General features: G+C 45.5%; 5 protein-coding genes, 1 long non-coding RNA gene and 391 other non-coding genes across 405 annotated transcripts in view; 394 read left to right on the plus strand and 3 right to left on the minus strand.

The window, feature by feature from the left end:
• Positions 1-473, minus strand: part of LOC121698868 (transmembrane protease serine 3-like) — a 10,740-nt gene extending 10,267 nt beyond the window's left edge. For all 3 annotated transcript variants that reach the window (XM_042081335.1, XM_042081334.1, XM_042081336.1), the window contains exon 1: positions 162-473. In XM_042081335.1, coding sequence (XP_041937269.1) covers positions 162-212 — 51 coding nt within the window. In that variant the 5' untranslated portion in view covers positions 213-473. The remainder of the gene's footprint in view (positions 1-161) is intronic.
• A 3,740-nt stretch (positions 474-4,213) lies between these two features.
• On the plus strand, positions 4,214-24,011 carry LOC121698871 (pyridoxal kinase-like). Of its 3 annotated transcripts, XM_042081347.1 has the most exons (12): positions 4,214-4,509; positions 5,735-5,918; positions 7,248-7,302; positions 11,662-11,766; positions 12,879-12,968; positions 13,599-13,633; positions 14,570-14,655; positions 15,305-15,350; positions 15,699-15,810; positions 16,503-16,639; positions 16,726-16,792; positions 19,306-24,011. In XM_042081347.1, the coding sequence occupies exons 2-12, from the start codon at positions 5,829-5,831 to the stop codon at positions 19,416-19,418; spliced, it is 936 nt and encodes a 311-aa protein (XP_041937281.1). In that variant the 5' UTR covers positions 4,214-4,509; positions 5,735-5,828; the 3' UTR covers positions 19,419-24,011. The 3 variants fall into 3 exon arrangements, with proteins under 3 accessions (XP_041937281.1, XP_041937280.1, XP_041937283.1); XM_042081346.1 differs by lacking the exon at positions 4,214-4,509 and having other exon boundaries at positions 5,492-5,918; XM_042081349.1 differs by lacking the exon at positions 4,214-4,509 and having other exon boundaries at positions 5,508-5,918; positions 12,879-12,962.
• Positions 24,012-25,398: 1,387 nt separating this feature from the next.
• Positions 25,399-40,426, plus strand: agpat3 (1-acylglycerol-3-phosphate O-acyltransferase 3). Of its 2 annotated transcripts, none has more exons than XM_042081344.1 (10): positions 25,399-25,595; positions 33,084-33,141; positions 34,573-34,766; positions 35,635-35,804; positions 37,591-37,752; positions 38,489-38,642; positions 38,747-38,849; positions 39,071-39,146; positions 39,438-39,636; positions 39,958-40,426. In XM_042081344.1, the coding sequence occupies exons 3-10, from the start codon at positions 34,589-34,591 to the stop codon at positions 40,047-40,049; spliced, it is 1,134 nt and encodes a 377-aa protein (XP_041937278.1). In that variant the 5' UTR covers positions 25,399-25,595; positions 33,084-33,141; positions 34,573-34,588; the 3' UTR covers positions 40,050-40,426. The 2 variants fall into 2 exon arrangements, with proteins under 2 accessions (XP_041937278.1, XP_041937279.1); XM_042081345.1 differs by lacking the exon at positions 25,399-25,595 and adding an exon at positions 30,308-30,492.
• Positions 40,427-47,186: 6,760 nt separating this feature from the next.
• Positions 47,187-47,258, plus strand: trnaa-cgc. Its single transcript has one exon. It is a non-coding gene; the product is annotated as a tRNA-Ala (tRNA).
• A 228-nt stretch (positions 47,259-47,486) lies between these two features.
• On the plus strand, positions 47,487-47,558 carry trnaa-ugc. The gene has a single exon. It is a non-coding gene; the product is annotated as a tRNA-Ala (tRNA).
• Positions 47,559-47,643: 85 nt separating this feature from the next.
• trnaa-ugc lies at positions 47,644-47,715 on the plus strand. The gene has a single exon. It is a non-coding gene; the product is annotated as a tRNA-Ala (tRNA).
• A 216-nt stretch (positions 47,716-47,931) lies between these two features.
• trnaa-cgc lies at positions 47,932-48,003 on the plus strand. The gene has a single exon. It is a non-coding gene; the product is annotated as a tRNA-Ala (tRNA).
• A 228-nt stretch (positions 48,004-48,231) lies between these two features.
• trnaa-ugc lies at positions 48,232-48,303 on the plus strand. The gene has a single exon. It is a non-coding gene; the product is annotated as a tRNA-Ala (tRNA).
• A 229-nt stretch (positions 48,304-48,532) lies between these two features.
• trnaa-cgc lies at positions 48,533-48,604 on the plus strand. The gene has a single exon. It is a non-coding gene; the product is annotated as a tRNA-Ala (tRNA).
• Positions 48,605-48,833: 229 nt separating this feature from the next.
• Positions 48,834-48,905, plus strand: trnaa-ugc. The gene has a single exon. It is a non-coding gene; the product is annotated as a tRNA-Ala (tRNA).
• A 216-nt stretch (positions 48,906-49,121) lies between these two features.
• trnaa-cgc lies at positions 49,122-49,193 on the plus strand. The gene has a single exon. It is a non-coding gene; the product is annotated as a tRNA-Ala (tRNA).
• A 228-nt stretch (positions 49,194-49,421) lies between these two features.
• Positions 49,422-49,493, plus strand: trnat-ugu. The gene has a single exon. It is a non-coding gene; the product is annotated as a tRNA-Thr (tRNA).
• An 85-nt stretch (positions 49,494-49,578) lies between these two features.
• Positions 49,579-49,650, plus strand: trnaa-ugc. Its single transcript has one exon. It is a non-coding gene; the product is annotated as a tRNA-Ala (tRNA).
• A 212-nt stretch (positions 49,651-49,862) lies between these two features.
• On the plus strand, positions 49,863-49,934 carry trnaa-ugc. The gene has a single exon. It is a non-coding gene; the product is annotated as a tRNA-Ala (tRNA).
• Positions 49,935-50,150: 216 nt separating this feature from the next.
• trnaa-cgc lies at positions 50,151-50,222 on the plus strand. Its single transcript has one exon. It is a non-coding gene; the product is annotated as a tRNA-Ala (tRNA).
• A 228-nt stretch (positions 50,223-50,450) lies between these two features.
• On the plus strand, positions 50,451-50,522 carry trnaa-ugc. Its single transcript has one exon. It is a non-coding gene; the product is annotated as a tRNA-Ala (tRNA).
• A 229-nt stretch (positions 50,523-50,751) lies between these two features.
• trnaa-cgc lies at positions 50,752-50,823 on the plus strand. The gene has a single exon. It is a non-coding gene; the product is annotated as a tRNA-Ala (tRNA).
• A 228-nt stretch (positions 50,824-51,051) lies between these two features.
• On the plus strand, positions 51,052-51,123 carry trnat-ugu. Its single transcript has one exon. It is a non-coding gene; the product is annotated as a tRNA-Thr (tRNA).
• An 85-nt stretch (positions 51,124-51,208) lies between these two features.
• Positions 51,209-51,280, plus strand: trnaa-ugc. Its single transcript has one exon. It is a non-coding gene; the product is annotated as a tRNA-Ala (tRNA).
• Positions 51,281-51,492: 212 nt separating this feature from the next.
• Positions 51,493-51,564, plus strand: trnaa-ugc. Its single transcript has one exon. It is a non-coding gene; the product is annotated as a tRNA-Ala (tRNA).
• A 216-nt stretch (positions 51,565-51,780) lies between these two features.
• Positions 51,781-51,852, plus strand: trnaa-cgc. The gene has a single exon. It is a non-coding gene; the product is annotated as a tRNA-Ala (tRNA).
• A 228-nt stretch (positions 51,853-52,080) lies between these two features.
• On the plus strand, positions 52,081-52,152 carry trnaa-ugc. Its single transcript has one exon. It is a non-coding gene; the product is annotated as a tRNA-Ala (tRNA).
• A 229-nt stretch (positions 52,153-52,381) lies between these two features.
• trnaa-cgc lies at positions 52,382-52,453 on the plus strand. The gene has a single exon. It is a non-coding gene; the product is annotated as a tRNA-Ala (tRNA).
• Positions 52,454-52,682: 229 nt separating this feature from the next.
• On the plus strand, positions 52,683-52,754 carry trnaa-ugc. The gene has a single exon. It is a non-coding gene; the product is annotated as a tRNA-Ala (tRNA).
• A 216-nt stretch (positions 52,755-52,970) lies between these two features.
• Positions 52,971-53,042, plus strand: trnaa-cgc. The gene has a single exon. It is a non-coding gene; the product is annotated as a tRNA-Ala (tRNA).
• A 228-nt stretch (positions 53,043-53,270) lies between these two features.
• Positions 53,271-53,342, plus strand: trnaa-ugc. Its single transcript has one exon. It is a non-coding gene; the product is annotated as a tRNA-Ala (tRNA).
• Positions 53,343-53,427: 85 nt separating this feature from the next.
• trnaa-ugc lies at positions 53,428-53,499 on the plus strand. Its single transcript has one exon. It is a non-coding gene; the product is annotated as a tRNA-Ala (tRNA).
• A 212-nt stretch (positions 53,500-53,711) lies between these two features.
• Positions 53,712-53,783, plus strand: trnaa-ugc. Its single transcript has one exon. It is a non-coding gene; the product is annotated as a tRNA-Ala (tRNA).
• A 216-nt stretch (positions 53,784-53,999) lies between these two features.
• Positions 54,000-54,071, plus strand: trnaa-cgc. Its single transcript has one exon. It is a non-coding gene; the product is annotated as a tRNA-Ala (tRNA).
• Positions 54,072-54,299: 228 nt separating this feature from the next.
• On the plus strand, positions 54,300-54,371 carry trnaa-ugc. Its single transcript has one exon. It is a non-coding gene; the product is annotated as a tRNA-Ala (tRNA).
• A 229-nt stretch (positions 54,372-54,600) lies between these two features.
• Positions 54,601-54,672, plus strand: trnaa-cgc. The gene has a single exon. It is a non-coding gene; the product is annotated as a tRNA-Ala (tRNA).
• Positions 54,673-54,901: 229 nt separating this feature from the next.
• On the plus strand, positions 54,902-54,973 carry trnaa-ugc. The gene has a single exon. It is a non-coding gene; the product is annotated as a tRNA-Ala (tRNA).
• Positions 54,974-55,189: 216 nt separating this feature from the next.
• trnaa-cgc lies at positions 55,190-55,261 on the plus strand. The gene has a single exon. It is a non-coding gene; the product is annotated as a tRNA-Ala (tRNA).
• Positions 55,262-55,489: 228 nt separating this feature from the next.
• trnaa-ugc lies at positions 55,490-55,561 on the plus strand. The gene has a single exon. It is a non-coding gene; the product is annotated as a tRNA-Ala (tRNA).
• Positions 55,562-55,790: 229 nt separating this feature from the next.
• Positions 55,791-55,862, plus strand: trnaa-ugc. Its single transcript has one exon. It is a non-coding gene; the product is annotated as a tRNA-Ala (tRNA).
• A 212-nt stretch (positions 55,863-56,074) lies between these two features.
• trnaa-ugc lies at positions 56,075-56,146 on the plus strand. Its single transcript has one exon. It is a non-coding gene; the product is annotated as a tRNA-Ala (tRNA).
• Positions 56,147-56,362: 216 nt separating this feature from the next.
• On the plus strand, positions 56,363-56,434 carry trnaa-cgc. The gene has a single exon. It is a non-coding gene; the product is annotated as a tRNA-Ala (tRNA).
• Positions 56,435-56,662: 228 nt separating this feature from the next.
• Positions 56,663-56,734, plus strand: trnaa-ugc. Its single transcript has one exon. It is a non-coding gene; the product is annotated as a tRNA-Ala (tRNA).
• Positions 56,735-56,819: 85 nt separating this feature from the next.
• Positions 56,820-56,891, plus strand: trnaa-ugc. Its single transcript has one exon. It is a non-coding gene; the product is annotated as a tRNA-Ala (tRNA).
• A 212-nt stretch (positions 56,892-57,103) lies between these two features.
• On the plus strand, positions 57,104-57,175 carry trnaa-ugc. Its single transcript has one exon. It is a non-coding gene; the product is annotated as a tRNA-Ala (tRNA).
• Positions 57,176-57,391: 216 nt separating this feature from the next.
• trnaa-cgc lies at positions 57,392-57,463 on the plus strand. The gene has a single exon. It is a non-coding gene; the product is annotated as a tRNA-Ala (tRNA).
• A 228-nt stretch (positions 57,464-57,691) lies between these two features.
• trnaa-ugc lies at positions 57,692-57,763 on the plus strand. The gene has a single exon. It is a non-coding gene; the product is annotated as a tRNA-Ala (tRNA).
• Positions 57,764-57,848: 85 nt separating this feature from the next.
• trnaa-ugc lies at positions 57,849-57,920 on the plus strand. The gene has a single exon. It is a non-coding gene; the product is annotated as a tRNA-Ala (tRNA).
• Positions 57,921-58,132: 212 nt separating this feature from the next.
• Positions 58,133-58,204, plus strand: trnaa-ugc. The gene has a single exon. It is a non-coding gene; the product is annotated as a tRNA-Ala (tRNA).
• Positions 58,205-58,420: 216 nt separating this feature from the next.
• trnaa-cgc lies at positions 58,421-58,492 on the plus strand. Its single transcript has one exon. It is a non-coding gene; the product is annotated as a tRNA-Ala (tRNA).
• A 228-nt stretch (positions 58,493-58,720) lies between these two features.
• trnaa-ugc lies at positions 58,721-58,792 on the plus strand. Its single transcript has one exon. It is a non-coding gene; the product is annotated as a tRNA-Ala (tRNA).
• Positions 58,793-59,021: 229 nt separating this feature from the next.
• Positions 59,022-59,093, plus strand: trnaa-ugc. The gene has a single exon. It is a non-coding gene; the product is annotated as a tRNA-Ala (tRNA).
• A 216-nt stretch (positions 59,094-59,309) lies between these two features.
• On the plus strand, positions 59,310-59,381 carry trnaa-cgc. The gene has a single exon. It is a non-coding gene; the product is annotated as a tRNA-Ala (tRNA).
• Positions 59,382-59,609: 228 nt separating this feature from the next.
• Positions 59,610-59,681, plus strand: trnaa-ugc. The gene has a single exon. It is a non-coding gene; the product is annotated as a tRNA-Ala (tRNA).
• An 85-nt stretch (positions 59,682-59,766) lies between these two features.
• Positions 59,767-59,838, plus strand: trnaa-ugc. Its single transcript has one exon. It is a non-coding gene; the product is annotated as a tRNA-Ala (tRNA).
• Positions 59,839-60,067: 229 nt separating this feature from the next.
• trnaa-ugc lies at positions 60,068-60,139 on the plus strand. Its single transcript has one exon. It is a non-coding gene; the product is annotated as a tRNA-Ala (tRNA).
• Positions 60,140-60,351: 212 nt separating this feature from the next.
• trnaa-ugc lies at positions 60,352-60,423 on the plus strand. Its single transcript has one exon. It is a non-coding gene; the product is annotated as a tRNA-Ala (tRNA).
• Positions 60,424-60,639: 216 nt separating this feature from the next.
• On the plus strand, positions 60,640-60,711 carry trnaa-cgc. The gene has a single exon. It is a non-coding gene; the product is annotated as a tRNA-Ala (tRNA).
• Positions 60,712-60,939: 228 nt separating this feature from the next.
• Positions 60,940-61,011, plus strand: trnaa-ugc. Its single transcript has one exon. It is a non-coding gene; the product is annotated as a tRNA-Ala (tRNA).
• Positions 61,012-61,096: 85 nt separating this feature from the next.
• trnaa-ugc lies at positions 61,097-61,168 on the plus strand. Its single transcript has one exon. It is a non-coding gene; the product is annotated as a tRNA-Ala (tRNA).
• A 212-nt stretch (positions 61,169-61,380) lies between these two features.
• Positions 61,381-61,452, plus strand: trnaa-ugc. Its single transcript has one exon. It is a non-coding gene; the product is annotated as a tRNA-Ala (tRNA).
• A 216-nt stretch (positions 61,453-61,668) lies between these two features.
• On the plus strand, positions 61,669-61,740 carry trnaa-cgc. Its single transcript has one exon. It is a non-coding gene; the product is annotated as a tRNA-Ala (tRNA).
• A 228-nt stretch (positions 61,741-61,968) lies between these two features.
• trnaa-ugc lies at positions 61,969-62,040 on the plus strand. Its single transcript has one exon. It is a non-coding gene; the product is annotated as a tRNA-Ala (tRNA).
• A 229-nt stretch (positions 62,041-62,269) lies between these two features.
• trnaa-cgc lies at positions 62,270-62,341 on the plus strand. The gene has a single exon. It is a non-coding gene; the product is annotated as a tRNA-Ala (tRNA).
• A 212-nt stretch (positions 62,342-62,553) lies between these two features.
• Positions 62,554-62,625, plus strand: trnaa-ugc. Its single transcript has one exon. It is a non-coding gene; the product is annotated as a tRNA-Ala (tRNA).
• A 216-nt stretch (positions 62,626-62,841) lies between these two features.
• Positions 62,842-62,913, plus strand: trnaa-cgc. The gene has a single exon. It is a non-coding gene; the product is annotated as a tRNA-Ala (tRNA).
• A 228-nt stretch (positions 62,914-63,141) lies between these two features.
• trnaa-ugc lies at positions 63,142-63,213 on the plus strand. Its single transcript has one exon. It is a non-coding gene; the product is annotated as a tRNA-Ala (tRNA).
• Positions 63,214-63,298: 85 nt separating this feature from the next.
• trnaa-ugc lies at positions 63,299-63,370 on the plus strand. Its single transcript has one exon. It is a non-coding gene; the product is annotated as a tRNA-Ala (tRNA).
• Positions 63,371-63,586: 216 nt separating this feature from the next.
• Positions 63,587-63,658, plus strand: trnaa-cgc. The gene has a single exon. It is a non-coding gene; the product is annotated as a tRNA-Ala (tRNA).
• A 228-nt stretch (positions 63,659-63,886) lies between these two features.
• trnaa-ugc lies at positions 63,887-63,958 on the plus strand. Its single transcript has one exon. It is a non-coding gene; the product is annotated as a tRNA-Ala (tRNA).
• Positions 63,959-64,187: 229 nt separating this feature from the next.
• On the plus strand, positions 64,188-64,259 carry trnaa-ggc. Its single transcript has one exon. It is a non-coding gene; the product is annotated as a tRNA-Ala (tRNA).
• Positions 64,260-64,487: 228 nt separating this feature from the next.
• On the plus strand, positions 64,488-64,559 carry trnaa-ugc. The gene has a single exon. It is a non-coding gene; the product is annotated as a tRNA-Ala (tRNA).
• Positions 64,560-64,644: 85 nt separating this feature from the next.
• On the plus strand, positions 64,645-64,716 carry trnaa-ugc. The gene has a single exon. It is a non-coding gene; the product is annotated as a tRNA-Ala (tRNA).
• Positions 64,717-64,945: 229 nt separating this feature from the next.
• Positions 64,946-65,017, plus strand: trnaa-cgc. Its single transcript has one exon. It is a non-coding gene; the product is annotated as a tRNA-Ala (tRNA).
• A 233-nt stretch (positions 65,018-65,250) lies between these two features.
• Positions 65,251-65,322, plus strand: trnaa-ugc. Its single transcript has one exon. It is a non-coding gene; the product is annotated as a tRNA-Ala (tRNA).
• Positions 65,323-65,538: 216 nt separating this feature from the next.
• Positions 65,539-65,610, plus strand: trnaa-cgc. The gene has a single exon. It is a non-coding gene; the product is annotated as a tRNA-Ala (tRNA).
• Positions 65,611-65,838: 228 nt separating this feature from the next.
• On the plus strand, positions 65,839-65,910 carry trnaa-ugc. Its single transcript has one exon. It is a non-coding gene; the product is annotated as a tRNA-Ala (tRNA).
• An 85-nt stretch (positions 65,911-65,995) lies between these two features.
• On the plus strand, positions 65,996-66,067 carry trnaa-ugc. Its single transcript has one exon. It is a non-coding gene; the product is annotated as a tRNA-Ala (tRNA).
• A 212-nt stretch (positions 66,068-66,279) lies between these two features.
• On the plus strand, positions 66,280-66,351 carry trnaa-ugc. Its single transcript has one exon. It is a non-coding gene; the product is annotated as a tRNA-Ala (tRNA).
• Positions 66,352-66,567: 216 nt separating this feature from the next.
• trnaa-cgc lies at positions 66,568-66,639 on the plus strand. The gene has a single exon. It is a non-coding gene; the product is annotated as a tRNA-Ala (tRNA).
• Positions 66,640-66,867: 228 nt separating this feature from the next.
• On the plus strand, positions 66,868-66,939 carry trnaa-ugc. Its single transcript has one exon. It is a non-coding gene; the product is annotated as a tRNA-Ala (tRNA).
• Positions 66,940-67,024: 85 nt separating this feature from the next.
• On the plus strand, positions 67,025-67,096 carry trnaa-ugc. The gene has a single exon. It is a non-coding gene; the product is annotated as a tRNA-Ala (tRNA).
• A 216-nt stretch (positions 67,097-67,312) lies between these two features.
• trnaa-cgc lies at positions 67,313-67,384 on the plus strand. The gene has a single exon. It is a non-coding gene; the product is annotated as a tRNA-Ala (tRNA).
• Positions 67,385-67,612: 228 nt separating this feature from the next.
• trnaa-ugc lies at positions 67,613-67,684 on the plus strand. Its single transcript has one exon. It is a non-coding gene; the product is annotated as a tRNA-Ala (tRNA).
• A 229-nt stretch (positions 67,685-67,913) lies between these two features.
• On the plus strand, positions 67,914-67,985 carry trnaa-cgc. Its single transcript has one exon. It is a non-coding gene; the product is annotated as a tRNA-Ala (tRNA).
• A 229-nt stretch (positions 67,986-68,214) lies between these two features.
• On the plus strand, positions 68,215-68,286 carry trnaa-ugc. Its single transcript has one exon. It is a non-coding gene; the product is annotated as a tRNA-Ala (tRNA).
• A 216-nt stretch (positions 68,287-68,502) lies between these two features.
• trnaa-cgc lies at positions 68,503-68,574 on the plus strand. Its single transcript has one exon. It is a non-coding gene; the product is annotated as a tRNA-Ala (tRNA).
• Positions 68,575-68,802: 228 nt separating this feature from the next.
• Positions 68,803-68,874, plus strand: trnaa-ugc. The gene has a single exon. It is a non-coding gene; the product is annotated as a tRNA-Ala (tRNA).
• Positions 68,875-68,959: 85 nt separating this feature from the next.
• Positions 68,960-69,031, plus strand: trnaa-ugc. The gene has a single exon. It is a non-coding gene; the product is annotated as a tRNA-Ala (tRNA).
• A 212-nt stretch (positions 69,032-69,243) lies between these two features.
• Positions 69,244-69,315, plus strand: trnaa-ugc. Its single transcript has one exon. It is a non-coding gene; the product is annotated as a tRNA-Ala (tRNA).
• A 216-nt stretch (positions 69,316-69,531) lies between these two features.
• Positions 69,532-69,603, plus strand: trnaa-cgc. The gene has a single exon. It is a non-coding gene; the product is annotated as a tRNA-Ala (tRNA).
• Positions 69,604-69,831: 228 nt separating this feature from the next.
• trnaa-ugc lies at positions 69,832-69,903 on the plus strand. Its single transcript has one exon. It is a non-coding gene; the product is annotated as a tRNA-Ala (tRNA).
• An 85-nt stretch (positions 69,904-69,988) lies between these two features.
• On the plus strand, positions 69,989-70,060 carry trnaa-ugc. Its single transcript has one exon. It is a non-coding gene; the product is annotated as a tRNA-Ala (tRNA).
• A 212-nt stretch (positions 70,061-70,272) lies between these two features.
• trnaa-cgc lies at positions 70,273-70,344 on the plus strand. Its single transcript has one exon. It is a non-coding gene; the product is annotated as a tRNA-Ala (tRNA).
• Positions 70,345-70,573: 229 nt separating this feature from the next.
• Positions 70,574-70,645, plus strand: trnaa-ugc. Its single transcript has one exon. It is a non-coding gene; the product is annotated as a tRNA-Ala (tRNA).
• Positions 70,646-70,861: 216 nt separating this feature from the next.
• trnaa-cgc lies at positions 70,862-70,933 on the plus strand. The gene has a single exon. It is a non-coding gene; the product is annotated as a tRNA-Ala (tRNA).
• A 228-nt stretch (positions 70,934-71,161) lies between these two features.
• Positions 71,162-71,233, plus strand: trnaa-ugc. Its single transcript has one exon. It is a non-coding gene; the product is annotated as a tRNA-Ala (tRNA).
• Positions 71,234-71,462: 229 nt separating this feature from the next.
• On the plus strand, positions 71,463-71,534 carry trnaa-cgc. Its single transcript has one exon. It is a non-coding gene; the product is annotated as a tRNA-Ala (tRNA).
• A 228-nt stretch (positions 71,535-71,762) lies between these two features.
• trnaa-ugc lies at positions 71,763-71,834 on the plus strand. The gene has a single exon. It is a non-coding gene; the product is annotated as a tRNA-Ala (tRNA).
• An 85-nt stretch (positions 71,835-71,919) lies between these two features.
• On the plus strand, positions 71,920-71,991 carry trnaa-ugc. Its single transcript has one exon. It is a non-coding gene; the product is annotated as a tRNA-Ala (tRNA).
• Positions 71,992-72,215: 224 nt separating this feature from the next.
• On the plus strand, positions 72,216-72,287 carry trnaa-ugc. Its single transcript has one exon. It is a non-coding gene; the product is annotated as a tRNA-Ala (tRNA).
• Positions 72,288-72,503: 216 nt separating this feature from the next.
• On the plus strand, positions 72,504-72,575 carry trnaa-cgc. The gene has a single exon. It is a non-coding gene; the product is annotated as a tRNA-Ala (tRNA).
• A 228-nt stretch (positions 72,576-72,803) lies between these two features.
• Positions 72,804-72,875, plus strand: trnaa-ugc. The gene has a single exon. It is a non-coding gene; the product is annotated as a tRNA-Ala (tRNA).
• A 229-nt stretch (positions 72,876-73,104) lies between these two features.
• trnaa-cgc lies at positions 73,105-73,176 on the plus strand. Its single transcript has one exon. It is a non-coding gene; the product is annotated as a tRNA-Ala (tRNA).
• Positions 73,177-73,405: 229 nt separating this feature from the next.
• On the plus strand, positions 73,406-73,477 carry trnaa-ugc. Its single transcript has one exon. It is a non-coding gene; the product is annotated as a tRNA-Ala (tRNA).
• Positions 73,478-73,693: 216 nt separating this feature from the next.
• On the plus strand, positions 73,694-73,765 carry trnaa-cgc. The gene has a single exon. It is a non-coding gene; the product is annotated as a tRNA-Ala (tRNA).
• A 228-nt stretch (positions 73,766-73,993) lies between these two features.
• Positions 73,994-74,065, plus strand: trnaa-ugc. Its single transcript has one exon. It is a non-coding gene; the product is annotated as a tRNA-Ala (tRNA).
• Positions 74,066-74,150: 85 nt separating this feature from the next.
• On the plus strand, positions 74,151-74,222 carry trnaa-ugc. The gene has a single exon. It is a non-coding gene; the product is annotated as a tRNA-Ala (tRNA).
• A 211-nt stretch (positions 74,223-74,433) lies between these two features.
• On the plus strand, positions 74,434-74,505 carry trnaa-ugc. The gene has a single exon. It is a non-coding gene; the product is annotated as a tRNA-Ala (tRNA).
• An 85-nt stretch (positions 74,506-74,590) lies between these two features.
• Positions 74,591-74,662, plus strand: trnaa-ugc. The gene has a single exon. It is a non-coding gene; the product is annotated as a tRNA-Ala (tRNA).
• A 212-nt stretch (positions 74,663-74,874) lies between these two features.
• Positions 74,875-74,946, plus strand: trnaa-ugc. Its single transcript has one exon. It is a non-coding gene; the product is annotated as a tRNA-Ala (tRNA).
• A 216-nt stretch (positions 74,947-75,162) lies between these two features.
• On the plus strand, positions 75,163-75,234 carry trnaa-cgc. The gene has a single exon. It is a non-coding gene; the product is annotated as a tRNA-Ala (tRNA).
• Positions 75,235-75,462: 228 nt separating this feature from the next.
• Positions 75,463-75,534, plus strand: trnaa-ugc. Its single transcript has one exon. It is a non-coding gene; the product is annotated as a tRNA-Ala (tRNA).
• Positions 75,535-75,763: 229 nt separating this feature from the next.
• trnaa-cgc lies at positions 75,764-75,835 on the plus strand. Its single transcript has one exon. It is a non-coding gene; the product is annotated as a tRNA-Ala (tRNA).
• Positions 75,836-76,352: 517 nt separating this feature from the next.
• On the plus strand, positions 76,353-76,424 carry trnaa-cgc. Its single transcript has one exon. It is a non-coding gene; the product is annotated as a tRNA-Ala (tRNA).
• A 228-nt stretch (positions 76,425-76,652) lies between these two features.
• trnaa-ugc lies at positions 76,653-76,724 on the plus strand. Its single transcript has one exon. It is a non-coding gene; the product is annotated as a tRNA-Ala (tRNA).
• A 229-nt stretch (positions 76,725-76,953) lies between these two features.
• Positions 76,954-77,025, plus strand: trnaa-cgc. The gene has a single exon. It is a non-coding gene; the product is annotated as a tRNA-Ala (tRNA).
• A 229-nt stretch (positions 77,026-77,254) lies between these two features.
• trnaa-ugc lies at positions 77,255-77,326 on the plus strand. Its single transcript has one exon. It is a non-coding gene; the product is annotated as a tRNA-Ala (tRNA).
• Positions 77,327-77,542: 216 nt separating this feature from the next.
• trnaa-cgc lies at positions 77,543-77,614 on the plus strand. The gene has a single exon. It is a non-coding gene; the product is annotated as a tRNA-Ala (tRNA).
• A 228-nt stretch (positions 77,615-77,842) lies between these two features.
• trnaa-ugc lies at positions 77,843-77,914 on the plus strand. Its single transcript has one exon. It is a non-coding gene; the product is annotated as a tRNA-Ala (tRNA).
• Positions 77,915-77,999: 85 nt separating this feature from the next.
• trnaa-ugc lies at positions 78,000-78,071 on the plus strand. The gene has a single exon. It is a non-coding gene; the product is annotated as a tRNA-Ala (tRNA).
• Positions 78,072-78,283: 212 nt separating this feature from the next.
• trnaa-ugc lies at positions 78,284-78,355 on the plus strand. The gene has a single exon. It is a non-coding gene; the product is annotated as a tRNA-Ala (tRNA).
• Positions 78,356-78,571: 216 nt separating this feature from the next.
• Positions 78,572-78,643, plus strand: trnaa-ugc. Its single transcript has one exon. It is a non-coding gene; the product is annotated as a tRNA-Ala (tRNA).
• Positions 78,644-78,871: 228 nt separating this feature from the next.
• Positions 78,872-78,943, plus strand: trnaa-ugc. Its single transcript has one exon. It is a non-coding gene; the product is annotated as a tRNA-Ala (tRNA).
• Positions 78,944-79,028: 85 nt separating this feature from the next.
• On the plus strand, positions 79,029-79,100 carry trnaa-cgc. Its single transcript has one exon. It is a non-coding gene; the product is annotated as a tRNA-Ala (tRNA).
• A 212-nt stretch (positions 79,101-79,312) lies between these two features.
• trnaa-ugc lies at positions 79,313-79,384 on the plus strand. The gene has a single exon. It is a non-coding gene; the product is annotated as a tRNA-Ala (tRNA).
• A 216-nt stretch (positions 79,385-79,600) lies between these two features.
• Positions 79,601-79,672, plus strand: trnaa-cgc. Its single transcript has one exon. It is a non-coding gene; the product is annotated as a tRNA-Ala (tRNA).
• Positions 79,673-79,900: 228 nt separating this feature from the next.
• Positions 79,901-79,972, plus strand: trnaa-ugc. Its single transcript has one exon. It is a non-coding gene; the product is annotated as a tRNA-Ala (tRNA).
• Positions 79,973-80,057: 85 nt separating this feature from the next.
• trnaa-ugc lies at positions 80,058-80,129 on the plus strand. Its single transcript has one exon. It is a non-coding gene; the product is annotated as a tRNA-Ala (tRNA).
• A 216-nt stretch (positions 80,130-80,345) lies between these two features.
• Positions 80,346-80,417, plus strand: trnaa-cgc. Its single transcript has one exon. It is a non-coding gene; the product is annotated as a tRNA-Ala (tRNA).
• Positions 80,418-80,645: 228 nt separating this feature from the next.
• On the plus strand, positions 80,646-80,717 carry trnaa-ugc. The gene has a single exon. It is a non-coding gene; the product is annotated as a tRNA-Ala (tRNA).
• An 85-nt stretch (positions 80,718-80,802) lies between these two features.
• trnaa-ugc lies at positions 80,803-80,874 on the plus strand. The gene has a single exon. It is a non-coding gene; the product is annotated as a tRNA-Ala (tRNA).
• A 212-nt stretch (positions 80,875-81,086) lies between these two features.
• On the plus strand, positions 81,087-81,158 carry trnaa-ugc. The gene has a single exon. It is a non-coding gene; the product is annotated as a tRNA-Ala (tRNA).
• Positions 81,159-81,374: 216 nt separating this feature from the next.
• trnaa-cgc lies at positions 81,375-81,446 on the plus strand. The gene has a single exon. It is a non-coding gene; the product is annotated as a tRNA-Ala (tRNA).
• Positions 81,447-81,674: 228 nt separating this feature from the next.
• On the plus strand, positions 81,675-81,746 carry trnaa-ugc. Its single transcript has one exon. It is a non-coding gene; the product is annotated as a tRNA-Ala (tRNA).
• Positions 81,747-81,831: 85 nt separating this feature from the next.
• On the plus strand, positions 81,832-81,903 carry trnaa-ugc. The gene has a single exon. It is a non-coding gene; the product is annotated as a tRNA-Ala (tRNA).
• A 212-nt stretch (positions 81,904-82,115) lies between these two features.
• On the plus strand, positions 82,116-82,187 carry trnaa-ugc. The gene has a single exon. It is a non-coding gene; the product is annotated as a tRNA-Ala (tRNA).
• A 216-nt stretch (positions 82,188-82,403) lies between these two features.
• On the plus strand, positions 82,404-82,475 carry trnaa-cgc. The gene has a single exon. It is a non-coding gene; the product is annotated as a tRNA-Ala (tRNA).
• A 228-nt stretch (positions 82,476-82,703) lies between these two features.
• trnaa-ugc lies at positions 82,704-82,775 on the plus strand. Its single transcript has one exon. It is a non-coding gene; the product is annotated as a tRNA-Ala (tRNA).
• A 229-nt stretch (positions 82,776-83,004) lies between these two features.
• On the plus strand, positions 83,005-83,076 carry trnaa-cgc. The gene has a single exon. It is a non-coding gene; the product is annotated as a tRNA-Ala (tRNA).
• A 229-nt stretch (positions 83,077-83,305) lies between these two features.
• On the plus strand, positions 83,306-83,377 carry trnaa-ugc. Its single transcript has one exon. It is a non-coding gene; the product is annotated as a tRNA-Ala (tRNA).
• Positions 83,378-83,593: 216 nt separating this feature from the next.
• trnaa-cgc lies at positions 83,594-83,665 on the plus strand. The gene has a single exon. It is a non-coding gene; the product is annotated as a tRNA-Ala (tRNA).
• Positions 83,666-83,893: 228 nt separating this feature from the next.
• Positions 83,894-83,965, plus strand: trnaa-ugc. The gene has a single exon. It is a non-coding gene; the product is annotated as a tRNA-Ala (tRNA).
• A 229-nt stretch (positions 83,966-84,194) lies between these two features.
• trnaa-cgc lies at positions 84,195-84,266 on the plus strand. Its single transcript has one exon. It is a non-coding gene; the product is annotated as a tRNA-Ala (tRNA).
• Positions 84,267-84,495: 229 nt separating this feature from the next.
• trnaa-ugc lies at positions 84,496-84,567 on the plus strand. The gene has a single exon. It is a non-coding gene; the product is annotated as a tRNA-Ala (tRNA).
• Positions 84,568-84,783: 216 nt separating this feature from the next.
• On the plus strand, positions 84,784-84,855 carry trnaa-cgc. The gene has a single exon. It is a non-coding gene; the product is annotated as a tRNA-Ala (tRNA).
• A 228-nt stretch (positions 84,856-85,083) lies between these two features.
• trnaa-ugc lies at positions 85,084-85,155 on the plus strand. Its single transcript has one exon. It is a non-coding gene; the product is annotated as a tRNA-Ala (tRNA).
• Positions 85,156-85,240: 85 nt separating this feature from the next.
• On the plus strand, positions 85,241-85,312 carry trnaa-ugc. The gene has a single exon. It is a non-coding gene; the product is annotated as a tRNA-Ala (tRNA).
• A 211-nt stretch (positions 85,313-85,523) lies between these two features.
• On the plus strand, positions 85,524-85,595 carry trnaa-ugc. The gene has a single exon. It is a non-coding gene; the product is annotated as a tRNA-Ala (tRNA).
• Positions 85,596-85,680: 85 nt separating this feature from the next.
• Positions 85,681-85,752, plus strand: trnaa-ugc. The gene has a single exon. It is a non-coding gene; the product is annotated as a tRNA-Ala (tRNA).
• A 212-nt stretch (positions 85,753-85,964) lies between these two features.
• trnaa-ugc lies at positions 85,965-86,036 on the plus strand. Its single transcript has one exon. It is a non-coding gene; the product is annotated as a tRNA-Ala (tRNA).
• A 216-nt stretch (positions 86,037-86,252) lies between these two features.
• trnaa-cgc lies at positions 86,253-86,324 on the plus strand. Its single transcript has one exon. It is a non-coding gene; the product is annotated as a tRNA-Ala (tRNA).
• A 228-nt stretch (positions 86,325-86,552) lies between these two features.
• Positions 86,553-86,624, plus strand: trnaa-ugc. The gene has a single exon. It is a non-coding gene; the product is annotated as a tRNA-Ala (tRNA).
• Positions 86,625-86,853: 229 nt separating this feature from the next.
• On the plus strand, positions 86,854-86,925 carry trnaa-cgc. Its single transcript has one exon. It is a non-coding gene; the product is annotated as a tRNA-Ala (tRNA).
• A 229-nt stretch (positions 86,926-87,154) lies between these two features.
• trnaa-ugc lies at positions 87,155-87,226 on the plus strand. The gene has a single exon. It is a non-coding gene; the product is annotated as a tRNA-Ala (tRNA).
• Positions 87,227-87,442: 216 nt separating this feature from the next.
• trnaa-cgc lies at positions 87,443-87,514 on the plus strand. The gene has a single exon. It is a non-coding gene; the product is annotated as a tRNA-Ala (tRNA).
• Positions 87,515-87,742: 228 nt separating this feature from the next.
• On the plus strand, positions 87,743-87,814 carry trnaa-ugc. Its single transcript has one exon. It is a non-coding gene; the product is annotated as a tRNA-Ala (tRNA).
• A 229-nt stretch (positions 87,815-88,043) lies between these two features.
• On the plus strand, positions 88,044-88,115 carry trnaa-cgc. Its single transcript has one exon. It is a non-coding gene; the product is annotated as a tRNA-Ala (tRNA).
• Positions 88,116-88,343: 228 nt separating this feature from the next.
• On the plus strand, positions 88,344-88,415 carry trnaa-ugc. The gene has a single exon. It is a non-coding gene; the product is annotated as a tRNA-Ala (tRNA).
• An 85-nt stretch (positions 88,416-88,500) lies between these two features.
• trnaa-ugc lies at positions 88,501-88,572 on the plus strand. Its single transcript has one exon. It is a non-coding gene; the product is annotated as a tRNA-Ala (tRNA).
• Positions 88,573-88,784: 212 nt separating this feature from the next.
• trnaa-ugc lies at positions 88,785-88,856 on the plus strand. Its single transcript has one exon. It is a non-coding gene; the product is annotated as a tRNA-Ala (tRNA).
• Positions 88,857-89,072: 216 nt separating this feature from the next.
• trnaa-cgc lies at positions 89,073-89,144 on the plus strand. The gene has a single exon. It is a non-coding gene; the product is annotated as a tRNA-Ala (tRNA).
• A 228-nt stretch (positions 89,145-89,372) lies between these two features.
• On the plus strand, positions 89,373-89,444 carry trnaa-ugc. The gene has a single exon. It is a non-coding gene; the product is annotated as a tRNA-Ala (tRNA).
• Positions 89,445-89,529: 85 nt separating this feature from the next.
• Positions 89,530-89,601, plus strand: trnaa-cgc. Its single transcript has one exon. It is a non-coding gene; the product is annotated as a tRNA-Ala (tRNA).
• A 212-nt stretch (positions 89,602-89,813) lies between these two features.
• On the plus strand, positions 89,814-89,885 carry trnaa-ugc. Its single transcript has one exon. It is a non-coding gene; the product is annotated as a tRNA-Ala (tRNA).
• A 216-nt stretch (positions 89,886-90,101) lies between these two features.
• trnaa-cgc lies at positions 90,102-90,173 on the plus strand. The gene has a single exon. It is a non-coding gene; the product is annotated as a tRNA-Ala (tRNA).
• A 228-nt stretch (positions 90,174-90,401) lies between these two features.
• trnaa-ugc lies at positions 90,402-90,473 on the plus strand. The gene has a single exon. It is a non-coding gene; the product is annotated as a tRNA-Ala (tRNA).
• Positions 90,474-90,558: 85 nt separating this feature from the next.
• On the plus strand, positions 90,559-90,630 carry trnaa-ugc. Its single transcript has one exon. It is a non-coding gene; the product is annotated as a tRNA-Ala (tRNA).
• Positions 90,631-90,846: 216 nt separating this feature from the next.
• Positions 90,847-90,918, plus strand: trnaa-cgc. Its single transcript has one exon. It is a non-coding gene; the product is annotated as a tRNA-Ala (tRNA).
• Positions 90,919-91,146: 228 nt separating this feature from the next.
• On the plus strand, positions 91,147-91,218 carry trnaa-ugc. Its single transcript has one exon. It is a non-coding gene; the product is annotated as a tRNA-Ala (tRNA).
• A 229-nt stretch (positions 91,219-91,447) lies between these two features.
• Positions 91,448-91,519, plus strand: trnaa-cgc. The gene has a single exon. It is a non-coding gene; the product is annotated as a tRNA-Ala (tRNA).
• A 228-nt stretch (positions 91,520-91,747) lies between these two features.
• trnaa-ugc lies at positions 91,748-91,819 on the plus strand. Its single transcript has one exon. It is a non-coding gene; the product is annotated as a tRNA-Ala (tRNA).
• Positions 91,820-91,904: 85 nt separating this feature from the next.
• On the plus strand, positions 91,905-91,976 carry trnaa-ugc. Its single transcript has one exon. It is a non-coding gene; the product is annotated as a tRNA-Ala (tRNA).
• A 229-nt stretch (positions 91,977-92,205) lies between these two features.
• Positions 92,206-92,277, plus strand: trnaa-cgc. Its single transcript has one exon. It is a non-coding gene; the product is annotated as a tRNA-Ala (tRNA).
• A 224-nt stretch (positions 92,278-92,501) lies between these two features.
• Positions 92,502-92,573, plus strand: trnaa-ugc. The gene has a single exon. It is a non-coding gene; the product is annotated as a tRNA-Ala (tRNA).
• Positions 92,574-92,789: 216 nt separating this feature from the next.
• Positions 92,790-92,861, plus strand: trnaa-cgc. The gene has a single exon. It is a non-coding gene; the product is annotated as a tRNA-Ala (tRNA).
• A 228-nt stretch (positions 92,862-93,089) lies between these two features.
• Positions 93,090-93,161, plus strand: trnaa-ugc. Its single transcript has one exon. It is a non-coding gene; the product is annotated as a tRNA-Ala (tRNA).
• An 85-nt stretch (positions 93,162-93,246) lies between these two features.
• On the plus strand, positions 93,247-93,318 carry trnaa-ugc. The gene has a single exon. It is a non-coding gene; the product is annotated as a tRNA-Ala (tRNA).
• A 216-nt stretch (positions 93,319-93,534) lies between these two features.
• Positions 93,535-93,606, plus strand: trnaa-cgc. Its single transcript has one exon. It is a non-coding gene; the product is annotated as a tRNA-Ala (tRNA).
• A 229-nt stretch (positions 93,607-93,835) lies between these two features.
• Positions 93,836-93,907, plus strand: trnaa-ugc. Its single transcript has one exon. It is a non-coding gene; the product is annotated as a tRNA-Ala (tRNA).
• Positions 93,908-94,123: 216 nt separating this feature from the next.
• trnaa-cgc lies at positions 94,124-94,195 on the plus strand. The gene has a single exon. It is a non-coding gene; the product is annotated as a tRNA-Ala (tRNA).
• Positions 94,196-94,423: 228 nt separating this feature from the next.
• On the plus strand, positions 94,424-94,495 carry trnaa-ugc. Its single transcript has one exon. It is a non-coding gene; the product is annotated as a tRNA-Ala (tRNA).
• Positions 94,496-94,580: 85 nt separating this feature from the next.
• trnaa-ugc lies at positions 94,581-94,652 on the plus strand. The gene has a single exon. It is a non-coding gene; the product is annotated as a tRNA-Ala (tRNA).
• A 216-nt stretch (positions 94,653-94,868) lies between these two features.
• trnaa-cgc lies at positions 94,869-94,940 on the plus strand. Its single transcript has one exon. It is a non-coding gene; the product is annotated as a tRNA-Ala (tRNA).
• Positions 94,941-95,168: 228 nt separating this feature from the next.
• On the plus strand, positions 95,169-95,240 carry trnaa-ugc. The gene has a single exon. It is a non-coding gene; the product is annotated as a tRNA-Ala (tRNA).
• A 229-nt stretch (positions 95,241-95,469) lies between these two features.
• Positions 95,470-95,541, plus strand: trnaa-cgc. The gene has a single exon. It is a non-coding gene; the product is annotated as a tRNA-Ala (tRNA).
• Positions 95,542-95,770: 229 nt separating this feature from the next.
• Positions 95,771-95,842, plus strand: trnaa-ugc. The gene has a single exon. It is a non-coding gene; the product is annotated as a tRNA-Ala (tRNA).
• A 216-nt stretch (positions 95,843-96,058) lies between these two features.
• Positions 96,059-96,130, plus strand: trnaa-cgc. Its single transcript has one exon. It is a non-coding gene; the product is annotated as a tRNA-Ala (tRNA).
• A 222-nt stretch (positions 96,131-96,352) lies between these two features.
• Positions 96,353-96,424, plus strand: trnaa-ugc. Its single transcript has one exon. It is a non-coding gene; the product is annotated as a tRNA-Ala (tRNA).
• An 85-nt stretch (positions 96,425-96,509) lies between these two features.
• trnaa-ugc lies at positions 96,510-96,581 on the plus strand. The gene has a single exon. It is a non-coding gene; the product is annotated as a tRNA-Ala (tRNA).
• A 212-nt stretch (positions 96,582-96,793) lies between these two features.
• On the plus strand, positions 96,794-96,865 carry trnaa-ugc. The gene has a single exon. It is a non-coding gene; the product is annotated as a tRNA-Ala (tRNA).
• A 216-nt stretch (positions 96,866-97,081) lies between these two features.
• On the plus strand, positions 97,082-97,153 carry trnaa-cgc. Its single transcript has one exon. It is a non-coding gene; the product is annotated as a tRNA-Ala (tRNA).
• A 229-nt stretch (positions 97,154-97,382) lies between these two features.
• Positions 97,383-97,454, plus strand: trnaa-ugc. Its single transcript has one exon. It is a non-coding gene; the product is annotated as a tRNA-Ala (tRNA).
• A 216-nt stretch (positions 97,455-97,670) lies between these two features.
• trnaa-cgc lies at positions 97,671-97,742 on the plus strand. Its single transcript has one exon. It is a non-coding gene; the product is annotated as a tRNA-Ala (tRNA).
• Positions 97,743-97,970: 228 nt separating this feature from the next.
• trnaa-ugc lies at positions 97,971-98,043 on the plus strand. Its single transcript has one exon. It is a non-coding gene; the product is annotated as a tRNA-Ala (tRNA).
• Positions 98,044-98,085: 42 nt separating this feature from the next.
• trnaa-cgc lies at positions 98,086-98,157 on the plus strand. Its single transcript has one exon. It is a non-coding gene; the product is annotated as a tRNA-Ala (tRNA).
• A 228-nt stretch (positions 98,158-98,385) lies between these two features.
• trnaa-ugc lies at positions 98,386-98,457 on the plus strand. Its single transcript has one exon. It is a non-coding gene; the product is annotated as a tRNA-Ala (tRNA).
• An 85-nt stretch (positions 98,458-98,542) lies between these two features.
• Positions 98,543-98,614, plus strand: trnaa-ugc. The gene has a single exon. It is a non-coding gene; the product is annotated as a tRNA-Ala (tRNA).
• A 216-nt stretch (positions 98,615-98,830) lies between these two features.
• Positions 98,831-98,902, plus strand: trnaa-cgc. The gene has a single exon. It is a non-coding gene; the product is annotated as a tRNA-Ala (tRNA).
• A 228-nt stretch (positions 98,903-99,130) lies between these two features.
• Positions 99,131-99,202, plus strand: trnaa-ugc. Its single transcript has one exon. It is a non-coding gene; the product is annotated as a tRNA-Ala (tRNA).
• Positions 99,203-99,414: 212 nt separating this feature from the next.
• On the plus strand, positions 99,415-99,486 carry trnaa-ugc. Its single transcript has one exon. It is a non-coding gene; the product is annotated as a tRNA-Ala (tRNA).
• A 216-nt stretch (positions 99,487-99,702) lies between these two features.
• On the plus strand, positions 99,703-99,774 carry trnaa-cgc. Its single transcript has one exon. It is a non-coding gene; the product is annotated as a tRNA-Ala (tRNA).
• Positions 99,775-100,002: 228 nt separating this feature from the next.
• trnaa-ugc lies at positions 100,003-100,074 on the plus strand. The gene has a single exon. It is a non-coding gene; the product is annotated as a tRNA-Ala (tRNA).
• Positions 100,075-100,303: 229 nt separating this feature from the next.
• trnaa-ugc lies at positions 100,304-100,375 on the plus strand. The gene has a single exon. It is a non-coding gene; the product is annotated as a tRNA-Ala (tRNA).
• Positions 100,376-100,587: 212 nt separating this feature from the next.
• Positions 100,588-100,659, plus strand: trnaa-ugc. Its single transcript has one exon. It is a non-coding gene; the product is annotated as a tRNA-Ala (tRNA).
• Positions 100,660-100,875: 216 nt separating this feature from the next.
• trnaa-cgc lies at positions 100,876-100,947 on the plus strand. The gene has a single exon. It is a non-coding gene; the product is annotated as a tRNA-Ala (tRNA).
• Positions 100,948-101,175: 228 nt separating this feature from the next.
• Positions 101,176-101,247, plus strand: trnaa-ugc. The gene has a single exon. It is a non-coding gene; the product is annotated as a tRNA-Ala (tRNA).
• An 85-nt stretch (positions 101,248-101,332) lies between these two features.
• trnaa-ugc lies at positions 101,333-101,404 on the plus strand. The gene has a single exon. It is a non-coding gene; the product is annotated as a tRNA-Ala (tRNA).
• A 212-nt stretch (positions 101,405-101,616) lies between these two features.
• Positions 101,617-101,688, plus strand: trnaa-ugc. The gene has a single exon. It is a non-coding gene; the product is annotated as a tRNA-Ala (tRNA).
• A 216-nt stretch (positions 101,689-101,904) lies between these two features.
• trnaa-cgc lies at positions 101,905-101,976 on the plus strand. Its single transcript has one exon. It is a non-coding gene; the product is annotated as a tRNA-Ala (tRNA).
• A 228-nt stretch (positions 101,977-102,204) lies between these two features.
• trnaa-ugc lies at positions 102,205-102,276 on the plus strand. Its single transcript has one exon. It is a non-coding gene; the product is annotated as a tRNA-Ala (tRNA).
• A 229-nt stretch (positions 102,277-102,505) lies between these two features.
• trnaa-ugc lies at positions 102,506-102,577 on the plus strand. The gene has a single exon. It is a non-coding gene; the product is annotated as a tRNA-Ala (tRNA).
• A 212-nt stretch (positions 102,578-102,789) lies between these two features.
• Positions 102,790-102,861, plus strand: trnaa-ugc. The gene has a single exon. It is a non-coding gene; the product is annotated as a tRNA-Ala (tRNA).
• A 212-nt stretch (positions 102,862-103,073) lies between these two features.
• Positions 103,074-103,145, plus strand: trnaa-ugc. The gene has a single exon. It is a non-coding gene; the product is annotated as a tRNA-Ala (tRNA).
• Positions 103,146-103,361: 216 nt separating this feature from the next.
• Positions 103,362-103,433, plus strand: trnaa-cgc. The gene has a single exon. It is a non-coding gene; the product is annotated as a tRNA-Ala (tRNA).
• Positions 103,434-103,661: 228 nt separating this feature from the next.
• trnaa-ugc lies at positions 103,662-103,733 on the plus strand. The gene has a single exon. It is a non-coding gene; the product is annotated as a tRNA-Ala (tRNA).
• A 229-nt stretch (positions 103,734-103,962) lies between these two features.
• Positions 103,963-104,034, plus strand: trnaa-ugc. Its single transcript has one exon. It is a non-coding gene; the product is annotated as a tRNA-Ala (tRNA).
• Positions 104,035-104,246: 212 nt separating this feature from the next.
• Positions 104,247-104,318, plus strand: trnaa-ugc. Its single transcript has one exon. It is a non-coding gene; the product is annotated as a tRNA-Ala (tRNA).
• Positions 104,319-104,534: 216 nt separating this feature from the next.
• Positions 104,535-104,606, plus strand: trnaa-cgc. Its single transcript has one exon. It is a non-coding gene; the product is annotated as a tRNA-Ala (tRNA).
• A 229-nt stretch (positions 104,607-104,835) lies between these two features.
• On the plus strand, positions 104,836-104,907 carry trnaa-cgc. Its single transcript has one exon. It is a non-coding gene; the product is annotated as a tRNA-Ala (tRNA).
• A 229-nt stretch (positions 104,908-105,136) lies between these two features.
• trnaa-ugc lies at positions 105,137-105,208 on the plus strand. Its single transcript has one exon. It is a non-coding gene; the product is annotated as a tRNA-Ala (tRNA).
• Positions 105,209-105,424: 216 nt separating this feature from the next.
• trnaa-cgc lies at positions 105,425-105,496 on the plus strand. The gene has a single exon. It is a non-coding gene; the product is annotated as a tRNA-Ala (tRNA).
• Positions 105,497-105,724: 228 nt separating this feature from the next.
• On the plus strand, positions 105,725-105,796 carry trnaa-ugc. The gene has a single exon. It is a non-coding gene; the product is annotated as a tRNA-Ala (tRNA).
• Positions 105,797-105,881: 85 nt separating this feature from the next.
• Positions 105,882-105,953, plus strand: trnaa-ugc. Its single transcript has one exon. It is a non-coding gene; the product is annotated as a tRNA-Ala (tRNA).
• Positions 105,954-106,165: 212 nt separating this feature from the next.
• Positions 106,166-106,237, plus strand: trnaa-ugc. Its single transcript has one exon. It is a non-coding gene; the product is annotated as a tRNA-Ala (tRNA).
• Positions 106,238-106,453: 216 nt separating this feature from the next.
• Positions 106,454-106,525, plus strand: trnaa-cgc. The gene has a single exon. It is a non-coding gene; the product is annotated as a tRNA-Ala (tRNA).
• A 228-nt stretch (positions 106,526-106,753) lies between these two features.
• Positions 106,754-106,825, plus strand: trnaa-ugc. The gene has a single exon. It is a non-coding gene; the product is annotated as a tRNA-Ala (tRNA).
• Positions 106,826-107,054: 229 nt separating this feature from the next.
• On the plus strand, positions 107,055-107,126 carry trnaa-cgc. The gene has a single exon. It is a non-coding gene; the product is annotated as a tRNA-Ala (tRNA).
• A 229-nt stretch (positions 107,127-107,355) lies between these two features.
• trnaa-ugc lies at positions 107,356-107,427 on the plus strand. The gene has a single exon. It is a non-coding gene; the product is annotated as a tRNA-Ala (tRNA).
• Positions 107,428-107,639: 212 nt separating this feature from the next.
• trnaa-ugc lies at positions 107,640-107,711 on the plus strand. Its single transcript has one exon. It is a non-coding gene; the product is annotated as a tRNA-Ala (tRNA).
• Positions 107,712-107,927: 216 nt separating this feature from the next.
• trnaa-cgc lies at positions 107,928-107,999 on the plus strand. Its single transcript has one exon. It is a non-coding gene; the product is annotated as a tRNA-Ala (tRNA).
• Positions 108,000-108,227: 228 nt separating this feature from the next.
• On the plus strand, positions 108,228-108,299 carry trnaa-ugc. The gene has a single exon. It is a non-coding gene; the product is annotated as a tRNA-Ala (tRNA).
• A 229-nt stretch (positions 108,300-108,528) lies between these two features.
• On the plus strand, positions 108,529-108,600 carry trnaa-ugc. The gene has a single exon. It is a non-coding gene; the product is annotated as a tRNA-Ala (tRNA).
• Positions 108,601-108,812: 212 nt separating this feature from the next.
• trnaa-ugc lies at positions 108,813-108,884 on the plus strand. The gene has a single exon. It is a non-coding gene; the product is annotated as a tRNA-Ala (tRNA).
• A 216-nt stretch (positions 108,885-109,100) lies between these two features.
• On the plus strand, positions 109,101-109,172 carry trnaa-cgc. The gene has a single exon. It is a non-coding gene; the product is annotated as a tRNA-Ala (tRNA).
• A 229-nt stretch (positions 109,173-109,401) lies between these two features.
• trnaa-cgc lies at positions 109,402-109,473 on the plus strand. Its single transcript has one exon. It is a non-coding gene; the product is annotated as a tRNA-Ala (tRNA).
• Positions 109,474-109,702: 229 nt separating this feature from the next.
• On the plus strand, positions 109,703-109,774 carry trnaa-ugc. The gene has a single exon. It is a non-coding gene; the product is annotated as a tRNA-Ala (tRNA).
• Positions 109,775-109,990: 216 nt separating this feature from the next.
• On the plus strand, positions 109,991-110,062 carry trnaa-cgc. Its single transcript has one exon. It is a non-coding gene; the product is annotated as a tRNA-Ala (tRNA).
• A 228-nt stretch (positions 110,063-110,290) lies between these two features.
• On the plus strand, positions 110,291-110,362 carry trnaa-ugc. Its single transcript has one exon. It is a non-coding gene; the product is annotated as a tRNA-Ala (tRNA).
• An 85-nt stretch (positions 110,363-110,447) lies between these two features.
• On the plus strand, positions 110,448-110,519 carry trnaa-ugc. Its single transcript has one exon. It is a non-coding gene; the product is annotated as a tRNA-Ala (tRNA).
• A 212-nt stretch (positions 110,520-110,731) lies between these two features.
• trnaa-ugc lies at positions 110,732-110,803 on the plus strand. Its single transcript has one exon. It is a non-coding gene; the product is annotated as a tRNA-Ala (tRNA).
• A 216-nt stretch (positions 110,804-111,019) lies between these two features.
• trnaa-cgc lies at positions 111,020-111,091 on the plus strand. Its single transcript has one exon. It is a non-coding gene; the product is annotated as a tRNA-Ala (tRNA).
• A 228-nt stretch (positions 111,092-111,319) lies between these two features.
• On the plus strand, positions 111,320-111,391 carry trnaa-ugc. Its single transcript has one exon. It is a non-coding gene; the product is annotated as a tRNA-Ala (tRNA).
• Positions 111,392-111,620: 229 nt separating this feature from the next.
• Positions 111,621-111,692, plus strand: trnaa-ugc. The gene has a single exon. It is a non-coding gene; the product is annotated as a tRNA-Ala (tRNA).
• Positions 111,693-111,904: 212 nt separating this feature from the next.
• On the plus strand, positions 111,905-111,976 carry trnaa-ugc. The gene has a single exon. It is a non-coding gene; the product is annotated as a tRNA-Ala (tRNA).
• Positions 111,977-112,192: 216 nt separating this feature from the next.
• On the plus strand, positions 112,193-112,264 carry trnaa-cgc. Its single transcript has one exon. It is a non-coding gene; the product is annotated as a tRNA-Ala (tRNA).
• Positions 112,265-112,493: 229 nt separating this feature from the next.
• trnaa-cgc lies at positions 112,494-112,565 on the plus strand. The gene has a single exon. It is a non-coding gene; the product is annotated as a tRNA-Ala (tRNA).
• Positions 112,566-112,794: 229 nt separating this feature from the next.
• Positions 112,795-112,866, plus strand: trnaa-ugc. Its single transcript has one exon. It is a non-coding gene; the product is annotated as a tRNA-Ala (tRNA).
• A 216-nt stretch (positions 112,867-113,082) lies between these two features.
• On the plus strand, positions 113,083-113,154 carry trnaa-cgc. Its single transcript has one exon. It is a non-coding gene; the product is annotated as a tRNA-Ala (tRNA).
• A 228-nt stretch (positions 113,155-113,382) lies between these two features.
• On the plus strand, positions 113,383-113,454 carry trnaa-ugc. Its single transcript has one exon. It is a non-coding gene; the product is annotated as a tRNA-Ala (tRNA).
• Positions 113,455-113,539: 85 nt separating this feature from the next.
• On the plus strand, positions 113,540-113,611 carry trnaa-ugc. Its single transcript has one exon. It is a non-coding gene; the product is annotated as a tRNA-Ala (tRNA).
• A 212-nt stretch (positions 113,612-113,823) lies between these two features.
• trnaa-ugc lies at positions 113,824-113,895 on the plus strand. The gene has a single exon. It is a non-coding gene; the product is annotated as a tRNA-Ala (tRNA).
• A 216-nt stretch (positions 113,896-114,111) lies between these two features.
• On the plus strand, positions 114,112-114,183 carry trnaa-cgc. The gene has a single exon. It is a non-coding gene; the product is annotated as a tRNA-Ala (tRNA).
• Positions 114,184-114,411: 228 nt separating this feature from the next.
• trnaa-ugc lies at positions 114,412-114,483 on the plus strand. The gene has a single exon. It is a non-coding gene; the product is annotated as a tRNA-Ala (tRNA).
• Positions 114,484-114,712: 229 nt separating this feature from the next.
• On the plus strand, positions 114,713-114,784 carry trnaa-ugc. Its single transcript has one exon. It is a non-coding gene; the product is annotated as a tRNA-Ala (tRNA).
• Positions 114,785-114,996: 212 nt separating this feature from the next.
• On the plus strand, positions 114,997-115,068 carry trnaa-ugc. The gene has a single exon. It is a non-coding gene; the product is annotated as a tRNA-Ala (tRNA).
• Positions 115,069-115,284: 216 nt separating this feature from the next.
• trnaa-cgc lies at positions 115,285-115,356 on the plus strand. The gene has a single exon. It is a non-coding gene; the product is annotated as a tRNA-Ala (tRNA).
• Positions 115,357-115,584: 228 nt separating this feature from the next.
• Positions 115,585-115,656, plus strand: trnaa-ugc. The gene has a single exon. It is a non-coding gene; the product is annotated as a tRNA-Ala (tRNA).
• A 229-nt stretch (positions 115,657-115,885) lies between these two features.
• trnaa-ugc lies at positions 115,886-115,957 on the plus strand. The gene has a single exon. It is a non-coding gene; the product is annotated as a tRNA-Ala (tRNA).
• A 212-nt stretch (positions 115,958-116,169) lies between these two features.
• On the plus strand, positions 116,170-116,241 carry trnaa-ugc. Its single transcript has one exon. It is a non-coding gene; the product is annotated as a tRNA-Ala (tRNA).
• Positions 116,242-116,457: 216 nt separating this feature from the next.
• On the plus strand, positions 116,458-116,529 carry trnaa-cgc. Its single transcript has one exon. It is a non-coding gene; the product is annotated as a tRNA-Ala (tRNA).
• A 228-nt stretch (positions 116,530-116,757) lies between these two features.
• trnaa-ugc lies at positions 116,758-116,829 on the plus strand. The gene has a single exon. It is a non-coding gene; the product is annotated as a tRNA-Ala (tRNA).
• A 229-nt stretch (positions 116,830-117,058) lies between these two features.
• trnaa-ugc lies at positions 117,059-117,130 on the plus strand. The gene has a single exon. It is a non-coding gene; the product is annotated as a tRNA-Ala (tRNA).
• A 212-nt stretch (positions 117,131-117,342) lies between these two features.
• On the plus strand, positions 117,343-117,414 carry trnaa-ugc. Its single transcript has one exon. It is a non-coding gene; the product is annotated as a tRNA-Ala (tRNA).
• A 216-nt stretch (positions 117,415-117,630) lies between these two features.
• trnaa-cgc lies at positions 117,631-117,702 on the plus strand. The gene has a single exon. It is a non-coding gene; the product is annotated as a tRNA-Ala (tRNA).
• Positions 117,703-117,930: 228 nt separating this feature from the next.
• Positions 117,931-118,002, plus strand: trnaa-ugc. The gene has a single exon. It is a non-coding gene; the product is annotated as a tRNA-Ala (tRNA).
• A 229-nt stretch (positions 118,003-118,231) lies between these two features.
• trnaa-ugc lies at positions 118,232-118,303 on the plus strand. Its single transcript has one exon. It is a non-coding gene; the product is annotated as a tRNA-Ala (tRNA).
• A 212-nt stretch (positions 118,304-118,515) lies between these two features.
• On the plus strand, positions 118,516-118,587 carry trnaa-ugc. Its single transcript has one exon. It is a non-coding gene; the product is annotated as a tRNA-Ala (tRNA).
• Positions 118,588-118,803: 216 nt separating this feature from the next.
• Positions 118,804-118,875, plus strand: trnaa-cgc. The gene has a single exon. It is a non-coding gene; the product is annotated as a tRNA-Ala (tRNA).
• A 228-nt stretch (positions 118,876-119,103) lies between these two features.
• On the plus strand, positions 119,104-119,175 carry trnaa-ugc. Its single transcript has one exon. It is a non-coding gene; the product is annotated as a tRNA-Ala (tRNA).
• Positions 119,176-119,404: 229 nt separating this feature from the next.
• Positions 119,405-119,476, plus strand: trnaa-ugc. Its single transcript has one exon. It is a non-coding gene; the product is annotated as a tRNA-Ala (tRNA).
• A 212-nt stretch (positions 119,477-119,688) lies between these two features.
• trnaa-ugc lies at positions 119,689-119,760 on the plus strand. The gene has a single exon. It is a non-coding gene; the product is annotated as a tRNA-Ala (tRNA).
• Positions 119,761-119,976: 216 nt separating this feature from the next.
• On the plus strand, positions 119,977-120,048 carry trnaa-cgc. The gene has a single exon. It is a non-coding gene; the product is annotated as a tRNA-Ala (tRNA).
• Positions 120,049-120,276: 228 nt separating this feature from the next.
• trnaa-ugc lies at positions 120,277-120,348 on the plus strand. The gene has a single exon. It is a non-coding gene; the product is annotated as a tRNA-Ala (tRNA).
• Positions 120,349-120,577: 229 nt separating this feature from the next.
• trnaa-ugc lies at positions 120,578-120,649 on the plus strand. Its single transcript has one exon. It is a non-coding gene; the product is annotated as a tRNA-Ala (tRNA).
• Positions 120,650-120,861: 212 nt separating this feature from the next.
• On the plus strand, positions 120,862-120,933 carry trnaa-ugc. Its single transcript has one exon. It is a non-coding gene; the product is annotated as a tRNA-Ala (tRNA).
• Positions 120,934-121,149: 216 nt separating this feature from the next.
• trnaa-cgc lies at positions 121,150-121,221 on the plus strand. Its single transcript has one exon. It is a non-coding gene; the product is annotated as a tRNA-Ala (tRNA).
• Positions 121,222-121,449: 228 nt separating this feature from the next.
• trnaa-ugc lies at positions 121,450-121,521 on the plus strand. The gene has a single exon. It is a non-coding gene; the product is annotated as a tRNA-Ala (tRNA).
• Positions 121,522-121,750: 229 nt separating this feature from the next.
• Positions 121,751-121,822, plus strand: trnaa-ugc. Its single transcript has one exon. It is a non-coding gene; the product is annotated as a tRNA-Ala (tRNA).
• A 212-nt stretch (positions 121,823-122,034) lies between these two features.
• On the plus strand, positions 122,035-122,106 carry trnaa-ugc. The gene has a single exon. It is a non-coding gene; the product is annotated as a tRNA-Ala (tRNA).
• A 216-nt stretch (positions 122,107-122,322) lies between these two features.
• Positions 122,323-122,394, plus strand: trnaa-cgc. Its single transcript has one exon. It is a non-coding gene; the product is annotated as a tRNA-Ala (tRNA).
• Positions 122,395-122,622: 228 nt separating this feature from the next.
• Positions 122,623-122,694, plus strand: trnaa-ugc. The gene has a single exon. It is a non-coding gene; the product is annotated as a tRNA-Ala (tRNA).
• A 229-nt stretch (positions 122,695-122,923) lies between these two features.
• On the plus strand, positions 122,924-122,995 carry trnaa-ugc. The gene has a single exon. It is a non-coding gene; the product is annotated as a tRNA-Ala (tRNA).
• A 212-nt stretch (positions 122,996-123,207) lies between these two features.
• On the plus strand, positions 123,208-123,279 carry trnaa-ugc. The gene has a single exon. It is a non-coding gene; the product is annotated as a tRNA-Ala (tRNA).
• Positions 123,280-123,495: 216 nt separating this feature from the next.
• trnaa-cgc lies at positions 123,496-123,567 on the plus strand. Its single transcript has one exon. It is a non-coding gene; the product is annotated as a tRNA-Ala (tRNA).
• Positions 123,568-123,795: 228 nt separating this feature from the next.
• On the plus strand, positions 123,796-123,867 carry trnaa-ugc. The gene has a single exon. It is a non-coding gene; the product is annotated as a tRNA-Ala (tRNA).
• A 229-nt stretch (positions 123,868-124,096) lies between these two features.
• Positions 124,097-124,168, plus strand: trnaa-cgc. The gene has a single exon. It is a non-coding gene; the product is annotated as a tRNA-Ala (tRNA).
• A 229-nt stretch (positions 124,169-124,397) lies between these two features.
• On the plus strand, positions 124,398-124,469 carry trnaa-ugc. The gene has a single exon. It is a non-coding gene; the product is annotated as a tRNA-Ala (tRNA).
• A 216-nt stretch (positions 124,470-124,685) lies between these two features.
• Positions 124,686-124,757, plus strand: trnaa-cgc. The gene has a single exon. It is a non-coding gene; the product is annotated as a tRNA-Ala (tRNA).
• A 228-nt stretch (positions 124,758-124,985) lies between these two features.
• On the plus strand, positions 124,986-125,057 carry trnaa-ugc. Its single transcript has one exon. It is a non-coding gene; the product is annotated as a tRNA-Ala (tRNA).
• A 229-nt stretch (positions 125,058-125,286) lies between these two features.
• trnaa-ugc lies at positions 125,287-125,358 on the plus strand. The gene has a single exon. It is a non-coding gene; the product is annotated as a tRNA-Ala (tRNA).
• Positions 125,359-125,570: 212 nt separating this feature from the next.
• On the plus strand, positions 125,571-125,642 carry trnaa-ugc. Its single transcript has one exon. It is a non-coding gene; the product is annotated as a tRNA-Ala (tRNA).
• A 216-nt stretch (positions 125,643-125,858) lies between these two features.
• Positions 125,859-125,930, plus strand: trnaa-cgc. The gene has a single exon. It is a non-coding gene; the product is annotated as a tRNA-Ala (tRNA).
• A 228-nt stretch (positions 125,931-126,158) lies between these two features.
• On the plus strand, positions 126,159-126,230 carry trnaa-ugc. Its single transcript has one exon. It is a non-coding gene; the product is annotated as a tRNA-Ala (tRNA).
• A 229-nt stretch (positions 126,231-126,459) lies between these two features.
• trnaa-ugc lies at positions 126,460-126,531 on the plus strand. Its single transcript has one exon. It is a non-coding gene; the product is annotated as a tRNA-Ala (tRNA).
• Positions 126,532-126,743: 212 nt separating this feature from the next.
• On the plus strand, positions 126,744-126,815 carry trnaa-ugc. The gene has a single exon. It is a non-coding gene; the product is annotated as a tRNA-Ala (tRNA).
• A 216-nt stretch (positions 126,816-127,031) lies between these two features.
• Positions 127,032-127,103, plus strand: trnaa-cgc. The gene has a single exon. It is a non-coding gene; the product is annotated as a tRNA-Ala (tRNA).
• Positions 127,104-127,331: 228 nt separating this feature from the next.
• Positions 127,332-127,403, plus strand: trnaa-ugc. The gene has a single exon. It is a non-coding gene; the product is annotated as a tRNA-Ala (tRNA).
• A 229-nt stretch (positions 127,404-127,632) lies between these two features.
• Positions 127,633-127,704, plus strand: trnaa-cgc. Its single transcript has one exon. It is a non-coding gene; the product is annotated as a tRNA-Ala (tRNA).
• Positions 127,705-127,933: 229 nt separating this feature from the next.
• On the plus strand, positions 127,934-128,005 carry trnaa-ugc. Its single transcript has one exon. It is a non-coding gene; the product is annotated as a tRNA-Ala (tRNA).
• A 216-nt stretch (positions 128,006-128,221) lies between these two features.
• On the plus strand, positions 128,222-128,293 carry trnaa-cgc. Its single transcript has one exon. It is a non-coding gene; the product is annotated as a tRNA-Ala (tRNA).
• Positions 128,294-128,521: 228 nt separating this feature from the next.
• trnaa-ugc lies at positions 128,522-128,593 on the plus strand. The gene has a single exon. It is a non-coding gene; the product is annotated as a tRNA-Ala (tRNA).
• Positions 128,594-128,678: 85 nt separating this feature from the next.
• trnaa-ugc lies at positions 128,679-128,750 on the plus strand. Its single transcript has one exon. It is a non-coding gene; the product is annotated as a tRNA-Ala (tRNA).
• A 216-nt stretch (positions 128,751-128,966) lies between these two features.
• On the plus strand, positions 128,967-129,038 carry trnaa-cgc. The gene has a single exon. It is a non-coding gene; the product is annotated as a tRNA-Ala (tRNA).
• Positions 129,039-129,266: 228 nt separating this feature from the next.
• On the plus strand, positions 129,267-129,338 carry trnaa-ugc. The gene has a single exon. It is a non-coding gene; the product is annotated as a tRNA-Ala (tRNA).
• A 229-nt stretch (positions 129,339-129,567) lies between these two features.
• Positions 129,568-129,639, plus strand: trnaa-cgc. The gene has a single exon. It is a non-coding gene; the product is annotated as a tRNA-Ala (tRNA).
• A 229-nt stretch (positions 129,640-129,868) lies between these two features.
• Positions 129,869-129,940, plus strand: trnaa-ugc. Its single transcript has one exon. It is a non-coding gene; the product is annotated as a tRNA-Ala (tRNA).
• Positions 129,941-130,156: 216 nt separating this feature from the next.
• On the plus strand, positions 130,157-130,228 carry trnaa-cgc. Its single transcript has one exon. It is a non-coding gene; the product is annotated as a tRNA-Ala (tRNA).
• Positions 130,229-130,456: 228 nt separating this feature from the next.
• On the plus strand, positions 130,457-130,528 carry trnaa-ugc. Its single transcript has one exon. It is a non-coding gene; the product is annotated as a tRNA-Ala (tRNA).
• A 229-nt stretch (positions 130,529-130,757) lies between these two features.
• trnaa-ugc lies at positions 130,758-130,829 on the plus strand. Its single transcript has one exon. It is a non-coding gene; the product is annotated as a tRNA-Ala (tRNA).
• A 212-nt stretch (positions 130,830-131,041) lies between these two features.
• Positions 131,042-131,113, plus strand: trnaa-ugc. The gene has a single exon. It is a non-coding gene; the product is annotated as a tRNA-Ala (tRNA).
• A 216-nt stretch (positions 131,114-131,329) lies between these two features.
• Positions 131,330-131,401, plus strand: trnaa-cgc. The gene has a single exon. It is a non-coding gene; the product is annotated as a tRNA-Ala (tRNA).
• A 228-nt stretch (positions 131,402-131,629) lies between these two features.
• On the plus strand, positions 131,630-131,701 carry trnaa-ugc. The gene has a single exon. It is a non-coding gene; the product is annotated as a tRNA-Ala (tRNA).
• A 229-nt stretch (positions 131,702-131,930) lies between these two features.
• On the plus strand, positions 131,931-132,002 carry trnaa-ugc. Its single transcript has one exon. It is a non-coding gene; the product is annotated as a tRNA-Ala (tRNA).
• Positions 132,003-132,225: 223 nt separating this feature from the next.
• trnaa-ugc lies at positions 132,226-132,297 on the plus strand. The gene has a single exon. It is a non-coding gene; the product is annotated as a tRNA-Ala (tRNA).
• A 216-nt stretch (positions 132,298-132,513) lies between these two features.
• Positions 132,514-132,585, plus strand: trnaa-cgc. The gene has a single exon. It is a non-coding gene; the product is annotated as a tRNA-Ala (tRNA).
• Positions 132,586-132,813: 228 nt separating this feature from the next.
• Positions 132,814-132,885, plus strand: trnaa-ugc. The gene has a single exon. It is a non-coding gene; the product is annotated as a tRNA-Ala (tRNA).
• A 212-nt stretch (positions 132,886-133,097) lies between these two features.
• Positions 133,098-133,169, plus strand: trnaa-ugc. The gene has a single exon. It is a non-coding gene; the product is annotated as a tRNA-Ala (tRNA).
• Positions 133,170-133,385: 216 nt separating this feature from the next.
• trnaa-cgc lies at positions 133,386-133,457 on the plus strand. Its single transcript has one exon. It is a non-coding gene; the product is annotated as a tRNA-Ala (tRNA).
• A 228-nt stretch (positions 133,458-133,685) lies between these two features.
• Positions 133,686-133,757, plus strand: trnaa-ugc. Its single transcript has one exon. It is a non-coding gene; the product is annotated as a tRNA-Ala (tRNA).
• Positions 133,758-133,969: 212 nt separating this feature from the next.
• trnaa-ugc lies at positions 133,970-134,041 on the plus strand. Its single transcript has one exon. It is a non-coding gene; the product is annotated as a tRNA-Ala (tRNA).
• A 216-nt stretch (positions 134,042-134,257) lies between these two features.
• On the plus strand, positions 134,258-134,329 carry trnaa-cgc. Its single transcript has one exon. It is a non-coding gene; the product is annotated as a tRNA-Ala (tRNA).
• Positions 134,330-134,557: 228 nt separating this feature from the next.
• Positions 134,558-134,629, plus strand: trnaa-ugc. The gene has a single exon. It is a non-coding gene; the product is annotated as a tRNA-Ala (tRNA).
• A 229-nt stretch (positions 134,630-134,858) lies between these two features.
• trnaa-ugc lies at positions 134,859-134,930 on the plus strand. Its single transcript has one exon. It is a non-coding gene; the product is annotated as a tRNA-Ala (tRNA).
• Positions 134,931-135,142: 212 nt separating this feature from the next.
• trnaa-ugc lies at positions 135,143-135,214 on the plus strand. The gene has a single exon. It is a non-coding gene; the product is annotated as a tRNA-Ala (tRNA).
• Positions 135,215-135,430: 216 nt separating this feature from the next.
• Positions 135,431-135,502, plus strand: trnaa-cgc. Its single transcript has one exon. It is a non-coding gene; the product is annotated as a tRNA-Ala (tRNA).
• A 229-nt stretch (positions 135,503-135,731) lies between these two features.
• trnaa-cgc lies at positions 135,732-135,803 on the plus strand. The gene has a single exon. It is a non-coding gene; the product is annotated as a tRNA-Ala (tRNA).
• A 229-nt stretch (positions 135,804-136,032) lies between these two features.
• trnaa-ugc lies at positions 136,033-136,104 on the plus strand. The gene has a single exon. It is a non-coding gene; the product is annotated as a tRNA-Ala (tRNA).
• A 216-nt stretch (positions 136,105-136,320) lies between these two features.
• On the plus strand, positions 136,321-136,392 carry trnaa-cgc. The gene has a single exon. It is a non-coding gene; the product is annotated as a tRNA-Ala (tRNA).
• A 228-nt stretch (positions 136,393-136,620) lies between these two features.
• On the plus strand, positions 136,621-136,692 carry trnaa-ugc. Its single transcript has one exon. It is a non-coding gene; the product is annotated as a tRNA-Ala (tRNA).
• An 85-nt stretch (positions 136,693-136,777) lies between these two features.
• Positions 136,778-136,849, plus strand: trnaa-ugc. The gene has a single exon. It is a non-coding gene; the product is annotated as a tRNA-Ala (tRNA).
• Positions 136,850-137,065: 216 nt separating this feature from the next.
• On the plus strand, positions 137,066-137,137 carry trnaa-cgc. The gene has a single exon. It is a non-coding gene; the product is annotated as a tRNA-Ala (tRNA).
• A 228-nt stretch (positions 137,138-137,365) lies between these two features.
• On the plus strand, positions 137,366-137,437 carry trnaa-ugc. The gene has a single exon. It is a non-coding gene; the product is annotated as a tRNA-Ala (tRNA).
• Positions 137,438-137,666: 229 nt separating this feature from the next.
• trnaa-cgc lies at positions 137,667-137,738 on the plus strand. The gene has a single exon. It is a non-coding gene; the product is annotated as a tRNA-Ala (tRNA).
• Positions 137,739-137,956: 218 nt separating this feature from the next.
• On the plus strand, positions 137,957-138,028 carry trnaa-ugc. Its single transcript has one exon. It is a non-coding gene; the product is annotated as a tRNA-Ala (tRNA).
• Positions 138,029-138,244: 216 nt separating this feature from the next.
• On the plus strand, positions 138,245-138,316 carry trnaa-cgc. The gene has a single exon. It is a non-coding gene; the product is annotated as a tRNA-Ala (tRNA).
• Positions 138,317-138,544: 228 nt separating this feature from the next.
• Positions 138,545-138,616, plus strand: trnaa-ugc. Its single transcript has one exon. It is a non-coding gene; the product is annotated as a tRNA-Ala (tRNA).
• A 229-nt stretch (positions 138,617-138,845) lies between these two features.
• trnaa-ugc lies at positions 138,846-138,917 on the plus strand. Its single transcript has one exon. It is a non-coding gene; the product is annotated as a tRNA-Ala (tRNA).
• Positions 138,918-139,129: 212 nt separating this feature from the next.
• trnaa-ugc lies at positions 139,130-139,201 on the plus strand. Its single transcript has one exon. It is a non-coding gene; the product is annotated as a tRNA-Ala (tRNA).
• A 216-nt stretch (positions 139,202-139,417) lies between these two features.
• Positions 139,418-139,489, plus strand: trnaa-cgc. The gene has a single exon. It is a non-coding gene; the product is annotated as a tRNA-Ala (tRNA).
• A 229-nt stretch (positions 139,490-139,718) lies between these two features.
• Positions 139,719-139,790, plus strand: trnaa-cgc. The gene has a single exon. It is a non-coding gene; the product is annotated as a tRNA-Ala (tRNA).
• Positions 139,791-140,019: 229 nt separating this feature from the next.
• On the plus strand, positions 140,020-140,091 carry trnaa-ugc. The gene has a single exon. It is a non-coding gene; the product is annotated as a tRNA-Ala (tRNA).
• Positions 140,092-140,307: 216 nt separating this feature from the next.
• Positions 140,308-140,379, plus strand: trnaa-cgc. Its single transcript has one exon. It is a non-coding gene; the product is annotated as a tRNA-Ala (tRNA).
• A 228-nt stretch (positions 140,380-140,607) lies between these two features.
• trnaa-ugc lies at positions 140,608-140,679 on the plus strand. Its single transcript has one exon. It is a non-coding gene; the product is annotated as a tRNA-Ala (tRNA).
• An 85-nt stretch (positions 140,680-140,764) lies between these two features.
• Positions 140,765-140,836, plus strand: trnaa-ugc. Its single transcript has one exon. It is a non-coding gene; the product is annotated as a tRNA-Ala (tRNA).
• A 216-nt stretch (positions 140,837-141,052) lies between these two features.
• On the plus strand, positions 141,053-141,124 carry trnaa-cgc. The gene has a single exon. It is a non-coding gene; the product is annotated as a tRNA-Ala (tRNA).
• A 228-nt stretch (positions 141,125-141,352) lies between these two features.
• Positions 141,353-141,424, plus strand: trnaa-ugc. The gene has a single exon. It is a non-coding gene; the product is annotated as a tRNA-Ala (tRNA).
• Positions 141,425-141,653: 229 nt separating this feature from the next.
• trnaa-cgc lies at positions 141,654-141,725 on the plus strand. The gene has a single exon. It is a non-coding gene; the product is annotated as a tRNA-Ala (tRNA).
• A 218-nt stretch (positions 141,726-141,943) lies between these two features.
• On the plus strand, positions 141,944-142,015 carry trnaa-ugc. Its single transcript has one exon. It is a non-coding gene; the product is annotated as a tRNA-Ala (tRNA).
• Positions 142,016-142,231: 216 nt separating this feature from the next.
• trnaa-cgc lies at positions 142,232-142,303 on the plus strand. Its single transcript has one exon. It is a non-coding gene; the product is annotated as a tRNA-Ala (tRNA).
• Positions 142,304-142,531: 228 nt separating this feature from the next.
• trnaa-ugc lies at positions 142,532-142,603 on the plus strand. The gene has a single exon. It is a non-coding gene; the product is annotated as a tRNA-Ala (tRNA).
• A 229-nt stretch (positions 142,604-142,832) lies between these two features.
• On the plus strand, positions 142,833-142,904 carry trnaa-ugc. Its single transcript has one exon. It is a non-coding gene; the product is annotated as a tRNA-Ala (tRNA).
• Positions 142,905-143,116: 212 nt separating this feature from the next.
• trnaa-ugc lies at positions 143,117-143,188 on the plus strand. Its single transcript has one exon. It is a non-coding gene; the product is annotated as a tRNA-Ala (tRNA).
• Positions 143,189-143,404: 216 nt separating this feature from the next.
• Positions 143,405-143,476, plus strand: trnaa-cgc. The gene has a single exon. It is a non-coding gene; the product is annotated as a tRNA-Ala (tRNA).
• A 228-nt stretch (positions 143,477-143,704) lies between these two features.
• On the plus strand, positions 143,705-143,776 carry trnaa-ugc. Its single transcript has one exon. It is a non-coding gene; the product is annotated as a tRNA-Ala (tRNA).
• An 85-nt stretch (positions 143,777-143,861) lies between these two features.
• Positions 143,862-143,933, plus strand: trnaa-ugc. Its single transcript has one exon. It is a non-coding gene; the product is annotated as a tRNA-Ala (tRNA).
• A 229-nt stretch (positions 143,934-144,162) lies between these two features.
• Positions 144,163-144,234, plus strand: trnaa-ugc. Its single transcript has one exon. It is a non-coding gene; the product is annotated as a tRNA-Ala (tRNA).
• A 229-nt stretch (positions 144,235-144,463) lies between these two features.
• trnaa-ugc lies at positions 144,464-144,535 on the plus strand. Its single transcript has one exon. It is a non-coding gene; the product is annotated as a tRNA-Ala (tRNA).
• Positions 144,536-146,571: 2,036 nt separating this feature from the next.
• On the plus strand, positions 146,572-146,643 carry trnaa-cgc. Its single transcript has one exon. It is a non-coding gene; the product is annotated as a tRNA-Ala (tRNA).
• Positions 146,644-146,868: 225 nt separating this feature from the next.
• Positions 146,869-146,940, plus strand: trnaa-ugc. The gene has a single exon. It is a non-coding gene; the product is annotated as a tRNA-Ala (tRNA).
• An 85-nt stretch (positions 146,941-147,025) lies between these two features.
• trnaa-ugc lies at positions 147,026-147,097 on the plus strand. The gene has a single exon. It is a non-coding gene; the product is annotated as a tRNA-Ala (tRNA).
• Positions 147,098-147,483: 386 nt separating this feature from the next.
• Positions 147,484-147,555, plus strand: trnaa-ugc. The gene has a single exon. It is a non-coding gene; the product is annotated as a tRNA-Ala (tRNA).
• A 517-nt stretch (positions 147,556-148,072) lies between these two features.
• Positions 148,073-148,144, plus strand: trnaa-ugc. Its single transcript has one exon. It is a non-coding gene; the product is annotated as a tRNA-Ala (tRNA).
• A 216-nt stretch (positions 148,145-148,360) lies between these two features.
• trnaa-cgc lies at positions 148,361-148,432 on the plus strand. Its single transcript has one exon. It is a non-coding gene; the product is annotated as a tRNA-Ala (tRNA).
• An 8,725-nt stretch (positions 148,433-157,157) lies between these two features.
• trnaa-cgc lies at positions 157,158-157,229 on the plus strand. The gene has a single exon. It is a non-coding gene; the product is annotated as a tRNA-Ala (tRNA).
• Positions 157,230-157,458: 229 nt separating this feature from the next.
• On the plus strand, positions 157,459-157,530 carry trnaa-ugc. Its single transcript has one exon. It is a non-coding gene; the product is annotated as a tRNA-Ala (tRNA).
• A 216-nt stretch (positions 157,531-157,746) lies between these two features.
• trnaa-cgc lies at positions 157,747-157,818 on the plus strand. Its single transcript has one exon. It is a non-coding gene; the product is annotated as a tRNA-Ala (tRNA).
• Positions 157,819-158,046: 228 nt separating this feature from the next.
• Positions 158,047-158,118, plus strand: trnaa-ugc. The gene has a single exon. It is a non-coding gene; the product is annotated as a tRNA-Ala (tRNA).
• Positions 158,119-158,347: 229 nt separating this feature from the next.
• trnaa-ugc lies at positions 158,348-158,419 on the plus strand. The gene has a single exon. It is a non-coding gene; the product is annotated as a tRNA-Ala (tRNA).
• Positions 158,420-158,631: 212 nt separating this feature from the next.
• Positions 158,632-158,703, plus strand: trnaa-ugc. The gene has a single exon. It is a non-coding gene; the product is annotated as a tRNA-Ala (tRNA).
• Positions 158,704-158,919: 216 nt separating this feature from the next.
• Positions 158,920-158,991, plus strand: trnaa-cgc. Its single transcript has one exon. It is a non-coding gene; the product is annotated as a tRNA-Ala (tRNA).
• A 228-nt stretch (positions 158,992-159,219) lies between these two features.
• trnaa-ugc lies at positions 159,220-159,291 on the plus strand. The gene has a single exon. It is a non-coding gene; the product is annotated as a tRNA-Ala (tRNA).
• Positions 159,292-159,520: 229 nt separating this feature from the next.
• trnaa-ugc lies at positions 159,521-159,592 on the plus strand. Its single transcript has one exon. It is a non-coding gene; the product is annotated as a tRNA-Ala (tRNA).
• A 212-nt stretch (positions 159,593-159,804) lies between these two features.
• On the plus strand, positions 159,805-159,876 carry trnaa-ugc. The gene has a single exon. It is a non-coding gene; the product is annotated as a tRNA-Ala (tRNA).
• A 216-nt stretch (positions 159,877-160,092) lies between these two features.
• trnaa-cgc lies at positions 160,093-160,164 on the plus strand. Its single transcript has one exon. It is a non-coding gene; the product is annotated as a tRNA-Ala (tRNA).
• A 228-nt stretch (positions 160,165-160,392) lies between these two features.
• On the plus strand, positions 160,393-160,464 carry trnaa-ugc. The gene has a single exon. It is a non-coding gene; the product is annotated as a tRNA-Ala (tRNA).
• Positions 160,465-160,692: 228 nt separating this feature from the next.
• Positions 160,693-160,764, plus strand: trnaa-ugc. Its single transcript has one exon. It is a non-coding gene; the product is annotated as a tRNA-Ala (tRNA).
• Positions 160,765-160,993: 229 nt separating this feature from the next.
• trnaa-cgc lies at positions 160,994-161,065 on the plus strand. The gene has a single exon. It is a non-coding gene; the product is annotated as a tRNA-Ala (tRNA).
• Positions 161,066-161,293: 228 nt separating this feature from the next.
• On the plus strand, positions 161,294-161,365 carry trnaa-ugc. Its single transcript has one exon. It is a non-coding gene; the product is annotated as a tRNA-Ala (tRNA).
• Positions 161,366-161,593: 228 nt separating this feature from the next.
• Positions 161,594-161,665, plus strand: trnaa-ugc. The gene has a single exon. It is a non-coding gene; the product is annotated as a tRNA-Ala (tRNA).
• A 229-nt stretch (positions 161,666-161,894) lies between these two features.
• trnaa-cgc lies at positions 161,895-161,966 on the plus strand. Its single transcript has one exon. It is a non-coding gene; the product is annotated as a tRNA-Ala (tRNA).
• A 228-nt stretch (positions 161,967-162,194) lies between these two features.
• trnaa-ugc lies at positions 162,195-162,266 on the plus strand. The gene has a single exon. It is a non-coding gene; the product is annotated as a tRNA-Ala (tRNA).
• Positions 162,267-162,494: 228 nt separating this feature from the next.
• trnaa-cgc lies at positions 162,495-162,566 on the plus strand. Its single transcript has one exon. It is a non-coding gene; the product is annotated as a tRNA-Ala (tRNA).
• A 229-nt stretch (positions 162,567-162,795) lies between these two features.
• trnaa-ugc lies at positions 162,796-162,867 on the plus strand. Its single transcript has one exon. It is a non-coding gene; the product is annotated as a tRNA-Ala (tRNA).
• Positions 162,868-163,095: 228 nt separating this feature from the next.
• trnaa-cgc lies at positions 163,096-163,167 on the plus strand. Its single transcript has one exon. It is a non-coding gene; the product is annotated as a tRNA-Ala (tRNA).
• Positions 163,168-163,396: 229 nt separating this feature from the next.
• trnaa-ugc lies at positions 163,397-163,468 on the plus strand. The gene has a single exon. It is a non-coding gene; the product is annotated as a tRNA-Ala (tRNA).
• Positions 163,469-163,684: 216 nt separating this feature from the next.
• Positions 163,685-163,756, plus strand: trnaa-cgc. Its single transcript has one exon. It is a non-coding gene; the product is annotated as a tRNA-Ala (tRNA).
• Positions 163,757-163,984: 228 nt separating this feature from the next.
• Positions 163,985-164,056, plus strand: trnaa-ugc. Its single transcript has one exon. It is a non-coding gene; the product is annotated as a tRNA-Ala (tRNA).
• Positions 164,057-164,284: 228 nt separating this feature from the next.
• Positions 164,285-164,356, plus strand: trnaa-ugc. The gene has a single exon. It is a non-coding gene; the product is annotated as a tRNA-Ala (tRNA).
• A 229-nt stretch (positions 164,357-164,585) lies between these two features.
• trnaa-cgc lies at positions 164,586-164,657 on the plus strand. Its single transcript has one exon. It is a non-coding gene; the product is annotated as a tRNA-Ala (tRNA).
• Positions 164,658-164,885: 228 nt separating this feature from the next.
• Positions 164,886-164,957, plus strand: trnaa-ugc. The gene has a single exon. It is a non-coding gene; the product is annotated as a tRNA-Ala (tRNA).
• A 229-nt stretch (positions 164,958-165,186) lies between these two features.
• Positions 165,187-165,258, plus strand: trnaa-cgc. The gene has a single exon. It is a non-coding gene; the product is annotated as a tRNA-Ala (tRNA).
• Positions 165,259-165,487: 229 nt separating this feature from the next.
• trnaa-ugc lies at positions 165,488-165,559 on the plus strand. The gene has a single exon. It is a non-coding gene; the product is annotated as a tRNA-Ala (tRNA).
• A 216-nt stretch (positions 165,560-165,775) lies between these two features.
• Positions 165,776-165,847, plus strand: trnaa-cgc. The gene has a single exon. It is a non-coding gene; the product is annotated as a tRNA-Ala (tRNA).
• Positions 165,848-166,019: 172 nt separating this feature from the next.
• trnaa-ugc lies at positions 166,020-166,091 on the plus strand. Its single transcript has one exon. It is a non-coding gene; the product is annotated as a tRNA-Ala (tRNA).
• Positions 166,092-166,320: 229 nt separating this feature from the next.
• On the plus strand, positions 166,321-166,392 carry trnaa-cgc. The gene has a single exon. It is a non-coding gene; the product is annotated as a tRNA-Ala (tRNA).
• A 229-nt stretch (positions 166,393-166,621) lies between these two features.
• Positions 166,622-166,693, plus strand: trnaa-cgc. Its single transcript has one exon. It is a non-coding gene; the product is annotated as a tRNA-Ala (tRNA).
• Positions 166,694-166,921: 228 nt separating this feature from the next.
• trnaa-ugc lies at positions 166,922-166,993 on the plus strand. The gene has a single exon. It is a non-coding gene; the product is annotated as a tRNA-Ala (tRNA).
• Positions 166,994-167,209: 216 nt separating this feature from the next.
• trnaa-cgc lies at positions 167,210-167,281 on the plus strand. Its single transcript has one exon. It is a non-coding gene; the product is annotated as a tRNA-Ala (tRNA).
• Positions 167,282-169,780: 2,499 nt separating this feature from the next.
• Positions 169,781-185,765, minus strand: LOC121698812 (ran-binding protein 3-like). Of its 4 annotated transcripts, none has more exons than XM_042081218.1 (14): positions 185,300-185,765; positions 179,076-179,131; positions 178,814-178,838; positions 178,518-178,574; positions 178,246-178,308; positions 177,198-177,263; positions 176,996-177,093; positions 176,100-176,197; positions 174,645-174,720; positions 174,449-174,542; positions 173,911-174,032; positions 173,504-173,624; positions 173,009-173,300; positions 169,781-172,117 (listed from the first exon to the last, which is right to left on the minus strand). In XM_042081218.1, exons 1-14 carry the CDS (start codon positions 185,469-185,471, stop codon positions 172,108-172,110), a joined length of 1,350 nt encoding a protein of 449 aa, XP_041937152.1. In that variant the 5' UTR covers positions 185,472-185,765; the 3' UTR covers positions 169,781-172,107. The 4 variants fall into 4 exon arrangements, with proteins under 4 accessions (XP_041937152.1, XP_041937151.1, XP_041937154.1 ...); XM_042081217.1 differs by having other exon boundaries at positions 174,645-174,723; positions 185,300-185,764; XM_042081220.1 differs by lacking the exon at positions 185,300-185,765 and adding an exon at positions 179,241-179,380 and having other exon boundaries at positions 174,645-174,723.
• Positions 185,766-193,185: 7,420 nt separating this feature from the next.
• Positions 193,186-200,637, minus strand: LOC121698651. The gene is made up of 3 exons (XR_006026822.1): positions 200,428-200,637; positions 194,860-194,865; positions 193,186-193,196 (listed from the first exon to the last, which is right to left on the minus strand). It is a non-coding gene; the product is annotated as an uncharacterized LOC121698651 (long non-coding RNA).
• An 8,090-nt stretch (positions 200,638-208,727) lies between these two features.
• Positions 208,728-212,601, plus strand: part of slc1a3b (solute carrier family 1 member 3b) — a 12,636-nt gene continuing 8,762 nt past the window's right edge. Inside the window, exons 1-3 of the mRNA XM_042081255.1 lie at positions 208,728-209,014; positions 209,719-210,103; positions 211,132-211,269. Of these exons, the coding sequence (XP_041937189.1) occupies positions 209,920-210,103; positions 211,132-211,269 (322 nt within the window). The 5' untranslated portion in view covers positions 208,728-209,014; positions 209,719-209,919. The remainder of the gene's footprint in view (positions 209,015-209,718; positions 210,104-211,131; positions 211,270-212,601) is intronic.

Genomic DNA, 212,601 nt, shown 5'->3' on the forward strand with positions numbered 1-212,601 from the left:
CAAACTAGCTGTAAAAGCCATCTATCTAAACGACACTACAACCAAGAGTGTGTGTGTGTGTGTGTGTGTGTGTGTGTGTGTGTGTGTGTGTGTGTGTGTGAGAGAGAGAGAGAGAGAGAGGGAGAGAGAGAGACGGAAAGAGAGAGGGAGAGATATCTCACCGTAGGTGCAGTTTGTCTCTCAGCTGCAGGTATTCCTTCTGTTGTGGGCATGATAGCTGATCATCTCTCAGTACAGAGCAACCGGGTTCCATCAAGCTCCACACACAGAGCAGACATCACACACACATCCTTCATTTACAAAGTCATAGACACACACAACACACTCTCTAGACACACACACACACACACACACTCACCACACACTCTCTAAATGTTTTTTTCTCAGAAGAAAGGAAGCTGGGCTTGAGGACCTGGTCTGATCCTCCACTCTCTTGATCTGTGCTTGCAGAAACACACACACACACACACACACACACACACACAAACCCCACCCCAGCCGCACCCCCGCCCCGGATGCACAATAGGACACCTGAGCAGGTGCTCAGCACGCTGCCGTGCAATGACAGGAGAAGATCAGGTGACTCTCAGCTCCAGTTACAGAGAAGTGAAGCAGCTGGGACACACACTCACACTCACACACACACACTCACACACACTCACACTCACACACACACACATTCACAAAACCTCACACACACTCACAACATAACACACACGCACACACACACACTCACACAATCATCAACATGCAAACATACAGCAATAATTAATACATATATAGTTTACACAGACACACACACAGATTTGATGATGGAGGTGATGAGCTGACTCTTTGACACTATAAAATGATTGTATAATAGAGCATAACATATGTTTGGTTGGCAGAGTAAATTAGGTGCTGTTTTGATAGGGCTAGTGAGGTGATTGGTTGGATGATACGAGTAGATGAGGTGATTGGTTGGATGATATGAGATGAGGTGATTGGTTGGATGATCTGGCTGGTGAGGTGATTGGTTGGATGATATGAGGAGATGATGTGATTGGTTGGATGACATGAGTAGATGAGGTGATTGGTTGGATATGAGGTGATTGGTTGGATGATATGAGGAGATGATGTGATTAGTTGGATGATATGAGGAGATGAGGTGATTGGTTGGATGATATGAGGAGATGATGTGATTGGTTGGATGACATGAGTAGATGAGGTGATTGGTTGGATGATATGAGGAGATGATGTGATTAGTTGGATGATATGAGGAGATGAGGTGATTGGTTAGATGATATGAGGAGATGATGTGATTGGTTGGATGATAGGGCTGGTGAGATGATTGGAGGAATAGTTGGTTAGTTAATCATGTTGACATACTGTGTTATTATTGGTGGGTTAAAAGTGTGTGGTGGTGTTGAGTTGTGTTGTACAGTGGTGTGTCATTGTGTGATGTTGTGCTGTGCTCTTTGGTGGTGTATTGTGTAATTTTGTATTGTCGGGTGTTTATTTTAATGTCTTGTGTGGTGTTGTCTGGTGTTTGTGTTGAATTGTATTGTGTTGTGTGGTGTCTTGTTGTGCTATATTGTGTTGTCTGGTGTTTGTGTTGTTTTGTGTTGTGTGGTGTTTTGTTGTGCTATATTGTGTTGTCTGGTGTTGTCTTGTGTGGTGTGGTGTTGAAACAGTCACTCAGGTCCTCGCTTTAATGTGTGTGTGAGAAGTGTCTGTGTCCTGACAGTGAGATGGATGGATATGTGTCAGTTTGTGTATGTGTATGTGTGTGTGTGTGTGTGTGTGTGTGTGTTTCATGACATTAGTGGTGACTGGTTATTGGAGACAGCGCTGTTGCGTGACTTCATCCTCATCATCTATTGTCCAAACCTGATCTCTCAGCCTCCCAGAAACACACACACACACACCATTTCCAGGTGACCCAATGGAAATCCACACTATCTACTGTTACCCCTGAATAGAGGTGTTAGAATTAGAGTTAAGGTTAGTGTCACCATGAGGGGGTAAGTTTGCATATGGACCACAGGGACATATCCATACAAATATTTTGGGATGACAAAAATGTCCCTACCAACATTTTAGCAAACTCATTAACTCATTAAGTCATATTCATTCCGACATGTCCTCATAACATGTGTATGTCATTTATCATTTGATTGGCTGAAACCGAAGGGGATTTATCTGATGCTCACATGAAATTGTCAAAGCATAGGCTACTTGTCGCTTTGGTGGCAGACACAGAGGAGGCAAACAGGTGTTCCGACAACAGTAAGTTATCAGGGCTGTTGAGACGCTGAGACCAAACCATGCCCTTGGGAGACTCCATTACTATTTCCTGTGTCAGAGACAGACAGGCAGGTTAATGGTGAGCAACATAAGTTTCCATGCTGGCTGAGGTTTAACAGGTCAAACAGTCAGTCATAAATGCCATGGGAAAACTTCAGAAGAATTGTCAGCAGTCAGTGTGAATGAAACCCATATGACAGGAACAAGTTAGAGCTGCAGTGATTTAGTTTGTCCATTAGAGGTCAGTCAGATTCTCTGATCTGGTCGGTTAAGGTGAAGCGATCGAGTGGGACACACAGCAGACTCCACAGCAGATGTGTAGGAATGCTCTTAGACTTTCACATTAGCATACACACATATTCTTTCACTCACACAAACACACACACTCACACTCAACGAGCTCCAGATGATTTAGGCACAACATCATCATGATCCTCCTCTCCTCTCATCCTCCACACAAACATCATGATCCTCCTCTCATCCTCCACACAAACATTATGCAGAGAGGTTCTGACTCATGCTTTATTTATCCACGGACCTGGTTTTAGAGCAGATAGAGAGGGGAGAGAGAGAGAAGGATGGAGTGAAAGAAAGAAAGAGAGAGAGGGTGGAGAGAGGGAGGGGGTGGATTAACGGATCATCAAATAATAACCCATACAGGGAAAGGCTTCATATGTTTAGTTAAATCAAGATTGAATGAATACCTTAATTTAAAGTCTCAGCAGATGCTTTCCACTCTGCGCAATTTCCAGTGATTTTAATGTGGTTATGGCACTAATTGGTCACAATCCCTTTGTGAAATGCGAGAGACAGATAGCATGAGGGCAATGGACCACATTGGGGGCAGATCTGGAGGTTCGCTGGCGTTTTACATGTCAACAGGCTGTCCACAGGCGAGTCTAACCCTTAAGTGCTTGAAAAACCCTCATGGTCAGAATGTAATTCACTGTGCACTGTTCAGGGACTATCTTCTTGCCCATCTTAAAGGCTATTCTGCACATTTTACATGATTGTGAAACAAGTTAGGCTGCAACCTCCTTATCACGTGACTTTATTAGTGTGCTTGCTGAAAGCAGCACACTATTGGTCTTATTAATAGTGATTTTTGCTGAAAGCAGCACACTATTGTTCTTCTGAAGTTTTCTTAATAATATTCCTGTCAGCCCATTTTTTTGGCCAGCTCCTGCTCCTAGACCTTTTGAGATATCGCCACCGGTCCAACTCCGGCACTATTATCACAGGAAGTAGTCTCATATCTCAGCAACAGTTTCACATATCAAAACCAAACTTGGTACATGGACTCAGCCCTCCATCCTGAAGACGCACAGTCGCACATATATATAAACAAAATATTTCAGCAACGCTGAAGGACGCACAATATATGAACAAAATATTTCAGCAACGTTTTCACTATAGAAACTGATTTACTTGGGACCCCATCCTGAGGACACACAATACATTTGGTGACATTCGACCACTAGGGGGGCGCTAGAGTTACAGGAAGTTAACTCATATCTAAGTGGCACTTTCATTTATCAAAACAAAACTTGGTACAGCGACTGGTGACTCCATTGTGAGGGCACACACACATATAATTTGCCCGTTGACCTAGGGCTCGCTGCAACTAGCAAAAATGTGTTTTGGCGTTTTGGATGTATGTTAACCTTTGACCTGTATCCCCGATTTTGAAAAATGAGGTACCGTTGGAATTCTTGGATCAAGTCTAGTTCAACGCACCATATTTCACTGTCTGCTCCCTTTGGTGAACCGCACCTGAGCAAGCACACTTTGCAGTTCCTCGAAAATGCATTCTAGTTTTAACAACTGTGGGGTATTTTACTTTTGCTTTACACTGCTCGGAACTTGGCCTCGGTGAAATGGGCTAATGGCACGGTCCAGGGCAGATCTGGAATGGCCTAGAGGTGTCTGGCACTGGCATGACCATGTAGGCTACTGTTGCCGAAGTAGCTCTATTTTTATACGAGAGAAACCAGGATCTCATGAGAGCCTACTGTCATGACACTTATACCCCTAACAACTTAATTTAATTCAGAGTGTTCGGTAGCTTGTATGAAAGTCGGCGTGTTAGCGTTTTGCGTAAATAATAATCCTATTATATTTTCATGTCCGAGCAGCTTGCGCTGTTTGAATGGACGGGGGCATTGCCTTACGCGACACCGGGCGACAGCTTCCAAGAAGGACCCGACTTCCGGTTTTCAAATGGTGATGAATTTCTATCTTTTACCGACATTCTCTGCTTTTACTGTCAATAGAGCTGGTAAGTCCGCCCTTTCCGCTGGACCTCTAGATTGAAAAATCGTCAATGCAAGTGAATGTGAGAAAATAATTATTTTCTGGTCCCGTTTGATTTGTGCCATGAATGTGAACATATGTTGTCTGTGAATTTTTAATATAAATTTTCGTGTAAAGAATGCTACAATTGAGCGGGTAGAAGTTTGATGCGGTTAAACTTTGTGTGAGAGCACTTTGTGGACTACAACTTTCCGCTAGACGACAGATCACTAGTTTCCCATAACAACCATCAGTTGGTCGAGATGTAGAGGGTTATTAAGATCGACTTTGAACACAGTGAACCATACAACTTTACAATCACACTGTATCGTAGTGTTAATGTGTTGAGTGAAGCTAGACATGTTTCAAATATTTTTGTTACCATGTGTGTTTATTCCTGCCGTTACAAAAACTAGCATCTCAGTTAATGTTAGCGATTAGAGCTAGCTCACGTCACAGGCGACATGTAGTCTTTCTCGTTATGTCTTTTCCACAACTGATAGCCGAAGAATCATATAAATATACTGTCAAACTCGTAACATGAAAAATTATATTAAAAATTCACAGACGACATATGTTCACATTCATGGCACAAATCAAACGGGACCAGAAAATAATTATTTTCTCACATTCACTTGCATTGACGATTTTTCAATCTAGAGGTCCAGCGGAAAGGGCGGGACTTAACAGCTCTATGTGAATTTCAGCCTATTTCAGCCTATTTCAGCCAGCCGAGTCATAACGTTTACATCCAAATAGTCGAATGTTATTTCTGAAACAAAGACAACACACCGTAGGCTACAGTAGATGGAGTAGATATTTTTTAGGGCTTTTACTTTGATAAAATATTTTAGTAGTGTAAGGCAAATAAAGTCGGTTTTAGTAAACTGACGAAATACGTTTCCAATAAGTTAACCATAAAAACCATGCCCTAATAAAAAATCAACAACCCACATGTAATTTAAAAGCCATGTCTGACCATAGGTGTCTGACCAATTATCCCACAACCCTCGTGATGTCAATGAGTGTAGCCTAGGTAGTCCTGGCAAGCGCCTGACGAAATTTTGTTTGGCTTGTCAATGAGTGTTTCTCTGTATTGCACGTCCTTCAGTCCAGTATCTGATTTATCATTTGAGTATCGGTGATTTCATTTCAGTGTTTAAGTCACCATCTGCTGCTTCGCACGCAGCTTGTGACATCAAAGACCGTGAGGGATTCGGCTGGCTCGTGGAGGACATCTGGACAACTTTATGCACGAGATGGAATGCAGAGTGTTGTCGATCCAGAGTCATGTCGTGAGGGGGTATGTGGGGAACAAATCGGCATCATTTCCACTACAGGTAAAAAAAACAATAACGATGCATTGCCACAACAGTTGATATATAGCAGTAAATGCTTTATGGTCAGTCCTTGAGATTTAACAGGAGTATTCTCAGGAGACGTTAATGCATGCAGGTAGGGTAAGTAGCTAAAGGTCACATGGTAAAAATATCCCTGGTAGCTGTGTCTGCGGACTGGACTCACGCTTCTGCTCACCACGAGTGTCATAGAGCGTTGAAGTCAAATAATGCAACTACCATCGAATTGAGAAACTGTGTTGTCTTCTCTAGTATTTTATGTCGTTTGCCCTATTTCGGGCGGTGGTATGGGACCTGTCATTTTATGTACCTACATTGGTAGCTTATCTCTCGGAGTAGGACTGAAGCTGTTGCATTATCAGGGTAGATCCCATAACAAGAGATCTTTTGTCACCACTGTACCTAAGCGATCATCACCGCTGTCTATCATTATATACATTATCATTAACATCACCACCATCGAAACTAACGCTAAACCAATTCATCCAGTGGTATCTGGTGGCGTCATGGATAGAAACCGGCGACCAGTTGTTCGTTTCACAGTAGTTACAAATGCCAGGTCGTGTTGAAAGAAATAGTCTAAAGTGAAGTCATACGTGCAGCTGGAATCTTAGTTTGTAGTCGAGATGTTTCCCTCAGCTGTCTCAGCAGCGTAGTGGACTCGTTTTTAGCCGAGCGCGAGTGCTGCTGCATCTCTCTGACGAATCTGAGCGCCTGTCAGTTTCCCACTGACGTCACATCTGGAGGGTGCGATTCTGGCTGCATCGTGACATATTCTACCTCAGTGGGGCCAGCATCGCTCGCTAGGATGTGTGTTCTGGTATTGCCGTCGTCATTTCCCAGATGTTTGTTTTGCGACCTGGTGTTTGTAACTCGCTGTTCTGGCAAGGCAGGCTAGACAGAGGAAGGGCACGGGTATTATCATGCTTCAATGTATGACTATTCGTCGGATTTCACAAAGCAGACCCACATTAAAGGCATAGGACGGTATACCGCCCCCTTGCCCTCATCACGTCTTACCAGTCAGATATCCCTAGACACAGTACTTGTAAATGAACAAGATGCTTTCCATCTTTTTCCAACTTTTTAATCTGATAGAAATCCATGTAGCCTAACTGTTACAATTCTAAATTACCGGTAGCCTACAACAAGATTAAACAGATTGCTCTTTTTTTGGCGTGTGTTTGGTAGAGCCTCCCTATGTGTCTTCTATCCTTAAATGAGGGAATATAGTGGGTTTGAAGAGTGATGTTTAGTCGTCGTGTGTGTGTGTGTGTGTGTTCATCATATGCCCCCTTTTCTGTTTGACAGGTCCTGGGCTTTGAGGTGGACTCCATAAACTCAGTGCAGTTTTCCAATCACACAGGTAAGGAGTGTTAAACTCGGTAACTTCTCTCTCTTCTGAACAGTGACCTGTCTCCCCTCTGGTACTTTGAACATTAACCTCTCTCTTCTGAACAGTGACCTGTCTCCCCTCTGGTACTTTGAACATTAACCTCTCTCTTCTGAACAGTGACCTGTCTCCCCTCTGGTACTTTGAACATTAACCTCTCTCTTCTGAACAGTGACCTGTGGTACTTTGAACATTAACCTCTCTCTTCTGAACAGTGACCTCTCTCCCCTCTGGTACTTTGAACATTGAGGGCTACCTGAGTGAACCATTAAATCAGAACCACTACAGTTAGATACTCTATTCAGACAGACTTTGAAACTGATTTTTTTTTAGCATTAGGTGTCCTGTTGAAATGCTACCCATATGTTTACATTGAAACAGTGATGGGTTCTCTTGATTCGCAGACGAGCAATGAGCTCTCTGTGTGAATAACAATTGTTTGGTTAATGTGTTTGAGAAGGGCATGGTTGGTGGAGGGGTGATTTCTCCCCCTTCAATTACTACTTGCCCCATAATTGCTCTCAGGATTGTATAATGTCTTTGAAGCCAGGTTACTGCCTTATCCAGGTAATTTCAGGAGTAAACACTGATTGGAATTCAGAAGAACATGTCACCTATGAATCAGTAGGTACTAGGTGCAGTGTTCCACTACAAGTTGATGCATCAGGTTAATAATGTATTTGGAGAACTGATTTGTATTGCTTTGTACAATGTCAACAACAACAAAACTGTAGGATAATAGGCTAATGAGCTCAGTTTGGCAATGTTGTCAAACAGCTAACAAAGTTGTACTAATACAGTGGTTCTCAAAAGTGTGGGGTGGACCCCACTAGTGGGGAATAGGGGCATGACAGGTGAGGCATGACAAAAAGGTTGGGTCTAGAGTGAGGCTGGTATTGAGTGTTAAAGGGACACCAGGCAAGCCTGATGCTTTTTCTCTACGAAACTCCCCCTCGCTCGGTCTGAAGCTCTTTTCCTTTTCTTTGCATCTTCCGTCAAGGGTTTTTGCCGCTTCTTCGCCGGCTCTGCCATTATACACACGTTTGCAACAATCGCTAGCGTTTCGTTAGCCTGCCTCTGTGCTGTGGATGCAGGATGTAAACTGATCCTGCTTCGGCCGGCGGGTACGATACACTGAACTTGCAAGCGGGATATTCTTCCTACAGGCAGTAGGGGTGGGCGAGAGAGTCTTCATTCGCCCTGTAATGAGTAATTTAACCATATACCGACTTACGAAGATGAGTAATTAACACGAAAACGTTGCCTGGTGTCCCTTTGTGTTGAGGCTGGTGTTGTGTTGAGAGTTGGGGCTGGTGTTGAGTGAAGGCTTGTGTTGAGGGGAGGCTGGAATTGAGTCTTAAGAGTTACTGGATAGGAAGGACTGAATGGTTCACTAGGCCAGAGACTGGAAGAAGATGATTGTATTGCACTGACTCCAGTACTACAAAAAAGTAAATTCAGTAAGGTTTCTTCACACTTACAGAGGTAAACAGACATCGATGTATCAGTGGAGGGAGCCTATACACCATACGTGTAGGCAGACACTGTTTACAACACTTAATGACTAGTCTGAAGTGAAACCAGCCAGGTTACTTGTCCTTTATATCATGCTGTGAACTTTCTTACATTTTCATGGGGTGTGTGACCTTGTGGACCTCATAACTATACCGGGAACAAAAGGTGTGAATCTGTACCTCGCATGGCCATTTATCATTAACAGCAAACGTGTAAATATTTATCTAGCAGTGTTACTTTAAAGTCCCTGTCAAACCACAGTGCATACAGTGGCCTGCGTGCGTGCGTGTAAACTGCACTATTGAAGTATATTGTTTGTGTTTTATTTCCATTTAAGCATATAAGGCTATTTAAAACATATGTCCGGTAGATTTTCTGTATGTCTAGTATTCTGGAATATTAACAGGGATTTTCTTTGACAGTTCGATCAGGAAACGGCTAGCATAACCTCTGGTGTGTTTGTTTGTGTGTGTGTGTGTGTGTGTGTGTGTGTGTGTGTGTTTGTGTGTTTGTGTGTGTGCGCGCGCGCACATTTCCCTACTCTCCACATTCATTCACTCCATACTCCTTGCCTCAGGTCGTCACGCCGTCTCACAATCACGCTGCTGAATATCGGTAGCACCAGCTATGCTAAAAATAACCTTCAGTCCCAGCACACACACACTCCTTCTCTCTCTTTCTCTCTGTCACACACACATACACACATGCTTGTGAAACATAAAGACTAAGCATAAGGTTCATACATATACATGTGCATAGGATACATAGATAGATAGATAGATAGATAGATAGATAGATAGATAGATAGATAGATAGATTACTTGACATTATGGTGTTACAGCAGCAATTAATGGCCTAATATTAACATATATCACGCATACAGACAGATAAAAAATAAATGTGAATGCACAAAGAGACTTGCATAGGCCGCAGTAACTAAAGTATAAGAGATGATGCCGGCGCTCACTCTCTACCACTCTCTGTCTTTCTCACTCTCTCTCTCTTAGTCTCTCACTCTACCACTCTCTGTCTTTTTCACTCTCTCTCTTAGTCTCTCACTCTCTACCACTCTCTGTCTTTCTCACTCTCTCTCTCTTTGTCTCTCACTCTCTACCACTCTCTGTCTTTCTCACTCTCTCTCTCTTAGTCTCTCTGTCTTTTTCACTCTCTCTCTCTTAGTCTCTCACTCTCTACCACTCTCTGTCTTTTTCACTCTCTCTCTCTTAGTCTCTCACTCTCTACCACTCTCTGTCTTTCTCACTCTCTCTCTCTTAGTCTCTCACTCTCTACCACTCTCTGTCTTTCTCACTCTCTCTCTCTTAGTCTCTCTGTCTTTTTCACTCTCTCTCTCTTAGTCTCTCACTCTCTACCACTCTCTGTCTTTTTCACTCTCTCTCTCTTAGTCTCTCACTCTCTACCACTCTCTGTCTTTCTCACTCTCTCTCTCTTAGTCTCTCACTCTCTACCACTCTTGCTCGTCTCCCTCTCTCCATCTCTAAGCCTCTCTTGCTCTTCTCTCTCTCGCTCACTCTCTTTCTCTCTCTCTCTCTCCCTCTCTCTGCCACTCTTGCTCTTCTCCCTCTATATCTCTCTCACTCCGTCTCTCTCTTTTGCTTTCTGTCGCTCTGTCTCTCTGCCACTCTCGCTCTCTCACGCTCTGTTTAACTCTCTATTTCTCCCCCTCCCCATTCTCTACTTGCGCTCTGTTCCATCTCTCTGTGTACACTCTCATACACATGAACATGCGCACACACACACACACGCACACTCACAGGCAAGGACTCTGAACAGCTCCTGGACCTCAGGCTTTATTCTGTCCTGTTGCTTAGCAACAAGCCCCACACCACGTGACCAGGCTGATGACTCACCTGAGGTGTGATGTCACGCATCCTGCAGCAATGACCCAAGCTGCTGACGAAACTGCTGCTGCCTATGTGTTGATGCCTGTGTGTAGGTGTTTCTGTCTCTGTGTGTCTGTGTGAGGGAGGGAGAGAGAGAGAGAGAGAATGCTTTTATTCGGCAAGAGTGAGTGTGTGTGTCTGTGGGTGTCTGCCTGTATATAAGTATATGAATGAGTGTGTGTGTCTGTCTGTTGGTGTCTGCCTGTATATAAGTGTGTGTGTGTGTGTGTGGGGCGGGGGGGTGCATGCCTGTATATAAGTATATGAATGTGTGTGAGTGTGCTACAGAAAACATGAAACTTTCTAGGTCCAAGTCTTCTGCTGACTTGCGCATGTTCTTATGCTTGTATACTAAACTCAAACATACGTATATTATTTTCACTAATAACTCTATGGATATATATTTTCATATATATATGTAAATAATTATTTGTATAGCACATTTTGCCCTTCTCAAACACATTAACCAAATAGCATACCAGGCGGAGCGGCGACAGACGCCAGATTACCAGTTACTAGGCAATTGTGTTTTACAAATGTTATTGTATGGTAAATATTGACATTGACATTGATAGAAGTCCCTTGCATCTAAATATTTTTCCATGATTGCACTTTGTCATTTTTACTCACATATGCAAGTGAATAGGGTGCACTGACTGTAGCCGGACCACCAAGTTGTAAGAGACTTGAGACTTACACTGCTCGTCTTACTGCCTTCTGTTTCCTTTGGTTACTTCCATTGGAAGGGGCAGGTTACTGTAGTAATCTTGAGGCTTTGTCTTCTGTTTCTAAGGTTACTTTCATTGGAAGGGGCAGGTTACTGTAGTAACCCTGAGGCTTTGCCTTCTATTTCTAAGGTTACTTTCATTGGAAGGGGCAGGTTAGTAACCCTGAGGCTTGGCCTTCTGTTTCTTAGGCTACTCCCATTGGAAGGGGCAGGTCCTGACAGCTGATGAACTGCACGTCCTCTATGAAGGCATCAAACTCAACAATGTCAATCACTATGACTACGTCCTCACAGGTGAGAGTACAGGCCCGCAAAAGGGGTATAGCTGCACACTCGAAAACGCCAGTTTTAATACTGACGACTTGCCTCCTGCCGTCTTCAGGGCACAACCACCTGTTTTCATCAGTGTACTGTAGGTGTGGTACAGGTTGTGATCGATCACATGATTCACTAGTACACAATCCTGAAAACCCTCACCTGTGACCACACACTTAGTCACTCTTTTAATCACTTTTGTTCGTCAAAATAAACAATGTTTAGATATGCTATGCCAATTAACAGGCTGTCAGTTACTATGGTTACACTATGACAGGGGTGGGCAAACTGCGGCCCGCTGAGCATTTCATTTGGTTATCAGGCTACTCGCTATTTTTTTCGTGCGATAGAGACGACGTTGGTTAGCTTTACTGCAAACTGCTTTTCACTCTCCTTACGTTTACAATGTCAATGTCAAAACATCATGTTAAATAGAGATAACATCATGTTAAACTAAGTTAACTCTTAGTTATCTCTTTTGCAGCAGATCTAACGTGAACACGCGATCCATTTAATTGGGAACGCGTCTGCACTCACAAGAGGGAGAGAGAGCCGCAGGTTCCAGCTGGCTTGTCATTGTTGATAATTGATATCTCCTTCTGAGAAACTTTTAAAAGGAAATCATGAAGGCAGCAGTAGTTCCCACTACTGACCATTTAAAAAGTGTGAGAGGGCCATACCGTAGCAGGCAGAAGATCATTCTGAAATATTCAAGAAATAAACGTGAATTAAAGTGCACAATTTATACATTTGGTAAACAGCATAAAATTAGCAGTATTTTTAAGCAATTAATATTGTAAAAGAAATATTTTGTCATACTAAATTATAGGCTATAAAAAATGTATTTTTTTATGTGTGTGTCATGGGGGGGGGGGGGAGGCCTTGACCCAGTGTGGCCCTTGAGCCAAAAAGTTTGCCCACCCCTGCACTATGATGACAGGTTAGTTAATCAATCACAGATGACTTAGTGTCAGTCATGATGACCACAGTATCACAGATGTGATGGTTTGAGTAACAGTGCTGTCAGTCACTAGGACTAAATCCTCTGCTCAGTCAACTTTAGAAGTGATCATTTTCTCTCCTTCTTTCAGGCTACACTAGAGACACATCTTTCCTGGAGATGGTGGTCGATATTGTACAGGAGCTGAAGAGGGCCAATCCTAATCTTGTGTATGGTGTGTGTGTGTGTTCTGCTTTATCCCTCTCATACATGTGTGTTTGAGTGCCTGTCTGTAATCATCTGTGTGACCTCATTAGTGGCATATGAAAACTGTTGTCCAAAAATCTTGCTGAATCATTTTATTTGTTCTAGTAGCCCCTGTTTTATTGTGGTTTGGCATGTATTCTCATCCAAACTGTGAAGCTGTTGACTGAGGCATTAGCTGATCAGTTGATCAAATACAATCACTATATAGACGAGAAATCATCCAGGAAGCCATCATAATGTAGTTTCCGCTCCTTTTGGGGGTAATACAAAGTAGCAGCATGACATTGAATTTCATGTAAATGGCAGGTAGCAGTTTTACACTTTACACTTAGTTTTCAGTTCACAGGGAATTAAAACTACCGGTAATCATTTTTAAAAATAATTGTTATTGATTACTTTTTTATATGAATTTCTCAAACTCGATTTACCTGCAATATTGTAGCTAACATTTAGTGTTAAGTCGGTGTAAGACCGTTACTTGCTAGCAAACTACACTCTTTTGTCAATGTTGATATTTGGGTAATGGGTGTAAGATATTTGGAGATCTGGTTGAGTTTGATGTGTATGTGGCCGTGTGGGCTGACTGCTGTTGTTTGTTTTGCAGTGTGTGATCCAGTTCTGGGGGATCATGGTTCCATGGTGAGTTTGGAGTTTATGCTGCCCCTTCACATGCATCTTGTTCTCAGTGGGATACTATGTGTGTGTGTGTGTTTGTGTGCGTGTCTGAAGTTGAGGGAAATGCAACAATATAACAACAAAAAACTTTCACAGTGCTAAAACACGGTACTACCTAGCTGTGTTTACTGCCGGTGAAAGTGACAGTTTTCAGTCGGACTCCTCTTATAAAGGCAGCAGTCTGGTGTATGCTCCCAGACCACTTGCTTGCTCCCCAACGCGCCAGAGCAAAAGCACAGTCAAGCTGCTCCGCCTCCTGCAGAAATTATAAATAAATATGCTCACAGACTGTAACAGCTGGCCAGCACATAGATGATGGTCAGCACAAGTGAAGTGTTGCACTGAGGGGGACGGCGAATATCAAAGCATTTACATATATCTAGGTCAAATGCTATTCAAGTAAGACAGTTAAGATGGTCAAACAAGTTCTTGGCTCATATCCATATTCCAAAATAAAAGAATGAATGAATACATGAAAAAATAATAATAATAAAAAAAAGGTTAACAATTCCTGGATTGCACCCCTTTCCCCTGTGTACATGGAATCTTACACTTATCATCCAGGTCCTACATAGTAACTCGACACACACACGCCGTGTTTCATTATAACTTTCTAAGCTCAGTAATTTCTCAAAAGTTTCTCGCCATGATTTCTTATTGAAATCCAATAGACATACAGTAATCTTATTATTCACATGTGGCCAATTCTTATCATCTATATAATTCAGAATGCTTAACTTAAGATCTAGAGGGATTTTCTTTCTTATAATAATAATAATAATCTAATAATTTCTTCTTAAATGTAAGTAAATTGGGCCATTTCCATATCATTCAAAAGAGTCTATGATCTTTATTATCATTGTGTGTGTGTGTGTGTGTGTGTGTGTGTGTGTGATTTAGTATGTTCCGCAGATCTTGCACCCTGTCTACAAGAACAAGGTGGTTCCTGTCGCTGACATCATCACCCCCAACCAGTTTGAGGCTGAGTGAGTATAAGCACACCTGTCAATCATCCATCAGTCACCTTAGTCCTCCTAGAGTCAAATTCTCACCAAAGATTTACAACAAGACGAAACTCTCAGAAACGAGTTGCAGTGGTGTGAATTAATTGTTGTCATATTGAAGTTGCAACACTTTTACCTTATACTGTGCAAAGTAATGTGTTTTGATATGATAGTCAGTCAAGACAGCGTATCATGGCAGAGTTTTTAATCAGAGATGGCGGACAACTTATTAATTTGGTTTGAAGATTTGCAGTGTCTGTACAACAGCCGTCAGTTCTGTATAGGCTAATAAATAAACCAAAAAAAGCGTAATTGCAGCTAATAAATTTACTAGGACATGGAGGAGTGGTATAATGGTCACTCAATGGTCATTTTTAGAACTGAACTTAAACTGGAGCAACTGTAATGAAATCTAGCCCCAACAAGCACAGGTTTACAAAGTCAACCTGAGAGCTCCCTCTGGTGGCTGTACGGAAATGTACAGTTCTGATTGCCGTGTTGAAGTGTATAGCTGCAATTTGCAAAGATGTGTGGATGCCATGTCCGAGCACCTGCCCTTTGCGTGTGTGGTATCAGAGAGAGAGAGAGAGAGAGAGAGAAATTGACAGAATGACTGCTCTATGTGTTTCAGGTTGCTGACAGGGAAGAACATCAGCACAGAGAAGGATGCAGTGGAGGTACAAAGACACACACACACTTGCATACTCACATACATGTGTTATCTTCATGCTTGGATCTGCAAAGGTAATCTGCTGGTTGCTGTGACTACAGGTGATAATTGTACTGTGTGTGTGTAGCTAACCTGCTGTGTGCTGTGACTATAGGTGTGTGTGTGTAGCTAACCTGCTGTGTGCGGTGACTACAGGCGTGTGTGTAGCTAACCTGCTGTGTGCAGTGACTATAGGTGTGTGTGTGTAGCTAACCTGCTGTGTGCGGTGACTACAGGCGTGTGTGTAGCTAACCTGCTGTGTGCGGTGACTGCAGCTGTGTGTGTGTAGCTAACCTGCTGTGTGCTGTGACTACAGGTGATGGATCTGCTGCATCAGATGGGTCCAGATACAGTGGTGATCACCAGCTCAGACCTGCCATCGCGTCTAGGAGACCGCTTCCTTGTGTCACTGGGCAGTCAGAGAATCGGTGTGTGTGTGTTTGTGGCTGGCTGGCTGTGTGTGTATATGTCTGTGTTTGTAAGTATAAGTATATATACTTTTTTGATCCCATGAGGGAAATTTGGTCTCTGCATTTAACCCAATCGGTGAATTAGTGAAACACAAACAGCACACAGTGAACACACAGTGAGGTGAAGCACACGCTAATCCCGGCGCAGTGAGCTGCCTGCTACAATGGGGGCGCTCGGGGAGCAGTGAGGGGTTAGGTGCCTTGCTCAAGGCACAAACCACATTTCTACATAATTTAAATGGCACACACCGTCTAATTCATTTTGTGTCATATAATGCACAAAATACATATTTGGGCTGATTTAGCGGAAACACCAATATTTGTTTTGGTATAATGAAGAGCTGATACATTTACAGTAAACTTGAAGATTTACCCAATTTGTGTAATTTGTTCAATATATCATCTAAAAACATAATTTTAAAATGTGTTCTATTTTAAAAGTAATATGATTTTTTTGAGTATCAGTATATGAGTCCTGTCTATTTATCATGTGTGTGTTTACATGAGTATGTATGCGTGCTTTCACACTTGTACATGTGTGTTTGCATGCACAAGTGTAGATGCGTGTTTACATAAAGGGGTGTATGTGTGTTTGTGTGCGTGTGTGTTTGTTTGTGTGTGTGTGTGTGTGTGTGTGTGTGTGTTCCCAGTAATGCCTGATGGAACTCGGAAGACTCAGCGTATTCGCATGGAGGTGCCGAAGGTGGACGCAGTGTTTGTGGGCACAGGTGACCTGTTTGCAGCCATGCTGTTGGCCTGGACGCACCACTTCCCCACTGACCTCAAAGTGAGCATGTCTGACAGCAAGGGGGCGCCACCAGTCGTTGAATCTCGCCTCATGAACATCCCAGTAATGTTTTCTCTCTCTTCTAGACGGCCTGTGAAAAGACTTTCTCTGTCATGCACCATGTCATAAAGAGGACCATCTCCTATGCCCACAGTAAGACTCCACCCGGAAGTGTGCACTAAGCCTCTAACCCTAGGCTAACTGGTGTAACCCACTTCCAGTGCGTTATGCTAAGCTAGGCTAACAGTGTCAGACAGGGTTAGTATGTACTAATGGTATGCTAGAAGGGCAGAGACATATTCAAGAGGTTAGATGCAAACATTTCACAGTCCGGAATTCCAAAGCTCTGCTGCCTCCCAATCCACAATCACACAATTAACTGGAACACGTTGTGGGGAGAGCTGTATGAACTTGTAGTCCGGTCCTGCAGCCATTTAAAGTCTTGAACGTTCTTGTAAGCTAGATCTGTTTCTGTCAGTCAGTTTGAGTAGTATGGGAGTAAAGGGTTGAATTCTCCAGTTCTGATTACCTGAATGAACTTACACCAATCATTGGGTACAACTAAATAGAGCAGTATTGTAAAAATGGTGTCTTAAAGGAGAATTCCGGTGTGATATTGACCTAAAGTGTATCGAAACATGATACCGAGTGTGAACGTATGTCTCATAGCCCATCTCGGCTTGTCCCCTGCACTCCAAAATCTGGCGCTAGTTAGCCGATGCTACCAACATCTTTTTCAATAGTGGTGCTTCGGCATCGGGCTAGCCATGCAAATAAATCACTGTTTTACACCCATTTACGAGGCTCAATGTATCTCCACACTTCATTGGTAGACTTCCGAGGGCCCTGACATTTAAAACGAGACATTGAGAACTTTGAAAAAGCACTGGTAGTTTACTTACAAGACGATTTATACAGACAGTATCTTCACGAAGTTTAGCGTTTGCAGCCATCTTGAATTTAGTCACGATAAGTCGAGCAAAGAGTAAGAATGAACAGGTATGATAAGGGATCAGATTCCAAAAATAATTCAGTGGAAATGCATGGATTCCAGTTGCTGCTACTGGAAGAAACTGGAATCCATGCATTTCCACTGAATTATTTTTGGAATCTGATCCCTTATCATACCTGTTCATTCTTACTCGTTGCTCGACTTATCGTGACTAAATTCAAGATGGCTGCAAACGTTAAACTTCGTGAAGATACTGTCTGTATAAATCGTCTTGTAAGTAAACTACCAGTGCTTTTTCAAAGTTCTCAATGTCTCATTTTAAATGTCAGGGCCCTAGGAAGTCTACCAATGAAGTGTGGAGATACATTGAGCCTCATAAATGGGTGTAAAACAGTGATTTATTTGCATGGCTAGCCCGATGCCGAAGCACCACTACTGAAAAAGTTGTTGGTAGCATCGGCTAACTAGCGCCAGATTTTGGAGTGCAGGGGACAAGTCGAGATGGGCTATGAGACATACGTTCACACTCGGTATCATGTTTCAATACACTTTAGGTCAATATCACACCGGAATTCTCCTTTAAAGTTGCAAAAAGATGGGTTTTTTTGATTATTGCAATTACACAGCTTTCCTGAGTTCATCAGAATTATTATAATTATTATCTCTTTTGGTCATAATTGGTGATTCAGTGTAATATGTGAATCCCTCTTTGGCATATGGGGGCATGAGTGCAAACACTCGAGAGACAGCAGAGATTCTCAGTAGTGCAGTGGTGCCAGCCAAGCTAGCTAGCTGTCTGACTTGTGCTTGTGATTGGGAAGGTAGTATAAAGGAACACAATAACTTTTGGGGAAAAGAGCTTGTTTGCCCTCTACCCCAGAGTTAGAGAAGAGGATTTATTCCCTCCTCCTCTGCGTGCAGTAACCCATTCTGACACCATTACCCTAGCTTAGCATAATTCACTGGAAGTGGGTTGCACCAGTTAGTCTATAGCTACCTGTAGGCTTATTGGTGTAACACAGTGTTACCCACCCATTCTAACACGGTGTAACCCACCAATACTGTACAATCCTGAATTTCCCCTTGGGGATCAATAAAGTATCTATCTATCTATCTATCTATCAATGTTAATGCAATACAAACACATGAGCCTATTAGTGTTAGTTTAGTTGTTTTGCATCTTGACCAAAAGTTTTTCAGGTTTGAAGGCTGTTTGTATTGAATTAATTTCGCTCTAACAACCTTTTCTAGCAGTGTTACAACTAATGCTGCCCATACATCGGAAGACTTTGACAAGATTTTGGGAAAGATTCTTGAAAGATTGAAGTCTTTCAACTAATGCCCCCCATTCTAGCTTTACTCAAAAGACTATAATCTTTCAAGAATCTTTCCCAAACCTGGTCAAAGTCCTCTGGTGTAAGGATGGCTTAACCCGTCTATCAGGCAGGTTGTAACATTCACCTGACGCCACTTTCAGCAAAGTTGTACATTTATAGCAGAGATGTGTATGCTGGTTGTATAAAAATGTGATTAGTCTAACTGACTTAGATAGATACATACATACATACATACATACATACATACATACATACTTTATTGATCCCCAAGGGGAAATTCAAGATAGAGTGCGTAGTAGGCAGGATTATTATTTATTTAACTACAAAATGGTTTTCAACCATTTCTGTATTTCCTTCTCGCTCTCTCCCTCTCTCAGAGATGGCGGGCCCAGGCAGACGACCCACTCCGGCCCAGCTGGAGCTGCGCATGGTTCAGAGTAAAGCAGACATTGAGGACCCGGCCATAGTCATTGAGGCCACCGTGCTATAAGCACCCACACCCCACCCCATCCCACAACCGCACAATGTATAGATGTTGTACATTCTGATGTGTATTGTGACATTTGCCTTAGGATCTAACAGAGCACAACGTTTCCATGGAGGAAAGAAGGCAGGGTACAGTCACATTGGGAGTAGAGAAGAGCCAAGTGAGGGGAAGAAAGATGCTTCTTTCTCTCTCTCTTTGTCTTTCTCTCTCTCTCTCTCACTCCCTCCCTCCATGTCTGTATTTTTCCTCTTTTTCTATTTCTCCTGGCCCCCTACAGACCCCTCAGCCCCCCCTACACACAGGGACTCGACGGCCTGACCTGAGTCAAATAGTTCCCCTAACTCAGGCAGGCCCACACAAACCACGCCTGCCCCGAGTCACCACACCAATGGGCCATTGGTCCAGTGGACCAGTGGCAAATACGTGCCAGTGGTCCAGTGGCTAATGTATGCTAATGGACTAATGGCTAATGCATGCCAGTGGGCTATTGGCCAATGTATGCTAGTGGACTACTGTGTGTCAGTGGTCCAGTGGCTAATGCATGCTAATGGCTAATGCATGCCAGTGGTCCAATGGCTAATGCATGCTAGTGGCTAATGCATGCCAGTGGTCCAGTGGCTAATGCATGCTAGTGGCTAATACATGCCCCGGAGCTAATGCGTGCCAGTGGGCTAGTGACTCGTGTGGCTCCTCCTTAGGAATGTTGGGTCAGAGAGAGAGGCTCCAACTTTACACTCCTCAAAAAGATCCAGTACGAGCAGGGTGCTCTGTGATTGGTGGAAATCAGCATGTCTGAGAGCTCCCTCACCAATCAGATCACAGGCATCATGGGTGCATGATCCACCATAGGAGGGCTCTGGACCTTGTTGCCTAGCAAAGGAGACTTTAAATGTACATCTCTCACCTGTGAACTCTCGTGGCAATCATAACTGGCATTGCCATGGTAACATGATTGAACCATACTCATGTGTGTCCACAGGTGTCACTAAATCGCTTATGTCTTAATTCCGTTTTTATCTCCATGATTTTGCTCTGATTTCATTTTGTGATCGTGAATTTTTAATGAATCTGAATGATTCTTGAATATCTGGTACATTTCAGCGTCTGATCAATCTGTCTTTCATTTTCATGTTTTTTATGTTTTTTTTTATTCATTGTATTTGCAATGATAATCTATGACGTGTAAATAGTAAACATAAGTAATGCATTCTAATCATAAACAATTTTTTATTTTCATATCTCAGAGATTTAAAAGACTGAGGCTGAGGGGGTTTCTGGCCTCAGTGAGTTGTAATTGTGCTATAATGGTGCCAAAGCTGTAGAGGGCGCTCTCCAGCCTCACAGCAAGTCAGACATGAGGGCAGCAATTTACCAATCTCAACCCAATACTCAACCCTAACCCCAAACAACACACTTACTCAAATACCGTGCAGAGCAACATAATGTGTTTTCCCTTTAGAAAGTGCTTCGTATATGTAAGTATACTAACTCCAATATCAGCCCCAACCCAACACCGTACACTAACTTCAGTAGTTGCAGTACAGTAACCTCATGCAGGATACTTACCCCAGCTTAGTAAACTAACCCCGATATAACACAGTACACCAACATGTTTTAGTACACCAACACCAATATGCTGTATACTTCCCCTAGTGCACAGTTCACAAATACAACACATTTCATTAACCCCAACATGCCTCTCACTTGGGCTGTCAGAGCAAACCTCACTATTCAGATATATAAATATTTTTAAGAGATTAATATATTTTAAATATTTCCTTCTGTTGACCTTTCTTCAATATTTATTTAGTTGGAAGGGTGTAAACATGGAACAGTCCAGAAAGAGGCCTTTCCTAAGAGGATCACACGCACGCACACACACACACACACACACACACACAGCTTGCACATGAAATACCCCACTACTCTCTCCCACTACCCAGACTGCACTGAGCGACTGTGTGTCCTGTAGAAAGCACTGACAGCACGAGTATTTTCTGTTGGCTATCGCCTGTCCATGACCTGGTGAAAATTGCCAACTGCTGTGTTAGTAGGCAGAGTCAGTGGACAGAGTAGCGTTCTAGAGTGAAACAAGTAGAATGGCTTGTTGATCGGATCCACTGCAAGGCAGGTTTTATATGCTATTTCCCAAATGTTGCGGTTTAGACTTTGTGAGAGGTAATATCTAAATATCTGTTGATCATTTTTACCATTTTTATTGCATTTACCATGTTGTTCTCTGGGTTGTGAAATACATGCCATCCATCTCAGGGCAGGTGTTTCTGTAAGAACAGGAAGTGGGATGCTGTGTCTGACTGCTCTTCTTACACACACAGATAAGCACCTCTGCCCAGTCACAGTGCTGCCTGTGAAGAACAGACTCCAGTAATGGCCTCTCATTAGCTGAGTGACCATGGGTTACGCTAGTGAGGTGATATTGCTGCTCTAGATGTGTGCGTGTGTGTCCAGCAGGAGGAAGAAGTGATGGTGGACTTTTTAAACAATAGAGCATGGATGAATGATGTGACGTATAAGAGAGCATGGATGAATGATGAGAAATGAAAGAGCACTGATGAATGGATTGAGGGGGACATACTTGAAGAGGGTGTAGCGCAGTGAGGCCTACGGCCCTGGCGGATTCTGGTTCAGAACCCTCAGATACAGCTGGCAACACACAGGCCCCAAGGAGCATCTCTGCCAATATTAGCACTGCCACCAGAGGAATGTGTGTGTGTGTGTGGAACCAAAATGAATCTGTCAGGTGTATGTGCAGTTGGGGGCTGCAGTGGCTTTGCGTGAAAATTGTTTTGTCACATCTAGCTGTGTGCGATCTGGGTGGGATTAGTCAGGTCTGGCTGCGCAAGCCCAGGCAGCAGTCAGAGGGTGAATTTTGATGTCCCCCCTCACGGACTTTGATGTGCGTTCCTGCTAACCTCGTGAGGGCTTAGGGCTGTCCCATTGTAAAATTGTGGCTTGCTCGCACCCTCTCTGTGCCCTTTCCGTAAATCGGCATTTATGCAGACTTTACTCAAGAGAATTACCAACAATTCATAGGGTTGTGACGTGAAAGACAGGGTTACCTAAAGGGAAGCTGGAAGCTTGAGAAAACATTGGTAAATAACTGCCGTAAATCGGAAACGGAAATGTGTTTGCAACATGTTTTTGCTGTTATTGCAATTTGCAATTTAACAATACGTTAACAGGTGCTGTCCCATTCCTGATATTAGCATTTTTAACCCTTACCCTAACCCTTTAACCCTCTCAAACTCAAACACTTCTCAACATATTTCCTTGAGGGTTCAGGGCTAAAACCTTTGGGGAGACTTCAATATTCAGCCCAAGAGTTTCACTGATGGGAGGAACATGACCATGACATGGCTCAGGTGTGTGTGAGCGCCTGTGTAGCGCCAAGTGTGTGTGAGCTCAGTATAGTCTTGTAGGAGTGCATTTACTGTATTTGTGCACTCTTGCTGTGATTTGTGTAAATGGATTTGATGGAGCCATTCTGACTTACCATGGCTATTAATTGCTTACTTACTGACCAAGGTAACATGGAGAGCGCCCCCTGGGGGGAGTAGAGGGCTCTTGCCCCACTACAGCATTTAGGTTAATCTGTCACTCTGTCCCACCCTTTCTGTTTAATGAATTTGCCATAGGTCCCTTTTGAGTGGTGGTGTGTGTTGGTCGCTGAGTGTGCTATGTGTGGTGTGTGTTGGTTATTGAGTGTGTTAAGTGTGGTGTGTGTTGGTCATTGAGTGTGTTAAGTGTGGTGTGTTGGTTCAAGGAGTGTTTTAAGCAGCAGTGGGACCAAACTGTTGACGGGATGGCTCCCCCTGCAGGTGACCCTGAGAAATGATGCTGTATTTTCCCCCACAACCCTTTGTGAAATGCTCAGGCCCATGAGAAGGAGAGAAGATTGACTGGTGAAACAAATAATTATATTATAGATAAGAGTACTTACACAGTCGTTCAACTTGAAAATGTTAGGATGTAGATAGAGATTATTTTTTGTGTCTAATGGTCTTTCCAGTGATTGGTCTCTACTTCCTGTGTTCCTTGTGTACAGACCGCTGTGTTTAGCCTAGTGTTGACCTTTTCCCAGTGTTCCAACTCTCTTGGTGAAATCCCTGTGCTGTGTGTGTGCTTTACCGATGACAGACAAGTCCCGCCCACCCTCCCGCTAGTGAACTCCCAGATGATGTCAGCACAGAGGGCTGAGTCTCAGGTCCTGGCCTCCCCACTCACCATCACCTTTGACCTCTGACCCCCTGACCCCAACGCTCCTTACTCTGTATCTGTGTCTGTCTTTTAGCAGTTCAAACAGTGATCCATCTGCTTGGCTTTCTGTTATGTTATTCCTCAGTTCATTATCCGGAAGGTTATTTTTTTGTTTCTTTCTTTCTTGAATGGGGGAAAAAAAGCGATGATCCTAAGCGATGATCTTTAAAAAAAATCCTAACATGAAAACTGTTCTAACTGTTTGGTAAAGTTTTTAGTGCTTCGTTTTTATAACATGTTACAATGATGATTGTAGTGTACAAATCCACATTTATAATCTATGTTACGATGCAATAAAGGTAGAGTAATGACTAATGAGGAAGCCTCCTGTGTTTGTCTGAGCGTGTGCATGAAACACCAGTGGATTGCTCTCTAACCTTCTGCTTTGGTCAGACGGAGGCCCACAATTTAGTGTGGTTAGGTTGGGCAAAATTAGATGGGAGAGCCCAGGAACGTCCTAATTCTAGGAGTCACCTCATCTCAGAGATGGCAGGGTTAGAGTAAGCCTACATATCACTAAAACGAGTATGCAGGAATTAACTGCTTTTTGAAGTATGTTTGTGTAGACCAGTGTTTTTCAACCTTTTTTGTGCCACGGCACACTTTTGACATTTAAAATGTCCCACGGCACACTAACATCCTGTGTGATGAAAAAATAAACATACCATAGCCTAAAATTTCAAATAATACACAGATATGGCCTTATGGCTTCTATGCAAGACCTGCGCAATAAAACACCTTTCATTTGTAGGTGACTATATCTAATTTAATTGTTGTTATAAACTGCATATGTGATGATTCTGTGAATACTGGATATGGGGCCCCCGTTGTACAATGCACAAATAGTGCAATCATACAATCAATGAGAGCATGTGGTTATAAATTATTTGATGCAACAGTTGTTTTTCTGGACCAGTGAGTGACATTTGGGTAATTTTCTGCGGCACACCTGATGATCTCTCACGGCACACTAGTGTGCCCCTGCACAGTGGTTGAAAAACACTGGTGTAGACAACTAGTATTATCATCAAGCATTTCATTTTTACACAATATCATCGCTGCAGCATACTTTTTCAAAATGTTCTCAGATCTCATAGCTGCTCAGTAGCACGTAAAACCTGAGCTATTTACACAGACGAGGTACAAGGGTATAGTAGTATAATCCCTGCAAGCAGTTATGTCAGATTCAGAACCATGATATGAGACAAACAGAAGACTGATGTCTGATGTTCATCACCGCCATCTCTGCCCTATTTATCTCTACTATGTATCTCTATGGGACCTGGGAAAAGTCGGCATGTTATGTTGGCTAATTGTCATCATTCCCTTAATTTTCATTGGAGTAATGGTAACTGAATACCAAAATAAAGACAAATGATTTCCCCCTCAATGAAGTAGCCTATATCCAGAGACTGTAAGGGAGGCCTTGAGGACTTGTAAAATGGTTTTCACAGTGCCTGTCAAACGCCTTCTTACGATGACATCAAGACTTAACCACTCTACGACTAAAAAATAGGCCTATACATTCTCCAATGCAATTCGTGTACTGATAGATTTATCTCAATACTGTATGTCAAATCCGCAACACCTCTGAGTACATCTCTCGGCTCAATCTGAAAAATCCATACAGTAAAAGAAAAATCAGTGCGTGTGAAGCATAGTTTCCCGACGGATACATTATGTGGTCGGAAAGGAAGTTCAACGCTTGTGCGCACAGTATGCGGATGGCGACCTAACGGACGGACAAAGGATAGCGACCACTCAGCCCTCACGGAGGAGGATCCGGCTTTGGTGCAAACAATCGCTAATGCAGGTGCATTTGCACTGGCTGTCACTATAAATCCCGAGCCACGGAAAACTTGCTGTATACGACCTGGAGACCTGTCGCGCCTCAGAAATCAGGTATTTAGTAGCTAAGCTAACCTAGTTAGAGTTGCTGCAAATGTATCCAGCCTGCAGTAACGATCTTAGCTAACGGTAATGGCCCAGCAGTTGGATATGAGCACGCAAGTTGACATGACTGGGCATAACATTGGGATGATAACGTGTATGTGACGGAGTATAGAGTTTGATGCCACTCTTTGTCATTGTCATGACGGAGAAGCCCTTGTGCCCTGCTCGTAGGATAGCTGGCGAAGTGTTGAGGGAAGTCTGCAGTAGAAGCACCCCAAGCAAACCCTGTCTAGCGGAACAGTTTGGCACACGTTACTGCAGTGTGTATGGATAGCTAGGGTGAGGGCTGTGCTAGCAAGTGCCACTCGACGTTAGCCAAACCCTGGCTGACAGTGCACCTGTCACTGATGTGAAATTATGGTACAGCTGTACGGGATTGTTATAAAAAATAAATATTTCGGGAGATGCTGTCTGAAACGTGTTTCAATACGTGATGGGATCCAGAAGACAAACGCCTAGATTGCCACCCGGACGGCAGATTGATCATTGTGGTCCCTTCCCGGGTTACTGGAGTTCAGCGTGTGGCGTGTTTCGTGACGTGTGTGTTGTCAGCAGTGTGTGAATCTGCGGGTGATGACAATCTTATCTTGTCATCTTTAGATGAAATGTACATTAATGGTGTCTTGTACAAGGGGCTTTCTTCCGCTAACGCATTTAAGATTATAGTTTACAACTTTGAGCATGGCATGGTGCTTTAAATTGTTGTGTCAGTCACACACCTCTCTGCTTCTGAGTGGTGCCTATTTTTTAATGACTCCAGTTGAGTGTGTGTGCAATGATGGGAACTATGAAAGGAATCATAAATGCCCTTGTCAACCCTACAAGGTCCCCCTACCCACCAATCAGCTATAATCTCTTGAAGATCTGAGGACATAAATCCGGGGTGTGTTTTGGGTTAGGGTTTGCTCCTGCTGTCGGTTCACTGGCTGTTGATTGCGGGCAGGAATTGGACTGTGCCCCCATGAGTGGAGTGTGGTGGCTGCCTTATCAGTGGGAATATGTCCCTCCTGTAGTCTGTGTTATCATTGGATATGCATGTCCCTCTAGTGGGAATGAGTGTGGCTCTTATCACAGCCAGGGTAGATGTGGTGGAGCTCTGGGGCTTGAGTCATGTGCGTGTGTGTGCCCTCATTCCTGGTCGATGGAGGGGGTTACAGACAGTGTGTGTGTGTGTGTGTGTGTGTGTGTGTGCCACTCACTGCTGCGCTTAAGTAACACCTGGAGCAGGGGGTGGCTCAGGCTCAGACACATGACCACCCTCCTGAACTGTGTGTGTGTGTGTGTGTAAAATACTTATTCATGAGTAGAGTCTTATAAAACCGTCCTGGCTTTGGACATGAGAGCAGATAATGACAGACGCCTGAATGGCCATCTTGACCAGATGGCCTCAGCTGATTGGGAAGTAGAGAGTCCCAGGCACCAGTGGTCCAGCCAGAGCTTCAGTGAGAAGCCTGTCCTTATAAAAATTAAATGTTTGTGGCAGATTTGCAGCAAACTTGTGAGTGATTTGTTCAAATGAGCCAATAATGTGAAACTTCCAGTAAACTTCTAGTGACAAACCTAATTTGCAGATATTGCTGCAAATTTGCTGCAGCATTGCCAAAGTTGACCGCAACTGTTTGCCAGAAATTTAATTTGCATGTGAAAATATGACCTTGCCGCAAATTTGTGGCAACTGTTCGCCAGATACCTGACATTTCTGTAAGGGAGGTGCTGCCCAGAGAAGTCTAATAACACAAGTACTAGAACAGGTGCCTGGTGCTCTCCAGGTTCCCCAGAGAAGTCCAAAAGAATATGAATACTAGAACCATTGTCTGGTGCTCCTCAGAGAAGCTCAAGAACTCAAATACTAGAACAAGTACCCTAGTGCTCCCCAGAGATTACTCGAGAGCATGAGTACTAGAACAAGTGCCTGTTGCTCCCCAGACTGCCCTCTGGGTGCTCACGGCCCTGGATGCTCTCAAACTCAGACAGGGCACACATTCCACGACACATCTGCACACACACACACACACACACACACACACTCACACACATGAACTTGCATCAGCTCATACACACATGCCCTGCTTCCTCTGGGCAGAGCGGGTTGATATTGATTGGATGCGACATAACCAGGGTGCAGCAGGTTCGAGGGTGATCATCTGGCTAATCAGCTCTCGGAGATTAGTGGCCTTGAAGCTGTGCTGATGACATCGCCCTGTTTCCAGACGATCGTTTCTGCAGCGCTCCCGGCAACAGCACAGGTGCTCCCTAGCTGCTAGCCCCTCCACTCAGACAGGTGAGCTCGCCGCTCTCCTCTGGGCCCGACAGGAAGCACGACTTCTCTGTCGGAAGCAGCCGGAACAGTACCGTGACCATCCTGTAACCTTGGAGACGCTGACCGTGCGCTGCCCGGTCTTGAGTGGGATCTGATTGTGTTCTTGCTGTCATCATCATAATCTGCGGAGTTCGTTCTCAGAGCACCGCTAACGGGATTAGCATGGCTGTGTAACCGCTACCTGCCTGTTGCTGCGTCCACTGAGGCTCCGCTGCTCACAGCTCTCCTGCGCTTCTTCTCCGAAAGGTTTTGGATTTCCGCCGTCAACATGTTGAACCAGGGAGCAGTTATGATCTTCACTGGCGTCTGTGGGGCACTGGTGGTGTTGGCAGTGGCCTACTATGCCTACTGGTGAGTGCACAGGGCACCACAGACAGGGGTGTAGGGCAGTACTGTCCTGGGCTCCACATAGAAGCAGCTGCAATGGCCTCTCTGGGGAACCCTTGGCGCAACAGGCTGAAGGGGAGAGGAAAAGTGTGTGTGTGTGTGTGTGTGAGTGAGTGTGTCCTGAGGATATGCTGGGTGTCATATGCTTCATGTTAAAGGGTAAATGTGAGCGCTGTTTGTACGGAATATGGAGTTTATGCTCTGGACGTATGGTGTGTGTGTGTGTGTGTGTGAGGGCTGCCACTAACGATTATATTATTAGCCAGTTATTTTCTCAATTGTTCGATCTGTTGTTTTATTGATGACATTTCAGAAAATATAAGATATTTAGTTTACCGTTATAGAGGAGTAAATAAAAAGGCTACAATCAGAGAATTTTGAGGTATTTTCCTTAAATTGACACAAACGATCAGTCGATTGGCAAAATAGTTGACATTTAATAATTAATTTAATAATAGTTAACAACATTAACGTGTATACACGCCCATCCTTGTGCTCTTTTGTAGGCTGTAGTGATTTTGTATTTAAGTGTGCTTCTGTGTTGGGTTGGTTTGGTCATTCTCCCTGGCCGTGTGTGTGTGTGTGTGTGCGCACATGGTGTGTGTGCTGTCTGTGTCTGCGAGCACTGATGTGTTTTTGTTAGTTTGTGTATGGCATGTCCAGCAGGTGTGGGCCAGACAGCTGTGAGTTCCTAAGCAGGTTTATCTCCTGTAATCCACTCAGCCTGACCTGCAAACGGACACAACATACTCTGGGGTCAGCGCCACACCCGGCTCAGCTGAGCGATCCCAAATATTACAGCCATGGGGGAAGTTATGGCCAATATAGAGGGGGGAGGGGCATTTACATTTGAATTTATAGAGCAAGTTTAGAGCTACTTAGTACATATATGATTTAAATGCAGGGAAATATGTACTTGGTTTATTTCAGTGGTATTTGTGTCAGTTATGTACTTGGTTTATTTCAGTGGTATTTGTGTCAGTTATAAACACAATAAATAAGCGCATTGTAGCACATTATAAATTTTAAATAAGCACTCTGTGATCGATCTTAAGACATCTACTGCTCAAAAAGGGGGGCGTATTAAGAATATGAACTAATATTTGTGGGTATCTGTGCAGTCTTTAGGTGATTTTCATCTAGCTGAAACTGGCCTATAAATATGTCATGTACAGAATATTTTTAGTAAAACAGTACAAGTAACAGTAAACAAAACAAAAAATCAAAAGTGGAAAGAGGACTTGTAAAAAAAAAAAAAAAAAAATGCAACTGTTTTTCAGAACAAATTATCATAATTGCTGAAAAACTTATATAGTGGCAAAGACTTCAATAGTGCCCTTTCACCTACAACCCCCCTCCCCCCATCCCCCTCCTCTGACCTGATGTAGCCTTATACAGCTGCCTTGTTGATCTCAAATAGCGGTCTGATGTCCCTGGACTCTGTGTCACACCACAAGGCACGGCGCAGTGTGAACTATAGTACTGCTTCTGCTAGGGGATGGACATTTCAAGCAAAACTACTGTGCTATATTCACTGGTAACTAGTCTATTCCAGCATTCCTCTCACATGACGGCATAGTTGTGGTAGATTAAGATACTCAAGCTTTGCCTGGCAAAGTTTGCACTGCACGTTTGATCAGTTTGTGTCTCATTTTTTCACTGGTCTACCCTAGCAGCCCAAAGTTGCTCGACTACATGGGACAAGAACCTCAGACACTTAGACTAAATCATCACAGTGCCAACTCGATCTCAGGACACATCTCTTTTGTGTGTGTATGCACACATACAACAACATACTCTATTTGCCAGAGAGCTTTTTCTCCTCTGTCTGGGTCTATCTCTCTCTCTGTCCTTGAGTCTCTGTCCCATATTTCTATCATAAGTCTCTCCTCTGGCTCCTCCCCCTCCTGTGCCGATACAAAGTTCACTGAAGTTTACAGGGCAGGGGCTGGGAGCATGCAGCTCTGACTAACACGCTCACACTCTCTCTGTACTTGAATCTCCACACACACACACACACACTCACCATACTGGAGTCTCCCCATACATACATACATACATACATACGTACACACACACTCTGTTTCTTTACTGGAGTAAAAAGCAGGAGAGAATACACCTCCAGGACTGTCAGCTGAGGTTAGTGTTTGGGTCGAGTGAGTGTGGGACTGGAGTGCCTCGTTGTTAGAGTTGTAGGTAGGTGAGTGAGTGAGTGAGTTAGTGAATGTGCGAGTGATTGTGGGTGATTGAGTGAGGGTTGTAGGTGATTGAGTGAGTGAATGAGTGTGGGTTGTAGGTGAGTGAGTAAGGGTTATAGGTCAGTGAGTTTTAGATGAGTGAGTGTTGTAGGTGAATGAGTTTTAGATGAGTGAGTGTTGTAGGTGAGTTAATGTTTTAGATGAGTGAGTTGTAGGTGAATAAATGAGATTTGAGTGACTGTTATAAATGAGAGTGTTGTCCGCTAGTGGTGTAGAGGTTGTATGGGTGCATGTGTGGTTGAGTGAGCAGTGGTCATGTGGCTTCTTAGCACAGCTGCAGATGTGTTTTATGCTCAGAGAGCATGATGGGTATAAGAGGGTGCATGCTGGGTAACTCTGAATTCATAGACTGGAACTGTTTCCCCCACAGCCATGACATCTGCTGACCTGTATAGCTGAGAAGTTTATGCAATATACTTTTGATTGTGCATTGGGAGGTGTGTGTGTGTTAGGGCTGTCACTTTTGTGAAAAAATCCTGTTCGATTCTTGAGACATAATTGTTAATTGAATCGATTGTAAAATTTTTCATGTCTAAACACGTTTCAATTTTCAACGCCAAATATAGGACAATCCACGAACAACTAACAGTCATTAGGACGAACGTAAAGGGGGAGCTTGAAGACGCACAATGGCGTGAAGTTTCGTGCACAATGACAAACAGGAGTGCAACATTCTCGAAAATCAATAAGCAGAGTGGACTGCCATAAACGTGGCTGCGTTTACAATTAGAAATGTCAAACAAATGTCGCCTACGTAGAACTCACGACTGCACAGTTTGCATACCGCTTTGTCCTTCTCCATAGTTTGATATACCCAAACCCCGAAGTGCTTCTATATCGAACACCTCAAGTTATTAGGGCCTATCACTCGTATCTCTCATGTCGCACAGGTTGATCGCGTTGTCCTCATTTTTTTGGCAAAACACCAGCAGCACAGCAGCCGATTGAAAAAGCTGTTTCCGGTGCGTAAAATTGGTGGGAATTTTCTTTTTAGCTTTCGCAATGCTTACTGCACTTAGGAATTCTTTGTTATTTTTCTGCTTGTTCCTGAGTTTTGTTACATCTATCTTTTTCATTTGTTTAATTCGTTAGTTAATTAATAGTGTACATATTTGGTTAAAATCGATTCCCTATTTTAGTTTTCGAAACTTGTGTTGGTTGGTCCGATCGATTTTCGAACGTAAAGTGACAGCCCTAGTGTGTTGTGTGTGGATGTCGGGGCTAAGAGTATGTGTGATACAGTTTCTGCATGAAATTTTGGCAAGGGGGTGGGGTTACTATAAAGTAGGTTAAAGGGCATGCTGTGTAGAAGGGGAGTGTGTGTGTGTGTGTGTTATAGAATTCCTCTGCCTGCTCCATGGAAATGGAGGCATGATTGTGTTTGTGTTAGGGCTGTCACTTTACATTCGAAAATCGATTGAATTCTATAACACACACACACTCACACACACTCCCCTTCTACACAGCATGCCCTTGAACCTACTTTATAGTAACCCCACTCCCTGGCCAAAATTGCATGCAGAAACTGTATCACACATACTCTTAGCCCCGACATCCACACACACACACACACACACACACACACACACTAGGGCTGTCACTTACGTTCGAAAATCGATTGGACCAACCAACACAAGTTTCGAAAACTTTGGAATCCATTTTAACCAAATATGTACACTATTAATTTTAAACGAATTAAACAAATGAAAAAGATAGATGTAACAAAACTCAGGAACAAGCAGAAAAATAACAAAGAATTCCGAAGTGCAGTAAGCATTGCGAAAGCTAAAAAGAAAATTCCCACCAATTTTACGCACCGGAAACAGCTTTTTCAATCGGCTGCTGTGCTGCTGGTGTTTTGCCCAAAAAAAAGTACAACGCGATCAACCTGTGCGACATGAGAGATACGAGTGATAGGCCCTAATAACTTGAGGAGTTCGATATGGAAGCACTTCGGGGTTTGGGTATATCAAACTATGGAGAAGGAAAAAGCGGTATGCAAACTGCAGTCGTGAGTTCTACGTAGGCGAAATTTGTTTGACATTTCTAATTGTAAACGCAGCCACATTGAAGCCTGCAGTAATGTTTTTCACTGATGTTATGGCAGTCCACTCTGCTTATTGTTTTTCGAGAATGTTGCACTCCTGTTTGTCATTGTGCGTCTTCAAGCGCCCCCTTTACGTTCGTCCTAATGCCTGTTAGTTGTCTGTGGATTGTCCTATATTTGGCGTTGAAAATTGAAACGTCTTTAGACATGAAAAATCGATTTTACAATCGATTCAATGAACAATTATGTCTCAAGAATCAAACAGGATTTTTTCACAAAAGTGACAGCCCTAGTTTGTGTATGTGTATTTTTGTGTGTGTGTTCAACTCATGAGTTCTGTTCGATTTCATAAGTTTCTGTATTGAGTTCCTGATTTCGTCATCAATCCAATCCTTTCTCTCTCCCTCTTTCTCTCTCTCCTACAGGTCGGTCGTGCTGAGTGAGGGGCCGTGTAAAAGAGGATTGTAAAGCCAGCCCACCGTGGTGAGACCCTTATCACCTCATTCATTCACACACACACACACACATACACACACTCAGAAAGTCAGTTTGACAGTGGCTCAGTGTGCTTGAGCATCTGAGGGAGAAATATCGACTAACCCTAACCATGTCGACCAACCCTTACCCCATCGACTAACCCTTAACCCGTCGACTAACTCTCTTACTCTGTCGACTAACTCTTACTCTGTTGATAAACTCTGACTCTGTCGACTAAAGGGCTTTTCAGATGGAAAGCGGTCCCCGTTCTCTGTCCCTCAAAACGCAAAACTGAAATGCCAGCACTGCCACCTCAAAAGCTGAATTTTTCTTGGAGGCGGGTGGGCGTGGTCTCAATTCAAAATGAATTGAATGTTAGCGGGTGTCGCTTCTCATGTCCTGACAAGCCTCTCACACTCCTGTCACAAGCAGCTCTTTCCTGTTATACCTGTTCTAGACAACACACCTTCACCGATCACAAACACAGGCACTGTGCTGCAATTCAGGCTTGAACCAGGCCTTTAAAATACATTTCTTAACTGAAAAATTCTGCCTATCTGGGATGCTCTTTTTATACCGAATCATGATGGCAGTAAGCCTAAATAATGAAATGTTCCCTCTTGTTTATGTATTTTCTTCAGCATTCTAGAACTTTTCCAGCCTTCTGTTGCCCCCGTCCCAAGTTTTTTGAGATATGTTGCTGGCATCAAATTCAAAATGAGCTTCAATTTTCCATGGCATAGTCATCATGGTACCCAGCGTCCATACTCAGCATAGACAGCATGTTGTCACTATAAGTCATTTATAATGGTGTCCTTATAGCGACTATTAAGTCCAATTTACACCAAAGATTCACAACGAGACGAGCTGCAACACTTTATAAACCAGCAACTTGCTGCAACACACATTCTGAAAAACTGGAGATCACCAATGTGCATTACACCACTCTGTAGCCAGATATGAACTAGCCAGCTGGTTAGTTACTCAGCAAAGTTAACCAACTAGCTGATAAGCCAACAGTTTGTAAATGTGCGTTTGTTTCTGTAACTTTATTTTGACTGATATTTTTCAGACACCGGTCTTCTTCAAAACCGAGTTAATAAGTATTTCTCTGCCACTCCTTTGGCAAAAACTCTGACCCGATGCCTTTAATTGAATAACAACACGTCCTAAATACCCTTGCAACTTCGATTTGACATGATGACTGTCTTTCAATGTCTTGCAACAGTTGGCTGCAGACTGCTGCAACTTGTCTCTGCAACGGTTTCGCAAATCTGGTGTGAATTGGCCTTTAGAAACATTCCTGTTTCTCTATGCTTGAGAGTCAAAGCCAGTACTGCTGCTCAACAACACCATGGGAAAACAATCAGTATAGGCGTTGGGATAATGGTGTGTGTGTGTGTGTGTGTGTGTGTGTGTGTGTGTGTGTGTGTGTAGGTCGGTGTGGGCAGCCATGGGTCTGCTGGCCTATCTGAAGAGCCAGTTTGTGCTGCAGCTGCTCATTGGCTTTGTGTTCGTGGTCAGCGGACTCATCATCAACTTCATCCAGCTCTGCACCTGTGTACTCTGGCCCATCAACAAGCAGCTCTACCGAAGGATCAACTGCAGGCTCGCCTACTCGCTATGGAGCCGTGAGTCACATATTCATATTGCCTGTGTGTGTGTGGCACAGGTTTCATTTTCATTCTGAGATTATCATTTAGATGTGTGTACTGTATGTTTGCTAATTTGTATGTGTGTGTCTGTTAGGGCTGGGCGATATGGCTGAAAACTGTATCGCGATATAAGTATTTCATATCGGTCGATATCGATAATTATTGATTTTTTAAAAATCTATTTCAGATAAGGACCAGAAGGGAAAAGTTCAATTTAAACACTTTTAAACACTTTTATTTTAAACTTAACCTTCCTCTGATTTGAATCACCTCAGTTATCAATCAAAGCAAACAGGGAAAAGAAAATAGCAACACAATCATGAAAAACACTCAAATAAATAATTGTGCACATAAGTCTGAATGAGCAGCACTGGTTGATGCCTGGAAATATTGTAAACAAAGTAATTTGCTAGTTTATCATAGTAAGTCTACTGGTTAGACTGTTCAGTTTCCCCACGTGTGTTTAAGTTTCAAATGAATACTTTTTCTCCTTGGTACAGGCCCGTTTGAGTCTTGGAAAATACTTTTTCATTTGCATCGGGATTGAGTTGATTAGAATTTAGCAGTCAATTTGATTGCAACAGTTTTGAACAAATTCGTGCAGCGTGCTAATGATGCTAACCAGATTTAATAGCAATTCAGTAGCGATTGTGAATGTTTGGATTGCATGAGAGAGAGAGAGAGAGAGAGAGAGTCTGTGTCTGTATGTTTGATTTATATACATATTTTGATGTTGATTCCCTATCTTGTGTTTTGTATTGAAGACCAGAGGAACTATGTTGGTGTGTGTGCGTTCGTCCATGTATGTTGTTGATAATGGTTGTGTGTGTGTGTGTCTCTGCAGAGCTGGTGATGCTGCTGGAATGGTGGTCCGGTACCGAGTGCATGCTCTACACCGACCAGGCCACTGTGGACATGTTTGGCAAAGAACACGTCATCATCATCCTCAATCACAATTTTGAGATCGACTTCCTCTGTGGCTGGACCATGTGTGAACGCTACGGCGTGCTGGGGGTCAGTTTGTGTGTGTGCCTGTGCGTGTGTGCCTGTGTGTGTGTGTGCCTGTGTGTGTGTGTGTTTGCCTGTGTGTGTGCGTGTGTGTGTGTGCTATCTAGTGCATAGGCTGAACTAACAAAATGGGAGAGAGAAACCTGGACCCTATTTTTTTTTAGATCTCTTTGATTTTAATTAGGACAAAGGCGATAGAAATTGTTCCAGTATTTGAATTAGACGAACAGCTATGGCTTGCAGTCCTAAGGCAGCCATGCCTATGAAGTAAACAGCTTGTTATTGCCACTGACAGGCTCGTGGATATTATAATATGTGTCTGACAATATGGAAAAGATCTCTACAGAGATACACCTGTGTCTTTTTGTCTCAGTAGCTGTAAACAAACTGTTGTCAGTGACAGTTTTCACACGCTGACAAGTTTAGGGGTTTAGAGGTTTTTTGGGGTCATAGTTAGGTCTGTTTCTGTACACTGATGAGTTTAGGTTTTGGAGTAAGGAGTTAGGTTGGCCTGATTATAGAACTCAAATGATTCCCTAATTAACTTTTTATATTGTCATTATTTATACTGATTATACTGACTATATAGACAGTAGACAACTATGTGTGTTAGTTGGTTATATAGACCAGAGTGTATTAGTGGATTATGTAGACTACTAGGGTGTGTTACTGGGTTATGTAGACTACTAGGGTGTGTTAGTTGGTTTCATTTACATTTGTTCATTTAGATGCTTTTATCCAAAACAACTAACAACAATGAAGAATAAAATTAAAGCTACATTGCAGAGGAGACCTTCAGTAGCAATTAATACTACTTCAATAAATACTACTACTACTACAGGATGAGAGTGCAGACGTTTCAATGTTTAGTCAAAGGAGATGGTGGTAGAAGCAGAAAGAGAGAAGTAAGGAAGTGCATGTTAAGTGTGTTGGGTTGTTGGGTTGGGTTGCCGTTCCACCATTGGGGAACTACAAATGAAAATGGATTACCGTGTGTGTAGGGTCGGCAGCGCCAGACAGCGTTCCTTGGAGGAACGTAGTGACTGAGTGGTAACATGAGCTTTTATGAGAGCTTTTAAGCAAGTGGGAGCAGACCCAGCCAGCACTTTGTAAGCAAGCATTAGTGACCTGAATTTGAAGCAGGTGGCTATGGGTAACCAGTGGAGCTCAATGAACAGCGGGGTAACATGTGCCCTATTCTGTAGATTGAAAACGTGCCTTTTAAGTAAATTGAAAATGCGTTCCAGACCATATGTAGTGGAGGACTGAAGAGGAGGGCTTTGGGTGAGAGATAACCAGGGGCGGAGTTGGGCACTTAAAATCCACCGGGAAAATTCTGACGGCAGCGCAGAGGCAACATAGTTGGAGAAGGTTAGCTGGCCATCATGACACCCAAGCCTTCATAGGAGCAAGAGAGGAGGAGTACATTTTGATGTTTTGATGTTAATGATGTATGGATTGTTTGGCTGGGAAGACCAGCTGTTTGGTCTTAAGAGGTTTAGTTGGAGGTGGTGTTCCTTCTTCCAAGTGGATATGTCAGATATAGTATAGTATAGTATAGTATAGTATATACTATGTCAGGTATCGTCTGCGTAGCAGTAATATGTGAAGCTGTGCAAGCGGATAATCGGGCCTAGCAAGGTGGTATTCACGGCAAAGAGAAGGGTTATGTAGACTAGAGTGTGTTAGTTGGTGCTGTGCTAGGTTTGACCTTTAGGTCCTCATCCATATTGGGTTAAATGGTCAATTGAAGTGTGTGTGTGTGTGTGTGTGTGTGTGTGTGACTCCTCAGAGCTCCAAGGTGCTGGCCAAACACGAGCTGCTGAAGGTTCCTTTAATTGGGTGGACCTGGTACTTCCTGGAGATAGTCTTCTGTAAGAGGAAGTGGGAGGAGGATCGCGACAAAGTCTTTAAAGGCCTGGACAGCCTCAAGGATTACCCAGAATTCATGTGGGTGAGTGACCTGATCACATTACTAGGGCTTATCCTTATCACCACGGATACAGGTTTCATTGTGTAAAGAAACTGTTGTATGTGTGTGTGCAAGTGTATATGGGGAGATTAACATTGTAAGCGTGAATGTGTATATGGAAATTGAATAGGAGTCAGTCAGGCCCTGAAATATGAATGTGTCTGAATGGGAATCAGTGATATGAACACACACACACACACACACACACACACACACAGACCTATTTGGGACACATATGTGTTATGTAGTTTTGTTAATTTCTTTGTGTGTGTGTATTAAAGGTGATGTGGTGGCAAATGGCTTGAATGGTATAAATTGCTGTTGTAGATTAGGCTTCTATGAAGGTTACTCATTGTAAGGCTACACAGGTTACTAGTGTGGTTTTCTCAGGTCCCCCAGACACATTTTTAACCATCTTCAAATTATAAATTTCATCTTCATGATAGAGGGGCAAGTACACTCCCTGCATCATGGCAGGAAAGGCAGAAGTTAATTGGGGTTCTGTAAGACTCCAACATCGCTTAACTGTTATCTGACGGTAGATCGAAAGTGCCGCTCGGGATCGGTCAATTGTCTAATCCTATTGTGGTTTTCATACACTGTATTTAGCTATAAAAATGTGTGTGTGCGTACGTGCTTGTGTGTGTATGTGTGTGCTTGTGATTTGTATATTTACTTGTGTGTGTGTGTGTGTGTGTGTGTGTGTGTGTGTGCGCAGTTCCTCCTGTACTGTGAAGGAACACGTTTCACTGAGAAAAAGCACCAGATCAGCATGCAGGTGGCCGAGAGCAAAGGCCTCCCCAAACTCAAGTACCACCTACTGCCCCGCACCAAGGGATTCACCACCACACTGCAGTGTTTGAAGGGGACAGGTGAGACACAAACACAAACACACACACACCACACACACACACACACACACACACACACACACACACACACACACACACGAGTGACTGGTATTTTCTGTCCCCAGTGTCAGCCGTGTATGACGTGACACTGAACTTCAAAGACAAGAAGGTCCCCACTCTACTGGGCATCATCAACGGCACCAAATACATGGCAGACATGAGTATCAGGTGCAGTCTTTTCTCTCTCTCCACTTTCTCTCTCTCTCTTGCTCTCTCTCTCTCTCTCTCTCTCTCTCTCTCTTGCTCTCGCTCTCTCTCTCTCTCTCTCGTTTTCATCCCTCTCTCTCTCTCTTTTTCATCCCTCTTTCCTTCTCTGCTTTTCTCTATCAGATATGAGCTCACAGTCTTGTTAAACCCTGCCCCCTGCTGGTTGTGTGTGTGTTTTGCAGGCGGTATCCAGTAGATGAAATTCCTGATGATGAGAAGGAGTGTGCCAACTGGCTGCATAAGCTCTACCAGGAAAAGGTATGACCAGTACACACACACACACAGATATATCACCTCTAGCAGGAGTAGATGAGCTTTACATGTTCACACACCAGGAGAAGGTCTATGCAGATAAACACACATGTACACTCACACATATACACACACACACACATACAGATGCAATAATTCCTACTTGGATTGCAGGTGCATATTTATTATTATTATTATTATTATTTATATTAAGTGGTGTTTTATCTATTAGTATCTAATGCTGCCCTGCCTAAATGAAAGCCTGATATGTGGTGCTTCTCTCTGTGCATCTCCCAGGATGCATTGCAGGAGCACTACGCAAAGGAAGGCTCGTTTCCGGGTCCCACCATCCGGCCGCCTCGCCGCCTCTGGTCGCTGCTCAACTTCCTGTTCTGGGCGTGTGTGCTGCTGTCACCGCTCATCCACCTGGCCTGGGGCGTCTTCATCAGCGGCTCTCCCCTCCACATCCTCGGGTTCATGCTCTTCCTCATCATCGGTGGGTACATTATACACAACACACATACACACGCACACATATACACACGCACGCACGCACACATGCACACATCTTCAGCATCCTTAAGCATACACATGCATACTCAAAGATGTACACAAACACACACACACAGACAAACACAAAACACTCACACCTGACATGAAAATGTACACATTTCTTGATGACTTGTAGTGACCTATGCTTGTGTGTGTTTGTTGTGTGTATGTCTGTGTCTTTTTGTATGTGTCTGTCGGTTTCCCTGTGTGTGTGTGTGTGTGTGTGTGTGTGTGTGTGTGTGTGTGTGTGTGTGTGCGTTTGCAGCCTCTGTCGCAGTGCGGCGGCTTATTGGGGTGACGGAGGTGAAGAAAACGGGCTCCAGCTATGGCGATCAGGAGGCCAAGAAGCAGAATTAAACTTTTTCCTTCTCTCTCTCTCTCTCTCTTCCTCTCTGTCTCTCGCTCTCTCTCCTCTCCCTGAGTGCAGTGCAGCTTGTGTGCTCTTGTGCTCAGAGCTTATTTTCTACCACAACTCCACAAACAAACAAACAAACAAACAAACCAACTGGGAATATTGTAGTTTCAGAGGTTGAGATTCATCTTGTTAAACACTAAGAGCAGGTGATGGAAACCCGGCTGAGATGAGATGCATAAACAACTCACTGAGAGGACTGTATGGACACACACTCTCACACACACACACACACACACTCATACTCATACTCACACTCACACTCACACTCAGACACACAATTGTCACCTGTGTGCTAATACACATGCACACACCCCACCCCGATACATAGTCCCCCACACGCACACATCCTCACACAACCACACACACACACACACACACACACACACACACACCACCCCACACATCCACATACATCTGTGTTCACTTACACATAGACAAACACACCCAGATACACTCACATTGCTTTCTCTCACACACACAAACCCCCTCCCTCCCTCTCACACCATGTTCAGCTGCACACTTCCCTCCCTCACACACACACACTCCTGTGTTTACACTCCTATACACATGTTATCAGCGTTAAGGCTGTTACCGTTGCACCTCTCATATATATATACACACACACACACACACACACACACACAGCAGAGATGACCTTTCGCTCACACACACACACACAGCAGAGATGACCTCTTTCACTCACTCACTCTCACACACACACACACACACACACACAGCAGAGGTGACCTCTATCTCCTTCACACACATAGCAGAGATGAGCTGAGATGGCTCTCTCTCACATAGCAGAGATGACTTAGTGTCTCTTCACACACACAAAAATAAGGAGTTGGTTAATATAGCCCCCCCCCCCCCCCCCCCCCACACACACACACACACACACACATACTCAGCAGCCCAGTGCTCCATCTATTTAGCAAGATGGAGACATTTCCCCCTCATACACAAATGAGATCCTAAACACATTAACCCCCTTACATATATACACACACACACTGATTAGATGCTGTTGGTTCTGGTTCCGTCCTGGTTCTCACAATTGCTTGACCGCTGTCACTGTAGCAACAACCAGGATAGGATTATTGCTGGTGTAGCTTCCTTCTCTGCGTGTGTGCATGCATACACACACACACACACACACACACACACACACACACAGACAGGGCTCATGTTGAGGATGGCTATTGTTCCTCCCAGGGGCTGAAGGTTCAAGGTTCAAAGTTCAAGGTCCAGCCCCCCACAGAAGAAAAGAAAAGCGCCTGAAGCATAGTCCTCCATAATTACATACGAGAGGGGTCCTGTCTGAAGGCTTCTGTGCAAACAGAAGTGTTGTGAGAATTTAAGAAGGCAATATCTCACTTTTTTCCGTTCTATTTCAGTTTGTGTCCCCTCTCATTACCTGTGTAGACACCACGGTGGTACCCTGCCCTCTGCAGGCGAGAGCTGGTATAGCGTGAGTGTTTTGAGTTCAGATTCCTGCCAGCCTTAACAGTGTGTGCAGCTTCCTGATTGGTGTGCACTACTCTTATCACCCCTACCCTTTGTAACAGCACTAGAGGGTAGCTAAGAGACATATGCAAAGCATGTAGAGATTGCAAAAGAGAAGTATCGGGAGAGGGGTATTTTAATTTCCTGTCTTAAAAACTGCTAGCTGAAAAACTGGCTAACCTCAGAGGGTTGGGACTTATCATTTTAGCAGGCCTGGACTGAAACTACATAAAGGCTATGAGCTGTAACCAGGCAACGGATGTGTTCTTAGTATTTGTCTCCTGACTGGACATCAGAGGAGGGGTGGGTGTGGGGTTACCAGGGGGAGGGGAGAGACGATTAGGATAATAATGTATCAATTTGTTGGTATCCCCCATACTTCTGGATTTTGGAGGGCAAGGATGGGGTGAAAATGTATATTTAGATCCAATAGAGAAATAGTAAATAAAATTCACAGATGTTTTTTTTTTTTTTTCTTTTTTGTATTACCTTCCAAATTGATTAAAGAATTCAAATCAAGTATGCAATTTTGTGTGGAATTCTTTGTATTACACCTGCTGCTATAATTGTATAATATTAATAATAAACTGTAATTGTACAGCCCCTTTTCATACATGCAATATAGCTCAAAATGCTTCACGTGAAGCATTAGGGGCAGTATATTGACTGAGGAACTAGGAGTAGAGGGTCTTATTACTGGCACTTCAATCGAAGGTACTCCAGGGGTGAGTTGCTAACCCAGTCTCTGCAGTTGGTCACTGCAAGTGGATTTGGATCAGCTAATTTTGACATGAAGAAAAGTAAACAGCAAAATGTGACTAACAGACAAGACACCGCAAGAACAAACTGAGAAACCAAAGCTAACAGAAGGTTAAACAACGAAATGAAAAAAGGATTATAGGCAACAATACAAATGGAAATAGGAAAAGAAAAGAGCACATTGAAGATAAATGAAAACTAAAACTATAGATTGAAAAGCTTTTTACAAATACCAGCAAAAAAGTTGGTTAACTGCAGTACAAATCTTGTGTAATGTTTCAAAAATGTAGTCTGCATGCCAGGGTGGAGATGCACAAGAGATGCTTTCTTTGCGATGAAGACTGAAGATCCAAGGGGTTTTAGTAGGCACTACTATATGTGGATTAATGATTGCAAGAGGAGTGTGCACTTTAAACATATTTCAAGATGTTAATGGGAATCTCACCCATACCAGTGCCCCCACCTTAACATAGGTTTGTGCCAAGAGATTCTGCTGTAAAAGCTCATACCCATGTTGTGAACATTTTATTTTCTATACTACAACCCCAAAACAGAAAAAGTTGGTAAGTTGTGTAAAATGTGAATAAAAACAAAATGTAATAATCTGCAAATCTCTTAAACTCATATTTGGTTGCAAAAAGGACAGACAACATATCAAATATTGAAAATGACAAATTTCATGGAAAATATATGTTCATTTTGAATTTGATACCAGCAACATGTTTCAAAAAAAATTGGGAAGGGGTAACAAAATGCTGGAAAAGTTGTGTAATGATAAAGAAAACAAAAGGAAGAATGTTTCACAACTAATTAGGGTAACTGGCAATACGATTGGGTATGAAAAAGAGCATCCCAGAAGGCAGGGTCTCTTAGAAGTAAAGATGTAGGGGTATCCATCGCTCTGTGTAAACCTGTGAGCAACAATGGTGAAACAATGTCATCTTAATGCTTCTTCACATGAAATTGTGACATATTTAGGGAGTTCATCATCTACAGGACATAATATTATTAAAACATTCAGAGAATCCAGAGAAATCTTTGCAAACAAGGGAAAGAGCTAAAAAAAAAAATTGGATGTCCATGATCTTTTGGACCTCAGATGGCACTGCATCAACACCAGACCTGTTTCCAGACCTGTCATTGTATGGGCTCAGGAAAACCTCTGATAACCATTGTCTATGTGCCCAGTTTGATACTCAATTCAAAAACTGCAGCCAAAATTGTAACAGCTAAAATTGTATTGAGACATGATACAGAAAATGCCACCCTCTTATTTGAGCCTGAGCTTGTTTAGAATGGACTGAGGTAACATGGAAAAAGGTCCTATGGTTAGACCAATCAAAGTTTTCCATTCTTTTTGGAAATCATTGACTCATCTGGGCTAAAGAGGAGAGGGCCTATCCAAGTATTCAACCTATCCAACTTGTTTTAGTGCTCAGTTCGAAACCCAACCTCTATGATGGTGTGGAGGAGCATTAGTGCCAACAGCATGAGCATCTTGCACATTTGGCAAAGCACAATGAATTCTGAATAATGTATACAGGTTTTGAGCAACATACACTGCCATCCAGGTAATGTCTTTTCCAGGGACGACCTTGAACATTTCAGGAAAACAATGCCAAAATGAATTCTGCACATATTTAAATAGTATTTCTCCATAGAGTCCAGGGGCTAAGATGGCCTGTCTGCAGTCCAGATTTCTCAAATTATGTGCACAATGGAATGAAAAGCATGACTAAGAATACCCCATACTGTTGAGCAACTCAAATCCTATATCGGGGTAGCCTGGCTAGCGCCACCACTTCTCAATGAGACGTGGTCTGGGAACCAAACGTTCATTTTCTCGTATTTGAAAAAAATGCCCAGATCCGTTTATTAGGTGCCACGGATGTCTACCAAATGCGTCTGTGCATAGCTCATCATCGTCTTGCTTTCCCACCTGTTCTGTGATTGGTTCCCTATCTCAGGCGAAAATTTGCTCCATGGTCTCCAGCATGGAGGTATTATATATAACTGGAGAGAGTGACTAAGTCCCGCCCTCCATACAAATAAATGGTGGAGGCTAGGCTAGTAAATCCGGCCAATTCATAGTCAGCGCCATCTTGAACACTGGGGTTCGGATCCAGCGCCAGTCGGCTCTGACCATGCGCCAAGTTACAAAGCTGGAAATGATGCATGGACCAACGTCGATTTTTATTGGATATTCTGTAAAAAGAGAGTCGTCCTCCAGTAAGAGGGTGGCGATAATGCACATAAAGTCCTTGCCTCATAACAAGAAGAAGAAAAAGTTGCTCAGGAACGCGCATGGAGTCCGAGTGGAGCCGCCCTGAAGCGCAACTTAATTTCATTGGATAACACAGCGGCTCTAACTAAGAGCGGTCTGCCTGCTGTCCTGCTGCAAATATGCATTCGAACATTACGTGAAATATCCGTAGTCGAACTATAAATAAACTATTCGTTTTTTAGTGCCAAATGTAGCGCATTTTTACAGTCTATGATTAGTTTGTTTTTTATTTTATTGTTTGCCATCTCATAGCGGGTGCTCTAAACATATTCTAGTGTTGGCCCATGACCAAATCAAGCCAATAATAGCCAGTAGCCACAATAATGACTGGAGCCAGAGCCCTCAATAGCCACCCTGTTTTGAATATAATATTGAAGATATTCAATATTATTGAAGATAACGCACAGAACGGTCAGCCTGAGCGGACAATTACGTCCCCAACTCATCTAAAATGTGGTGTCTTTACTTTGAGTTGTACACCGCAGATGGTAAAGTAACGGTTAAAGAGAATGTTGTCTGTTGACTCAGCAAAAAAACGTTTACTTACGCATCCACGACATCCAATCTTCGCGCTCACCTGTGGAGTTCCCATCCAAATGAGGCAGCGGTGTCAGAGGCACAGTAGACGGCCATCGCCAGGCGTCCAACATCGTATGATTGCATACATTCCGTAAATCCTAAATTATGTCCAGGGTCTGCTATTTACTTAGGCTGCAAAGCACAGGTATTTATTTGAGGTAGGCTTATTCGAGGCAGACCTTTATTTCTTACATTGTACGTTATTGTGAAACATGCGTTTTGTTTGGAGCGGCATTCCAGGCTATCAAACGCAGACGATTTTCGGTTTTGGTATAGGATTTAATTTACTTTTTGACTTTTATTATATAGTTAAATGTTGAGACTGATGGGCATTTAAATCTAGAGGGTATTTGATGATTACTGTAAAGTTTCGTGTAGTTGAAAAAGTGTTGGGATTTCCAGCTGTTTATTGCGAGACAAGGCCTTTCCTTCATTCATTGAACGTGCGCTGTGCTCTAATGGAAACCTTATTGCATAGCGAAGTAGCCTAAATTGAGTTTTTTTTTTTTAATTATGCATGGTTTACTTTTTATTAAATTCGTAGGCTGGAATGCCTCGCGCCAATAATTGTGTTTAAATGTAGTAGCCTAGTGCTTCAGCCTCTGGCAAGCTCCAAACTAAGGGGGCGGCTATAGGTTGAGAGCAACGTGTTGGAGACCCATGGTGTAACGAGACAAGGTCTTTATGCCGCTGTTGTGTAATTTATTGTTTTTAATCATGTTTAGGCTATGTTTGTTCGGGACAAACAACAATGAAACAAGATCAATACAATTTTCTTGGATGGATAAACAACAATAATATGCACGTCTTCTCATAGGATCCTCAAGAAATACGCACTGAATAACGTTTGGCTGTAGCCGCCGGATAGGTACCCGCCCCCCAACATGTACGCGCATGAGAGCTCGTGCCCAACACGGATTTTCGTGCATGGAGCTGGTTCCAAATGCTCCATGCAGCGCCGTATTTGAAAATGGCGTATGCTAACATGCCGAAGCTAATCTGCACGCTCTTGACCCCCTGGTCTCCAGGCTGCCTTAGCAGCGTGAATCAAATCGCGCGCAAGGCAGCATGGGAACACCCAGGCTAATATTGGGGAGTAATGGGACAACATTTCATTCTCAAAACTGTAACAAATGGTCTCCTCAGTTCCTAAACATTTACAGAATTGTGTTAAATGAAGAAGTGAAGCAGTACAGTGGTAAACATGCTCCTGTCCCAACTTTTTTTGAAACATGTTGCTGGCATCAAATTCAAAATTAACATATCCTTTCCATGAAATAGTCCAAAGTTTCATTTTCAACATTTGATATGTTGTCTTTGTCCTTTTTGCTGCTAAATATGGGTTTATGAGACTTGTATATTGTGACAATCTGTTTTTATTTGCATTTTACACAACATCCCAACTTTTTCTGTTTTGGGGTTGTACAATAATATCTAATGGTATTAATTGAATCTGTTTTTTTCTCCTTTTACACATCATTGTATTACATGGCATTGATTAGGGATTAATACATTATAACCATAATTGTAATCATATAAAGTTTAGTTTAGTTAAAAGTATAATTTGCAAGGAATTACACAAATGAAACAGCCTATGGAGTGGAGATTAGAACCATCAGAGAACAAGGCTTGTATTTTGTTGGCTCCTCCATGGACTACCAGAATTACGATAGAAGCCTAAAGGTGTTGTGTGGCACAACGTTTAGGCTGTGAAATGTTCAATCCCCGGCATTTCCATTTATGCAGCACTAAAGGGACTTTAGAGATTGTCGCAAGCCTCGAGAAAGTTTGTGGAGAGGGAAGGAGCAGTGTCAGTGTCAGGCTTGTAGTTGTTGTTGACTTTGGCCCGGTTGATTCCTCTGTGGACCTCCGCAATTATGAACAAATCCCTCAAGTGCTAGCGTGGCACAACGTCTCGAATTGTAAGTGTCGTCTTTTGAAAGTGGATGAAGGGGATGTAGCTCAGTGGTAGAGCGCATGCTTCGCATGTATGAGGTCCCGGGTTCAATCCCCGGCATCTCCACTTATACATCCCTAAAGTAGGTCTGGGTACCGTCACAAGCCGTGGTCCAGAGTTTGTACAGAGTTACACAAATGAAACAGCCTGTGGAGTGGAGTTTAGCACCGGCAGAGGACAAGGCTTGTATTTTGTTGGCTCCTCTGTGGACTTCCACAATTACGATAGAATCCTAAAGATGTTGCGTTGCAAAACGTCTGGGCCGAGAAATGCTATCTTTCGTCAACAAATGAAGGGGATGTAGCTCAGTGGTAGAGCGCATGCTTTGCATGTATGAGGCCCCGGGTTCAATCCCCGGCATCTCCACTTATGCATCCCTAAATGAGGTCTGGCACAATGAGGTGGCACAATGTCTAGACTGGGAAGTGCTTTGGTTTTGACAAGCACTGAAGGGGATGTAGCTCAGTGGTAGAGCGCATGCTTTGCATGTATGAGGTCCCGGGTTCAATCCCCGGCATCTCCATTTATGCAGCATTAAAGGGACTTTAGGGATTGTCGCAAGCCTCGAGAAAGTTTGTGGAGAGGAAAGGAGCAGTGACAGAGGATCAGGCTTGTAGTTGTTGTTGACTTTGGCCCGGTTGATTCCTCTGTGGACCTCCGCAATTATGAACAAATCCCTCAAGTGCTAGCGTGGCATAACGTCTCGAATTGTAAGTGTCGTCTTTTGAAAGTGGATGAAGGGGATGTAGCTCAGTGGTAGAGCGCATGCTTCGCATGTATGAGGTCCCGGGTTCAATCCCCGGCATCTCCACTTATACATCCCTAAAGTAGGTCTGGGTACCGTCACAAGCCGTGGTCCAGAGTTTGTACAGAGTTACACAAATGAAACAGCCTGTGGAGTGGAGTTTAGCACCGGCAGAGGACAAGGCTTGTATTTTGTTGGCTCCTCTGTGGACTTCCACAATTACGATAGAATCCTAAAGATGTTGCGTTGCAAAACGTCTGGGCCGAGAAGTGCTATCTTTCGTCAACAAATTAAGGGGATGTAGCTCAGTGGTAGAGCGCATGCTTTGCATGTATGAGGTCCCGGGTTCAATCCCCGGCATCTCCACTTATGCATCCCTAAATGATGTCTGGGTACAGTCACAAGCCGTGTTTCAGAGTTTGTACGGAATTGTACAAATGAAACAGCCTGTGGAAAGGAGATTAGCACCATCAGAGGACAAGGCTTGTATTTTGTTGGCTCCTCTGTGGACTTACACAATTACGACAGAAGCCTAAAGGTGTTGCATGGCACAATGTCTAGGCTGGGAAGTGCTTTGGTGTTAACAAGTACTGAAGGGGATCTAGCTCAGTGGTAGAGCGCATGCTTCGCATGTATGAGGTCCCGGGTTCAATCCCCGGCATTTCCACTTATACATCCCTAAAGTAGGTCTGGGTACCGTCACAAGCCGTGGTCCAGAGTTTGTATAGAGTTACACAAATGAAACAGCCTGTGGAGTGGAGTTTAGCACCGGCAGAGGAAAAAGCTTGTATTTTGTTGGCTCCTCCGTGGACTTCCACAATTACGATAGAAGCCTAAAGGTGTTGCGTGGCACAATGTCTAGACTGGGAAGTGCTTTGGTTTTGACAAGCACTGAAGGGGATGTAGCTCAGTGGTAGAGCGCATGCTTTGCATGTATGAGGTCCCGGGTTCAATCCCCGGCATCTCCATTTATGCAGCATTAAAGGGACTTTAGGGATTGTCGCAAGCCTCGAGAAAGTTTGTGGAGAGGAAAGGAGCAGTGACAGAGGATCACACTTGTAGTTGTTGTTGACTTTGGCCCGGTTGATCCCTCTGTGGACCTCCGCAATTATGAACAAATCCCTCAAGTGCTAGCGTGGCACAACGTCTCGAATTGTAAGTGTCGTCTTTTGAAAGTGGATGAAGGGGATGTAGCTCAGTGGTAGAGCGCATGCTTCGCATGTATGAGGTCCCGGGTTCAATCCCCGGCATCTCCACTTATACATCCCTAAAGTAGGTCTGGGTACCGTCACAAGCCGTGGTCCAGAGTTTGTACAGAGTTACACAAATGAAACAGCCTGTGGAGTGGAGTTTAGCACCGGCAGAGGACAAGGCTTGTATTTTGTTGGCTCCTCTGTGGACTTCCACAATTACGATAGAATCCTAAAGATGTTGCGTTGCAAAACGTCTGGGCCGAGAAATGCTATCTTTCGTCAACAAAAGAAGGGGATGTAGCTCAGTGGTAGAGCGCATGCTTTGTATGTATGAGGCCCCGGGTTCAATCCCCGGCATCTCCACTTATGCATCCCTAAATGAGGTCTGGCACAATGAGGTGGCACAATGTCTAGACTGGGAAGTGCTTTGGTTTTGACAAGCACTGAAGGGGATGTAGCTCAGTGGTAGAGCGCATACTTTGCATGTATGAGGTCCCGGGTTCAATCCCCGGCATCTCCACTTATACATCCCTAAAGTAGGTACCGTCACAAGCCGTGGTACAGAGTTACACAAATGAAACAGCCTGTGGAGTGGAGTTTAGCACCGGCAGAGGAAAAAGCTTGTATTTTGTTGGCTCCTCCGTGGACTTCCACAATTACTATAGAAGCCTAAAGGTGTTGCGTGGCACAATGTCTAGACTGGGAAGTGCTTTGGTTTTGACAAGCACTGAAGGTGATGTAGCTCAGTGGTAGAGCGCATGCTTTGCATGTATGAGGTCCCGGGTTCAATCCCCGGCATCTCCATTTATGCAGCATTAAAGGGACTTTAGGGATTGTCGCAAGCCTCGAGAAAGTTTGTGGAGAGGAAAGGAGCAGTGACAGAGGATCAGACTTGTAGTTGTTGTTGACTTTGGCCCGGTTGATCCCTCTGTGGACCTCCGCAATTATGAACAAATCTCTCAAGTGCTAGCGTGGCACAACGTCTCGAATTGTAAGTGTCGTCTTTTGAAAGTGGATGAAGGGGATGTAGCTCAGTGGTAGAGCGCATGCTTCGCATGTATGAGGTCCCGGGTTCAATCCCCGGCATCTCCACTTATACATCCCTAAAGTAGGTCTGGGTACCATCACAAGCCGTGGTCCAGAGTTTGTACAGAGTTACACAAATGAAACAGCCTGTGGAGTGGAGTTTAGCACCGGCAGAGGACAAGGCTTGTATTTTGTTGGCTCCTCTGTGGACTTCCACAATTACGATAGAATCCTAAAGATGTTGCGTTGCAAAACGTCTGGGCCGAGAAGTGCTATCTTTAGTCAACAAATGAAGGGGATGTAGCTCAGTGGTAGAGCGCATGCTTTGCATGTATGAGGTCCCGGGTTCAATCCCCGGCATCTCCACTTATGCATCCCTAAATGATGTCTGGGTACAGTCACAAGCCGTGTTTCAGAGTTTGTACGGAATTGTACAAATGAAACAGCCTGTGGAAAGGAGATTAGCACCATCAGAGGACAAGGCTTGTATTTTGTTGGCTCCTCTGTGGACTTACACAATTACGACAGAAGCCTAAAGGTGTTGCGTGGCACAATGTCTAGGCTGGGAAGTGCTTTGGTGTTAACAAGTACTGAAGGGGATGTAGCTCAGTGGTAGAGCGCATGCTTCGCATGTATGAGGTCCCAGGTTCAATCCCCGGCATCTCCACTTATACATCCCTAAAGTAGGTCTGGGTACCGTCACAAGCCGTGGTCCAGAGTTTGTACAGCGTTACACAAATGAAACAGCCTGTGGAGTGGAGTTTAGCACCGGCAGAGGAAAAAGCTTGTATTCTGTTGGCTCCTCCGTGGACTTCCACAATTACGATAGAATCCTAAAGATGTTGCGTTGCAAAACGTCTGGGCCGAGAAATGCTATCTTTCGTCAACAAAAGAAGGGGATGTAGCTCAGTGGTAGAGCGCATGCTTTGTATGTATGAGGCCCCGGGTTCAATCCCCGGCATCTCCACTTATGCATCCCTAAATGAGGTCTGGCACAATGAGGTGGCACAATGTCTAGACTGGGAAGTGCTTTGGTTTTGACAAGCACTGAAGGGGATGTAGCTCAGTGGTAGAGCGCATACTTTGCATGTATGAGGTCCCGGGTTCAATCCCCGGCATCTCCACTTATACATCCCTAAAGTAGGTACCGTCACAAGCCGTGGTACAGAGTTACACAAATGAAACAGCCTGTGGAGTGGAGTTTAGCACCGGCAGAGGAAAAAGCTTGTATTTTGTTGGCTCCTCCGTGGACTTCCACAATTACTATAGAAGCCTAAAGGTGTTGCGTGGCACAATGTCTAGACTGGGAAGTGCTTTGGTTTTGACAAGCACTGAAGGTGATGTAGCTCAGTGGTAGAGCGCATGCTTTGCATGTATGAGGTCCCGGGTTCAATCCCCGGCATCTCCATTTATGCAGCATTAAAGGGACTTTAGGGATTGTCGCAAGCCTCGAGAAAGTTTGTGGAGAGGAAAGGAGCAGTGACAGAGGATCAGACTTGTAGTTGTTGTTGACTTTGGCCCGGTTGATCCCTCTGTGGACCTCCGCAATTATGAACAAATCTCTCAAGTGCTAGCGTGGCACAACGTCTCGAATTGTAAGTGTCGTCTTTTGAAAGTGGATGAAGGGGATGTAGCTCAGTGGTAGAGCGCATGCTTCGCATGTAGGAGGTCCCGGGTTCAATCCCCGGCATCTCCACTTATACATCCCTAAAGTAGGTCTGGGTACCATCACAAGCCGTGGTCCAGAGTTTGTACAGAGTTACACAAATGAAACAGCCTGTGGAGTGGAGTTTAGCACCGGCAGAGGACAAGGCTTGTATTTTGTTGGCTCCTCTGTGGACTTCCACAATTACGATAGAATCCTAAAGATGTTGCGTTGCAAAACGTCTGGGCCGAGAAGTGCTATCTTTAGTCAACAAATGAAGGGGATGTAGCTCAGTGGTAGAGCGCATGCTTTGCATGTATGAGGTCCCGGGTTCAATCCCCGGCATCTCCACTTATGCATCCCTAAATGATGTCTGGGTACAGTCACAAGCCGTGTTTCAGAGTTTGTACGGAATTGTACAAATGAAACAGCCTGTGGAAAGGAGATTAGCACCATCAGAGGACAAGGCTTGTATTTTGTTGGCTCCTCTGTGGACTTACACAATTACGACAGAAGCCTAAAGGTGTTGCGTGGCACAATGTCTAGGCTGGGAAGTGCTTTGGTGTTAACAAGTACTGAAGGGGATGTAGCTCAGTGGTAGAGCGCATGCTTCGCATGTATGAGGTCCCAGGTTCAATCCCCGGCATCTCCACTTATACATCCCTAAAGTAGGTCTGGGTACCGTCACAAGCCGTGGTCCAGAGTTTGTACAGCGTTACACAAATGAAACAGCCTGTGGAGTGGAGTTTAGCACCGGCAGAGGAAAAAGCTTGTATTCTGTTGGCTCCTCCGTGGACTTCCACAATTACGATAGAAGCCTAAAGGTGTTGCGTGGCACAATGTCTAGACTGGGAAGTGCTTTGGTTTTGACAAGCACTGAAGGGGATGTAGCTCAGTGGTAGAGCGCATGCTTTGCATGTATGAGGTCCCGGGTTCAATCCCCGGCATCTCCATTTATGCAGCATTAAAGGGACTTTAGGGATTGTCGCAAGCCTCGAGAAAGTTTGTGGAGAGGAAAGGAGCAGTGACAGAGGATCAGACTTGTAGTTGTTGTTGACTTTGGCCCGGTTGATCCCTCTGTGGACCTCCGCAATTATGAACAAATCCCTCAAGTGCTAGCGTGGCACAACGTCTCGAATTGTAAGTGTCGTCTTTTGAAAGTGGATGAAGGGGATGTAGCTCAGTGGTAGAGCGCATGCTTCGCATGTATGAGGTCCCGGGTTCAATCCCCGGCGTCTCCACTTATACATCCCTAAAGTAGGTCTGGGTACCGTCACAAGCCGTGGTCCAGAGTTTGTACAGAGTTACACAAATGAAACAGCCTGTGGAGTGGAGTTTAGCACCGGCAGAGGACAAGGCTTGTATTTTGTTGGCTCCTCTGTGGACTTCCACAATTACGATAGAATCCTAAAGATGTTGCGTTGCAAAACGTCTGGGCCGAGAAATGCTATCTTTCGTCAACAAAAGAAGGGGATGTAGCTCAGTGGTAGAGCGCATGCTTTGCATGTATGAGGCCCCGGGTTCAATCCCCGGCATCTCCACTTATGCATCCCTAAATGAGGTCTGGCACAATGAGGTGGCACAATGTCTAGACTGGGAAGTGCTTTGGTTTTGACAAGCACTGAAGGGGATGTAGCTCAGTGGTAGAGCGCATGCTTTGCATGTATGAGGTCCCGGGTTCAATCCCCGGCATCTCCACTTATACATCCCTAAAGTAGGTACCGTCACAAGCCGTGGTACAGAGTTACACAAATGAAACAGCCTGTGGAGTGGAGTTTAGCACCGGCAGAGGAAAAAGCTTGTATTTTGTTGGCTCCTCCGTGGACTTCCACAATTACTATAGAAGCCTAAAGGTGTTGCGTGGCACAATGTCTAGACTGGGAAGTGCTTTGGTTTTGACAAGCACTGAAGGGGATGTAGCTCAGTGGTAGAGCGCATGCTTTGCATGTATGAGGTCCCGGGTTCAATCCCCGGCATCTCCATTTATGCAGCATTAAAGGGACTTTAGGGATTGTCGCAAGCCTCGAGAAAGTTTGTGGAGAGGAAAGGAGCAGTGACAGAGGATCAGACTTGTAGTTGTTGTTGACTTTGGCCCGGTTGATCCCTCTGTGGACCTCCGCAATTATGAACAAATCCCTCAAGTGCTAGCGTGGCACAACGTCTCGAATTGTAAGTGTCGTCTTTTGAAAGTGGATGAAGGGGATGTAGCTCAGTGGTAGAGCGCATGCTTCGCATGTATGAGGTCCCGGGTTCAATCCCCGGCATCTCCACTTATACATCCCTAAAGTAGGTCTGGGTACCGTCACAAGCCGTGGTCCAGAGTTTGTACAGAGTTACACAAATGAAACAGCCTGTGGAGTGGAGTTTAGCACCGGCAGAGGACAAGGCTTGTATTTTGTTGGCTCCTCTGTGGACTTCCACAATTACGATAGAATCCTAAAGATGTTGCGTTGCAAAACGTCTGGGCCGAGAAGTGCTATCTTTCGTCAACAAATGAAGGGGATGTAGCTCAGTGGTAGAGCGCATGCTTTGCATGTATGAGGTCCCGGGTTCAATCCCCGGCATCTCCACTTATGCATCCCTAAATGATGTCTGGGTACAGTCACAAGCCGTGTTTCAGAGTTTGTACGGAATTGTACAAATGAAACAGCCTGTGGAAAGGAGATTAGCACCATCAGAGGACAAGGCTTGTATTTTGTTGGCTCCTCTGTGGACTTACACAATTACGACAGAAGCCTAAAGGTGTTGCATGGCACAATGTCTAGGCTGGGAAGTGCTTTGGTGTTAACAAGTACTGAAGGGGATGTAGCTCAGTGGTAGAGCGCATGCTTCGCATGTATGAGGTCCCAGGTTCAATCCCCGGCATCTCCACTTATACATCCCTAAAGTAGGTCTGGGTACCGTCACAAGCCGTGGTCCAGAGTTTGTACAGCGTTACACAAATGAAACAGCCTGTGGAGTGGAGTTTAGCACCGGCAGAGGAAAAAGCTTGTATTCTGTTGGCTCCTCCGTGGACTTCCACAATTACGATAGAAGCCTAAAGGTGTTGCGTGGCACAATGTCTAGACTGGGAAGTGCTTTGGTTTTGACAAGCACTGAAGGGGATGTAGCTCAGTGGTAGAGCGCATGCTTTGCATGTATGAGGTCCCGGGTTCAATCCCCGGCATCTCCATTTATGCAGCATTAAAGGGACTTTAGGGATTGTCGCAAGCCTCGAGAAAGTTTGTGGAGAGGAAAGGAGCAGTGACAGAGGATCAGGCTTGTAGTTGTTGTTGACTTTGGCCCGGTTGATTCCTCTGTGGACCTCCGCAATTATGAACAAATCCCTCAAGTGCTAGCGTGGCACAACGTCTCGAATTGTAAGTGTCGTCTTTTGAAAGTGGATGAAGGGGATGTAGCTCAGTGGTAGAGCGCATGCTTCGCATGTATGAGGTCCCGGGTTCAATCCCCGGCATCTCCACTTATACATCCCTAAAGTAGGTCTGGGTACCGTCACAAGCCGTGGTCCAGAGTTTGTACAGAGTTACACAAATGAAACAGCCTGTGGAGTGGAGTTTAGCACCGGCAGAGGACAAGGCTTGTATTTTGTTGGCTCCTCTGTGGACTTCCACAATTACGATAGAATCCTAAAGATGTTGCGTTGCAAAACGTCTGGGCCGAGAAGTGCTATCTTACGCCAACAAATGAAGGGGATGTAGCTCAGTGGTAGAGCGTATGCTTTGCATGTATGAGGTCCCGGGTTCAATCCCCGGCATCTCCACTTATACATCCCTAAATGATGTCTGGGTACAGTCACAAGCTGTGTTTCAGAGTTTGTACGGAATTGTACAAATGAAACAGCCTGTGGAAAGGAGATTAGCACCATCAGAGGACAAGGCTTGTATTTTGTTGGCTCCTCTGTGGACTTACACAATTACGACAGAAGCCTAAAGGTGTTGCATGGCACAATGTCTAGGCTGGGAAGTGCTTTGGTGTTAACAAGTACTCAAGGGGATCTAGCTCAGTGGTAGAGCGCATGCTTTGCATGTATGAGGTCCCGGGTTCAATCCCCAGCATCTCCACTTATACATCCCTAAAGTAGGTACCGTCACAAGCCGTGGTACAGAGTTACACAAATGAAACAGCCTGTGGAGTGGAGTTTAGCACCGGCAGAGGAAAAAGCTTGTATTTTGTTGGCTCCTCCGTGGACTTCCACAATTACGATAGAAGCCTAAAGGTGTTGCGTGGCACAATGTCTAGACTGGGAAGTGCTTTGGTTTTGACAAGCACTGAAGGGGATGTAGCTCAGTGGTAGAGCGCATGCTTTGCATGTATGAGGTCCCGGGTTCAATCCCCGGCATCTCCATTTATGCAGCATTAAAGGGACTTTAGGGATTGTCGCAAGCCTCGAGAAAGTTTGTGGAGAGGAAAGGAGCAGTGACAGAGGATCAGACTTGTAGTTGTTGTTGACTTTGGCCCGGTTGATCCCTCTGTGGACCTCCGCAATTATGAACAAATCCCTCAAGTGCTAGCGTGGCACAACGTCTCGAATTGTAAGTGTCGTCTTTTGAAAGTGGATGAAGGGGATGTAGCTCAGTGGTAGAGCGCATGCTTCGCATGTATGAGGTCCCGGGTTCAATCCCCGGCATCTCCACTTATACATCCCTAAAGTAGGTCTGGGTACCGTCACAAGCCGTGGTCCAGAGTTTGTACAGAGTTACATAAATGAAACAGCCTGTGGAGTGGAGTTTAGCACCGGCAGAGGACAAGGCTTGTATTTTGTTGGCTCCTCTGTGGACTTCCACAATTACGATAGAATCCTAAAGATGTTGCGTTGCAAAACGTCTGGGCCGAGAAATGCTATCTTTCGTCAACAAAAGAAGGGGATGTAGCTCAGTGGTAGAGCGCATGCTTTGCATGTATGAGGCCCCGGGTTCAATCCCCGGCATCTCCACTTATGCATCCCTAAATGAGGTCTGGCACAATGAGGTGGCACAATGTCTAGACTGGGAAGTGCTTTGGTTTTGACAAGCACTGAAGGGGATGTAGCTCAGTGGTAGAGCGCATGCTTTGCATGTATGAGGTCCCGGGTTCAATCCCCGGCATCTCCACTTATACATCCCTAAAGTAGGTACCGTCACAAGCCGTGGTACAGAGTTACACAAATGAAACAGCCTGTGGAGTGGAGTTTAGCACCGGCAGAGGAAAAAGCTTGTATTTTGTTGGCTCCTCCGTGGACTTCCACAATTACGATAGAAGCCTAAAGGTGTTGCGTGGCACAATGTCTAGACTGGGAAGTGCTTTGGTTTTGACAAGCACTGAAGGGGATGTAGCTCAGTGGTAGAGCGCATGCTTTGCATGTATGAGGTCCCGGGTTCAATCCCCGGCATCTCCATTTATGCAGCATTAAAGGGACTTTAGGGATTGTCGCAAGCCTCGAGAAAGTTTGTGGAGAGGAAAGGAGCAGTGACAGAGGATCAGACTTGTAGTTGTTGTTGACTTTGGCCCGGTTGATCCCTCTGTGGACCTCCGCAATTATGAACAAATCCCTCAAGTGCTAGCGTGGCACAACGTCTCGAATTGTAAGTGTCGTCTTTTGAAAGTGGATGAAGGGGATGTAGCTCAGTGGTAGAGCGCATGCTTCGCATGTATGAGGTCCCGGGTTCAATCCCCGGCATCTCCACTTATACATCCCTAAAGTAGGTCTGGGTACCGTCACAAGCCGTGGTCCAGAGTTTGTACAGAGTTACACAAATGAAACAGCCTGTGGAGTGGAGTTTAGCACCGGCAGAGGACAAGGCTTGTATTTTGTTGGCTCCTCTGTGGACTTCCACAATTACGATAGAATCCTAAAGATGTTGCGTTGCAAAACGTCTGGGCCGAGAAATGCTATCTTTCGTCAACAAAAGAAGGGGATGTAGCTCAGTGGTAGAGCGCATGCTTTGCATGTATGAGGCCCCGGGTTCAATCCCCGGCATCTCCACTTATGCATCCCTAAATGAGGTCTGGCACAATGAGGTGGCACAATGTCTAGACTGGGAAGTGCTTTGGTTTTGACAAGCACTGAAGGGGATGTAGCTCAGTGGTAGAGCGCATGCTTTGCATGTATGAGGTCCCGGGTTCAATCCCCGGCATCTCCACTTATACATCCCTAAAGTAGGTACCGTCACAAGCCGTGGTACAGAGTTACACAAATGAAACAGCCTGTGGAGTGGAGTTTAGCACCGGCAGAGGAAAAAGCTTGTATTTTGTTGGCTCCTCCGTGGACTTCCACAATTACTATAGAAGCCTAAAGGTGTTGCGTGGCACAATGTCTAGACTGGGAAGTGCTTTGGTTTTGACAAGCACTGAAGGGGATGTAGCTCAGTGGTAGAGCGCATGCTTTGCATGTATGAGGTCCCGGGTTCAATCCCCGGCATCTCCATTTATGCAGCATTAAAGGGACTTTAGGGATTGTCGCAAGCCTCGAGAAAGTTTGTGGAGAGGAAAGGAGCAGTGACAGAGGATCAGACTTGTAGTTGTTGTTGACTTTGGCCCGGTTGATCCCTCTGTGGACCTCCGCAATTATGAACAAATCCCTCAAGTGCTAGCGTGGCACAACGTCTCGAATTGTAAGTGTCGTCTTTTGAAAGTTTATGAAGGGGATGTAGCTCAGTGGTAGAGCGCATGCTTCGCATGTATGAGGTCCCGGGTTCAATCCCCGGCATCTCCACTTATACATCCCTAAAGTAGGTCTGGGTACCGTCACAAGCCGTGGTCCAGAGTTTGTACAGAGTTACACAAATGAAACAGCCTGTGGAGTGGAGTTTAGCACCGGCAGAGGACAAGGCTTGTATTTTGTTGGCTCCTCTGTGGACTTCCACAATTACGATAGAATCCTAAAGATGTTGCGTTGCAAAACGTCTGGGCCGAGAAGTGCTATCTTTCGTCAACAAATGAAGGGGATGTAGCTCAGTGGTAGAGCGCATGCTTTGCATGTATGAGGTCCCGGGTTCAATCCCCGGCATCTCCACTTATGCATCCCTAAATGATGTCTGGGTACAGTCACAAGCCGTGTTTCAGAGTTTGTACGGAATTGTACAAATGAAACAGCCTGTGGAAAGGAGATTAGCACCATCAGAGGACAAGGCTTGTATTTTGTTGGCTCCTCTGTGGACTTACACAATTACGACAGAAGCCTAAAGGTGTTGCATGGCACAATGTCTAGGCTGGGAAGTGCTTTGGTGTTAACAAGTACTGAAGGGGATCTAGCTCAGTGGTAGAGCGCATGCTTTGCATGTATGAGGTCCCGGGTTCAATCCCCGGCATCTCCATTTATGCAGCATTAAAGGGACTTTAGGGATTGTCGCAAGCCTCGAGAAAGTTTGTGGAGAGGAAAGGAGCAGTGACAGAGGATCAGACTTGTAGTTGTTGTTGACTTTGGCCCGGTTGATCCCTCTGTGGACCTCCGCAATTATGAACAAATCCCTCAAGTGCTAGCGTGGCACAACGTCTCGAATTGTAAGTGTCGTCTTTTGAAAGTGGATGGAGGGGATGTAGCTCAGTGGTAGAGCGCATGCTTCGCATGTATGAGGTCCCGGGTTCAATCCCCGGCATCTCCACTTATACATCCCTAAAGTAGGTCTGGGTACCGTCACAAGCCGTGGTCCAGAGTTTGTACAGAGTTACATAAATGAAACAGCCTGTGGAGTGGAGTTTAGCACCGGCAGAGGACAAGGCTTGTATTTTGTTGGCTCCTCTGTGGACTTCCACAATTACGATAGAATCCTAAAGATGTTGCGTTGCAAAACGTCTGGGCCGAGAAATGCTATCTTTCGTCAACAAAAGAAGGGGATGTAGCTCAGTGGTAGAGCGCATGCTTTGCATGTATGAGGCCCCGGGTTCAATCCCCGGCATCTCCACTTATGCATCCCTAAATGAGGTCTGGCACAATGAGGTGGCACAATGTCTAGACTGGGAAGTGCTTTGGTTTTGACAAGCACTGAAGGGGATGTAGCTCAGTGGTAGAGCGCATGCTTTGCATGTATGAGGTCCCGGGTTCAATCCCCGGCATCTCCACTTATACATCCCTAAATGATGTCTGGGTACAGTCACAAGCCGTGTTTCAGAGTTTGTACGGAATTGTACAAATGAAACAGCCTGTGGAAAGGAGATTAGCACCATCAGAGGACAAGGCTTGTATTTTGTTGGCTCCTCTGTGGACTTACACAATTACGACAGAAGCCTAAAGGTGTTGCATGGCACAATGTCTAGGCTGGGAAGTGCTTTGGTGTTAACAAGTACTGAAGGGGATCTAGCTCAGTGGTAGAGCGCATGCTTTGCATGTATGAGGTCCCGGGTTCAATCCCCAGCATCTCCACTTATACATCCCTAAAGTAGGTACCGTCACAAGCCGTGGTACAGAGTTACACAAATGAAACAGCCTGTGGAGTGGAGTTTAGCACCGGCAGAGGAAAAAGCTTGTATTTTGTTGGCTCCTCCGTGGACTTCCACAATTACGATAGAAGCCTAAAGGTGTTGCGTGGCACAATGTCTAGACTGGGAAGTGCTTTGGTTTTGACAAGCACTGAAGGGGATGTAGCTCAGTGGTAGAGCGCATGCTTTGCATGTATGAGGTCCCGGGTTCAATCCCCGGCATCTCCATTTATGCAGCATTAAAGGGACTTTAGGGATTGTCGCAAGCCTCGAGAAAGTTTGTGGAGAGGAAAGGAGCAGTGACAGAGGATCAGACTTGTAGTTGTTGTTGACTTTGGCCCGGTTGATCCCTCTGTGGACCTCCGCAATTATGAACAAATCCCTCAAGTGCTAGCGTGGCACAACGTCTCGAATTGTAAGTGTCGTCTTTTGAAAGTGGATGAAGGGGATGTAGCTCAGTGGTAGAGCGCATGCTTCGCATGTATGAGGTCCCGGGTTCAATCCCCGGCATCTCCACTTATACATCCCTAAAGTAGGTCTGGGTACCGTCACAAGCCGTGGTCCAGAGTTTGTACAGAGTTACATAAATGAAACAGCCTGTGGAGTGGAGTTTAGCACCGGCAGAGGACAAGGCTTGTATTTTGTTGGCTCCTCTGTGGACTTCCACAATTACGATAGAATCCTAAAGATGTTGCGTTGCAAAACGTCTGGGCCGAGAAATGCTATCTTTCGTCAACAAAAGAAGGGGATGTAGCTCAGTGGTAGAGCGCATGCTTTGCATGTATGAGGCCCCGGGTTCAATCCCCGGCATCTCCACTTATGCATCCCTAAATGAGGTCTGGCACAATGAGGTGGCACAATGTCTAGACTGGGAAGTGCTTTGGTTTTGACAAGCACTGAAGGGGATGTAGCTCAGTGGTAGAGCGCATGCTTTGCATGTATGAGGTCCCGGGTTCAATCCCCGGCATCTCCACTTATACATCCCTAAAGTAGGTACCGTCACAAGCCGTGGTACAGAGTTACACAAATGAAACAGCCTGTGGAGTGGAGTTTAGCACCGGCAGAGGAAAAAGCTTGTATTTTGTTGGCTCCTCCGTGGACTTCCACAATTACGATAGAAGCCTAAAGGTGTTGCGTGGCACAATGTCTAGACTGGGAAGTGCTTTGGTTTTGACAAGCACTGAAGGGGATGTAGCTCAGTGGTAGAGCGCATGCTTTGCATGTATGAGGTCCCGGGTTCAATCCCCGGCATCTCCATTTATGCAGCATTAAAGGGACTTTAGGGATTGTCGCAAGCCTCGAGAAAGTTTGTGGAGAGGAAAGGAGCAGTGACAGAGGATCAGACTTGTAGTTGTTGTTGACTTTGGCCCGGTTGATCCCTCTGTGGACCTCCGCAATTATGAACAAATCCCTCAAGTGCTAGCGTGGCACAACGTCTCGAATTGTAAGTGTCGTCTTTTGAAAGTGGATGAAGGGGATGTAGCTCAGTGGTAGAGCGCATGCTTCGCATGTATGAGGTCCCGGGTTCAATCCCCGGCATCTCCACTTATACATCCCTAAAGTAGGTCTGGGTACCGTCACAAGCCGTGGTCCAGAGTTTGTACAGAGTTACACAAATGAAACAGCCTGTGGAGTGGAGTTTAGCACCGGCAGAGGACAAGGCTTGTATTTTGTTGGCTCCTCTGTGGACTTCCACAATTACGATAGAATCCTAAAGATGTTGCGTTGCAAAACGTCTGGGCCGAGAAGTGCTATCTTTCGTCAACAAATGAAGGGGATGTAGCTCAGTGGTAGAGCGCATGCTTTGCATGTATGAGGTCCCGGGTTCAATCCCCGGCATCTCCACTTATGCATCCCTAAATGATGTCTGGGTACAGTCACAAGCCGTGTTTCAGAGTTTGTACGGAATTGTACAAATGAAACAGCCTGTGGAAAGGAGATTAGCACCATCAGAGGACAAGGCTTGTATTTTGTTGGCTCCTCTGTGGACTTACACAATTACGACAGAAGCCTAAAGGTGTTGCATGGCACAATGTCTAGGCTGGGAAGTGCTTTGGTGTTAACAAGTACTGAAGGGGATGTAGCTCAGTGGTAGAGCGCATGCTTCGCATGTATGAGGTCCCGGGTTCAATCCCCGGCATCTCCACTTATACATCCCTAAAGTAGGTACCGTCACAAGCCGTGGTACAGAGTTACACAAATGAAACAGCCTGTGGAGTGGAGTTTAGCACCGGCAGAGGAAAAAGCTTGTATTCTGTTGGCTCCTCCGTGGACTTCCACAATTACGATAGAAGCCTAAAGGTGTTGCGTGGCACAATGTCTAGACTGGGAAGTGCTTTGGTTTTGACAAGCACTGAAGGGGATGTAGCTCAGTGGTAGAGCGCATGCTTTGCATGTATGAGGTCCCGGGTTCAATCCCCGGCATCTCCATTTATGCAGCATTAAAGGGACTTTAGGGATTGTCGCAAGCCTCGAGAAAGTTTGTGGAGAGGAAAGGAGCAGTGACAGAGGATCAGACTTGTAGTTGTTGTTGACTTTGGCCCGGTTGATCCCTCTGTGGACCTCCGCAATTATGAACAAATCCCTCAAGTGCTAGCGTGGCACAACGTCTCGAATTGTAAGTGTCGTCTTTTGAAAGTGGATGAAGGGGATGTAGCTCAGTGGTAGAGCGCATGCTTCGCATGTATGAGGTCCCGGGTTCAATCCCCGGCATCTCCACTTATACATCCCTAAAGTAGGTCTGGGTACCGTCACAAGCCGTGGTCCAGAGTTTGTACAGAGTTACACAAATGAAACAGCCTGTGGAGTGGAGTTTAGCACCGGCAGAGGACAAGGCTTGTATTTTGTTGGCTCCTCTGTGGACTTACACAATTACGATAGAATCCTAAAGATGTTGCGTTGCAAAACGTCTGGGCCGAGAAATGCTATCTTTCGTCAACAAATGAAGGGGATGTAGCTCAGTGGTAGAGCGCATGCTTTGCATGTATGAGGCCCCGGGTTCAATCCCCGGCATCTCCACTTATGCATCCCTAAATGAGGTCTGGCACAATGAGGTGGCACAATGTCTAGACTGGGAAGTGCTTTGGTTTTGACAAGCACTGAAGGGGATGTAGCTCAGTGGTAGAGCGCATGCTTTGCATGTATGAGGTCCCGGGTTCAATCCCCGGCATCTCCATTTATGCAGCATTAAAGGGACTTTAGGGATTGTCGCAAGCCTCGAGAAAGTTTGTGGAGAGGAAAGGAGCAGTGACAGAGGATCAGACTTGTAGTTGTTGTTGACTTTGGCCCGGTTGATTCCTCTGTGGATCTCCGCAATTATGAACAAATCCCTCAAGTGCTAGCGTGGCACAACGTCCCGAATTGTAAGTGTCGTCTTTTGAAAGTGGATGAAGGGGATGTAGCTCAGTGGTAGAGCGCATGCTTCGCATGTATGAGGTCCCGGGTTCAATCCCCGGCATCTCCACTTATACATCCCTAAAGTAGGTCTGGGTACCGTCACAAGCCGTGGTCCAGAGTTTGTACAGAGTTACACAAATGAAACAGCCTGTGGAGTGGAGTTTAGCACCGGCAGAGGACAAGGCTTGTATTTTGTTGGCTCCTCTGTGGACTTCCACAATTACGATAGAATCCTAAAGATGTTGCGTTGCAAAACGTCTGGGCCGAGAAGTGCTATCTTTCGTCAACAAATGAAGGGGATGTAGCTCAGTGGTAGAGCGCATGCTTTGCATGTATGAGGTCCCGGGTTCAATCCCCGGCATCTCCACTTATGCATCCCTAAATGATGTCTGGGTACAGTCACAAGCCGTGTTTCAGAGTTTGTACGGAATTGTACAAATGAAACAGCCTGTGGAAAGGAGATTAGCACCATCAGAGGACAAGGCTTGTATTTTGTTGGCTCCTCTGTGGACTTACACAATTACGACAGAAGCCTAAAGGTGTTGCATGGCACAATGTCTAGGCTGGGAAGTGCTTTGGTGTTAACAAGTACTGAAGGGGATGTAGCTCAGTGGTAGAGAGCATGCTTGGCATGTATGAGGTCCCGGGTTCAATCCCCGGCATCTCCACTTATACATCCCTAAAGTAGGTCTGGGTACCGTCACAAGCCGTGGTCCAGAGTTTGTACAGAGTTACACAAATGAAACAGCCTGTGGAGTGGAGTTTAGCACCGGCAGAGGACAAGGCTTGTATTTTGTTGGCTCCTCTGTGGACTTACACAATTACGATAGAATCCTAAAGATGTTGCGTTGCAAAACGTCTGGGCCGAGAAATGCTATCTTTCGTCAACAAATGAAGGGGATGTAGCTCAGTGGTAGAGCGCATGCTTTGCATGTATGAGGCCCCAGGTTCAATCCCCGGCATCTCCACTTATGCATCCCTAAATGAGGTCTGGCACAATGAGGTGGCACAATGTCTAGACTGGGAAGTGCTTTGGTTTTGACAAGCACTGAAGGGGATGTAGCTCAGTGGTAGAGCGCATGCTTTGCATGTATGAGGTCCCGGGTTCAATCCCCGGCATCTCCACTTATGCATCCCTAAATGATGTCTGGGTACAGTCACAAGCCGTGTTTCAGAGTTTGTACGGAATTGTACAAATGAAACAGCCTGTGGAAAGGAGATTAGCACCATCAGAGGACAAGGCTTGTATTTTGTTGGCTCCTCTGTGGACTTACACAATTACGACAGAAGCCTAAAGGTGTTGCATGGCACAATGTCTAGGCTGGGAAGTGCTTTGGTGTTAACAAGTACTGAAGGGGATGTAGCTCAGTGGTAGAGCGCATGCTTCGCATGTATGAGGTCCCGGGTTCAATCCCCGGCATCTCCACTTAGAGTAGGTCGTAGTACCTAAAGTAGGTCTGGGTACCGTCACAAGCCGTGGTCCAGAGTTTGTACAGCGTTACACAAATGAAACAGCCTGTGGAGTGGAGTTTAGCACCGGCAGAGGAAAAAGCTTTTGTTGGCTCCTCCGTGGACTTCCACAATTACGATAGAAGCCTAAAGGTGTTGCGTGGCACAATGTCTAGACTGGGAAGTGCTTTGGTTTTGACAAGCACTGAAGGGGATGTAGCTCAGTGGTAGAGCGCATGCTTTGCATGTATGAGGTCCCGGGTTCAATCCCCGGCATCTCCATTTATGCAGCATTAAAGGGACTTTAGGGATTGTCGCAAGCCTCGAGAAAGTTTGTGGAGAGGAAAGGAGCAGTGACAGAGGATCAGACTTGTAGTTGTTGTTGACTTTGGCCCGGTTGATCCCTCTGTGGACCTCCGCAATTATGAACAAATCCCTCAAGTGCTAGCGTGGCACAACGTCTCGAATTGTAAGTGTCGTCTTTTGAAAGTGGATGAAGGGGATGTAGCTCAGTGGTAGAGCGCATGCTTCGCATGTATGAGGTCCCGGGTTCAATCCCCGGCATCTCCACTTATACATCCCTAAAGTAGGTCTGGGTACCGTCACAAGCCGTGGTCCAGAGTTTGTACAGAGTTACATAAATGAAACAGCCTGTGGAGTGGAGTTTAGCACCGGCAGAGGACAAGGCTTGTATTTTGTTGGCTCCTCTGTGGACTTCCACAATTACGATAGAATCCTAAAGATGTTGCGTTGCAAAACGTCTGGGCCGAGAAATGCTATCTTTCGTCAACAAAAGAAGGGGATGTAGCTCAGTGGTAGAGCGCATGCTTTGCATGTATGAGGCCCCGGGTTCAATCCCCGGCATCTCCACTTATGCATCCCTAAATGAGGTCTGGCACAATGAGGTGGCACAATGTCTAGACTGGGAAGTGCTTTGGTTTTGACAAGCACTGAAGGGGATGTAGCTCAGTGGTAGAGCGCATGCTTTGCATGTATGAGGTCCCGGGTTCAATCCCCGGCATCTCCACTGATACATCCCTAAAGTAGGTACCGTCACAAGCCGTGGTACAGAGTTACACAAATGAAACAGCCTGTGGAGTGGAGTTTAGCACCGGCAGAGGAAAAAGCTTGTATTTTGTTGGCTCCTCCGTGGACTTCCACAATTACGATAGAAGCCTAAAGGTGTTGCGTGGCACAATGTCTAGACTGGGAAGTGCTTTGGTTTTGACAAGCACTGAAGGGGATGTAGCTCAGTGGTAGAGCGCATGCTTTGCATGTATGAGGTCCCGGGTTCAATCCCCGGCATCTCCATTTATGCAGCATTAAAGGGACTTTAGGGATTGTCGCAAGCCTCGAGAAAGTTTGTGGAGAGGAAAGGAGCAGTGACAGAGGATCAGACTTGTAGTTGTTGTTGACTTTGGCCCGGTTGATCCCTCTGTGGACCTCCGCAATTATGAACAAATCCCTCAAGTGCTAGCGTGGCACAACGTCTCGAATTGTAAGTGTCGTCTTTTGAAAGTGGATGAAGGGGATGTAGCTCAGTGGTAGAGCACATGCTTCGCATGTATGAGGTCCCGGGTTCAATCCCCGGCATCTCCACTTATACATCCCTAAAGTAGGTCTGGGTACCGTCACAAGCCGTGGTCCAGAGTTTGTACAGAGTTACACAAATGAAACAGCCTGTGGAGTGGAGTTTAGCACCGGCAGAGGACAAGGCTTGTATTTTGTTGGCTCCTCTGTGGACTTCCACAATTACGATAGAATCCTAAAGATGTTGCGTTGCAAAACGTCTGGGCCGAGAAATGCTATCTTTCGTCAACAAATGAAGGGGATGTAGCTCAGTGGTAGAGCGCATGCTTTGCATGTATGAGGCCCCGGGTTCAATCCCCGGCATCTCCACTTATGCATCCCTAAATGAGGTCTGGCACAATGAGGTGGCACAATGTCTAGACTGGGAAGTGCTTTGGTTTTGACAAGCACTGAAGGGGATGTAGCTCAGTGGTAGAGCGCATGCTTTGCATGTATGAGGTCCCGGGTTCAATCCCCGGCATCTCCATTTATGCAGCATTAAAGGGACTTTAGGGATTGTCGCAAGCCTCGAGAAAGTTTGTGGAGAGGAAAGGAGCAGTGACAGAGGATCAGGCTTGTAGTTGTTGTTGACTTTGGCCCGGTTGATTCCTCTGTGGACCTCCGCAATTATGAACAAATCCCTCAAGTGCTAGCGTGGCACAACGTCTCGAATTGTAAGTGTCGTCTTTTGAAAGTGGATGAAGGGGATGTAGCTCAGTGGTAGAGCGCATGCTTCGCATGTATGAGGTCACGGGTTCAATCCCCGGCATCTCCACTTATACATCCCTAAAGTAGGTCTGGGTACCGTCACAAGCCGTGGTCCAGAGTTTGTACAGAGTTACACAAATGAAACAGCCTGTGGAGTGGAGTTTAGCAGCGGCAGAGGACAAGGCTTGTATTTTGTTGGCTCCTCTGTGGACTTCCACAATTACGATAGAATCCTAAAGATGTTGCGTTGCAAAACGTCTGGGCCGAGAAGTGCTATCTTACACCAACAAATGAAGGGGATGTAGCTCAGTGGTAGAGCGTATGCTTTGCATGTATGAGGTCCCGGGTTCAATCCCCGGCATCTCCACTTATGCATCCCTAAATGATGTCTGGGTACAGTCACAAGCTGTGTTTCAGAGTTTGTACGGAATTGTACAAATGAAACAGCCTGTGGAAAGGAGATTAGCACCATCAGAGGACAAGGCTTGTATTTTGTTGGCTCCTCTGTGGACTTACACAATTACGACAGAAGCCTAAAGGTGTTGCATGGCACAATGTCTAGGCTGGGAAGTGCTTTGGTGTTAACAAGTACTGAAGGGGATCTAGCTCAGTGGTAGAGCGCATGCTTCGCATGTATGAGGTCCAGGGTTCAATCCCCGGCATTTCCACTTATACATCCCTAAAGTAGGTCTGGGTACCGTCACAAGCCGTGGTCCAGAGTTTGTATAGAGTTACACAAATGAAACAGCCTGTGGAGTGGAGTTTAGCACCGGCAGAGGAAAAAGCTTGTATTTTGTTGGCTCCTCCGTGGACTTCCACAATTACGATAGAAGCCTAAAGGTGTTGCGTGGCACAATGTCTAGACTGGGAAGTGCTTTGGTTTTGACAAGCACTGAAGGGGATGTAGCTCAGTGGTAGAGCGCATGCTTTGCATGTATGAGGTCCCGGGTTCAATCCCCGGCATCTCCATTTATGCAGCATTAAAGGGACTTTAGGGATTGTCGCAAGCCTCGAGAAAGTTTGTGGAGAGGAAAGGAGCAGTGACAGAGGATCAGACTTGTAGTTGTTGTTGACTTTGGCCCGGTTGATCCCTCTGTGGACCTCCGCAATTATGAACAAATCCCTCAAGTGCTAGCGTGGCACAACGTCTCGAATTGTAAGTGTCGTCTTTTGAAAGTGGATGAAGGGGATGTAGCTCAGTGGTAGAGCGCATGCTTCGCATGTATGAGGTCCCGGGTTCAATCCCCGGCATCTCCACTTATACATCCCTAAAGTAGGTCTGGGTACCGTCACAAGCCGTGGTCCAGAGTTTGTACAGAGTTACACAAATGAAACAGCCTGTGGAGTGGAGTTTAGCACCGGCAGAGGACAAGGCTTGTATTTTGTTGGCTCCTCTGTGGACTTCCACAATTACGATAGAATCCTAAAGATGTTGCGTTGCAAAACGTCTGGGCCGAGAAATGCTATCTTTCGTCAACAAAAGAAGGGGATGTAGCTCAGTGGTAGAGCGCATGCTTTGCATGTATGAGGCCCCGGGTTCAATCCCCGGCATCTCCACTTATGCATCCCTAAATGAGGTCTGGCACAATGAGGTGGCACAATGTCTAGACTGGGAAGTGCTTTGGTTTTGACAAGCACTGAAGGGGATTTAGCTCAGTGGTAGAGCGCATGCTTTGCATGTATGAGGTCCCGGGTTCAATCCCCGGCATCTCCACTTATACATCCCTAAAGTAGGTACCGTCACAAGCCGTGGTACAGAGTTACACAAATGAAACAGCCTGTGGAGTGGAGTTTAGCACCGGCAGAGGAAAAAGCTTGTATTTTGTTGGCTCCTCCGTGGACTTCCACAATTACGATAGAAGCCTAAAGGTGTTGCGTGGCACAATGTCTAGACTGGGAAGTGCTTTGGTTTTGACAAGCACTGAAGGGGATGTAGCTCAGTGGTAGAGCGCATGCTTTGCATGTATGAGGTCCCGGGTTCAATCCCCGGCATCTCCATTTATGCAGCATTAAAGGGACTTTAGGGATTGTCGCAAGCCTCGAGAAAGTTTGTGGAGAGGAAAGGAGCAGTGACAGAGGATCAGACTTGTAGTTGTTGTTGACTTTGGCCCGGTTGATCCCTCTGTGGACCTCCGCAATTATGAACAAATCCCTCAAGTGCTAGCGTGGCACAACGTCTCGAATTGTAAGTGTCGTCTTTTGAAAGTGGATGAAGGGGATGTAGCTCAGTGGTAGAGCGCATGCTTCGCATGTATGAGGTCCCGGGTTCAATCCCCGGCATCTCCACTTATACATCCCTAAAGTAGGTCTGGGTACCGTCACAAGCCGTGGTCCAGAGTTTGTACAGAGTTACACAAATGAAACAGCCTGTGGAGTGGAGTTTAGCACCGGCAGAGGACAAGGCTTGTATTTTGTTGGCTCCTCTGTGGACTTCCACAATTACGATAGAATCCTAAAGATGTTGCGTTGCAAAACGTCTGGGCCGAGAAATGCTATCTTTCGTCAACAAAAGAAGGGGATGTAGCTCAGTGGTAGAGCGCATGCTTTGCATGTATGAGGCCCTGGGTTCAATCCCCGGCATCTCCACTTATGCATCCCTAAATGAGGTCTGGCACAATGAGGTGGCACAATGTCTAGACTGGGAAGTGCTTTGGTTTTGACAAGCACTGAAGGGGATGTAGCTCAGTGGTAGAGCGCATGCTTTGCATGTATGAGGTCCCGGGTTCAATCCCCGGCATCTCCACTTATACATCCCTAAAGTAGGTACCGTCACAAGCCGTGGTACAGAGTTACACAAATGAAACAGCCTGTGGAGTGGAGTTTAGCACTGGCAGAGGAAAAAGCTTGTATTTTGTTGGCTCCTCCGTGGACTTCCACAATTACTATAGAAGCCTAAAGGTGTTGCATGGCACAATGTCTAGGCTGGGAAGTGCTTTGGTGTTAACAAGTACTGAAGGGGATCTAGCTCAGTGGTAGAGCGCATGCTTCGCATGTATGAGGTCCCGGGTTCAATCCCCGGCATTTCCACTTATACATCCCTAAAGTAGGTCTGGGTACCGTCACAAGCCGTGGTCCAGAGTTTGTATAGAGTTACACAAATGAAACAGCCTGTGGAGTGGAGTTTAGCACCGGCAGAGGAAAAAGCTTGTATTTTGTTGGCTCCTCCGTGGACTTCCACAATTACGATAGAAGCCTAAAGGTGTTGCGTGGCACAATGTCTAGACTGGGAAGTGCTTTGGTTTTGACAAGCACTGAAGGGGATGTAGCTCAGTGGTAGAGCGCATGCTTTGCATGTATGAGGTCCCGGGTTCAATCCCCGGCATCTCCATTTATGCAGCATTAAAGGGACTTTAGGGATTGTCGCAAGCCTCGAGAAAGTTTGTGGAGAGGAAAGGAGCAGTGACAGAGGATCAGGCTTGTAGTTGTTGTTGACTTTGGCCCGGTTGATCCCTCTGTGGACCTCCGCAATTATGAACAAATCCCTCAAGTGCTAGCGTGGCACAACGTCTCGAATTGTAAGTGTCGTCTTTTGAAAGTGGATGAAGGGGATGTAGCTCAGTGGTAGAGCGCATGCTTCGCATGTATGAGGTCCCGGGTTCAATCCCCGGCATCTCCACTTATACATCCCTAAAGTAGGTCTGGGTACCGTCACAAGCCGTGGTCCAGAGTTTGTACAGAGTTACACAAATGAAACAGCCTGTGGAGTGGAGTTTAGCACCGGCAGAGGACAAGGCTTGTATTTTGTTGGCTCCTCTGTGGACTTCCACAATTACGATAGAATCCTAAAGATGTTGCGTTGCAAAACGTCTGGGCCGAGAAGTGCTATCTTACGCCAACAAATGAAGGGGATGTAGCTCAGTGGTAGAGCGTATGCTTTGCATGTATGAGGTCCCGGGTTCAATCCCCGGCATCTCCACTTATACATCCCTAAATGATGTCTGGGTACAGTCACAAGCTGTGTTTCAGAGTTTGTACGGAATTGTACAAATGAAACAGCCTGTGGAAAGGAGATTAGCACCATCAGAGGACAAGGCTTGTATTTTGTTGGCTCCTCTGTGGACTTACACAATTACGACAGAAGCCTAAAGGTGTTGCATGGCACAATGTCTAGGCTGGGAAGTGCTTTGGTGTTAACAAGTACTGAAGGGGATCTAGCTCAGTGGTAGAGCGCATGCTTCGCATGTATGAGGTCCCGGGTTCAATCCCCGGCATCTCCACTTATACATCCCTAAAGTAGGTCTGGGTACCGTCACAAGCCCTGGTCCAGAGTTTGTATAGAGTTACACAAATGAAACAGCCTGTGGAGTGGAGTTTAGCACCGGCAGAGGACAAGGCTTGTATTTTGTTGGCTCCTCTGTGGACTTCCACAATTACGATAGAAGCCTAAAGGTGTTGCGTTGCAAAACGTCTGGGCCGAGAAATGCTATCTTTCGTCAACAAATGAAGGGGATGTAGCTCAGTGGTAGAGCGCATGCTTTGCATGTATGAGGCCCCAGGTTCAATCCCCGGCATCTCCACTTATGCATCCCTAAATGAGGTCTGGCACAATGAGGTGGCACAATGTCTAGACTGGGAAGTGCTTTGGTTTTGACAAGCACTGAAGGGGATGTAGCTCAGTGGTAGAGCGCATGCTTTGCATGTATGAGGTCCCGGGTTCAATCCCCGGCATCTCCACTTATGCATCCCTAAATGATGTCTGGGTACAGTCACAAGCCGTGTTTCAGAGTTTGTACGGAATTGTACAAATGAAACAGCCTGTGGAAAGGAGTTTAGCACCGGCAGAGGAAAAAGCTTTTGTTGGCTCCTCCGTGGACTTCCACAATTACGATAGAAGCCTAAAGGTGTTGCGTGGCACAATGTCTAGACTGGGAAGTGCTTTGGTTTTGACAAGCACTGAAGGGGATGTAGCTCAGTGGTAGAGCGCATGCTTTGCATGTATGAGGTCCCGGGTTCAATCCCCGGCATCTCCATTTATGCAGCATTAAAGGGACTTTAGGGATTGTCGCAAGCCTCGAGAAAGTTTGTGGAGAGGAAAGGAGCAGTGACAGAGGATCAGGCTTGTAGTTGTTGTTGACTTTGGCCCGGTTGATCCCTCTGTGGACCTCCGCAATTATGAACAAATCCCTCAAGTGCTAGCGTGGCACAACGTCTCGAATTGTAAGTGTCGTCTTTTGAAAGTGGATGAAGGGGATGTAGCTCAGTGGTAGAGCGCATGCTTCGCATGTATGAGGTCCCGGGTTCAATCCCCGGCATCTCCACTTATACATCCCTAAAGTAGGTCTGGGTACCGTCACAAGCCGTGGTCCAGAGTTTGTACAGAGTTACACAAATGAAACAGCCTGTGGAGTGGAGTTTAGCACCGGCAGAGGACAAGGCTTGTATTTTGTTGGCTCCTCTGTGGACTTCCACAATTACGATAGAATCCTAAAGATGTTGCGTTGCAAAACGTCTGGGCCGAGAAGTGCTATCTTACGCCAACAAATGAAGGGGATGTAGCTCAGTGGTAGAGCGTATGCTTTGCATGTATGAGGTCCCGGGTTCAATCCCCGGCATCTCCACTTATACATCCCTAAATGATGTCTGGGTACAGTCACAAGCTGTGTTTCAGAGTTTGTACGGAATTGTACAAATGAAACAGCCTGTGGAAAGGAGATTAGCACCATCAGAGGACAAGGCTTGTATTTTGTTGGCTCCTCTGTGGACTTACACAATTACGACAGAAGCCTAAAGGTGTTGCATGGCACAATGTCTAGGCTGGGAAGTGCTTTGGTGTTAACAAGTACTGAAGGGGATCTAGCTCAGTGGTAGAGCGCATGCTTCGCATGTATGAGGTCCCGGGTTCAATCCCCGGCATTTCCACTTATACATCCCTAAAGTAGGTCTGGGTACCGTCACAAGCCGTGGTCCAGAGTTTGTATAGAGTTACACAAATGAAACAGCCTGTGGAGTGGAGTTTAGCACCGGCAGAGGAAAAAGCTTGTATTTTGTTGGCTCCTCCGTGGACTTCCACAATTACGATAGAAGCCTAAAGGTGTTGCGTGGCACAATGTCTAGACTGGGAAGTGCTTTGGTTTTGACAAGCACTGAAGGGGATGTAGCTCAGTGGTAGAGCGCATGCTTTGCATGTATGAGGTCCCGGGTTCAATCCCCGGCATCTCCATTTATGCAGCATTAAAGGGACTTTAGGGATTGTCGCAAGCCTCGAGAAAGTTTGTGGAGAGGAAAGGAGCAGTGACAGAGGATCAGGCTTGTAGTTGTTGTTGACTTTGGCCCGGTTGATCCCTCTGTGGACCTCCGCAATTATGAACAAATCCCTCAAGTGCTAGCGTGGCACAACGTCTCGAATTGTAAGTGTCGTCTTTTGAAAGTGGATGAAGGGGATGTAGCTCAGTGGTAGAGCGCATGCTTCGCATGTATGAGGTCCCGGGTTCAATCCCCGGCATCTCCACTTATACATCCCTAAAGTAGGTCTGGGTACCGTCACAAGCCGTGGTCCAGAGTTTGTACAGAGTTACACAAATGAAACAGCCTGTGGAGTGGAGTTTAGCACCGGCAGAGGACAAGGCTTGTATTTTGTTGGCTCCTCTGTGGACTTCCACAATTACGATAGAATCCTAAAGATGTTGCGTTGCAAAACGTCTGGGCCGAGAAATGCTATCTTTCGTCAACAAAAGAAGGGGATGTAGCTCAGTGGTAGAGCGCATGCTTTGCATGTATGAGGCCCCGGGTTCAATCCCCGGCATCTCCACTTATGCATCCCTAAATGAGGTCTGGCACAATGAGGTGGCACAATGTCTAGACTGGGAAGTGCTTTGGTTTTGACAAGCACTGAAGGGGATGTAGCTCAGTGGTAGAGCGCATGCTTTGCATGTATGAGGTCCCGGGTTCAATCCCCGGCATCTCCACTTATACATCCCTAAAGTAGGTACCGTCACAAGCCGTGGTACAGAGTTACACAAATGAAACAGCCTGTGGAGTGGAGTTTAGCACCGGCAGAGGACAAGGCTTGTATTTTGTTGGCTCCTCTGTGGACTTCCACAATTACGATAGAATCCTAAAGATGTTGCGTTGCAAAACGTCTGGGCCGAGAAATGCTATCTTTCGTCAACAAAAGAAGGGGATGTAGCTCAGTGGTAGAGCGCATGCTTTGCATGTATGAGGCCCCGGGTTCAATCCCCGGCATCTCCACTTATGCATCCCTAAATGAGGTCTGGCACAATGAGGTGGCACAATGTCTAGACTGGGAAGTGCTTTGGTTTTGACAAGCACTGAAGGGGATGTAGCTCAGTGGTAGAGCGCATGCTTTGCATGTATGAGGTCCCGGGTTCAATCCCCGGCATCTCCACTTATACATCCCTAAAGTAGGTACCGTCACAAGCCGTGGTACAGAGTTACACAAATGAAACAGCCTGTGGAGTGGAGTTTAGCACCGGCAGAGGAAAAAGCTTGTATTTTGTTGGCTCCTCCGTGGACTTCCACAATTACTATAGAAGCCTAAAGGTGTTGCGTGGCACAATGTCTAGACTGGGAAGTGCTTTGGTTTTGACAAGCACTGAAGGGGATGTAGCTCAGTGGTAGAGCGCATGCTTTGCATGTATGAGGTCCCGGGTTCAATCCCCGGCATCTCCATTTATGCAGCATTAAAGGGACTTTAGGGATTGTCGCAAGCCTCGAGAAAGTTTGTGGAGAGGAAAGGAGCAGTGACAGAGGATCAGACTTGTAGTTGTTGTTGACTTTGGCCCGGTTGATCCCTCTGTGGACCTCCGCAATTATGAACAAATCTCTCAAGTGCTAGCGTGGCACAACGTCTCGAATTGTAAGTGTCGTCTTTTGAAAGTGGATGAAGGGGATGTAGCTCAGTGGTAGAGCGCATGCTTCGCATGTATGAGGTCCCGGGTTCAATCCCCGGCATCTCCACTTATACATCCCTAAAGTAGGTCTGGGTACCGTCACAAGCCGTGGTCCAGAGTTTGTACAGAGTTACACAAATGAAACAGCCTGTGGAGTGGAGTTTAGCACCGGCAGAGGACAAGGCTTGTATTTTGTTGGCTCCTCTGTGGACTTCCACAATTACGATAGAATCCTAAAGATGTTGCGTTGCAAAACGTCTGGGCCGAGAAGTGCTATCTTTCGTCAACAAATGAAGGGGATGTAGCTCAGTGGTAGAGCGCATGCTTTGCATGTATGAGGTCCCGGGTTCAATCCCCGGCATCTCCACTTATGCATCCATAAATGATGTCTGGGTACAGTCACAAGCCGTGTTTCAGAGTTTGTACGGAATTGTACAAATGAAACAGCCTGTGGAAAGGAGATTAGCACCATCAGAGGACAAGGCTTGTATTTTGTTGGCTCCTCTGTGGACTTACACAATTACGACAGAAGCCTAAAGGTGTTGCATGGCACAATGTCTAGGCTGGGAAGTGCTTTGGTGTTAACAAGTACTGAAGGGGATGTAGCTCAGTGGTAGAGCGCATGCTTCGCATGTATGAGGTCCCGGGTTCAATCCCCGGCATCTCCACTTATACATCCCTAAAGTAGGTCTGGGTACCGTCACAAGCCGTGGTCCAGAGTTTGTACAGCGTTACACAAATGAAACAGCCTGTGGAGTGGAGTTTAGCACCGGCAGAGGAAAAAGCTTGTATTCTGTTGGCTCCTCCGTGGACTTCCACAATTACGATAGAAGCCTAAAGGTGTTGCGTGGCACAATGTCTAGACTGGGAAGTGCTTTGGTTTTGACAAGCACTGAATGGGATGTAGCTCAGTGGTAGAGCGCATGCTTTGCATGTATGAGGTCCCGGGTTCAATCCCCGGCATCTCCATTTATGCAGCATTAAAGGGACTTTAGGGATTGTCGCAAGCCTCGAGAAAGTTTGTGGAGAGGAAAGGAGCAGTGACAGAGGATCAGGCTTGTAGTTGTTGTTGACTTTGGCCCGGTTGATTCCTCTGTGGACCTCCGCAATTATGAACAAATCCCTCAAGTGCTAGCGTGGCACAACGTCTCGAATTGTAAGTGTCGTCTTTTGAAAGTGGATGAAGGGGATGTAGCTCAGTGGTAGAGCGCATGCTTCGCATGTATGAGGTCCCGGGTTCAATCCCCGGCATCTCCACTTATACATCCCTAAAGTAGGTCTGGGTACCGTCACAAGCCGTGGTCCAGAGTTTGTACAGAGTTACACAAATGAAACAGCCTGTGGAGTGGAGTTTAGCACCGGCAGAGGACAAGGCTTGTATTTTGTTGGCTCCTCTGTGGACTTCCACAATTACGATAGAATCCTAAAGATGTTGCGTTGCAAAACGTCTGGGCCGAGAAGTGCTATCTTACGCCAACAAATGAAGGGGATGTAGCTCAGTGGTAGAGCGTATGCTTTGCATGTATGAGGTCCCGGGTTCAATCCCCGGCATCTCCACTTATACATCCCTAAATGATGTCTGGGTACAGTCACAAGCTGTGTTTCAGAGTTTGTACGGAATTGTACAAATGAAACAGCCTGTGGAAAGGAGATTAGCACCATCAGAGGACAAGGCTTGTATTTTGTTGGCTCCTCTGTGGACTTACACAATTACGACAGAAGCCTAAAGGTGTTGCATGGCACAATGTCTAGGCTGGGAAGTGCTTTGGTGTTAACAAGTACTGAAGGGGATCTAGCTCAGTGGTAGAGCGCATGCTTCGCATGTATGAGGTCCCGGGTTCAATCCCCGGCATTTCCACTTATACATCCCTAAAGTAGGTCTGGGTACCGTCACAAGCCGTGGTCCAGAGTTTGTATAGAGTTACACAAATGAAACAGCCTGTGGAGTGGAGTTTAGCACCGGCAGAGGAAAAAGCTTGTATTTTGTTGGCTCCTCCGTGGACTTCCACAATTACGATAGAAGCCTAAAGGTGTTGCGTGGCACAATGTCTAGACTGGGAAGTGCTTTGGTTTTGACAAGCACTGAAGGGGATGTAGCTCAGTGGTAGAGCGCATGCTTTGCATGTATGAGGTCCCGGGTTCAATCCCCGGCATCTCCATTTATGCAGCATTAAAGGGACTTTAGGGATTGTCGCAAGCCTCGAGAAAGTTTGTGGAGAGGAAAGGAGCAGTGACAGAGGATCAGACTTGTAGTTGTTGTTGACTTTGGCCCGGTTGATCCCTCTGTGGACCTCCGCAATTATGAACAAATCCCTCAAGTGCTAGCGTGGCACAACGTCTCGAATTGTAAGTGTCGTCTTTTGAAAGTGGATGAAGGGGATGTAGCTCAGTGGTAGAGCGCATGCTTCGCATGTATGAGGTCCCGGGTTCAATCCCCGGCATCTCCACTTATACATCCCTAAAGTAGGTCTGGGTACCGTCACAAGCCGTGGTCCAGAGTTTGTACAGAGTTACACAAATGAAACAGCCTGTGGAGTGGAGTTTAGCACCGGCAGAGGACAAGGCTTGTATTTTGTTGGCTCCTCTGTGGACTTCCACAATTACGATAGAATCCTAAAGATGTTGCGTTGCAAAACGTCTGGGCCGAGAAATGCTATCTTTCGTCAACAAAAGAAGGGGATGTAGCTCAGTGGTAGAGCGCATGCTTTGCATGTATGAGGCCCCGGGTTCAATCCCCGGCATCTCCACTTATGCATCCCTAAATGAGGTCTGGCACAATGAGGTGGCACAATGTCTAGACTGGGAAGTGCTTTGGTTTTGACAAGCACTGAAGGGGATGTAGCTCAGTGGTAGAGCGCATGCTTTGCATGTATGAGGTCCCGGGTTCAATCCCCGGCATCTCCACTTATACATCCCTAAAGTAGGTACCGTCACAAGCCGTGGTACAGAGTTACACAAATGAAACAGCCTGTGGAGTGGAGTTTAGCACCGGCAGAGGAAAAAGCTTGTATTTTGTTGGCTCCTCCGTGGACTTCCACAATTACGATAGAAGCCTAAAGGTGTTGTGTGGCACAATGTCTAGACTGGGAAGTGCTTTGGTTTTGACAAGCACTGAAGGGGATGTAGCTCAGTGGTAGAGCGCATGCTTTGCATGTATGAGGTCCCGGGTTCAATCCCCGGCATCTCCATTTATGCAGCATTAAAGGGACTTTAGGGATTGTCGCAAGCCTCGAGAAAGTTTGTGGAGAGGAAAGGAGCAGTGACAGAGGATCAGACTTGTAGTTGTTGTTGACTTTGGCCCGGTTGATCCCTCTGTGGACCTCCGCAATTATGAACAAATCCCTCAAGTGCTAGCGTGGCACAACGTCTCGAATTGTAAGTGTCGTCTTTTGAAAGTGGATGAAGGGGATGTAGCTCAGTGGTAGAGCGCATGCTTTGCATGTATGAGGTCCCGGGTTCAATCCCCGGCATCTCCACTTATACATCCCTAAAGTAGGTCTGGGTACCGTCACAAGCCGTGGTCCAGAGTTTGTACAGAGTTACACAAATGAAACAGCCTGTGGACTGGAGTTTAGCACCGGCAGAGGACAAGGCTTGTATTTTGTTGGCTCCTCTGTGGACTTCCACAATTACGATAGAATCCTAAAGATGTTGCGTTGCAAAACGTCTGGGCCGAGAAATGCTATCTTTCGTCAACAAAAGAAGGGGATGTAGCTCAGTGGTAGAGCGCATGCTTTGCATGTATGAGGCCCCGGGTTCAATCCCCGGCATCTCCACTTATGCATCCCTAAATGAGGTCTGGCACAATGAGGTGGCACAATGTCTAGACTGGGAAGTGCTTTGGTTTTGACAAGCACTGAAGGGGATGTAGCTCAGTGGTAGAGCGCATGCTTCGCATGTATGAGGTCCCGGGTTCAATCCCCGGCATCTCCACTTATACATCCCTAAAGTAGGTACCGTCACAAGCCGTGGTACAGAGTTACACAAATGAAACAGCCTGTGGAGTGGAGTTTAGCACCGGCAGAGGAAAAAGCTTGTATTCTGTTGGCTCCTCCGTGGACTTCCACAATTACGATAGAAGCCTAAAGGTGTTGCGTGGCACAATGTCTAGACTGGGAAGTGCTTTGGTTTTGACAAGCACTGAAGGGGATGTAGCTCAGTGGTAGAGCGCATGCTTTGCATGTATGAGGTCCCGGGTTCAATCCCCGGCATCTCCATTTATGCAGCATTAAAGGGACTTTAGGGATTGTCGCAAGCCTCGAGAAAGTTTGTGGAGAGGAAAGGAGCAGTGACAGAGGATCAGACTTGTAGTTGTTGTTGACTTTGGCCCGGTTGATCCCTCTGTGGACCTCCGCAATTATGAACAAATCCCTCAAGTGCTAGCGTGGCACAACGTCTCGAATTGTAAGTGTCGTCTTTTGAAAGTGGATGAAGGGGATGTAGCTCAGTGGTAGAGCGCATGCTTCGCATGTATGAGGTCCCGGGTTCAATCCCCGGCATCTCCACTTATACATCCCTAAAGTAGGTCTGGGTACCGTCACAAGCCGTGGTCCAGAGTTTGTACAGAGTTACACAAATGAAACAGCCTGTGGAGTGGAGTTTAGCACCGGCAGAGGACAAGGCTTGTATTTTGTTGGCTCCTCTGTGGACTTACACAATTACGATAGAATCCTAAAGATGTTGCGTTGCAAAACGTCTGGGCCGAGAAATGCTATCTTTCGTCAACAAATGAAGGGGATGTAGCTCAGTGGTAGAGCGCATGCTTTGCATGTATGAGGCCCCGGGTTCAATCCCCGGCATCTCCACTTATGCATCCCTAAATGAGGTCTGGCACAATGAGGTGGCACAATGTCTAGACTGGGAAGTGCTTTGGTTTTGACAAGCACTGAAGGGGATGTAGCTCAGTGGTAGAGCGCATGCTTTGCATGTATGAGGTCCCGGGTTCAATCCCCGGCATCTCCATTTATGCAGCATTAAAGGGACTTTAGGGATTGTCGCAAGCCTCGAGAAAGTTTGTGGAGAGGAAAGGAGCAGTGACAGAGGATCAGACTTGTAGTTGTTGTTGACTTTGGCCCGGTTGATTCCTCTGTGGATCTCCGCAATTATGAACAAATCCCTCAAGTGCTAGCGTGGCACAACGTCCCGAATTGTAAGTGTCGTCTTTTGAAAGTGGATGAAGGGGATGTAGCTCAGTGGTAGAGCACATGCTTCGCATGTATGAGGTCCCGGGTTCAATCCCCGGCATCTCCACTTATACATCCCTAAAGTAGGTCTGGGTACCGTCACAAGCCGTGGTCCAGAGTTTGTACAGAGTTACACAAATGAAACAGCCTGTGGAGTGGAGTTTAGCACCGGCAGAGGACAAGGCTTGTATTTTGTTGGCTCCTCTGTGGACTTCCACAATTACGATAGAATCCTAAAGATGTTGCGTTGCAAAACGTCTGGGCCGAGAAATGCTATCTTTCGTCAACAAAAGAAGGGGATGTAGCTCAGTGGTAGAGCGCATGCTTTGCATGTATGAGGCCCCGGGTTCAATCCCCGGCATCTCCACTTATGCATCCCTAAATGAGGTCTGGCACAATGAGGTGGCACAATGTCTAGACTGGGAAGTGCTTTGGTTTTGACAAGCACTGAAGGGGATTTAGCTCAGTGGTAGAGCGCATGCTTTGCATGTATGAGGTCCCGGGTTCAATCCCCGGCATCTCCACTTATACATCCCTAAAGTAGGTACCGTCACAAGCCGTGGTACAGAGTTACACAAATGAAACAGCCTGTGGAGTGGAGTTTAGCACCGGCAGAGGAAAAAGCTTGTATTTTGTTGGCTCCTCCGTGGACTTCCACAATTACGATAGAAGCCTAAAGGTGTTGCGTGGCACAATGTCTAGACTGGGAAGTGCTTTGGTTTTGACAAGCACTGAAGGGGATGTAGCTCAGTGGTAGAGCGCATGCTTTGCATGTATGAGGTCCCGGGTTCAATCCCCGGCATCTCCATTTATGCAGCATTAAAGGGACTTTAGGGATTGTCGCAAGCCTCGAGAAAGTTTGTGGAGAGGAAAGGAGCAGTGACAGAGGATCAGACTTGTAGTTGTTGTTGACTTTGGCCCGGTTGATCCCTCTGTGGACCTCCGCAATTATGAACAAATCCCTCAAGTGCTAGCGTGGCACAACGTCTCGAATTGTAAGTGTCGTCTTTTGAAAGTGGATGAAGGGGATGTAGCTCAGTGGTAGAGCGCATGCTTCGCATGTATGAGGTCCCGGGTTCAATCCCCGGCATCTCCACTTATACATCCCTAAAGTAGGTCTGGGTACCGTCACAAGCCGTGGTCCAGAGTTTGTACAGAGTTACACAAATGAAACAGCCTGTGGAGTGGAGTTTAGCACCGGCAGAGGACAAGGCTTGTATTTTGTTGGCTCCTCTGTGGACTTCCACAATTACGATAGAATCCTAAAGATGTTGCGTTGCAAAACGTCTGGGCCGAGAAATGCTATCTTTCGTCAACAAAAGAAGGGGATGTAGCTCAGTGGTAGAGCGCATGCTTTGCATGTATGAGGCCCCGGGTTCAATCCCCGGCATCTCCACTTATGCATCCCTAAATGAGGTCTGGCACAATGAGGTGGCACAATGTCTAGACTGGGAAGTGCTTTGGTTTTGACAAGCACTGAAGGGGATGTAGCTCAGTGGTAGAGCGCATGCTTTGCATGTATGAGGTCCCGGGTTCAATCCCCGGCATCTCCACTTATACATCCCTAAAGTAGGTACCGTCACAAGCCGTGGTACAGAGTTACACAAATGAAACAGCCTGTGGAGTGGAGTTTAGCACTGGCAGAGGAAAAAGCTTGTATTTTGTTGGCTCCTCCGTGGACTTCCACAATTACTATAGAAGCCTAAAGGTGTTGCGTGGCACAATGTCTAGACTGGGAAGTGCTTTGGTTTTGACAAGCACTGAAGGGGATGTAGCTCAGTGGTAGAGCGCATGCTTTGCATGTATGAGGTCCCGGGTTCAATCCCCGGCATCTCCATTTATGCAGCATTAAAGGGACTTTAGGGATTGTCGCAAGCCTCGAGAAAGTTTGTGGAGAGGAAAGGAGCAGTGACAGAGGATCAGGCTTGTAGTTGTTGTTGACTTTGGCCCGGTTGATTCCTCTGTGGACCTCCGCAATTATGAACAAATCCCTCAAGTGCTAGCATGGCACAACGTCTCGAATTGTAAGTGTCGTCTTTTGAAAGTGGATGAAGGGGATGTAGCTCAGTGGTAGAGCGCATGCTTCGCATGTATGAGGTCCCGGGTTCAATCCCCGGCATCTCCACTTATACATCCCTAAAGTAGGTCTGGGTACCGTCACAAGCCGTGGTCCAGAGTTTGTACAGAGTTACACAAATGAAACAGCCTGTGGAGTGGAGTTTAGCACCGGCAGAGGACAAGGCTTGTATTTTGTTGGCTCCTCTGTGGACTTCCACAATTACGATAGAATCCTAAAGATGTTGCGTTGCAAAACGTCTGGGCCGAGAAGTGCTATCTTACGCCAACAAATGAAGGGGATGTAGCTCAGTGGTAGAGCGTATGCTTTGCATGTATGAGGTCCCGGGTTCAATCCCCGGCATCTCCACTTATACATCCCTAAATGATGTCTGGGTACAGTCACAAGCTGTGTTTCAGAGTTTGTACGGAATTGTACAAATGAAACAGCCTGTGGAAAGGAGATTAGCACCATCAGAGGACAAGGCTTGTATTTTGTTGGCTCCTCTGTGGACTTACACAATTACGACAGAAGCCTAAAGGTGTTGCATGGCACAATGTCTAGGCTGGGAAGTGCTTTGGTGTTAACAAGTACTGAAGGGGATCTAGCTCAGTGGTAGAGCGCATGCTTCGCATGTATGAGGTCCCGGGTTCAATCCCCGGCATTTCCACTTATACATCCCTAAAGTAGGTCTGGGTACCGTCACAAGCCGTGGTCCAGAGTTTGTATAGAGTTACACAAATGAAACAGCCTGTGGAGTGGAGTTTAGCACCGGCAGAGGAAAAAGCTTGTATTTTGTTGGCTCCTCCGTGGACTTCCACAATTACGATAGAAGCCTAAAGGTGTTGCGTGGCACAATGTCTAGACTGGGAAGTGCTTTGGTTTTGACAAGCACTGAAGGGGATGTAGCTCAGTGGTAGAGCGCATGCTTTGCATGTATGAGGTCCCGGGTTCAATCCCCGGCATCTCCATTTATGCAGCATTAAAGGGACTTTAGGGATTGTCGCAAGCCTCGAGAAAGTTTGTGGAGAGGAAAGGAGCAGTGACAGAGGATCAGGCTTGTAGTTGTTGTTGACTTTGGCCCGGTTGATCCCTCTGTGGACCTCCGCAATTATGAACAAATCCCTCAAGTGCTAGCGTGGCACAACGTCTCGAATTGTAAGTGTCGTCTTTTGAAAGTGGATGAAGGGGATGTAGCTTAGTGGTAGAGCGCATGCTTCGCATGTATGAGGTCCCGGGTTCAATCCCCGGCATCTCCACTTATACATCCCTAAAGTAGGTCTGGGTACCGTCACAAGCCGTGGTCCAGAGTTTGTACAGAGTTACACAAATGAAACAGCCTGTGGAGTGGAGTTTAGCACCGGCAGAGGACAAGGCTTGTATTTTGTTGGCTCCTCTGTGGACTTCCACAATTACGATAGAATCCTAAAGATGTTGCGTTGCAAAACGTCTGGGCCGAGAAGTGCTATCTTACGCCAACAAATGAAGGGGATGTAGCTCAGTGGTAGAGCGTATGCTTTGCATGTATGAGGTCCCGGGTTCAATCCCCGGCATCTCCACTTATACATCCCTAAATGATGTCTGGGTACAGTCACAAGCTGTGTTTCAGAGTTTGTACGGAATTGTACAAATGAAACAGCCTGTGGAAAGGAGATTAGCACCATCAGAGGACAAGGCTTGTATTTTGTTGGCTCCTCTGTGGACTTACACAATTACGACAGAAGCCTAAAGGTGTTGCATGGCACAATGTCTAGGCTGGGAAGTGCTTTGGTGTTAACAAGTACTGAAGGGGATCTAGCTCAGTGGTAGAGCGCATGCTTCGCATGTATGAGGTCCCGGGTTCAATCCCCGGCATTTCCACTTATACATCCCTAAAGTAGGTCTGGGTACCGTCACAAGCCGTGGTCCAGAGTTTGTATAGAGTTACACAAATGAAACAGCCTGTGGAGTGGAGTTTAGCACCGGCAGAGGAAAAAGCTTGTATTTTGTTGGCTCCTCCGTGGACTTCCACAATTACGATAGAAGCCTAAAGGTGTTGCGTGGCACAATGTCTAGACTGGGAAGTGCTTTGGTTTTGACAAGCACTGAAGGGGATGTAGCTCAGTGGTAGAGCGCATGCTTTGCATGTATGAGGTCCCGGGTTCAATCCCCGGCATCTCCATTTATGCAGCATTAAAGGGACTTTAGGGATTGTCGCAAGCCTCGAGAAAGTTTGTGGAGAGGAAAGGAGCAGTGACAGAGGATCAGGCTTGTAGTTGTTGTTGACTTTGGCCCGGTTGATCCCTCTGTGGACCTCCGCAATTATGAACAAATCCCTCAAGTGCTAGCGTGGCACAACGTCTCGAATTGTAAGTGTCGTCTTTTGAAAGTGGATGAAGGGGATGTAGCTCAGTGGTAGAGCGCATGCTTCGCATGTATGAGGTCCCGGGTTCAATCCCCGGCATCTCCACTTATACATCCCTAAAGTAGGTCTGGGTACCGTCACAAGCCGTGGTCCAGAGTTTGTACAGAGTTACTCAAATGAAACAGCCTGTGGAGTGGAGTTTAGCACCGGCAGAGGACAAGGCTTGTATTTTGTTGGCTCCTCTGTGGACTTCCACAATTACGATAGAATCCTAAAGATGTTGCGTTGCAAAACGTCTGGGCCGAAAAATGCTATCTTTCGTCAACAAAAGAAGGGGATGTAGCTCAGTGGTAGAGCGCATGCTTTGCATGTATGAGGCCCCGGGTTCAATCCCCGGCATCTCCACTTATGCATCCCTAAATGAGGTCTGGCACAATGAGGTGGCACAATGTCTAGACTGGGAAGTGCTTTGGTTTTGACAAGCACTGAAGGGGATGTAGCTCAGTGGTAGAGCGCATGCTTTGCATGTATGAGGTCCCGGGTTCAATCCCCGGCATCTCCACTTATACATCCCTAAAGTAGGTACCGTCACAAGCCGTGGTACAGAGTTACACAAATGAAACAGCCTGTGGAGTGGAGTTTAGCACCGGCAGAGGACAAGGCTTGTATTTTGTTGGCTCCTCTGTGGACTTCCACAATTACGATAGAATCCTAAAGATGTTGCGTTGCAAAACGTCTGGGCCGAGAAATGCTATCTTTCGTCAACAAAAGAAGGGGATGTAGCTCAGTGGTAGAGCGCATGCTTTGCATGTATGAGGCCCCGGGTTCAATCCCCGGCATCTCCACTTATGCATCCCTAAATGAGGTCTGGCACAATGAGGTGGCACAATGTCTAGACTGGGAAGTGCTTTGGTTTTGACAAGCACTGAAGGGGATGTAGCTCAGTGGTAGAGCGCATGCTTTGCATGTATGAGGTCCCGGGTTCAATCCCCGGCATCTCCACTTATACATCCCTAAAGTAGGTACCGTCACAAGCCGTGGTACAGAGTTACACAAATGAAACAGCCTGTGGAGTGGAGTTTAGCACCGGCAGAGGAAAAAGCTTGTATTTTGTTGGCTCCTCCGTGGACTTCCACAATTACTATAGAAGCCTAAAGGTGTTGCGTGGCACAATGTCTAGACTGGGAAGTGCTTTGGTTTTGACAAGCACTGAAGGGGATGTAGCTCAGTGGTAGAGCGCATGCTTTGCATGTATGAGGTCCCGGGTTCAATCCCCGGCATCTCCATTTATGCAGCATTAAAGGGACTTTAGGGATTGTCGCAAGCCTCGAGAAAGTTTGTGGAGAGGAAAGGAGCAGTGACAGAGGATCAGACTTGTAGTTGTTGTTGACTTTGGCCCGGTTGATCCCTCTGTGGACCTCCGCAATTATGAACAAATCTCTCAAGTGCTAGCGTGGCACAACGTCTCGAATTGTAAGTGTCGTCTTTTGAAAGTGGATGAAGGGGATGTAGCTCAGTGGTAGAGCGCATGCTTCGCATGTATGAGGTCCCGGGTTCAATCCCCGGCATCTCCACTTATACATCCCTAAAGTAGGTCTGGGTACCGTCACAAGCCGTGGTCCAGAGTTTGTACAGAGTTACACAAATGAAACAGCCTGTGGAGTGGAGTTTAGCACCGGCAGAGGACAAGGCTTGTATTTTGTTGGCTCCTCTGTGGACTTCCACAATTACGATAGAATCCTAAAGATGTTGCGTTGCAAAACGTCTGGGCCGAGAAGTGCTATCTTTCGTCAACAAATGAAGGGGATGTAGCTCAGTGGTAGAGCGCATGCTTTGCATGTATGAGGTCCCGGGTTCAATCCCCGGCATCTCCACTTATGCATCCCTAAATGATGTCTGGGTACAGTCACAAGCCGTGTTTCAGAGTTTGTACGGAATTGTACAAATGAAACAGCCTGTGGAAAGGAGATTAGCACCATCAGAGGACAAGGCTTGTATTTTGTTGGCTCCTCTGTGGACTTACACAATTACGACAGAAGCCTAAAGGTGTTGCATGGCACAATGTCTAGGCTGGGAAGTGCTTTGGTGTTAACAAGTACTGAAGGGGATGTAGCTCAGTGGTAGAGCGCATGCTTCGCATGTATGAGGTCCCGGGTTCAATCCCCGGCATCTCCACTTATACATCCCTAAAGTAGGTCTGGGTACCGTCACAAGCCGTGGTCCAGAGTTTGTACAGCGTTACACAAATGAAACAGCCTGTGGAGTGGAGTTTAGCACCGGCAGAGGAAAAAGCTTGTATTCTGTTGGCTCCTCCGTGGACTTCCACAATTACGATAGAAGCCTAAAGGTGTTGCGTGGCACAATGTCTAGACTGGGAAGTGCTTTGGTTTTGACAAGCACTGAAGGGGATGTAGCTCAGTGGTAGAGCGCATGCTTTGCATGTATGAGGTCCCGGGTTCAATCCCCGGCATCTCCATTTATGCAGCATTAAAGGGACTTTAGGGATTGTCGCAAGCCTCGAGAAAGTTTGTGGAGAGGAAAGGAGCAGTGACAGAGGATCAGGCTTGTAGTTGTTGTTGACTTTGGCCCGGTTGATTCCTCTGTGGACCTCCGCAATTATGAACAAATCCCTCAAGTGCTAGCGTGGCACAACGTCTCGAATTGTAAGTGTCGTCTTTTGAAAGTGGATGAAGGGGATGTAGCTCAGTGGTAGAGCGCATGCTTCGCATGTATGAGGTCCCGGGTTCAATCCCCGGCATCTCCACTTATACATCCCTAAAGTAGGTCTGGGTACCGTCACAAGCCGTGGTCCAGAGTTTGTACAGAGTTACACAAATGAAACAGCCTGTGGAGTGGAGTTTAGCACCGGCAGAGGACAAGGCTTGTATTTTGTTGGCTCCTCTGTGGACTTCCACAATTACGATAGAATCCTAAAGATGTTGCGTTGCAAAACGTCTGGGCCGAGAAGTGCTATCTTACGCCAACAAATGAAGGGGATGTAGCTCAGTGGTAGAGCGTATGCTTTGCATGTATGAGGTCCCGGGTTCAATCCCCGGCATCTCCACTTATACATCCCTAAATGATGTCTGGGTACAGTCACAAGCTGTGTTTCAGAGTTTGTACGGAATTGTACAAATGAAACAGCCTGTGGAAAGGAGATTAGCACCATCAGAGGACAAGGCTTGTATTTTGTTGGCTCCTCTGTGGACTTACACAATTACGACAGAAGCCTAAAGGTGTTGCATGGCACAATGTCTAGGCTGGGAAGTGCTTTGGTGTTAACAAGTACTGAAGGGGATCTAGCTCAGTGGTAGAGCGCATGCTTCGCATGTATGAGGTCCCGGGTTCAATCCCCGGCATCTCCACTTATACATCCCTAAAGTAGGTCTGGGTACCGTCACAAGCCGTGGTCCAGAGTTTGTACAGAGTTACACAAATGAAACAGCCTGTGGACTGGAGTTTAGCACCGGCAGAGGACAAGGCTTGTATTTTGTTGGCTCCTCTGTGGACTTCCACAATTACGATAGAATCCTAAAGATGTTGCGTTGCAAAACGTCTGGGCCGAGAAATGCTATCTTTCGTCAACAAAAGAAGGGGATGTAGCTCAGTGGTAGAGCGCATGCTTTGCATGTATGAGGCCCCGGGTTCAATCCCCGGCATCTCCACTTATGCATCCCTAAATGAGGTCTGGCACAATGAGGTGGCACAATGTCTAGACTGGGAAGTGCTTTGGTTTTGACAAGCACTGAAGGGGATGTAGCTCAGTGGTAGAGCGCATGCTTTGCATGTATGAGGTCCCGGGTTCAATCCCCGGCATCTCCACTCATACATCCCTAAAGTAGGTACCGTCACAAGCCGTGGTACAGAGTTACACAAATGAAACAGCCTGTGGAGTGGATTTTAGCACCGTCAGAGGAAAAAGCTTGTATTTTGTTGGCTCCTCCGTGGACTTCCACAATTACTATAGAAGCCTAAAGGTGTTGCGTGGCACAATGTCTAGACTGGGAAGTGCTTTGGTTTTGACAAGCACTGAAGGGGATGTAGCTCAGTGGTAGAGCGCATGCTTTGCATGTATGAGGTCCCGGGTTCAATCCCCGGCATCTCCATTTATGCAGCATTAAAGGGACTTTAGGGATTGTCGCAAGCCTCGAGAAAGTTTGTGGAGAGGAAAGGAGCAGTGACAGAGGATCAGACTTGTAGTTGTTGTTGACTTTGGCCCGGTTGATCCCTCTGTGGACCTCCGCAATTATGAACAAATCCCTCAAGTGCTAGCGTGGCACAACGTCTCGAATTGTAAGTGTCGTCTTTTGAAAGTGGATGAAGGGGATGTAGCTCAGTGGTAGAGCGCATGCTTCGCATGTATGAGGTCCCGGGTTCAATCCCCGGCATCTCCACTTATACATCCCTAAAGTAGGTCAGGGTACCGTCACAAGCCGTGGTCCAGAGTTTGTACAGAGTTACACAAATGAAACAGCCTGTGGAGTGGAGTTTAGCACCGGCAGAGGACAAGGCTTGTATTTTGTTGGCTCCTCTGTGGACTTCCACAATTACGATAGAATCCTAAAGATGTTGCGTTGCAAAACGTCTGGGCCGAGAAATGCTATCTTTCGTCAACAAAAGAAGGGGATGTAGCTCAGTGGTAGAGCGCATGCTTTGCATGTATGAGGCCCCGGGTTCAATCCCCGGCATCTCCACTTATGCATCCCTAAATGAGGTCTGGCACAATGATGTGGCACAATGTCTAGACTGGGAAGTGCTTTGGTTTTGACAAGCACTGAAGGGGATGTAGCTCAGTGGTAGAGCGCATGCTTCGCATGTATGAGGTCCCGGGTTCAATCCCCGGCATCTCCACTTATACATCCCTAAAGTAGGTACCGTCACAAGCCGTGGTACAGAGTTACACAAATGAAACAGCCTGTGGAGTGGAGTTTAGCACCGGCAGAGGAAAAAGCTTGTATTCTGTTGGCTCCTCCGTGGACTTCCACAATTACGATAGAAGCCTAAAGGTGTTGCGTGGCACAATGTCTAGACTGGGAAGTGCTTTGGTTTTGACAAGCACTGAAGGGGATGTAGCTCAGTGGTAGAGCGCATGCTTTGCATGTATGAGGTCCCGGGTTCAATCCCCGGCATCTCCATTTATGCAGCATTAAAGGGACTTTAGGGATTGTCGCAAGCCTCGAGAAAGTTTGTGGAGAGGAAAGGAGCAGTGACAGAGGATCAGACTTGTAGTTGTTGTTGACTTTGGCCCGGTTGATCCCTCTGTGGACCTCCGCAATTATGAACAAATCCCTCAAGTGCTAGCGTGGCACAACGTCTCGAATTGTAAGTGTCGTCTTTTGAAAGTGGATGAAGGGGATGTAGCTCAGTGGTAGAGCGCATGCTTCGCATGTATGAGGTCCCGGGTTCAATCCCCGGCATCTCCACTTATACATCCCTAAAGTAGGTCTGGGTACCGTCACAAGCCGTGGTCCAGAGTTTGTACAGAGTTACACAAATGAAACAGCCTGTGGAGTGGAGTTTAGCACCGGCAGAGGACAAGGCTTGTATTTTGTTGGCTCCTCTGTGGACTTACACAATTACGATAGAATCCTAAAGATGTTGCGTTGCAAAACGTCTGGGCCGAGAAATGCTATCTTTCGTCAACAAATGAAGGGGATGTAGCTCAGTGGTAGAGCGCATGCTTTGCATGTATGAGGCCCCGGGTTCAATCCCCGGCATCTCCACTTATGCATCCCTAAATGAGGTCTGGCACAATGAGGTGGCACAATGTCTAGACTGGGAAGTGCTTTGGTTTTGACAAGCACTGAAGGGGATGTAGCTCAGTGGTAGAGCGCATGCTTTGCATGTATGAGGTCCCGGGTTCAATCCCCGGCATCTCCATTTATGCAGCATTAAAGGGACTTTAGGGATTGTCGCAAGCCTCGAGAAAGTTTGTGGAGAGGAAAGGAGCAGTGACAGAGGATCAGACTTGTAGTTGTTGTTGACTTTGGCCCGGTTGATTCCTCTGTGGATCTCCGCAATTATGAACAAATCCCTCAAGTGCTAGCGTGGCACAACGTCCCGAATTGTAAGTGTCGTCTTTTGAAAGTGGATGAAGGGGATGTAGCTCAGTGGTAGAGCGCATGCTTCGCATGTATGAGGTCCCGGGTTCAATCCCCGGCATCTCCACTTATACATCCCTAAAGTAGGTCTGGGTACCGTCACAAGCCGTGGTCCAGAGTTTGTACAGAGTTACACAAATGAAACAGCCTGTGGAGTGGAGTTTAGCACCGGCAGAGGACAAGGCTTGTATTTTGTTGGCTCCTCTGTGGACTTCCACAATTACGATAGAATCCTAAAGATGTTGCGTTGCAAAACGTCTGGGCCGAGAAGTGCTATCTTTCGTCAACAAATGAAGGGGATGTAGCTCAGTGGTAGAGCGCAAGCTTTGCATGTATGAGGTCCCGGGTTCAATCCCCGGCATCTCCACTTATGCATCCCTAAATGATGTCTGGGTACAGTCACAAGCCGTGTTTCAGAGTTTGTACGGAATTGTACAAATGAAACAGCCTGTGGAAAGGAGATTAGCACCATCAGAGGACAAGGCTTGTATTTTGTTGGCTCCTCTGTGGACTTACACAATTACGACAGAAGCCTAAAGGTGTTGCATGGCACAATGTCTAGGCTGGGAAGTGCTTTGGTGTTAACAAGTACTGAAGGGGATGTAGCTCAGTGGTAGAGAGCATGCTTCGCATGTATGAGGTCCCGGGTTCAATCCCCGGCATCTCCACTTATACATCCCTAAAGTAGGTCTGGGTACCGTCACAAGCCGTGGTCCAGAGTTTGTACAGAGTTACACAAATGAAACAGCCTGTGGAGTGGAGTTTAGCACCGGCAGAGGACAAGGCTTGTATTTTGTTGGCTCCTCTGTGGACTTACACAATTACGATAGAATCCTAAAGATGTTGCGTTGCAAAACGTCTGGGCCGAGAAATGCTATCTTTCGTCAACAAATGAAGGGGATGTAGCTCAGTGGTAGAGCGCATGCTTTGCATGTATGAGGCCCCAGGTTCAATCCCCGGCATCTCCACTTATGCATCCCTAAATGAGGTCTGGCACAATGAGGTGGCACAATGTCTAGACTGGGAAGTGCTTTGGTTTTGACAAGCACTGAAGGGGATGTAGCTCAGTGGTAGAGCGCATGCTTTGCATGTATGAGGTCCCGGGTTCAATCCCCGGCATCTCCACTTATGCATCCCTAAATGATGTCTGGGTACAGTCACAAGCCGTGTTTCAGAGTTTGTACGGAATTGTACAAATGAAACAGCCTGTGGAAAGGAGATTAGCACCATCAGAGGACAAGGCTTGTATTTTGTTGGCTCCTCTGTGGACTTACACAATTACGACAGAAGCCTAAAGGTGTTGCATGGCACAATGTCTAGGCTGGGAAGTGCTTTGGTGTTAACAAGTACTGAAGGGGATGTAGCTCAGTGGTAGAGCGCATGCTTCGCATGTATGAGGTCCCGGGTTCAATCCCCGGCATCTCCACTTATACATCCCTAAAGTAGGTCTGGGTACCGTCACAAGCCGTGGTCCAGAGTTTGTACAGCGTTACACAAATGAAACAGCCTGTGGAGTGGAGTTTAGCACCGGCAGAGGAAAAAGCTTTTGTTGGCTCCTCCGTGGACTTCCACAATTACGATAGAAGCCTAAAGGTGTTGCGTGGCACAATGTCTAGACTGGGAAGTGCTTTGGTTTTGACAAGCACTGAAGGGGATGTAGCTCAGTGGTAGAGCGCATGCTTTGCATGTATGAGGTCCCGGGTTCAATCCCCGGCATCTCCATTTATGCAGCATTAAAGGGACTTTAGGGATTGTCGCAAGCCTCGAGAAAGTTTGTGGAGAGGAAAGGAGCAGTGACAGAGGATCAGACTTGTAGTTGTTGTTGACTTTGGCCCGGTTGATCCCTCTGTGGACCTCCGCAATTATGAACAAATCCCTCAAGTGCTAGCGTGGCACAACGTCTCGAATTGTAAGTGTCGTCTTTTGAAAGTGGATGAAGGGGATGTAGCTCAGTGGTAGAGCGCATGCTTCGCATGTATGAGGTCCCGGGTTCAATCCCCGGCATCACCACTTATACATCCCTAAAGTAGGTCTGGGAACCGTCACAAGCCGTGGTCCAGAGTTTGTACAGAGTTACACAAATGAAACAGCCTGTGGAGTGGAGTTTAGCACCGGCAGAGGACAAGGCTTGTATTTTGTTGGCTCCTCTGTGGACTTCCACAATTACGATAGAATCCTAAAGATGTTGCGTTGCAAAACGTCTGGGCCGAGAAATGCTATCTTTCGTCAACAAATGAAGGGGATGTAGCTCAGTGGTAGAGCGCATGCTTTGCATGTATGAGGCCCCGGGTTCAATCCCCGGCATCTCCACTTATGCATCCCTAAATGAGGTCTGGCACAATGAGGTGGCACAATGTCTAGACTGGGAAGTGCTTTGGTTTTGACAAGCACTGAAGGGGATGTAGCTCAGTGGTAGAGCGCATGCTTTGCATGTATGAGGTCCCGGGTTCAATCCCCGGCATCTCCATTTATGCAGCATTAAAGGGACTTTAGGGATTGTCGCAAGCCTCGAGAAAGTTTGTGGAGAGGAAAGGAGCAGTGACAGAGGATCAGACTTGTAGTTGTTGTTGACTTTGGCCCGGTTGATTCCTCTGTGGATCTCCGCAATTATGAACAAATCCCTCAAGTGCTAGCGTGGCACAACGTCCCGAATTGTAAGTGTCGTCTTTTGAAAGTGGATGAAGGGGATGTAGCTCAGTGGTAGAGCGCATGCTTCGCATGTATGAGGTCCCGGGTTCAATCCCCGGCATCTCCACTTATACATCCCTAAAGTAGGTCTGGGTACCGTCACAAGCCGTGGTCCAGAGTTTGTACAGCGTTATACAAATGAAACAGCCTGTGGAGTGGAGTTTAGCACCGGCAGAGGAAAAAGCTTGTATTTTGTTGGCTCCTCCGTGGACTTCCACAATTACGATAGAAGCCTAAAGGTGTTGCGTGGCACAATGTCTAGACTGGGAAGTGCTTTGGTTTTGACAAGCACTGAAGGGGATGTAGCTCAGTGGTAGAGCGCATGCTTTGCATGTATGAGGTCCCGGGTTCAATCCCCGGCATCTCCATTTATGCAGCATTAAAGGGACTTTAGGGATTGTCGCAAGCCTCGAGAAAGTTTGTGGAGAGGAAAGGAGCAGTGACAGAGGATCAGACTTGTAGTTGTTGTTGACTTTGGCCCGGTTGATCCCTCTGTGGACCTCCGCAATTATGAACAAATCCCTCAAGTGCTAGCGTGGCACAACGTCTCGAATTGTAAGTGTCGTCTTTTGAAAGTGGATGAAGGGGATGTAGCTCAGTGGTAGAGCGCATGCTTCGCATGTATGAGGTCCCGGGTTCAATCCCCGGCATCTCCACTTATACATCCCTAAAGTAGGTCTGGGTACCGTCACAAGCCGTGGTCCAGAGTTTGTACAGAGTTACACAAATGAAACAGCCTGTGGAGTGGAGTTTAGCACCGGCAGAGGACAAGGCTTGTATTTTGTTGGCTCCTCTGTGGACTTCCACAATTACGATAGAATCCTAAAGATGTTGCGTTGCAAAACGTCTGGGCCGAGAAGTGCTATCTTTCGTCAACAAATGAAGGGGATGTAGCTCAGTGGTAGAGCGCATGCTTTGCATGTATGAGGCCCCGGGTTCAATCCCCGGCATCTCCACTTATGCATCCCTAAATGAGGTCTGGCACAATGAGGTGGCACAATGTCTAGACTGGGAAGTGCTTTGGTTTTGACAAGCACTGAAGGGGATGTAGCTCAGTGGTAGAGCGCATGCTTTGCATGTATGAGGTCCCGGGTTCAATCCCCGGCATCTCCATTTATGCAGCATTAAAGGGACTTTAGGGATTGTCGCAAGCCTCGAGAAAGTTTGTGGAAAGGAAAGGAGCAGTGACAGAGGATCAGGCTTGTAGTTGTTGTTGACTTTGGCCCGGTTGATTCCTCTGTGGACCTCCGCAATTATGAACAAATCCCTCAAGTGCTAGCGTGGCACAACGTCTCGAATTGTAAGTGTCGTCTTTTGAAAGTGGATGAAGGGGATGTAGCTCAGTGGTAGAGCGCATGCTTCGCATGTATGAGGTCCCGGGTTCAATCCCCGGCATCTCCACTTATACATCCCTAAAGTAGGTCTGGGTACCGTCACAAGCCGTGGTCCAGAGTTTGTACAGAGTTACACAAATGAAACAGCCTGTGGAGTGGAGTTTAGCACCGGCAGAGGACAAGGCTTGTATTTTGTTGGCTCCTCTGTGGACTTCCACAATTACGATAGAATCCTAAAGATGTTGCGTTGCAAAACGTCTGGGCCGAGAAGTGCTATCTTACGCCAACAAATGAAGGGGATGTAGCTCAGTGGTAGAGCGTATGCTTTGCATGTATGAGGTCCCGGGTTCAATCCCCGGCATCTCCACTTATGCATCCCTAAATGATGTCTGGGTACAGTCACAAGCTGTGTTTCAGAGTTTGTACGGAATTGTACAAATGAAACAGCCTGTGGAAAGGAGATTAGCACCATCAGAGGACAAGGCTTGTATTTTGTTGGCTCCTCTGTGGACTTACACAATTACGACAGAAGCCTAAAGGTGTTGCATGGCACAATGTCTAGGCTGGGAAGTGCTTTGGTGTTAACAAGTACTGAAGGGGATCTAGCTCAGTGGTAGAGCGCATGCTTCGCATGTATGAGGTCCCGGGTTCAATCCCCGGCATCTCCACTTATACATCCCTAAAGTAGGTCTGGGTACCGTCACAAGCCGTGGTCCAGAGTTTGTATAGAGTTACACAAATGAAACAGCCTGTGGAGTGGAGTTTAGCACCGGCAGAGGAAAAAGCTTGTATTTTGTTGGCTCCTCCGTGGACTTCCACAATTACGATAGAAGCCTAAAGGTGTTGCGTGGCACAATGTCTAGACTGGGAAGTGCTTTGGTTTTGACAAGCACTGAAGGGGATGTAGCTCAGTGGTAGAGCGCATGCTTTGCATGTATGAGGTCCCGGGTTCAATCCCCGGCATCTCCATTTATGCAGCATTAAAGGGACTTTAGGGATTGTCGCAAGCCTCGAGAAAGTTTGTGGAGAGGAAAGGAGCAGTGACAGAGGATCAGACTTGTAGTTGTTGTTGACTTTGGCCCGGTTGATCCCTCTGTGGACCTCCGCAATTATGAACAAATCCCTCAAGTGCTAGCGTGGCACAACGTCTCGAATTGTAAGTGTCGTCTTTTGAAAGTGGATGAAGGGGATGTAGCTCAGTGGTAGAGCGCATGCTTCGCATGTATGAGGTCCAGGGTTCAATCCCCGGCATCTCCACTTATACATCCCTAAAGTAGGTCTGGGTACCGTCACAAGCCGTGGTCCAGAGTTTGTACAGAGTTACACAAATGAAACAGCCTGTGGAGTGGAGTTTGGCAGAGGACAAGGCTTGTATTTTGTTGGCTCCTCTGTGGACTTCCACAATTACGATAGAATCCTAAAGATGTTGCGTTGCAAAACGTCTGGGCCGAGAAATGCTATCTTTCGTCAACAAAAGAAGGGGATGTAGCTCAGTGGTAGAGCGCATGCTTTGCATGTATGAGGCCCCGGGTTCAATCCCCGGCATCTCCACTTATGCATCCCTAAATGAGGTCTGGCACAATGAGGTGGCACAATGTCTAGACTGGGAAGTGCTTTGGTTTTGACAAGCACTGAAGGGGATGTAGCTCAGTGGTAGAGCGCATGCTTTGCATGTATGAGGTCCCGGGTTCAATCCCCGGCATCTCCACTTATACATCCCTAAAGTAGGTACCGTCACAAGCCGTGGTACAGAGTTACACAAATGAAACAGCCTGTGGAGTGGAGTTTAGCACCGGCAGAGGAAAAAGCTTGTATTTTGTTGGCTCCTCCGTGGACTTCCACAATTACTATAGAAGCCTAAAGGTGTTGCGTGGCACAGTGTCTAGACTGGGAAGTGCTTTGGTTTTGACAAGCACTGAAGGGGATGTAGCTCAGTGGTAGAGCGCATGCTTTGCATGTATGAGGTCCCGGGTTCAATCCCCGGCATCTCCATTTATGCAGCATTAAAGGGACTTTAGGGATTGTCGCAAGCCTCGAGAAAGTTTGTGGAGAGGAAAGGAGCAGTGACAGAGGATCAGACTTGTAGTTGTTGTTGACTTTGGCCCGGTTGATCCCTCTGTGGACCTCCGCAATTATGAACAAATCCCTCAAGTGCTAGCGTGGCACAACGTCTCGAATTGTAAGTGTCGTCTTTTGAAAGTGGATGAAGGGGATGTAGCTCAGTGGTAGAGCGCATGCTTCGCATGTATGAGGTCCCGGGTTCAATCCCCGGCATCTCCACTTATACATCCCTAAAGTAGGTCTGGGTACCGTCACAAGCCGTGGTCCAGAGTTTGTACAGCGTTACACAAATGAAACAGCCTGTGGAGTGGAGTTTAGCACCGGCAGAGGAAAAAGCTTGTATTTTGTTGGCTCCTCCGTGGACTTCCACAATTACTATAGAAGCCTAAAGGTGTTGCGTGGCACAATGTCTAGACTGGGAAGTGCTTTGGTTTTGACAAGCACTGAAGGGGATGTAGCTCAGTGGTAGAGCGCATGCTTTGCATGTATGAGGTCCCGGGTTCAATCCCCGGCATCTCCATTTATGCAGCATTAAAGGGACTTTAGGGATTGTCGCAAGCCTCGAGAAAGTTTGTGGAGAGGAAAGGAGCAGTGACAGAGGATCAGATTTGTAGTTGTTGTTGACTTTGGCCCGGTTGATCCCTCTGTGGACCTCCGCAATTATGAACAAATCCCTCAAGTGCTAGCGTGGCACAACGTCTCGAATTGTAAGTGTCGTCTTTTGAAAGTGGATGAAGGGGATGTAGCTCAGTGGTAGAGCGCATGCTTCGCATGTATGAGGTCCCGGGTTCAATCCCCGGCATCTCCACTTATACATCCCTAAAGTAGGTCTGGGTACCGTCACAAGCCGTGGTCCAGAGTTTGTACAGAGTTACACAAATGAAACAGCCTGTGGAGTGGAGTTTAGCACCGGCAGAGGACAAGGCTTGTATTTTGTTGGCTCCTCTGTGGACTTCCACAATTACGATAGAATCCTAAAGATGTTGCGTTGCAAAACGTCTGGGCCGAGAAGTGCTATCTTTCGTCAACAAATGAAGGGGATGTAGCTCAGTGGTAGAGCGCATGCTTTGCATGTATGAGGTCCCGGGTTCAATCCCCGGCATCTCACAATGTCTAGGCTGGGAAGTGCTTTGGTGTTAACAAGTACTGAAGGGGATGTAGCTCAGTGGTAGAGCGCATGCTTCGCATGTATGAGGTCCCGGGTTCAATCCCCGGCATCTCCACTTATACATCCCTAAAGTAGGTCTGGGTACCGTCACAAGCCGTGGTCCAGAGTTTGTACAGAGTTACACAAATGAAACAGCCTGTGGAGTGGAGTTTAGCACCGGCAGAGGACAAGGCTTGTATTTTGTTGGCTCCTCTGTGGACTTCCACAATTACGATAGAATCCTAAAGATGTTGCGTTGCAAAACGTCTGGGCCGAGAAATGCTATCTTTCGTCAACAAATGAAGGGGATGTAGCTCAGTGGTAGAGCGCATGCTTTGCATGTATGAGGCCCCGGGTTCAATCCCCGGCATCTCCACTTATGCATCCCTAAATGAGGTCTGGCACAATGAGGTGGCACAATGTCTAGACTGGGAAGTGCTTTGGTTTTGACAAGCACTGAAGGGGATGTAGCTCAGTGGTAGAGCGCATGCTTTGCATGTATGAGGTCCCGGGTTCAATCCCCGGCATCTCCATTTATGCAGCATTAAAGGGACTTTAGGGATTGTCGCAAGCCTCGAGAAAGTTTGTGGAGAGGAAAGGAGCAGTGACAGAGGATCAGACTAGTAGTTGTTGTTGACTTTGGCCCGGTTGATCCCTCTGTGGACCTCCGCAATTATGAACAAATCCCTCAAGTGCTAGCGTGGCACAACGTCTCGAATTGTAAGTGTCGTCTTTTGAAAGTGGATGAAGGGGATGTAGCTCAGTGGTAGAGCGCATGCTTCGCATGTATGAGGTCCCGGGTTCAATCCCCGGCATCTCCACTTATACATCCCTAAAGTAGGTCTGGGTACCGTCACAAGCCGTGGTCCAGAGTTTGTACAGAGTTACACAAATGAAACAGCCTGTGGAGTGGAGTTTAGCACCGGCAGAGGACAAGGCTTGTATTTTGTTGGCTCCTCTGTGGACTTCCACAATTACGATAGAATCCTAAAGATGTTGCGTTGCAAAACGTCTGGGCCGAGAAATGCTATCTTTCGTCAACAAATGAAGGGGATGTAGCTCAGTGGTAGAGCGCATGCTTTGCATGTATGAGGTCCCGGGTTCAATCCCCGGCATCTCCACTTATACATCCCTAAAGTAGGTACCGTCACAAGCCGTGGTACAGAGTTACACAAATGAAACAGCCTGTGGAGTGGAGTTTAGCACCGGCAGAGGAAAAAGCTTGTATTTTGTTGGCTCCTCCGTGGACTTCCACAATTACGATAGAAGCCTAAAGGTGTTGCGTGGCACAATGTCTAGACTGGGAAGTGCTTTGGTTTTGACAAGCACTGAAGGGGATGTAGCTCAGTGGTAGAGCGCATGCTTTGCATGTATGAGGTCCCGGGTTCAATCCCCGGCATCTCCATTTATGCAGCATTAAAGGGACTTTAGGGATTGTCACAAGCCTCGAGAAAGTTTGTGGAGAGGAAAGGAGCAGTGACAGAGGATCAGACTTGTAGTTGTTGTTGACTTTGGCCCGGTTGATCCCTCTGTGGACCTCCGCAATTATGAACAAATCCCTCAAGTGCTAGCGTGGCACAACGTCTCGAATTCTAAGTGTCGTCTTTTGAAAGTGGATGAAGGGGATGTAGCTCAGTGGTAGAGCGCATGCTTCGCATGTATGAGGTCCCGGGTTCAATCCCCGGCATCTCCACTTATACATCCCTAAAGTAGGTCTGGGTACCGTCACAAGCCGTGGTCCAGAGTTTGTACAGAGTTACACAAATGAAACAGCCTGTGGAGTGGAGTTTAGCACCGGCAGAGGACAAGGCTTGTATTTTGTTGGCTCCTCTGTGGACTTCCACAATTACGATAGAATCCTAAAGATGTTGCGTTGCAAAACGTCTGGGCCGAGAAATGCTATCTTTCGTCAACAAATGAAGGGGATGTAGCTCAGTGGTAGAGCGCATGCTTTGCATGTATGAGACCCCGGGTTCAATCCCCGGCATCTCCACTTATGCATCCCTAAATGAGGTCTGGGTACAGTCACAAGCCGTGTTTCAGAGTTTGTACAGAATTGTACAAATGAAACAGCCTGTGGAAAGGAGATTAGCACCATCAGAGGACAAGGCTTGTATTTTGTTGGCTCCTCTGTGGACATACACAATTACGACAGAAGCCTAAAGGTGTTGCATGGCACAATGTCTAGGCTGGGAAGTGCTTTGGTGTTAACAAGTACTGAAGGGGATGTAGCTCAGTGGTAGAGCGCATGCTTTGCATGTATGAGGTACCTGGTTCAATCCCCGGCATCTCCACTCATACATCCCTAAAGTAGGTACCGTCACAAGCCGTGGTACAGAGTTACACAAATGAAACAGCCTGTGGAGTGGAGTTTAGCACCGGCAGAGGAAAAAGCTTGTATTTTGTTGGCTCCTCCGTGGACTTCCACAATTACGATAGAAGCCTAAAGGTGTTGCGTGGCACAATGTCTAGACTGGGAAGTGCTTTGGTTTTGACAAGCACTGAAGGGGATGTAGCTCAGTGGTAGAGCACATGCTTTGCATGTATGAGGTCCCGGGTTCAATCCCCGGCATCTCCATTTATGCAGCATTAAAGGGACTTTAGGGATTGTCGCAAGCCTCGAGAAAGTTTGTGGAGAGGAAAGGAGCAGTGACAGAGGATCAGACTTGTAGTTGTTGTTGACTTTGGCCCGGTTGATTCCTCTGTGGATCTCCGCAATTATGAACAAATCCCTCAAGTGCTAGCGTGGCACAACGTCTCGAATTGTAAGTGTCGTCTTTTGAAAGTGGATGAAGGGGTTGTAGCTCAGTGGTAGAGCGCATGCTTCGCATGTATGAGGTCCCGGGTTCAATCCCCGGCATCTCCACTTATACATCCCTAAAGTAGGTCTGGGTACCGTCACAAGCCGTGGTCCAGAGTTTGTACAGAGTTACACAAATGAAACAGCCTGTGGAGTGGAGTTTAGCACCGGCAGAGGACAAGGCTTGTATTTTGTTGGCTCCTCTGTGGACTTCCACAATTACGATAGAATCCTAAAGATGTTGCGTTGCAAAACGTCTGGGCCGAGAAATGCTATCTTTCGTCAACAAATGAAGGGGATGTAGCTCAGTGGTAGAGCGCATGCTTTGCATGTATGAGGCCCCGGGTTCAATCCCCGGCATCTCCACTTATGCATCCCTAAATGAGGTCTGGCACAATGAGGTGGCACAATGTCTAGACTGGGAAGTGCTTTGGTTTTGACAAGCACTGAAGGGGATGTAGCTCAGTGGTAGAGCGCATGCTTTGCATGTATGAGGTCCCGGGTTCAATCCCCGGCATCTCCACTTATACATCCCTAAAGTAGGTACCGTCACAAGCCGTGGTACAGAGTTACACAAATGAAACAGCCTGTGGAGTGGAGTTTAGCACCGGCAGAGGAAAAAGCTTGTATTTTGTTGGCTCCTCCGTGGACTTCCACAATTACGATAGAAGCCTAAAGGTGTTGCGTGGCACAATGTCTAGACTGGGAAGTGCTTTGGTTTTGACAAGCACTGAAGGGGATGTAGCTCAGTGGTAGAGCGCATGCTTTGCATGTATGAGGTTCCGGGTTCAATCCCCGGCATCTCCATTTATGCAGCATTAAAGGGACTTTAGGGATTGTCACAAGCCTCGAGAAAGTTTGTGGAGAGGAAAGGAGCAGTGACAGAGGATCAGACTTGTAGTTGTTGTTGACTTTGGCCCGGTTGATCCCTCTGTGGACCTCCGCAATTATGAACAAATCCCTCAAGTGCTAGCGTGGCACAACGTCTCGAATTGTAAGTGTCGTCTTTTGAAAGTGGATGAAGGGGATGTAGCTCAGTGGTAGAGCGCATGCTTCGCATGTATGAGGTCCCGGGTTCAATCCCCGGCATCTCCACTTATACATCCCTAAAGTAGGTCTGGGTACCGTCACAAGCCGTGGTCCAGAGTTTGTACAGAGTTACACAAATGAAACAGCCTGTGGAGTGGAGTTTAGCACCGGCAGAGGACAAGGCTTGTATTTTGTTGGCTCCTCTGTGGACTTCCACAATTACGATAGAATCCTAAAGATGTTGCGTTGCAAAACGTCTGGGCCGAGAAATGCTATCTTTCGTCAACAAATGAAGGGGATGTAGCTCAGTGGTAGAGCGCATGCTTTGCATGTATGAGGCCCCGGGTTCAATCCCCGGCATCTCTACTTATGCATCCCTAAATGAGGTCTGGGTACAGTCACAAGCCGTGTTTCAGAGTTTGTACAGAATTGTACAAATGAAACAGCCTGTGGAAAGGAGATTAGCACCATCAGAGGACAAGGCTTGTATTTTGTTGGCTCCTCTGTGGACATACACAATTACGACAGAAGCCTAAAGGTGTTGCATGGCACAATGTCTAGGCTGGGAAGTGCTTTGGTGTTAACAAGTACTGAAGGGGATGTAGCTCAGTGGTAGAGCGCATGCTTTGCATGTATGAGGTACCTGGTTCAATCCCCGGCATCTCCACTTATACATCCCTAAAGTAGGTACCGTCACAAGCCGTGGTACAGAGTTACACAAATGAAACAGCCTGTGGAGTGGAGTTTAGCACCGGCAGAGAAAAAAGCTTGTATTTTGTTGGCTCCTCCGTGGACTTCCACAATTACGATAGAAGCCTAAAGGTGTTGCGTGGCACAATGTCTAGACTGGGAAGTGCTTTGGTTTTGACAAACACTGAAGGGGATGTAGCTCAGTGGTAGAGCGCATGCTTTGCATGTATGAGGTCCCGGGTTCAATCCCCGGCATCTCCACTTATACATCCCTAAAGTAGGTACCGTCACAAGCCGTGGTACAGAGTTACACAAATGAAACAGCCTGTGGAGTGGAGTTTAGCACCGGCAGAGGAAAAAGCTTGTATTTTGTTGGCTCCTCCGTGGACTTCCACAATTACGATAGAAGCCTAAAGGTGTTGCGTGGCACAATGTCTAGACTGGGAAGTGCTTTGGTTTTGACAAGCACTGAAGGGGATGTAGCTCAGTGGTAGAGCGCATGCTTTGCATGTATGAGGTCCCGGGTTCAATCCCCGGCATCTCCATTTATGCAGCATTAAAGGGACTTTAGGGATTGTCGCAAGCCTCGAGAAAGTTTGTGGAGAGGAAAGGAGCAGTGACAGAGGATCAGACTTGTAGTTGTTGTTGACTTTGGCCCGGTTGATTCCTCTGTGGATCTCCGCAATTATGAACAAATCCCTCAAGTGCTAGCGTGGCACAACGTCTCGAATTGTAAGTGTCGTCTTTTGAAAGTGGATGAAGGGCATGTAGCTCAGTGGTAGAGCGCATGCTTCGCATGTATGAGGTCCCGGGTTCAATCCCCGGCATCTCCACTTATACATCCCTAAAGTAGGTCTGGGTACCGTCACAAGCCGTGGTCCAGAGTTTGTACAGAGTTACACAAATGAAACAGCCTGTGGAGTGGAGTTTAGCACCGGCAGAGGACAAGGCTTGTATTTTGTTGGCTCCTCTGTGGACTTCCACAATTACGATAGAATCCTAAAGATGTTGCGTTGCAAAACGTCTGGGCCGAGAAATGCTATCTTTCGTCAACAAATGAAGGGGATGTAGCTCAGTGGTAGAGCGCATGCTTTGCATGTATGAGACCCCGGGTTCAATCCCCGGCATCTCCACTTATGCATCCCTAAATGAGGTCTGGGTACAGTCACAAGCCGTGTTTCAGAGTTTGTACAGAATTGTACAAATGAAACAGCCTGTGGAAAGGAGATTAGCACCATCAGAGGACAAGGCTTGTATTTTGTTGGCTCCTCTGTGGACATACACAATTACGACAGAAGCCTAAAGGTGTTGCATGGCACAATGTCTAGGCTGGGAAGTGCTTTGGTGTTAACAAGTACTGAAGGGGATGTAGCTCAGTGGTAGAGCGCATGCTTTGCATGTATGAGGTACCTGGTTCAATCCCCGGCATCTCCACTCATACATCCCTAAAGTAGGTACCGTCACAAGCCGTGGTACAGAGTTACACAAATGAAACAGCCTGTGGAGTGGAGTTTAGCACCGGCAGAGGAAAAAGCTTGTATTTTGTTGGCTCCTCCGTGGACTTCCACAATTACGATAGAAGCCTAAAGGTGTTGCGTGGCACAATGTCTAGACTGGGAAGTGCTTTGGTTTTGACAAGCACTGAAGGGGATGTAGCTCAGTGGTAGAGCGCATGCTTTGCATGTATGAGGTCCCGGGTTCAATCCCCGGCATCTCCATTTATGCAGCATTAAAGGGACTTTAGGGATTGTCGCAAGCCTCGAGAAAGTTTGTGGAGAGGAAAGGAGCAGTGACAGAGGATCAGACTTGTAGTTGTTGTTGACTTTGGCCCGGTTGATTCCTCTGTGGATCTCCGCAATTATGAACAAATCCCTCAAGTGCTAGCGTGGCACAACGTCTCGAATTGTAAGTGTCGTCTTTTGAAAGTGGATGAAGGGGATGTAGCTCAGTGGTAGAGCGCATGCTTCGCATGTATGAGGTCCCGGGTTCAATCCCCGGCATCTCCACTTATACATCCCTAAAGTAGGTCTGGGTACCGTCACAAGCCGTGGTCCAGAGTTTGTACAGAGTTACACAAATGAAACAGCCTGTGGAGTGGAGTTTAGCACCGGCAGAGGACAAGGCTTGTATTTTGTTGGCTCCTCTGTGGACTTACACAATTACGACAGAAGCCTAAAGGTGTTGCATGGCACAATGTCTAGGCTGGGAAGTGCTTTGGTGTTAACAAGTACTGAAGGGGATGTAGCTCAGTGGTAGAGCGCATGCTTCGCATGTATGAGGTCCCGGGTTCAATCCCCGGCATCTCCACTTATACATCCCTAAAGTAGGTCTGGGTACCGTCACAAGCCGTGGTCCAGAGTTTGTACAGCGTTACACAAATGAAACAGCCTGTGGAGTGGAGTTTAGCACCGGCAGAGGAAAAAGCTTGTATTTTGTTGGCTCCTCCGTGGACTTCCACAATTACGATAGAAGCCTAAAGGTGTTGCGTGGCACAATGTCTAGACTGGGAAGTGCTTTGGTTTTGACAAGCACTGAAGGGGATGTAGCTCAGTGGTAGAGCACATGCTTTGCATGTATGAGGTCCCGGGTTCAATCCCCGGCATCTCCATTTATGCAGCATTAAAGGGACTTTAGGGATTGTCGCAAGCCTCGAGAAAGTTTGTGGAGAGGAAAGGAGCAGTGACAGAGGATCAGACTTGTAGTTGTTGTTGACTTTGGCCCGGTTGATTCCTCTGTGGATCTCCGCAATTATGAACAAATCCCTCAAGTGCTAGCGTGGCACAACGTCTCGAATTGTAAGTGTCGTCTTTTGAAAGTGGATGAAGGGGTTGTAGCTCAGTGGTAGAGCGCATGCTTCGCATGTATGAGGTCCCGGGTTCAATCCCCGGCATCTCCACTTATACATCCCTAAAGTAGGTCTGGGTACCGTCACAAGCCGTGGTCCAGAGTTTGTACAGAGTTACACAAATGAAACAGCCTGTGGAGTGGAGTTTAGCACCGGCAGAGGACAAGGCTTGTATTTTGTTGGCTCCTCTGTGGACTTCCACAATTACGATAGAATCCTAAAGATGTTGCGTTGCAAAACGTCTGGGCCGAGAAATGCTATCTTTCGTCAACAAATGAAGGGGATGTAGCTCAGTGGTAGAGCGCATGCTTTGCATGTATGAGGCCCCGGGTTCAATCCCCGGCATCTCCACTTATGCATCCCTAAATGAGGTCTGGCACAATGAGGTGGCACAATGTCTAGACTGGGAAGTGCTTTGGTTTTGACAAGCACTGAAGGGGATGTAGCTCAGTGGTAGAGCGCATGCTTTGCATGTATGAGGACCCGGGTTCAATCCCCGGCATCTCCACTTATACATCCCTAAAGTAGGTACCGTCACAAGCCGTGGTACAGAGTTACACAAATGAAACAGCCTGTGGAGTGGAGTTTAGCACCGGCAGAGGAAAAAGCTTGTATTTTGTTGGCTCCTCCGTGGACTTCCACAATTACGATAGAAGCCTAAAGGTGTTGCGTGGCACAATGTCTAGACTGGGAAGTGCTTTGGTTTTGACAAGCACTGAAGGGGATGTAGCTCAGTGGTAGAGCGCATGCTTTGCATGTATGAGGTTCCGGGTTCAATCCCCGGCATCTCCATTTATGCAGCATTAAAGGGACTTTAGGGATTGTCACAAGCCTCGAGAAAGTTTGTGGAGAGGAAAGGAGCAGTGACAGAGGATCAGACTTGTAGTTGTTGTTGACTTTGGCCCGGTTGATTCCTCTGTGGATCTCCGCAATTATGAACAAATCCCTCAAGTGCTAGCGGGGCACAACGTCTCGAATTGTAAGTGTCGTCTTTTGAAAGTGGATGAAGGGGATGTAGCTCAGTGGTAGAGCGCATGCTTCGCATGTATGAGGTCCCGGGTTCAATCCCCGGCATCTCCACTTATACATCCCTAAAGTAGGTCTGGGTACCGTCACAAGCCGTGGTCCAGAGTTTGTACAGAGTTACACAAATGAAACAGCCTGTGGAGTGGAGTTTAGCACCGGCAGAGGACAAGGCTTGTATTTTGTTGGCTCCTCTGTGGACATCCACAATTACGATAGAATCCTAAAGATGTTGCGTTGCAAAACGTCTGGGCCGAGAAATGCTATCTTTCGTCAACAAATGAAGGGGATGTAGCTCAGTGGTAGAGCGCATGCTTTGCATGTATGAGGTCCCGGGTTCAATCCCCGGCATCTCCACTTATGCATCCCTAAATGATGTCTGGGTACAGTCACAAGCCGTGTTTCAGAGTTTGTACGGAATTGTACAAATGAAACAGCCTGTGGAAAGGAGATTAGCACCATCAGAGGACAAGGCTTGTATTTTGTTGGCTCCTCTGTGGACTTACACAATTACGACAGAAGCCTAAAGGTGTTGCATGGCACAATGTCTAGGCTGGGAAGTGCTTTGGTGTTAACAAGTACTGAAGGGGATGTAGCTCAGTGGTAGAGCGCATGCTTCGCATGTATGAGGTCCCGGGTTCAATCCCCGGCATCTCCACTTATACATCCCTAAAGTAGGTCTGGGTACCGTCACAAGCCGTGGTCCAGAGTTTGTACAGCGTTACACAAATGAAACAGCCTGTGGAGTGGAGTTTAGCACCGGCAGAGGAAAAAGCTTGTATTTTGTTGGCTCCTCCGTGGACTTCCACAATTACGATAGAAGCCTAAAGGTGTTGCGTGGCACAATGTCTAGACTGGGAAGTGCTTTGGTTTTGACAAGCACTGAAGGGGATGTAGCTCAGTGGTAGAGCGCATGCTTTGCATGTATGAGGTCCCGGGTTCAATCCCCGGCATCTCCACTTATACATCCCTAAAGTAGGTACCGTCACAAGCCGTGGTACAGAGTTACACAAATGAAACAGCCTGTGGAGTGGAGTTTAGCACCGGCAGAGGAAAAAGCTTGTATTTTGTTGGCTCCTCCGTGGACTTCCACAATTACGATAGAAGCCTAAAGGTGTTGCGTGGCACAATGTCTAGACTGGGAAGTGCTTTGGTTTTGACAAGCACTGAAGGGGATGTAGCTCAGTGGTAGAGCGCATGCTTTGCATGTATGAGGTCCCGGGTTCAATCCCCGGCATCTCCATTTATGCAGCATTAAAGGGACTTTAGGGATTGTCGCAAGCCTCGAGAAAGTTTGTGGAGAGGAAAGGAGCAGTGACAGAGGATCAGACTTGTAGTTGTTGTTGACTTTGGCCCGGTTGATTCCTCTGTGGATCTCCGCAATTATGAACAAATCCCTCAAGTGCTAGCGTGGCACAACGTCTCGAATTGTAAGTGTCGTCTTTTGAAAGTGGATGAAGGGCATGTAGCTCAGTGGTAGAGCGCATGCTTCGCATGTATGAGGTCCCGGGTTCAATCCCCGGCATCTCCACTTATACATCCCTAAAGTAGGTCTGGGTACCGTCACAAGCCGTGGTCCAGAGTTTGTACAGAGTTACACAAATGAAACAGCCTGTGGAGTGGAGTTTAGCACCGGCAGAGGACAAGGCTTGTATTTTGTTGGCTCCTCTGTGGACTTCCACAATTACGATAGAATCCTAAAGATGTTGCGTTGCAAAACGTCTGGGCCGAGAAATGCTATCTTTCGTCAACAAATGAAGGGGATGTAGCTCAGTGGTAGAGCGCATGCTTTGCATGTATGAGACCCCGGGTTCAATCCCCGGCATCTCCACTTATGCATCCCTAAATGAGGTCTGGGTACAGTCACAAGCCGTGTTTCAGAGTTTGTACAGAATTGTACAAATGAAACAGCCTGTGGAAAGGAGATTAGCACCATCAGAGGACAAGGCTTGTATTTTGTTGGCTCCTCTGTGGACATACACAATTACGACAGAAGCCTAAAGGTGTTGCATGGCACAATGTCTAGGCTGGGAAGTGCTTTGGTGTTAACAAGTACTGAAGGGGATGTAGCTCAGTGGTAGAGCGCATGCTTTGCATGTATGAGGTACCTGGTTCAATCCCCGGCATCTCCACTCATACATCCCTAAAGTAGGTACCGTCACAAGCCGTGGTACAGAGTTACACAAATGAAACAGCCTGTGGAGTGGAGTTTAGCACCGGCAGAGGAAAAAGCTTGTATTTTGTTGGCTCCTCCGTGGACTTCCACAATTACGATAGAAGCCTAAAGGTGTTGCGTGGCACAATGTCTAGACTGGGAAGTGCTTTGGTTTTGACAAGCACTGAAGGGGATGTAGCTCAGTGGTAGAGCGCATGCTTTGCATGTATGAGGTCCCGGGTTCAATCCCCGGCATCTCCATTTATGCAGCATTAAAGGGACTTTAGGGATTGTCGCAAGCCTCGAGAAAGTTTGTGGAGAGGAAAGGAGCAGTGACAGAGGATCAGACTTGTAGTTGTTGTTGACTTTGGCCCGGTTGATTCCTCTGTGGATCTCCGCAATTATGAACAAATCCCTCAAGTGCTAGCGTGGCACAACGTCTCGAATTGTAAGTGTCGTCTTTTGAAAGTGGATGAAGGGGATGTAGCTCAGTGGTAGAGCGCATGCTTCGCATGTATGAGGTCCCGGGTTCAATCCCCGGCATCTCCACTTATACATCCCTAAAGTAGGTCTGGGTACCGTCACAAGCCGTGGTCCAGAGTTTGTACAGAGTTACACAAATGAAACAGCCTGTGGAGTGGAGTTTAGCACCGGCAGAGGACAAGGCTTGTATTTTGTTGGCTCCTCTGTGGACTTACACAATTACGACAGAAGCCTAAAGGTGTTGCATGGCACAATGTCTAGGCTGGGAAGTGCTTTGGTGTTAACAAGTACTGAAGGGGATGTAGCTCAGTGGTAGAGCGCATGCTTCGCATGTATGAGGTCCCGGGTTCAATCCCCGGCATCTCCACTTATACATCCCTAAAGTAGGTCTGGGTACCGTCACAAGCCGTGGTCCAGAGTTTGTACAGCGTTACACAAATGAAACAGCCTGTGGAGTGGAGTTTAGCACCGGCAGAGGAAAAAGCTTGTATTTTGTTGGCTCCTCCGTGGACTTCCACAATTACGATAGAAGCCTAAAGGTGTTGCGTGGCACAATGTCTAGACTGGGAAGTGCTTTGGTTTTGACAAGCACTGAAGGGGATGTAGCTCAGTGGTAGAGCACATGCTTTGCATGTATGAGGTCCCGGGTTCAATCCCCGGCATCTCCATTTATGCAGCATTAAAGGGACTTTAGGGATTGTCGCAAGCCTCGAGAAAGTTTGTGGAGAGGAAAGGAGCAGTGACAGAGGATCAGACTTGTAGTTGTTGTTGACTTTGGCCCGGTTGATTCCTCTGTGGATCTCCGCAATTATGAACAAATCCCTCAAGTGCTAGCGTGGCACAACGTCTCGAATTGTAAGTGTCGTCTTTTGAAAGTGGATGAAGGGGTTGTAGCTCAGTGGTAGAGCGCATGCTTCGCATGTATGAGGTCCCGGGTTCAATCCCCGGCATCTCCACTTATACATCCCTAAAGTAGGTCTGGGTACCGTCACAAGCCGTGGTCCAGAGTTTGTACAGAGTTACACAAATGAAACAGCCTGTGGAGTGGAGTTTAGCACCGGCAGAGGACAAGGCTTGTATTTTGTTGGCTCCTCTGTGGACTTCCACAATTACGATAGAATCCTAAAGATGTTGCGTTGCAAAACGTCTGGGCCGAGAAATGCTATCTTTCGTCAACAAATGAAGGGGATGTAGCTCAGTGGTAGAGCGCATGCTTTGCATGTATGAGGCCCCGGGTTCAATCCCCGGCATCTCCACTTATGCATCCCTAAATGAGGTCTGGCACAATGAGGTGGCACAATGTCTAGACTGGGAAGTGCTTTGGTTTTGACAAGCACTGAAGGGGATGTAGCTCAGTGGTAGAGCGCATGCTTTGCATGTATGAGGTCCCGGGTTCAATCCCCGGCATCTCCACTTATACATCCCTAAAGTAGGTACCGTCACAAGCCGTGGTACAGAGTTACACAAATGAAACAGCCTGTGGAGTGGAGTTTAGCACCGGCAGAGGAAAAAGCTTGTATTTTGTTGGCTCCTCCGTGGACTTCCACAATTACGATAGAAGCCTAAAGGTGTTGCGTGGCACAATGTCTAGACTGGGAAGTGCTTTGGTTTTGACAAGCACTGAAGGGGATGTAGCTCAGTGGTAGAGCGCATGCTTTGCATGTATGAGGTTCCGGGTTCAATCCCCGGCATCTCCATTTATGCAGCATTAAAGGGACTTTAGGGATTGTCACAAGCCTCGAGAAAGTTTGTGGAGAGGAAAGGAGCAGTGACAGAGGATCAGACTTGTAGTTGTTGTTGACTTTGGCCCGGTTGATCCCTCTGTGGACCTCCGCAATTATGAACAAATCCCTCAAGTGCTAGCGTGGCACAACGTCTCGAATTGTAAGTGTCGTCTTTTGAAAGTGGATGAAGGGGATGTAGCTCAGTGGTAGAGCGCATGCTTCGCATGTATGAGGTCCCGGGTTCAATCCCCGGCATCTCCACTTATACATCCCTAAAGTAGGTCTGGGTACCGTCACAAGCCGTGGTCCAGAGTTTGTACAGAGTTACACAAATGAAACAGCCTGTGGAGTGGAGTTTAGCACCGGCAGAGGACAAGGCTTGTATTTTGTTGGCTCCTCTGTGGACTTCCACAATTACGATAGAATCCTAAAGATGTTGCGTTGCAAAACGTCTGGGCCGAGAAATGCTATCTTTCGTCAACAAATGAAGGGGATGTAGCTCAGTGGTAGAGCGCATGCTTTGCATGTATGAGGCCCCGGGTTCAATCCCCGGCATCTCTACTTATGCATCCCTAAATGAGGTCTGGGTACAGTCACAAGCCGTGTTTCAGAGTTTGTACAGAATTGTACAAATGAAACAGCCTGTGGAAAGGAGATTAGCACCATCAGAGGACAAGGCTTGTATTTTGTTGGCTCCTCTGTGGACATACACAATTACGACAGAAGCCTAAAGGTGTTGCATGGCACAATGTCTAGGCTGGGAAGTGCTTTGGTGTTAACAAGTACTGAAGGGGATGTAGCTCAGTGGTAGAGCGCATGCTTTGCATGTATGAGGTACCTGGTTCAATCCCCGGCATCTCCACTTATACATCCCTAAAGTAGGTACCGTCACAAGCCGTGGTACAGAGTTACACAAATGAAACAGCCTGTGGAGTGGAGTTTAGCACCGGCAGAGAAAAAAGCTTGTATTTTGTTGGCTCCTCCGTGGACTTCCACAATTACGATAGAAGCCTAAAGGTGTTGCGTGGCACAATGTCTAGACTGGGAAGTGCTTTGGTTTTGACAAGCACTGAAGGGGATGTAGCTCAGTGGTAGAGCGCATGCTTTGCATGTATGAGGTCCCGGGTTCAATCCCCGGCATCTCCATTTATGCAGCATTAAAGGGACTTTAGGGATTGTCGCAAGCCTCGAGAAAGTTTGTGGAGAGGAAAGGAGCAGTGACAGAGGATCAGACTTGTAGTTGTTGTTGACTTTGGCCCGGTTGATTCCTCTGTGGATCTCCGCAATTATGAACAAATCCCTCAAGTGCTAGCGTGGCACAACGTCTCGAATTGTAAGTGTCGTCTTTTGAAAGTGGATGAAGGGGATGTAGCTCAGTGGTAGAGCGCATGCTTCGCATGTATGAGGTCCCGGGTTCAATCCCCGGCATCTCCACTTATACATCCCTAAAGTAGGTCTGGGTACCGTCACAAGCCGTGGTCCAGAGTTTGTACAGAGTTACACAAATGAAACAGCCTGTGGAGTGGAGTTTAGCACCGGCAGAGGACAAGGCTTGTATTTTGTTGGCTCCTCTGTGGACTTACACAATTACGACAGAAGCCTAAAGGTGTTGCATGGCACAATGTCTAGGCTGGGAAGTGCTTTGGTGTTAACAAGTACTGAAGGGGATGTAGCTCAGTGGTAGAGCGCATGCTTCGCATGTATGAGGTCCCGGGTTCAATCCCCGGCATCTCCACTTATACATCCCTAAAGTAGGTCTGGGTACCGTCACAAGCCGTGGTCCAGAGTTTGTACAGCGTTACACAAATGAAACAGCCTGTGGAGTGGAGTTTAGCACCGGCAGAGGAAAAAGCTTGTATTTTGTTGGCTCCTCCGTGGACTTCCACAATTACGATAGAAGCCTAAAGGTGTTGCGTGGCACAATGTCTAGACTGGGAAGTGCTTTGGTTTTGACAAGCACTGAAGGGGATGTAGCTCAGTGGTAGAGCACATGCTTTGCATGTATGAGGTCCCGGGTTCAATCCCCGGCATCTCCATTTATGCAGCATTAAAGGGACTTTAGGGATTGTCGCAAGCCTCGAGAAAGTTTGTGGAGAGGAAAGGAGCAGTGACAGAGGATCAGACTTGTAGTTGTTGTTGACTTTGGCCCGGTTGATTCCTCTGTGGATCTCCGCAATTATGAACAAATCCCTCAAGTGCTAGCGTGGCACAACGTCTCGAATTGTAAGTGTCGTCTTTTGAAAGTGGATGAAGGGGTTGTAGCTCAGTGGTAGAGCGCATGCTTCGCATGTATGAGGTCCCGGGTTCAATCCCCGGCATCTCCACTTATACATCCCTAAAGTAGGTCTGGGTACCGTCACAAGCCGTGGTCCAGAGTTTGTACAGAGTTACACAAATGAAACAGCCTGTGGAGTGGAGTTTAGCACCGGCAGAGGACAAGGCTTGTATTTTGTTGGCTCCTCTGTGGACTTCCACAATTACGATAGAATCCTAAAGATGTTGCGTTGCAAAACGTCTGGGCCGAGAAATGCTATCTTTCGTCAACAAATGAAGGGGATGTAGCTCAGTGGTAGAGCGCATGCTTTGCATGTATGAGGCCCCGGGTTCAATCCCCGGCATCTCCACTTATGCATCCCTAAATGAGGTCTGGCACAATGAGGTGGCACAATGTCTAGACTGGGAAGTGCTTTGGTTTTGACAAGCACTGAAGGGGATGTAGCTCAGTGGTAGAGCGCATGCTTTGCATGTATGAGGTCCCGGGTTCAATCCCCGGCATCTCCACTTATACATCCCTAAAGTAGGTACCGTCACAAGCCGTGGTACAGAGTTACACAAATGAAACAGCCTGTGGAGTGGAGTTTAGCACCGGCAGAGGAAAAAGCTTGTATTTTGTTGGCTCCTCCGTGGACTTCCACAATTACGATAGAAGCCTAAAGGTGTTGCGTGGCACAATGTCTAGACTGGGAAGTGCTTTGGTTTTGACAAGCACTGAAGGGGATGTAGCTCAGTGGTAGAGCGCATGCTTTGCATGTATGAGGTTCCGGGTTCAATCCCCGGCATCTCCATTTATGCAGCATTAAAGGGACTTTAGGGATTGTCACAAGCCTCGAGAAAGTTTGTGGAGAGGAAAGGAGCAGTGACAGAGGATCAGACTTGTAGTTGTTGTTGACTTTGGCCCGGTTGATCCCTCTGTGGACCTCCGCAATTATGAACAAATCCCTCAAGTGCTAGCGTGGCACAACGTCTCGAATTGTAAGTGTCGTCTTTTGAAAGTGGATGAAGGGGATGTAGCTCAGTGGTAGAGCGCATGCTTCGCATGTATGAGGTCCCGGGTTCAATCCCCGGCATCTCCACTTATACATCCCTAAAGTAGGTCTGGGTACCGTCACAAGCCGTGGTCCAGAGTTTGTACAGAGTTACACAAATGAAACAGCCTGTGGAGTGGAGTTTAGCACCGGCAGAGGACAAGGCTTGTATTTTGTTGGCTCCTCTGTGGACTTCCACAATTACGATAGAATCCTAAAGATGTTGCGTTGCAAAACGTCTGGGCCGAGAAATGCTATCTTTCGTCAACAAATGAAGGGGATGTAGCTCAGTGGTAGAGCGCATGCTTTGCATGTATGAGGCCCCGGGTTCAATCCCCGGCATCTCTACTTATGCATCCCTAAATGAGGTCTGGGTACAGTCACAAGCCGTGTTTCAGAGTTTGTACAGAATTGTACAAATGAAACAGCCTGTGGAAAGGAGATTAGCACCATCAGAGGACAAGGCTTGTATTTTGTTGGCTCCTCTGTGGACATACACAATTACGACAGAAGCCTAAAGGTGTTGCATGGCACAATGTCTAGGCTGGGAAGTGCTTTGGTGTTAACAAGTACTGAAGGGGATGTAGCTCAGTGGTAGAGCGCATGCTTTGCATGTATGAGGTACCTGGTTCAATCCCCGGCATCTCCACTTATACATCCCTAAAGTAGGTACCGTCACAAGCCGTGGTACAGAGTTACACAAATGAAACAGCCTGTGGAGTGGAGTTTAGCACCGGCAGAGAAAAAAGCTTGTATTTTGTTGGCTCCTCCGTGGACTTCCACAATTACGATAGAAGCCTAAAGGTGTTGCGTGGCACAATGTCTAGACTGGGAAGTGCTTTGGTTTTGACAAACACTGAAGGGGATGTAGCTCAGTGGTAGAGCGCATGCTTTGCATGTATGAGGTCCCGGGTTCAATCCCCGGCATCTCCATTTATGCAGCATTAAAGGGACTTTAGGGATTGTCGCAAGCCTCGAGAAAGTTTGTGGAGAGGAAAGGAGCAGTGACAGAGGATCAGACTTGTAGTTGTTGTTGACTTTGGCCCGGTTGATTCCTCTGTGGATCTCCGCAATTATGAACAAATCCCTCAAGTGCTAGCGTGGCACAACGTCTCGAATTGTAAGTGTCGTCTTTTGAAAGTGGATGAAGGGGATGTAGCTCAGTGGTAGAGCGCATGCTTCGCATGTATGAGGTCCCGGGTTCAATCCCCGGCATCTCCACTTATACATCCCTAAAGTAGGTCTGGGTACCGTCACAAGCCGTGGTCCAGAGTTTGTACAGAGTTACACAAATGAAACAGCCTGTGGAGTGGAGTTTAGCACCGGCAGAGGACAAGGCTTGTATTTTGTTGGCTCCTCTGTGGACTTCCACAATTACGATAGAATCCTAAAGATGTTGCGTTGCAAAACGTCTGGGCCGAGAAATGCTATCTTTCGTCAACAAATGAAGGGGATGTAGCTCAGTGGTAGAGCGTATGCTTTGCATGTATGAGGCCCCGGGTTCAATCCCCGGCATCTCCACTTATGCATCCCTAAATGAGGTCTGGGTACAGTCACAAGCCGTGTTTCAGAGTTTGTACGGAATTGTACAAATGAAACAGCCTGTGGAAAGGAGATTAGCACCATCAGAGGACAAGGCTTGTATTTTGTTGGCTCCTCTGTGGACATACACAATTACTACAGAAGCCTAAAGGTGTTGCATGGCACAATGTCTAGGCTGGGAAGTGCTTTGGTGTTAACAAGTACTGAAGGGGATGTAGCTCAGTGGTAGAGCGCATGCTTTGCATGTATGAGGTCCCGGGTTCAATCCCCGGCATCTCCACTTATACATCCCTAAAGTAGGTACCGTCACAAGCCGTGGTACAGAGTTACACAAATGAAACAGCTTGTGGAGTGGAGTTTAGCACCGGCAGAGGAAAAAGCTTGTATTTTGTTGGCTCCTCCGTGGACTTCCACAATTACGATAGAAGCCTAAAGGTGTTGCGTGGCACAATGTCTAGACTGGGAAGTGCTTTGGTTTTGACAAGCACTGAAGGGGATGTAGCTCAGTGGTAGAGCGCATGCTTTGCATGTATGAGGTCCCGGGTTCAATCCCAGGCATCTCCATTTATGCAGCATTAAAGGGACTTTAGGGATTGTCGCAAGCCTCGAGAAAGTTTGTGGAGAGGAAAGGAGCAGTGACAGAGGATCAGACTTGTAGTTGTTGTTGACTTTGGCCCGGTTGATTCCTCTGTGGATCTCCGCAATTATGAACAAATCCCTCAAGTGCTAGCGTGGCACAACGTCTCGAATTGTAAGTGTCGTCTTTTGAAAGTGGATGAAGGGGATGTAGCTCAGTGGTAGAGCGCATGCTTCGCATGTATGAGGTCCCGGGTTCAATCCCCGGCATCTCCACTTATACATCCCTAAAGTAGGTCTGGGTACCGTCACAAGCCGTGGTCCAGAGTTTGTACAGAGTTACACAAATGAAACAGCCTGTGGAGTGGAGTTTAGCACCGGCAGAGGACAAGGCTTGTATTTTGTTGGCTCCTCTGTGGACTTCCACAATTACGATAGAATCCTAAAGATGTTGCGTTGCAAAACGTCTGGGCCGAGAAATGCTATCTTTCGTCAACAAATGAAGGGGATGTAGCTCAGTGGTAGAGCGTATGCTTTGCATGTATGAGGCCCCGGGTTCAATCCCCGGCATCTCCACTTATGCATCCCTAAATGAGGTCTGGGTACAGTCACAAGCCGTGTTTCAGAGTTTGTACGGAATTGTACAAATGAAACAGCCTGTGGAAAGGAGATTAGCACCATCAGAGGACAAGGCTTGTATTTTGTTGGCTCCTCTGTGGACATACACAATTACTACAGAAGCCTAAAGGTGTTGCATGGCACAATGTCTAGGCTGGGAAGTGCTTTGGTGTTAACAAGTACTGAAGGGGATGTAGCTCAGTGGTAGAGCGCATGCTTTGCATGTATGAGGTCCCGGGTTCAATCCCCGGCATCTCCACTTATACATCCCTAAAGTAGGTACCGTCACAAGCCGTGGTACAGAGTTACACAAATGAAACAGCTTGTGGAGTGGAGTTTAGCACCGGCAGAGGAAAAAGCTTGTATTTTGTTGGCTCCTCCGTGGACTTCCACAATTACGATAGAAGCCTAAAGGTGTTGCGTGGCACAATGTCTAGACTGGGAAGTGCTTTGGTTTTGACAAGCACTGAAGGGGATGTAGCTCAGTGGTAGAGCGCATGCTTTGCATGTATGAGGTCCCGGGTTCAATCCCAGGCATCTCCATTTATGCAGCATTAAAGGGACTTTAGGGATTGTCGCAAGCCTCGAGAAAGTTTGTGGAGAGGAAAGGAGCAGTGACAGAGGATCAGACTTGTAGTTGTTGTTGACTTTGGCCCGGTTGATTCCTCTGTGGATCTCCGCAATTATGAACAAATCCCTCAAGTGCTAGCGTGGCACAACGTCTCGAATTGTAAGTGTCGTCTTTTGAAAGTGGATGAAGGGGATGTAGCTCAGTGGTAGAGCGCATGCTTCGCATGTATGAGGTCCCGGGTTCAATCCCCGGCATCTCCACTTATACATCCCTAAAGTAGGTCTGGGTACCGTCACAAGCCGTGGTCCAGAGTTTGTACAGAGTTACACAAATGAAACAGCCTGTGGAGTGGAGTTTAGCACCGGCAGAGGACAAGGCTTGTATTTTGTTGGCTCCTCTGTGGACTTCCACAATTACGATAGAATCCTAAAGATGTTGCGTTGCAAAACGTCTGGGCCGAGAAATGCTATCTTTCGTCAACAAATGAAGGGGATGTAGCTCAGTGGTAGAGCGCATGCTTTGCATGTATGAGGCCCCGGGTTCAATCCCCGGCATCTCTACTTATGCATCCCTAAATGAGGTCTGGGTACAGTCACAAGCCGTGTTTCAGAGTTTGTACAGAATTGTACAAATGAAACAGCCTGTGGAAAGGAGATTAGCACCATCAGAGGACAAGGCTTGTATTTTGTTGGCTCCTCTGTGGACATACACAATTACGACAGAAGCCTAAAGGTGTTGCATGGCACAATGTCTAGGCTGGGAAGTGCTTTGGTGTTAACAAGTACTGAAGGGGATGTAGCTCAGTGGTAGAGCGCATGCTTTGCATGTATGAGGTACCTGGTTCAATCCCCGGCATCTCCACTTATACATCCCTAAAGTAGGTACCGTCACAAGCCGTGGTACAGAGTTACACAAATGAAACAGCCTGTGGAGTGGAGTTTAGCACCGGCAGAGAAAAAAGCTTGTATTTTGTTGGCTCCTCCGTGGACTTCCACAATTACGATAGAAGCCTAAAGGTGTTGCGTGGCACAATGTCTAGACTGGGAAGTGCTTTGGTTTTGACAAACACTGAAGGGGATGTAGCTCAGTGGTAGAGCGCATGCTTTGCATGTATGAGGTCCCGGGTTCAATCCCCGGCATCTCCATTTATGCAGCATTAAAGGGACTTTAGGGATTGTCGCAAGCCTCGAGAAAGTTTGTGGAGAGGAAAGGAGCAGTGACAGAGGATCAGACTTGTAGTTGTTGTTGACTTTGGCCCGGTTGGTTCCTCTGTGGATCTCCGCAATTATGAACAAATCCCTCAAGTGCTAGCGTGGCACAACGTCTCGAATTGTAAGTGTCGTCTTTTGAAAGTGGATGAAGGGGATGTAGCTCAGTGGTAGAGCGCATGCTTCGCATGTATGAGGTCCCGGGTTCAATCCCCGGCATCTCCACTTATACATCCCTAAAGTAGGTCTGGGTACCGTCACAAGCCGTGGTCCAGAGTTTGTACAGAGTTACACAAATGAAACAGCCTGTGGAGTGGAGTTTAGCACCGGCAGAGGACAAGGCTTGTATTTTGTTGGCTCCTCTGTGGACTTCCACAATTACGATAGAATCCTAAAGATGTTGCGTTGCAAAACGTCTGGGCCGAGAAATGCTATCTTTCGTCAACAAATGAAGGGGATGTAGCTCAGTGGTAGAGCGTATGCTTTGCATGTATGAGGCCCCGGGTTCAATCCCCGGCATCTCCACTTATGCATCCCTAAATGAGGTCTGGGTACAGTCACAAGCCGTGTTTCAGAGTTTGTACGGAATTGTACAAATGAAACAGCCTGTGGAAAGGAGATTAGCACCATCAGAGGACAAGGCTTGTATTTTGTTGGCTCCTCTGTGGACATACACAATTACTACAGAAGCCTAAAGGTGTTGCATGGCACAATGTCTAGGCTGGGAAGTGCTTTGGTGTTAACAAGTACTGAAGGGGATGTAGCTCAGTGGTAGAGCGCATGCTTTGCATGTATGAGGTCCCGGGTTCAATCCCCGGCATCTCCACTTATACATCCCTAAAGTAGGTACCGTCACAAGCCGTGGTACAGAGTTACACAAATGAAACAGCTTGTGGAGTGGAGTTTAGCACCGGCAGAGGAAAAAGCTTGTATTTTGTTGGCTCCTCCGTGGACTTCCACAATTACGATAGAAGCCTAAAGGTGTTGCGTGGCACAATGTCTAGACTGGGAAGTGCTTTGGTTTTGACAAGCACTGAAGGGGATGTAGCTCAGTGGTAGAGCGCATGCTTTGCATGTATGAGGTCCCGGGTTCAATCCCAGGCATCTCCATTTATGCAGCATTAAAGGGACTTTAGGGATTGTCGCAAGCCTCGAGAAAGTTTGTGGAGAGGAAAGGAGCAGTGACAGAGGATCAGACTTGTAGTTGTTGTTGACTTTGGCCCGGTTGATTCCTCTGTGGATCTCCGCAATTATGAACAAATCCCTCAAGTGCTAGCGTGGCACAACGTCTCGAATTGTAAGTGTCGTCTTTTGAAAGTGGATGAAGGGGATGTAGCTCAGTGGTAGAGCGCATGCTTCGCATGTATGAGGTCCCGGGTTCAATCCCCGGCATCTCCACTTATACATCCCTAAAGTAGGTCTGGGTACCGTCACAAGCCGTGGTCCAGAGTTTGTACAGAGTTACACAAATGAAACAGCCTGTGGAGTGGAGTTTAGCACCGGCAGAGGACAAGGCTTGTATTTTGTTGGCTCCTCTGTGGACTTCCACAATTACGATAGAATCCTAAAGATGTTGCGTTGCAAAACGTCTGGGCCGAGAAATGCTATCTTTCGTCAACAAATGAAGGGGATGTAGCTCAGTGGTAGAGCGTATGCTTTGCATGTATGAGGCCCCGGGTTCAATCCCCGGCATCTCCACTTATGCATCCCTAAATGAGGTCTGGGTACAGTCACAAGCCGTGTTTCAGAGTTTGTACGGAATTGTACAAATGAAACAGCCTGTGGAAAGGAGATTAGCACCATCAGAGGACAAGGCTTGTATTTTGTTGGCTCCTCTGTGGACATACACAATTACTACAGAAGCCTAAAGGTGTTGCATGGCACAATGTCTAGGCTGGGAAGTGCTTTGGTGTTAACAAGTACTGAAGGGGATGTAGCTCAGTGGTAGAGCGCATGCTTTGCATGTATGAGGTCCCGGGTTCAATCCCCGGCATCTCCACTTATACATCCCTAAAGTAGGTACCGTCACAAGCCGTGGTACAGAGTTACACAAATGAAACAGCTTGTGGAGTGGAGTTTAGCACCGGCAGAGGAAAAAGCTTGTATTTTGTTGGCTCCTCCGTGGACTTCCACAATTACGATAGAAGCCTAAAGGTGTTGCGTGGCACAATGTCTAGACTGGGAAGTGCTTTGGTTTTGACAAGCACTGAAGGGGATGTAGCTCAGTGGTAGAGCGCATGCTTTGCATGTATGAGGTCCCGGGTTCAATCCCAGGCATCTCCATTTATGCAGCATTAAAGGGACTTTAGGGATTGTCGCAAGCCTCGAGAAAGTTTGTGGAGAGGAAAGGAGCAGTGACAGAGGATCAGACTTGTAGTTGTTGTTGACTTTGGCCCGGTTGATTCCTCTGTGGATCTCCGCAATTATGAACAAATCCCTCAAGTGCTAGCGTGGCACAACGTCTCGAATTGTAAGTGTCGTCTTTTGAAAGTGGATGAAGGGGATGTAGCTCAGTGGTAGAGCGCATGCTTCGCATGTATGAGGTCCTGGGTTCAATCCCCGGCATCTCCACTTATACATCCCTAAAGTAGGTCTGGGTACCGTCACAAGCCGTGGTCCAGAGTTTGTACAGAGTTGCACAAATGAAACAGCCTGTGGAGTGGAGTTTAGCACCGGCAGAGGACAAGGCTTGTATTTTGTTGGCTCCTCTGTGGACTTCCACAATTACGATAGAATCCTAAAGATGTTGCGTTGCAAAACGTCTGGGCCGAGAAATGCTATCTTTCGTCAACAAATGAAGGGGATGTAGCTCAGTGGTAGAGCGCATGCTTTGCATGTATGAGGCCCCGGGTTCAATCCCCGGCATCTCCACTTATGCATCCCTAAATGAGGTCTGGGTACAGTCACAAGCCGTGTTTCAGAGTTTGTACGGAATTGTACAAATGAAACAGCCTGTGGAAAGGAGATTAGCACCATCAGAGGACAAGGCTTGTATTTTGTTGGCTCCTCTGTGGACATACACAATTACGACAGAAGCCTAAAGGTGTTGCATGGCACAATGTCTAGGCTGGGAAGTGCTTTGGTGTTAACAAGTACTGAAGGGGATGTAGCTCAGTGGTAGAGCGCATGCTTTGCATGTATGAGGTCCCGGGTTCAATCCCCGGCATCTCCACTTATACATCCCTAAAGTAGGTACCGTCACAAGCCGTGGTACAGAGTTACACAAATGAAACAGCCTGTGGAGTGGAGTTTAGCACCGGCAGAGGAAAAAGCTTGTATTTTGTTGGCTCCTCCGTGGACTTCCACAATTACGATAGAAGCCTAAAGGTGTTGCGTGGCACAATGTCTAGACTGGGAAGTGCTTTGGTTTTGACAAGCACTGAAGGGGATGTAGCTCAGTGGTAGAGCGCATGCTTTGCATGTATGAGGTCCCGGGTTCAATCCCCGGCATCTCCATTTATGCAGCATTAAAGGGACTTTAGGGATTGTCGCAAGCCTCGAGAAAGTTTGTGGAGAGGAAAGGAGCAGTGACAGAGGATCAGACTTGTAGTTGTTGTTGACTTTGGCCCGGTTGATTCCTCTGTGGATCTCCGCAATTATGAACAAATCCCTCAAGTGCTAGCGTGGCACAACGTCTCGAATTGTAAGTGTCGTCTTTTGAAAGTGGATGAAGGGGATGTAGCTCAGTGGTAGAGCGCATGCTTCGCATGTATGAGGTCCCGGGTTCAATCCCCGGCATCTCCACTTATACATCCCTAAAGTAGGTCTGGGTACCGTCACAAGCCGTGGTCCAGAGTTTGTACAGAGTTACACAAATGAAACAGCCTGTGGAGTGGAGTTTAGCACCGGCAGAGGACAAGGCTTGTATTTTGTTGGCTCCTCTGTGGACTTCCACAATTACGATAGAATCCTAAAGATGTTGCGTTGCAAAACGTCTGGGCCGAGAAATGCTATCTTTCGTCAACAAATGAAGGGGATGTAGCTCAGTGGTAGAGCGTATGCTTTGCATGTATGAGGCCCCGGGTTCAATCCCCGGCATCTCCACTTATGCATCCCTAAATGAGGTCTGGGTACAGTCACAAGCCGTGTTTCAGAGTTTGTACGGAATTGTACAAATGAAACAGCCTGTGGAAAGGAGATTAGCACCATCAGAGGACAAGGCTTGTATTTTGTTGGCTCCTCTGTGGACATACACAATTACTACAGAAGCCTAAAGGTGTTGCATGGCACAATGTCTAGGCTGGGAAGTGCTTTGGTGTTAACAAGTACTGAAGGGGATGTAGCTCAGTGGTAGAGCGCATGCTTTGCATGTATGAGGTCCCGGGTTCAATCCCCGGCATCTCCACTTATACATCCCTAAAGTAGGTACCGTCACAAGCCGTGGTACAGAGTTACACAAATGAAACAGCCTGTGGAGTGGAGTTTAGCACCGGCAGAGGAAAAAGCTTGTATTTTGTTGGCTCCTCCGTGGACTTCCACAATTACGATAGAAGCCTAAAGGTGTTGCGTGGCACAATGTCTAGACTGGGAAGTGCTTTGGTTTTGACAAGCACTGAAGGGGATGTAGCTCAGTGGTAGAGCGCATGCTTTGCATGTATGAGGTCCCGGGTTCAATCCCAGGCATCTCCATTTATGCAGCATTAAAGGGACTTTAGGGATTGTCGCAAGCCTCGAGAAAGTTTGTGGAGAGGAAAGGAGCAGTGACAGAGGATCAGACTTGTAGTTGTTGTTGACTTTGGCCCGGTTGATTCCTCTGTGGATCTCCGCAATTATGAACAAATCCCTCAAGTGCTAGCGTGGCACAACGTCTCGAATTGTAAGTGTCGTCTTTTGAAAGTGGATGAAGGGGATGTAGCTCAGTGGTAGAGCGCATGCTTCGCATGTATGAGGTCCCGGGTTCAATCCCCGGCATCTCCACTTATACATCCCTAAAGTAGGTCTGGGTACCGTCACAAGCCGTGGTCCAGAGTTTGTACAGAGTTACACAAATGAAACAGCCTGTGGAGTGGAGTTTAGCACCGGCAGAGGACAAGGCTTGTATTTTGTTGGCTCCTCTGTGGACTTCCACAATTACGATAGAATCCTAAAGATGTTGCGTTGCAAAACGTCTGGGCCGAGAAGTGCTATCTTTCGTCAACAAATGACGGGGATATAGCTCAGTGGTAGAGCGCATGCTTTGCATGTATGAGGTCCCGGGTTCAATCCCCGGCATCTCCACTTATGCATCCCTAAATGATGTCTGGGTACAGTCACAAGCCGTGTTTCAGAGTTTGTACGGAATTGTACAAATGAAACAGCCTGTGGAAAGGAGATTAGCACCATCAGAGGACAAGGCTTGTATTTTGTTGGCTCCTCTGTGGACTTACACAATTACGACAGAAGCCTAAAGGTGTTGCATGGCACAATGTCTAGGCTGGGAAGTGCTTTGGTGTTAACAAGTACTGAAGGGGATGTAGCTCAGTGGTAGAGCGCATGCTTCGCATGTATGAGGTCCCGGGTTCAATCCCCGGCATCTCCACTTATACATCCCTAAAGTAGGTCTGGGTACCGTCACAAGCCGTGGTCCAGAGTTTGTACAGCGTTACACAAATGAAACAGCCTGTGGAGTGGAGTTTAGCACCGGCAGAGGAAAAAGCTTGTATTTTGTTGGCTCCTCCGTGGACTTCCACAATTACGATAGAAGCCTAAAGGTGTTGCGTGGCACAATGTCTAGACTGGGAAGTGCTTTGGTTTTGACAAGCACTGAAGGGGATGTAGCTCAGTGGTAGAGCGCATGCTTTGCATGTATGAGGTCCCGGGTTCAATCCCCGGCATCTCCATTTATGCAGCATTAAAGGGACTTTAGGGATTGTCGCAAGCCTCGAGAAAGTTTGTGGAGAGGAAAGGAGCAGTGACAGAGGATCAGACTTGTAGTTGTTGTTGACTTTGGCCCGGTTGATTCCTCTGTGGACCTCCGCAATTATGAACAAATCCCTCAAGTGCTAGCGTGGCACAACGTCTCGAATTGTAAGTGTCGTCTTTTGAAAGTGGATGAAGGGGATGTAGCTCAGTGGTAGAGCGCATGCTTCGCATGTATGATGTCCCGGGTTCAATCCCCTGCATCTCCACTTATACATCCCTAAAGTAGGTCTGGGTACCGTCACAAGCCGTGGTCCAGAGTTTGTACAGAGTTACACAAATGAAACAGCCTGTGGAGTGGAGTTTAGCACCGGCAGAGGACAAGGCTTGTATTTTGTTGGCTCCTCTGTGGACTTCCACAATTACGATAGAATCCTAAAGATGTTGCGTTGCAAAACGTCTGGGCCGAGAAATGCTATCTTTCGTCAACAAATGAAGGGGATGTAGCTCAGTGGTAGAGCGCATGCTTTGCATGTATGAGGCCCCGGGTTCAATCCCCGGCATCTCCACTTATGCATCCCTAAATGAGGTCTGGGTACAGTCACAAGCCGTGTTTCAGAGTTTGTACGGAATTGTACAAATGAAACAGCCTGTGGAAAGGAGATTAGCACCATCAGAGGACAAGGCTTGTATTTTGTTGGCTCCTCTGTGGACATACACAATTACGACAGAAGCCTAAAGGTGTTGCATGGCACAATGTCTAGGCTGGGAAGTGCTTTGGTGTTAACAAGTACTGAAGGGGATGTAGCTCAGTGGTAGAGCGCATGCTTTGCATGTATGAGGTCCCGGGTTCAATCCCCGGCATCTCCACTTATACATCCCTAAAGTAGGTACCGTCACAAGCCGTGGTACAGAGTTACACAAATGAAACAGCCTGTGGAGTGGAGTTTAGCACCGGCAGAGGAAAAAGCTTGTATTTTGTTGGCTCCTCCGTGGACTTCCACAATTACGATAGAAGCCTAAAGGTGTTGCGTGGCACAATGTCTAGACTGGGAAGTGCTTTGGTTTTGACAAGCACTGAAGGGGATGTAGCTCAGTGGTAGAGCGCATGCTTTGCATGTATGAGGTCCCGGGTTCAATCCCCGGCATCTCCATTTATGCAGCATTAAAGGGACTTTAGGGATTGTCGCAAGCCTCGAGAAAGTTTGTGGAGAGGAAAGGAGCAGTGACAGAGGATCAGACTTGTAGTTGTTGTTGACTTTGGCCCGGTTGATTCCTCTGTGGATCTCCGCAATTATGAACAAATCCCTCAAGTGCTAGCGTGGCAGAACGTCTCGAATTGTAAGTGTCGTCTTTTGAAAGTGGATGAAGGGGATGTAGCTCAGTGGTAGAGCGCATGCTTCGCATGTATGAGGTCCCGGGTTTAATCCCCGGCATCTCCACTTATACATCCCTAAAGTAGGTCTGGGTACCGTCACAAGCCGTGGTCCAGAGTTTGTACAGAGTTACACAAATGAAACAGCCTGTGGAGTGGAGTTTAGCACCGGCAGAGGACAAGGCTTGTATTTTGTTGGCTCCTCTGTGGACTTCCACAATTACGATAGAATCCTAAAGATGTTGCGTTGCAAAACGTCTGGGCCGAGAAATGCTATCTTTCGTCAACAAATGAAGGGGATGTAGCTCAGTGGTAGAGCGTATGCTTTGCATGTATGAGGCCCCGGGTTCAATCCCCGGCATCTCCACTTATGCATCCCTAAATGAGGTCTGGGTACAGTCACAAGCCGTGTTTCAGAGTTTGTACGGAATTGTACAAATGAAACAGCCTGTGGAAAGGAGATTAGCACCATCAGAGGACAAGGCTTGTATTTTGTTGGCTCCTCTGTGGACATACACAATTACTACAGAAGCCTAAAGGTGTTGCATGGCACAATGTCTAGGCTGGGAAGTGCTTTGGTGTTAACAAGTACTGAAGGGGATGTAGCTCAGTGGTAGAGCGCATGCTTTGCATGTATGAGGTCCCGGGTTCAATCCCCGGCATCTCCACTTATACATCCCTAAAGTAGGTACCGTCACAAGCCGTGGTACAGAGTTACACAAATGAAACAGCCTGTGGAGTGGAGTTTAGCACCGGCAGAGGAAAAAGCTTGTATTTTGTTGGCTCCTCCGTGGACTTCCACAATTACGATAGAAGCCTAAAGGTGTTGCGTGGCACAATGTCTAGACTGGGAAGTGCTTTGGTTTTGACAAGCACTGAAGGGGATGTAGCTCAGTGGTAGAGCGCATGCTTTGCATGTATGAGGTCCCGGGTTCAATCCCAGGCATCTCCATTTATGCAGCATTAAAGGGACTTTAGGGATTGTCGCAAGCCTCGAGAAAGTTTGTGGAGAGGAAAGGAGCAGTGACAGAGGATCAGACTTGTAGTTGTTGTTGACTTTGGCCCGGTTGATTCCTCTGTGGATCTCCGCAATTATGAACAAATCCCTCAAGTGCTAGCGTGGCACAACGTCTCGAATTGTAAGTGTCGTCTTTTGAAAGTGGATGAAGGGGATGTAGCTCAGTGGTAGAGCGCATGCTTCGCATGTATGAGGTCCCGGGTTCAATCCCCGGCATCTCCACTTATACATCCCTAAAGTAGGTCTGGGTACCGTCACAAGCCGTGGTCCAGAGTTTGTACAGAGTTACACAAATGAAACAGCCTGTGGAGTGGAGTTTAGCACCGGCAGAGGACAAGGCTTGTATTTTGTTGGCTCCTCTGTGGACTTCCACAATTACGATAGAATCCTAAAGATGTTGCGTTGCAAAACGTCTGGGCCGAGAAGTGCTATCTTTCGTCAACAAATGACGGGGATATAGCTCAGTGGTAGAGCGCATGCTTTGCATGTATGAGGTCCCGGGTTCAATCCCCGGCATCTCCACTTATGCATCCCTAAATGATGTCTGGGTACAGTCACAAGCCGTGTTTCAGAGTTTGTACGGAATTGTACAAATGAAACAGCCTGTGGAAAGGAGATTAGCACCATCAGAGGACAAGGCTTGTATTTTGTTGGCTCCTCTGTGGACTTACACAATTACGACAGAAGCCTAAAGGTGTTGCATGGCACAATGTCTAGGCTGGGAAGTGCTTTGGTGTTAACAAGTACTGAAGGGGATGTAGCTCAGTGGTAGAGCGCATGCTTCGCATGTATGAGGTCCCGGGTTCAATCCCCGGCATCTCCACTTATACATCCCTAAAGTAGGTCTGGGTACCGTCACAAGCCGTGGTCCAGAGTTTGTACAGCGTTACACAAATGAAACAGCCTGTGGAGTGGAGTTTAGCACCGGCAGAGGAAAAAGCTTGTATTTTGTTGGCTCCTCCGTGGACTTCCACAATTACGATAGAAGCCTAAAGGTGTTGCGTGGCACAATGTCTAGACTGGGAAGTGCTTTGGTTTTGACAAGCACTGAAGGGAATGTAGCTCAGTGGTAGAGCGCATGCTTTGCATGTATGAGGTCCCGGGTTCAATCCCCGGCATCTCCATTTATGCAGCATTAAAGGGACTTTAGGGATTGTCGCAAGCCTCGAGAAAGTTTGTGGAGAGGAAAGGAGCAGTGACAGAGGATCAGACTTGTAGTTGTTGTTGACTTTGGCCCGGTTGATTCCTCTGTGGATCTCCGCAATTATGAACAAATCCCTCAAGTGCTAGCGTGGCACAACGTCTCGAATTGTAAGTGTCGTCTTTTGAAAGTGGATGAAGGGGATGTAGCTCAGTGGTAGAGCGCATGCTTCGCATGTATGAGGTCCCGGGTTCAATCCCCGGCATCTCCACTTATACATCCCTAAAGTAGGTCTGGGTACCGTCACAAGCCGTGGTCCAGAGTTTGTACAGAGTTACACAAATGAAACAGCCTGTGGAGTGGAGTTTAGCACCGGCAGAGGACAAGGCTTGTATTTTGTTGGCTCCTCTGTGGACTTCCACAATTACGATAGAATCCTAAAGATGTTGCGTTGCAAAACGTCTGGGCCGAGAAATGCTATCTTTCGTCAACAAATGAAGGGGATGTAGCTCAGTGATAGAGCCCATGCTTTGCATGTATGAGGCCCCGGGTTCAATCCCCGGCATCTCCACTTATGCATCCCTAAATGAGGTCTGGCACAATGAGGTGGCACAATGTCTAGACTGGGAAGTGCTTTGGTTTTGACAAGCACTGAAGGGGATGTAGCTCAGTGGTAGAGCGCATGCTTTGCATGTATGAGGTCCCGGGTTCAATCCCCGGCATCTCCATTTATGCAGCATTAAAGGGACTTTAGGGATTGTCGCAAGCCTAGAGAAAGTTTGTGGAGAGGAAAGGAGCAGTGACAGAGGATCAGACTTGTAGTTGTTGTTGACTTTGGCCCGGTTGATTCCTCTGTGGACCTCCGCAATTATGAACAAATCCCTCAAGTGCTAGCGTGGCACAACGTCTCGAATTGTAAGTGTCGTCTTTTGAAAGTGGATGAAGGGGATGTAGCTCAGTGGTAGAGCGCATGCTTCGCATGTATGAGGTCCCGGTTTCAATCCCCGGCATCTCCACTTATACATCCCTAAAGTAGGTCTGGGTACCGTCACAAGCCGTGGTCCAGAGTTTGTACAGAGTTACACAAATGAAACAGCCTGTGGAGTGGAGTTTGGCGCAGGCAGAGGACAAGGCTTGTATTTTGTTGGCTCCTCTGTGGACTTCCACAATTACGATAGAATCCTAAAGATGTTGCGTTGCAAAACGTCTGGGCCGAGAAGTGCTATCTTACGCCAAGAAATGAAGGGGATGTAGCTCAGTGGTAGAGCGCATGCTTTGCATGTATGAGGCCCCGGGTTCAATCCCCGGCATTTCCACTTATGCATCCCTAAATGAGGTCTGGGTACAGTCACAAGCCGTGTTTCAGAGTTTGTACGGAATTGTACAAATGAAACAGCCTGTGGAAAGGAGATTAGCACCATCAGAGGACAAGGCTTGTATTTTTTTGGCTCCTCTGTGGACTTACACAATTACGACAGAAGCCTAAAGGTGTTGCATGGCACAATGTCTAGGCTGGGAAGTGCTTTGGTGTTAACAAGTACTCTAGGGGATGTAGCTCAGTGGTAGAGCGCATGCTTCGCATGTATGAGTTCCCGGGTTCAATCCCCGGCATCTCCACTGATACATCCCTAAAGTAGGTCTGGGTACCGTCACAAGCCGTGGTCCAGAGTTTGTACAGAGTTACACAAATGAAACAGCCTGTGGAGTGGCGTTTAGCACCGGCAGAGGAAAAAGCTTGTATTTTGTTGGCTCCTCCGTGGACTTCCACAATTACGATAGAAGCCTAAAGGTGTTGCGTGGCACAATGTCTAGACTGGGAAGTGCTTTGGTTTTGACAAGCACTGAAGGGGATGTAGCTCAGTGGTAGAGCGCATGCTTTGCATGTATGAGGTCCCGGGTTCAATCCCCGGCATCTCCATTTATGCAGCATTAAAGGGACTTTAGGGATTGTCACAAGCCTCGAGAAAGTTTGTGGAGAGGAAAGGAGCAGTGACAGAGGATCAGACTTGTAGTTGTTGTTGACTTTGGCCCGGTTGATCCCTCTGTGGACCTCCGCAATTATGAACAAATCCCTCAAGTGCTAGCGTGGCACAACGTCTCGAATTGTAAGTGTCGTCTTTTGAAAGTGGATGAAGGGGATGTAGCTCAGTGGTAGAGCGCATGCTTCGCATGTATGAGGTCCTGGGTTCAATCCCCGGCATCTCCACTTATACATCCCTAAAGTAGGTCTGGGTACCGTCACAAGCCGTGGTCCAGAGTTTGTACAGAGTTACACAAATGAAACAGCCTGTGGAGTGGAGTTTAGCACCGGCGGAGGACAAGGCTTGTATTTTGTTGGCTCCTCTGTGGACTTCCACAATTACGATAGAATCCTAAAGATGTTGCGTTGCAAAACGTCTGGGCCGAGAAATGCTATCTTTCGTCAACAAATGAAGGGGATGTAGCTCAGTGGTAGAGCGCATGCTTTGCATGTATGAGGCCCCGGGTTCAATCCCCGGCATCTCCACTTATGCATCCCTAAATGAGGTCTGGGTACAGTCACAAGCCGTGTTTCAGAGTTTGTACGGAATTGTACAAATGAAACAGCCTGTGGAAAGGAGATTAGCACCATCAGAGGACAAGGCTTGTATTTTGTTGGCTCCTCTGTGGACATACACAATTACGACAGAAGCCTAAAGGTGTTGCATGGCACAATGTCTAGGCTGGGAAGTGCTTTGGTGTTAACAAGTACTGAAGGGGATGTAGCTCAGTGGTAGAGCGCATGCTTTGCATGTATGAGGTCCCGGGTTCAATCCCCGGCATCTCCACTTATACATCCCTAAAGTAGGTACCGTCACAAGCCGTGGTACAGAGTTACACAAATGAAACAGCCTGTGGAGTGGAGTTTAGCACCGGCAGAGGAAAAAGCTTGTATTTTGTTGGCTCCTCCGTGGACTTCCACAATTACGATAGAAGCCTAAAGGTGTTGCGTGGCACAATGTCTAGACTGGGAAGTGCTTTGGTTTTGACAAGCACTGAAGGGGATGTAGCTCAGTGGTAGAGCGCATGCTTTGCATGTATGATGTCCCGGGTTCAATCCCCGGCATCTCCATTTATGCAGCATTAAAGGGACTTTAGGGATTGTCGCAAGCCTCGAGAAAGTTTGTGGAGAGGAAAGGAGCAGTGACAGAGGATCAGACTTGTAGTTGTTGTTGACTTTGGCCCGGTTGATTCCTCTGTGGATCTCCGCAATTATGAACAAATCCCTCAAGTGCTAGCGTGGTAGAACGTCTCGAATTGTAAGTGTCGTCTTTTGAAAGTGGATGAAGGGGATGTAGCTCAGTGGTAGAGCGCATGCTTCGCATGTATGAGGTCCCGGGTTCAATCCCCGGCATCTTCACTTATACATCCCTAAAGTAGGTCTGGGTACCGTCACAAGCCGTGGTCCAGAGTTTGTACAGAGTTACACAAATGAAACAGCCTGTGGAGTGGAGTTTAGCACCGGCAGAGGACAAGGCTTGTATTTTGTTGGCTCCTCTGTGGACTTCCACAATTACGATAGAATCCTAAAGATGTTGCGTTGCAAAACGTCTGGGCCGAGAAATGCTATCTTTCGTCAACAAATGAAGGGGATGTAGCTCAGTGGTAGAGCGTATGCTTTGCATGTATGAGGCCCCGGGTTCAATCCCCGGCATCTCCACTTATGCATCCCTAAATGAGGTCTGGGTACAGTCACAAGCCGTGTTTCAGAGTTTGTACGGAATTGTACAAATGAAACAGCCTGTGGAAAGGAGATTAGCACCATCAGAGGACAAGGCTTGTATTTTGTTGGCTCCTCTGTGGACATACACAATTACTACAGAAGCCTAAAGGTGTTGCATGGCACAATGTCTAGGCTGGGAAGTGCTTTGGTGTTAACAAGTACTGAAGGGGATGTAGCTCAGTGGTAGAGCGCATGCTTTGCATGTATGAGGTCCCGGGTTCAATCCCCGGCATCTCCACTTATACATCCCTAAAGTAGGTACCGTCACAAGCCGTGGTCCAGAGTTTGTACAGCATTACACAAATGAAACAGCCTGTGGAGTGGAGTTTAGCACCGGCAGAGGAAAAAGCTTGTATTTTGTTGGCTCCTCCGTGGACTTCCACAATTACGATAGAAGCCTAAAGGTGTTGCGTGGCACAATGTCTAGACTGGGAAGTGCTTTGGTTTTGACAAGCACTGAAGGGGATGTAGCTCAGTGGTAGAGCGCATGCTTTGCATGTATGAGGTCCCGGGTTCAATCCCCGGCATCTCCATTTATGCAGCATTAAAGGGACTTTAGGGATTGTCGCAAGCCTCGAGAAAGTTTGTGGAGAGGAAAGGAGCAGTGACAGAGGATCAGGCTTGTAGTTGTTGTTGACTTTGGCCCAGTTGATTCCTCTGTGGACCTCCGCAATTATGAACAAATCCCTCAAGTGCTAGCGTGGCACAACGTCTCGAATTGTAAGTGTCGTCTTTTGAAAGTGGATGAAGGGGATGTAGCTCAGTGGTAGAGCGCATGCTTCGCATGTATGAGGTCCCGTGTTCAATCCCCGGCATCTCCACTTATACATCCCTAAAGTAGGTCTGGGTACCGTCACAAGCCGTGGTCCAGAGTTTGTACAGAGTTACACAAATGAAACAGCCTGTGGAGTGGAGTTTAGCACCGGCAGAGGACAAGGCTTGTATTTTGTTGGCTCCTCTGTGGACTTCCACAATTACGATAGAATCCTAAAGATGTTGCGTTGCAAAACGTCTGGGCCGAGAAATGCTATCTTTCGTCAACAAATGAAGGGGATGTAGCTCAGTGGTAGAGCGCATGCTTTGCATGTATGAGGCCCCGGGTTCAATCCACGGCATCTCCACTTATACATCCCTAAAGTAGGTACCGTCACAAGCCGTGGTACAGAGTTACACAAATGAAACAGCCTGTGGAGTGGAGTTTAGCACCGGCAGAGGAAAAAGCTTGTATTTTGTTGGCTCCTCCGTGGACTTCCACAATTACGATAGAAGCCTAAAGGTGTTGCGTGGCACAATGTCTAGACTGGGAAGTGCTTTGGTTTTGACAAGCACTGAAGGGGATGTAGCTCAGTGGTAGAGCGCATGCTTTGCATGTATGAGGTCCCGGGTTCAATCCCCGGCATCTCCATTTATGCAGCATTAAAGGGACTTTAGGGATTGTCGCAAGCCTCGAGAAAGTTTGTGGAGAGGAAAGGAGCAGTAACAGAGGATCAGGCTTGTAGTTGTTGTTGACTTTGGCCCAGTTGATTCCTCTGTGGACGTCCGCAATTATGAACAAATCCCTCAAGTGCTAGCGTGGCACAACGTCTCGAATTGTAAGTGTCGTCTTTTGAAAGTGGATGAAGGGGATGTAGCTCAGTGGTAGAGCGCATGCTTCGCATGTATGAGGTCCCGTGTTCAATCCCCGGCATCTCCACTTATACATCCCTAAAGTAGGTCTGGGTACCGTCACAAGCCGTGGTCCAGAGTTTGTACAGAGTTACACAAATGAAACAGCCTGTGGAGTGGAGTTTAGCACCGGCAGAGGACAAGGCTTGTATTTTGTTGGCTCCTCTGTGGACTTCCACAATTACGATAGAATCCTAAAGATGTTGCGTTGCAAAACGTCTGGGCCGAGAAATGCTATCTTTCGTCAACAAATGAAGGGGATGTAGCTCAGTGGTAGAGCGCATGCTTTGCATGTATGAGGCCCCGGGTTCAATCCACGGCATCTACTCTTATACATCCCTAAAGTAGGTACCGTCACAAGCCGTGGTACAGAGTTACACAAATGAAACAGCCTGTGGAGTGGAGTTTAGCACCGGCAGAGGAAAAAGCTTGTATTTTGTTGGCTCCTCCGTGGACTTCCACAATTACGATAGAAGCCTAAAGGTGTTGCGTGGCACAATGTCTAGACTGGGAAGTGCTTTGGTTTTGACAAGCACTGAAGGGGATGTAGCTCAGTGGTAGAGCGCATGCTTTGCATGTATGAGGTCCCGGGTTCAATCCCCGGCATCTCCATTTATGCAGCATTAAAGGGACTTTAGGGATTGTCGCAAGCCTCGAGAAAGTTTGTGGAGAGGAAAGGAGCAGTGACAGAGGATCAGGCTTGTAGTTGTTGTTGACTTTGGCCCAGTTGATTCCTCTGTGGACCTCCGCAATTATGAACAAATCCCTCAAGTGCTAGCGTGGCACAACGTCTCGAATTGTAAGTGTCGTCTTTTGAAAGTGGATGAAGGGGATGTAGCTCAGTGGTAGAGCGCATGCTTCGCATGTATGAGGTCCCGTGTTCAATCCCCGGCATCTCCACTTATACATCCCTAAAGTAGGTCTGGGTACCGTCACAAGCCGTGGTCCAGAGTTTGTACAGAGTTACACAAATGAAACAGCCTGTGGAGTGGAGTTTAGCACCGGCAGAGGACAAGGCTTGTATTTTGTTGGCTCCTCTGTGGACTTCCACAATTACGATAGAATCCTAAAGATGTTGCATTGCAAAACGTCTGGGCCGAGAAATGCTATCTTTCGTCAACAAATGAAGGGGATGTAGCTCAGTGGTAGAGCGCATGCTTTGCATGTATGAGGCCCCGGGTTCAATCCACGGCATCTCCACTTATGCATCCCTAAATGAGGTCTGGGTACAGTCACAAGCCGTGTTTCAGAGTTTGTACGGAATTGTACAAATGAAACAGCCTGTGGAAAGGAGATTAGCACCATCAGAGGACAAGGCTTGTATTTTGTTGGCTCCTCTGTGGACTTACACAATTACGACAGAAGCCTAAAGGTGTTGCATGGCACAATGTCTAGGCTGGGAAGTGCTTTGGTGTTAACAAGTACTGAAGGGGATGTAGCTCAGTGGTAGAGCGCATGCTTTGCATGTATGAGGTCCCGAGTTCAATCCCCGGCATCTCCACTTATACATCCCTAAAGTAGGTACCGTCACAAGCCGTGGTACAGAGTTACACAAATGAAACAGCCTGTGGAGTGGAGTTTAGCACCGGCAGAGGAAAAAGCTTGTATTTTGTTGGCTCCTCCGTGGACTTCCACAATTACGATAGAAGCCTAAAGGTGTTGCGTGGCACAATGTCTAGACTGGGAAGTGCTTTGGTTTTGACAAGCACTGAAGGGGATGTAGCTCAGTGGTAGAGCGCATGCTTTGCATGTATGAGGTCCCGGGTTCAATCCCCGGCATCTCCATTTATGCAGCATTAAAGGGACTTTAGGGATTGTCGCAAGCCTCGAGAAAGTTTGTGGAGAGGAACGGAGCAGTGACAGAGGATCAGACTTGTAGTTGTTGTTGACTTTGGCCCGGTTGATTCCTCTGTGGACCTCCGCAATTATGAACAAATCCCTCAAGTGCTAGCGTGGCACAACGTCTCGAATTGTAAGTGTCGTCTTTTGAAAGTGGATGAAGGGGATGTAGCTCAGTGGTAGAGCGCATGCTTCGCATGTATGAGGTCCCGGGTTCAATCCCCGGCATCTCCTCTTATACATCCCTAAAGTAGGTCTGGGTACCGTCACAAGCCGTGGTCCAGAGTTTGTACAGAGTTACACAAATGAAACAGCCTGTGGAGTGGAGTTTAGCACCGGCAGAGGACAAGGCTTGTATTTTGTTGGCTCCTCTGTGGACTTACACAATTACGACAGAAGCCTAAAGGTGTTGCATGGCACAATGTCTAGGCTGGGAAGTGCTTTGGTGTTAACAAGTACTGTAGGGGATGTAGCTCAGTGGTAGAGCGCATGCTTCGCATGTATGAGGTCCCGGGTTCAATCCCCGGCATCTCCACTGATACATCCCTAAAGTAGGTCTGGGTACCGTCACAAGCCGTGGTCCAGAGTTTGTACAGAGTTACACAAATGAAACAGCCTGTGGAGTGGAGTTTAGCACCGGCAGAGGAAAAAGCTTGTATTTTGTTGGCTCCTCCGTGGACTTCCACAATTACGATAGAAGCCTAAAGGTGTTGCGTGGCACAATATCTAGACTGGGAAGTGCTTTGGTTTTGACAAGCACTGAAGGGGATGTAGCTCAGTGGTAGAGCGCATGCTTTGCATGTATGAGGTCCCGGGTTCAATCCCCGGCATCTCCATTTATGCAGCATTAAAGGGACTTTAGGGATTGTCGCAAGCCTCGAGAAAGTTTGTGGAGAGGAAAGGAGCAGTGACAGAGGATCAGACTTGTAGTTGTTGTTGACTTTGGCCCGGTTGATTCCTCTGTGGACCTCCGCAATTATGAACAAATCCCTCAAGTGCTAGCGTGGCACAACGTCCCGAATTGTAAGTGTCGTCTTTTGAAAGTGGATGAAGGGGATGTAGCTCAGTGGTAGAGCGCATGCTTCGCATGTATGAGGTCCCGGGTTCAATCCCCGGCATCTCCACTTATACATCCCTAAAGTAGGTCTGGGTACCGTCACAAGCCGTGGTCCAGAGTTTGTACAGAGTTACACAAATGAAACAGCCTGTGGAGTGGAGTTTAGCACCGGCAGAGGACAAGGCTTGTATTTTGTTGGCTCCTCTGTGGACTTCCACAATTACGATAGAATCCTAAAGATGTTGCGTTGCAAAACGTCTGGGCCGAGAAATGCTATCTTTCGTCAACAAATGAAGGGGATGTAGCTCAGTGGTAGAGCGCATGCTTTGCATGTATGAGGCCCCGGGTTCAATCCCCGGCATCTCCACTTATGCATCCCTAAATGAGGTCTGGCACAATGAGGTGGCACAATGTCTAGACTGGGAAGTGCTTTGGTTTTGGCAAGCACTGAAGGGGATGTAGCTCAGTGGTAGAGCGCATGCTTTGCATGTATGAGGTCCCGGGTTCAATCCCCAGCATCTCCATTTATGCAGCATTAAAGGGACTTTAGGGATTGTCGCAAGCCTCGAGAAAGTTTGTGGAGAGGAACGGAGCAGTGACAGAGGATCAGACTTGTAGTTGTTGTTGACTTTGGCCCGGTTGATTCCTCTGTGGACCTCCGCAATTATGAACAAATCCCTCAAGTGCTAGCGTGGCACAACGTCTCGAATTGTAAGTGTCGTCTTTTGAAAGTGGATGAAGGGGATGTAGCTCAGTGGTAGAGCGCATGCTTCGCATGTATGAGGTCCCGGGATCAATCCCCGGCATCTCCACTTATACATCCCTAAAGTAGGTCTGGGTACCGTCACAAGCCGTGGTCCAGAGTTTGTACAGAGTTACACAAATGAAACAGCCTGTGGAGTGGAGTTTAGCACCGGCAGAGGACAAGGCTTGTATTTTGTTGGCTCCTCTGTGGACTTCCACAATTACGATAGAATCCTAAAGATGTTGCGTTGCAAAACGTCTGGGCCGAGAAATGCTATCTTTCGTCAACAAATGAAGGGGATGTAGCTCAGTGGTAGAGCGCATGCTTTGCATGTATGAGGCCCCGGGTTCAATCCCTGGCATCTCCACTTATGCATCCCTAAATGAGGTCTGGGTACAGTCACAAGCCGTGTTTCAGAGTTTGTACGGAATTGTACAAATGAAACAGCCTGTGGAAAGGAGATTAGCACCATCAGAGGACAAGGCTTGTATTTTGTTGGCTCCTCTGTGGACTTACACAATTACGACAGAAGCCTAAAGGTGTTGCATGGCACAATGTCTAGGCTGGGAAGTGCTTTGGTGTTAACAAGTACTGTAGGGGATGTAGCTCAGTGGTAGAGCGCATGCTTCGCATGTATGAGGTCCCGGGTTCAATCCCCGGCATCTCCACTGATACATCCCTAAAGTAGGTCTGGGTACCGTCACAAGCCGTGGTACAGAGTTACACAAATGAAACAGCCTGTGGAGTCGAGTTTAGCACCGGCAGAGGACAAGGCTTGTATTTTGTTGGCTCCTCTGTGGACTTCCACAATTACGATAGAATCCTAAAGATGTTGCGTGGCACAATGTCTAGACTGGGAAGTGCTTTGGTTTTGACAAGCACTGAAGGGGATGTAGCTCAGTGGTAGAGCGCATGCTTTGCATGTATGAGGTCCCGGGTTCAATCCCCGGCATCTCCATTTATGCAGCATTAAAGGGACTTTAGGGATTGTCGCAAGCCTCGAGAAAGTTTGTGGAGAGGAAAGGAGCAGTGACAGAGGATCAGACTTGTAGTTGTTGTTGACTTTGGCCCGGTTGATTCCTCTGTGGACCTCCGCAATTATGAACAAATCCCTCAAGTGCTAGCGTGGCACAACGTCTCGAATTGTAAGTGTCGTCTTTTGAAAGTGGATTAAGGGGATGTAGCTCAGTGGTAGAGCGCATGCATCGCATGTATGAAGTCCCGGGTTCAATCCCCGGCATCTCCACTTATACATCCCTAAAGTAGGTCTGGGTACCGTCACAAGCCGTGGTCCAGAGTTTGTACAGAGTTACACAAATGAAACAGCCTGTGGAGTGGAGTTTAGCACCGGCAGAGGACAAGGCTTGTATTTTGTTGGCTCCTCTGTGGACTTCCACAATTACGATAGAATCCTAAAGATGTTGCGTTGCAAAACGTCTGGGCCGAGAAATGCTATCTTTCGTCAACAAATGAAGGGGATGTAGCTCAGTGGTAGAGCGCATGCTTTGCATGTATGAGGCCCCGGGTTCATTCCCCGGCATCTCCACTTATGCATCCCTAAATGAGGTCTGGGTACAGTCACAAGCCGTGTTTCAGAGTTTTTACGGAATTGTACAAATGAAACAGCCTGTGGAAAGGAGATTAGCACCATCAGAGGACAAGGCTTGTATTTTGTTGGCTCCTCTGTGGACTTACACAATTACGACAGAAGCCAAAAGGTGTTGCATGGCACAATGTCTAGGCTGGGAAGTGCTTTGGTGTTAACAAGTACTGAAGGGGATGTAGCTCAGTGGTAGAGCGCATGCTTTGCATGTATGAGGTCCCGAGTTCAATCCCCGGCATCTCCACTTATACATCCCTAAAGTAGGTACCGTCACAAGCCGTGGTACAGAGTTACACAAATGAAACAGCCTGTGGAGTGGAGTTTAGCACCGGCAGAGGAAAAAGCTTGTATTTTGGTGGCTCCTCCGTGGACTTCCACAATTACGATAGAAGCCTAAAGGTGTTGCGTGGCACAATGTCTAGACTGGGAAGTGCTTTGGTTTTGACAAGCACTGAAGGGGATGTAGCTCAGTGGTAGAGCGCATGCTTTGCATGTATGAGGTCCCGGGTTCAATCCCCGGCATCTCCATTTATGCAGCATTAAAGGGACTTTAGGGATTGTCGCAAGCCTCGAGAAAGTTTGTGGAGAGGAACGGAGCAGTGACAGAGGATCAGACTTGTAGTTGTTGTTGACTTTGGCCCGGTTGATTCCTCTGTGGACCTCCGCAATTATGAACAAATCCCTCAAGTGCTAGCGTGGCACAACGTCTCGAATTGTAAGTGTCGTCTTTTGAAAGTGGATGAAGGGGATGTAGCTCAGTGGTAGAGCGCATGCTTCGCATGTATGAGGTCCCGGGTTCAATCCCCGGCATCTCCTCTTATACATCCCTAAAGTAGGTCTGGGTACCGTCACAAGCCGTGGTCCAGAGTTTGTACAGAGTTACACAAATGAAACAGCCTGTGGAGTGGAGTTTAGCACCGGCAGAGGACAAGGCTTGTATTTTGTTGGCTCCTCTGTGGACTTACACAATTACGACAGAAGCCTAAAGGTGTTGCATGGCACAATGTCTAGGCTGGGAAGTGCTTTGGTGTTAACAAGTACTGTAGGGGATGTAGCTCAGTGGTAGAGCGCATGCTTCGCATGTATGAGGTCCCGGGTTCAATCCCCGGCATCTCCACTGATACATCCCTAAAGTAGGTCTGGGTACCGTCACAAGCCGTGGTCCAGAGTTTGTACAGAGTTACACAAATGAAACAGCCTGTGGAGTGGAGTTTAGCACCGGCAGAGGAAAAAGCTTGTATTTTGTTGGCTCCTCCGTGGACTTCCACAATTACGATAGAAGCCTAAAGGTGTTGCGTGGCACAATATCTAGACTGGGAAGTGCTTTGGTTTTGACAAGCACTGAAGGGGATGTAGCTCAGTGGTAGAGCGCATGCTTTGCATGTATGAGGTCCCGGGTTCAATCCCCGGCATCTCCATTTATGCAGCATTAAAGGGACTTTAGGGATTGTCGCAAGCCTCGAGAAAGTTTGTGGAGAGGAAAGGAGCAGTGACAGAGGATCAGACTTGTAGTTGTTGTTGACTTTGGCCCGGTTGATTCCTCTGTGGACCTCCGCAATTATGAACAAATCCCTCAAGTGCTAGCGTGGCACAACGTCCCGAATTGTAAGTGTCGTCTTTTGAAAGTGGATGAAGGGGATGTAGCTCAGTGGTAGAGCGCATGCTTCGCATGTATGAGGTCCCGGGTTCAATCCCCGGCATCTCCACTTATACATCCCTAAAGTAGGTCTGGGTACCGTCACAAGCCGTGGTCCAGAGTTTGTACAGAGTTACACAAATGAAACAGCCTGTGGAGTGGAGTTTAGCACCGGCAGAGGACAAGGCTTGTATTTTGTTGGCTCCTCTGTGGACTTCCACAATTACGATAGAATCCTAAAGATGTTGCGTTGCAAAACGTCTGGGCCGAGAAATGCTATCTTTCGTCAACAAATGAAGGGGATGTAGCTCAGTGGTAGAGCGCATGCTTTGCATGTATGAGGCCCCGGGTTCAATCCCCGGCATCTCCACTTATGCATCCCTAAATGAGGTCTGGCACAATGAGGTGGCACAATGTCTAGACTGGGAAGTGCTTTGGTTTTGGCAAGCACTGAAGGGGATGTAGCTCAGTGGTAGAGCGCATGCTTTGCATGTATGAGGTCCCGGGTTCAATCCCCAGCATCTCCATTTATGCAGCATTAAAGGGACTTTAGGGATTGTCGCAAGCCTCGAGAAAGTTTGTGGAGAGGAACGGAGCAGTGACAGAGGATCAGACTTGTAGTTGTTGTTGACTTTGGCCCGGTTGATTCCTCTGTGGACCTCCGCAATTATGAACAAATCCCTCAAGTGCTAGCGTGGCACAACGTCTCGAATTGTAAGTGTCGTCTTTTGAAAGTGGATGAAGGGGATGTAGCTCAGTGGTAGAGCGCATGCTTCGCATGTATGAGGTCCCGGGATCAATCCCCGGCATCTCCACTTATACATCCCTAAAGTAGGTCTGGGTACCGTCACAAGCCGTGGTCCAGAGTTTGTACAGAGTTACACAAATGAAACAGCCTGTGGAGTGGAGTTTAGCACCGGCAGAGGACAAGGCTTGTATTTTGTTGGCTCCTCTGTGGACTTCCACAATTACGATAGAATCCTAAAGATGTTGCGTTGCAAAACGTCTGGGCCGAGAAATGCTATCTTTCGTCAACAAATGAAGGGGATGTAGCTCAGTGGTAGAGCGCATGCTTTGCATGTATGAGGCCCCGGGTTCAATCCCTGGCATCTCCACTTATGCATCCCTAAATGAGGTCTGGGTACAGTCACAAGCCGTGTTTCAGAGTTTGTACGGAATTGTACAAATGAAACAGCCTGTGGAAAGGAGATTAGCACCATCAGAGGACAAGGCTTGTATTTTGTTGGCTCCTCTGTGGACTTACACAATTACGACAGAAGCCTAAAGGTGTTGCATGGCACAATGTCTAGGCTGGGAAGTGCTTTGGTGTTAACAAGTACTGTAGGGGATGTAGCTCAGTGGTAGAGCGCATGCTTCGCATGTATGAGGTCCCGGGTTCAATCCCCGGCATCTCCACTGATACATCCCTAAAGTAGGTCTGGGTACCGTCACAAGCCGTGGTACAGAGTTACACAAATGAAACAGCCTGTGGAGTCGAGTTTAGCACCGGCAGAGGACAAGGCTTGTATTTTGTTGGCTCCTCTGTGGACTTCCACAATTACGATAGAATCCTAAAGATGTTGCGTGGCACAATGTCTAGACTGGGAAGTGCTTTGGTTTTGACAAGCACTGAAGGGGATGTAGCTCAGTGGTAGAGCGCATGCTTTGCATGTATGAGGTCCCGGGTTCAATCCCCGGCATCTCCATTTATGCAGCATTAAAGGGACTTTAGGGATTGTCGCAAGCCTCGAGAAAGTTTGTGGAGAGGAAAGGAGCAGTGACAGAGGATCAGACTTGTAGTTGTTGTTGACTTTGGCCCGGTTGATTCCTCTGTGGACCTCCGCAATTATGAACAAATCCCTCAAGTGCTAGCGTGGCACAACGTCTCGAATTGTAAGTGTCGTCTTTTGAAAGTGGATTAAGGGGATGTAGCTCAGTGGTAGAGCGCATGCATCGCATGTATGAAGTCCCGGGTTCAATCCCCGGCATCTCCACTTATACATCCCTAAAGTAGGTCTGGGTACCGTCACAAGCCGTGGTCCAGAGTTTGTACAGAGTTACACAAATGAAACAGCCTGTGGAGTGGAGTTTAGCACCGGCAGAGGACAAGGCTTGTATTTTGTTGGCTCCTCTGTGGACTTCCACAATTACGATAGAATCCTAAAGATGTTGCGTTGCAAAACGTCTGGGCCGAGAAATGCTATCTTTCGTCAACAAATGAAGGGGATGTAGCTCAGTGGTAGAGCGCATGCTTTGCATGTATGAGGCCCCGGGTTCATTCCCCGGCATCTCCACTTATGCATCCCTAAATGAGGTCTGGGTACAGTCACAAGCCGTGTTTCAGAGTTTTTACGGAATTGTACAAATGAAACAGCCTGTGGAAAGGAGATTAGCACCATCAGAGGACAAGGCTTGTATTTTGTTGGCTCCTCTGTGGACTTACACAATTACGACAGAAGCCAAAAGGTGTTGCATGGCACAATGTCTAGGCTGGGAAGTGCTTTGGTGTTAACAAGTACTGAAGGGGATGTAGCTCAGTGGTAGAGCGCATGCTTTGCATGTATGAGGTCCCGAGTTCAATCCCCGGCATCTCCACTTATACATCCCTAAAGTAGGTACCGTCACAAGCCGTGGTACAGAGTTACACAAATGAAACAGCCTGTGGAGTGGAGTTTAGCACCGGCAGAGGAAAAAGCTTGTATTTTGGTGGCTCCTCCGTGGACTTCCACAATTACGATAGAAGCCTAAAGGTGTTGCGTGGCACAATGTCTAGACTGGGAAGTGCTTTGGTTTTGACAAGCACTGAAGGGGATGTAGCTCAGTGGTAGAGCGCATGCTTTGCATGTATGAGGTCCCGGGTTCAATCCCCGGCATCTCCATTTATGCAGCATTAAAGGGACTTTAGGGATTGTCGCAAGCCTCGAGAAAGTTTGTGGAGAGGAAAGGAGCAGTGACAGAGGATCAGGCTTGTAGTTGTTGTTGACTTTGGCCCAGTTGATTCCTCTGTGGACCTCCGCAATTATGAACAAATCCCTCAAGTGCTAGCGTGGCACAACGTCTCGAATTGTAAGTGTCGTCTTTTGAAAGTGGATTAAGGGGATGTAGCTCAGTGGTAGAGCGCATGCTTCGCATGTATGAGGTCCCGTGTTCAATCCCCGGCATCTCCACTTATACATCCCTAAAGTAGGTCTGGGTACCGTCACAAGCCGTGGTCCAGAGTTTGTACAGAGTTACACAAATGAAACAGCCTGTGGAGTGTAGTTTAGCACCGGCAGAGGACAAGGCTTGTATTTTGTTGGCTCCTCTGTGGACTTCCACAATTACGATAGAATCCTAAAGATGTTGCGTTGCAAAACGTCTGGGCCGAGAAATGCTATCTTTCGTCAACAAATGAAGGGGATGTAGCTCAGTGGTAGAGCGCATGCTTTGCATGTATGAGGCCCCGGGTTCAATCCCCGGCTTCTCCACTTATGCATCCCTAAATAAGGTCTGGCACAATGAGGTGGCACAATGTCTAGACTGGGAAGTGCTTTGGTTTTGACAAGCACTGAAGGGGATGTAGCTCAGTGGTAGAGCGCATGCTTTGCATGTATGAGGTCCCGGGTTCAATCCCCGGCATCTCCACTTATGCATCCCTAAATGAGGTCTGGGTACAGTCACAAGCCGTGTTTCAGAGTTTGTACGGAATTGTACAAATGAAACAGCCTGTGGAAAGGAGATTAGCACCATCAGATGACAAGGCTTGTATTTTGTTGGCTCCTCTGTGGACTTACACAATTACGACAGAAGCCTAAAGGTGTTGCATGGCACAATGTCTAGGCTGGGAAGTGCTTTGGTGTTAACAAGTACTGTAGGGGATGTAGCTCAGTGGTAGAGCGCATGCTTTGCATGTATGAGGTCCCGGGTTCAATCCCCGGCATCTCCACTGATACATCTCTAAAGTAGGTCTGGGTACCGTCACAAGCCGTGGTCCAGAGTTTGTACAGAGTTACACAAATGAAACAGCCTGTGGAGTGGAGTTTAGCACCGGCAGAGGAAAAAGCTTGTATTTTGTTGGCTCCTCCGTGGACTTCCACAATTACGATAGAAGCCTAAAGGTGTTGCGTGGCACAATATCTAGACTGGGAAGTGCTTTGGTTTTGACAAGCACTGAAGGGGATGTAGCTCAGTGGTAGAGCGCATGCTTTGCATGTATGAGGTCCCGGGTTCAATCCCCGGCATCTCCATTTATGCAGCATTAACCCTCTAGGCGCCACTGTCGAGTTTACTCGACAAGATGCGGTACTGAATAAAACGGCCGATTTAGTCAAATAGGGTGTCATATTTCGTTCGACATCCACTCCACTAGGTGGCAGACATGTCATACGTCATCCCCGAGTCCGAAAAAGGTCATGGTTTAAAGAAAAGTTTTGAGCTACAGCGCATTGGATCAGTGCGTGCAATACCGGAGCTAGTGTGCGTGTGAGCCACTTAGTCAGAGCGATATTGTCAACGTTAGCGAGTATTTGCATTAGATTATCGTCTAATGGCATCAAAAAAGTTTACCTGAAATGAAGTGTTGGGTCTTCTATTCGCGGACCCTGATTCTGAAGGGGAATATCTGCCTTCAGGAAATGACGGTGATTCGTTTAGTGAGGCTTCAGATGCGTCCCTGCCTTCAATGATGCAGCTGGACAAAGTGAGAGTTTACTCCATAGTTTAGCTTACACCAAGCACAAACGTTGAATCGTTTGCCCAATGTCACTGGTGGGAATAATGTTTCACGGGTTCGGAGTGTTCATCGGGAAGTTAGCAGGGTGTTAGTGGTGTGGCGAACAAGGCTGGAGGTAGCCTAATAGCGCTAGCTTCTGTCTTTTGCCTCTCCACAATCGCGGCGACAGTAACGTGGTGGAGCCTTTGTCTAATGCGACTGGGTATGTTAGACGAGGTCGAAGTGCTCATAGGAGAGTTAGGGGGAAACGTAGTGGCAGTGTGGGGAGTCGCAATGAGAATGACAGTAGGCCTAGTCCGAGCTGCGCAAATTCTCTCCACTCGACGCGCGCGAGGCAGATCTGGCCATGCTGCTCGCATGGTGGAGGTGGTGACACGCTCTCTCCCTCTCCCCCTCCCTCTCCCTCTCCCCCTCCCCCTCCCCCTCCCTCTCCCCCTCCCCCTCCCTCTCCCTCTCCCCCACACACACACACACATTAGGTCATGCATAGTCTATCACAAGATGATGGGAATGCCGGCCCTGTATGGATAGGGATAGGGAGTCATTATCTCTACAACAAAAGGCCTGCTACATAAAAAAAAAAAATGTCAGCCATTTATTAGTAATGATTTACACTGTTGATTTGCTATCTATTTCCCTGATCATTTAGGACATACACTATGTGTTCCTTTTTGTGTGTTCATGTCCTTGTGATGTGTGTGTCTTTGTCAGCTAAGAAAAAAAAACATCAACAAAAACAACAAAAAGAAAAAAAATACTAACATTGTCTCTTGTCTTGTCTCGTCATCTCACTCCTGATCTGTGCCTTGCCGTGGCAAATGAGCTTTTGAACTAAACAGGTCTTGTCTGCTTGTGTTTGTGTGTCATCTGAATAATCTATATGTGCTCCATACATGGAATCAGAGTGCCTACTGTATGTAGTAAATGGAAAATCTCTACAGCAAAAGGCCAGTCTACTGCTACATGCATTTGGTTTGTTTCGGCCATTTATTAGTAATGATTTACACAGTTTGTTCACTACTTACTATTTACCTGAGCATTCAGTATTGTGCAATATAGCATACAGAAGGTGAGGGACATTTTGGGGGGAAAGAAGTGGTGCATTTTATCATTCAAACATGCAACTTTTCATGAAAATTCTATAATCCAAGATGGCCGCCACCATATGACGTCATAATATGCAAATTAGATATAAACATTTAATCTCTACATAAACTTTGGGTCATCCTTAATATTTCTCTAATTTACAGAAAGTCTCTATCTCTTATCACTTTTAAGATATAGCCTTTTGAAATGAAGATGTCAAAATTGATCGTTTCGGAAAAAAACCTCTGGCGCCTAAAGGGTTAAAGGGACTTTAGGGATTGTCGCAAGCCTCGAGAAAGTTTGTGGAGAGGAAAGGAGCAGTGACAGAGGATCAGCCTTGTAGTTGTTGTTGACTTTGGCCCGGTTGATTCCTCTGTGGACCTCCGCAATTATGAACAAATCCCTCAAGTGCTAGCGTGGCACAACGTCTCGAATTGTAAGTGTCGTCTTTTGAAAGTGGATGAAGGGGATGTAGCTCAGTGGTAGAGCGCATGCTTCGCATGTATGAGGTCCCGGGTTCAATCCCCGGCATCTCCACTTATACATCCCTAAAGTAGGTCTGGGTACCGTCACAAGCCGTGGTCCAGAGTTTGTACAGAGTTACACAAATGAAACAGCCTGTGGAGTGGAGTTTAGCACCGGCAGAGGACAAGGCTTGTATTTTGTTGGCTCCTCTGTGGACTTCCACAATTACGATAGAATCCTAAAGATGTTGCGTTGCAAAACGTCTGGGCCGAGAAATGCTATCTTTCGTCAAATGAAGGGGATGTAGCTCAGTGGTAGAGCGCATGCTTTGCATGTATGAGGCCCCGGGTTCAATCCCCGGCATCTCCACTTATGCATCCCTAAATGAGGTCTGGCACAATGAGGTGGCACAATGTCTAGACTGGGAAGTGCTTTGGTTTTGACAAGCACTGAAGGGGATGTAGCTCAGTGGTAGAGCGCATGCTTTGCATGTATGAGGCCCCGGGTTCAATCCCCGGCATCTCCACTTATGCATCCCTAAATGAGGTCTGGGTACAGTCACAAGCCGTGTTTCAGAGTTTGTACGGAAATGTACAAATGAAACAGCCTGTGGAAAGGAGATTAGCACCATCGGAGGACAAGGCTTGTATTTTGTTGGCTCCTCTGTGGACTTACACAATTACGACAGAAGCCTAAAGGTGTTGCATGGCACAATGTCTAGGCTGGGAAGTGCTTTGGTGTTAACAAGTACTGTAGGGGATGTAGCTCAGTGTTCGAGCGCATGCTTCGCATGTATGAGGTCCCGGGTTCAATCCCAGGCATCTCCACTGATACATCCCTAAAGTAGGTCTGGCACAATGAGGTGGCACAATGTCTAGACTGGGAAGTGCTTTGGTTTTGACAAGCACTGAAGGGGATGTAGCTCAGTGGTAGAGCGCATGCTTTGCATGTATGAGGTCCCGGGTTCAATCCCCGGCATCTCCATTTATGCAGCATTAAAGGGACTTTAGGGATTGTCGCAAGTCTCGAGAAAGTTTGTGGAGAGGAAAGGAGCAGTGACAGAGGATCAGGCTTCTAGTTGTTGTTGACTTTGGCCCAGTTGATTCCTCTGTGGACCTCCGCAATTATGAACAAATCCCTCAAGTGCTAGCGTGGCACAACGTCTCGAATTGTAAGTGTCGTCTTTTGAAAGTGGATGAAGGGGATGTAGCTCAGTGTTCGAGCGCATGCTTCGCATGTATGATGTCCCGGGTTCAATCCCCTGCATCTCCACTTAAACATCCCTAAAGTAGGTCTGGGTACCGTCACAAGCCGTGGTCCAGAGTTTGTACAGAGTTACACAAATGAAACAGCCTGTGGAGTGGAGTTTAGCACCGGCAGAGGAAAAAGCTTGTATTTTGTTGGCTCCTCCGTGGACTTCCACAATTACGATAGAAGCCTAAAGGTGTTGCGTGGCACAATGTCTAGACTGGGAAGTGCTTTGGTTTTGACAAGCACTGAAGGGGATGTAGCTCAGTGGTAGAGCGCATGCTTTGCATGTATGAGGTCCCGGGTTCAATCCCCGGCATCTCCATTTATGCAGCATTAAAGGGACTTTAGGGATTGTCGCAAGCCTCGAGAAAGTTTGTGGAGAGGAAAGGAGCAGTGACAGAGGATCAGACTTGTAGTTGTTGTTGACTTTGGCCCGGTTGATTCCTCTGTGGACCTCCGCAATTATGAACAAATCCCTCAAGTGCTAGCGTGGCACAACGTCCCGAATTGTAAGTGTCGTCTTTTGAAAGTGGATGAAGGGGATGTAGCTCAGTGGTAGAGCGCATGCTTCGCATGTATGAGGTCCCGGGTTCAATCCCCGGCATCTCCACTTATACATCCCTAAAGTAGGTCTGGGTACCGTCACAAGCCGTGGTCCAGAGTTTGTACAGAGTTACACAAATGAAACAGCCTGCGGAGTGGAGTTTGGCACAGGCAGAGGACAAGGCTTGTATTTTGTTGGCTCCTCTGTGGACTTCCACAATTACGATAGAATCCTAAAGATGTTGCGTTGCAAAACGTCTGGGCCGAGAAGTGCTATCTTACGCCAAGAAATGAAGGGGATGTAGCTCAGTGGTAGAGCGCATGCTTTGCATGTATGAGGCTGTCATGAACAATTTGTTCCGGCTTGCGAAAAAGTTCCGGATGATGTAATAATCACGTTCCGATCTCACATTAAAATGTTTCTCATAGAATGTTGGCGTCGTTGCTATGACTGTTGCTGTCGCTGGACGATCCATTTACCCCTTTGTGACGTCTATACTTTGTGACCACCGAATCCTACTGCGGTAAACGTGCGAAGGAGTCCTTCAGCAACAAGGGGTTGATGGCTTGCTTGACGGCACGCTTTGCGTTACAGGAATAGGCCTACCAACTTACGTTCAGTGTAATACTTCTGCCGTTCAGGCACCGATTTTATATTTGAACATTTTCTCATAGACATTACATATAGGCTTTACAGTGGTTTGGTTGGTAGGTTTTAAACGTATTTTTTTGTTTTACTACGGAAGATCGACTCACTCAACTTGCTAACGTAACGTTACATCTGGATCTGGATGCGGAGCAGCAGAACTACCACACCAGAAGCTCGTGGATCAGCTCAGGTAATAAAGTAATTTTATTTGTTGCAATTGCAAATTATTCTGGTTATTACGGCGTTATTAGGCCTATCAGCAATTCCACAATGTGTGCATGACCGTAACATTTGCAATGCTTGTTATTTGGTGACTTTTGTTGTTTGCTAGTCGTGTTGACATTAGCAGATAGCTTAATGTTTTTAGGACAATCTAAACTGTTTGAATTAGAAATATAGTTTCTTAGTTCGTGTTAGACTATTTGACAAACAAGAAAGGGCAAATATGTCTTGGTTTTGAATGAAATAGCCTAGTTAAAATTCCCTCAGGATGAATAAAGTATTTGTCTATCAATCCATCCATCCAGACTGCCCATAATCAATGCTGGCTGGCAAGCTGGTAGCCTATGGCTTACGTTTAATCTTAGGTTTTTTATTACACACTTGCTACAAGTGAGCTCATGCCTTCAGTCCTCCAGTGAGCATGGTGTAAATAAAGATTATGTGGATGTGGAATATATTATAAGAATATTATATGTGGTATAATTAAGCCCTATGATTTATTAACCTGTTTTTATCTTCAATTACACTACCCTATACCATCCATAGTATTCTATTTATACGTAAAAATATGCATAGTGCAATTACACTTAAGCTTATACATCTATATTCTACAGCTCTTTACTGTTCTTAATGTGCATACACTTACTTATAATGTTGACTGTTACTATACTGCACATATCTGTCTATATATCTCTCTACGGTTCATACTGAATATCCAAATTTATTCTGTTTTTATAATATTACTGTTAATATACTGCATACTGTATATCTATATTGTATTATTTTTGTTAGCCTTATAATGTTACTGCGACTACACTGCACATATCTGTACATGATATTCATACACTGTTCACACTGCATATCCATATCTATCCTGCTCTTATAAGGCTACTGCTAATACATTGCACATATTTATATTTAATTTATATTACTGTAAACCATACCACTTTCTTAACTGTATACTACTGTCTACACTGCACTATATGTCTTCTACTGCTTATACTGCACCACCTGTCTATACTGTGTGTCACATTGCACTTTTCTGCTTTTTTGCACTTCTGGTTAGACGCAAACTGCATTTCGTTGTCCCTGTATTTGTACTCTACACAATGACAATAAAGTTGAATCTAATCTAATCTTCATTATTTTAGAAGGAGAGAGAGAAGAATGAGTAATCACAGCCTTGACCATGAAGCAAGGACCATGAAGGGATGGCCATCGAAAAGAAATACCTGTATAGGCAGTTACAGGCTACAGAAAGAAGATGCGGAGAGTGATCTCCCAGCTTCCTCAACTGGGTATAAATGTTTGTGTATGTGTGTGCATGAGTCCACATGCACATTTCAGGTCCCTGACAGATAGAAAGTGTAGGTGCTTCTCTGACACTCTTCTATTACACCGACATAGGGAGACACTAATAGCATTTACCAGACATGTGGACTCGAGTCACATGACTTGGACTCGAGTCAGACTCGAGTCATGATTTTAATGACTTCAGACTTGACTTGATAAAATTCGGCATGACTTGCGACTCGACTTGGACTTGAATACTATTCACTCGAGACTTGACTCGGACTTTGCCTCTTTGACTTGTGACGACTTGACATGTCTCGAGTCAAAAACTAAATTTCCTGATCGTGGACCAGTCACCCCAGAGATGCTTTCCCTCCGCGACTAAAAAAAAAAAAATAGCGGAGACAAGCGGCCAGTCCAGAGCACAGTTCAGTGCTGCCGCTACCCCCACATGCGTTACGCACTGTGTGTAGGGCACCAAGAGACAGAGAAACGACCAACATTTAGCTAATAACTAGTAGCTTTACTGCAAACTGATTTGCACTCTTGTTAGAGAACGTTTACAATGTCAAAATGCACCAACAGCATGTTACATAAAGATGATACTTTTCGAGTCCTCTCCATTAAGATCCAACTTAAACTTATGCTAGGCTACTGCATTTAATTGAGAACACATCTAAAGCACGCACGAGAGGGAGAGAAAACGAGTAGGTTCCAGCTGGCTTGTCATTGTTGATGATGATTGATATTTTCTTTTAAATATAAGAAACGTATAAAAGGAAATCATGAAGGCAACAAATACGAGATTAGGGGAAATTGCGGATTTATCCGGTTCTCACTACTGTTATAAACTATGAGATCCAGGTCACTATGACAGGCTGCACTCACTGTGATTTGGAAAGTGGACAAGAATATGAAGAGTTGTCTTTGTTTAATGGAAATGGTGAGTCTTGAAGTAGGCCTATTCAATAATTTGTTTACATAAAGCACATTGATATGCCGATTGAAACGCATTCCACTCAGCTAGCTAGGTGGCTACTGGCTACCAGGCTCATAATTCACATTTAATTGCAAACAGAAAATGTCAAGCAAGCATCATGTCATACATGCATCTATTTCCAAAGGAATGAAAGCTGTTTGTGCCAACTTAATATAATGCTTATCATTGTTAATATTGTGCTATTCATGTGGCACAAACAATGTTTGAGTTTGTGGACTAGCCATAGGAATGGAGCTGGTAAAAAAGATCATTATGAGAATGTGTGGACAGTGGCACACAATGGGCTTAAAGTGACAGTGCACCATTTACAAATGAGATAAACAGCATCACATGTGTAGTATTTCTTAAGAAATGAATACTTTAAAACAAAATTACTGTGTCATTATTATCTTTTAAATAATATAAAAGTGTTGACCTTGGCTTCCCTTATGAGTCGCTACTGGCAGACAGCCTAATAAATTGTTTGCAGGCAAATCTGTGGCCTAGCGCAGTGAAATGCCATCAGTCAAATTATTACTCATCCTTACAATGGGCTCCGAAATTTGGAAAAACAATATTTTTATTTGTCATGTAGCTATCCGTTTTGTACAGATTACTCAGGTATGCACATGTGTATATTGTATGCGCATGCATATATCGTAAAAGATTTCAAGACAGAAACATTGAACATATTTTAATCTGTATTTAAAAAAAAAATTCTGTGGATTAGATGGAAGTGTTAAAATTATGATCGATAGTCTAATAATGCCATTATTAAGTGAAGAGTACCTGATGACTTGTTCAGGACTTGAAAAAGATTGGGACTTGGACTTGGACTCGACTTGGCTTTGATGAGACTTGGACTTGGACTCGACTTGCCCTTCTCTGTATTTACTTGGGACTTGACTTGGACTTGAGTGCTAAGACTTGGGACTTACTTGTGACTTGCCAAACAGTGACTTGGTCCCACCTCTGGCATTTACAGCCTAATGACTGCCTTGAATTAACGTGTATACATGTGTCATTTAAAGTCCCCCTAAAGAGTATTTGTATTTACCTTAAAATAACGTTTCCAAAATCATTTTGATGGCACAAACTTTTAATAGGGCAAACATCACTCAGAGTAGGTTTTATCGCTTGTAAAATAGCCATATGAAGTTGCTGTTTGGGTAGGAACACTGCACTACATTGGTGCTGCTTTACAGGAATGTAGTTACAGTATACTGTAGGAACAGTCCACTTCTAAATCAGTTCTACTAACTACTCTCCCCCAAAACCATTTTTTCATTTGCATTCGCACTGGCCAAGTGGCCATAGGAACTGATAGGATGGCGTAAGGAGTGACGCGCTGTCACTTGCTACAGGGTTTAAAATAGGCATGCACTCGCCTTGCCAAATGCGAGTAAATTAACTAACTAGCCTATATTTACAAATGATTTGAATGACCCTCACTGTCTACTGTCGCTTCAAGCATTCCACGGTCGGGACGAATGAAACAGGCATGATGGACTAATGAAGCCAGCAGTTTAATCTATAAACGTTTAACATTGTTGCCATGAATACATACCACAAAATATACACAGAAAGTGCAAACACTTCATTTCATGTTTGGGATATCTATCTATCTATTTCTCTGTCGATATCCTCATCCCCTGCTTCATTCCTTTTCTCGCCCCCATAAGTCTGTCCCAACCACTGCCGCATTTAGTTTAATCTTAACCTAATAAAAAGGAAATATCAATTATCATCAACAATGACAAGCCAGCTGGAACCTGCCACTCGTTTTCTCTCTCTCTCTCACGTGCGTGCTCAGACGCGTTCTCAATTAAATGGAGTAGCATAGGGCCTACGTTCAAGTTGGATCTTCATAGAGAGGACCCGAAAAGTATCATCTTTATGTAACATGCTGTTGGTGCATGTTGACATTGTATACTTCTCTAACAAGAGTGAAAAACAGTTTGCCGTACAGCTACTATTTATTGGCTAAATGTTGGTCTCTCCTCTGTCTCTCGGTGACCTATGCATAGTGCGTTATGCGTCTGGTGGTGGTGATCACTAATCAGGCAACTTTTTAAAACTGAACATTTTCGCCTACAACCTCCTCACGTTCCATCTTCACCTAACTCCATAGACAATAAATTAAATAAACCATCTTGCTGCTTCAAGGTTTTGCGGCCTCCGTTACATGACATCAGCCCCCCACAAAGAAAATAGGTAAACACAATGCGTTAATTGCGTTAATATTTCGTGACGTGTTATGTACATGCGTTATGTACATTTTACTTTACTTTAGTGGCTAACTCCCTCCTGTTTCAGTCTATGCTCCCTGCTCTGGCTCCGTTCGTACTTCTAATTCCTTGTGTTTTCTGGTAGACGCTCCGTTCGTTTCCATCATCTCACACGCTGGTTTCACAGCAAACTGCGCGCAGCCAATGGGCGTATGAAACGTCATCACGTAGCACAGTGGTCATGGGAAATGTAGGAAGTACTGCCAGGGGGATATATGACCAAGAACAGAGCCTAATGCATCATGCATGTAATGCCTCATGCATCACAGGCCAAACTGGCTAGTAAGTTTTTATTAACACCCGCCAAAATAAATTTGAACCCCGCATTTGGTGGGTTGGTGGGTGTTAATTTAGAACCCTGCTTATATCACTGACAACAGTAGTCCAGCCAAGATATTGTCATTTAAAAAGTGAAGTTGCAGCCCTCAACTGATGTTGATGTTGTCATGTTGTGTTTTGGCCTGATGCGCCATCCTCCACCTATCTACTAATCACGAAGTCAGTAGTGTTTCGGCATCCTGGTTGCCAGTTCTGCCAGTCAGGGGGGAGGGGGACGGGATACACCGCTCTACAGTCATTTTAAAGTGATTGCAGTACCAGTTTTGGCCACAATCTTACATACGGTTCCTTTAACTTCCCATGGAAAGTTTCCAGAAATTTACCGGACATTTTCCGCCCCTTTGCAACCCTAGTCGTAAAGTTAGCTAGTTCAAACTACACCTCTCGACCTGTGGTAGAAGCATAGTAGAAAAATTTCAGGGGATTTTCATGTGAAAGACTGCACTAACTCCAGATTTGTGTACAAATTGATAATTATAAACGGATTTAAGTTTCTGGTTGATATTATACACTTCTAACCACCATACATCCATATTTTAAAATGGCTTAGGCATAAAATATATTATTTGAAAGCCAATTTGCAGCCACGTGCACACAAGTAAAAGTCACACATCTGCAGATAATAATACAAGGTGCACGCTTGTGATCAGTCAGTAGAGAATATGTAGCCTTTGATTTTAACATTGTCATGGAGTGGGGGGATAATATGATCTGCATAATAGATAGACTTATAGGTAAACAATGGTGAGAATATTGTAGTCAAAATAACTATTTCAATCCAGATTCGAACTCTTGGACAGCTGACTGTCATGTGCTGCACATCGCAGGCTATCATCAGCCTTATTGCACTGCACCACAGAGATGACGGTGTAAACAAGTGAATAGAGGGTAAATAACTATAGAATATACAACAGTTTCACCAGCACATTTAAATGACTAATGTTTAAAAGTAGTACAAAAAAAAAAGAGAGAGAGATGATTTCATACATCATTACTGTAAGTCTGTTATTTGCAGGTGTCAGTCCGCGTGTTAGGCTACTATATGTAATGACCACCTTAGTCCAGACTACTGAACTTTGGATACTATCATGGTCAAGACTTACAAAGTACTATGTAAGTATGATAGTTTTGGGAAACAGTTTTAACTTAGATGTTGGTTAGTTGACTGGTGCTGCCTGAGAAGAGGACTGGACTGAAACACCTGCACAACCAAGCCAGCTTGGAGGAGAGGATATGCATTGAACCTGCTCACCAATGCCAGCAAAAAGAGGAACCTCCTGGCCCAGACATCAATTGTGGTTTTATTTTGTGAAATAAAAAGACCATACATTTGAGTAATTCTTGCCTAATTATTATTATGTTTATTAAAATGTGTATTTTATAAATATGTTGTAATTGCATTGGCAGTAAGTTGCTAATGGCAATTATTCATTCCCTTTGACACATGAGAAACATTAGAGTGGACAGTGTTGCAGTGGCTCTCATTTTTTTCTACAAATGCTGACTTGCACTACATACTTGGTTTCCCTCTAACTTTGTAACTTTTTCCACCAAATGTATGTAATAAATTACTTTTTGTTCAAATTCACTTTTGGTGTGGTCTCCCCATTGCTCCACCATAAGCCATGTGCACCATGACAAATGTCTTATGATTTAAGTTACACACATGCTGTCTGGGGATTAGTAAACTATATGCATGTGGGCCTACTAATGAATTTAAAAACAGTACGTGTATTTACTATTGTTGATGTTGAGACACTTGCATACTGTACTACTACACCTGTGTTGGCCCTGAATGAAATAGTCTACCCAGGTTAACATTTATTGCACTTTATCACAATACTAAAGCGTCTGATACCTTAGTGATTGAGTTTATGTACGACACTATATGAACACAGATTTCTTCCTAAGATAGTTTTGCTGTAGTCCAACTCCAGTGTGAAATAACTAGACTAGCACCTTGCAAAATCAATGCTTCCCCAACTTTTTTGCTGACGCAAATGTAACCAGCTGAACACCACATTTGCCATTACTTGTATACTGCAAAGATGACGTTTAGTCTCTGTGTTTTGAATAACATTTGATAAAATGCAGAAGGCCGAACTTCGTTATGAGGTAGGACAACATTGTTACTGTCTTCCTTCCCATAAGCGACATAAAGGCACTTTGTGATTATCTGAAGCCAACTGAGTAGCCAACTGGAAATGTAGCTTACGTTATAACGGGTATTGAGAGTTTGACTAATAATGTGGACGAGGAAGATGAACAGTGCCTATAGTAGCCTACGAACAGGTTGGCATATTTAGCGAACCGATTTGTAGCCTAAAGATACATTTATAACGAAACTCAATATCCAACATGACAGTAGCCAAGGCTATTTCAGTGTTTTCAAGCAGGCCTAGCTTCAGATAGTTAGCTTCAGACAACCCCAAGTAGGCCTAGGCTAGCTTATATTGGTCACAGACGCGGTAAAATAGGCTACAAGTTTGACGTGCTGCGTGGCGCTCAATAAAACCTTAAAACGAAAGAGTCAGGGCTAATTGTATTTCACCAGATACATATTCCATCTTCTCCCCTATACAGTGTAAAATATAGGCTATCTATTTCGCACTGACGACTTAAATTCTCCCTTTTTCATACGTGTTTAGACAGTGTTTCACGAAGATTCTAAGAGACATTCACCTAGAAATTAACAGCTGATCGGAACGTGATTATTACGTCATCCGGAACTTTTTCGCAAGCCGGAACTTATTGTTCATGACAAGGCCCCGGGTTCAATCCCCGGCATCTACACTTATGCATCCCTAAATGAGGTCTGGGTACAGTCACAAGCCGTGTTTCAGAGTTTGTACGGAATTGTACAAATGAAACAGCCTGTGGAAAGGAGATTAGCACCATCAGAGGACAAGGCTTGTATTTTTTTGGCTCCTCTGTGGACTTACACAATTACGACAGAAGCCTAAAGGTGTTGCATGGCACAATGTCTAGGCTGGGAAGTGCTTTGGTGTTAACAAGTACTCTAGGGGATGTAGCTCAGTGGTAGAGCGCATGCTTCGCATGTATGAGGTCCCGGGTTCAATCCCCGGCATCTCCACTGATACATCCCTAAAGTAGGTCTGGGTACCGTCACAAGCCGTGGTCCAGAGTTTGTACAGAGTTACACAAATGAAACAGCCTGTGGAGTGGCGTTTAGCACCGGCAGAGGAAAAAGCTTGTATTTTGTTGGCTCCTCCGTGGACTTCCACAATTACGATAGAAGCCTAAAGGTGTTGCGTGGCACAATGTCTAGACTGGGAAGTGCTTTGGTTTTGACAAGCACTGAAGGGGATGTAGCTCAGTGGTAGAGCGTATGCTTTGCATGTATGAGGTCCCGGGTTCAATCCCCGGCATCTCCATTTATGCAGCATTAAAGGGACTTTAGGGATTGTCGCAAGCCTCGAGAAAGTTTGTGGAGAGGAAAGGAGCAGTGACAGAGGATCAGACTTGTAGTTGTTGTTGACTTTGGCCCGGTTGATTCCTCTGTGGACCTCCGCAATTATGAACAAATCCCTCAAGTGCTAGCGTGGCACAACGTCCCGAATTGTAAGTGTCGTCTTTTGAAAGTGGATGAAGGGGATGTAGCTCAGTGGTAGAGCGCATGCGTCGCATGTATGAGGTCCCGGGTTCAATCCCCGGCATCTCCACTTATACATCCCTAAAGTAGGTCTGGGTACCGTCACAAGCCGTGGTCCAGAGTTTGTACAGAGTTACACAAATGAAACAGCCTGTGGAGTGGAGTTTAGCACCGGCAGAGGACAAGGCTTGTATTTTGTTGGCTCCTCTGTGGACTTCCACAATTACGATAGAATCCTAAAGATGTTGCGTTGCAAAACGTCTGGGCCGAGAAATGCTATCTTTCGTCAACAAATGAAGGGGATGTAGCTCAGTGGTAGAGCGCATGCTTTGCATGTATGAGGCCCCGGGTTCAATCCCCGGCATCTCCACTTATGCATCCCTAAATGAGGTCTGGGTACAGTCACAAGCCGTGTTTCAGAGTTTGTACGGAATTGTACAAATGAAACAGCCTGTGGAAAGGAGATTAGCACCATCAGAGGACAAGGCTTGTATTTTGTTGGCTCCTCTGTGGACTTACACAATTACGACAGAAGCCTAAAGGTGTTGCATGGCACAATGTCTAGGCTGGGAAGTGCTTTGGTGTTAACAAGTACTGAAGGGGATGTAGCTCAGTGGTAGAGCGCATGATTTGCATGTATGAGGTCCCGGGTCCAATCCCCGGCATCTCCACTTATACATCCCTAAAGTAGGTACCGTCACAAGCCGTGGTACAGAGTTACACAAATGAAACAGCCTGTGGAGTGGAGTTTAGCACCGGCAGAGGAAAAAGCTTGTATTTTGTTGGCTCCTCCGTGGACTTCCACAATTACGATAGAAGCCTAAAGGTGTTGCGTGGCACAATGTCTAGACTGGGAAGTGCTTTGGTTTTGACAAGCACTGAAGGGGATGTAGCTCAGTGGTAGAGCGCATGCTTTGCATGTATGAGGTCCCGGGTTCAATCCCCGGCATCTCCATTTATGCAGCATTAAAGGGACTTTAGGGATTGTCGCAAGCCTCGAGAAAGTTTGTGGAGAGGAAAGGAGCAGTGACAGAGGATCAGACTTGTAGTTGTTGTTGACTTTGGCCCGGTTGATTCCTCTGTGGACCTCCGCAATTATGAACAAATCCCTCAAGTGCTAGCGTGGCACAACGTCTCGAATTGTAAGTGTCGTCTTTTGAAAGTGGATGAAGGGGATGTAGCTCAGTGGTAGAGCGCATGCTTCGCATGTATGAGGTCCCGGGTTCAATCCCCGGCATCTCCACTTATACATCCCTAAAGTAGGTCTGGGTACCGTCACAAGCCGTGGTCCAGAATTTGTACAGAGTTACACAAATGAAACAGCCTGTGGAGTGGACTTTAGCACCGGCAGAGGACAAGGCTTGTATTTTGTTGGCTCCTCTGTGGACTTCCACAATTACGATAGAATCCTAAAGATGTTGCGTCGCAAAACGTCTGGGCCGAGAAATGCTATCTTTCGTCAACAAATGAAGGGGATGTAGCTCAGTGGTAGAGCGCATGCTTTGCATGTATGAGGCCCCGGGTTCAATCCCCGGCATCTCCACTTATGCATCCCTAAATGAGGTCTGGGTACAGTCACAAGCCGTGTTTCAGAGTTTGTACGGAATTGTAAAAATGAAACAGCCTGTGGAAAGGAGATTAGCACCATCAGAGGACAAGGCTTGTATTTTGTTGGCTCCTCTGTGGACATACACAATTACGACAGAAGCCTAAAGGTGTTGCATGGCACAATGTCTAGGCTGGGAAGTGCTTTGGTGTTAACAAGTACTGAAGGGGATGTAGCTCAGTGGTAGAGCGCATGCTTTGCATGTATGAGGTCCCGAGTTCAATCCCCGGCATCTCCACTTATACATCCCTAAAGTAGGTACCGTCACAAGCCGTGGTACAGAGTTACACAAATGAAACAACCTGTGGAGTGGAGTTTAGCACCGGCAGAGGAAAAAGCTTGTATTTTGTTGGCTCCTCCGTGGACTTCCACAATTACGATAGAAGCCTAAAGGTGTTGCGTGGCACAATGTCTAGACTGGGAAGTGCTTTGGTTTTGACAAGCACTGAAGGGGATGTAGCTCAGTGGTAGAGCGCATGCTTTGCATGTATGAGGTCCCCGGTTCAATCCCCGGCATCTCCATTTATGCAGCATTAAAGGGACTTTAGGGATTGTCGCAAGCCTCGAGAAAGTTTGTGGAGAGGAAAGGAGCAGTGACAGAGGATCAGACTTGTAGTTGTTGTTGACTTTGGCCCGGTTGATTCCTCTGTGGATCTCCGCAATTATGAACAAATCCCTCAAGTGCTAGCGTGGCACAACGTCTCGAATTGTAAGTGTCGTCTTTTGAAAGTGGATGAAGGGGATGTAGCTCAGTGGTAGAGCGCATGCTTCGCATGTATGAGGTCCCGGGTTCAATCCCCGGCATCTCCACTTGTACATCCCTAAAGTAGGTCAGGGTACCGTCACAAGCCGTGGTCCAGAGTTTGTACAGAGTTACACAAATGAAACAGCCTGTGGAGTGGATTTTAGCACCGGCAGAGGACAAGGCTTGTATTTTGTTGGCTCCTCTGTGGACTTCCACAATTACGATAGAATCCTAAAGATGTTGCGTTGCAAAACGTCTGGGCCGAGAAGTGCTATCTTACGCCAACAAATGAAGGGGATGTAGCTCAGTGGTAGAGCGCATGCTTTGCATGTATGAGGCCCCGGGTTCAATCCCCGGCATCTCCACTTATGCATCCCTAAATGAGGTCTGGGTACAGTCACAAGCCGTGTTTCAGAGTTTGTACGGAATTGTACAAATGAAACAGCCTGTGGAAAGGAGATTAGCACCATCAGAGGACAAGGCTTGTATTTTGTTGGCTCCTCCGTGGACTTACACAATTACGATAGAAGCCTAAAGGTGTTGCATGGCACAATGTCTAGGCTGGGAAGTGCTATCTTAGGTCAACAAATTAAGGGGATGTAGCTCAGTGGTAGAGCGCATGCTTTGCATGTATGAGGTCCCGGGTTCAATCCCCGGCATCTCCACTTATGCATCCCTAAATGAGGTCTGGGTACAGTCACAAGCCGTGTTTCAGAGTTTGTACGGAATTGTACAAATGAAACAGCCTGTGGAAAGGAGATTAGAACCATCAGAGGACAAGGCTTGCATTTTGTTGGCTCCTCTGTGGACTTACACAATTACGACAGAAGCCTAAAGGTGTTGCATGGCACAATGTCTAGGCTGGGAAGTGCTTTGGTGCTAACAAGTACTGAAGGGGATGTAGCTCAGTGGTAGAGCGCATGCTTCGCATGTATGAGGTCCCGGGTTCAATCCCCGGCATCTCCACTTATACATCCCTAAAGTAGGTCAGGGTACCGTCACAAGCCATGGTCCAGAGTTTGTACAGAGTTACACAAATGAAACAGCCTGTGGAGTGGATTTTAGCACCGGCAGAGGACAAGGCTTGTATTTTGTTGTCTCCTCTGTGGACTTCCACAATTACGATAGAATCCTAAAGATGTTGCGTTGCAAAACGTCTGGGCCGAGAAGTGCTATCTTACGCCAACAAATGAAGGGGATGTAGCTCAGTGGTAGAGCGCATGCTTTGCATGTATGAGGCCCCGGGTTCAATCCCCGGCATCTCCACTTATGCATCCCTAAATGAGGTCTGGGTACAGTCACAAGCCGTGTTTCAGAGTTTGTACGGAATTGTACAAATGAAACAGCCTGTGGAAAGGAGATTAGCACCATCAAAGGACTAGGCTTGTATTTTGTTGGCTCCTCCGTGGACTTACACAATTACGATAGAAGCCTAAAGGTGTTGCATGGCACAATGTCTAGGCTGGGAAGTGCTATCTTAGGCCAACAAATTAAGGGGATGTAGCTCAGTGGTAGAGCGCATGCTTTGCATGTATGAGGTCCTGGGTTCAATCCCCGGCATCTCCACTTATGCATCCCTAAATGAGGTCTGGGTACAGTCACAAGCCATGTTTCAGAGTTTGTACGGAATTGTACAAATGAAACAGCCTGTGGAAAGGAGATTAGAACCATCAGAGGACAAGGCTTGCATTTTGTTGGCTCCTCTGTGGACTTACACAATTACGACAGAAGCCTAAAGGTGTTGCATGGCACAATGTCTAGGCTGGGAAGTGCTTTGGTGTTAACAAGTACTGAAGGGGATGTAGCTCAGTGGTAGAGCGCATGCTTCGCATGTATGAGGTCCCGGGTTCAATCCCCGGCATCTCCACTTATACATCCCTAAAGTAGGTCAGGGTACCGTCACAAGCCGTGGTCCAGAGTTTCTACAGAGTTACACAAATGAAACAGCCTGTGGAGTGGATTTTAGCACCGGCAGAGGACAAGGCTTGTATTTTGTTGGCTCCTCTGTGGACTTCCACAATTACGATAGAATCCTAAAGATGTTGCGTTGCAAAACGTCTGGGCCGAGAAGTGCTATCTTACGCCAGCAAATGAAGGGGATGTAGCTCAGTGGTAGAGCGCATGCTTTGCATGTATGAGGCCCCGGGTTCAATCCCCGGCATCTCCACTTATGCATCCCTAAATGAGGTCTGGGTACAGTCACAAGCCGTGTTTCAGAGTTTGTACGGAATTGTACAAATGAAACAGCCTGTGGAAAGGAGATTAGCACCATCAAAGGACTAGGCTTGTATTTTGTTGGCTCCTCTGTGGACTTACACAATTACGATAGAAGCCTAAAGGTGTTGCATGGCACAATGTCTAGGCTGGGAAGTGCTATCTTAGGCCAACAAATTAAGGGGATGTAGCTCAGTGGTAGAGCGCATGCTTCGCATGTATGAGGTCCCGGGTTCAATCCCCGGCATCTCCACTTATACATCCCTAAAGTAGATCTGGGAACCGTCACAAGCCGTGGTCCAGAGTTTGTATAGAGTTACACAAATGAAACAGCCTGTGGAGTGGAGTTTAGCACCGGCAGAGGACAAAGCTTGTATTTTGTTGGCTCCTCCGTGGACTTCCACAATTACGATAGAAGCCTAAGGGTGTTGCGTGGCACAATGTCTAGACTGGGAAGTGCTTTGGTTTTGACAAGCACTGAAGGGGATGTAGCTCAGTGGTAGAGCGCATGCTTTGCATGTATGAGGTCCCGGGTTCAATCCCCGTCATCTCCACTTATACATCCCTAAAGTAGGTCTGGGTACCGTCACAAGCCGTGGTCCAGAGTTTGTACAGAGTTACACAAATGAAACAGCCTGTGGAGTGGATTTTAGCACCGGCAGAGGACAAGGCTTGTATTTTGTTGGCTCCTCTGTGGACTTCCACAATTACGATAGAATCCTAAAGATGTTGCGTTGCAAAACGTCTGGGCCGAGAAGTGCTATCTTACGCCAACAAATGAAGGGGATGTAGCTCAGTGGTAGAGCGCATGCTTCGCATGTATGAGGTCCCGGGTTCAATCCCCGGCATCTCCACTGATACATCCCTAAAGTAGATCTGGGAACCGTCAAAAGCCGTGGTCCAGAGTTTGTATAGAGTTACACAAATGAAACAGCCTGTGGAGTGGAGTTTAGCACCGGCAGAGGAAAAAGCTTGTATTTTGTTGGCTCCTCCGTGGACTTCCACAATTACGATAGAAGCCTAAAGGTGTTGCGTGGCACAATGTCTAGACTGGGAAGTGCTTTGGTTTTGACAAGCACTGAAGGGGATGTAGCTCAGTGGTAGAGCGCATGCTTTGCATGTATGAGGTCCCGGGTTCAATCCCCGGCATCTCCATTTATGCAGCATTAAAGGGACTTTAGGGATTGTCGCAAGCCTCGAGAAAGTTTATGGAGAGGAAAGGAGCAGTGACAGAGGATCAGGCTTGTAGGTGTTGTTGACTTTGGCCCGGTTGATTCCTCTGTGGACCTCCGCAATTATGAACAAATCCCTCAAGTGCTAGCGTGGCACAACGTCTCGAATTGTAAGTGTCGTCTTTTGAAAGTTGATGAAGGGGATGTAGCTCAGTGGTAGAGCGCATGCTTCGCATGTATGAGGTCCCGGGTTCAATCCCCGGCATCTTCACTTGTACATCCCTAAAGTAGGTCTGGGTACAGTCACAAGCCGTGGTCCAGAGTTTGTACAGAGTTACACAAATTAAACAGCCTGTGGAGTGGAGTTTAGCACCGGCAGAGGACAAGGCTTGTATTTTGTTGGCTCCTCTGTGGACTTCCACAATTACGATAGAATCCTAAAGATGTTGCGTTGCAAAACGTCTGGGCCGAGAAGTGCTATCTTACGCCAATAAATGAAGGGGATGTAGCTCAGTGGTAGAGCGCATGCTTTGCATGTATGAGGCCCCGGGTTCAATCCCCGGCATCTCCACTTATGCATCCCTAAATGAGGTCTGGGTACAGTCACAAGCCGTGTTTCAGAGTTTGTACGGAATTGTACAAATGAAACAGCCTGTGGAAAGGAGATTAGCACCATCAGAGGACTAGGCTTGTATTTTGTTGGCTCCTCCGTGGACTTACACAATTACGATAGAAGCCTAAAGGTGTTGCATGTCACAATGTCTAGGCTGGGAAGTGCTATCTTAGGTCAACAAATTAAGGGGATGCAGCTCAGTGGTAGAGCGCATGATTTGCATGTATGAGGTCCCGGGTTCAATCCCCGGCATCTGCACTTATGCATCCCTAAATGAGGTCTGGGTACAGTCACAAGCCGTGTTTCAGAGTTTGTACGGAATTGTACAAATGAAACAGCCTGTGGAAAGGAGATTAGAACCATCAGAGGACAAGGCTTGCATTTTGTTGGCTCCTCTGTGGACTTACACAATTACGACAGAAGCCTAAAGGTGTTGCATGGCACAATGTCTAGGCTGGGAAGTGCTTTGGTGTTAACAAGTACTGAAGGGGATGTAGCTCAGTGGTAGAGCGCATGCTTCGCATGTATGAGGTCCCGGGTTCAATCCCCGGCATCTCCACTTATACATCCCTAAAGTAGGTCAGGGTACCGTCACAAGCCGTGGTCCAGAGTTTGTACAGAGTTACACAAATGAAACAGCCTGTGGAGTGGATTTTAGCACCGGCAGAGGACAAGGCTTGTATTTTGTTGGCTCCTCTGTGGACTTCCACAATTACGATAGAATCCTAAAGATGTTGCGTTGCAAAACGTCTGGGCCGAGAAGTGCTATCTTACGCCAACAAATGAAGGGGATGTAGCTCAGTGGTAGAGCGCATGCTTTGCATGTATGAGGCCCCGGGTTCAATCCCCGGCATCTCCACTTATACATCCCTAAAGTAGATCTGGGAACCGTCACAAGCCGTGGTCCAGAGTTTGTATAGAGTTACACAAATGAAACAGCCTGTGGAGTGGAGTTTAGCACCGGCAGAGGAAAAAGCTTGTATTTTGTTGGCTCCTCCGTGGACTTCCACAATTACGATAGAAGCCTAAAGGTGTTGCGTGGCACAATGTCTAGACTGGGAAGTGCTTTGGTTTTGACAAGCACTGAAGGGGATGTAGCTCAGTGGTAGAGCGCATGCTTCGCATGTATGAGGTCCCGGGTTCAATCCCCGGCATCTCCACTTATACATCCCTAAAGTAGGTCAGGGTACCGTCACAAGCCGTGGTCCAGAGTTTGTACAGAGTTACACAAATGAAACAGCCTGTGGAGTGGATTTTAGCACCGGCAGAGGACAAGGCTTGTATTTTGTTGGCTCCTCTGTGGACTTCCACAATTACGATAGAAGCCTAAAGGTGTTGCGTGGCACAATGTCTAGACTGGGAAGTGCTTTGGTTTTGACAAGCACTGAAGGGGATGTAGCTCAGTGGTAGAGCGCATGCTTTGCATGTATGAGGTCCCGGGTTCAATCCCCGGCATCTCCAGTTATGCAGCATTAAAGGGACTTTAGGGATTGTCGCAAGCCTCGAGAAAGTTTATGGAGAGGAAAGGAGCAGTGACAGAGGATCAGGCTTGTAGTTGTTGTTGACTTTGGCCCGGTTGATTCCTCTGTGGACCTCCGCAATTATGAACAAATCCCTCAAGTGCTAGCGTGGCACAACGTCTCGAATTGTAAGTGTCGTCTTTTGAAAGTTGATGAAGGGGATGTAGCTCAGTGGTAGAGCGCATGCTTCGCATGTATGAGGTCCCGGGTTCAATCCCCGGCATCTCCACTTGTACATCCCTAAAGTAGGTCTGGGTACAGTCACAAGCCGTGGTCCAGAGTTTGTACAGAGTTACACAAATTAAACAGCCTGTGGAGTGGAGTGGAGTTTAGCACCGGCAGAGGACAAGGCCGTACAAAACGTCTGGGCCGAGAAGTGCTATCTTACGCCAACAAATGAAGGGGATGTAGCTCAGTGGTAGAGCGCATGCTTTGCATGTATGAGGCCCCGGGTTCAATCCCCGGCATCTCCACTTATGCATCCCTAAATGAGGTCTGGGTACAGTCACAAGCCGTGTTTCAGAGTTTGTACGGAATTGTACAAATGAAACAGCCTGTGGAAAGGAGATTAGCACCATCAGAGGACAAGGCTTGTATTTTGTTGGCTCCTCTGTGGACTTACACAATTACGACAGAAGCCTAAAGGTGTTGCATGGCACAATGTCTAGGCTGGGAAGTGCTTTGGTGTTAACAAGTACTGTAGGGGATGTAGCTCAGTGTTCGAGCGCATGCTTCGCATGTATGAGGTCCCGGGTTCAATCCCCGTCATCTCCACTGATACATCCCTAAAGTAGGTCTGGGTACCGTCACAAGCCGTGGTCCAGAGTTTGTACAGAGTTACACAAATGAAACAGCCTGTGGAGTGGAGTTTAGCACCGGCAGAGGAAAAAGCTTGTATTTTGTTGGCTCCTCCGTGGACTTCCACAATTACGATAGAAGCCTAAAGGTGTTGCGTGGCACAATGTCTAGACTGGGAAGTGCTTTGGTTTTGACAAGCACTGAAGGGGATGTAGCTCAGTGGTAGAGCGCATGCTTCGCATGTATGAGGTCCCGGGTTCAATCCCCGGCATCTCCACTTATACATCCCTAAAGTAGGTCAGGGTACCGTCACAAGCCGTGGTCCAGAGTTTGTACAGAGTTACACAAATGAAACAGCCTGTGGAGTGGAGTTTAGCACCGGCAGAGGACAAGGCTTGTATTTTGTTGGCTCCTCTGTGGACTTCCACAATTACGATAGAATCCTAAAGATGTTGCGTTGCAAAACGTCTGGGCCGAGAAGTGCTATCTTACGCCAACAAATGAAGGGGATGTAGCTCAGTGGTAGAGCGCATGCTTTGCATGTATGAGGCCCCGGGTTCAATCCCCGGCATCTCCTTTTATGGAGCATTAAAGGGACTTTAGGGATTGTCGCAAGCCTCAAGAATGTTTGTGGAGAGGAAAGGAGCAGTGACAGGGGATCAGGCTTGTAGTTGTTGTTGACTTTGGCCCGGTTGATTCCTCTGTGGACCTCAACAATTATGAACAAATCCCTCAAGTGCTAGCGTGGCACAACGTCTCGAATTGTAAGTGTCGTCTTTTGAAAGTGGATGAAGGGGATGTAGCTCAGTGGTAGAGCGCATGCTTCGCATGTATGCGGTCCCGGGTTCAATCCCCGGCATCTCCACTTATACATCCCTAAAGTAGATCTGGGAACCGTCACAAGCCGTGGTCCAGAGTTTGTAAAGAGTTACACAAATGAAACAGCCTGTGGAGTGGAGTTTAGCACCGGCAGAGGACAAGGCTTGTATTTTGTTGGCTCCTCTGTGGACTTCCACAATTACGATAGAATCCTAAAGGTGTTGCGTTGCAAAACGTCTGGGCCGAGAAGTGCTATCTTACGCCAACAAATGAAGGGGATGTAGCTCAGTGGTACAGCGCATGATTGGCATGTATGAGGCCCCGGGTTCAATCCCTGACGTTTCCACTTATGCATCCCTAAATGAGGTCTGGGTACCGTCACAAGCCTTTGTACAGAGTTACACAAATGAAACAGCCTGTGGAGTACAGTCCTGCGCAGACCTCTAGTTCAGAGTTTGTATGGAATTACACAAATGAAACAGAGATTAGCACTGTCAGAGGACAAGGCTTGTATTTTGTTGGCTCCTCCGTGGACTTCTACAATTACGATAGAAGCCTAAAGGTGTTGCGTGGCACAATGTCTGGGCCGGGAAGTGCTATCTTCTGCTAACTGCTGAAGAGGATGTAGCTCAGTGGTAGAGCGCATGCTTTGCATGTTTGAGGCCCTGGGTTCAATCCCCACTTATTCATCCCTAAAGGAGGTCTGGGTACTGTCACAAGCTGTTGTTCAGAGTTTGTATGGAATTACACAAAGCAGAGCACACACATGTTCATCCATAAAATGCCTAACACAAAAGAAAACCAACTTAATCATGCAATACACAAGAGGATAAAATGGTGGCATTACAATTAAAACTTCTGGACTAGCTCGCTCACCCGTTTCTCAATATTACTTACCCAACTGAAATCTACTGACATAAATCCGCACAGATACACCACTACACTCTAATGGAGAAACGTTCCTGTCTGTAAGTCCATAATAACAGAAATAAATCACACTTTCATTCGAACAGTATTAATACGTACCTTAGCAGTAACTGACGAGAGAACAGGAATCAACATGAGAAAGCTTATCTGACTTTCACTATAAAAGTCCCAAAATAAAAATACATAGATAAATGATAGCACAACGAATAATACACTCTGTTGAAGGGGTTTGGTGAGATTTCAACCTTCAAAATAAAATACAATATTAACCTGGTTACACTAGCAACCACTTTTTATAGCATAGTGACCACTATACTTACCCTAGCAACACCCTAGCAACCATCTTAAGCACCCTAGCAACAACCTTGCAACCACTTCCACATCATCATCCTAGCAACCAACATGATTTCCCTAGCAACCAGCATAGCAGCTGCTATAGTCAACATAGCAACCACCATATCTACCCTAGAAACCACCTCATCTACCCTTAGCAACAACCTAGCAGCCATTTCCATAATGTCATCCTAGCAACCACCTTAGCAAACAGCATGATTACCCTAGCAACAAGCATAGCAACTGCTATATTTAGCATAGCAACCACCATATCCAACATAGCAACACCCTAGCAACCATATCAAGTACATAGCAACTACTTCCATAATGTCAACCTAGTAACCACCTTAACAACCAACATGATTACCACCTAGCAACCAGCATAGCAACTTGTGAGAAGGGGGCGCTGATATAAGCTGTAGCTCCTTACACTACCCTTTGGTTGCGACCAATAAACTCATTCATTCATTCAACTACTATATTTAGCTTAGGAACCACAGTGTTTACACTGGCAACACCTTAGCAACCATTTCAAATAACCTAGCAACATCCTAGCATGCACTGGTATTTCCTGAAGGAAATGCTTTTCTAGTTATATTTGATCATTGTATATTGTCTTCACATGATTGTTTTATGATTTACTGTTTACACGGTGATCATTATATTTCATTATATCCTGGGTGTATAGGCAATTCCTTTCTGAATATGCATCCACCACTATGTAGTGTAATGAATGTTCATTTTCACATTGTATATTTAAAATTCTGAAAGATTACATTATACTATTACATTATAGTATTTTTACAGAGGAGGCACCGCGCTATTGAATTTATTATCTTTCACCATTCCACCACTGAGAGCTCCGGATCCTGTTGCGCCCATAAACTTTGCTCCACTGTTTTATAGCCCATGCTTACTGTAACCTGGTACTGTGCACACCCGTTAAGAAGGGGTTACATACGTCATGTGTGCCGTTATTCAGAATTAATAGCCACCCACCAGCCAATCAGAAAAACAGTATTTCTTCTCTCCAGGTGATAACTGAAATTAATTCTGTAAAAGTAAATTAAAGGTTTTGGCCACTTGATGTCACCAAAAACAAGACCGTGTTGTAACTCTATTCTAGATGCCCCACATCTTTGCCCATAGAGGCCACTATGTCAATGTGCTGAGATGAGATCCATTAAAATATTAATTAAGACGGGTATCGGAATTAATAGCCCGACACGTATTGTTGTTTTAGGAAATACAGAGCAGGAAAACAACAGAAATCTTCACTAAAATATAGATATAATACATACTTTTATTTGCTTTCACAAGGGCTGTCAAAAAAATGGCCATACAGCCCATATAAACTGACTGTAATAAAAATAACTGAACTAGAAAAACAAATTCTTGCCATTTTCCTCCTTTTTGTTAATTGCGAGTGGTAAAATAACAATAAAATACAATGTATGAAAACATAATGCAATATGTTAATAGAAATGTCAGAGTGATAACTAGATGCTAGTCATACCTTTTTACACACCAAAAGTGACTCAATTTTACACAGAAAGAGATGTGATACAGTTCACAAGCTTTTCTTAAAAAAAGCATCAAACTTATAACATGATTTTTTTCAGTGCATCAAAAAGCAGATAAAGAGGTAGGAAGGAAAGAAATGAGAAGTGTTGTTGGAACAAACCAATGACAATTCAAAATATTTGCAGGTAAGTGATGTATGACTTTTCATATTATCTAGCCATTAAAATGTACAGTTAGATAGGCCATACGCTGTGAGAAAGGATCTCTTTTTAAGAGAGCAGTTACGACAGCAGCAGAGATATGCATTCCAGATGACCATTTCAAATCATTACATTCAATATTGAAACAGCATAAAGAAAATGTAGGCAATATTTCCCTACCAAAACAAAAAAAACACATATTTAAAAAAGGACAAAAAGGTTGCAAGTTGTTAAAGATCAAATTAAATTAAATTGTATATCTATTGTCTTCTCAATAACACTATTCGTAGGTAACGTCGCCTGTGCATTACTACATTATTAACTGCAATGGTGTATTTGAGAAAAAATAATCCTACATGGCTGCTGATCTTCCTACCTGCTCGTACAAATCTGTAACTCTATAACGCTAAATGTTTCTCTCACAGTACTCTCTCCTATACAGAGTTCTCACTTCTTTAATTGGTTTGGGGCCAACAGTTATCAGTTATGGTGGCAAATGGCTGGATATCATAAGCCCTTGGTATTGTTGCTGAATTTTTATGGATTTGCTCCAGGACTTTTGCCTGAACCACATCAATGTAAATCAGACAATCTTATTAAAACAAAAAAGTAATTACAGTCTCAGTTTAGGAAAGTGGAACAGATAGGCTAATCCAGTGAGAAGAAAATAGCTAAATCCCACTTAACTCCCAGATTTAACATGCTGACTTGATGGACCCAAATCACAAAGGTGCATACTTTCAGGTACACAAGGTCCAGCTTTAAACTCTGAACAATGTCTGCATTGGATTGGTGATAATACTGCCAACACAAACATAATTCATTGTCATTTCATACCCAATGGAATACTTTCTTAAAAAAAAAAAAATACACATTAAGTACATTGATATACCGGTATGTTGTGTACACCTGGTGATTTGTGACTACAAATTATCAGCCCTGGTAAATTTAATAAAGAAGGTTAAATGTGACATCAAATCACTTATGACTGCTTGCAAACACTAAGGACCTACAAAACCATCGTCTTTTCTTCTCTGCTCTGTCATAAAAAACAAAAAATCCCTCTCTGTTTCTTTCTCTGTTCTGTCTCAAAAGAACTCTCTGTTTCTTTCTCTGTTCTGTCACAAAAAAAACCTCTCTGTTTCTTTCTCTGTTCTGTCACAAACAAATTTTGTTTCTTTCTGTTCTGTCACAAAAAACCTATCTGTTCTGTCACAAAAAAAATGTTAGGAAAAGCATCAACATCCTTAACCATCCAAAGATCTGTAACTTAAGATGCATATACACCCAAACAGGCCATCACATTCTCTAGTAAGTTTATCAAATTGTCATAGACACTAATATTATAATGATACACAACGTAAACCCAACAGAAATGGACTTGTGGTTGGAAGAGAAACCCTGAATAGAAAACACCAGATCAGGATCAGAGGTTGAAATCAAAAGAAGTCCATTTGGCTAACATAACAGGCATTTATGAATATGAATACAACTTTCAATCAATTCTGTGCAATCAGCATATCTCTGGTAAATGATTATGTTCATACCTAGCTATGTATTTGTTTAAATGTTCTTAATTGTTAAATGTTTCATATAAATATTATATAAGACTCCATTTTTGAAAGGCTAACTTTCAAAATATCCATTTCCTCACAATGAGTGCCTTCCAGTGAAGGATGGCTACATGAGCATTAACATTATTTTTACTGCTTTCATAATGGAAATTTGTCCATAAAAACAGACAGAATTGTTCTTTGGCAAAAACTGTTGTCGCAGTTCAACTAACAGACACATTGTTTTGTGTCTTCTTCACATCTTATCGAGTTGAGTGTGATAGGTAACCAGCAGTGAGCCTGTTTTAAGGATCCAATCTGGACGGTGCTTCCAATCATGGACTCCTAAAATAGAAAAAAAAGTATGTTATTACAATGATTATAATACAAGAATATGTGATGGTATTCTACTCATGCTCAGATATATAGAATGACCCTCACAGGTATTTTGAGTACACTTACTATATATGTTCCTGACAGCTTAGCCCAGTCTAAAGTCATGCACCAATGTAATTCATGTGGCAGCTGTGCTATGTTGATAAATATAGATGATGAAGTTATATATAGTTCTTTTGCTAGCAACAGGCTACCATTTAAGTTCAGAAAACATAGAGAAAGATAGGATGGCAGACCCTGTAACACTATGCATTGCTATATAAAGAACATTGAAAGTACACTGTGAGCTGTACAATGGAGATGGATTGTCTCTCACAAGGTGCTAACAACATTTTAGATATTTCTGACTTTTTTTTTAACTCAATTTAATCTGCTGTTGGCCATCCATCTGTCATGAAGTGGTTTATATATTTATTCTCCTTTCAAACAGGATTTGTGAAGTGGTCTCTAAATGTGGCCTAGGGATTAGAGACACGTGGCATGTTTCTAGGGTCTGGCTGTCAGTCCATAAAGCCTTTTTTCAAAGGCAGCTAGAACTCCTGCCAATAAACCTAACTGTAGAGGGATTTTAGGGTAATGCACATCCTCATCATTTAGTACACACATCTGCCACAGTAATTTGGTACAAGAGAGTTTCCCCTTTTCCCCGTTACCTCCATATTGATAACGAAAATAAGGTTTTTCTATTAACCTGTCCAATGCTTCAAAAACAAAGTAAGTACTCTGAAGTGAATCATTTTGTAAATGTCAGAGACTAAAGAGATATTTCAACATTTCCACATTTTTACTATGCAGACAACTATATATCCAGGGGTCAAGAGGTCAAAAAAACGCATTCACCAAGCTTCCTGTGTGTCTTTCCTGCAGTCTCCGTTCTCGTCCTCATCCCCACTGGAGCCGTTGCGGTTCCTGAGTCCGACACGGCAGTGCATCCCCACCAGGCGGTGGTGGATGGCGGCGTGCAGCCGCGAGATGTCCCTCGCCCCAGCCTGGATGAGGAAGACTCGGATGGCGTGGCTCTCCAGGTCTGTGGCGGTCACCTGGAGGTTGCGTCTCGCGGGCCTCTTCAGCCGAGTGTGTGGCCAGAGCTTGGTGTTGAGGATCAACTTCAGACTGCCCTGGTGTCTCATGACTGTGGGGTAGAGTGAAGGAGTGGGTGAACATTCTGAATAAAAACATCTGCCTTGCTTTACATATTGTCATACACACAGTGGCTGGAGGGATAAGACTGCAGTGCCTTCTGGGTATGAGAACTTCTACCACATCTTGTATGTAAAGTAAAATCTGATATTTTGAACACATGCAACAACACACATACACATGCCAGCCTCTCACCTATCCTGGACTGGAGCTCGCCTCGGTTTCCTGTTGCCAGGTCATTAAGCCGCAGGATGCCCCTTCCTCTCTCGCTCCACGACTGTGTGCCCCTCTCCAACACAAACAGCTTGCAGGACAGCTGGAAGACCAAAGAATGGCAGGATTAAGAATGCTTTACCTGAGCTTTTGGGAGAGGTAGGCAGGAACGTTGTTTTCTTGCAACCACATGCAATAAATCAACTACTTCATTTTTACATTGTTACCTTCTAAATCAGGAGTGAGATTATCATCAAATGTCAAAAGTTGACTACTCTGAATTTGTGAGCTGTGCAGCAGCTTTATTTCATTTAATTTTTATTTAATTGGTCAGAGAAGGCAATCACTATGACTATATCGCTATCAGAACCAGTTGAGTCCAATCTCACCTGGACAACGTTGCTCTCCCGCTCCTCGCCCGTGATCACCTGCACCTGTTTTAGCAAACAGTGCCTCCTGCAGGAAGCAGTGGTGGCTGCAGCGGATTCCCACAGAGAGCGTTTTACTGTTGCTGTGAAGAGGCACACAAGCACAGATTCAGTATAGCTGTAAATTGAAAATCATTTGACGACTATCATAACCTGTTCAATTTATGGAAAATGTGATTTTGCATGTGAACAAGACCTTCAATATGATAGTCACACACAGAGATACTTCTGCTTAAAATGCTGTGTAAAATACAATTAAAAATAGGTCAAATCGATTATCAATTTCACCAGTTATATTAATAATATGATCTCAATTGAAGTAAAGTTTCCAGGCTTTCATGGATGCACTGCCTGAATCTGTAGTACTGTTTTTTTACCAGTAGGAGGCCCCACAACACTGTGAGGACTAAGATATGCCATTGCCAATTTTGTGCCTATTTTAGGAAATGTCCTAAATCTGTAGTACTGTATATGATATCAAATGTAAGGACTTATTTACAGTTGTGGGATGTGTCCGGACTTGATGATTCTGAATCTGAAGAACTGCTATCAGAGTCAGACACCTCTTCACTGTACGGACTTTTCAGTGGATTCTGAAAACGAGAAGGAAAAAGGAAAACAAATGAGTCACAAATACAAATGTGATGCCAAACATTCCCTTTCCTCACCCGTGATAACACAAAGCCAATACTCACCAGCACCCTTTCACTCATGTTCTCTCCAAACACAAACTGGATGCTGCTCTGGTTGGGTCTTTCCAGTTTCACGTGACTGCTAAATCAATCAGAGGGCAAGTCAGTCCGTGTCTCCGAAATACAACACAACACATGACCATGACTGATTCTAGAATGATCCAGAACAATGCCATTTGGTTTCTATTATCTGAATGCGAAATATCAGACTCAGGATTTGGACTTGGACTGAACCATGGTGGTTCAAATGCATTGCAGTTTCATAAATGACATTTCATGAATGAAAAGAGAATGTACATAATTAATAGCCCACTGTAAAAACCTGCGTTACTGTGATCATTACAGTTCTTCTCAATTGCTAAAACACACAAAACAATTTCTAAAGCCTTGCTCTATTTTCTTAAAACATTAAACACAAAACCTCATCTTCAAGCACTATTTACAAAAACTCTGACTTCTCGTACAAAATCAAACTTTCGCCTCGAAACAGTTCTACCTGGGCTCAAAATCAAACTTTTGCCTCAAAACAGATTTACCAGTGCTCAAAACCAAAAACTTCTCTCAAATAAAAAAAGTGATTAAAATGATATACACTATTAAGCAGTCAGTAAACAATACACCAAAATATATAAAACACATTGTTCAAAACATAATAGTTCTCAGGGAAGTACATTTTTAATCTCAAAACAAGTTTCCTATTTTTCCATCATAGTCTTTTGATGAATGAAAACATGTTCTACCATAGTAGCTCAAAATTGATCCGAAATTACTACTTTGCTTTGCTCTTTGCCATTTTTTTTGTTCTTCCTCCTCCTTGTACCCCTATTTTTACAGTACTGTACCCTGCATCTCACAAATGTGTCCTTTGTCTCTGTGATAACTGTAATTCTTGTTCTTTGTTGATATGAACCTGCAACCAGTCAAAATCTATTGAGCAGTCAGTACTGTAAACAAATGGAAATCACAATGTTCAGGGTCATACAATTTGTTTATTGTACAGTATACAGCCTACAATGCACTGTACTACAGTATCCAATAAAAATTCTCTTTCTTGCCCTCCTCCTCTTCCTCCTCGTCCCCCACCTCGCACACGCACTCATCCTCATTCTCTCACATAGTTTCTTCTATCCATTCTCAGACTCTCTAATTCCCACCTCCAACAACCAGGTTGCGCCCTGAACTGGCTTATATTAGATGTGTCACATCATTTGAAACAAGTGAAATCAATTTTGAGTGGTTGTGTTTAATCAATGACATGTCTGCTCTATTTGTATTTTGTATATAACATGTAAGTGAGATCTGCAAATTGTGTTTTACCATGCGAAATAGTTTAAGGTATTGACAACAGACTGAACAATTAGCTAAATGAGTTCAGGCAACTGAGAACTTTGTTCAGCCAATGAGTTTTAGTGTTTTATCAATTGAGAAAAAAAACTGTAAGCATGCTCTCCTTCTCACCTATCAGTTGGACATGATGACAGTTGATCAAAGGCACTAGAAGACGTCTGCTGGTCAATACTGACTGTGTCCAGGTCATCTGCAGAATTCAGGCTCCCCTGAGACACCACATACAAGAAGGATGTACTGTAACAGGCCTTTCTAAATGCATATTATCAATTTATTGCAGCAGGACATCAGGGATGGCTGACAGGATGTAGGGCCCACTGTATGTAATAAATGACGAGGAGCAGTGAGTTTAATACACTTGCAATGTGTATCAAATACACCTATAATATAATATAATATGTTTCAGTGATTAAAACGTAATTTCAGTGTGGTGGTGTGACTAGCTTATGTATTTTTAAAAAGTGATTCACCGAGAGTAAATGAGGAAGCTGTGAGGATTACTGAAGAGAGACGAGCCACAGATTAGCACCTCTTAAAGAAACATTCTAGAATTGGAACAGCAGTTTGATTTTACTTCAAACCAGTGGCAAAAACCTTCCCACAACCTCAGCCAGCACCCACCTAATATGCTGGATAGTCCGCCTACAGAGACATTATAGATAATCTGTTGAGATTTAAGTTCAGTATGTATAATTGCTTTTGCACAATTACTGAACATCTCCTTAATAAATAAACTCTACCCCTAATCTTGACTTTAACCATAAATTTGAGTTAACATAATGTTAACAGATAGTCTAAAGGGGACTATCCAAGTTAAGTGTGACCGCATGTTGTTGTACACACCAGAATAGCAGTTGGGAGCTGGATGGGGTTTTACCAAAGAAACTTTACAGTGGAAAGTTTAAAGAAAAAAACAGATTGCATAGTTCAAGTATGTAAAGAATACACTACGGAAAACAAATCTAGTAAAATGTTGCCAACTCGGCGAGTGAGTGTTGTTCCAGTACCTGGAGATGCTGTCGGTCTCTCCTGGGTTTAGGAGCCAGCAGGACAGCAGGCCTCAGCAGGGTCCTCTTTACTCTGATGCATGGAGCACCGACAGAGGCTGTGGAGGAAGAGAGAACAGGTTGGCACTGACACCCAGGGTGAAACTGACACCACAAAATGTTTTATTTTTAGTATACTCCGTATACAAGAAATAATCTTTACCCATGTCAGATGAGACTTTGTTAGCATTGCAAAGGCTTGAAGGCATGAACACATTTGATCTTGAGACTATGAGAAAACAAAGCACAAACAAACATATGTGTCACTATAGTAGAATACCATAGCGTGTAGTGTACAAAATCCACAACATTTGTCACAAGTCACACATGAATACTACCAATAAAAGGTATTTATTTGTGTAAAATAATGTGATGGGTCTAGTCTCCGAATCCAAATCAAAAGTCTGAAAAGGACCTGAAATACTGTAATTAGGCCCCTGACCACTTGTCAGGTACATGATTGAAACCCTGTGAAAGAGCCCCACTCAATGAAGACTTCTGGGAAATGACTGTGCTGTAAGTTGCAGACCACTGTTAGGCTATACAGGTCAGGAGTCTGGGGGAAACGGCCAGAAGAGAGCTGAGCTCCCTGACTGATGAGTGCAGTGGGTGTGTTGGTGATTTGCAGTAAGCAGGTGAGGCCCGTCTTGACTGATACTTTGAAACAGACACCAGGCAGACGACAGAGATGGCCCCTACTGGAGATGGCATGACTGTATTGGCGCGTGCATGAGTGTGCACATACAGTATGTGTCCATGTACGTATACTGTGTGTGTGTGTGTGTGTCCATGAAAATGTGTGTGTGTGTGCGAGTGTATGTGTGTGTGTGTGTGTGAGTCCATGAAAATGTGTGTGTGTGTGTGCGAGTGTATGTGTGTGTGTGTGTGTGTGTGTGAGAGAGAGAGAGAGAGAACTCCCACTGTAACTCACAGGCATATGTGACCTGAATACCAACCATGCAAAATTGCACCTCGAACAGCTTAGACATTTTTTTTTTCTGGTCAAGCTAGACACATCCAGCCCCCTAAGCTCATGACTGGCCAGTGGGTGTAGGAACAATCTGGTGACTCAGACCTACTGACCTGGAGTCAGGCCTTTGCATACAGTATGAGCCACTCTGCCCTCAGGAGCCTTTCAGCAAATAAATGGCATGATCTACCCTGGCAACGAGAGAATAAGTGTTACAGTCTCAGCCGCAGCCTAAGCTTACCTGGCAGAGGTGGTGGGAAGGAGAAAGAACTGGACCAAACTGGTCTGTCTCTGTCTATGCTACCTGGCAGAGGAATAAAGAGAGAGGCTTAGAATGTTGCGCAATAACGAACACACCAAGGAGGCATGATGATACAACACAAGCAATAACTCATAAATTCTGTAATCTAGAGACAGTCCTGGTCTGGTGAGATAATTCTTAGGGACTTATGCAATCAATTGCATAACAAAACACCTTCTGGAAAGGTGCCAGCTAGGTGCCAGCGAAAGTACCTCTTCTGGATTGGCCGGGGTAGGTGAAGGATCGGACTCTTTTGCTTATAGTGGGTCCTGGGAAAAAATAGAAAAGAGCAGATTTAACATTGCGTCACATGATGGTGCGTGTGAATAATGTGGATTCATCAGTCAGCTTTAATCCCAGTTTGGAAAAAAGCTGTAGCGTTGTGTTTATGTTCCAAGGGACCTATATTATAGCCATTATATTCTATGAGTAAAGACATGGTTCAGTTTTATATTACATTTTAATGGAGCTAGAAGAGTTCAGTTGGGGATAAAGACAGAATTCTTACCATTTAGATCATCTTCTGCTCTTCTCTGTTGAAGAAAACAAAAACATTTACCAGCAAATAAAAATAATTACCCTGTTACATCATGACATATAATGAGGATTATATAATATAGGAAATAAAATAATGCCTGATCTAATTTAAATCTAAAACATTTTTTGTCATTTTTTGTCTGATCCCTCTCAGAAGTTTATTCTGTCCATGTTCTTTGACATTTATCAAACACATGTTTTGTCAACATCTCCAGCATAGTTTGGGAGATTACCTTCATTGATGCGAATCTCTGAAAGACGAACACAGGTGGTGACAGCACAGGCTTTTCTATGAAAAAAAAAAAAAACAGAAAAGTGCTTTCAGACATCACTCCTTTTTCGGTTACAGTCTAAACATTTTTACAGCAAAAGAAAAGAGAGTGACCCAATAAAAGCACCGAGATGGAGATGCAGAACATGAGAGAGATGTGTTGTGCTGCTGCTGCTGCCCTGTTCAAGTTCTCCACTTCCCTACAAACATGTTTTCCCCTCTGAGGGACCTAATCAAAACCATGACGAGATGCTTGATTCAATTACACACTGTGTGGCCAAGCCCCTGGGAAGCATCTGGCAGATCAGCAAAGCGCAGCACAGCACAGGATCAGAGCCAGCGTACCCACCCACCCATCCCTACACTTCAGCGCAGACCAGCCCTGAGCTGTATGCATGAATGGATGCCTTCAGACCCACGCGTTCTTATGCAATACCTCCAAAGCACACATGGGGCGTGTGGAGGAGAGGAGGAGATGGGGCATGGGGGGGTAGGTCTTCCGTGGGGCTTAAGGGCTGGGTGAGCGTCTGAGCAGACGGGGTTCCTGTAGCTGTTAGTCTCAGACCAGGGGGTGTCCCAGGCAGTGGGATCCAGGCCACAGACACAGAGGACTTGGCTCCAGGTCAAGCCCAGACCAGCTCATTACTGTCTACTGGGGCTAAAAATACACACGCATTGTGTCACTGGAGATGAGCACTCACTAACAAGTCATACAGCTACTTCTCCCTTTTGCAGTGTCAAGTTCTATATCCACCTTAATGTCTTAACACGATAAACTGATGGCAAAAGAAGAGCCTCATATTCAATGCCGCAATAATCCAATCTATACTGTAGACACCACCAAACAACAGGCAACATTTTGCATGGTTAGATCATGTGTTTCAGTCTAAAAGAAAATCTGTACGGTATTATCTGAAGTGTGGCTGAAAATGAAAAACAAACTTGTAATGGGGCGCCAGGGTGAATTGAACTGGAGGGGAAACATGCTCAGAGTGTTATTACCTCACTTTGTAATGTTCTATTGGGCCCTAGGAGAGCTCTAAGCATTTGTTCGGCTCAAGTAATAGTGACCAGGGGGAAAATAAAAGGCTACCACATGGCAGCTGGCATAGAAAATGCTTAGTAATGAATCATGCCAACCAAGCTTGTAAGGGCACAATGCCCTCAAACAGGAACATCCTTAAACAGGAAAACGTTGGGCTTTATATTTTCTAATGGTCATAAATCTACTGGGGTCCTTGGGTACTCTTGAGCACTCTTGTGCCCTTCAGCTGCATGAGATAAATTACGATCTGCGCATTCAATCTGGGCTTCCATCTGATGATGGCAGAGACGTGTCATTTTGAACCATTCTGGCAGAAAAATACGCATGAACTCACTTACTCATGTTTCTTACGCATGTACGTGAGAGAACCGCGTCGACCCCATTTTGCATTTTTCACACTGAGGGAGCAAGAATCTCAGGATGACTGTCCCCATTGACGCTCTCAAGAGAGAATCGTCTTGTGTCATTGGCTGGGGTCATCTCGCACGTCCCCTCGGCCCAATGAAACCCCGGTTCTGCACATGCTGTCCAGAATGTGATTGCTGAGCTCGTAACTCTCGGGGCTGGGTGCAGGAAGCATACATGTGCTGACTGCTGACAGTCAAAGGGAATACAAAAAGCGTGTTGTTTGAACCGAGCTCCTAGGCGATTGCGTAATGTGCACAACAATACAATTGACGGCCATGTTGGGCACCACCTCCAGTTATAACTGGACACATCAAGACATATTTAGCACAGCATTCACCTCTCCAGCAAAGATCACACGGTGCTCTCAGGACAGGAAAAGCACCGCTGAAATAAGACAGATGTTGGAGCAAACATGCATTGCATTAAGCTGTTATGTAACATAAGCTCTGAGAGAGAATGGGTTGGCATGAAACAGACCCTGCCACTCCAGATAACCAGCCATCTGCCAACTGTAGTCATCATGAAATGCGGATCTTAACTGAAAACATGGATCTTAATCAAATTCCATTTGATAGGACTACCAGACAGGAAGTCAGAAGGGGAATGTTATAACATGGGTGATCCCTAACACATAAAAAGAAGAAGCAGAACTTCATTCAGAAGATGAACTTAATTGTGTCCCAGTCATTTGAGACCACACATTTGGACAGACACAAAACACGTCTGGCGCCAGGCACGTCCTTTTATGCCATTTGCCAATTTGACCCTGGAGAACACGTCAGAAAATAGAACAAGCATATCTCTCTCCCGTTGCCCTGCTGTAATACGGTCTGCCTGCTGCTGCTTCTGCTGCTCTAGGCTGCCTGCGTGAAATGTGTTGAGTCATACAGCCCCATTTGCATCCAGGGCCCTAAACCAATGCCTACGTGACGGGAGATTATGAACCGACGCAGGGACAGCATTCCCATCCAGGCACGCAGGCGGTCGGGCACATTGCGCCGATGCCCTTCCAGACTCAACTGCTCTCAGCTGGTTTGGGACGGAGCCGTCACTGTCTCTCTGGCTCGCTCTGCGGGCACTCGTGGGAGGATTATGGGATGTTTAAGAAGAGAGCGGCTCCAAACCACTGAGATCGAAACACACAAACACAAGAGACGTTATTTACTTCTGATTATGGGATGTTTAAGAAGAGAGCGGCTCCAAACCGCTGAGATCGAAACACACAAACACACAAGAGACGTTATTTACTTCTGTCGCCAGCTCCTCAGAAAGGCTTGCTTTAATTGACTGGTGAAAAAAAAATAATAACGTGGGTCTTCTGGAGAGATTTTAAAGGGGCCTGAGGGACTTCGTTCCAGTTTGTTCATGTTTCTCCTTCTCCCTCCAACCTCTTAGCAGCTTCATAAAGGAGCAGTGTGTTTGTGCTGCTATTCTGGCAAAGCCTAAATGCTCTGTAAACCCCCACAAGAGTCCACAAGACTCCACAAACCTCTGCCTTGACAGGAAGCCAACCTGCACAGGGACACACTCAATCCCACAAGCAGTCTGCGTGCGCACTCCCACACCTACGTACAATCTGGCAATCACACATGCACATATGCTAACACATTTGCCAACAACAACTTTCTCTCTCACACACACACGCACACACACACACACACACACACACACACACACACACACACACACACGTGCACCCTCTGCTGGCTTCTGTATGCTATGCTCACTTGGAGGGTGTGTCTAAATGTGTGTGTGTGTGTGTGTGTGTGTGTAGCGGAGGTGGGGGGAGCCCTGGCGGCTCAGACTAGGCAACTCTGGACCCAACCAGATCAGCCCAGGAGCCCTGGAGGAGGAGGGAAACGATCACAAAGCTGCCAGCAGCTGCCCAAACATCACTCTCTACGAACAATGCCAACGCCAAACCTTCCTGTAACAACCCTCAATAACACCTCCACCCACCCTTCTGGCTGAAAACACTCTGGAACCCCCCCCCCAATCCCACACACAGACACATTCGCTCACAGATCAGTCTTGGCCAGCCTGCTCGCGGTTGAAATAGAGGCAGCATTGAAACTGCAGCTGGCAATGGGACAGTGTGGTTTCAGAGCTCTGTGTAACATTTTTCACTGTCCTGACCAAACCAGCATGAAACAACAATGGTTTAGTCTTCAAATTGTGCCTGTGAGCACTCCGAATCGTGCTGTGTGTTTTGGAGCTAGTCTGCCGGGTCAGTGGGTATAACAAGTAAAGGTTGCTGCTTGTTCAGGATGGTCAGGCAGGCCACTGTCGGTCAGTCTCTCAGTCACAGATTCTTCTTGTCAGTTATAGCCCTTATAGAGCTATGTGTTTCTATGGGGAGGGTGGGGGCTCTCATCTGTGTAGAAAATAGAGAGAGAAAAGGGCCTCTAACAGTCTATTTTCAGTGTTGTTTCAGTCTAAAGGAATGCGGTGCTACTCAAAACCCACCCCCAGGCTCTACACACCATCACGCGTACTACACATCAAATTACTGGTATTGCCACTGATCCAGAAGAACCTGGAGTCATATCTCTCCCTACCATAAAACCATCCGTTTACTAGTGTTGGTTTAAGAAAAGGACTTTGCTCCTATCTATTTTTGCACTTTGTGGCAAACGAGGTGCTCATGAGAGGCCCATCTACTCAAAATAACAATGGTGAAGGAACAACTGTTGAACTTAAACACAAATCATTCCAGTGTTGGCAGTCACATAAATTCATCCTCATTGTTTTGTTGACATTATTACGTTCTCATTGTTTTGTTGATTCTGCATTCAGCATTGTACTTCTGCAGTTCTTCTGCATTCAGCATTGTACAGTTAATCATAATGTCTAACTATATGTTACATTGTATTCATAATTATGACCATATAATCTACTATAGAGCACAGTGGTTTAGTGTGAGTCTGAAGTGCTCACATTATTCCCCCATTTTTATTTTTCTCCTCAGAACACCCTCTCAACAGTCAGGTTGAGACAAGAAATACATCAGAGTTCAGGTTACGCCCTAATACCAAGGAGGATGCTCCTCTGCCACACAGTAGGACGACAGGGAGGGGGGGGGGGGGGCGTGGATCTCCAGGATGAGCCGTGAGGTACAAGCTCTGAGGCAGTCAAGGGTGTGTGTGTGTGTGTGTGTGTGTGTGTGTGTGTGTGTGTGTGTGTGTAGTGCTAGTCTAATCTTCCCTGATCTGGTCATGCTTTAATAGGATTCTGTGAGATTCAGCAGGTGAAACCATTTCTGATTCTAATCACCTGGCACATCGTGTCACCTGAGTGTAGGTAAAAGTATTGGGATTATTTGAAGGGCTGGCCTGCATAATAGTTATGGGTAGATTTTGCAAATCCACCCCAGATTCTTCCCACTTCTGGTGGAGACATGTGAACTGCAATGATGCCATGCTAGCACGAGACTAGTGCCCATATACAGATAGTCAGCACACAAGATAGATAGTCCTTGGGCTATTTTAACTCTTTTAACCTTGAGTAAGGGTGTTGTGTATGACACTAAAGTCTGGTGGAGCTCATGCGTTTAGTACTAGACTATTGAATTATGGGTGTCTAACATTGCCTGACCAAAGATCCGAAAGACAGGACAGACCAGATCTTGTAACCTCTTCAGCTGTAGGAACGTGAAGCTCACTGATCATATTCTCAGTCCCTGTGAGTACTGTGGCACAGCACTCCCAAGTGTAACAGTTAAAACCAGTAGAGCATAAGAATACTGCACACATCCTTGTTAATGTACTCTCATGGTATATTAACATGCACCCCCAACTGCATCAATTGTATGTGGAAGGTCTGGAAAACCCTTTTTCATTGTAAATCATCAAGAAACAATAGACCTACTGAACACAGAAGTATACTGATTACCAGAGATGTGCAAAAATATACCATAATTTGATAGACTGTAATTTGATACAAGAAAAAAGTTGCACAAGTATTCAAATAAAATATAGTGCAGCAACCAGGCATCTCACAAACATTCACACAACAGGCACATATTTGATAATTTGATAATATCTGATAGCTTTTCACTGCCTCAGAGCACGTTACAAGTCTCTTTTGAGAAGTTTGTATCTTGATACAGGGAGTGTTAAATGATCCAGCCATGTTAAAATGATCGTAGCCATGTCAAGAAGGCAAAAAAAAAAACATTCATCAAATCTCGTGTCATCCAATCAAAGAAAGTGACAAATTTGCACTTGCACCTGGACCCTTTCAGAATTTCACATGCAGATGAGAGGCCCAAGCAAAAATTTAGTTACTTCTACCAGTTTTTGTTAAGCGGTTCTTGTGGCCTGGAGTATAAATTACCCTTTACTGAATCGGAGAAGACAACCGGAATCATTCTCTCTCACTTGCCATGTAGGCTGGCTATCTTTACCGAGCACGGGCAAAGAGCTCAGCTCACTATTTATCTCCCAAAGATGCATTGAGATGTGACATCATCATCACACAGTTTTGGGGGAGGTATTTTCTGCATGTATGAAATACTCAACTCTATCCTATTTTTTAAAACAAATTACATTCTCAACAATTGTCATAAGGTAAAGCATTCCTACCCTCCCTCCGTGCCAATAAGGTCCATAAATGTAATTGTAAAGGCAGCAAACCAAACCTTTAATAAACATTGCTATACATTGCAAGACAGCATGTATTTTTGAAGCTCGACGGTTACCGTGCTGCCCTCATCTTTTAATTCAGCAGTTTACCTTTATTATTGTTGTAGGTGCTGTCGTCCTTCACAAATCCAGGAGCAGAGCGACTAAGACTAAGAGATTCAGAATCTCCGTGCGAGGCCTTTGAATGAGCAGTTCCTGAGAATCTCAGTCCAGATGAAACTGGATAGTGTCCACTTGAAGGCAAACTTGAGAACATTGTCATCAATGTCCAACATACCAAAGCTGGTGGTGACAGGTTAGTAGGCTACCTGGAAGGTCGTTCAGGTAACATGTTCTGACAGAGTGACGCTCTGAAAGGTTTTTAGCTTACGTGGTTATTCACTTTCAATTGACCAGTAAAGTATCAGAAAGAGCTGTTTGTGAATCCCAATTTTAAAAGAGAACCGATGTATTCGGAGGGCTACAACCCTCGAGTCTCGCAACGCGCAATAACTATAGCTCAGTAGGATGAATGAAGCTCTCTGCGCGAATGTTTACCCCAGTCCACGTTGCCAGATTTGTGAAGCGTGCAAGGTGGGCGGGGTGAGAGGCGTGGACACATCTGACATGCGCTAGCTATCCCTTGGACTGCACTGTGGCTTTACTCCATGAAAACATTTGCATTTACGTGACAAATGGCATGCAACACAAGATAATGTTTGGGTAAACATTTTCGTTGTTGAAACTGCTGCAATTTTAACAATGTTCATATTACAATTTTAATATTTTAATTTAATTAGAAGCTTACAAACTGTCTTAATACACGTTTGCAATCTTTGCGCGTTTTCCACAATGTAATTCCAGCAATGATAGCCAAGTATATAAATGGAATGTATGGTTATTATTATTATTATTATTATTATTATTGTTGTTGTTGATGTTGTTATTTTATAGTGATGATTATTTTTTAATATCAATAACTTCCTCAGTGATGTTGTCGAAACTAGTAGCTGAGCATTAGCCTACTTCATTTTCAGCTGCATTTTTAGTGACAATAAGCACAAGACTACTGTACATGCAAGTTTCTGTTAGGGGCTTTATCTGATATAGGAAGCATGCTTAGTCACGTGTCAGGCCTCAGCTGGTGGTGAAGTCATGACGGGGCTTGAGTGAAGCTTGCGGCTCCGGAACAGACTGGTTTCACGAGCATGCTCAGTGGGTTCGCATGGAATTTTCCACTGTGGCCTGCCCTGGTAATCAACATAGGGCAAAGGTTCCTCCACTGAAGACCACTGGTTGGTGTGACTGTGAAGGAATCTTGGCAGGTACCGTTTTGAAGTGAATTTATTTATTTTCTGTTGAAACTGGCACACAACTGTGTGTGTATCTGCCCCACATTCCCCTGGATCTGAATTTGTTTGTACTCCATGTTGGATTCTCTATTTGTGTTGTTAAAGTGTATAGATAAGCATAGATACTTTATTTGTCCCACATATATATATATATATATATATATATTGATAGATAGATAGATACTTTATACCTCCCAAAGGACATTTTGGCTTCCAGTAGCCTAGCTAACACATTACTTGACAAAATAAGGAAGCGCACATAAATAACTACAAAAACAATAATTATGAAATTGTAGCTGTGAGATGTTAGTCTATCCACCAGAAATCCACAGGGAACTGACACTCTAAAGGAGTGTGTCCCAGTGGAGGCACTGAAGGCTGTGGTTTACAGTTGCGGCTGAATTTGTTGGTATCTTTCCACAAGAAAAGAAAAACCCTAATTTTTCTCTCTGAAATAATTTGAAAATGACAAATATAATTGCTATTCATTATTGTCTAGTCCATGTCAAACGCAAGCCAGACTTCACTTTTGACTCTGCATGCAACAGAATTTTTTAGATAATAAAAAATCAAATAAAACGGTGGTAGGCTACCCTTTACCAATAGAGGATTGCACAACCTTTGGAGGCAATCACTTCCAAGAAATGTCTTCTGTAGCTCTTGAGGAACATGAAGCTGCTTGAAGATCTGAAAGCCTTTACGTGGCGCAATGTGGAAAGTAGGTTATTATCCCAGCACAACATTCTTATTTTGCACATCTCATTTTTTGAGCAATGCACCAAGGGGTGTGGCAATTAATGACCTAAGGAGGGGTCTGGCACGTTGTCTAAAAATCGCTATTGTAAACTACCTAAAACGCATTACGCCATTGACCAAGAGAAACCTGGTCAGAAGTCCATGGTGAGTTGTTTATATGTGTTATTTTAAAGGCAAAGATTTTCACCTTTACGAAGCCAATTTGATGGTAAACGAACTTGTAATAGGCGAATCGTTCACCTAGCATAGCTATACAGCATAGACATAGCGAGTGCTATTCCAAGAGCGGCACCCCACCAAATCTCGTGAGAATCGTGAAACATTATACCTCGTCAGTAGCCTGGCCTGGCCTTGCCTTCCTACATGCTTCCACTCGATTTTCATCTCCCTCCACGACTCTGTCTGGGATTCCGACCATTGGCCTCACTCGCAAAGAACAATTCGACCCCCAGCCAATCAGCGAGCAGGAGGCGGGAGTTGTGAGAGACGACGTCGAGATTCTGTGCTGTGTTTGAATTGTAGTCCTCGAGGAGTTGGCGATGGCGGAAGTTAATGAAGCAATTCAGTCCGTGCTGGCTACGCTTCCAAATATTTAGGAATTAAAGTCCGAACAAAAACGAGTGTTTAACACATTTTATTTCGGGCAAATATGTCGTGGCCCTACTCCCTACAGGGTTTGGAAAAAGTTTGATTTGTATCGCGCAGTAGCCTCGATATTAAATTACAGATACACATACAAATATGAACGAAGCGGCGTGTTTTCAATGGTCAAATCTCGCTTTGACAACTGTGATGATATTGTAATGCCGAGGCTATTCGCCCCATGTTGGACTTTCCCCTGTGTCTTCTGTTTTCCCAGTGTGTGCGCGAATGAGTGTCTCCCTCTCCCTCCTGTGTCATAGAATGTGCCAATGCTGTTCTGATGTGTTTTGATTGGGGGGAGGTGTCCCGGAGGGAATATTTAGGAGTTCAGATAGGTTAACGATTGATAAGGGGAGTGAATAGAATAGGGGGTTCTAAGACGTCTAGTAAGTTTAGTCAGAGTAGAAGTGGATTACGTGTGAGTGGGTTGTGTTGCGTTGTGTTGTTGGCCGATGAGTGTGAATGACGAGTGATTGAGACCGTGATATATCAGTAATCAGTTTGTTGCTTTGTAGTGGACACCTCCTGCTGCTCGTACCTTAGACTGTACATCCTTTAGAAAATAAAAATAAATTACTGGAGTTTTGGAACGATATCTCAGCCTCCCTGTCTCCTAACTCATCATCGGCGTTACAATATGTTATCTTCAACCTTACTGTCAAATAGTAATCTGCTATTCTTCCACTAACTCTTAAATTTGTATCGCAAAGCTGGCATCGGTCATTTACATCCATCTTGTTCGCTCTGTCTTGGTGGTGGGAAATGGTTGTTGTAGCCTATACAGCGCACGCAATTTCCAGAGAGCGTCGTAGCATAGCTTACTTCATGATCGAGCTGGCGCATAACATACGTCACGGCCAAACGTTAGTTATTGGGTGATACCTAGGGCTGTCACTTTTGTAAAAAAAATCCTGTTCGATTTTTGAGACAAGTGTTCATTGAATCGATTGTAAAATCGATTTTTCATGTCTAAAGACATTTCCATTTTCAACGCCAAATATAGGCCAATCCACAAAAAAGTAACAGGCATTAGGACGAACGTAAAGAGGGCGCTTGTAGACGCAAGCCAGCAATATTTCTGATGATTTATTGGCGTGAAGTTTCGTGCACAATGACAAACAGGAGTGCTACATTCTCGAAAAACAATAAGCCGAGCATACTGCCATTACATCAGTGACAAACATTACTGCAGGCTTCAACGTAGCTGTGTTTACGATTAGAAATGTCAAACAAACGTAGAACTCGATTGCACAGTTTGCATAGCCTACCGCTTTGTTCTTCTCCATAGTTTGATATACCAAAAATCCGAAGTACTTCCACATCGAACTCCTCAAGTTATTAGGGCCTATCACTAGTCTCTCTCATGTCGCACAGGTTGATCGCGTTGTCCTCCATTTTTGGCAAAATACGAGCAGCACAGCAGCTAATTGAAACAGCTGTTTCCGGTGCGTAAAATTGGTGGGAATTTTCTTTTTAGCTTTCGCAATTCTTACTTTCTGGCTGTGTAACACCCTACTTCTGGGCGGCTACTTGATAGTTTGTTGATTATCTGGCGATTACGCCGCTCCGTTAGGCATTTTTGTTATTTGTTTGTTTGTGTCTTGTGTGTGAAGCACTTTTGTTCCACTTTGTTATTTTCTATTTACACCCTGGTGCGTGAACTAGCTAATTGTTGCAATCAAAACTTCTGTTTGAGAACCTTTCTTGTTCAAATTGCACGCCTTCTCTCCAGAGACGTTGGTACACGTGTGCACTCACTCTGCCAAAACGCATCAGGCGGGAATGGAACCCCGGCCTCCCACTTACTAATCTGAGTACCCAGAAGTTCACATCATGCTGAAAGAACTTCTGGGCCAAAACATTCACAACCGGAAAACAGCTACTTTCAGAGACGCCCACGGATCTCACTTCCGTTGTGTTCATGGGCAAAAGTTCCTACTGAAACCAGTGCAAAATGGCTGCCGATACAAACGTAATTGAAGCATGTTTAGATTCGAGTTTTTAAGAAATTGAAGTTCGTAACAACAGTTGCTTTAAACCTCTGCAGAAGTTATATCTCATTTGCCTATAGCCTAAGCAAAGGCTAACCAGAGATGGCTACAAAGTCAAACTGAACGCCATCGTTTTGGTTGTTAGTTCGCTGTTGGCGGTATTTTCATGAAACACCCAGTACATGTGTGCATACTCACAAGGTCTGCCACCTCTCCGCTATTGGCTAGTGAAAAAAGCTTTGTTCGAAATCAGAGACATTCCCCCCGCCCTATTTTCCCCTGAATCCAGGCGTACTCCTCTAGACTACCCACATACTAAACCATGTCTGTGACCACTGCACTATCTACTTCCTCAAAGAGACTGGTGTTTGCAGGTAAACTTATAGTTTATAGGCCTGAGCGTCATATTCACAAAATTTCTGTTAACTAACAAACTGATTATGAAAATAAAACACAACTTTTCAATCTAAAACTTAATTTGAACATATATTAGTGCCGAAACCTTTCAGAATTCTTCACTTTCTGCTGACGAAAAAACTAATGTCCGCCATGTTTTTTGTGCACGTGAGCAACGTCTTTTTGTTGTTATGTCACAGGGTGTGAATAGCTTAGCTGTGTGGCCAAGGCTATTCGTACCAGGGGTGTAAATAGACACTCCATTATTTTTATTCAAACTGCAAACTAGATAAACGTTCCAAACAAGTACCCCCATGGTACAGGTGAAGCAATGACCAGACTAATAATCAGAATCGGGTGAGGGGTGGAGACAGACACAAGGAACAGAAACACATGGCTATGTAAACACAACAGCATGGTATAAGTAAACAAAGTATACCATAACCAATGATATCTCGGCAATAAAATGAAAACCCCAGACCAAACTTTCTGGACATAATGTGGATAGTACAAGCTAACTTTTGTAAAAAGTGTTTGTTGACCCATTTTAATATTTTTTTATTCAAGAATATTATAATCACGCATAACATAATTACGGTTCATTTTCGGTAAACATAGCATTTACATAAAATGTAATGCTGGAAAAGAACTTTAAAACATTTATCTGTGACTAGAATTGAGGGAGATTATTAATTTAATCATTAAGTCAAAGTCATAGCCCCCACACCCAATTTATTCAAACTCCATTAGGCCAAATCCCCCTTAATATTGACCCCAAACACATGCAATTTCAGTTTCATGGCTTTCTTATATGTCCGAATCAGCAAGTTTCATTCAAATCCGTGCCGATGCGGTCCAAAAGTGTGATGATTTTACACGTAATGACCCCAAGGAAGAAGTAAGAAATACATCCAAAAATAACCTTTTAACAAGACGTGAACAAAATAAAGTGTGCAAACTAAATTATAAAATGTCTGCTCAAAATAAAAAGTATAAGTTTAAGTATATACTCTGCATTTATCCCAATCCGTGAATTAGTGAAACACATTCAGCACACAGTGAGGTGAAGTACACACTAATCCCGGCGCATTGAGCTGCCTGCAACAACAGCGGCGCTCGGGGAGCAGTGAGGGGTTAGTATAGTATAAGTATATATACTTTTTTGATCCCGTGAGGGAAATTTGGTCTCTGCATTTAACCCAATCGGTGAATTAGTGAAACACAAACAGCACACAGTGAACACACAGTGAGGTGAAGCACACACTAATCCCGGCGCAGTGAGCTGCCTGCTTCAACGGCAACGCTCGGGGAGCAGTGAGAGGTTAGGTGCCTTGCTCAAGGGCACTTCAGCCGCGGCCCACTGGTCGGAGCTCGAACCGGCAACCCTCCGGTTACAAGTCCAGAGTGCTAACCAGTGGGCCACGGCACCTTGCTCAAGGGCACTTCAGCCGTGCCTACTTGTCGGGGTTCGAACCGGCAACCCTCCGGTTACAAGTCCAAAGCGCTAACCATTAGGCCAAAAATGCATCATGCGGGAATCGAACCCCAGTCTCCCATGTGCTAAACCATGTCTGACCACTGTACTATCTACTTCCACTAATTTTGCTAATTTAGGGATTCTGTAAAAAGTAGAAAAATGGATCACAGATCATTTATGAGCATCTACCCTTATGTTGCCCTTATTTTATCATATAATGTGATAAAACTTAAAAAATAAACACAATTTTTATTTGGTCCCAGAGCTGTTTAGAAACCCTCAACTCAGATGAACTTTGAGGACACAGAGGTCATGGAACACGTCAACAACTCTTTCCTGTGACGTTGTGTGTACAGTTTGGTGTGGAGGTATGACTCACACATACTTGCTAAGTTGCTATATTAGCCAAAACATTAGGACTCTTTAGCATAGCATTTATTTCTCTGGTAGTAGTATTTATTGATGTAGTATTAACTATTTCCTAAGGTCTCCTCTGTTTTGTAGCTTGAATGTTATTCCTTTTTGGCAAGTCGTTTTGCTAAATGAATAAATGTGAATGTAAATTCTTCAGGCTTATTCACCCAACTTTGTTGATTTACTTGGAAGAGTCCATTAGATTGAAAAATGGGTTGCTTTGTCTGTGTACTGTAGGTGCTCATCCTGTCAAAGTCATCAGTACAAATCTACTGCTGTCATTTAACATTGATATATCTTATGAAATAATTCACCAGGACCTCTTTGTCAACTTGAAGATGATATTCTTAATTCAATTGATTTTAGTCTGCTTTTTATCTTTTTAAAGTAAGATGACTTTCATCTGAATTGTAATATAAGTAGTCACAGTGTATTAAGATAAAATATAAATGGAAGTGTTCACAGATTGACTATGAAATACTGCAACCTACTGGTGAGTATTTCACATGTCCCATCTAAAATAGAACGGTTTAGAACTACTCATTGAAATCTGTTGAGGAATGAGGTCTTGTGTTATATTATTGCACCACTGTACTCCATTGTATTACTAGCCAACAAAAGTCCTTTATATCAGAGCTCCTGCCTATCATAATTCACTTAGATAAGATTTTGCATGAATTGTCAGTTTCCATTAACACCTTTAACTGATGCATGCTAAATGCAAAACCAGAGCAATATTGTGTTCCAACGTCAGCTGCCTGTTGATAAAGATGCTGGTCTAGTGTCTAAGCATCACCCTGAAGACTGCTCTATGTGGCAATTCCATTTCGGAATAACCCTCACTCTAGGGCCCTAGCATCGTGTATTCTAAATGTTCTCTGTGTATATTTTTAAATAAACTTAGCTTATGCTTCAACTATTCCTGGCAAAACAAATTAATAAATAAGAAACAAAGCCACCATAACTGTTTTACATTGCACCTGCTTGAATGGAAATGTTGCAACTCAAAGGGGCCTCCCATCTATATTTAGAATGAGTGATTAGATTCCAACATATTTCAAAGACACCATATGACTGGACATAGCTATAACAACAGGAGTTGTTAGAGTTTACCGTCTTGTTTCAAATAAACTCAAGTAAACAAATTATTTTTTGCTGTTGTTGGCTAACTTCACCCTTCACTTCATATTCTATCTATGATTTTCTGTTGTTTTGTTGATAGCATTGCAGTCATGGTAACTTTGTTGACTATTATATTTCATTGTCATGGCTCTGTATTACTCAACTGTTAAATGGAGGTAACAGGACTTTGGTAATCACCACATTCAAATTCAACTGAGGAATATATTGAAAAACATGAAACTGGTCCCTTTCCCAAACTGAAGAGGCCTCCTTGAAAGACACTTCAAATAAGTGAGAAGACGGAAAGCTCTGGGGAGAGAGCTACAGAGGTCTGAGACGAGGACAAATGTTGAATACATTTAAACAAATTAGTCATTTTTAAGCCAGCCACACAAGTCTCGCATTTTCCACCTCCCTAAAAAAAAACCTTGATGTCCCTTGACCTTTTTTCTTGATAGGCAGGTATTTTCCAGCCAGGAGCATTGTAGACTGGATGGAATAAAGCCAAATGTAATGGAAAGCAAAACACATTTCCATACTTGTCTATCATTTTTTTAGAGTGCTTAACCTTATAGCAAAAGGAAAGATAAGAAAAGTCAATCTATTTCTAATCTTATGTAATCTTTCATTTGGATCTTGTGCGTCACTCTGTATGCAACTTCCCCTCCTCACCACATGGTGGCTCTCATTGCTAGTCAAAAACAGAAGACCACAGCAGAAGGGATTCAGTCCTGGTACAAAAAGTAGACCTTTTTTGCCGGTATGACAGTTAAAGTGAATGTTTATGAATGGAATAGATTACAATTACACAGTTTTCAATAGCGAAGTGGATTCTCTGCTGAGCTGACCATCCTTAATTCCTCTACTATCAGCTGCTATGGCTTGCTGTCCTTCCGTCCATCCACCCATCTGTCCTACATCTATGCAAGACACCCAATGCACTGTGCAGTGGGATTTCTATGCTTTCTTGTCCCCCATGCTTGAAGTGGAGAAAGATTTGTGGAAAAAAAGTGTCCAACACACATCCCCAACATATTTACAGCACACTGCCCCCCCCCCAATACACAGCACATTGTCTCATGACATATTGCACACTGCCCTCTCCCCACATACACAGCACACTATCTCATCTCCCTTGTCATCCCACCAACACACACACCAAGACCCCTGGCAGTTGGGTTAGCCCCTTGAGCCGTGGATCTGCCCAAGGTCTCTTCCTTAGTAAGGGAGTTTTTTCTTGCCCCTGTTGCTCTTGGGTGCTCCTTGTTGGTGCCCCCCCCCCAATCCCAATCCTCCCCCACCTTTCTTATGCAGCCCTTGCCACTTAATCTACTAAACCCCTCTTCTACTGCACTTTTTACCCCCCCCCCCCCCCCATAAATGCACAAATAAGGGAAGAATATATAATAAGGGAAGAATATATAATAAGGGAAGAATATAAAATAAGGGAAGAGGAGAGATAGACTTCTGCCTCTTCACCCCCTCCATGTTTGGTACTGTCTGTCCACTAGCCACTTGTACCACTGTCTTTATGCCTCACTGTTTGCGTGCTATATTAGCACATTAGCACATATGCATAACCCCCCCCCCTCCATGCCACAGCCGAACTGTGGCCACACTTATACATTTTCTTAAATAGTTAAATATATAGATATATAGACTACTTTACTTTATTTCTGCATTGTTGCACTGTTGACTTACTCATTTGCACTCCATGACCACTATCACCATTGCACTACCACCATGACACTCATTCACACAGAGCACCTTAGAGCACCTTACCATACCTTACTATGCACAGAGAATCACAGGCTCAGTCCCTGCCTCAGTCATTGCAAGCGCCTCTGATTTATTAATCACCACTATGTGGATACTGTTTTTAGAATTGATTTAGATTAAGTGTTAGTATAATTTGTATTTTTGTCATTTGTATTTTAGTATATTTTTATATATTGTATTAAGTGTTAGTATAATTTGTATTTTAGCATATTTAGCATATTCTTTATCTTCTACTGTCCTTACTGCTTAGTTGTGTTTTTATATTATATACTTTAATTACTCTTTCTGCTGTTAAAGAATGTGTTTGTGTTGTATGTATGCTGCTGAGACCTTGAATTTCCCTTGGGGATCAATAAAGTATCTATCTATCTATCTATCTATCTATCTATCTCTAAATAGGCTGACACCAGACATAATTTCACTGCATTTCTTACATCCAGTAACTATATGCATGTGACAAACTTTCTTGTATCCTTGAAACCATTTTCTCCAATCCAACAGATGGCAGCAGTGAGAATGAGTGAGTCCAAGGTATGTTTAAGGTAACTTAAATGCTTGAAGCCTTACGAATGTCTGTTACAGCTGGTCTGTAAAGTAGGCGTGTTGTGTAGTAGCCTGGTTGCAGCTGGCGGATCGCCGGGCATATCTAATGTCACTTCCGGTATGTCATTGCTGGTAGCATGTAGCCTTCTTCCTGCCATGCCAGTGAACTCATTCCCCTTCATGCAACACTGTGCAGATCTAGATGAAATTGATGCATGCTGGACTTAACACAACACATATTTTCATTGTGCAAAAATCCAGCATGCATCACTTTCAGCCAGATTTGCGCAGCACCGCATAAAGTTGAATGAGCCTAGTTCCACTCAAATGTCTAATCCTGGTCTAGCTGTTTATAATGCATCCTAGGGACCGGCCACTCCCACTTCAAAAGTTGTCATGTACTCCCAGGAGAGGACATTTGGTTATAGTGAGGTCAGGTGTGGAAAGGAAAGGATCTGATACAAAATGTCTGGATTTCTCTGGGTGACTTGCATGGAGGACATTTGCAAGGAAGCTCAAAAAGCTCCCCTATGACATGAGTTGCTATTTATATGCAATGCTGTTAGTATCAACTAATCTTAAGGATATGGGTTGTCATAAACCCATTTCGAGTTAATATTCAATAAAGTTAATGTGCCAGTGCACGTGTAATTGTAATGGAAACAGCAGCTACCACCTCCTGATGTTTCCCAGAGTATGTTGGGGTTAATGATGGCCTTAGCTTTGTGACGTTCTCCGGAAGAGTCCCACCCAGCAGACAAACGCTAAACTCCCACACTCTCATCTTTCATCTGGACCGCTGCCACTCGCGCCGTGGGGGAGGGACTTCAGAGAGTCTTTTCTCCCTCCATGCTTGAGTCCTGGGACATTGCCATAGTGACCCGTTGGGTGGCTCTCATAAAGACGGAGGGATGGATGGGGATCATTCATGGCATGAGGTTTTTTTTCTCCCCTGGAGAGAAAATCTTTAGATGTATTTCATAAAAATGATAAATGAAGCGAAGCAATCCAGCATTGTTATGTAATAAGTGGTAAAATTAAAATTTCAATGAATAAAAATCCCTTTTAAGTAGTATGTCACATGACTTTTTGATTTTACCACACAGGAAGATTTCCCAGGCAGCACCTATTGACAGAACCTCCTATTGTTTAATCAAACTTGTAGGCTGCATATCTATTTACAATATTACAGAACTTCATATTGTTTAATCAAACTTGTAGGCTGCATATCTATTTACAATATTACAGAACTTCATATTGTTTAATCAAACTTGTAGGCTGCATATCTATTACAATATTACAGAACTTCATATTGTTTAATCAAACTTGTAGGCTGCATATCTATTACAATATTACAGAACTTCATATTGTTTAATCAAACTTGTAGGCTGCATATCTATTACAATATTACAAAGCAACAAATGGTGCAAATGGCTCACAGTCGCATAAAATATTTTCTAATAATGAATGAACACTTCCGCCTTCATGTGGGTTCAAATTCTCAACCAACTTATTGTTTCCTGACAAAATGGCGCAGAGAAAGAGCTCGCTAGAGGCAATGTGTTAGATATTGGAAACTGAGCTAAGCTCTCTCTTGAAATGTTTGGACCCTCTAGCACGACCACAGAGAACCACAAAGGAGATTTGCTCCTGCGGCCTGCACCACTGGACTGTCTGGCAGCGGCTGCATGGTCCAGTAGGACTGCCTAGCATACTAATGACTTCGGTCTCCAGGACTAGAGGGCAGTCCCACTTTTCATGTTCAGACTGAATTAGGACGTATTCAGCACTCCAACTCCAGTTTGTTTAGATGAGTGGGAGGGAGGGAGGGACAAAGGGGGGAGAGGGGGTGAAAAGAAAATTGGTCAAATGTTCTTATACTTGATTTAGCATACCCCCCCATATGGCTTCTGATGGTTATTGCTTTTTGATGTTTTGCTGATTTTTATCATTTGTATGTCTCACAGCAACCTAATTAGCAGCTGTTGTGCTTATGAACCGCTAAGCTAAAGTTAAAGGAGGAGTTTGGTATTCTTCAGCCTATACACTCTCAAAAAGGATGTGTTGGAAATAACACATTGATGTTATTAGGTAAGGACAACACAGTTTGTAGGCTCAAAAAATCATCATTTGTGCAAAGTCATTGCATAATTTTGAAGAATACCTAACTTTAAATTAAATTGTTTTCATTTAAATGTTCTTAGCTGACAGATTGCTTTACTGATGGATATTGAATATTAGCAGATTATCACAATTACATCATGCTTACAGACTCAAAACAGTGCATACAGTGCATATGGATGTAAAATTGACACATCTATACAGTACATCATGAAACGGAAGTGTTTATTGTATGGCTTGCTCCCTCAACACATTATAGCTCTTTCAGTGGTCATTCTCTGTTTCAGTACTGGTGTGTGACTTTCATTTACTCAGAAACTCATATAGGTGAGAGAAAAGGGGCAGGCAGTGAGGTCATTTTGACCGTTTAAATGTTCCTGATGTTTTGTGTTGGTTTGAAAAAGAGGCCTTTCTGTTCACCTCTGGACCTAGGGGGAGACCTATAGAAAGGTTATTGGCATGACAAATTTGTCAAGGGATCGCATAGAAATTGCCTGGTAAAGTTCTTTCACAGAAAGGCAATGGTGGGCTGGCTCTGAAAGTACGTATGCCCTCCACTTGAATGAAAGATTATCATTTGTGGGGAAACTAGTCAAATTAGTCAGAGATCCCAAGGGAAAACAAGTGGGGTGCCTTGAATGTTTTATATTTCACTTCATATTTTAAAGTGGAGGAGTGGGTTAAATCATCACAAATTAATTCTCTCTAACTATTCACTTTAAAATAAATCAGGAAATAAATAAAACATGAATTTAACCAGCATTGTTAAAAGATCTCAATGGCCTGGGAATTTGTTAAGTAGGCCAAAAGCTCTGAGCATTTTCCACAGAAAGCACTTTCAGGTTGAGGCAGAAACATGCATTTCAGTGAACTGTATCTGTTACTTGTAGGCCTATAGATTTTGTTTAGTTTGTTTTGTCTGTTAATTGTTGGAGAACGAACCATATGTTTTCCTCTACAAAGTAATAACAGTACTTGTTCTAGTCAGATGTTTTAGCTCTACATCCTGATTGATTCATAACACTACACAATTCATTGTCTTGAAGACATCTATGATGATACATCATTAGTAGACATTTCAATTTTTTTATTTCATTCTTTCATTATAGATGTATTTATTCATTCATTATACATTCATTCATATGCCCTACCTTATCACCACCTAAATACATGGTCCACTTTGAAGGGTATTCCTCTCCAATTATAAATGTTAGCTCTTGGGACTTTATTCTCCACACTGTCAAATTACTTATTACATCATTACATTTTACATGCTGTTAAAGGTGCTCTAAGCGATACCACACGTTTTTTAGGCTAAAACATTTTATGTCACTTACTGCAAACATCACCTAACCAACCGCTAACTGTCTGTGTCCTGCACTGTAAAAAACGCGATCTCTGTGGACAGCCCAGGCTCCAAAAACGGCAACAAAAACAACCTGGGCAAACCTAGCCCATAAAAACATAATAAACTGTTCCAGCAAATCACAGACGAGATGTTTCAATTGGACAGAGCAGCACTGGAGGGAGGGGGAGGAAGTAGCGAGCTAGCTCTCTGTTTTGTTTAAAAGTCAACAGAAGTGATGTTACCCAGCATCGCTTAGAGCACCTTTAAGGATGACATCTGTTCCACATTATTTCACGTTTAATGTACGTATTTTCCATGTGTTGTGTTGCTGTCTTACACTACCTAAAACACATTACGCCACTGACCAAGAGAAACCAGGGGTCCGTTGCACAAAAGCAGAATTAAGACATCCGGGATAAGTTACTGAGCTGCGCTCAATGAATCCAAAACAAGAGCGTACAGGCTTAATTGGTTGCACAACGAGCAAGCCAGGATGAGCAGACACGGATTCACCAAGCCAGGTGAAACCTATCCTGGATAAGTGCGCGCTCACGGCTCCCTCAAATAGACCCCGCCACCGATCACAGATTCACTGATTCACCATGGCAACTAGAGGGGCTTCATTGCTTCTTCTACGGTGTGAAGTAGGTAGCGATAGCCTTTTCACCACAGCAACAAACAGCAACACCTCTGTTTAGGAGAATATTGCAACTAGTGCCGCGACCACCACGCGCAAACGCAAAATGGTTAGGCACTACCGTGACGTCACATTGTCGCATGACAGGTCGGGAATGGCGAGTATGTAAAAGTTATTTAATGATCACAAACGTTTAAATAATGACAGTGGGTCTAGGTATATGTGATAACAATGTGTAGTGGGCAGTGGAATAACTATTGGTTTCCGTTTGTGGTGACTGCTGACTGAGATAAGGGATGAGATTAAATAGATCCTGGAATTTAGCCTGGTCTGGAGCAGGCTAGCTCCACAGAATAAATCACCATGGTAACTTATACCATAACATATCCTGCTGCCCCCTATCCCGCTTTTGTGCAACTGGATCACGGATAAATTGAGCCAGGATAACCAAGATATCCCGGCTTAATCCCTTATCCTAGTTTTGTGCAATAGGCCCCTGGTCAGAAGTCCATGGCGAGTTGTTTATGTTATTTAAAGAGCGCATTATCAACAGTTATATGGGCGGGTGCACAATGCATCTTTCTATCATCCATGAACGTGCACCAGTGCACATCCATGCAAAGCATTACAAATTACACGATTACAATGGGATCATATGAACAACTCGCCATGGACTTCTGACCAGGTTTCTCTTGGTAAGTGGCGTAATGCATTTTCGGTAGTGTATGATTTTTAGACAATGCGCCGGACCACTCCCTAGGTTGTTCATTGCCACACCTCCTGGCACATTGTTTAAAAATGAGACGTGCAAAATACGAAAATAAACTTTGCGCGGGGTGGAAAATGAGTTTTCCGCCATGCGCCAGGGTGGAAAATAGGGGCCATGAGAGTGTTCCAGCAGCCATTTAGTAAACATAAAGCACAAGATTTACATATAAACCACAAGACACAACCTGAAGTAGGCATACACTGAAAAAACTGATTATCTAATAAAATCTAACCAAGTGTCTAGTTGATATTGCTTTCAGTATAAAGAGACTTACCAAGTGCTTTCTCGTAAAATCATTTAACTTAATTTAAGAAGAATTTGACTTATTATAAGATGTCTCATCCTGAAAACAAGCAAATTTCTCTACCAGTGTGTTAAACAAATTTGTTCGAAAATCAAGCAGATTTGTTTGCCAGTGCGTAGAGCAAATATTTCTTGATAAGACTGAAAATAAGTCTTCTTAAATTAAGTCAAAATGATATTTCGAGAAAGCGCAAGATAAGTCTCTTCATACTAAAAACAATACCAAATAGATTTGTTTTATCTTAATATTAGATTAACAACACTTGGCTAGATTTTATTTTTTGCAGTGTAGTACAACCAAGATACATGTGCAGATTTAAACTGTTACTGTCAAATAAATAAATAAATAAATAAATAAATAAATAAATAAATAAATAGAAAATGAATGAGGGACTGAAACAATTGAACACTATTTAAACAAATTAGCAGTAAAACTATCCAGATGTTCATGTTGATTAGAAAGTGACTACATGGTCCTCTATCTGTAGTACAAATCTCCCATGCGCAACCAGTGATGGTTGTCGTAACTACTTTAAGAGCATGGGAATTGACTTGCTAAATTTAGTCTCTCCAGTTCATTCTCAAACTAATTTACAGGCAAACAGTGATGTACTGTCCTTTTATTGTTGAGGATAGCACGGCGGAGGGAAGCCCCAGGCTCTTTTTGTCAGAAGTGGAGGTAAGATTCAATGTGTTTCAGGTTAGCACTGCCAGTGACAGAGAGCCCAAGATTTATGCCATGCTAGGAAAGACTATTTTAATGTTGCGGTGCATTGTTTAGATAATGAAAGAGCTGTACATTGTTGCCCTACATCAGCTGGAGGACCCCAGTTCAAGTGCCTCAAGTGTCTATTTAAGCAGCAGGCCACATTATAGGTTGGTATGTGAGGAGGATAATTCTCTGTCTGTTCAGTTGACAGAAAAGTTTTATATCTCTGAGAATCAGCAGTGCACATTTGCACCATGCCAGGGTAGTGATTACTGTACATTCTGATATAATTCCTGTCTGGTATTAATCATTTGTTTCTGATGAGCAGCAAATCATTGTCTTAGGAATGCTCAAATGCTGTGAATATTTAAAGGTTAGACTGTTGTACTGTTTCTTTGTCAGCCATTGGTGTTGGCTACTCAACACTAAATTTTGTGAATTGAGAAGGTATGTCTCATCATATGTGTGCAGGTCAGAGAAAGATAGATTCATGATGCAAGTTGTTTGTGTATACCTGCACAAGGGACACTTGACACTCTTGATCAGCTCTGAATCAGTGCTATCTCTGTCATTTTCCAACTTCTAAGTGAGACCACTGCACACCTCTCAATAGTTTTGATCTCCTGTCATTCTATCCAATATCTTCTAATTCACTTATGTTGGGGTTTTTTTGTCAGGATCCAATAATCTACTCCTATCCTCTGCATTCTTTCTTCAAGGCAAAGAAAGGACAACACAAATAGAGAGGGAAGGGGAGGATGGGTAACTGGAGTTTCTGGACGTGGCGCCAGAGTTCACAGGGAGGCAAGTGCCAGGATGGAGAGCTGTCTGAAGTGGGAGGTCCTGGAGAGGATCCATCCTTATTCACATCTATCTCAACTGAACAGGAAGTTCACGCAAAGTATGGCATTGCTGGCATGTTCTGAAAAAGGGCCCATTTATTCCAATTTATTCAAGATAAAGAGGCAAGACATTTGACATGGTGACCTGCAGAGACCTCAAGGGGTAACTAAGGAGCGTTGGTAATTTCTTTTTGTTGTATATTCAAACTCATATTTTCACTGTTTCCTCCAAATGTTGTCAATGGATAACAAGCTTGTGACCACATTTTAATGTACTTATGACATTACAAACTCCTTCAAAAGTAACCACAAGCACTGCATGCACAAACAAGAATTACAAAACATTGTGTCTAATGCTCTCAGATTAACTCGCTGCAAATTAATGCAAAATGTTGGGCTGGACACTGCCTGGCTTTGTGAGAAAAAAGGGGCTCTTTATGTAAATCAGGAGGGTCTTGCAGTGATGCTGAATTGATAGGGAAAGTCCTGAGGCGCTGGCAGTGGTCTGAAAGGTTGCCAAGAGAGACAGCTTTGACTCAGTCAGGCACACAGCGTTTACCTCATGGGGGCCTACCTCCCTCGCCCCCATAGCCCACCCCACCAAAAAAAAAAAACTCGGAATCATTGTGCACTAATGGGCAGTAGTCCTGCAGGACACCTCTGTTAGACACAAAGAGGCATCACTGAGCCCTAATTCCATGAATACACAAAAGGGAAAGGAGGAAGCAGTCAAATCTGTGGAGCTCAGAGACAGGAGATAAATCCATAGCAATGTCTGACTGTCCTCTGCAAGCAAGCAACTCTCCTGTGGATTGTGATGATGTAACCCTATACTTATCAAGCTAGTTTAGATATGAAGACTGATGTATACTTTTAGCACATTACAGTTTAGACCTGTCCAACACACACACACACACACACACACACACACACACACACACACCATAGCAATAACACACACATGGATAACCTATGGTGATGCATAGCCCATGTCAGTAAATGTTTTCATGCAGGCAGTGTGTGGTATATGGATGGTATAATGCCCTGCATGTCTGTCTTTAAAGGGACACCAGGCAAGCTATACACACGTTTGTAACAATTGCTAGCGTTTCGTTAGTCTGCCTCTGTGCTGGGGATGCAGGATGTAAACTGATCCTGTTTCTCGCGATGTCTGAGACTTTGTGAGACTGGTCGGCGGGTCGGATACACCGAACTTGCAAGCGGGATATTCTTCTTACAGGGGCGGGCGAGAGAGTCTTCATTTGCCCTGTAATGAGTCATTTACCATATACCGACTTACGAAGATGATTAATTAACACAAAAACGTTGCCTGGTGTCCCTTTAAGGTTAACAAACAATATTTTGCTAAATGTGTCAGTAATTGCATGAAGACAAAACAATATTTTTTTGTTGAAAGCAAGTCTGCAAAAACAATCTGCAAAACACTGCACTGTGTACAGAGCCTCCAAGAGATTAGTCAATATTTCTTGATTTGCCATTCAGCCACCAAAAAAGTTGTCCAGTCTTAAACATCAATATCATTGTTTTTACTGATAATATTTCTCATTTTTTCACTCTGGTGTATTCAGAGTAAACTAGAGAGAGAGAGAGAGAGAGATAGAGAGAGAGCATTATGTTGCCAACTGGGCAGGGATAGGTGGAAAGGAGCAAGGAGGAATTAAGGGACCCCCCCCACCCCCAGATGACCATTCTGTTACTCATAAATCTACAGACAATGAGCCAGTCGCAGGCATCAATCGACAGAGACCCAATAGGCATAGGATTCGCTCCCCAAATTTCACCCATCCCACGTCTGTCCTTCCATTCAGATGACCCGATAGGGTGGAGGTTGAATCCAGACGTGTGATAGGGTAGGGTGAGATAAGCAGGATTCAGCGGAGTGCCAAGCCACAACCCCTGGCCTGTTCTCCAAAAGATGAAGCACAAAACTCAAGGCACTCCAGGGGCTCGCTGCAGCCGCATACCCCCCACTGCCTCCGAGAGAAACACTCATTGTGCTCATTCAAAACATCATTCTGTTTCCTACTCACTGGTGGATTTGATTGATTCATTCATCATTCATACCTCTTCAGTGCTTTGACACGCTGTCACAATGTCCCAAATAGCTGCACATTTATTGAAGAAGTTTTCACTTCTAATTGAGTTAGTCATTCCTCAGAATTAACTTCCTTTATGAATGGCCTTGAAGTAAAAAATGGCAGTCTGCTAACAATAAGTAATTGATAACAATTGTTGAACTTTGTTCGCTCTATTTTCCAGCCAATAGCTCTTTCACAGTATTTCACAGAATTATCAGTAATTATGTAAAATTGCACTGAGAATAGTTCTAGAACAAATGTCAAATTCATAATATCATTGAATTTCCCCTTGGGGATCAATAAAGCATCTATCTATCTATCTATCTATCTATCTATCTATCTATCTATCTACAGGAAGTTTCCGTCAAGGATTCCCGGGACACTGTAAGACCGGGGTACACGAAACTTGGTGGGCATGTAACCCCACATGGATAGCATGGAACCTCCTGTTTTCGTTTTGATCTGTAGCCCCCCCACTGGACTGGACCCCCCGAAAGGAGGGTAGGGCAGACACAGTTTTCTGTGAATATCTCGAGAACCGTAGGGTTTAGGAGGACAATTTTCATTTGTATGTTGATCTCAAAGGGCCATGTCAACCCATTCCATAACCACTCATTTCATGTATAGCGCCACCTAGTTAAACACAAAAAAGTTAAAATGAGGTGTTGTAATCGCAGGTATCTGTGACCTAACATAGTCAAAACTTCACGAAATTAGAAGCGTAGGATCATTATGACACCCTCTGAATGCACGCCAAGTTCCGTGAAATTCCGTTCATGGGGGGCCACACAATAAATTAATTTATGTTATTATACACCAACTGGCCTGTAGGTGGCCGGAGACAGTTTTCTGTGAATATCTCGAGAACTGTAGGGCCTAGGAGGTCCACCTTTTTTTGTATGTTGGTCTTAAGGGGGCATGTCAACCTATCCCATTACCACTTATTTCATGTATAGCGCCACCTAGTTAAAAATTAAAAAGCAAAATATTAGGTGTTTTCATCACAATATCTCTGGCTGACATGGTCAAAACTGCACGAAATTGAAAGTGTAGGATCATTATGACACCCTCCGAATGCATGCCAAGTTTCGTGGACTTTCGTTCATGGGGGGCCTTACAATAAAATAATTTATGTGTACATTTAGTGACCGTACACCAACAAGGATTCCCGGGACACTGAAAGACCGGGGTACACGAAACTTGGTGGGCATGTAACTCCACATGGATAACATGGAACCATCGCTTTTCGTTTTGATCTGTAGCCCCCCCGCTGGACTGGAACCCCCGAACGGAGGGTAGGGCAGACACAGTTTTCTGTGAATATCTTGAGAACCGTAGGGCCTAGGATGACCAATTTTTTGCGTATGTTTGCCTCCAGGGGTCATGTAAACCCATTCCATATGCACACATGTGCATAAACAGATACACACGCACACACATACATTCACAGTAATCCTACGTATGACACATACTCACACAGTACACATATATACGCATGCATGCACATGCACACACACAGGCACATAAACAGGCAAACACACACATGCACGCACACACACCCACCCACACACCCACACACACATAAACATAAACATGTACACGCACACATGCACACAATTCAAGAATTTCTCAGAATTATGAACAGGCAAGATGGGGGTGGGGTTGTATAAAATGTATATTACATGTGAAATCTATGAACTAATCATGTTTTGGTACTTGTTGTCTAGCAGATACCAGTGAGAATTGAGTGTGCATAATGCAATTCAGTGAGACAGTTAGAATCATATATGCTTTTCAGCGTGACTTATTTTTGTGGAAAACATGTGCTGGACTGGCCGGCGGTCATATTTTGTACCGCTCTGCGGTACATCTAGTTATTGTTTTGTTTTATATGTTCTCAGCTGTCCAGTCCATAGCATCATCTCTGTAGCCTGACAGAAACTAAGGACAGGATGGAGGCTTGGAGAGAAAGCATGGGGGCAAATAGAGAGATGTAAAGTGAGGATGAGGCTCGGGAGATACTAGAGGATGAGGTAACAGAAGATACTGGAGTGAGACGTGCATTATACACGGGTTTCCCGTTTACCAACAAAACTAGATGCGCCCGCAGCCGTGAGGCAGAAGACGCTTGGTGGCCGTCCACAACGTTATAAACTTAACCTAAATAGTCAGCTGCTGTAAGCTACAATCGGATTTTTTTGCATACCCCTGTTGTCTCAATGATAATAACATCTCATTTCAGACTATATTTCAAAGTTTGCCGTTCATTTGCATTATTAATATAACATCGTATTTTGTAATTTTTGGCAAAGACATGCATTCTGTTAGGGATATTAAACATATTTAACATTCTCTAACCATCGTGATTTCGAATTGGTGCAGTTTTCAGCACAAAAACTCATTTTATTCTTTTGCTCTTTTGCATTGCTCTATGCTGTTCTATGGTGCTTTCTGCCTCTTGGTTGCGCACGCATGTTTTCGTTACGTTGCATAGAAATCCATGTATTAGTGTGATAGAATGTTAGAGTGGGGACAGTAGAAGCGGAGATCAGAAGCAGGACACAACAGGACATAATAACAAACTGTCCTGGGAAACATAGGAAAAGGAACAGAGGATGAGCGTGATGGAGGGAGGTGAGCAGGAGGAGGGGAGGAGGAGTGAGCAGGAGCAGCAGGGAGAAGGTGAGGAGGTGAAGGAGCGTGCAGGAGGAGAAGGCAGCGTCGGCCTGGGGGGGATGGACCGGCTAATTTGCACTTTCTCAGTCCGTCAGCGCTCACAAGCTGTTTGTCCTCCGCAAACGATCCCATCTCGGCCTCCCCTGTACCACCACCGAAAAGGCTGAAAAGGCCCTTTTGTGCGTCTCCTCTCTGGATGATGGAGAGAAGGAGCGAGCGGGGAGGTGAGAGAGAGGTCCAGCCAGGATTGTGTAGAACAAATTACACATTCAGGAGAGCCATTGCTTATGATTTCTCTGAGCTGCGAGAGACAAAAGCAGAACATTCCAGAGGAGCAGTGAATGCTTCGGCCCCTCTCTGATGGGCTCACACAAAGCTTGAGAGTCCCAGAAGAGACTCTCACCAATCTCCCTTTTAGTCCCATTCAGCTCAGCTTTTTTTTTTTTTGCCCACTGTTTTTTGAGAAATACACAACTTTCCCTGGTCTCCCTGGTGTAGTGAGCTCCTGGGTACAAGATTATTGCATACTACTGTACACCCAACCAACTGTAATTTACTCACAGAGCCAAGCCATCACATTAAAACACTTAAATATTCCATTGTCCAAATTGTGTATGTTGAAGGCTCTGTTATTCGAGGGTGCAAAATGAAAGCCAACGAACAGAGCCCCTAATAAAGATCCATAGAGGATGGAGAGTGAGAATGTCATGAGCTGCACTGTTGGACGCTGTTCAGCACAGCACAGGATCCGTGCAGATCCCCCCCCCCCCACACTGAATGGCTTCTCTCTACTGTCTCAAAACATTGCTTGGATCAGTGTCCTTCCTGAGCTGGGTGAAAGTGCTGGTTTGTCTGTGCTGTGGGAGAGGTCAGACGATGGCAGAGGGTGCGAGTTCTCCCCTGAGACAGCCCTCCACCAGAGCTCAGCTGACGGGGAAGAGCTGGGGCCCGGAGCCTGGGCGTGATTCTCAGGCCTGGAGCCAGGAGGAGGAGGATGAGAGAGAGGAGACAAGCGAGGGAAGTAAGTCAGCCTCTCTTACACATATTCAAACTGGGCATGTAACCCAAACAAGAGAAAAATGTTGCAAAAGGTATTAAAATGTTCTACGTGAGAAATCAAGTCATTTCTGATTATTAGAATTTCATAGAGATCATTTGGTGTCAATAAACTGAGTAAAATTATTTTCATCAAGAGATAATATCTCAATGATGTATTGCAGATCATATCGTGGGCATATCTATGATGCATAATATTTGTGTCTAGTGTCTAGTCACATGAGAAACTGTCAGTGAATGATGGAATAAAGACAAAAAAGATAGGACAGACATTTCTCCCATCACTACCTCATTATTCAAACACCTCTCTCTCCCTTTAACTCTCTCTCTCTCTTTCGCACACACACACATATTCTCTCTCTCACACACACACACTCTCTCCCTCTAATTCACACACACATATACTCTTTCTCTCATCTAACTCTCTCTCACTCACACACACACACACACACACACAGACACACATACTCTCTCTCTCATCTAACTTTCTCTCACTCATACACACACACATTCTCTCTCTCTAAAACTCTCTCTCACACACACACCCTCTCCCTCCCTTTTGTTGGAGTGGGTAAACTCCACCCTTCTTGTTAGTCCCTGGGCTTGAGAGATGATTTGACTGGCTGTCCTGGAGCACCACACCCCCACAGCTCCACAGAGAGGCCAGCGGCCGTCAGCGTCTCCCCTCACTGGGTTCTGTGGTGCACACGCAGTCCCCACACAAATACTCCTCTCAGCCAGCACCAAACCTGGAGCATCGGTCAGGACAACCAAGAGTCCACTGGGGTCACAGAGTAAGTATCTGAGAATGGATTTGGTTTTTGCCTATCATCATCCAGAGAAAGGGAGTAATTATATGAGTGAGAATGTATTCATGCAGACCATGCATACGCACAGGTGCACGATCAGGTGTTGTGCAGATTGTTGTATCAATTTTTGTTTCAAAATATACTTTGTGATTTCCTACTTTATGCTATTTTTAATACTATTAGATTCAGCTAAATATATCCTCATTGTGTGTTTACCTCTCTGTTGTGTCAATAAGGTCATTCAGTCATTGTGTTATTAGCAGGAGGAGGGGAAGATGGAGGAAAAACAGTCATTTTCAACCGTAGTTCACTCGCTGTTCCCACATCAACAAATGGAAATGAAATCTTTTGGAAATTAAGCTCTAAATCACTATGACTGATGTTCATTGTAATAATGTCAGATGCTTGCTTTCTTCCAAACTTCCCATTGATTGTATTGGGAAATTGGGAAGCAATGCTGCCAGTCTAAATACTGGGACTCTAGTAGCAGTCTAATTAAAGTCATTCATGCTGAATAACTTTTACAGACCTAATTGCTTTGTCATAATAGCTCTGAACAACGTTATAACACATTATGTTATTCATTTGAAAATCAGTCTCTGCAGTCAAAAAAAGCTCATGAAGCGTGTTTCTTTATTTTGAATTCTGCATTTAGACACTCGTCTGTCTTTCTTGTGTTGCTTCCGCAGCAGAGGGAGGTTTTGTGTCAGATGAACAGGAGCACTGTGGGAGTTCTGTAGTGAACTGACCGAACAAAGCAGCAGAAAAGCTCCATCTCCATCTCCACAGAGGTGAGGGACCTCCTGCTCCAGACACAAACACCTGCAGACGACCTCGAGCCACCACAGACGCCCTCTGACCGCAGTCAGCACTCCAGGCCCTGAGGAGTCATGACCAAGAGCACCGGGGAGAAGAACCCGCGCTCCCGCAGCGCAGTGCAGCGCATGCGGGAGAACATCCACATGCGCTCCCTCAAAGCCAAGAAGAAGGTGGAGGATATAAGCAAGGACGATGTGAAGAGCTTCCTGAGGAAAAATGCTTTTGTGCTGTTTACCATCGCAGCGGTTGTTGTCGGTGAGTGACATCTCTTGTCTGTGCCACTGCATTCGCCATATTTATCATAAAGAAAACGATAGGAAAAAAAATGAAAATGATTATATGTGGTTTCTGAGCTCAGTTCATACACTGAGATTACATAGAGAACATCTGAGTACTTTGAATATACAGTAGTGCTTTATTTTGTGAAAATTGGAATTGGAAATCTTCAGTGGATAAAATATGCAAAAATATGCATTTCAAGTAATAAATCGTGTAAAATCATAACACATATTTGACAAATACAGAGGATAATTTTAGCTAAACTATATGGCATCCTGCCTTTTGATACTGAAGAGCAAGGTCAAGATTAAGGCCACAGGTTAACATCATACCGTTTATTAACCACCCTCTAAGGTCACACAATGACTGTATAGTCATTGAGGTCACAAGGTCATTCCTTGATTTGTTGATTACTTTTACAAAGTTCTATAAAGCTGATGAAGAAACAAATCATCTCTGAAGAGACAAATATGTTTCAGAACTTTTCCTCTAACTGTATTTTTTTCACTCATTGAAGTAATGGGTTTCAAAGCAAAATTGAAATGCTTTTAATTGTATTTTCATTTTGGAGAATATTTTTGTTACAAGAAAAATATGGGATTAGTGTACTAGGCTATAAATTAGTGTATAATTGTCCAGTGGCTGATTAATTCAGCTTTAATTCTATGATGAAAAATATCCAGGGTAAAACTGTTATTAAGTATGATTAAATTAAGTAACAAGTAACTTATTAAAGTAACTTATTAAAGTAACATTATGCATATTATCATACATATTATTAATAATTAAGTTGTAACATCTGCATGCCAATACACGGACATTGCCAATTGACTGTGTAATATGAAAACAGGTGCACTGCACCATCAGTCCATCTTAAGCTCTGGCTGCATGTTTCCCATGTGAAACAGAACAATGGAAATGTGGGACATCGGTTTACTACTACATCAGGCCATATGGGTGGTGCCGGATATCTGAACAGCTCTTGTTGTGGATGTTTTGTGCAGGTATAATGCTGGGCTTCGCTCTGAGGCCCTATAAGATGTCCTACAGAGAGGTGAAGTACTTCTCCTTCCCGGGAGAGCTTCTCATGCGGATGCTACAGATGCTGGTGCTGCCCCTGCTGGTCTCGAGTCTCATTACAGGTACTGTCACCTGTGGCTCTGTCACCTGTTCACTGCTGTCAAAAACAGTTGTGTAGGAGGAGGTGATTCAGAACTGAAGTTCATCAAGGTTTCTTCATTCAATTTCAAATATACTGGATTTACAGACATCTACTGATGAGGATGGGGGCAAAAAAGGGGGCAGCCGTGGCCTACTGGTTAGGGCATCGGGCTTGTAACCAAAGGGTTGCCGGTTTGATCCCTGACCAGAAATGTGGGTGGGGGAAGTGGTTGAGTACTGCTCTCCCATGCTCACATCCACGGCTGAAGTGCCCTTGAGCAAGGCACCTAACCCCTTACTGCTCCCCGAGCGCCGCCGTTGTAGCAGGCAGCTCACTGCTCCGGGTTACTGTTTCATTCACCTCACTGTGTGTTCACTGTGTGCTGTGTGTTTCACTAATTCGGATAAATGCAGAGACCAAATTTCCCTCATGGGATCAAAAGAGTATATAAACTTATATATACTATAAAAAAAGCCTTACAGTTAAGGTGTTCTGGTTAGGAGAGATGTGATAGGCCGACAGAAAAGGAAGAAAAGGAAACCAAGAAAAAAGCAAACCAAACTTCCTGCTTTGAGTGTGCTGATCTGATTGGATGAGAGGCAGGGCTGTGCGCGCAGTGTGGGGCTGTGTGTGTTGTAGTGTGGAGCCCAGTTCAGCTCAGCGGCTGATGACATCACTACTGCAGCCGGCCGTGCTGTTTTGGGGATGACACAAGGATGTCACATGCTGTCATCTCGTGCAGCTCACGCGTCCATCGTTCACCACATGGGTCCTGAGCCATCACCACCCCAGCACTGTCCCACACCTCTCACTCTTCAGCATTAGACCTGCCCCACATGGAAGAGATGCCCCAATTTATTAGAGTAATATTGGTATAACATTATGTTCATATTTTCTATATGCTACTTAGTCTGCTATGATCTATTAGCAAGACTGATATCAGTAACTTTGCTCCATTTGACATTTAAAAATCAAAGTCTGGTTATGAGACAGCTTCTCAAACTATTCATTCATATTTAAATTCATGTTTTGTATGGTCACAATGGATCTATTGTGAAGTTAAAACTTCACATTTTCACATCGTGCTCATTTCAATCTATCTCAAATTTAAATGAGTTTGAATCAGTGTCTCCGTGCATCCAAATGACTTCTACAAAGAATACCCCTTGGGACCAGCTAGATCTCTGGACGGGCTTCTTTTAGTCAAACCAATTTGTGAAAAGCAAACACAAAAACAACACACAAGGGCACTTTAAAGGTGTTTGAGATGGGGCCCTGGAGGCCAGGAGGTGGCTTTGGCCCTGATGCTGCT

Source organism: Alosa sapidissima, chromosome 23, assembly GCF_018492685.1.
Source record: "Alosa sapidissima isolate fAloSap1 chromosome 23, fAloSap1.pri, whole genome shotgun sequence".
NCBI classification, from domain to species: domain Eukaryota; kingdom Metazoa; phylum Chordata; class Actinopteri; order Clupeiformes; family Clupeidae; genus Alosa; species Alosa sapidissima.

Excerpts from the sequence above, each read along its gene's own strand:
- LOC121698871 (XM_042081347.1), top strand. The coding sequence starts at position 5,829 with ATGCACGAGATGGAATGCAGAGTGTTGTCGATCCAGAGTCATGTCGTG. Across the intron at positions 5,919-7,247 it reads CGGCATCATTTCCACTACAG|GTCCTGGGCTTTGAGGTGGA; the intron begins GTAAAAAAAACA and ends TCTGTTTGACAG. Across the intron at positions 16,793-19,305 it reads GACCATCTCCTATGCCCACA|AGATGGCGGGCCCAGGCAGA; the intron begins GTAAGACTCCAC and ends TCCCTCTCTCAG.
- agpat3 (XM_042081344.1), top strand. The coding sequence starts at position 34,589 with ATGGGTCTGCTGGCCTATCTGAAGAGCCAGTTTGTGCTGCAGCTGCTC. Across the intron at positions 38,643-38,746 it reads GCAGTGTTTGAAGGGGACAG|TGTCAGCCGTGTATGACGTG; the intron begins GTGAGACACAAA and ends TTCTGTCCCCAG. Across the intron at positions 39,637-39,957 it reads CATGCTCTTCCTCATCATCG|CCTCTGTCGCAGTGCGGCGG; the intron begins GTGGGTACATTA and ends GTGCGTTTGCAG.
- LOC121698812 (XM_042081217.1), bottom strand. The coding sequence starts at position 185,471 with ATGACAATGTTCTCAAGTTTGCCTTCAAGTGGACACTATCCAGTTTCA. Across the intron at positions 178,309-178,517 it reads CCCCGGCCAATCCAGAAGAG|GTAGCATAGACAGAGACAGA; the intron begins GTACTTTCGCTG and ends TTCCTCTGCCAG. Across the intron at positions 177,094-177,197 it reads CAAAGTCTCATCTGACATGG|CCTCTGTCGGTGCTCCATGC; the intron begins GTAAAGATTATT and ends CTTCCTCCACAG.